This window comes from Macaca mulatta, chromosome 6 (genome assembly GCF_049350105.2).
Source record: "Macaca mulatta isolate MMU2019108-1 chromosome 6, T2T-MMU8v2.0, whole genome shotgun sequence".
NCBI classification, from domain to species: Eukaryota; Metazoa; Chordata; class Mammalia; order Primates; family Cercopithecidae; genus Macaca; species Macaca mulatta.
The window spans coordinates 156,479,510-156,746,886 of NC_133411.1; the positions used below are offsets into that span (position 1 = coordinate 156,479,510).

The following is a 267,377-nucleotide window of genomic DNA, read 5'->3' on the forward strand; positions in this document are numbered from 1 at the left end:
TTTGAAAACCAGTATTTTGGAAACGAAAGATTCAGAGATGCTCTCTGGCCCATGTTCCCTATAGATGTTGGCGTTCTAAACAGAACTAAGTCAGGGAGCATGTGATTTACAGTATCATCTTCTTAGTTCTCAGTATGAATGAGATCAGTCCGTTGTTGATGGAGGGATGCAGATGTGAGAGGAGGACAAGGAAGCATCGAATCTGCTTTAATTTCGCATGTTACATTCGCCCAGGTCCTTTGACTTGGTTACCAGTTTTGTTATGGTCACTGTGATCCACTTCTCATCTGTCGTCTGTGGAATGAATTCCACAAGCTCCACCTTTTGCAGAAAAACAAAAAACAAGAGTGTTTTTCTTCCCATTCACGATGCGGATGTCTCTGTTCCTGAGTTTAAAACAATCATAAAGACAGAAAAGCAAATCCCTGTAGTAAGAAACCAGACTTTTCAAATGAAACATTTTATTGTAAATAGCTCTTCATAGGTATTCCTCGTGCTTCACTCCCCACCCACCCTTGTTTTTTTTTGTTTGTTTGTTTTGATCTTTTAAAATGATGTTTATTATCAGGACTAGTGTTTCCATGGGGTGTGGTGTTACATTAAAATGACCCCCCTGCACAGCAGGGGTTGAATGTTTCATTGTAACTTTGGTTCCATGCCCAAGACACATCTTTGCTTGATCTGCCGAAACTAGTTCCATTGCTGAACTTTTTCTTTACACAATATATGTTTATAGTTCTTCTCTTCTGATTTGACATTTACATGTTTCATTAAATGCAGCATATATTGTAGATTTTCAACAGAGTTGTGTAGGAACTGTCAAGTAAGAAACCTTGAATAATGGCTTTAAAATACACAGTTGTAGTCCTGGCTACAGGGTAGTTCTTAGCTTTTGATCTCCCTCTCACTGGTGTAAACAATTTTGCCATCTTTGAAGGTTTAGAAGCATTTGTCTTTCTGGGATCTTATCCATGTTTTCGGTTACTCTGTAAAACAGAGGAAAAAAAATTATTTATATATCATTTTTATTAATAGCTGAATCATAAAAAACAAACTTTAAAAAAAGACACACACGTTTTATTCTTTACCACTGCTTTGATGTGTATGATCTTATGCAAGTTACATCTCTAAGCTTAGTTACTTTAATTTTAAGTGAGAAAATAGAAGTCTGTATTTCAAAGGTTGTTGCAACACAATGCATATAAAACTATTAATGGTTCTTGTCTCAGAGTGAGTTGCCTGAAATATTATCATTACTGCCTTTTCCTCTAAGGCCTTCCAAGGTGATAGCTTAAGAAGTTAAATTGAATCATCAGGCCCCAATATATTCATTTAAGATGTTATTTTATTTTTGAAACTTATTTTAGATTCAGAAGGTAAATGTGCAGGTTGGTTACATGGATATATTTCATGATGCAGAAGTCTGGGCTTCTGTTGAACCCCATCACACAAAGTGAACATAGTCCCCAATAGGTAGTTTTTCAAACCCTGCCACTTCTCTGCCTCCCACTTTTGGAGTCTCCAGTAGCTACTATTTCTGCAATATGTTATTTTAATAGCAGACTTGTCTATTCCCTTCAGTGACTTAATTCTTTGTCACATTTCCTCCCCAACAAAATTGTAGCCATTGGCAAGTTGTCTCCACCGAAAGTCCTGATTGAAGAACTCCCTGGGAATTCTTCCACACAGGTTTCTCGGTTGGCCCAGAGATGTCCCTGAAAAGGTGCTACTCTGGGGATGCGCCAGTCAGGACTCCTAGCCCTGTTCCTCTGTAAGTCCCTATGTCTGAGTTTTCACTTGTGTAGAAGTCTAGGTCGTAATGCTGTCTTCCAATGAAAGTCAGAAATAGCACAGAAGATGTGCTATGAGGATGTGCTATCATGTGCTACTTAAGGGAATGACCTTTAGGGTCTGAACAACATGGATAGAGAAAATGGGATTTCTGTTTTCTTGCTTATGCCCAAAGATGAGTTATTTAACTTCTCTAAGCCTCAATCTCCTCATCTATAAAATAAGGACACTGATTCTGTAGAAGGACTTTACTATTACTCCAGAAACATTAAATCCAAAGTTAAATGTTAAAACCACAATCCAAGGTGGAGGAAAAGGAGGCACTTAGTACCCCAAGGATACTTCTAGTCTATCAACCAGAGGCAACTTAAAGATCCAAAGAAATTCCTGCCATGAAGGCATATTTACGGAGCCATTTTGCTCCCAAGACAAGGTTAGACTGGGATGAAAGAGTGACAGAGTCACAGAGGAGAACCTGTGGGAAGGAAGTACGGTGGTCCGGGAGAGATCACACTGAGGGAATGAGGAGGAGGTACAAAGAGGCATAAAGAGATTGATGGTGGAGTCACAGAGGCACACTTGCCTTCTATTACTTAGACATAGAGTTTCTCATCTTCCCTTGCCTATATGTGAGCAGAGAACTGAACAGTAATGACATGGCAGAGACAGGGGCCACAGCGTAGTTGTCTCTTTGTCCCATACTTCATCAAAAAGCTACCTCCTCAGCAAAAAGCTGTGGGTTGTACCACCAACAATGGGAGCCAGTGAGGCAGTGGAAGAGGCTGGGCCTTGGCCAGACTGGGAATAGTGCAGTGGGCATCCTCTGCACAGCCTTCTGAAGAATTCACACACATGTTGCCCAGAATGGCCAGCCTTTGGTCACCTCTCATAGAAAAGATATCAAGTGTTGGACAATAGTAGCCAGAGAAACATCTGCAATCACTGTCAAAGGAGTTGAAAGGGATAATCCTTTTCCCTCTTCTTCCTCCCTGCTCTCCAGAACAGCTGAGCCTTGAAGAGGCAGAGAAGAGGAAGAGATCTCCTAGAGTCAGACCCTGAACTACAGCTCCATGGGGGTACTTGGCTCATGCCTAAGGTAGGATAAGGGAAGAAATGAGAATACAACAGAGTCTGAAATTGAACTTTTAAAATGGGTTAAGACTTTTGAGGCTTGAAAGTGACTGAGAAGTTGGGGGACTCACCTATTATTTAATTAGAAGACGAAAGAGGGAAATAAGACAGAGCCTGAGTGAAGAAAGCTATGATTTGAGAAAATAGATCAAGATCATATTTACAGTCCACTGGGATGGGAGCCCCAAATAACTAGTTACAAATATAACATTCTCCTGTTCCATGGTAAAGAAGAGAGTTGATCTGAATATATATAAAAAAATCTTCAGGGATGTATTTTTGTTTGTGTGTTTTCAAATATAGAATAAATATACAAACACAAAAAGTCTTTTACTTGCAAACTTTCAATGTACAGTGTATCAAAGATTAAATCTTATATATTGTGTCAAAGCATGTATGCATCATTTCCACCTATCAGAGCTGAGGTACAGCCCCTCATTTAAGCAAACACACGTTGGCTTTAAAAATCAATGTACTTACAGGCAGTCCAGGCAGTTTCCTAGAATGTTAAGTTTCTATGAATTGAGAAGTACTTGTAAAAGGAACTATTATTTCTATAGTAAAGCCAGATTTATTCAAATTAGCATTCTGAATTATTGCAGTTACCCAGTGGGTAACAGGAGTTCCTTTTTTTTTTTTTTTTTTTTTTTTTTTTTTTTTTTTTTTTTTTTTTGAGACGGAGTCTTGCTCTGTTTCCCAGGCTGGAGTGTAGTGGCCAGATCTCAGCTCACTCCAAGCTCCGCCTCCCGGGTTTACGCCATTCTCCTGCTTCAGCCTCCCGAGTAGCTGGGATTACAGGCGCCTGCCACCTCGCCCGGCTAGTTTTTTGTATTTTTTTTTAGTAGAGACGGGGTTTCACCGTGTTAGCCAGGATGGTCTCGATCTCCTGACCTTGTGATCCGCCCGTCTTGGCCTCCCAAAGTGCTGGGATTACAGGCTTGAGCCACCGCGCCCGGCCCCAGGAGTTCTTTTTAACAGGTTGCTTAACAGTGCTGCACTTTAGTTTCCTCATCTGTGGAAAACAGCAATTGCTGCTACCATTTTGGAGACTTTACTACAGGCTACAAATTCGTTTTTTTTTTTCTTTCTGATACAGGGTCTTGCTTTGCTGCTTAGGCTGGAGTGCAGTGGTGCAATCTTGTCTCACTGCAGCATCAACCTCTGGGGCTTAAGCCGTCCTTGCACTTCAGCCTCCCAAGTAGCTGCTACTACAGGTATGTGCCCCCATGCCCAGCTAGTTTTTGTATTTTTGTAGAGATGGGGTTTTGCCATGTTTCCCAGGCTGGTCTTAAACTCCTGGGCTCGAGTGATCCACCTGCCTCAGCTTCCCAAAGTGCTGTAATTACAGAGTCACTGTGCCCAGCTAATGCCACAAACTCCAAGTCTTGAGTATGGTGATGTCACTTCTGACTGGTGGTTGTAGCATCTGTAAGGGTACCACCATCTAACCAGTTACATCCTCCAGGAACACAAGGGCCATCTCTGACACCTTCCACTCCTCACCCTTTATATGCAATTTATCATAAAGTATTCAATAAATGGTAGCTATTGTTATTACCTCCACAATACAGATGAGGACACTGAGACTGAAGATTATTAAATAATTGGTCCATAAAAATCCTGGTAGGGAAGACATAATAATACTGCATGAAATGTAACTGAAGCTGGAGGATCAGGGAAGACTTCCTTGATTTTCCACTGAGGTGGGAAGGATGAATGGGTATCAATCATTTAATCAAGATGTGGGAAATGTGGTCCAGGAAGATGGAAGCACATCTTGAAAGGCATGATTCAAGACAGAATTCTTGGTATGTCTACAAACTTGACCTTCAATGAGCCATTCTATGTGCCAACTACTAAACTAATTGCTTTACCTGTATAATATTACTCAATCCTCAGAAAAACAGTGGGTGCTATTACTTGCCAGTTTTTTTATATTAGGAAATTAACGTTTGGAGAGTGCTATATTTTGAATGTTGTGTCCCTTCCAAAATTCATGTTGAAACTTAATCCCCAGTGCAAGAGTATTAACAGGTGAGGCTTTTAGGAGGTTATTAGGACATGAGTGCAGAATGGATGAGGGATTAGTGCCTTATGAAAGAGCTGGAGAGAACTAACTTAGGCTCTTTTGCCCCTCTGTCCCTTCTGTCCTGTGACACAGCTTTGCTCCCTCCAGGGGATGCAACAACAAAGTGCCATCTTGGAAGTAGAGACCAGGCCATCACCAGACACCAAACCTGCTGGTGCCTTGATCTTCAACTTCCAGCCTCCAGAATGGTGAGAAATACATTACTATTACTTATAAATTACCTAGTCTCAGGTATTTTGTTATAATAGCACAAATGGACTAAGAGAGTTATAACAGTCTCTATTATGCAGGATTGTTGTAAGTATTACATAAAATGATAAATATAAATGTACTTTTTGAACTGTCAAGCAAGATATCAACTCCTTCTTCCTTATTGAAATATCATTAATATTATTTTAAAAGTATTTATTGATTGTTGACTACGTGCTAGACACTGTTGATTATGTGCTAGGTATTTGGTATACAAAGCTGAACAAAATTATATGGTCGTTATCCTCACGAAGCTAATTTACAATGAGAAAGAGGGACATTAATTAAAATATATATATATATTTCCCCAATGTATGGAAAATTTGTCCAGAAGGGAAGTTGAGAAAGATGTCTTTGTGGGAATCACAACTGAATTGAGATCCGAAGGACAGGTGAGTAGTAGGTGTTTACTAGTTAAAGCAGAAGGGAAGCATTCTGTGCACCAAGACAGCTTGGGCAAACCCTGTGGAAGGCAGGAAGGCATGTGGTTCATTAACAGAAACTGGAGCAACAGGAAGCCTGAGAGATTGCCCGTGTGGTTAGACCATGCAGGGTTTTGTTGGCCAAGTTAAAAAATTCAAATTTGATCTTTTTTTTTTTTTTTTTAAACTTGTTATCAGTAGATTGGTTGAAGGAACTTGATCCTAATAGTGATGTTTTCCTAGGAGGGGGTCAAGGTAAGGTTTGCCTTTCTAAAAGCTGACTAACTGCTGTGTGGAGAATGAGTTATAAGAATATCTATAGTGGAAGCACTGAGCCCAGTTAGTGGGCTATTTCAGCTACAGAGGAGGGGATAATACATTTGTTTATGTCCTCTTTCCTTTGTCAATGCATTCTTTAAGGTAGTCTTCAAATGGTATATAAAAAAATCGAATATGAGTTATCTTTGTAAGATATGACAATGCTCTTCATGGCTTTGATCTAACATATCCCAAATCTGCTTTCATATTCATTTTCCAAGCTATTCATTCATCCATCTGCCTCTCAGTTCATCTGTCAATCTGTAATTTATTCTGCACCTAGGATAGATAAGGCATTGTTATAGACACTAAAAATACAAAGATGAATAAAACATAACTCCTACCCTATGCTTTATTAGTACAATTTGTGAGACAAATAGGGAAACAATTTATTTATGACTGGATAAAGCTAATGGATACATTTACATAAAAAGGAATTACTAACTGGCATACAATGAGTCATCTTATAGGCTTTCCTTATCCATACAAAAACTAAAGAGTAAAATTTTCCTACTAATACTTTATTTGTTTATTTATTTTTTTAGTGGGGGGGCAGAGTCTTACTCTGTCACCCAGGCTGAAGTGTGATGGTACAATCTTGGCTCACTGCAGCCTCTGCCTCCCAGGTTCTAAGTGATTCTCCTGCCTTAGCCTCCCAAGTAGCTGAGATTAGAGGCACGGGCCACGACACCTGGCTAATTTTTGTATTTTTTTTTTTTTTTTTTTTTTGGTAGAGATGGGATTTCATCATGTTGGCTAGGCTGGTCTCGAACTCCTGACCTCAGGTGATCCACCTGCCTCAGACTCCCAAAGTGCTGGGATTATAGGAGTGAGCCACCACGCCTGGCTGATCCTACTAATACTTTAAATGATGAATATAATAGAGACTGGTCATGTGGCCATTAGTTTTCCCCAGGCTACCTGAGTAATTGTTTGCACATTTTAGCAAATAATGCAGTATTTAACTTTTCTTAAGTTTTTTCATTAGAAAATAACACAGTATTATGTGCCTTTTAACATTTTTTATGTTACTAGACAGGAAGTAAAAGTATTGGGCTGTCAAGTTCAAAAATATATGGTTAACACTGGAGAAATATCATTAAAAATTATATATATATATATCCAAATGCATGTAAAATTTGTTCAGTGGGGGACAGTAAAAATGAGCTAGACCAGTTTATATGGATAAAGAATCACGATCACCTGTTCTCTGGTCCTCCCAACTTGATAATGAGCAAAACTGGTGCTGTCATGTTCTTCATTAATTCATCCCTGCTCAGAAGAGGAGGATTTTCAATGGGTCATTGCAACCCAGGTGTAGCAACTAATCTGGTGATAGCTATTTTTGTATTCCTCTCATTTTTTTCTTTCCTTTGTCTCCCTGTGTAACCATGTAATATGAAACAATGAGTGGTTGCTATGGCTTAAATGTGTTTCCCACAAAGCATGTGTTAGAAACTTAATCCCTAATGCAACAGTGTTGGGAGTTGGAGCCTGATGAGAAGCCATGAAGGTGGAGTGAATGTCTAGTAACTCCAGGTCCTTCGTCCTTTGGACTCCGGGACCTGCACCAGCAGCCTCCTGGGGCTCTCAAGCCTTTGGCCTTTGACTGAGAGTTACACCTCTGGCTTCCTTGGTTCTTGGGTCTTTTTTTTTTTTTTCTTTATTTTTTGAGATGGAGTCTCACTCTGTCACCCAGACTGGAATGCAATGGTGTGATCTCAGCTCACTGCAACCTCCACCTCCCAGGTTCAAGCGATTCTCCTGCCTTAGCCTCCCCAGTAGCTGGGACCACAGGTGCCCGCCACCACGCCTGGCTAATTTTTTTATTTTTAGTAGAGATGGGGTTTCACCATATTGGCCAGGCTGGTCTTGAACTCCTGACCTTGTGATCTGCCAGTCTTGGCCTCCCAAAGTGCTGGGATTACAGTCGTGAGCCACCAGTGGTTCTTGGGTTTCTGATTTGAACAGAGCCATGTTACTTCTCTGGTTCTCCAGTGTGCAGATGGCTTACCATGGGACTTCACCACCACCATAACCAGGTGAGTGAATTCTCCTAATAAAGCCCCTCTCATTTTCATCTATCTGTCTGTCTGTCTGTCTATCTATCTATCTATCTATCTATCTATCTATCTATGCTATTGGTTACCTCTCTGGAGAAAGCTGACTAATACATTGATATGCTATTCCTTTGGAAAACCAGAATGCATAGCCAGATAATATCTTCTGGAACTACTTGGAGTCCCCTTGTTTAAAGTAAAAGTTCTAATACAATCCATGCAGTTATTTAGTCAGCCAACACTGAGTCCAGAAAGGGTGCCTTCTAGAGAGCGTTCAATGGCTTCTATATTATTACTCACAATAATGACTTAGGCAATTACTAAAAGAAAAGAAGTAGGAGTCACTCTATTTTAAGGAGGACTTTGTAATTTAAGCTAGTCTTGGGTTTATGAACAGAATACAAATCACTAATTTAGTATGGAAAAAAATATGATAATTTACAGTAAGCTTTCACTACCTACCAATAAACAAGCACTTTTCCCTTACTTATTCCTATTTCTCTCTTGCCAACTTTGGAGACATAAGTAGCATTAATCAGTTTTCAGTGATGTTTTATTCCCTAATATTATTTAAAACCAGATTATTCCCTGAGAAGAGGAGATGAAAAAGCAACTACTTGCTTGGGTTTAGGCTGTAAACTACTTGGCAGTACTAGAGGTTATAATTTTGAATTTAGTGTAATTTTGTATACTAGAATACCAGTATAATTTAGTATAGTTTTGAATTCAGTAAATGTGGTAGTTAAATTTTAAATGGAATAATAGCTACGAGTTACTGATTAATGATTATCCAGGCACTGTTATGCCTTTGACATGCATAACATCATTTCATTCTCTCAATATAACATCCTGCTGTAGGTAACATGACTATAACCATTCTGTGGAATAGGAAACCTAATCTTGGGTGGATTAAATAAACCGCCTATCTCCACACAACTAGCAAATGGCAGGACTCAAGCTTAAAAGTATATCTGACTTGTAAGCTGTGCCCTCTAACCTCTCAGCCATTTTACTGCATATGCATTATATTACATCACCCAGATTCACTGTCACATTCATTTGCTATATTATTAATTATCATTATAGTCATTCACTTAACAGACAATTGCTAAGTGTCATTTATGTGCTACTTTGGAGGAAAAACATCAAATCTTGTACATCCCTCAAGGAGTTACACAAAATGGGAAAAGGTACAGAGAGAACACACTGTAATTTCAAAAGCTAATAGCTAAGTAGTACAACACAAACAAATGATGCTTCTCATGAGGATACATATGAAAACCAACGTTGCTTGAAACATGGGAGAAAGGCCCTTTTTAATTTGTGAGGCAGTTTGGTGGTTAAAAGTGGATTCTGGGCTGAGGCTGCCTGGGTACAAATTGGTAGCTGTATGGTCTTGGGAAAGTCACACGCTGTAGTTTCTCCAACTACAAATTGAGAATAAAAGCAATACCTATCTCACAGGGGATTTCATGAGGATTAGATGTATCTATTACTTAGAACAGCTCCCAGGACATAATCAGCTTTGGCCAGCATTGATGTTAATGCTGAAGCCTACACATTTTCTACCTAGTACTTATGAGGTTTGATATTTCTTCTCTACACCACCATGTGTTACTTGTCTCTTACTGAAATTTATTTTCCCTACTTTTAAAATTTATTTACTGTTTCTTTTTTTTTTTTGGTGGGGGGAGGCTGTTTGTTTTCTGATACTCTGGTCATTTTGATCCTTTACTAGAGAATCTCCTTCCACTTCAATTTGGATATTCCCATTCAATTTAAGAGACTCAATCCTCTTCTTTCCATCCTACAAGGCTATCACCTTTCTTGACAGACAAAGGACAGTGGTCAATCTGAAAAGAAAATATTTTGGAAGAAAGAATATAGCCAGAGAGTGAGTTACGAGTTCATACATTTTCTGAGCATATGTGCTTAACTCTTTGCTTATGTCAGGTTATTCTAAAGCACTTTTACTTGTGTGTTCCATATCCAGGTAACAGATCTCATACCTATGGAGGGAGAAAGTGCCTCTCTTCTATTTTCCAACTTGCTGTAGAAAATGTTAAATCACCCGAGGTCTAGGAAAGAGCTCAGGCTACTATAATTTAATAGGATAATCAGAGTGGACATGAAGTGTGATAAACGGATTTAGAATAGCCGCTGGCCCTTCTTCTTTTTTAACAATGGTATTGAGATTTGTGGTTTCCCTATTTGGCTGGCCATCAGAATCACATAGCGTGCTCGTTAAATACAGACCAGTCCTTGCTCTCACCTCTCCTGCCTTCTCTCTATCTCACCTCTATCTCCAGTGATTTGATTCAGCAAGTCTGAGGTGGGGCTTAAAAATCTATATTTTTCAGCACTGGGAATCACTAAGATATTTATGCATGTATTCATGAGACGTGGACTTGATAATAGTAATTATAAAACTCTCCTTTTTGTTTTCTGTATTAACATTGAAGAATAACTTATTTGAAAACAAGATCCAATTTTACTCAGCCTGCTTCCTTGAGTTTTAATGAACTCCCTAGTCTCTACCGGGGACAAGGGGTGAAAAAAACAGCAGTCATTATTAGCTTGTTAGATTAGCAGAATCAGAATTTTCAAGCTGAATGCAACACTAAAGATAAAGTCATTATTTCTTCACTTTGCAGATGTAGATGCAACTTTCTGCATAATGGGAGATTATGATGGGAATACTAACATCCACAGACATTGTGACTTCCCGAAGTAATACAGTTAACTGGAACAAATTCTTGATTCCCAGAAAATTTAGTTTCTTCACTTTTCTAATAATCACCCAAATAGACTGGATCTGTTTCTCAATTTATGGCATTTATGCTAACCAAAGCAAGTGTGTTTGCTTTTTAAAAATATAGCATAGTTAAAAAAATATAGACCAGGCCTGATGGCTTGGTCAACACTTTGAGAGGCTAAGGCAGGAGGATTACTTGAGCTCTGAAGTTCAAGGCTACCCTGAGCAACAAAGTGAGACATTGTCTCTACTAAAAACAAACAAACAAAAAATTAGCTGAGCATGGTGACATATGCCTATAGTCCCAGCTACTCAGCAGGCTGAGGTTGGAAGATTGCTTTGAGCCTGGGAGACTGAGGCTGCCAGTGAATGATCTGATTGCACCACTGCATTCCAGCCTGGGTGACAGAACAAGACTCTGTCTCAAAAAACAAAACAAAACAAAACAAAAAACTAAAGAAAAGCATAGTAACTATAGGCAACATCCTTTTTATCAAATACCTCTTAGAACCACATTTTGAGAATTAAATGGAATCTTACCTTTAAGAGGCACCTTGACATCAAGGCCATAGAATAAAGGCAAGAGAGAAGAACAAGAATAGAAACAGAAACTGCAGAAGAAAAAGAAGAAGATTATGTAAATCTGAATTTCTGTAGTGCCATTCAGGTAGTACAAAACCTCAGCTTTTCCACATTGCTCAAGTCTAATCACTTCACATATGAACATCAAGCACCTTTTTGTTTAAAAAAATCCACACCTTTTATGTTGCTACTGACAGTATCAGTGTTCAACTAACATTGATTCATACATTTTAGAATCATGAGGTGGTTTTACGAACAACTGGTCTAAGCTCCTAATTTTATATTTAAGAAAAATAAGCGCAGAGCAGTAAATCAATAGTTTAATTTCATACAATTTTATGGCACAGTGAGGGCTAAAGCTTAGCTAGCCTGAATCCTACTTTGTTACATATCACCATCTCTATCTTTCATGCATGAGAGGGTATTTCAAAAACACAAAATATGATCAGAATGTACACTTAATCACTCAGTGCTATCTTTTTGGTTAATATGATAGGTTTTAGGATTAAGGCACAGCCGGGAGAATATTAATCTGTAGGCTAAATATATACTTAATTACTCACAGTGGAACATTTCAGAGAGATAAATGGACACTGTTAATAATTACATTGGGTTGGCGGGTAAAAACTGGGTCTGTCCTGGGCAAGTGGGGATGTCTGATCATGCTATTGGTATAAGAACTGCTTCTACATCAATGGGCATTTCAGATAATAAATGCGTGATGTTGTTCCAGCTGTTATGCCTCCAAGATAGACGACTTCTTATTTGACTCATGGAAGTTAAATGGAATCTGATTTGTTTCTCTTCACCAAAAATTTTCACTTGAGAAACAGATAATTAGGTGGACAAACAGTGCTTGTGTAGCACAGGTATATAATTAACTGTATACTAACTATAAAAAGCCATGGGTCAGGTCAGTTTTTAAAAAATAATTGATTTTCTTGGTGGTTTTCTTTTACAGAGTAAGTCTTTTACTTGATTATCACACTCCAGGAACACACTGTTAGACACATCTGTGAATAAGGGTTATGTTTGGCATTCTCATATTGTGAATGTTATTTGCATATTTCCTTTAATGCTACTGCTTATAAGGTTCTTGCTTCACTATGGCTAAATTCTATAAACAAGTTATGAGTATGGCTCTAAGAGGCATATATTGGTGGCTAGTCTATTATTCTGAAAAGCAAAAACTGTTGCTTTTTTTTCATTCTTTGAAGGTAAACTTATAGCAGGAGAAGTTGGAGAATGGAGAGTAATGGGCAAATTCCCATTCCCAATATTCCTATGAGAAGATCAGACATCAGAGCTACCTCTCTGGGCATGAGGAGATGCCCATCACTTAATCTGTAATAACAGTCTTAATCCCTGCAGTGTGGTGGGCAGATCATGCCATCTGGAGTCAGAAACCCTGACCTCTGGTTTTGATTTACCATAAATTGGTTACATAATTTTGGGCAAGTTGTTTAATTTCTTTGAGCCATTGTTTTATTATCTGTATAAAAGGGGATCATAACATCTGTAGTGTCTGTCTCATAGAGTAATTATGAGAATCAGATGAAATGATGGTAGTGGAAGTGCTCTAGATATGATGCATACAGATATTATGCTCTAGATAAGTGCTGCACACAGCTGAAGCAATTTTGCTAGGTTTGTTCTTGCCACCTGATCCATACTAACTGTGTGCATTGAAATAAACAATAAAGAAGGGATATTACATGTACCCTGAGTGGGTGTTCAAGTACCACAAGGGAAGAATGAAGAGTATCTCTGGCATAAAGGATCTTTAGCCTTTTTACTAGACTTAAGGGTGAGGAGAACTGAAGTCCAGTGAGTAGAAGGTGAATCGTAAACCTCATCTCTAATCAAATATCTAATTAGAAGTCAACTGGATTGTTTTTGAAGTGGTTGAATTTGCTACCATATGTGAAATATGCAGTGTTGATAAATACACTGTATATTGTTGATCCTTGTTTTCTTTGAAGTAAGGTTATTACTCCATTATCATAAAAGTTTAGGAAGTTCAGACCTGTAAAGTGTACTGAGCAAAAGAATTGTGAAAAAATTTACATTGAATTCCAACAATGAACATGATCTTAATCTCCCTTCTTCCAAAATTTTTGAGGGTTTTATTTAGAGAATGGCTAGGGTGATGACATTGATAGATTTTTTTTTCCTCCTCTTTTTGTTTTTTTATTTTTAAACCTCAGCTGGACAGGAACTGAATGGGTATCGTCAAGTTTTGGGGGCAGAATAGCCTTAACTTTGACTTTTTCCTTGAGCCAGCCCTAGGGTAGCTTATGAATTAGCAGAGAGATAGCTAAGCATGGGCCATTCAAAAGCATGGAAAATGGAAGATATTAAGTGTGGTCTTTGACAAACAGGGAAGCTGAAAGCAACCCCCGCCTTCTGTGAGGCTTCCTGCCAATCACTGGGAAATTTATTGTACGTTATTGTTGCCTCATTCAATCTCGCAGAACTAAATAGCCCCCTCTGAAATGTGAGAAATTCAAATTTAAAATTTTGCAGAGAACGTATACTTTGGGTCGGAATTTTTAAAATTACACTTTTAGAATTTGACTTATACTTTTTTAGTGTTTCCTTTTTCACATAAGTGATCTCATTTTTTCCTCATGGAACCCAAGGGAGGAGGAAAGGGCAAATGTTATCATCCCTGTTTTAGAGATACGGCTTAGACAGAGGAAGTCAAGTTATTTACCTAAGGTCAAATGAGTACTGAAGACCCACCCTATACAGAAATCTGGATGCCTGGTGGTCTGGCTACTTGAGCCTACCAACTCCCTTTAACCTCACATATACAGATAATTATAGAAGCAATCTGGGATGAACCAAATTCTAATCACTGTTGCAGAAGGGCAGATAGTTTGCTATTTTCTTCTTGTGTGCCTATGGAAGCTATTATAAAACAGCAATATCGTTTTACATACAGGGATTCAGGTAGCTACTTTCAGTCAATCTCACTGGAATTCCAGAGAAAAACCTATTTGGCATCCTTGCTCTTTCCCTCAGCAGAATGTTCCTGGTGTCTTGGGCCAGACTTTATTATTATTATTATTATTATTATTATAATACTTTAAATTCTGGGATACACACACAGAATGTGCAGGTTTGTTACATAGGTATACGTGTGCCACGGTGGTTTGCTGCACCCATCAACCCATCATCTACATTAGGTATTTTTCCTAATGCTCTCCCTCCCCTTGCTCCCCACCCCCTGACAGGCCCTGGTGTGTGATGTTCCCCAACCTGTGCCTGTATGTTCTCATTGTTCAACTCCCACTTAAGAGTGAGAACATACGGTGTTTGCTTTTCTTTTCCTCTGTTAGTTTGCTGAGAATGATAGTTTCCAACTTCATCCATGTCCCTGCAAAGGATATGAACTCATTGTTTTTTATGGCTGCATAGTATTCCATGGTGTGTATGTGCCACATTTTTTTTTTTTTTTTTTTTTTTTTTTTTTTTTTTTGAGACAGAGTCTTGTTCTGTTGCCCAGGCTGGAATGCAGTGGCACAATCTCGGCTCACTGCAAGTTCTGCCTGCCGGGTTCACGGCACTCTCCTGCCTCAGCCTCCCGAGTAGCTGGGACTACAGGCGCTCGCCACCTCGTCCGGCTAATTTTTTGTATTTTTAGTAGAGATGGGGTTCACCGTGTTAGCCAGGATGGTCTCAATCTCCTGACCTTGTGATCCGCCCAGCTCGGCCTCCCAAGGTGCTGGGATTACAGGCATGAGCCACTGCACCCGGCCCTGTGCCACATTTTCTTTATCCAGTCTAACATTGATGGGCATTTGGGTTGGTTCCAGGTTTTTGCTATTGTGAATAGTGCTGCAATAAACACATGTGTGCATGTGTCATTATAGTAGAATGATTTATAATCCTTTGGGTTATACATCCAGTAATGGGTTTATAATTTATAATCCTTTGGGTTATAAATCCAGTAATGGGATTGCCGTGTCAAATGGTATTTCTAGTTCTAGATCCTGGAGGAATCGCCACACTGTCTTCCACAATGGTTGAACTAATTTACACTCCCACCAATGGTGTAAAATCATTCCTATTTCTCCACATCTTCTCCAGCATCTGTTGTTTCCTGACTTTTTAATGATAGCCATTCTAACTGGTGTGAGATGGCATCTCTTTGTGGCTTTAATTTGCATTTCTCTAATGACCAGTGATGATGAGCTTTTTTTCATCTGTTTGTTGGCCGTATTATGTCTTATTTTGAAAAGTGTCTGTTTATATCCTTTGCCCACTTTTTGATGGGGTTGCTTGTTTTTTCTTGTAAATTTGTTTAAGTTCCCTGTAGATTCTGGATAATAGTCCTTTGTAAGATGGATAGATTGCAAAAATTCCCTCCCATTCTGTAGGTTATCCCATTACCTGTTCACCCTGATGATGGTTTCTTTTGCTGTGCGGAAGCTCTTTAGCTTAAGTAGATCCCATTTGTCAATTTTGGATTTTGTTGTCATTGTTTTTGGTGTTTTAGTTATGAAGTCTTTGCCCATGCCTATGTCCTGAATGGTATTGCCTAGGTTTTCTTCCAGGGTTTTATGGTTTTGGGTCTTACATGTAAATCTTTAATCCACCTTGAGTTAATTTTTATATGAGGTGTAAGGAAGGGGTCCAGTTTCAGTTTTCTGAATATGGCTAGCTGGTTTTCTGAATACCATTTTTAAATAGGGAATCCTTTCTCCATTGCTTGTTTTCGTCAGTTTTGTCAAAGATCTGATGGTTGTAGATGTGTGGTGTTATTTCCGAGGCCTCTGTTCTGTTCCATTGGTCTATATATCTGTTTTGGTACCAGTACTATGTTGTTTTGGTTACTGTAGCCTTGTAGTAGAGTTTGAAGTCAGGTAGCATGACGCCTCCAGCTTTGTTCTTTTTGCTTAGGATTGTCTTTGCTATATGGGCTCTTCTTTGGTTCCATATGAAATTTAAAATAGTTTTTTCTAATTCTGTGAAGAAAGTAAATGGTAACTTGATGGGAATAGTGTTGATCTATAAATTACTTTGGGCAGTATGGCCATTTTCATGATATTGATTCTTCCTATCCATGAGCATGGAATGTTTTTCCATTTGTTTGTGTTCTCTCTTATTGCCTTGAGCAGTGAATTTTATTTCTTCTTGAAGTGGTCCTTCCCATGTAAATTGTATTCCTAGGTATTTTATTCTCCTTGTAGCAATTGTTAATGGGAGTTCACTCATGATTTGACTGTCTGCCTATTATTGGTGTATAGGAATGCTTGTGATTTTTGCACACTGATTTTGTGTCTTGAGAGTTTGCTGAAGTTGCTTATCAGTTTAAGTTTTTGGGCTGAGACAATGGGGTTTTCTAAATACACAATCATGTCATCTGCAAACAGAGACAATTTGACTTCCTCTCTTCCCATTTGAATACCCTTTATTTTTTTCTCTTGCCCGATATTCCGGGCCAGAACTTCCGAGTGGTGAGAGATGGCATTCTTGTTTTGTGCTGGTTTTCAAAGGGAATGCTTCCAGCGTTTGCCCATTCAGTATGATATTGGCTGTGGGTTTGTCATAAATAGCTCTTATTATTTTGAGATATGTTCCATCAATATCTAGTTGATTGAGTGTTTTTAGCATGAAGGGGCGTTGAATTTCATCAAAGGCTTTTTCTGCATCTATTGAGATAATCATGTGTTTTTTGTCATTGGTTCTGTTTATGTGATGGATTATGTTTATTGATTTACATATGTTGAACCAACCTTGCATCCCAGGGTTGAAGCCAACTTGATTGTGGTGGATAAGGTTTTTAATGTACTGCTGGATTTGGTTTGCCAGTATTTTATTGAGGATTTTCACAGTGATGTTCATCAGGGACACTGGCCTGAATTTTGTTGTTGTTGTTGTTGTGTCTCTGCCAGGTTTTGTATCAGGATGATGCTGGTCTCAGAAAATGAGTTAGGGAGAAGTCCCCCTTTTTCTATTGTTTGGAATAGTTTCAGAATGAATGGTACCAACTCCTCTCTGTACCTCTGGGAGAATTCAGCTGTGAATCTGTCTGGTCCTGGGCTTTTTTTGGTTGGTAGGCAATTAATTACTGCCTTTATTTCAGAACTTGTTATTGGTCTATTCAGGTATTTGACTTCTTCCTGATTTAGTCTTGGGAGGCTGTATGTATCCAGGAATTTATCCATTTCTTCTAGATTTTCTATTTATTTGCATAAAGGTGTTTATAGTATTTTCTGATTGCAGTTTGTACTTCTGTGAGATCAGTGGTGATCTCCCCTTTATCATTTTTTATTGGATCTATTTGATTCTTCTCTCCTTTCTTCTTTATTAGTCTGGCTAGTGGTCTATCTATTTTGTTAATCTTTTCAAAAAAACCAGCTCCTAGATTCACTGATTTTTTGAAGGGTTTTTCGTGTCTCTATCTCCTTCAGTTTTGCTCTGATCTTAGTTATTTCTTGTCTTCTGCTAGCTTTTGAATTTGTTTGCTCTTGATTCTCCAGTTCTTTTAATTGTTATGTTAGGGTGGCAATTTTAGATCTTTCCCGCTTTCTCCTGTGGGGATTTGGTGCTACAAATTTCCCTCTAAACACTGTTTTAGCTGTGTCCCAGAGATTCTGGTATGTTGTGTCTTTGTTCTCATTGGTTTCAAATAGCTTATTTATTTCTGCCTTAATTTCGTTATTTACCCAGTAGTCATTCAGGAGCAGGTTATTTGGTTTCCATGTAGTTGTATGGTTTTGAGTGAGTTTCTTAATCCTGAGTTCTAATTTGATTGCACTGTGGTCTGAGAGACTGTTTGTTATGATTTCTGTTCTTTCGCATTTGCTGAGGAGTGTTTTATTTTCTATTATATGGTCGATTTTAGAATAAGAGCTATGTGGCGCTGAGCAGAATGCATGTTCTGTTGATTTGGGGTCGAGAGTTCTGTAGATGTCTATTAGGTCTGCTTGGTTCTGAGCTGAGCTCAAGTCCTGAATTTCCTTGTTAATTTTCTGTCTTGTTGATTTGTCTAATATTGACAGTGGGGTGTTAAAGTTTCCCACTATTCATGTGTGTGAGTCTAAGTCTCTTTGTAGGTCTCTAAGAACTTGCTTTATGAATCTGGGTGCTCGTGTACTGGATGCATATATATTTAGGATATTTAGGTCTTCTTGTTGCATTGATCTCTTTACCATTATGTAATGCCCTTCTTTGTCTTTTTTGATTTTTGTTGGTTTAAAGTCTGTTTAATCAGAGACTAAAATTGCAACCCCCCATTTTAAAATTTTTGGCTTTTCACTTGCTTGGTAAATCTTCCTCCATTCCTTTATTTTGAGTCTATGTGTGTCTTTGCACATGAGATGGGTTTCCTGAATACAGTACACTGATGGCTTTGACTTTTTATCCAATTTGCCAGTCTGTGCCTTTTAATTGGAGCATTTAGCCCCTTTACATTTAAGGCTAATATTGTTATGTGTGAATTTGATCCTGTTATTATGATGCTAGATGGTTATTTTGCCTCTTAGTTGATGCAGTTTCTTCATAGTGTTGATGGTCTTTACATTTTGGGTTGATTTTGCAGTGGCTGGTACCGGTTTTTCCTTTTCATATTTAGTGCTTCCTTCAGGAGCTCTTGTAAGGCAGGCCTGGTGGTGACAAAATCCCTTAGCATTTGCTTGTCTGTAAAGGGTTATTTCTCCTTCACTTATGAAGCTTAGTTTGGCTGGATATGAAATTCTGGGTTGAAAATTATTTTCTTTAAGAATGTTGAATATTGGCCCCTACTCTCTTCTGGTTTGTAGGGTTTCTGCTGAGAGATCCACTAATTAGTCTGATGGGCTTCCCTTTGTGGGTAACTCACCCTTTCTCTCTGGCTGTGCTTAACATTTTTTCCTTCATTTCAACCTTGCTGAATCTGATGATTATGTGTCTTAGGGCTGCTCTTCTTGAGGAATATCTTTGTTGTGTTCTCTGTATTTCCTGAATTTGAATGTTGGCCTGTCTTGCTAGGATGGGGAAGTTCTCCTGGATAATATCCTGAAGTGTGTTTTCGAACTTAGTTCCATTATCTCCATCACTTTCAGGTACACCAATCAAACGTAGGTTTGGTCTTTATGCATAGTCTCATATTTGTTAGAAGCTTTGTTCATTCCTTTTCATTCTTTTTTCTCCAATCTTGTCTTCACACTTTATTTCATTAAGTTGATCTTCAATCTCTGATATCCTTTCTTCTGCTTGATTGATTCAGCTATGGATACTGCATGCTTCACGAAGTTCTCGTGCTGTGTTTTTAGCTCCATCAGATCATGCATGTTCTTCTCTAAACTGGTTATTCTAGTTAGCAATCCCTCCAACCTTTTATTAAGTTTCTTAGCTTCCTTACATTGGGTTATAACATGCTCCTTTAGCTCAGAGGAGTTTGTTATTACCCACCTTCTGAAGCCTACTTCTGTCAATTTGTCAAACTCATTCTCCATCCAGCTTTGTTCCCTTTCTGGCGAGGAGTTTTGATCCATTGGAGGAGAAGAGGCATTCTGGTTTTTGGAATTTTCATCCTTTTTGTGCTGGTTTTTCCTCATCTTCATGGATTTATCTATCTTTGGTCTTTGCTGTTGATGACCTTTGGATAGAGTTTTTGCATGGTTGTCCTTTTCATTGATGTTGATGCTATTGCTTTCTGTTTGTTAGTTTTCCTTCTAACAGTCAGGCCCCTCTGCTGCAGGTCTTCTGGAGTTTGCTGGGGGTCCACTCCAGACTCTGCCTGGTTATCACCAACGGAGGCTGCAGAATAGCAAAGATTGCTGCCTGCTCCTTCCTCTGGAAGCTTCATCCCAGAAGAGCACAAGTCAGATGCCAGTCAGAGCTCTCCTGTATGAGGTGTCTGTCAACTTCTGCTGGGAGGTATCTCCCAGTCAGGAGGCATGGGGGTCAGGGACCCACTTGAGGAGGCAGTCTGTCCCTTCACAGAGCTCAAGCACTGTGCTAGGAGATCCACTGCTCTCTTCAGAGCCAGCAGGCAGGAACGTTTAAGTCTGTTGAAGCTGCACCCACAGCCGCCCCTTCCCCTAAGTTCTGTGTCCCAGAGAGATGGGAGTTTTATCCATAAGCCCCTGAATGGAGTGCTGCCTTTCCTTCAGAGATGCCCTGCCCAGAGAGGAGGAATCTAGAGAGGCAGTCTGGCTACAGCAGCTTTGTGGCCCTGTGGTGGGCTCTGCCTAGTTTGAACTTCCCTGGGGCTTTGTTTACACTGTGAGGGGAAAAGTGCCTACTCAAGCCTCAGTAATGGTGAACACTCCTCCCCTCCACCAAGCTCGAGCATCCCAGGTTGACGTCAGACTGCTGAGCTGGCAGTGAGAATTTCAACCCAGTGGATCTTAGCTTGCTGGGCTCCGTGGGGGTGGGATCCACTGAGCAAGACCACTTGGCTCTCTGGCTTCAGGCCCTTTTCCAGGGGAGTGAATGGTTCTGTCCTGATGGCATACCAGCTGCCACTGGGGTATTAAAAAAAACTCCTGCAGCTAGCTCAGTGTCTGCCCAAACAGCCTCCCAGTTTTGTGCTTGAAACCCAGGGTCCTTGTGGTGTAGGCACCTGAGGGAATCTTCTGGTCTGTGGGTTGTGAAGATCGTGAGAAAAGCGTAGTATCTGGGCTAGAGTGCACCATCACGGCACAGTCCCTCATAGCTTCCCTTGGCTAGGGGAGGGAGTTCCCTGACCCCTTGCACTTCTTGGGTGAGGCAACACCCCACTCTGCTTTGGTTTGCCCTCCGTGGGCTGCACCCACTGTCTAACCAGTCTTAATGAGATGAACCAGGTACCTCAGTTAGAAATGCAGAAATCACCCGCCTTCTGTGTTGGTCTGGCTGGGAGCTGCAGACCGGAGCTGTTCCTATTTGGCCATCTTGCTCGGGAATTCCAGGCTTTGACTTTTTTTGTTGTGTAAGCCTGTGTAGCTCACTGCAGCTTGTTCAGCATCCCAGTCTGAGCTCTGTCTGTGCTCCCACCCCACATGCATTTCCAAGTGCCCTCTGTTAGAGCCACGTTGTTATACCCCTCAAAAACACTGGCCGACTTGGAGGAAGCAGCCACTCTTTGAGATCCCTGGGGTGTGACAGGACAACATGATTATCACATATCAATCCAAATTTCTGAACTGATTGTTAAGGTGAAACTGCAGCACAAGGATGAAAGGTCTTTTTATGAATGATAATGGAAAAAGTTTTTAAAAAAGGTGCTAAAAGGTTTTTTTTTAAAAAACAGAGCAAAGTAGGGTAACCAAATTCAGAAGAAACTTTTGCAAAGGAAATGAAGATAAGGAAGGGGAAACTAAGGAAAGAAAATACATTAAAAAATAGGAAAGAAACACAAAAGACAAACACGTGAAGGCTAGGTTACTGATGGCAGACTCTTTCCTGGTATTCTGACTGACTGAAGGTGAAAGCTAGGTTTACTGTAACTACACCTGCCTCTGCAAGACACACAAATTAACTGAGAAGCCAGAAAGAAAATACAGTGAGCAAAATCAATACTGCTTTCTGGTTGAACAAATAATAAGATACTTATTGAACCTGACACATACCTTTTCTTCTAAGTCCTTTATTTGTCTTTTCTGGATGTCTGTTTTATCTTCTAAGTCACGAATTCTCTGAAGAAAGAAAAGAAAAGAAAGAAAGCATCAGTAGGTGGTAAGTTGTGCAGAAAAATAATTCACCAAACGAAAACATGAACATTCCTATACAAACCTGAATATTTGTACAAGCAGCTGGAAACATCACATCTATGTTTTTCCCCAACCAAAAACATGTTGCATGCTTCAGAAATTATCTATGCTTGTGGTAGAAAATCATTGTTACTGACTCTCTTTTCAAAAAATATTTGCTACCCTTTCTACTGGGCCTATCCCTGTAGACCCCTTCCTAGTGAGGTGTAGATTCCACACCACTGATATTGAGTTTGGCAAAGAGACTTGTTTTGGCCAGTGGAATGCGAGTTGGAATAAGATTTGGGAATATCAAATCCTTATAGAGGGTGTAGTATGTCTCAGAACTAGAGAGCAAGAAACGAGCTTTGTTATGAACCATTTGGATTGAGATTTTGATTGTTTGTTACCACATTAAAGATGGCTGAGGCTGACTCATATAGATGTAAACAATCGAATTGTTCTTTCTTAACCTTTTTTTTTTCTTAACTCTATTTCAGCCTTGTTTCAGGATAGAATTTTCTCACAAAATAGAATTGGTAAATTCTCATAAAACAAAGTAGAGATTACACATCAACAAACATTCCCAGGAGGGAACTGGTAAATTAGGAAAACACCAGAACATAACAAACATAACACAAGTAATCCTAAAGACGAAAAGTTCCAAGACTGTCTTTGAACTTACCTCTCAATTATGTAGCAAAATTCCACTAATTTAAACACCAAGTATTTGAAATCAACATTACATACAATTATTTACAAGTAAAATAAAGTCTTCACATTTATATCTGGCAATCTAAAGGCTTTTTGTGTTCATGTACATGGTTATACAATGCAGGCTTCTTATTTAATACCTCTGCTGGGAATAATTAGAAAATAGAGAAATGGAGTGTATGAAGAAAACACTAGAAGCCAAATGGGATGATAATATAGAGAGGTTTTTATAATGCAGTGGTAGGAGAAAAAAGGGGAAGCTAGAACAAGGGGTACTTGAACTTGGAAAGCATATCTCCTTCTCTTTAAAAGAGTGGATCTCAACTGTTTGTCTCTCCCTGCTCCAGTCAGGGACATTTGGCAGTTCTGCACATTTTTTTAAGGTTAGTTAATATGTTCATTTATTTTAAGTTGTGTAATTCAGTGGTTTTAGTATATTCACAAAGTTGTGCAACCATCACCATTATCTAAATGTCTTGACATTTTTGTATTATCACAATTGGGAGTATGTGCATCTAGCATCTACCAAGTAGAAGCCAGAAATGCTACTAAACATCTGATAAGGCACAGAACAGCCACCCCTCCCCCTAAAAAATAATAAAGAAATATCTGCTTCAAAATTTCAGCAGTGCTGAGATTGAAAAACTCTTCTTTAAAGTAAGGGGGCTAAGGTTTGTGCAAGAAGAGATGGTGTGTTTTGGTCAGAGTGAGACCATAAAGGTTAACCTTGAAATTATGCCATAATGAATGCTGGAGAAAGGGATGGGACTGGAATGTTGATGGTGTGTGTATACATATGTGATGTGTGTGCTGGTGTGTATTTCCATAGTGCTGTCAGTGCTCCATAGCTACACAGTAAAAGAATAAATTTGCTAGATATTTCTACCTTGAGTGTTCAAGTAATTCCTTGGCATGTCTGCTGGATATGCAGGCAGTCCTATATGGACAAAATCATGAATATGTAAAATTACTGCAGCATCCATTCAGCACCACGTCTACGCTTGTTGGGCACCTCCTTACATGCTCATGACTGTGCTGAATGTAATGGACAATACCGATAAGGCACCAATTAGTTCCAGATTTCAAAGAACTATCAGATCCAGATGGAATAACAAAATTAAATAGAAAAGGTAAACAATGGAAAAAACTGAATAACTTTATCACCCATCTCCAATGCCTAGTGTAGTGTTTAGCATGAAGAAGGTGTCCACACATTTTTTTTTGTTGTTAAATAAATGTGTTATGCTACATCATATGATGTACACTTGATTTATTTTTGCTTCCCATCCCTTTGCCATCCACCCAACAGGAAACCTTGTTGGATCTAAAACATTCCTTTTCTACCCACTTCTTTTTATTTCTACTGATACCAAGTTCACCAAGTCATTGTCTTCCCTTGTCAGGACTGGTGTGGCAGCTTCTACCTGCTCTTCCCGCCTTTTATTTTGACCATACTACATTCATCTATAGCAGCCACTGTGAACTCTCAGAATGTAAAAATGATCTCCATGGTCCCCTGAGTTGAAGTGGGTGGGGAAGAGTTGTACTCAGAATAAAACTCGAACTCCTGCAAAGCCCTATGTGATGTGGTCCTTTCTTAGTTCTCGGATGTCTCCTCCTATCAACCTCACTCTGGCTGAGTGTGCTCCTAACATTCTAGCCTTCCTTTGCTCTGTTCCTTGACTATTCCAAACTTATTCTGATGATAGGGACTTAGCCCTTGTTGTTCTTGACTTCTGGGACACTTGGCCAAGATCTTTGTGTGGCTCATTTCTTGGATCTTAGGTATTTTCAGAGAGGCCTTCTGTGACCAGCCAGCCTAAAGTGGCCAATCCTACTCCCAAACTCACACACACATTGTATACGTTTCTGCATAGCACTTATTGCCACTCTCAGAAATTGCCTCAGTCATTGTTCATTTGTGCTGTGGCTTTGTCCCTGTCCCTCTGTGACACAGATGAGAGTAGTGATCTGTATGTCTTTGCTTACCATTACACTCCCAGCACCTGGTACACAGCAGGCCCTCAATAAATGGTTGTGAATGAGTGCATAACAGAATATAGAGTGTAGATTTTTTTGAGCAGTATGTGGTTCATTTAAAAAATTTTCATCACGGAGAGGATCTTGAAGGGGTTGGATCTTAAACTGGGACTGGAAAAATGAGAACACTTGGATGAATGCAATGAAAACTAATGGACATGTTAGGATGAGCAATTATGCAACAGGGGCTTAGAGGTAGAAAATCACAGCACAAGTGGGACCAGGATGTTTTGCATGAGTGGAGAGGGAAGTATGCTCTGGGGTTGGGTCAAATCTGGTTTTGGAGGGAGGGGTAGTCAGCTACTGAAGGAACTGAAGAGACCTGCATAAGACTCTACTCAACTGGAAATTGGGACCATGGAGGCTTTGGGGCAAGAATGTACCATGAGTTAAAGTGAGAAAAATCTGAGATGAGATGTGTGGTGGACTGAAAAAAGGAGAGCTAGAACTAGGCCCCATGGCACCTGCATGTGCTTTTAAAAATGCCATTTATTATGATATATCATAATTATTTTTCTTTGTGTTAATCATTTTATATCCTTCTATGGATCCTACATTTTGTGGAGGCAGGGTCCACGGTGACTTCTCTGTCAGCACAGTATTTATCACCTAGGAAACACATTTAAAGGTTTGACTGAATAAATGCATAGATGGTGGAGTCAGATTCACATAGAGAACATTTGGCAGTACCTGGAAGCTGGTCGAATAATGAAAGGCCCTGAACATGCCTGGGGTGACAAAAATGAACAAAATGGACCAGTATCAGAAACATTTCAGGGGAAATGCCAGTTGGATGCGGTGCTATATTAATGCTTACAGGGAAAGAACAGAGAAGACTCCAGTGTTTCTAGCCAGAGTGATTTGAGATATGGTAATTCTACTGACTAAGACAGGCAGATGGGGAGAGAGAAGAGAAGTAAGGATGAGAACTCACCAGTTCACTCTTAAATATTCAAGCAGAACTGTGTAATAAATGGTTAGTGCTATATTTTAGAAGTTAGAGTGTATTACATAGTTATATGTGAAAAATCCTGGCCAATATCTTCTGCAATAATTCTATGAAACTCAGCTATTAATTAAAAGGGAAGAAGAAGAGTAAGAAATAACTGGGAAAGGCATATTCTAATGAACATTTGTTTAGGAGATGGATGGAAAATGTCAGCGAAACTCTCTGAGGTTCAGAAATGCAGTATACTACTGACGCTACTGGATAACTTAAACTTCACTCTTTCAGGAGTGAAGTATCCTAGCTAAATGGTTAAAGAAATACTCAAATGGAATACAGGTTTTTATCATAAATAAATTTAGATAACTATTAGTCCATCTTAAAAGTAAACACTTCTGTGTTTCCATGACATAACTCCCAATTTGTTGAAAGTAATTACATGCTATTGCAGCACAAGAAATTTGTGCAGGGAACATTTTTATCCCCTGCTAGAAGAAAAGTGCACGAAGCAATGCAATGATGCCATAGAGTCTATTATTAAAGACTTTGAGTCTTTCCATGGGTCAAAACCCAAACCTTTGTGATGGAATCTGAGGGGGCATTAATAGGAACATGTACGTATTTATCATTTCTGGGACGCGTGACTTCAGAATTCTCCACCTACTCCGGTAATCTGTTAGCCTATAAAATCCACAAAGCTCCTGCCTGCATCTGAAGTGTGCTAAGTGTCATGTCCCCCATGAATTGTTTTGATTTGCCTCATAAAAGAACCCCTTCTTCTTTTCCACTTACCGTGATCACTGATGACCACACAATTCGTACTGCTTATTCATACCATCTGGATTTTGTACCAGTTGCTTCTCATAGCTTCTGAGGATTTAATACTATAACCTGACACTTTCAGTTGTGGAATCCTTATTGAATCTATATTTTGACCAGGATCTCAGCCCTCAACTGTCAAGCTATGGTGTGAATAGAGAGTTGCAATAAAAAATGTTGGCTGGAAATTAGTATTGGGTACCTATTTTGAGCCTTGCTGATGAATCACATAAGTCATGGATGATGGTATAATAGTGTTCAGACACACTGGCCTTCGAGTTCAGCAGACCTAGGCTGTCATCCTGACTGTTGCTTACCATCTGTGTCATCTTGGGCAAATCACTTAAACATTCTTATCTTTAGTATTGTTATCTCCAAAACTGAGATAATAAAAATACTTACCTCATAGGGCTATTATGAAGATTAAAGGAAATGATGTAAGTAGATTCCTTAGTTTACTTACTGACATAAAGCAAATGTCAGTAAGTAAACAGCAGCTGCCGGGCTTTGTTGTTGCTGATGTTTGTAATGTGAACGATCCTTGTTCTCTTTTACACTATTCGGATTGTTATCAGCCTTGGTTACGGACTGGAGTGAGCAATAAATGGAAAGCACTATTTTTGCCCTGGAGAGTGTCCTGCTTCCCTGCATAATGTAGATAATCAGACTCCATGAAATTCAAAGGGTATTTCATGAAAATGTAGTTCTAAAAATAGTAGCAGTATGCAGTCCTTCTGAAATGCCAATTTTCTCAAGATTGAATTATTATAAAACTGTCATTTTTATATGTGCATGAAGGTAGAAAACAATGGTTATTTATTTTACTCTCTGAAAATAACTTGTGTCTCCTCGGCTTCTCCATACCCATACTCAATACCGTGTACTTAGTACTAAGTCCCATTTGCTAGTACTAACCCTACGCAGAGGCAGTGACTCAGTCCTCACCTGATGGGCTTGCTGTAAGAGCTCCATTCTCTCCTGAAGAATCTGACAGTCATACTCTCTGCTCTTCCTCAGCATTTGCCGCCGTAACTTTTCTACTGCCGTCCTCAGCTCCTCTTGCTGTTTTTCACTTAATAATTCACCAAACTTGATAACAGTTTCTTGCTGTAGAGCATTGTACAAAGTAGCTTCTAGTTCCTGGATTCTCTGGCAAATAGAATTAGAAAAGTCTAACTTTGGAACTTGGCATTGATATGCGGTGTGGGAGTGTACGCTATGTATGTATATGTGTATGGCCGTCAACTTTAGTCTTAAAGGATCTTAGCAAGAAAATAATTTCAAAGCTTCTCTAGCCTAATTACACTTCTGAAAATCCCCTTTTATGAGATTCCGTAAGGGTCATCTATCCAATCCATGAACTTCTCTAGTGAGGGAACATTTGTTCTTTCTTGGAACCCTACCCATTTTATATACTCTTCCTTTTTAGAAAGCCCTCACTTTGTTATAATAACTGTACTTCCTATCCTAAAGAGTAGCTGAGAATAAGTGTGTTCTCACTTCTACTTTTTTTTTTTTTTTTTTTTTTTTTGAGACGGAGTCTCGCTCTGTTGCCCAGGCTGGAGTGCAGTGGCCGGATCTCAGCTCACTGCAAACTCTGCCTCCCAGGTTTAAGCCATTCTCCTGCCTCAGCCTCCCGAGTAGCTGGGACTACAGGCGCCCGCCACCTCGCCCGGCTAGTTTTTTGTATTTTTAGTAGAGACGGGGTTTCACTGTGTTAGCCAGGATGGTCTCGATCTCCTGACCTCGTGATCCACCCGTCTCGGCCTCCCAAAGTGCTGGGATTACAGGCTTGAGCCACCGCGCCCGGCCCTCACTTCTACTTGACAGCTTTGGCTAGATGCGGTGGCTCACACCTGTAATCCCAGCACTTTGGGAGCCCGAGGCAGGTGGATCATCTGAGGTCAGGATTTTGAGAACAGCCTGGCCAATATGGTGAAACCCCATTTCTACCAAAAATATAAAAAATTAGCTGGGCATGGTGGTGTGTGCCTGTAATCCCAGCTACTCAGGAGACTGAGACAGAAGAATCACTTGAATCTGGGAGGTGGAAGTTGCAGGGAGCCAAGATCGGGCATTGCAGTCTGGCCTGTGCAACAAGAGTGAAACTCCGTCTCAAAACAACAAACAAACAAAACCCCCCCTAAAAACAAGAGAGCTCTTCATATATTTAAGGACATCCACCATAGTGGCCATACTTCTAGAAATAAATAGTCTAAGTTAGGACAAAATACTTAAAATTGGAGATATATTTTGTGCACAAAATACCGCCCCCATTCTATTAATACATGACAAACCTCTGGTACTTGAAGATGGCTTTATGGTCTCCAAATTTTTTTCTTGAAATAATATTGAGAAATAAAATCCAAAAATGTCCTAAAGTTTTGGAATTGGTCTGTTTATAAGTTCTCTGAGATTTATGGCTGCTCTCATTATAATATTTCTCTGAGTCTTTCTTTTGTAGATGAAGGATCCACTGCCTCTTATATCTGTTTCTTTTTCTTTCTTTTTTGATGTGCTTCAAATAACTGTTGCTAAAATCTACAATCTTATCTCTACTAAGTCTGACAGAAGTGACCAGACATGCTTTGGTGAGAAATATTTTCCTAGCTCTTGTCCTGGGGCTAAGCAGATCTCATCTTTTTAAGGATAAATATGGTTTTCTGAATGAGTACTCAGTAGTCTCAGGAGCCACATAAACACACAACTTAATTTCGTACAGGTGGAAGAGGCAAGGGTGAAAGGTAGAAGTGAAGCAAAAATCACTTCCTTCTCTGTCTCTAATTAGCAACGAATGCCCATTCTCTTCTTTCCCCATCAAACAAGCTCAGAATCTCTTACTCATTTTGGAATGCAAAGACAAGTTCGTCTTTGTTACAAGCAGGGACTAAGTACTTCACTCCTTCCCCAAAAGTGACTCAAGCTGCTTCCAGGAAAGCATTATAAAAACCTCTGCTAGGAATTCTTTGAAATGTTCCTTTAATTTGCTCTTTTTCTTTTGATTCATAACCATGAATTAATGTACAGTGGAGCATAAGGAGAGAAGAAATGTGAGCTATAGTTCAGTATGAAGAATTGTGTAATAGGAATTTGGTAGAGGAGAATGGATCACATGTGGCCCTTAATCAGCATAATCTTCTGTGGGAGACAAATGGCACAGCCCATTTACCATGGAAGCCTCAGTTGCTGTGGCTGGATTATGGTAGGCCACAGGATCTGGAGTCAGATCTATACACTACCCACTTATCAACTTGGGCAAAGTCCTTAAATTCTCTAAATCTTACTATCCTCATATGTGAGATATGAATAATAATCGTAATAATCTTACCTATACCTCACAGGGTTGTTGTAAGAGATAAATGAATTAAAAATATGCATAACAAACATTAAACACATTATTCCACTACTAGATCCGCCTCCCAAATGATTGAATTTGATTCAATAAAATTTCTCTTTAATCTACACTGCCATTCAATCTGTTCTTCATCTATATATTATCCACAACATATATTTAATTGTTTTTGTTTTGTTTTGAGACAGGATCTTGCTCTGTTGCCCAGGCTGGAGTACAGTGGCATGATCACAGCTCACTACAGCCTTGGCCTCCCAGGCTCAATGAATCCTCCCTCCTCAGCCTCCTGAGTGGCTAGCACTACAAGGTGCATGTAATTTTTGTATTTTGTATTTTTATCTTTGTTTTTGAGATACAGGATTTCACCATGTTGCTCACACTGGTCTTGAATTCCGGGACTCAAGGGATCTGCCCACGTTGGTTTCACAAAGGTGCTGGGATTACATGCATGAGGCACCATGTCTGGCCTTTTAATTGTTAAAAAATGAAGTATAATTGAATATTTATTAGATATTATAAGAATATCTTATAAGAATCTTACAAGAATAAGTAAAGAGCTAGGAATGTATTTGTTCTAAAATTAGAACTGAAAACCAGTCAATGAATAAACTGCATGTCGTGATCTATTCAAGCACATAGCATGGAAAATTAAATAGGATACTTCATTTCACAGTACTTAACTGTAAATACTCCGGGTGTCTCTATCGCTTGTTGTACCTACCATATATGCTTGGTCAAGAGCTTGTTTTCTGTAGTCTAGTTCTTCCTCCAGATAGCCTTTTATTTTGCAGAACTGTTCCTATAACAAAGGGCCATATTGATAGAGTCAGCTTAGTTAACTAGAAAGTGACATACAAGTTGTATTGATTAATGTTTCCTCTAATTCTACCATAAGACAAATCACTAGTATTTGTAGAGTCATAAATTTTGTCTGTTACGGAAATAGTTCAACTCTCACAGTCTCACACAAGGAATGTGAAAATCAATGGAAAGCAGCATAAAAGATATAATGAAAAATCCACATAGAATGCTCTAAAAGAGTTTTAATCTGAGAGCACGTGATTAAGTATAGATTTTGACTAGTGTTTAATAATAAGCCTATCTAGGTAAATGTATTATGATAATATATTTTTGTAAGAATGTGATCAGATGTAACATAGCCAGGTTGCATAATCAACAAGTTTAACTTATGCAAATTCATCTGTGTACAACTAGAAAACACAAGGACAAAAATAGCAATTTAAAGAGTGGGAGTGATTCCATCCACCCTGCCGCTTAATGAGTGGGTGTCTGCCTTTGCCATAAAGCCAGTGTGCACTGGGAAAAGTAAATCTGATGTTCCCTCTCTCGTTCTTAGTTTCTGTGTGCTTCTCATATTACCAGCATCTTGCCATTAGCACTTAAAACTGTATCCCTGTGTGCAACATAGTCCCAAGCACAAGTCAATTGTTTCTTTGGGTGCTTAACTGAAGGAACAAAGACTTCTTCACACTCTGAAGAAAAACTCAATGGTGTTGAATTTTGAGAGCTCATATATCTGTATGGAGCAATTTTGCTGTTGACTTTGCTGGTGACTGCTGAATTCCAGCACCTAGAACACTGCCTGATACAGGCTAATCGCTTAACTAATATTTGTGTTTTTAAAGCACTTTTTTTTTTTTTTTTTTTGAGACGGAGTCTCGCTCTGTCACCCAGGCTGGAGTGCAGTGGCCGGATCTCAGCTCACTGCAAGCTCCGCCTCCCGGGTTTACGCCATTCTCCTGCCTCAGCCTCCCGAGTAGCTGGGACTACAGGCGCCCGCCACCTTGCCCGGCTAGTTTTTTGTATTTTTTAGTAGAGACGGGGTTTCACCGGGTTAGCCAGGATGGTCTCGATCTCCTGACCTGGTGATCCGCCCGTCTCGGCCTCCCAAAGTGCTGGGATTACAGGCTTGAGCCACCGCGCCCGGCCTTAAAGCACTTTCAAGGGTAATTTTGAAGACAAATTGTTCATTTGGAAAGCTTTCTTGACCAAATATAAAATAAAATAAAATAAAATAAAATAAAATAAAATAAAATAACAAGCTGTTCTTTTTATATGCTTTGACATTGGAGCCTAACCTCTTACTAAAATGTGAGCACTGTATAAAATATAAGCAAATAATTTATAAGCTATAATGTGCTACACAAATGCAAGTTGTTTTTATAGGATTCCCTGTCCAATAGGAATCCACTACATGTTTTCTAGTTATAATGATAACACTAATAATAATATTGTTATAAATTTCTTTCTTTTTTTTTTTTTTCTTTTTTTGAGACAGAGTTTCGCTCTTCTTGCCCAGGCTGGAGTGCAACGGCGCGATCTCGGCTCACTGCAACCTCCGCCTCCTGGGTTCAAGCAATTCTCCTGCCTCAGCCTCCCAAGTAGCCGGGATTACAGGCCTGCGCCACCATGCCTGGCTAATTTTGTAGTTTTAGTACAGACAGGGTTTCTCCATGTTGGTTAGGCTGGTCTCGAACTCCTGATCTCAGGAGATCTGCCCGCTTCAGCCTCCCAAAGTGCTGGGATTATAGGCATGAGCCACCGCGCCCAGCCCAATCTTGTTATAAATTTCTATGCATTGCTCTAAGTTAATAATAACCAATTTTTAGACTTGGCAATTAAAAAGAAACTTTTAAAATTGTGGTAAAATGCACATAACATTTACAACCTCACTTATTTTAAACTCATTTTTAAGTGTACAGTTCAGTAGTACAAAGTATATTCACATTCTTATGCAACCAATGTACAGAATTTTTCATGTTGCAAAACTGAACTATACCCATTACACAACAGCTCTATGTTTCCCCTTTTCACCTCCTGGCAACTAGTTTACTATCTGTTTCTAAGTTTGATTAATCTAGCACCTCACATGAGTGGATTCATATAGTATTTATAATTCTGTGAATAGCTTATTTCACTTAACAGTGTCCTGAAAGTACATCATTATTGTAACTTGTATGAGAACTTCCTTCCTTTCGAAAGCTAAATAATATACCATAATATGTATACACCACCTTTTGTTTATTTGTTCATCCATTGATGGACATTTGGGTTACTTCTACCTTTTGGCTATTGTGAATAAAGCTGCTATGACCATGGGTGTATAAGTATCTCTTCCAGACTCTGGTTTCAATTCTTTTGGATACACACCCAGAAGTGGTATTGCTGAATCATATAGTAATTCTATTTTGATTTTTTTTTGAGCAACCACCATACTTTTTTTCACAGTAGCTGTACCAGTTTTACATTCCCATCAATAGTGAAGAAGGGTTTCAATTTCCCCTTATCTTTGCCAACACTCGTTTTATGTTTTTGATTGTGGGAACACAGGGTCTTCTTGCTCTGTTGCCCAGGCTGGAATACAGTGGTACAAAAATAGCTCACTGGAGGCTCCACCTCCTGGGCTCAAATGATCCTCTTGCCTCAGCCCCCGAGTAGCTGGGACCACAAGCACGTACCACTATGCTGCTAATTGTTTTTTGTAGAGATGGGCTCTCACTATCTTGCCCAGGCTGGTCTCGAACTCTTGTGCTCAAGTACTCTTCCTGCCTTAACTTCCCAAATTGCTGGGACAGGTGTGAGCCACTATACTAGGTCTTTTTTTCTACTTTTTTTTTTTTGATGAGAGCTATTCTAATGGATGTAAGGTGGCTTAGGGATTTTTAAAATCAGAGTTACACCCTCCATTTCTGTAATTTTTACTTGTTAATTAAATACAGTGGAAAAATTATTTAGCCTAACAAAGAAAACATAAGAAAACTCAAGTTTCTTCAGCATTAGTTTTGGATATTTTCCAAAACCTAACATTTTTTGGGGGAGAATATAGCCTGAAATTGTTTGGTACTTCTGGTAATTTTTTTTCCATCTTCTGTACATAAAATAATAATGGAAAGATGACAAACTTTCATCAGTGCCAAATAAAACTGGTAGAGGCAACTTTAATTTTCCATTTGCCTTGTAGATTTTTCTTAATTTTTACAATATCTTATCTTTGTACTTACCATGTCACTTTCCAATTCCATCATTTTCTGGTGTAGGGCAGCCTCTGCTCCTTCAATCTGCTGGATCCACTAAGGGGTGAACAAGACAAAAGTATTTGACATGGCTGCTTGATATGGTGTATATCTGTGTGCCCCCATGAGGTGCTTAGTCTCCTCCCCTTATATCTCAGGAAGCAGATTGAAAACTGAAGCAAAAACAACACGTTTTGTTTTGTTTTTGAGACGCAGTCTTGCTTCATTGCCCAGGCTGGAGTGCAGTAGTGTGATCTCAGCTCCTGCAACCTCTGCCTCCCGGTTTCAAGCAATTCTCTGTCTCAGCCTCCCGAGTAGCTGGGATTATAGGTGCCCGCCACCACGTCCAGCTATACGGGGTTTCACCATCTTGGCCAGGCTGGTCTTGAACTCCTGACCTGGTGATCCACCTGCCTCAGCCTCCCAAAGTGATGTGATTACATGCACAAGCCACCGCGCCCGGCCCACATTTTTATCTCATAGTTCAGAAACAAGACTACGGTCTTCCTTGTATTCATTCATTCACCCATTCAACAAATGCATTTATAGATGACTAGCAAGTATCAGGTGATGTACCAGGTCCTAAGGCTGCAGTGGTGAACCAGATCAACAAGACTCCTGCTCTTACTGGAGAACACCATGGGAGGCTTTCCTGTAAGTGATAATTGTACTGGGCTCCAAAGAATGGGTGAGAGATGACTGGGAAAAAATGAAGAGGAAGTTCCAAGTGGAAGGGACATCATGTCCAATAGTTCTATTGTTGGAGGAAGCAGGATCAGAGAAAGAAGGCCAGGTACACTGGAGAATTGGGACAACGGTACTTTTTCAATATATAAAACTGATTACAGCAAAGTGGGGAAGAATTATTTTTGTGAAATGGAGGTGTTTTAAATCACATAAAAACTTATCTTTCCCAGTACTCAGAATATATGATATTTATGTTAGCATTGATAAACACTCTGAATGCAGACTTTGAATAATATGTGACCCTACCATATACAGGTTTTTATGGAACAAATTATTATAATGCATCTCTAGCAAGTTAAATGTCAGCTTATATTTTAGGGAAGCAGTTGGGCATAATAATTAAGTGGGTTCTGAAGACAGACTACCTGGACGGTAATTTCAATTCCAGCTTTTTATGGGTGGGTGGCATGGAAAGGTTACCTGATTTCTCTAAGTCTCAAGTTTCTTGTCTGTCAAATGGGATTAATAATAAGTAAAGATTAAGGAAGTAAATAATATGAGGCAATATCCATTGGGTATTGCATGTACTAGTGGTATCTCACTACAAGATACTTCTTTTTGTTTTATTTTTCTTTCTCTCTCTTTTTTTTTTTTGAGACAGAGTCTCGCTCTGCCACCCAGGCTGGAGTGCAATGGCAGGATCTCAGCTCACTGCTACCTCCACCTCCAGGTTCAAGCGATTCTCCAGCCTCAGCCTCCTGAGTAGCTGGGATTATAGGTGCACACCACCATGCCTGGCTAATTTTTTTGTATTTTTAGTAGAGATGGGGTTTCACTGTGTTCCCCAGGCTGGTCTCAAACTCCTGAGCTCAGGCAATCCACCCACCTTGACATCCCAAAGTGCTAGGATTACAGGCGTGAGCCACCGCGCCCGGCACCAGATAGTTCTTTCTAGGTTACCTGTGACAAATTATGCAGCCTAGCGAGCATTTCTATATACTACAGTCTTGATACTTACAAGGGGATACCATGTTTAACTACTCCTTGGCTATGGGGAACATGGTGAAACGAAAGAGGCATGCCTAGGCTGGAGAGGTGCTAATCTCTCAGTTCTTTGTACATACACATGGCTTCTCCTTGAAACAAATTTCAGTCAGTCATGGGTTTTGTGTAAATAGACTCAAACTGCAATTGTACCCATCCAAAACCTAAAATCCTTCATCAAGCTTGCTTGCTGTCCATTTGTTATCAAGAAACATATTTTTACAAATCATGTTTTTAAGAGTACTGTGAACTAAAGTCATTATATCATGAGCATTAGATATAGATTTGTGTGTTGGTTGCTGTTCCTTCCTACTTGTGTAATCAGGACAAGTTACTGAATATCCCAAGCCTCAGTTTTCTCATGTATAAAATAAAAACAATGGTACCCCAATGTACATTATTTGGGCGGTGGATACACTAACAGCCAAGACTTCACCAGTACACAGTGTATCCATGTAATAAAAGTACACTTGTACTCCTTAAATTTATACAAATTAAAAAATAATGGCAGCTATAGAATGGTTGTAAGGAACAGTGGGAAAATGTACTTACGGCATTGAGTGCAGTGTCCAGCCTCCACTATGCTCTCACTCAAGGTCACTGCCAATATTTTTAATACAAAGTGACAATTGGGTTTGCTTGTTGGAATTTTGTCTAGGCTCAAACTCTGGCTAAGGATCATACTCCCATATAATAGAGTGCTATTCAAATTGGTAGTCTCAAAAATTCATTGTGGATATTTAGAATTACTTGGATGTAGAAACTTTTATCTGTGAATCCCGCAGACAAGAGGTAAGTTTAATCTGTGCATTGAGAAAGTCTGCACAAAAGGCAGCTGAACAGACCGTGAGCACTTTAGGGCAGGCTTGTGTCTTGTTCATCTGGTTCCCAGCTTTCTACCACAGTGCTAAGCATGGAGTCATCACCCTGTATTTGTTCAGCTGGTCCCTATACCTGTCTTGCCAAAAAGGTAAGTAGAGGCATGGGCTAATTTGCCTCAGCTCTGACAGCCCAGCTCACATGGGGTCTGCAAAGCCTATTTCCTGCAGGAGGAGTTAGGTGCAAGAGGTAAGATCATGGGCTTTGGAACCAGACTGCTTGGGTGTGAATCCTGACTGCATCAACTTCAAGCTGTGTGACCTTAGGCAGTTATCTACCTTTTTTTGTGTGTGTGCTTCAGATTCCTTGTGTGAAATAAAGGTCACAATAGTACCGAGTCGTCAGCAGTTAGAAAGTGCCTGTCTCAAAAGGAGCACTGCGCAAGTCTTGATTCTGATAAGTACAGTTGTTGATTCTGATAAGTACAGTTGTTGGTTCTGATAAGTACAGTTGTACTGCACCCACACAGCCAGGGAGCAGAAGATACTTCTGCCATCAATCTCAGTAAATGTGAGACACACGAGGCTGTATTTCCTTTCTTTCACCTCCTCAGTCCTCATCTTCCATAGAATCAGCCTATGTGTTGTTTGTAGCCTAAACCAAGGCGATTTTTTTCTTGCAATAAAGAATTGCAGCCCTTCATGATTCCAGATGAATGAGGCTCTCTGGCTATCATTGCCAGATGATAGCAGCACTGGAGGCACAGACTGTGTTTTTTTCATCTTTGTGTTGTCACTGAAATGGTGTCTTGTGAGCATTCACAAATTCACACCTTTGCTCCTTCAGTTAACATTTATTCATCACTTAGTACATGTGCTGGACTGGTGTGAAAAGCTAGGGCAAAAAACAGGGGGTAGGGAATGGAGAGACACAACTATTTGTCCTCATGGGCCTTAGAGTCTAGTGGTAGTTAGATGGGGCAATATGACAAATGCAAATGGACAGTGCAATGCAATTGTCAAAAGTCTTGGGAGCAGTAGCACAGGCCACTGTGGGAACATAGAGCAGGAACACCTAAGGGGGCTTGAGTGGACAGGCAGGCTTCCTCATGTATGGGGAGGTCTGATGATCAAGATTTAGCCAGGCAGAGGTAGAAAGGCAAGATGGGAATATCTTCCAGGTGAAAAGATCAGTATAAAGGACCAAGAGTGGAGAATGGAGGCAGAAAGAGAGAGAGAGAATGGAGGGAGAGCAGGGAGAGGAAACGCTAGAGAAATAGATAAGACTCAAATCCCAGAGGGTCTGTATGCCAAATTCTAAATTTGGACCGTCTGTTAGAGATAATGCGGCATTTGCTGGGGAGGGATCAGAGAAAGTGATCAGGTCTGTAATTAAACTGTGAAGGAAGGAAGTGTCTTTAAAAGAAAAAATCCCAGCTTTCATGTTATTTCACATGTAAATACTTCAATATGTATCTCTAACAGATAAGGCCTTTCTATTAAAAAAAAAAAACCCACAAGGTTATCGGTACACTTTACAAAATTAACATTAATTACTTTTGTCATCTGATACTCAGTCCACATTAAATTTCTCCAGTTGTCAACAAAATGTCCTTTTTAAAAAACACCTGGTTAAGTGTCTTTTTATTTCATAGCTATACTTCTTCTTTGTTCTCCCTGTTTTTTCTTTATTTCACTCTTTTGTTTGAGTAACTTGACTGTCATTTGACCTGTAGAATTCCCTCATTTCAGATTGGAGAGAGCTGATTGCTTGTTCTCATTTCATCCAACCATGTGCACGTGACTCTCAAGTATTTACTGGTACTTTTTTTTTCTTTAAGGAGATGGAGTCTCACTCTGTTGCCTAGGCTGAAGTACAGTGGTTACTCGCAGGCATGATCATAGTACACTACAGCCCCAAACTCCTGGGCTCAAGTGAGCCTCCTCCTTCAGCCTCCAAAGTAGCTAGGACTATAGGCACATGCCACCCAGCCAGGCTTTATGCACTGATTCATGAAGTACTCTGAATACACTAATTTATCTGGCCATTTACCAGGTTTAGACACAAGGTGGAGCCAGAGCACAGTCAGTGTTGATTTTCTCCTGACAGTCTCTCTGTCGGGCTTTCGGAATGAGACAGCAACGAGCCACTACTAAGCCCTAAGATCAGCTGGGAGTGATGGTGTGTACACACCCCAGGAAAAGTCTATGACAAGAGCAATGCTCCAGTTTATCACCACCCTACAATCCTCTTCTCTGGTGGTTTCCTAGCTTGGTAGGGATTGTGTAAATAATGTAATCCAGAAGGTTTTCTGTTTTTAAAGAATTATATATATCTTTAAGGAACTTCAAAGCAAAAATTATCCACCCACCCCGAATCAGTGTATAGACTTTTCTTTTGGGTGTTCTCATTCTATCTGGGTTGTACCACCCTTAAAAATAAAACGTGTGTTAGGTATTCACACACAAAGTCATGTGCAGAGAGAATGTCCTTCACACCCTAGCCTGCTCTTTCAGTATTAATGAAATGATTTGAAATGTTTGTACGACTCATTACCTTCTCTGCCAGGGACAGCACAGTGCTGGCCTGAATTATGGCCACTTGTTCTTCATTTCTTAAATTCTGTAAAAAATAAGAAAGGCCATAAGCTGAACATACTGATATTATTTATCCCAAAGAAAATACTGTCTGATTGACTGCTACAGAGCATTCTGTATAAGCCTGTATAGAAGCTTAACAAATTCCTATTCTGTTTAGTAATAATTCTGAACAAAGAGTTAATCAAAACCTGGAAGAAGTATATTAAACCTGATTTTTTTTATATCTCCTTAACACTGATTTGATTTCTGTGTCACTGGAGGCATATTTTATTAATAGTCACGTTATGAGAAAAACAGAAACCAAAATAGAATAAAGAACAGTCTCTTCATAGAAGTTTTGATGTAACTTTACTAATTCCGTTCTCTCCTTTGATAAATTTTCAAGGGAAAAATGGTGATTACTTCAACCTACAAGCACCATTCACCTACTATCACAATAAATGGTCCTCCTGCTGAATTAATGTGCCTTGACCCAGTCTGGAAGGTGTTTTTAGAAAGAAAATGGATTATAGCTTTCTGGTCCATTTTTATGGCACTGCCAACAGCCCTAGTATTTAGCAGCCTTTGCAAATGCATGACTGATTAATTTCACACTGGATGCCTTTGAGCCAGAGTCAGACAGTAATTAGCTTTACTCACTGGAGATGTGGTCGGCATTCAAACCTGAAACCTGCCCACAAAAAGCACTTTACAGGTCTCATTTCTGCTACTACCTTCCAGAGATCCTTACAACCCCTTAGCCAAGTTGTTTGATAAATTGTAGATTCTTCCCAAGGAGCAACATCCTTAAGTGAACATGGCATCTCAAGTGCTGTTACTTTACACATGATGCATTGTTAAGTATTTCTTGCCTCTGTTTAGGCAAATTCATATCTATACTATACTTAATCAATTCTTTACTTACCCCATTATCGCCCAAGATATCAAGCTGCTTTATGAGATCAGGGATGTTCACATCCTGCAAAATCAAGCAGAAACTCATGTCAAAGACAAATGTAGCCTACTATTCCATCAGTGCCTGAACATGAATTTAGAGGAAGAAATTTCAGGGCTTGAACTTCCTTGGGATGTTTTCAATCTGGCACACCTAGTTTTAAGCTTCAATTTTGCTTCTTACATGCTGTGTGAACTTGGGCCAGGTACTTAACAGATCATTCTTAATTTTGCTAGTTGCAAAATGGAGATAATAAATAGCTACTTCATAGTCTGAGCTGATCTTCAGGATAAACAGACTGTGTGTGAAAGAGTCTAACATGTAGTAAAGGACTTGGAATATTCTCATTAACTTTCTTCTCATGACTACCAACCCTTTTTTTTCAGTTGTGATAGACTTTCAGGTATAAAAAAGTAATAGGTAATAAATATAAAGAATCAACCAATTTCATTCTAATTAGCAAAATTCTGACCTGATTGAATTTTGACTGCCATGTAGAAAACTATAGTGCAGCACTATTTTTTTTAAGGTAGCTAGCATTAATTTCATCTTTTATTTTTTACTCCTGTTCCTTGAGTCAGTTTGAAGCAGCTGAACTCCATTTGAAAGAGTTCATTGGATTAGGCTGTTTGTGATTTATCTGAGAAAAAAAGCATCGAAGGAAAAGGCAAAGAAAATAGTTTTCATTTAATTACAGTGAAATTCAAAAATTGCTTTGGTTGACAAATTACCATGCCACCCAGGAAAACCAGAAGTTTAAACACCAGGACAATGGTTTAAGATGGAAGGCAAGGAAGCACAACTTTACTACCCAAGTTTTCTCCCACTTTTTACTGTATTAGTACTACGTTCTCCTCTTACTCATGTTCAAACAGCAGTACAGTAGAGTCGTACCACCAGGAAAGGGAAAGTCTAGCTCAATCTCATAAGTACAGAGAAGGCAACTGAAGCAAGTATATTTTGCAGCTCAGAGTGGGAGCAGGAAGGGCCATGCAGAAGGTAAGGAGAGACCAGGAATAGCAGGCAGCATCCCAGCTTTACCCCAGGAACGGATATTCACAAGGTGATTTCACTACTCTGAAGGACAACGTATTTTCCCGGGGAACAGAGTCACTCAATTCAACTCTAATACTTAAAATATATCCAGTAGCACTAAAAAGATAATTATATGCTATTTAATATGCAATCTGTTATGAACCCTAAACCCTTCCAAAAGAGGAACCCTCCCTAAATTAAACACAGCAAAAGAGATGATGCACTAGATGACTTCAAACTTCTTCTAACTCTGCCATTCCATGATTATGAATTCCATAGCACCTAGAATGGCTCAAAGAAGGGACTCCAACTTTTCTATCTGGCAGACTTGAAATATATTTCTTGAAGTATTAAATTGATTTCACATTTCTCCCAGGTAATTAAGGCTAATTTTGATGCTGCATCTTTCTTCATATGACTCTGTTCTAAATAATCACGGATGCTTGTGTTTTTTCTGTTATCGTTTATGTATCCGTCACACATTAAAAAATATTCTGTTAATTTTCTAGTAGATGTGAGTACTTTCAATTCCTACATAGTTTGCATCAAAATGATGACATCCAGTGACTGAAAGACAAAATAGTCATTAGCAACCTCCCCTTTTCCAACTCCCAGTTTTTCTAATCTCTACAAACATAAAAAATGAAATATCTGCCTACCTTAACACCTTCTTTCATACAGTAGATCTGCAGAGCACTCACACCATCTGAGAATGGGTGAATTTGGAGATTAAATGGAGGGGATCGTCTCTCTCTCTCCTTGAAATACAGTGAAGAATATACGGAAATTAAAAACAAAACTGATTAATTAAACACTAAACCAGTGGTCTCTTTATGCTATTTCAGCAGTTTATTAATGTCATTTGGCAAAAAGAAAAAAAAATCAAACTCAGGATGTTCATGATTAAATGTGATGGAAAAAACTGACTAGTCAACTAAGAGATTGAGAAGATGGTGTCATCCATTCTTGCAAATTTTTTGGTCAGGGAAATGCAGGAAGTGGAGCTCCAGTTTAAACTGTATGAATATTTAGAGCTTTCAAATATCATAGCGTGGTCTTGCCATGAAGTTTTATGGCCACTAACAGCCTTTTGCATATTCAATCTATTCAAGCTTTATGAGTAAGATATGTGGCCTACAAAAGAATGACTCTTCTTCACTGAAGCCTACTAACACCTAACTTTTTATCCAGACCTAATTTGAAATAGCCTAAAGAAGAAATAACTGGCAAAATAACAGAAATCAAATGGGAATTTTTCTTAAACTTTTATATATCAACACACACTAAACCAGATCCTAAGTCAGATTCTGCAGGATACAATCAAAATCTGATGTTTCTATGTTTTACTTGCAAAATAAAAACAAACACCTGAAATTTGGTCAGATTAATCAAGGTATTTTCTAAGACAAGTTACCTTGCTTCTTAGCCTTTTTTTTTTTTTTTTTTTTTGCGTAAATGCATTAGGGACTAAAACGTTTACTTATAAATTCACATTTACCTACAAAATACTTTTTTCATATAGCACATTTTGAAATACAATTCTTGAGGTAACATGTTTTAATGAGTCAACATTTAATTAAGGATGGACATGAGTATTTAAAAATAATGAAATGTTGAGGATGGTTGAAATCTATTATTTAAACTTACTTAAAAATTATTTATTAGTCTTGCTTATAAAAGATAGTAGTGCTGAAAAGAACAGTAACTAAAGACAGTTTTGAGCTGCCTCAAAGCATTACCGCTTACTAGTTACAGGACTTAGGCAAGTTAGTTGATCTCAGTTGCCTCCACTATATAATTTTGAGGGTGATCATGAGGTCCAAATGAGAGTATGAATCTGAAATGCTTAATTCAGTGCCTAGCTCCTCAATGTGCTCAGTGCATGTTAATAGTTATGATTATTTTTATTATTATCATCATCATTTCCTTACTTCTAGCTCTAGGTTTCGAAACTCCAGCAGCTCATTCTGGTCTCTGGCGTCCTGTAGTTCCTGTTGTAACCGGTGATTTTCTGCCTCCTGTTTTTCTATCTAATAAAGTAAATCTTGAAGTTAGGTAAGCATTGCAAAAACCATCTACAACTTTGCAAAGCAAGCATGAATAGTGCTCAGTTTACTCGTGAATAAGTCTTCCAGACCGTGAAAAAAATTCCCAAGTAGATGTGAATAAAATAAGTCTTTGGCTTTCTTTCTAGTTATCCTTCGGTTGAGTTTTTTGAGTCATAGAGAAAAATGCCAGAAGACGTCTCTGTTCCTTGGAATTAAAATCTAGGAATTCTGTGAATAGTGAATCTGAGAATACTCACTTTGCCCTTGTGATGGGTTAGAGACAGTCTACTAGAACCAAATTTAATAGTATACATAAGGGGACTGATACTTCTCATTTCTCAACTTATATTTGTTACAGAAATTTTTTTAACAGCTCTCATCATATACAAAACTTTGCTGAATTTCAATTACTACAGAAGAAAGCCAGCTCTTTAACACTGAATTCAAAAACCTTAATAATGAGATTATCACCTAGCTTTCCAGTTTTAAATATTATCACTGTCATCTCTGTACAAACACACTCACACGTGATCATGCAAACACTAGAATCTAGAAACTCTGGCCCACCCAATGAACTGACTACTCCAGGAACTCTGTATCTACTCAGCTCTGCCTGAAAATGGCTCACTGTATCTCCTTTGCTATGTGAGAAAATTCTACACTTCTTTAAACACTTTAAAGCTAAGCTCTTAAACATTAGCGCTTAAATAAGCGCTAATGTCCATAAGAGCCTTCCCTAGTCAATTCATTCAGAAGTGATACCTCTCCTTTGATTTCCTCTAGATTTTCTTATAGGACCTCTAGTATAACTTGAGAAAGCATGAATTTCAGTTAGTTATGTACAAATGCACCTTCCCCTATAGACAGGGTTCCTGTCTGAGTCATCTTTGGATTTTTTTTTTGAGATGAAGTCTCTTTCTTGTCCCCCAGGCTGGAGTGCAATGGCGCAATCTCAGCTCACTGCAACATCTGCCTCCTGGGTTCAAGCAATTCCCCTGCCTCAGCCTCTCTAGTAGTTCGGACTATAGGTGCCTGCCACCAGGCCTGGCTAATTTTTGTATTTTTAGTAGAGACGGTGTTTCACCATGTTGGCCAGGTTGGTCTTGAACTCCTGACCTCAGGTGATCCGCCCTCCTTGGCCTCCCAAAGTGATGGAATTACAGGCGTGAGCCATTGTGCCCAGCCGTCATCTTTGGCTTTTAAGGAATTAGAAAATCTTTATGAAGTACAATGGATTTTGAGCTTCCCTTGATATTAACTGTGTGGGTGGGCATTATGAAGAGCAATTATTTAAAACCTTGAATTTAGAAATACAAACCCAGGGCCTTTTTAACATAGGACAAATCTTACTTTCCCAAGTATATACATTTGCAGTTAAATATTTAGTTTCATTGTCAATTCTGCCATCCTTTTATTTTACTTATTTTATTCTTAGAAGCCTGAGTATAAAAATTCCTCCTTTAGCCCAAAGAGATTAAGACTAATAGAAATCAGATAGAAGACACAATGGGATTTTTTTTTTTTATGATAAAGAAATATAAGAACACTTATTACTGGGCATCTCTGAAACTAATAGGAAAAGAAAGATAGGGAAATAGTGAGAAATATGTGACATTAATAAATGTAGTCGAGTTTTCTACCCTAGATATTTGTGGCCTAGTAAACTTTCAAAAGTTTGTAGAAGTTAACTTAAGATTATAAAGGAGATTCTACTTCCTAGAATCTTCTACTGAATCAATGGTGCAATATTTGGGGAGATTGCTGGTTCTAGTGGTTAATGAAACAATTAGATCAGTGGTTCACAGACTGTAATTCATTCAATGCCAACAGTTTCTTTATAGGGTCCCTTAACCTTCCCAAAAACAACAGTTCTCGATTTTTGAATACCTGCCCACTCTGTATATGACGTATACATCATCTATACATCTAAGTGATGAGAACATCAGCTCTGCCTCACAGCATGCAAAGCAAGAGATAGGATGTCTTCACTTTGCCAGACTAGAGGGGAGGTAGGACAAGCATCTTTTTTCTCCTTCTCATGCTTGCCAGCCAGGATGTTGTGGTTAATTTTTATTACTTGTCCAGGATAAGAAATATTCATAGAAACAATTCTAAAATAATTTCTGCATACCTTTGGATTGACCTACACAATTATTTCCCTTACACAACTGGGCTTTCGATTTCTGTTTTTGTCAAACATAATATAAGATTTTCTGTAATTTAAATTAGCCGGGTGTGGTGGCACATGCCTGTAATCCCAGCTACTGGAGAGGCTGAGGCAGGAGAATTGCTTGAACCTGAGAGGCAGAGGTTGCAGTAAGCAATCAGAGATTGCGCCATTGTACTCCAGCCTGGGCAACAAGAGTAAAACTCTGTCTCAAAAAAAAAAAAAAAAAAAAAAATATATATATATATATATATATAGAGAGAGAGAGAGAGAGAGAGAGAGAGAGAAATCTTTCACTAGATTTATAGAAGGTAAATATCAAACGAAAAGCCACCTTTGAACTGAAAATGTATTATGTTTAATTGCCTCTATGTTCAGATAACCAAAATTAATTATATCTATTCAAGCCTAAACCATGTTTTTGTTTCTTAATTTGTTGAGTAATTTCCTGGAATACTGTTTTATGTTTTAAAAACAGTATTCATCTAAAAAAAAATCTTTCATTTAAAAAAAAAGAAAGACTCAAGGTTAATAAAAAGACAAAGTGAGAATCGAAGCCTATGCTGGGTTTCGGCATGGTGTTGGAGTCATACTCTGTCACTTCTTCACACAAAATAACAAGTTCTATTCATGGAGGTTTGTTTGTTTGCTTGTTTTGTTTCATTTTTTTTTTTTTTTTTTTGAGATAGAGTTTTGCTCTTGTTGCCTGGGCTGGAGTGTAATGGCGCAATCTTGGTTCATGGCAACCTCTGCCTCTCAGGTTCAAATGATTCTCCTGCCTCAGCCTCCCAAGTATCTGGGATTACAGGCATGCGTCACCACGTCTGGTTAATTTTTTGTATGTAGCAGAGACAGGGTTTTACCATGTTGGCCAGGCTGGTCTCGAATCCCTGACCTCAGGTGATCCACCCACCTCGGCCTCCCAAAGTGCTGGGATTACAGGCGTGAGCCACCACCTCTGGCCCTCATAGAGGTTTTGTTGTAGATAAACAATCATACAAGATGTGCATGTGTGTGTGTGTGTGTGTGTGTGTGTGTGTATATGTACAGTATATATACAGTATATATGTATATATGGTTAGCAAATCAGGAGGTTTCAGGGATCACATCCTTTCAAGTCTGCACAATGCCCAGCGCAGAGCCATGCACACGTGCCACTTCACTGATGGTGATGGCGGTGACAGGGATGCGATTGAGCACGCAGCCGAGGACAGAGCAGCGCCGAAAAAGCCTCCCCTTCCCCTGGCCCCTGTGCCACTCCTGAGAGCACCCCCTGCTGCTCCTGGATCTCTCATGATTTTCTCCTTTGCCCCGCTAGGGTGTTGTGCCCAACATACCTTTTCTAAAAGCTCCTGGTTTCTCTTAATGAAAAGTTGTTTATCTTCTACCCAGTGTGAATCCTGTTTGACAAAGAATATCGCGCAGTCAGCATTTCAGAGTGGCATGAAAGAGCCTGTGTCGTCAAACCACTTTGCCAGAGCTGCCTTCTACCCACCCTGTTTGTTTGCCTGCCAAAGACTGGTAAGTAGAACCCACCCCTGCCAGCTCCTTCAAAGACACTGGGGCCAAAGTTGCCAGGAAAATTTAACCCCCTTTTCATCATCGCTTCCTATTTCTGTATTTTCCAGTTTGAATAATCCAGGACCAGCCTTCTGGGGACTCAGAAGTGACCACAAAGGCAAAAAGTGAAAAGGGTCAGAATGCACACAGGCTAGATACATATGGATGGAAAACATTAAAATGCAGAACCATAAATGTAGCATAGAGGCAAAGAACACAGCTAGAGGGGTGGGTCTTGGTCTTAGCAGCTTAAGACAACTCTAGGCTATTTGTACAGGGTTCCTCTTCCTCTGGCATTCTTTCTCTTGCCCAACCTCATTCACTGTTGTGGCTGGGTTCATACTCTGGCCAGAAAAACACCAGGGACAGAAGTACAGAGTTGAACATTCTAACGCAGTTTGAGAAAGATCACTGTGGAGAGCCAAGCTGTGTCCTGGGTGCGGCCCATGCACAGGTGAGCTAGAGAAAGGTCAGATTGAATTGTCTGCATCTGCAGAAGAGCTAGCAACCAAATGCCTACCTGCCCTTTCTGAGCCAGTGTCGCTTCCAGGTCTTCAATTTTTGCTTTATACCTTAGCACCTCTGCTTGAAGCTGTTCTTGAGCCTGGTGAAATAAAAATTCCACAACTCAGCAAGTAAAATGGTTATTCAATATCTTTCTTGACTAGAACTCAACAAGTAAGAGAGAGAGAGAGAGGAAAAAAAGAATAATTTTCTATGACAAAAGAATCTTTCTGATCTAAATTCTTGTTTAAAACTCCCTGTAGCATTCTTTATTTTCAGGTTAATATTCACTCTTTAGCTTGGCATTCAAGAACTCCCATTATATTTCCAATATTTTCCTACTACTCACCAACCTAGAGTCAAACCCTTGCCTGCTGACATAATTCTTGTTTCCTAAATATGCCTTGTAACTCTCCACTCTTCTCTTTATTTGAATGATTTCCCTTTCACAAAAGCCTTGTTCCATTTTGCTTCCCCAAATTCTTTCGATTCTTTTTTTTTTTTTTTTTTTTTTTGAGACAGAGTCTCGCTCTGTTGCCCAGGCTGGAATGCAGTGGCATGATCTCAACTCACTGCAACCTCTGCTTCCCGGGTTCAAGCAATTCTCCCGCCTCAGCCTCCCAAGTAGCTGGGATTACAGGCACCTGCCACCACACCCAGCTAATTTTTATATTTTTAGTAGAGATGGGATTTCACTGTGTTGGCCTGGCTGGTCTTGAACTCCTGACCTCAGAAGATCTATCCGCCTCCACTTCCCAAAGTGCACCTGGCCTTTCCATTCTTTCAGAGCAAACTTTGTGCCTAAATTTAAGTCCCCAAATCAATTTCTCTCTGTCTCTCTCTATATATCATATTTTGTGTGTCTGTGTGTATAAGTAGTTTTGAATACTAATCTTGTATGGAGCAACCTTGTTGTCCTATGTGATTTAGCCTAGTAATTTGTTTCCTGCCTGTAAACCCATTTTTGTTGTTGTTTTACAATATGGATAGGTTTTTTAGTACAAGGTTGAATAAAAACAGCAATGATAGCTATCCTTGTTCACTGTGAGAATAATTCTTTTGATTATTAAATATTACATTTACCTTTATCAGGCCCCCAAAATAATTAATTTTACTAAGATTTATTTTAACTGTGAATTGATGTTGACTGTAACCTATTTTTTCTTGGATCTAATTTTATCTTTTTTCAATGATGCTTTCATCTGTATTATTTTTAAATTTCCAGTCTCTTTAAATGTACTCTCTTGTTCTTTTTCTAACATCCTTGTTTCTTTTAGATGATTTTTCTCAGAATGGTAACTTTTCCTAATTTAATGGCCGGAGATAATGCTAAACCTTTATTTAGATAGAAGAATTAAGTGAAACAGGGAGGAATCTCCAAAAAATAAAAGGAGGAGTCTCCTTTTTTGGGAGGAATCTCCAAAAAATAAAAATAAAATAATATGCTATTATTTTAACTCCCCAATCCATGTTGGTAGGAACACTTAAACACAAATATTATAGCACTAGGACATATACATGACAGCCTACAGGCACATTCCTTTGTAATGATTGCTTGCCTGTTCTAAATCTGTGTTTTTAAAAAACCTGCATATTTACTAATATATGTGTGTATGCATGCTACTGTTTAAAAATGTGTAACTGTTATATCTACCCTTTCCCACTGAAAAACAGTAGTTCTACAAAACTCCTCAGTGCATTGTAGACTCTCCAGAAAGAAAGTAGGATGAAATCACTGGGTGGTCTGGGTGGTCATGCTCCCTTTTGGCTCAAGTAAATTTACCTAGGAGGCAATTATAGCCTGGTGATTATGACTATGAAGTCACAAGGCTAGGAAACCTAGGTAAACCTAAGTAAATAATTTAACTTCACTAAGCTACATTGAACTTATACTAAGCTATTATTTCCTCTTCTGTAGAAAGAGGATAATAATAATATCTAGCTCCTAGGGTTGTTTTAGGATTAAATAGATAATGTGTGTAAAGTGTTCAGCACAATGCCTGGAACACAGCAAGCACTCAATAAATATTAAGAAGTAGTATAGTACATGTCTATCTTTTCTTTTTGTTGAAATAGGCTCATGAGAGGCGATTATGATATAAAGGAAAGAACATTTGACCCAGTAAGACTTACGTTGTAATATCAGCTTTGCCATTTACTATTTGTGCGATTTTGGGCAATTCAATTAACCTCTCTGAGTATCAAATTTCTCTTTTATAAAATACCTGCCTTAGGGGGCTGTCCCAAGGGTTAAATGAGATATTGTCTGTGAAAATTCTGGTAAGCTGTCAAAAGTAAATGCTGTGCACTTATTAACAAAGAGAAGACACTGGCTCACTATAGGTTTTGAAAGATAAAAAAGTTCTTTTTCTAAGCAAGAAATGAAAAAATGGCTTAACAAAATCCAATATTGTCTAGCTTTGAAAATGTATGTTTTCAAACAGCAAGAAGAAGAACTATGTACTCAACTATCTTTGAAAGAACAAAAGCATTGATCTAAGCTGGTTCTAATGTTTCTAGATTCAAGGTTTGTTGACATAAAAGCTATAACAATTCAAAAGCTGCAGATGAGAGAAAAGTACAGGGAAAGCTGTCCTATTGATATTTTTATGTCCAGGGTACTTTTTTTTTTTTTTTTTTTTTTTGAGACGGAGTCTTGCTCTGTCGCCCAGGCTGGAGTGCAGTGGCCGGATCTCAGCTCACTGCAAGCTCCGCCTCCTGGGTTCACGCCATTCTCCTGCCTCAGCCTCCCGAGTAGTTGGGACTACAGGCGCCCGCCACCTCGCCCGGCTAGTTTTTTGTATTTTTTAGTAGAGACGGGGTTTCACCGTGTTAGCCAGGATGGTCTCGATCTCCTGACCTCGTGATCCGCCAGGGTACTTTTATGCTGTGATTGCTGCATGCTAATTCAGTACACTGTCACAGATCCATACTAACCTTGGCTTCTCGTTCAGCGTCAATGATGCCTCCCGTCTGCTCCTGTAGGAGGGCATATGCTCTTTGGAGGGCCTGATATTCTTTTGTTAATTGTCGAAATCTTAGTTCAGATTCTTCAGCTGCTAAACTCTTGAGGTTAAGAAAAAAAGCCCCAAAAGAATTGTGTTATGTTCAAGTCGCGTGTTCAATGTGAAATATTAACATTTGCCCACTTTTTACAAGAAGTAAAATGTTGTTTAACAGTCTATTTGATTTTGTTTTTAGCTCTGAAGTGTATATATGGGCACAAATACTGTAATATTTTCAAGATGGACACTGCAGAAATATTTATTTTAGTAAAAGAAGCATTTAGCATTTGATACATTTCTCATTGTTAATGATTTGGGCTTAGAATGCAGTCAATTTTGGATCCAAATAAGAAAAAGTCATATCCAGATTTTGGACCTCGATTTGAGGAAATGATACCCTAGAATTTTACTCTTATTTCTTTTCAGTATGTTCATCTCCAGCAACTTGTTTTTTCCCCCCAGATAAATCATAAAAGTTGTTCTATTGCTTTACATCTTAAACTTCTGGACATAACATAATCAACACGGAATTTTGGGAAAAAATATAGATTGGGGTGTTTCACTCCTAAGATTCCGAGTCAGGCGTTGCATGGGTAGGGTCCCCGAATTTTCATTGTAACTGAGGCCTCTAGATCATTCTGATGAGGGTGGTCCACAGAGCACACTTCACTCAACAGTCTCTCAGACCACATCCAAAAACCTGCTAAGGCCTCCTGGGTTCCTACCTCCCCTAGATAAAGAATTTTGGAAAGTAACTTTTATTTTGAAAGAAGTCTTCCAATTAGAGAGCTGAACTGGAGAGAAATTTCTAAAAGGTTTACCTGCTGTAAGTGAAGCTATTTTTCAAGAGATAACAAAGTGCGGCCTCAAAATTGGTTACTATTATGGGACCACTTTGTGCTGTTTATATAAAGGAGATGAAGAGTGAAATGCTTTTTCTCCCCCCTTAAATAAAATATTTGGTGACAATATCACCCAAGGCTAGAGAAGTAGAAATGCTTACTTCATCCAAGTCATCATCAGGAGTAGCTGGTGTTCTGTCTGTTCTAAATGAGGCCATGGATGATGTCTCTGAATCCATAGAGTCCTCATCATAGCCAATAAAAGGGTCTAAAACAGGCCTCTACATGGAGGGAAAATACATATTTACTGACACAGCTAACAGTAGGGAAAGTTGAATGTTAAAATACTGTCAACTGGCATACATGTAAGTGAATATAGAAGACACGGATCCTTTACGCTTCTTTGCTGAAATAAAAACATTAGGCACAAGCATAATAATTCCAACAAGTGTTTCTCCCATATTATTTCACTTCTGACATCTTAAGAAAATTCATTAATATTTAGCTTTTTTCATAGAAACACTGAAGCCTCTTTTAGATTACATTTTATATCATGATGAGCAAATATGGTTTACTCTTTCCTGTATTTAAACTATGACCAAAGGACTTCGAAAACTCAGGTGATAGAGATGATCAAATCTTAAGTCTTGTCATCCAAGTCCACATTAAAAACAAATGGTATACTTGGTAAAAACAAAATTAAAAATCAAATAGACAAACTGAAAACAAAACTTTGTGGATTGTAAGAGGCTATAGAGATATTGGTGGATTGGGAGCATTGTTATCAATAATATTGTCTGAATGAATAATAAAAATATATTAATTGTCATAAACTGGGCATCAGATTCTCATACTATTCAGTGGGAGACATCAAAATCATGTACATTTCTTGAATAGGACTCTCCAACTCGTCAGGTAATCCTTTCTACATCAAACCTAGGGGCATCTCCATTTAGAGAAAGTCATATTAAAGCAAACCCTTTCAGGTTAAAATTTACAACGGAATCATTTTTAGACTTTGAAGAAATGTCAACAGAAAAGATTTTCTTCTAGCAAATGAAGCCCATGGTTTGCTGCGACAGTTCGGGAACACCTGGTTCATCACACCCTTGCAGGAAGATGCCATGCCAAGCCTCATCTCTCTGGCTGCTTGTAGCAAGTGCCTGATAACTTCGATTTCTTATTACCTTAATTGGCTTGGAACTTCTTCTATGCTTTCTCCTACGGATGAGCTTTTCTCGGTCCTGGAAAACAGTTGAAATATTTTTCAGATCCAGAATTGGTAGATGTTGCTTTATAGTTTTTTGCAAAGACAGAGTGTTTTTTCCCATAAGGCGTTATATTTGGAATAGAATAAGACTTTGTTTTTTAAATTTTGGCAACTTTTGGGATTGATACTTAAATATATTCAAAATAAGAATCTTCTACAACTATTCTTGATGATTTATGTGGAACAAGGAGCCTCATGATCAGAAAGTGTACTGTGTTCCTAATCAGAATTCTTTGTTTTATACTTGAACATCAAGTAGCTATGAAAATAGTTACTTATCATGTACTTATCATGTACATTTCTCGAATATGACTCTCCAACTCGTCAGGTAATCCTTTCTACATCAAACCTAGGGGTATCTCCATTTAGAGAAAGTCATATTAAAACAAACACTTTCAGGTTAAAATTTACAACAGAATCATTTTTAGACTTCTAAAAAATGTATAGTACTTTAGTACTGTACATTTAGTACTTTACTTCTGTACTTTAGTCCAAAGTACAGTACTTTAGTCCTGCTACATCCAAAATTACTTTAAATTTGTGTTAAATATATAATTTCACAATAAAGTAAAACCGTATTCTTTTCATTTAGTCATTTGAAATGCATAGAAAGCTGTCTTTGGCCTATTTTTGGATCCTTGTTCTCACCTGCAGTCCCTGAAAATAGGACAGGGAACAGAGTCGCTAGTGGGTTGGAGTCATTTAGTGCTTCTGTTTTGTTTTCAGTTTTTAAAAAATTTTCTGGGAATCTCAAAGAATGCCTAGAAATATTGATCAATTTCATGATTTATTGTTGCTGTGAATGGAGATATCCTGGGAATCTGGGGTTTATTCACTAAGCACTCCATGTGTTTACTGTAAAAATTTAAACTAGATAGAGTGTCTTTTGGAAAGTCTGATGAGTATGCCTAAATAGCCCAAAATTCTATAAAAAAATTTACAGCTTAATCTCAGGATACTCAAAGCCAGGCAAATTCCTGGGCTCATGAATCTGTAAAATTTATGAGTTATTAGGATGTGAAAACGAAATGAAGAAAACAGGGAGACCACGCTTAATAAGCAATCTGGTTTAAGCTAGTGGTGTTCAGGCTTTTTTATTTTTTCACCTTTATAAGTAAAAATGCAGCCTCTACATATGAGACTTTTACAATTTACATATTATTGTGACAGTTAATATTGAGTGTCAATTTGATTGGACTGAAGGATACAAAGTATTGTTCCTCGGTGTGTCTATGTGGGTGTTGCCAAAGGAGGTTAACATTTGAGTCAGTGGACTGGGAAAGGTAGACTCATCCTCAATCTGGGTGGGCACAATCTAATCAGCTGCCATCACAGCCAGAATAAACGCAAGCAGAAGCACGTGAAAAGACTAGACTGGTTTAGTCTCCCAGCCTACATCTTTCTCCTGATTCTTCCTGCCCTGGAACATTAGACTCCAAGTTCTTCAGCTTTGGGACTTGGACTGGCTTCCTTGCTCCTCAGCTTGCAGATGACCTATCGTGGGACCTCACCTTGCGATCGTGTGTGCCAATACTCCTTAATAAACTCCCCATTATATAGACATCTATCCTATTAGTTCTGTCCCTCTAGAGAACCCTAATACAATTATATATTTAAATTACCCTCCTAATCTAGTGTATTCATTATAACATATAGTTATAATGAAATTTTTAAATTTTTAAAAGGGATGAATCAGAAGTAATTATAAACAGAAGCTATAACCTTTCTTTCTCTCAGTGGCAGTGAATCACTTTTCTCACCCCACTCTGGAGACTATTGCCTAACTCCCTCCTTGCTATTCAACTCTTTAGATCTGGACTTGGTCCTGAAGTGAGAGCAACCAATGATGTCATTCACAGAACAAACATGGAGAGGCAAAGAAGAAAACCCAAAGGCATCTAGAGGTCTCAGTGCATCCTTTTTTTTTTTTTTTTGAGACGGAGTCTCGCTCTGTCACCCAGGCTGGAGTGCAGTGGCCGGATCTCAGCTCACTGCAAGCTCCGCCTCCCGGGTTTACGCCATTCTCCTGCCTCAGCCTCCCGAGTAGCTGGGACTACAGGCGCCCGCCATCTTGCCCGGCTATTTTTTTGTATTTTTTAGTAGAGACGGGGTTTCACCGTGTTAGCCAGGATGGTCTTGATCTCCTGACCTCGTGATCCACCTGTCTCGGCCTCCCAAAGTGCTGGGATTACAGGCTTGAGCCACCGCGCCCGGCCTCAGCCAAACTCTGACGGAAGTAATAACTGCTCTACCCACTCAGCAGGTACTGAAGTAATGATCAGAAAATCTGGGCTGAAATTTTAGCTCTGTTATGTAATTATTTTGTTGCTGTTTATCCAATAAATATTTCTTAAACTGTAACTATGTGCTAGATACTGAATTGAGACCTGGGAAACAAGATGTATATGTGATGTTGTTAGCATAGACAACATGTTAAATCTCTGAGCTTCAGGATCCTGCTACTGGAAGACAATTACAAGACACACCCAACCTACCTACAAACTTATACAACAATGCATTTAAAGGTTCTTTTAATGTGTTTTGCTGTTATTATTTGTGCTACCAAATTAGTTAACGAAGGATTATAATGTAAAAGGTGTAAAGCAGTTGAACAATATAAAATATTGGCATACAGGCTCTAGAACAAAATTACATATTGAACATATGAACTTGGGCCTCTGGAGTTAATCTAAAATTAACTGCTTTCAGTGTACATTTTGTTGGCTACTTGTCCTTGGGAACAACTTAGGGTTTACAGATTGATTGACACGTACCCTTGTGAGCTCATCAATTATGTTCTGTTGCTCAATGACCTGAAGTTTTAGAAACTCTGTTTCTTGTTCTTCATTAGCTTGGTCGAGGTCGTTCAGAGATTTTAATTTCTTCAGGGGTGGATGGGATGTTATTTTTTCTCTCTGGATAGGAAAAGAAGAAAGTACAGGTGGAGACTTTAAAAACCGCCAACTTTGGTTGTTAACATAAAATATCTGTAGAAAGTTTATGAGGCTCCAGCTAAATTTGGAAATTGCCCAGCCTGAATACACACACACACCGACAAAATCCTCAAGCACATTTTATCTGCAATAATAAGTCAATATCATTGGGGATTATCTGAAGATCTCTATAGATGTACTGAAAGTCTATTAAGGAGTACATTAGCATTTCACTTGTCCATATATAACACAAGTAATGGTATGTATTTCCCAACTATCATGCACGATCTTAGAAGACAAGTGTGCCTGGGGTATAGGTCTGTAAATAGCATGTTAGTGAAGTCGTGGAAGGTTTCTGTGGCTAAGTTATATCAAAGCTTTCCTTATCCATTTCCGAGCTTTTGGAAGGCGTGCAAATTCCTGGAAGCACTCCTACAGTTTTGCAAATATAGAAACCTCATAAAACTCAGAGCCAGCAACCTTCTCTTGCTTTCTTCGTTAAGGCTTCCTTGCTTACATAAGGAAAAATCCAAATAGCATTGCATTTTTAAAATAAGCTGAGAAATGGCAATAAGTCAGGTTATTAGGGTAATACAATCAAGGAAGCTGCAGTTTTGCAGAGTCTGTGATACACACCATTTCTGAATTTTCCTTGGTAACGGCTTTTAGTTTTTCTTCCATGCGCTGCAAGGACACCATCAGTTCATCGTTTCTCTTGGCGAGGCACTTGTTCCTTTCCAGGAGAGGTTTACATTGCTTTTCGGTTTCCCGCACGCGTTTTAACTGGGAAGAAATAGTGAAGATTTGTGTCTTGTGTTTGGGGGACATGGGGGCAGGGGAGTAAACGGGTGGGAGTGAAAGCACCTCTGCAGCCAGTGTTGTCTGCTTCACTGTGTGGCTCAGGACTGACCACTGACATTTCAATCCTTCAACAGACTGATTGCTTTCTTTTCAGTTTTCTCTAATGGTTTTTCATCACAGCCTTCATGACCTCCTATCAATCCACTGTCCTAAGGAAAGTACTGAAGAGACTGGTTTTGGAAATGCTCGGGAGGACCTGCTCTCCTTATTTTCTTTCGCTACCCTCACCTGTTACTCCACCATGCTCAGCTGCAATCCCTGCACCTGGAATGACCTCCATTAGCTCAGAGATAAAGGAGCTCACTCAGACCACACGGTCACTAAGTAATGCGGCCAGGACCTGAATCCAAGCCTGGTTATCGCCAAAGGTCGTTCTTCCAGAGACCTTGTGGAAATCTCCTGACTCGCACTACGGTTGTTAGTTTAAAAGAAATTTTATTGAGGAAAAAACCACACGTAAGTTTGAAACTCTATGGATGTTTGTGTAAGGATGTCGAATTCTCCCCAAGCTTAGTAAAGTATGATTGTATTGTTATCCACCCCTAATTAAGAGTGAGCATACGCTCTTTTGCTTGGTTAGTCTAAAGCAGGGTTTCTCAGTCTTAGCATCCGTGACATGTTGAGCCAGATTTTTTTTGATGTGAGGTGGCCTGTGCATTGGAGGATGTTTAGCAGCATCCCTGGCCTCTGCTTGCTAGATGCCAGTAACACTCTGCTAATTGTGACTATCAAAAACATCAGATACTGTCAAGATCGCCTGTAGTTGGGAACCACTGGTCTAAGTTTATGAAAATTGTCTTGAGGGGATTGCTAATAGTCCTCCCCTTTACTCTTAAAATTCTCCTTTTTGTATATTTCATGATTATCCTATACATAATAGATTTCCATTTTCAGCTTCTCATGATTAGGTTATTCTTTTCTTACTAATGATTCTGAATGTGAATATGTATTGGGAGAAGAGCAAGGAAAAAGGAGGGCTGTATCAGAAATATTTGAGAAGACGTTTAAAAGTACTCACTCCGTTCTTGAGCGTCTAAGATTTTGGGAAGTGCTGAGGTAGAAGATTTAGCTAATTATGAATATTAGTAAAATCTCATCTTATGATTCTTAAGCAGCACTTCCACAAATCCATCTCAATCTCAATTTAAGAACTCCATTTCATATTAAACGCCAAAACTGGATTCATTTTTATAAATAATCTGACTTAGTCCTGAAGCATTAATGCCTTAGTCCTTAGTGCCTGAAGCATTAATATTAAATATTGTATACATAAAAGGAAAATAAGTTATTTTACTAGGTTCACTTTTTTAACCTGTCTCTTCTGAAGGTCAATTATGTGAGTTTTAAATATTTATATTTACTTATTAATAGTATTCATAGAAAATTCAGATATGCATACAGAAAATATCTATAATTCTATCACATCATACATCAATAACCACAGTCCCACAATACCAAACAGAATGTTCCTTTTAATCTACACCTTAAATAAAACACAGAAAGGTTGAAAAACAGTGTGTGTTTATATACGTATGTGTAAATATGTATGCATATATGTATGTCTATATAGTTATAAATACATATATATACACACACACATGTATATTCAGGCTAACACTAAAACAAAAATCTGATACAGTTCAACTAATAACAATGACTTTAAGCCAAGAAGTATTACCAGAGGGAAAAAAATGCATAATGATTAAAGGGTCAATACACACAAAAAATTAATAACAAATCATTAATTTGTTATAAATTAATAACAAATCATTAACAAATTAATAATTGTTATAAATTTGTTATAATTTATAACAAATTAATAACAATAATTTATATTCACCTAGTAACCTAATTTTTAATATATTATATATTATAAATATATATTATTGTTCTATATATATAAAGTAAAACTGAAAGAACTCAGAAGGATATAGACAAATCTATTGGGAAAAGAAGCAGACAAAAATATCAGTAAGAATTGAGATAATTTTAAACAAGATTATTAACAAACTTCAATCAAACTGTAACTGATAATTACAGAGTATGCCTCCCTTTCATGTAAACATGTAACATTTCTAAAATTGACTGTATGCTGAGGTCATAAAGCAAATCTCAACAAATCTTGAAGGAATGAAATATACAAAGTACATTCTCTGACTATCGTAGAATTAAGGAAGAAATTGATACCAGAGAGATAACTAAAAAATCTCTAAATGTTTTGAAATTAAGCCATATACTTCTAAGTGACCCATGTATCAAAGGAAACATTACATGACATTAGAAAAATTTTTGAATGAAATAACAATATATTAAACTAAAGCAAGGTTTAGAGGGTCAATTACAGCCTAAAATGCATGTATTTGAAAAAAAGGAAAGGCTGTAAATAACTTTTATATGAATAGCTCTATTAAAAACAAAAATGTAAGCCATAGAGCAAGATATTTTATATGCAAATGTACCACAAGTGATGATTTAAAAAATCCTAATAGTAACTAAAACAGTAAAGGCAGCATAACAGAAAATGGGCAAAAGGCTAAGGGCAAATTGTATCTGAAAGGCTAGTAAATATTTGAAAAGTTACCCTACCTTCTTAATAATGAGGAAAATTAAAACCATAATGTAAGATGTAAGAGTATGCCCTACATCCACCAACATGACTAACAATTATCTTTGTATGTTGGCAAAGATAGGGAGAAACTACCACTTTCATTCATTATTGGTGGGAGTTGTGACAACTTACTGTTTGGTAGTAACTATTGATGCTGACGACATCCATACTCTAACATCCAGTAATTCTACTCCTCTGTATATTCCACCAGAAATGGGCCTATTTTTTTTTTTTACAAACAACATGTAGAAGCACTGTTCTTCTCAAAACAGCTCAGAAGTTTTAAGAAACAACATACATGTCCATTAACAATAATGGGGATAAGTATATTGTGATATATTATTTGAATGCTATAGAGAAATGAAAATGAATGAATTCTCCATGCAACATAATGGATAAATCTCACAAACAAGGCTTGAGTAAAAGAAGCAGAAGAAGTCAGACAAAAAGGAGAAAAGATTGTATGATTTCATTTACAAAAAAATTTTAAATGGTGATAGACATCTACGGTGATTGAAGTCAGAATAGTGGTAAGTTTAATAGGATGCTGATTGGGAGGGGTCACAAGAAGCAGGGGTGTGAGATGCTGGTATTCTTCCATTTATTCATCTGGATGGTGGATTTTTGAGTGTGCCACTTTGTGAATATCTATTGAATGGTATCTTTACTATTTGAACACTTTACTATGGTACATACCTATAACATAGTATGTAATTCTGTAACATAATACTTAACAACAACAATAAAAATTTTTAGTATATCTCACCAGTTCATTTCGTTCATCTCCAAGCAAGGTATTCCTGTCTTCTAACTTTCTTATAGTGGCATTCAATTCAGCTATTCTCTTTTGATTTCTTCGCAAATCCTACAAAGAAAAATTAAAATGGGATTTCTTCAACAACACTTTTCACAAAGTTTGGGAATATCACTTATTATTCATAAAAGTAATAGCCTCAGTTCTCTTATCTGGCTCCTGAAGACAGAATAAAATCTTCTCTTATCCAAAGAGAATATAATAATATTTACCCTTTTATAACTCTCAATATTCACCACTTGGGTTGACTACCACGCTAGGTTGTAATTGCAAATGAATTCCATGTGGCAGATACTCCCTGGAGCCAGGACTCAGGGCAGGGAGAGTGTAGAGGGTTGGATCAACTTATCAGAGCTGTGTGCTACGAGACCAAGGTCATGCTGTGATTACATAAAGTTCAAAGGGCATCCCTTGTGTCATAGCCACACTTTGCTTCCCACAGCTTACATAGCTGTCCTGCTATTACCATTAGCCACAGAGGGGAGAGATTAGGAGGTAGGGATGAATATTGTCAATTTCTTCATACTCCTGAAGAAAAAGGTCAAAGTGAGAAAATGGTGTATTACCTTCATGTATAAAGGGCAGTAGTTTATAGGATAGACCTCGCTAGTATATTCTGTGCAATGCAACTGGCTTCTCCACTGGCAGAATGGCTATGAATTACCTTACACAGGGCACTCATGGCTTAATTTCATGTTTTAGAATTATATAGGACTGTTATTATCATATGTCAACAATTACATGATCATCTTACATTTCGATAATGCTATACTGTTGACAAAGTAGTTTTGAACACGTTATATTCCTACATTCATAATACCCTAAAGGATTCAGCAGAACAGGTAAGATTCAGGTAGGTAATAACTCCTTTAAGGTCTTGTGGCTAATGTCAAAAGATCATTAACTAATATGTATTAAGTGCTATGTGCCAGACACCATGCTCAACATTTTACATATTATCTCTTCTAATCTTTAGACCAGCCTTATGAGGTACCACGATAGCTTCTATTTTACAGATGAGGAAACTGAATGGTGAAGTGGTTTGCCTAAGGACACACAGTAAATGGCAGATTTGGGATTTGAAGCAAAGAGTCTGACTCTAGAGCCCATTCTCTTGACAAGTATTCTATATTGTGGGTACCTGTCAGTGTCAGAACTAAAACTTACAGAAACTGCTAAATCCTAAATAAGTACTCTTTGCACCACTTACTAAGATTATATACATATATATGTGTGTGTGTGTGTATATATATATACTTGTTCTGAATATCAATTCATAAATTATTCATTACTTAGTTCTAAGTAGTACTTTGGAACCCACCTCTGTTCCTAAATAATACATTTCCATCATTATAGCAGCTAAATAATTGGAAAGGTATAAGAGTTATAGCCAACTGCATATAAGCCCATTTCTATTGCCACACTTCTGAAAATAATTTCTCATATAAAATGATGAAAACCCATGGAAATAAGTGGTAAGTTCTATCAGACAATAAGTCTTCAGATGAAGATTATACATGGTTTTGTCTTTTATGCAGTTATACATTTTGACCCCTGTAGATGACAATCATCTTTATCAATTTCCAACCCAATTGTTCACAAAAGGGAAAATTACCAGTGTAGGCAAGAGGCAAAATATTTTCATCTAATTTGTGTTTCTCATAATAGACTTAAGTTTGGATAGGTATTCCCTGGCTAGAAAAATTCTAGGAAGGATTTAAAGAAATCTGTCTCATGTGATCTGCTAATGTACTGCAGACCACTTAGTCGTCTATGAGTTTAGAAAACCCTGTTCCCAAGACACTAGCTGATTTTATAGTAGGAGGTAGATTGATTTCTTTGTAGTAAACAAGAAAAGAGCTTAAGTAAAAGGTAAAACTTGGGAGCTAAATAAAAGATGACTTATGTGTTCTTAACTTCAAGTAGAAAGGACTTACAGGACTGCTGCAGTGTTCGGAACCATCACCTGCCCTTCCTGGAATTTCTCGTTTTGGGCTGCTCATGTTGCACTCAGCCTCCTTGACCAGAAACAGTTGTTCGTCCAAAGCCTCCTTCTGAAGTTGGAGTTTCTGTACATAGCCTGTCTGGGTCTCCAGTTCCTTTTCCAGGGAAAAGATGATCCTGTCCTTGGCTTTGATTTCATCCATCTGAATTAAATGAGACCCAGGACATTTTATTTAACAATGCTGTAAAGAAGTACATTTTTACAATGGTATGAGTTTAACTTTTTTCATCTGATTGATACAGAAAAAAATCATGGATATGACAAGTGCATTGGTTTCATAAGTAAGATGAGGCAACACTGTGTAGCGAAGAAATATCCTGGGTTAACCAGGTGTCAAGGAGAGTAATTTTTTTCTCTCTAGTATATCCTGTGAAGATGTTTCGATTCAATATATTGTTTGAAATAGTCTGGATTAATTAGATATGCAAAGGAAAGTCTAACTTTAAAATGGCCATTCATTTTAATAAAGATGAACACTAAATATTCCATATAACGTTTCCTAGGACATTTTTTGACGTCACTTCTTCTTTAGGCAAATGGGTATCCAAATTCAATCAAAATAGCTGTTGCTGCTGTTAATAGCTTGTCATTTGTAACTGAAGAAACTTCAGACTTCCCAGTGGCCTAGTCATTTTCCAAGACTAACATGCTTGCATTCAGGTGATGGATTTGGAGGGAGGTCCTTCCACGGTTCATGTGTTGTATCTCTTTATATCCTCACTTGTATTTCAGAGCAGCCAGTTCTTAGCAACCATTTTACCATTACCATGAGAAAATCATGGTTGGGATTAACAGGAATAGAAAATATCTGGCAATATTAACCACTACTTTCCCTCCCACAGGTGTGGGATATATTTATTGACCCCAATATGCATTTCTGCTAAGCCTGGGCATGGCCTCAGAAGGATTTCTCTACTAAAGGCTATAGGCATTCACTACCAGTTGATTTGAGTTCTCTTGGAATGAAACCTTTTTGCCATCCTAGGATGAGGGCTAATGAAGTGAATGTCTATAAACAATTTTTAAAGAAAGCATAGCCATTGGGTGAAACCTTTCTTCTCATTTCACTATATTCTGTGTGTACATTCAAAATGGAGATAAGGAAAAGACATTTAATACAGACAACATTATGCTGTTTTGCTTTTTCTGAAAGTGTCTCCTTATGCAAAACAAATAATTTTGTATAAATTTTTCTTTGCTGTGTGCTCTTAGGCCACAAAAAAATATTTGTAATAGAAATGGTGTTACAGTCATGTATTTTCCATTTAAATATCTGTGAGCTATTGCCTTCGAGTCACTTGCTTAAATTTTAGGTCAATTTTGAGAGAACTTTGGGCTAAATTCTGCATGATATTGTAATATCATCTGATAACTGGGTAAGAAATCAACCGGGAATAATAGCATTATTATTATTGTTAACTGGGAATAATAGCATTGTCTTTGGTTTCTGTCTCCTTATAGAAGATTTGAGACCAGTGTTTTTCTTAACTGAGAAGCATGTTCATTTGTCAGACTTGTCATCTGGAGCATTGCTTTTATTTGCAGGTTAACATAGCTCTAGTTACTTTTTATGAGTTAACATAGCTCTAGTTGATTTTTATGTACTTACCTTGCTAAACTTGTTGAGAAATCATCCCATTACTGCCCACATTCAGCCTCATCATCACCATCATCATAGCTGAAATTTATTGATCTTTCACTGTATTCAGGGTACTATACTCAGAGCTTAATATACCTTATTTTATAACAATCCTATTCAGTAGGTTCAGTCGTCATCATTTTACAGGTGATCGGTGAAGACCTGAAAGCTTGAAAACTTGGTCATAGTCATATGGCTAGTAAGTTGTGAAGCCTTACTTTTAATGGAATCATCTAACCACAGAGCCCATTCTGTTAGGTACTATGCTGTACTGGCTTTAAGATTGTTCATATACTTTAAGCATTTCCCAAAGTGGTTTCCTGTGGGATATATATTAATTAGTATTGAGAAAGCTTTATTGCACAGTGGTTATGAGCATGGACTCTGATCTCAAAATACTGAAAATCAACCAAAGCCCGACTTAGATGGGAAAGGGTATACACCAGAATTCTCTGGGGAAATTTTCTAGGCAGGACAACTCCCATTTCTCTCCCTTCCGGTTCCAAAAATGGAGCTCGGGGTAGAGGTAGTCACAGAGCAAAAAGAAGGAAAAAATGAAGACGAGTATATCTGTGTTATCGAAAAAGTTTCCTACGTTATTCTGTGTTCATGCAGTTTGTGAACTACTCATCAGGTGGCTCAGATTTTACTTTTTTTAATTTTAATTTTACTTTAAGTTCTGGGATACATGTACAGAATGTACAGGCTTGTTACATAGGTATACATGTGCCATCGTGACTTGCTGTACCTATCAACCAGTCCTCTAGGTTTTAAGCCCCGTATACATTAGGTATTTGTCCTAATGCTCGCCCTCCCCTTCCCCCCACCACCTGACAGGCCCTCGTGTGTGATGTTCCCCTCCCTGTGTCCATGTGTTCCAACTGTTCAACTCCCACTTATAAGCGAGAACATGCAGTATTTGGTTTTCTGTTCCTGGTTAGTTTGCTGAGGATGATGGCTTCTAGCTTCATTCATGTCCCTGCAAAGGACATGAACTCATTCTTTTTTTGTGGCTACATAGTATTCCATGGTGTATATGTACCACATTTTCTTTATTCAGTCTATATCACTGATGGGCCTTTGGGTTGGTTCCATGTCTTTGCTATTGTAAATAATGCTGCAATAAACATACATGTACATGTGTCTTTTAGTAGAATGATTTATATTCCTTTGGATGTATACCCAGTAATGGGATTGCTGGGTCAAAGGTATTTCTGGTTGTAGATCCCTGAGGAATCACCACCCTGTCCTCAACAATGGTTGAACCAGTCTACATTCCCATCAACAGTGCAAAAAGTGTTCCTGTTTCTCCACAGCCTCACCAGCATCTACTGTTTCTTGACTTTTTAATAATTGCCATTCTGACTGGTGTTGGATGGTATCTAATTGCGGTTTTGATTTGCATTTCTCAAATAATCAGAGATGATGAGCTTTTTGTTTGTTTGTTTCTTGGCTACATAAATGTCTTATTTTGAGAAGTGTCTGTTCATACACTTTGCCCACTTTTTGGTGGGGTTGTTTGCTTTTTCTTGTAAATTTGTTTAAGTTCCTTATAGATTCTGGATATTAGACCTTTGTCAGAAGGGTAGATTGCAAAATGTTCTCCCATTCTATAGGTTGTCTGTTTACTCTGATGCGAGTCTCTTTTGCTGTGCAGAAGCTCTTTAGTTTAAATAGATCCCATTTGTCAATTTTGCCAATTGTTGCAATTACTTTTGGTGTTTTCATCATGAAGTCTTTGCCCATGCCTATGTCCTGAATGGTACTGCCTAGGTTTACTTTTAAGGTTTGTATGGTTTGGGGTTTTACATTTAAGTCTTTAAGCCATCTTGAGTTGATTTTTGTATAAGGTGTAATGAAGGGGTCCAGTTTCAGTTTTCTGCATATGTCTAGCCAGTTTTCCCAGCACCATGTATTAAGTAGGGAATCCTTTCCTCACTGCTTGTTTTTGTCAGGTTTGTCAAAGATCAGGTGGTTGTAGATGTGTGGTGTTATTTCTGAGGCCTCTCTTCTGTTCCATTGGTCTATATATCTGTTTTGGTACCAGTACTATCTTGTTTTAGTTACTGTAGCCTTGTAGTAGAGTTTGAAGTCAGGTAGTGTGATGCCTCCAGCTCTGTTCTTTTTACTTATGATTGTCCTGGCTATACAGGCTCTTTTTGGTTCCATATGAAATTTAAAGTAGTTTTTTTTTTGTTTTTTTGTTTTTTTTTTTTAATTCTGTGAAGAGTGTCAATGGTAGTTGGATGGGAATAGTGTTGATCTATACATTACTTTGGGCATTATGGACATTTTCATGATGATGATTCTTCATATCCATGAGGATGGAATGTTTTTCCACTTGTTTGTGTCCTCTCTTATTTCCTTGAGCAACGGTTTGTGGTTCTCCTTGAAGAGGTCCTTCATGTCCCTTGTAAGCTGTATTCCTAGGTATTTTATTCTCTTCGTAGCAACTGTGAATGGGAGTTTATTCATGATTCGGCTCTCTGCTTGTCTATTGTTGGTGTATAGGAATGTTTGTGATTTTTGCACATTGATTTTTGTATCCTGAGACTTTGCTGAAGTTGCTTATCAGCTTAAGGAGTTTTGGGCTGAGATGATGGGGATTTCTAAATATAGAATCACGTCATCTGCAAACAGAGATAATTTGACTTCCTCTCTTCCTATTTGAATATGCTTGATTTCTTTCTCTTGCCTGATTACCCTGGTCAGAGCTTCCAATACTATGTTGACTAGAAGTGGTGAGAGAGGGTATCCTTGTCTTGTGCTGGTTTTCAAAGGGAATGTTGTGTCTATTTGGCATGCTCTTTTCTTCTTTATGAGTCTAGTTAGTGGTCTGTTTTGTTAATTTTTTCAAAAAACCAGCTCTTGGATTCATTGATTTTTTCAAGGGTTTTTTTGGTGTCTTTATCTCCTTCAGTTCTGCTCTGATCTTAGTTATTTCTTGTCTTCTGCTAGCTTTTGTATTTGTTTGCCCTTTCTTCTCTAGTTCTTTTAATTGTGATGTTAGGGTGTTGATTTTAGATCCTTCCATCTTTCTGATGTGGGCATTTAGTGCTACAAATTTCCCTCTAAACACTGCTTTAGTTGTGTCCCAGAGATTATGGTACATTGTCTATTTGTTCTCATTGTTTTCAAATAACTTCCTGATTTCTGCCTTAATTTTGTTATTTACCCAGTAGTCATTCAGGAGCAGGTTGTTTGATTTCCATGTAGTTGTGTGGATTTGAATAAGTTTCTTAATCCTGAGTTCTAATTTGTTTGCATTGTGGTCTGAGAGACTGTGTGTTGTGATTTCACTTCTTTCACATTTGCCAAGGAGTGTTTTACTTCCAATTATGTGGTTGACTTTAGAATAAGTGCGGCATGAGAAGAATGTTTATTATGTTGAATGTTGACCTGGAATAGAGAGTTCTGTTATCCTAGGCACACTTGATCCAGAGCTGAGTTCAAAGTCCGGAACACTCTTGTTATTTTTCTATCTCATTGATCTGTCTAATATGGACAGTGGGGTGTTAAAGTCTCCCACTATTATTGTGTAGGAGTCTAAGTCTCTTTGTAGGTCTCTAAGAACTTGTTTTATGAATCTGGGTGCTCCTGTATTGGGTGAATGTATATTTAGGTTAGTTAGCTCTTCTTGTTGAATTGATCCCTTTACCATTATGTAATGCCCTTCTTTGTCTTTTTGATCTTTGCTGGTTTAAAGTCTGTTTTATCAGAGGCTAGGACTGCAACCCCTGTTTTTTTTTTTTTTTGCTTCCCATTTGCTTGGTAAATTTTCCTCCATCCTTTTATTTTAAGCTTACGTGTGTCTTTGCATATGAAATGGGTCTCCTGAATACAGCACGCCAATGGGTCTTGAATTTTTATACAATTTGCCAGCCCGTATCTTTTAATTGGGGCATTTAGCCCATTTACATTTAAGGTTAATATTGTTATGTGTGAATTTGATCCTGTCATTATGATGCTAGCTGGTTATTTTGCACACTAGTTGATGCAGTTTCTTCATAGTGTCATTGGTCTTTATATTTTGGTGTGTTTTTGCAGTGGCAAGTACTGGTTTTTTCTTTCCATATTTAGTGCCTCCTTCAGGAGCTCTTGCAAAGCAGGCCTGGTGGTGATAAACTATTTGTTTGTCTGGAAATGATTTAATTTCTCCTTCACTTATGAAGCTTAGTTTGGCTGGATATGAAATTCTGGGTTGAAAATTATTTTCTTTAAGAATGTTGAATATTGGCCCCTACTCTCTTCTGGCTTGTAGGGTTTCTGCTGAGAGATCTGCTGGTAGTCTGACGGGCTTCCCTTTGTAGGTGACCTGGCCTTTCCCCTTGGCTGCCCTTAACATTGTTTCTTTCATTTTAACCTTGGAGAATCTAATGATTATGTGTCTTGGTGTAGATCTTCTCATGGAGGATCTTAGTGGTGTTCTCTGTATTTCCTGAATTTGAATGTTGGCCTGTCTTGCTAGGTTGGAGAAGTTCTCCTGGATAATATCCTCAAGTGTGTTTTCCAACTTGGTTCCATTCTCCCCATCTCTTTCAGGTATTGCAGTCAATTGTGGGTTCAGTCTTTTAACATAGCCCCATATTTCTTGGAGGCTTTGTTCATTCCTTTTTTTTTCCTCTAATCTTGTCTGCATACCTTATTTCAGCAAGACGGTTTTCAAACTCTGACATTCTTTCGTCTGCTTGGTCAATTTGGCTATCCATACTTGTGTATGCTTCACGAAGTTCTTGTGCTGTGTTCTTCAACTCCACCAGGTCATTTATGTTTCTCTCTAAACTGGTTATTCTAGTTAGCAGTTCCTGTAACCTTTTATCAAGGTTCTTAGCTTCCTTGCATTGGGTTAGAACATGCTCCTCTAGCTCACAGGTGTTTGTTATTTGCTGACCTTCTGAAATTTACTTCTGTAAACTTGTCCATCTCATCCTCCATCCAGTTCTGTGCCTTTGCTGGATGGTTGTTGTGATCATTTGGAGGAGAAGAGGAATTCTGGCTTTTGGAATTTTCAGTGTTTTTGCACTGTTTTTTTCTCATCTTTGTGGATTTCTCTACTTTTGATCTTTGAGGCTGATGACATTTGGATGGGGTTTCTGTGGGAGGGTCTTTTTGTTGATGTTGTTGCTTTTTTAGTTTTGTTTGTTGTTATTTGTTTTTCTTCAAACAGGCCTTTTTTCTTCAGGTCTGCTGGAGTTTGCTGGAGGTCCACTCCAGACCCTTACTGCCTAGGTTCCACCAGTGGAGAGACTGCAGAACAGCAAAGATTGCTGCCTGCTCCTTCCTCTGGAAGCTTCATCTTAGAGGGGGACTGGCCTGATGCCAGCCAGAGCTCTCTTGTGTGAGGTGTCTGTCGGCCCCTGCTGCGATGTCTCTCCCAGTCAGGAGGCACAGGGGTCAGGAACCCACTTGAGGAGGCAGACTGTCCCTTAGCAGAGCTGGTGCGCTGTGCTGGGAGAATCTCCCCTGTCAGGATCAGCCACTCTCTTCAGAGCCGGCAGGCAGGAAAGATTAAATCCGCCAAAGCTGCTACCACAGCCGCCCTTCCCCTCAAGTGCCTTGTTCCAGGGAGATGACTGTCCTGTCTGTAAGCCCCTGAATGGAGCTGCTGGATTTCCTGCAGACAGACCTTGCCTACTGGGGAGGACTCTAGAGAAGCAGTCTGGTCACAGCCGCTCTGGTGAATTCCACCCAGTCCAAAAAAACTCTCAGTCTCGTTAGCACTGTCAGGGGAAAACTGCCAACTAAAGCCATAGTAATGATGGTCACTCCTCCCCCGACCAAACTCGATCATCCCAGGCTGACTCTGGACTGCTGTGCTGGCAGTGAGAATTTCAAGCCAGTGTTTCTTAGCTTGCTGGGTTCCATGGGAGCGTGGGAGTGGGACTGGGACCCGCTGTGTGAGACTGCTTGGCTCCCTGGCTTCAGCCCCCTTTCCAGGAGATTGGACGGTGGTCCTGACTCATTGGAGTTCCAGGCGCCACTGGAGTATGAAAAAAAGAAAATCCTGCAGCTCAGTGCCTGCTCAAACAGCTGCCCAGATGTGTGCTTGAAACCCAGGGCCCTGGTGGTGTAGGCTCATGAGGGAATGTGCTGATCCGTGGATCGCAAATATCCATGGGAAAAGCGTAGTACCTTTGGCAGGTAGCACAGTCTCTCACTGCTTCCCTTTGCTGGGGGAAGGAGGTCCCCTGGCTGCATGCACTTCCCACATGAAGCGACACCCCACCCTGCTTCTGCTCATTCCCTGTGGGTTGCACCCACTGCCAAACCCGTCCCAGTGAGATGAACTGGTACCTCGATTGGAAAAACAGAAATAACCCGCCTTCTGTGTTAGTCTCGCTGGGAGCTGCAGACCTGAGCTGTTTCTATTCGGCCATCTTGGCCCCTCCCCTTCACGTTGCTATTAAGAGGGATTTCATGCCTACTTCGGCAATATGCCGGTGAAAGGAAGTCGTGGAAAAAATTAGCAGATCAAGTGGATATACTTATAGACTTTATATTGAAAACCGTCAACAAATGAAAATACTTAATGCAAAGCTGCCTTTTCATTGGATACTTACCTGCCAGCTCCAGAGTTCGAAGTCCTGATTCTTCATCAGCCACTGTCGTTTCAAAAACCAAAGGCAGGGCAGAGACCAATATTTCTGCACTGTGTTTGGTCTTTATTGTCAAACAGTGCAATAGAATGAGTTGACATAAATAATTCAGAAAATGTGGCAAAGGCAATATTTTACAGTTACACTGTATTGCAGTACAAAGAAAATTAAGCATTAACTTTTAAAAATGCTCTGTGGTAACCACTTTGAACTTAAAATTAAAAGCCTAGAGATATCACCCAAGGAACATAATTAGAATTCTCAGAAAGTAATTGCTTAGAACTGGAAGACAAAAAAGTAAAAGTGTAGTTTTTCATGAAAAAAACCTTACTTCCAGAGAAACATAAAGTACATTCTAACAGGTGATAGTTGATGTGATAACATTAAAGTAAGATGTAACAGATGCTAAACATCTGAATGCAGATGAACATAAATTTTTTTGGTCTAAAATAATTAAACCAGGTCAACCTAGGACATTTAATTTTCATGTGATAATTATATTTGTATTATAGTTAAGCATAGTGAGAGGCCTATCTGGTTTTTGGTCAAACATGTTAGAAGGAAAGACCAACTCTGTAGGGGCTGAGGTAAGTCTTAGAAACTATAAATAGCAAACAACCTACTTAGGGATGACAATTTAAAAATTATAATGCCTCCTGTTTTAAATGACTCCTGTATACTTTGGGAAAAATATCTATGTTTAAAATGACTAGGGATTTTATAGTTTTGTATCTTTTTTCAGTCACGGTTTTTGGAAAAAAAAAGACTCAAGATGTTCTCAGTAGCTGCCGTTTTCAGACATCATGAAAGTCATAGAAACTTCTCCTACCCTCTATAAAAACAAACAAAGAAACCATAAAACTCTGTAAAGGAAAAGCCCACAAAAACATGCTGACTTTAGAAGAATCCATGATTTATAATATTTTTATAAATATCTAAGGAAACAGGAGTCCTTTCCATATATATGGTCCTTGGAGATACTTTCTGTATATATGGTCCTTGGAGAATCCAGTTTTTATGAGAAAGGTGATTTCCAAAATCTCTTACACTTTACAATATCAATTTTGGCCGGAGCATATCTCTCTATTGATCTACCTACCTACATACTGAGCTATCTTGGATAGAGCACTGGACAAAAGGTAGGCACTGTTTACAATCCACTGACAAGAAAACACACGAAGAAGCAAATCCCACAGCACTCTGAAACCTGGAAGAGACGGGTTCTACATGGGTCTGATGGGATTACTGTACTAACCAGCCTCCGAATATCCCGTTCCGACTCCCACTTGATCTTCGAGATGGCTTCTTGGTGGGACTGATGCTCACTCCGAAGGTCCCCAGCCTTGATTTTATCTGCTTGGATCATATTGCTCAGAGCCTCGTCCACCTGCTTCTTGGCCGTTTTCAGGTCCGCAATTTCCTGTAAGAGCTTAAGACGCTCTGCATCAAACAGTTTCCGGGCCTCCTCCCGGGCCTCAATGGTGAGCGCTGTCCTTACTTTGTCACTGCTGCCATCACGGAGAGCACAGAGAGCAGACTTGAGCCTCTGGATCTCTCCATCACGCACCTTCACCGTCCTTGACATCTCCTGCTCGTGCTGCTTGATAAGGTTCTCCCTCACAGCCTGCAGCTCCTTCATCTTCTCCTCATGGAGCTTGGTTTTGAGTTCTGTCACCAGCACCGTGTGCTTGCGCTGCTCCAGCTCACGAATCCTCTTCGCTTCTTGAGTCTTCTCTCTTTCAAGCTTTGATACCTAAAAACAGAGAGGCAAAAGGATGAAGAGAAATGAGCCTCAAAGGACAGGTGTGCTCCTAGGCAGGATTTGCAGCTCAGGCCGCTGTGATCTCTTAATTCCTCATCTCTTTTCCAATTCCAGGCCCTCTGAGAAAAAAGAACTACAGGCCTTGAAGCTGGGAATACAGTGTGTAAAAGGCGGAATTACCTGAGGATATTTAAATTACTTTGTTCAGATGAATATTTGATGTTCTGGGGCCTTACTATGCAATGTATGGTCTGCAGACAAGCAGCCTTGGTATCACCCGGAAAGCATGCTAGAAGCACAGAATCCCTGGCTTAGCCCCAGATCTATGACTCAGAATGCGCATTTTAACAAACGCCCATGCGACTGGTATACACATTAATATTAGGAAGTATCACTGTCATGGTTTTTCCCTTTACGGGGAAGATTGCAATGCAGATCGCCTGGAGAACTTTTTAGACTACACAACCCTAGCTAGATCCAAACTGATAAATGTGTGTCTTAGAATAGCTCACAGTTTGATACTGTGATCAGCCTAATAAATTAGTGCCTAAAGTGATATTATTGAGCATCCCCCTCCCTCTTTTTTTTTTTTTTTTTTTTTTTGAAAGGATGCTGCTGCTGCTGCTGCTGCTGCTGAGGAGGTGAAAAATGAAAACATTTGATAATAGCCTCAACCTTACCTTTGTTAGTATGGCAGGTTAGTTTCATCCCCAAATTTTACACACACACACACACACACACACACAAAACACCACCACCAACAACAAAACTGCAGATCATTGGGTCCTCTCTCTGATGAAGGACTTTAGTGATCATTGTTATTTCTGAATGCGCCATGAATGTCTCTTTGAGTCCCTTTTCACTCTCACTCCTCCTCCTCCCTTCCTGCCCCCGCAAGCCAACACTCCAAGTAGTTTGGTGAAATATTTCAAATGAGCTTTTTACCTCTCAGGAATTCTGGTTTAAAAGTATTCCATGGTTTGCTAAATTTCCGGTGATAATATAGGCCTCCTTGTTGATTAGCAATGGCACTGCCTATTGATCTAATCTGGATGTGAATCTCTGATTCAGTAGATCGGGTGGAGCCCAGATATTTGTGTCTTGAAAAAGCCTCTCCGTGATCCTGTTCTGCTGTCCTCCTCCCCCACTTCATCTCTGCTGCTTGTCTCTGTCTCTGTCTCCTCTCTCTGTCATACACACAACCCCCGCACGCACACACACACATACACAGAGTAATCTAGAAAAAGGGGGCCAGGTGCAGTGACTCACATCTGTAATCCCAGCACTTTGGGAGGCTGAAGCAGGTGGATTACCTGAGGTCAGGAGTTCGAGACTAGCCTGGCCAACATGGTGAAACTCTGTCTCCACTAAAAATACAAAAATTGGCTGGGTGTGGTGGCAGGCACCTGTAGTCCCAGATACTTGGGAAGGTTGAGGCAGAAGAGTCACTTGAACCCAGGAGGCGGAGGTTGCAGTGAGCCAAGATTGTACCATTGCACTCCAGCCTGGGAGACAGAGTGAGATTCCGTCTCAAATAAATAAATAAAAATAAAAATAAAGAGAAAGGGAAGAAAAATGGGGAGTCCCAGGAGTAATAGCTAATTGAGTGATATTGAGTCTCCACCATTTGCAAAATTGGAGGGTTTCACAAAATAATAGTTGAGAACCTCTCCAGTTGAAAAATCTTAAGATTGAGACTCCATATTGTAAACATTGTAATATAAAGTGTCTGTGATGGTTAATACTGAGTGTCAACTTGATTGGATTGAAAGATGAAAAGTATTGTTTTCATCAGTCTGGGTGGGCACATTCTAATCAGCTGCCAGTGCAGCCAGAATAAAGGCAGGGAGAAGAAGGTGAAAAGACTAGACTGGCTTAGCCTCTCAGCCTACATCTTTCTCCTGTCCTGGATGCTTCCTGCCCTTGAATATTGAGCTCCAAGTTCTTCAGCTTTGGAACTCGAACTAGCTTCCTTGCTCCTCAGCTTGCAGATGGCCTATTGTGGGACCTTATGATCGTGTGAGTCAATACTCGTTAATAAACCTCCCTTTATATATATACATCTATCCTATTCGTTCTGTCCCTCTGGAGAACCCTGACTAATATACAGTGTCTGAGATTTTACTCACCTTAATAGTTTACCTACCTTTGGCTAGAACAGTATTTTCTAAGTTTGCATAGTATTTTATGAACAGTTTATTTTTAAAGGCACAGCAATTATTCCCATGATGGTTATTCTAAAAGAGGTTGGGGCACAAGGGGACTTGGTGAACTAAGCAGCCAGGCATCCTCAAACAACCATCCTCTGATCTCATCTCCAGCTTACACCTATAGTCCCTTCGTGGAGGCCTCTTCTCTCTTAGGCTCTAGACCTGTGCTGTCCTATGTGGCACCCGCTAGTTACCATACTGCAAATTTGAACTGAGATTTTCTCTCCATATAAAATATACTCTGGATTTTGAAGACTTAGTGTGAGGTAAAGATGTAAAATATCTCACTTATCACTTTTATATTGATTACACATTGAAACTATAATGTTTTGGATAAATTATACTAAACGATATTATTACAACTGATTCTGTTTCTTTTTACTGTTTAAAATTGCAGCTAACAAGAAATTTTAAAATCACAGATATGGCTTGCATTTGTGGTTTACATTATATTTTTCTTGGACAGCATTGCTCTGGAGTTCTTAGACGTTCATTTGGTGAGCCTAGCTTTCCCCACGCTACTGGTGATATTCTCTTAGTAAAGCTCAGTTCTGGTCTTACTTATGTGTCTACTCAAAACCACCCAGGCTCTTTTGTGTTGTGGAATAAAATCTAACAGCTCAGCTTCACCTTTCAGGCTCCCAGGAATGTTTGGTTGGATTTCCAACTCCTACTTCTCCCTCTCCTTCTCCTAACCTGTCCCGTGCTGTAGGTAGGAGAGGGCTATATTATTTTTTGCACATGCCCTGCATCTCATTCCCATATGCTGACAGTTTCTTCTTCCTGACTTATGCTTCCATCAGCTCCTTTTGGGATCCTTACATTCCTCATGGCCTGGCTAGATGTCATCCTCTCCTGTCATGCCACCCTACTCACCCAGGATAAAGCTCATTTCTCCTGCCTTTGTCTTCTCAGTATACTTTTGAAACACCTCCTTACTAGTGGTTTTCACAGTTTTCTTTGCATTTTTTTTTTTTGCCCACTTGTCTGTCCTCATCACCTCCTCTTCTACCCCTACCCGAGACTGTTAACTTTTAGAAGGTTGCCAGTGAGCCATCCTCATCATTGTGTACCCAGTGGCTCCCAGAACAAAATAGAAGAAACCAGGTGGCATGTGTGGAATTAAAGGATGTATGCCATTATTTCTCTCTGGCTAGGCCCCTAGCCAGAGGCAAGAATAATATTTTCTGTCATACAGTTTAGAGAATACAGACTTGCAGGGTTACCAGATCAGCCCCTCCTCAACCCCTTCCCAGTATAAAATGACAACAAAACAAAACCCTAACATATAAGAATATTCACTTCTCTCTGCTAGGTGCTTCTCTTGGTGCTTCAATAAGGACGATCTAGATCTTACTCTCCATCTTTCTAGAGCGGAAGTGGGCATCATCTAGATTGGGGTGGGCAAACTACCGCCCAAGAGTCAAATCCATCCTGCTCCTGTTTTTATAAATAAAGTTTGTTGGGACACAGCCATGCCATTCATTTACACATTGCTTAAGGCTGCTTTCATGCTACAATGGAGTTGAGTAGTTTCACAGAGATTGTCTAGCCCACAACACCTAAAATATTCACTATCTTGCTGTTCACAGAAAGAGTTTGCTGATTCTTATTCTAGATAATGCATTTTTTGAAAGGAAAAGCCTTATTTTCTACTGATTTAGAAACTATGATAATTTGCCTTCCATAGAAGACCTTGGGAAAGTTACTTTAGCTCAAGTGATAGGAATTTAGTCATCTTCAATTTCTGCAGGATGCATTTATACTAGGCATCTGGAACCGTATCATGACTGCAACAGCTGGTGGTTAACAAGGGAAACTTTTAGCCATTCTTCTGAGAACAGTGAAAAACTGTAGTAAAAATGGACAAAGGGTAAGAAATCCTGGGTTTGTATTCCTGTTTCACCATTTGCTGTCACTAAGAAAGTTGCTTTATCCTTCTGAGGATTTTTGATTACACTTAAAAATGTCTGTAACTGGGTTACTTTTAGGGTTAAACTAGATAGTGTATGGAAAAGTACCTTGAACTGTAAAGTACTATGAAGTGTAAGGTAATATTATTACTGGATATAGTAGGAGATACTCCTTGATCTAAAATTATTTATGTCAAATTCTCTGGAGGCATCATATTGTATCTTCCTGTAATTCTGTCATTTACCCCAAATTATTAACTCAAAGCTTTTGCATGAGGTCTGAAGGGGAGATGAAGAAAATTGTTTTTAAAAAAGTAAAAATACAGGTGCATGAAACATATATTCCAGACTGAAGACAAAAACTAAAACAAATACTGTCTATTCCTTAAAATAATCCATGAAAACTAAAGAAAATTCAAATGAATTGAGTAACATTTGACTTTTTTTTATGTTTACTTATTTTGGTTGTCATGAAAACTGACATTTTTTTTTTTTTTTTTGCAGGATTTCTAGGTATGGCTTCTTTTTAAGTCTGGAAGAAGTGTTTTATTCTGAAGAAAAGTCAAACAATGTGATTGAAATTTTGGGGTAAGAAAGCCAATAAAAACTTTCTGAAAATTATTCGCAGTGCAGATGGTACCACTAAGGATATAGATTTAAATATCGTAATATAATTCTTAAAATGAATATACAAAATGATGAACCATTCCTGAGTAACAATGAAATTATAAAGATGATGATACTTTGAAATGAAGAAAATTATTTAGTAGAATAAAGAAACCAATTTTGATACATGGATATGTTTTACGGAGAAAAATTTCAGCTCAACCATATAATAGTTAGCATTTATTGAGGGTTTAATATGAGTTAGGCACCTTTCTAAATAGGCTTTACACACATCAGTACATTTAACCTCCTGGGCAGCTCTGTGATGTAGGAAGTCTTTGTTTCATCACAATTGGTGATGAGAAAAGTGAGAAACAGTCTTTACATAAGAATAATGTAAACAAGACTCACTAAAATACATTGCGGGCCAGGAGCTGGCTCCAGGTCAGATCCTACACCTCCTTGTTTGCTCTGAAGCCTTGGACACCTTGTGTCTGTACCTGAAACCTTGCTTCACCTCTGTCAGCCTCAATTTTCTCATCTGTAAACTGGGGTTGTCGATATCATTCTCATATGGCTATTGTGATGATTGACATAGGCAATGGATCAAAAGCCCTGTGGAAAAGCTGGGACACATAAGAGATTAATAACTATTAATACATGGTGGATATTACAATATTAATTTTAATAAATATTGTGTATATAGTAATATTATATTATACACTATTATAGTAATACTAGCAACATAAATATAAAAGTCTCCATATCATCTTGATAAGACTAACATTACTATATTACATTATTAAGATGGTAACTGTTTTTCCAACAGAAAGAGATGTTCAAAGATAAAACTGAGTTTCTTCAGTATGTATTGTGTTCTCTGGCATTGGCAGCATCTAATCTTGATGTGGAAGACACTTGGGGTGCATGTGGGCCTAAAGAGTGATAAAGAATGGTGCAGGGTGGGGCAGGGTGAAGGGGGGAGCGCTCGGTAGGGCTCTGAATGATAGGCTTCCAAATCCCTTCTATCCTAGAGGTTCTATGGGAAAAAAAAGGTCATCAGGAAAGTTTAATCCTACCAAGGAAAGGTTACACTATGACAGAGAAAAAAGAATGTATGACTATCTTACATAGATCTCATGTTGTATTTTTCTATTCTGTCCTACTTCTGGCCTAGCCTTTGCAAAATGCCAATGTAAATTCTGCCAAGAGAAAGATAGTGATGATTTGAGCTTTAAAAGTGATCTTAGAAATCTAGGATTAAAAATTGGACAGCTCAGTCAAAGGTAAGGAAAAGGTTGAGAGGTTATCAAGGCAAGCTAAGCTAACATAAACTTTGGCCTGGATTATCTGCATTGGATGTTCCTGGAGGAACACAGTAAACTGGCAGGGATTGTCAGGGGCACAAAGTAACTCTCAGAGAGGAGATGTGAAGGAGTCGCTCTAGGAAGGTTGCTTACAAGGGAAATCCTATACAACCTTATACAATTCAGTGCAAAGGATTCTATCTTTACAATTTCTTGTTTTCAGCTACTTTTGCTTCCTGAAAACAGAACTAAAGGAGTAGACAGGAAAATATACCCCATCCCAAATTTGGTACCTGTGTCTGGGGGCTGTGGGGACAGTCACTCGAGGATAGAGAAATTTGGCTGATTTTCTGAGAATGCCCTAGAGGCAATAGAGGGCAATGGAATCAGAGATTGAGCATTACCTTGACCACCACCATCTTACAGAAGACAGGAATTCCCATCGTGGCTCCTCCACTAGCTGTGTCTCTGGGAGCAAATGAGTTAAACAGTTTGAACCTCATTTTCTTCAATGAGTTAAACAGTTTGAACCTCATTTTCTTCCTCAGTGAAGGCAGAATAGTAATTGCACCCTGTCTTTGTCACGGGCCTGCTCTGATGGTTGTGAGGCTTGGTGTGAAAATGCTTTGCAGTCTGAAGGGCTGTGCCAATGGGACAGCTCCTGTCTGGAGCTGATTCTTCTCAACCTTGCAACCCAGACCTGTTGCCCTGCTGCCTCTGCCCTGAGAACCCTATTCCCTGCTCCTGTCCATTCATTCCCTCTGTCACTGTGCCTATGCTGTTCACGCAACCATAGTTTATCTCTGAGGGAGAGTTAAAGAGTCCTGGGGCAGCCCCTGGCATGTTCATACACACTAACCATTGGATTAGTGTCTCATGGTGTCCACAGAAGAGACAAACAGGGCAAATATCGCAACTTAGTGGCTCAGGGTGCTGCTCCAAGAAGCAGACAAACATGGTTGGAAATCCTTTCTCTACCCAAGTCTAGAGTTCTCACCTAAGTGAGTACTATAACAATACTTATGCCACAGGGTTTGGGGGAAAGGTGTTTAAAACAACTCATGTAAATTCATTCAACAAGTAATTTTGAGCACCTCCTATAGGCCAGGAAGTTTCCTCATCTGTAAAGTAGGGATAACAATGCCCACCTCAGCAGGTGGAAATGAGGATGAAATGAGATAATGGCATGAAAGCACTTAACACGCTTGACACAAACTAATTGCTCAAAAATTAACACTCACACATACACCCTTGTAAGGTAGATACTATTATTGTCCCATTTGACAAATGAAGAACACAGAGGGGTTTTATAACCTTCTCCAGGCCAGTCAGGTGCTAGTGAAGCAGCTGGGACTCTGGCAGGATGAAATGCGCTTATCAGCCCATGACAGATAGTAAACATTCAGTACGTTGTAGCTGTTTATATTATCAGCCCAAAGGTCTTAAGATTCGGCTCTATACACAATGGCTGTTCTGTAAATATCAGTGGGATTATTTGTCTTGCTGGATAGATGAATACTGCCCCATTGCCCCAAAGGTTTCCACTTTTTAACTTATGTATTCCCTAGTAGCTGAAGTGTCATTTTGTCATCAGAGCCTCAGAGCCAACCTGAGAGTATAAATTCACATCTAGGCATTGTTCATATTCTCTCTCTTAAAACCTGGCCCTTTTGAAAACACAATCACATTTATTTATAATAAAAGTGCTTTATGACTTGTTTGCCCTCTACATTCCCTGTGCTCTCTGGGGAAGGATGCTGACAGGCAATGAGACTTTGCTGTAGCTCCTGGGCTGGGACCGTAATTAACTGCCAAGGAGAGGTAGCCAGCCAGGGGCAGCCAGCAGAGAAAAGGACAAGGCTGTGCGCGCTCATTTAAGAGGCTGGCTGCCAGTCAATCGTCAGAGGAAGGGGAGATTATGCTTGGCCTGAGGGCTTAGACAACAGTGCCAGGCCCAAGATACACAGGCAGCCTGGTTCAAACTTGAGAGTTACCCATTTTAAAAGGCTTGAATATGTGGCGTATTGGCAGTGTTGAAGTCCTCAGAGTCTCTGTTTCTGGGAATCTCATCAGTTTGTTCTCTGGAAACAGCAGCAGTTTAGGGTTCCCAGTCACGAGATTGACAAGCTTCTTCCTAGGAATGTAGATTGTCATCCTGTCGTAACTACAATTAAAGGAGTCTGCCTCCCTGTCGTAACTACAATTAAAGGAGTCTGCCTCCCTTGAAGTGTGATGTTGCTGCAGGGAGAGTTAGGGCCAATGAAATGTTTACAGATTGTCAGACCTGGATGGAATCTTACAGCGGAGTGTTTGTCAACACGAAGCCTGGAAGTCGTCTGCATCTGTAGTGCATCGGAATTGCCTGGGCTGCTTTACCGAATACAAGTCCTGGTTTTCACCTGACTACTCTATCAGAATTCTTGGATTGTGGGCTCAGGAATCTTAATATTTAATCAGGTCCCCCAGGTTATACCATTGTGCAATGATGCTTGACAAGCCCAGATATGGAGAAGCAGATTCAGTCATCTGAATTACAGATAGAGACACTGAGACATTTAAATTCATCTCCAAGGAGAGATAAAGACAAATAATGCCCCACATCTTCTGACTCTCAAACAAATGCTATTCTAAAATGATATCATATTCCCTTTGGCTTCATGGAAACTAAAAAATTTCCTTCAGAGATTTTACATTACTGTCTCTATCTAAGGTCAAGATTTAGCTTAGGCAGGGGGCAAGAGGCTTTGGCAGATCCAAAGGACACTTATTATTGTTAAAATGAGGAGAAATAGATTTGGGGAGAAATAACAAATTAAAATTTAATAATGATGTCAAGGAAGAAGAGGTAGATAAAAATTGAATACATATATTTGTTGGCTTGTGACTACTGCTTGTTGATCAAGAATGTTTTCTTACTCTATAATTATCTAAATAAGGCAACTTTACGCAGTCATTGTGGTCTCTGGTTTGCAGGGAGCAAAAACATCTTATGAATGCTGGAGATCTCAAAATGCTTTCCTAGACATGACCCTAGTTGATATTCACACCACCTTGGTGAGATGTGTGTTTGCCTGTCCATTTAGGCGATGGGATTGAGAGAAGTAAAGAGACTTCTAAGTCTAGTTAGCAACTGACTTAAATCTAGAGAATAGTAAAAAGAACACCAATGCTGTAATTTTTTTGCAAGTTTATTATGTGTCAGGCAGCTCTCTGAGCACTTGACATAAATTTTTTTGTTCAATCCTCATAAACACATTATATATGTGTCTAATTCATACCTCAATATAGCTGTGATGTGATGAAGAAACTGAGGTATAAGAAATGCATCATCTTTAAATTATTCCTCTATTCATTCAACAAATACATACTGAGATTTTAAGTTCTCGAGATTATTTAGGCTCTAGGGATGCTAAGTAAACTGAATTCCTGCTTTTGTAGAGATTGAGGAGTGACTGCACTAAGCAAGTAAAAAGCAAATGTATAAACTGCTATGAAATAAGCCAAGAATAGGCTATGGGGAGGACCTGAGGATGGGGAAGTGTTCTGTTTTAGAGACTGTGGTCAGACACTTGATGGTTGAGCAGACATCTGAAGGAGGTGAGTGAAGGAGCATGGAGCTGTCCAGGAAGAACAAGTGCAAAGGCCCTAAATGTGATTGGGGTCTCTCTCTCGATCCAGCAAAAATAGGAAACAGAGTGATCAAGAGAGAGAGAAGTGGGAGATGAGTCAAAGAGGGGGCCGGAGCTAATATCCTGTAATGGTAGAGAAAGTTCTTCGACTCTAAGAGAGATAGGAAGCCAGTGGAAGGTATTGGGCAGTGGAGTAACATGATGTGGTACATTTCAGAAGGACTGCTTTGAATGCTCTGGGAGGTATAACCTTTGGAGGGCAAGAGTGGAACTTGCCCAAGGTCATGCAACTATTAAGTGCTTGGCGGTGGTAGGGGGACACTGTCTGAATTTTCATATCTGGCTTCCTGAACCACGCTTCCAGAGGAGGCTGAGATCTGTCAAGTGAGCATGCTATTCTCACTTTCTGTGTGTCCTGTGCTCAGTTCCCTCCTGCCACATACAATAAGCTCTCCATGTGTACAGGGGATGTTGCCCTCTCTGGCAAAGGGCAGGGAGTCCACTGGGGTGGGCCAGCAGGCAGAGCTGTGCTCACTGCATGTGGACAGTCAGAGCTGCTCTTAAGGCCACGGCCTCAGGTAGCCCTCGCTCACCTTGGACTTCTCTTGATGCAGCTCTATCTGAATGTCTGTGAGCTTGGTCCTGAGGTCTTCATTGGCAGCTTGAAGGGCAACAATGAGTGCCTCGGGCTTCTCGCCCTTATTTCGCCCTTTTTTGGACATTGTTCCTTTCTAAATGGAGTCTGTTGGTTTTTAATTTCTTTCAAGCAGGTGCTGCCATGTTACTGTCTCTTATCCTGGAGTACGATGTCTCAGCATCTACTGTGTGGTGCTCCTTGGTAAGGTCTCCTCAACCGCTGCCCTGGAAGCCCTGAGAAGAGGCAGAGATAGTAGTTATTGTTTTGGCAAAGACCTGGTCTAAGTGCCAGTCAGTCTACTCTCAGCCTGAGTTACCTGTAAGAGCCTCCTCCTGAGGCTCTCCTATCCTCAGTATCTCCTGTTCACTTGTACATGAATTTAGAGTGATATTTTTCAAATAGCTAATCTAATTATGTCAATATCTTGCTTAAAATTCTTCACCTGTAAGCATATCTCTTTCATGCCTTGGAGCGTTCTTTTTACCTGAAACTGCTTCCTCTTCTATCCTTATCTCCTCCATGTCACTCACTCATACTCCAACCATAAGGAACGTGGTCGTTAAAGGAAGTCACCTATGTGTTGACCAGAAAAGGCAGAGAGACCCAACTTTAAGCAAACCCAATGTATAGAGACAGGATTACATGTAATAGCTGAACTGTGAGAAGTGGAGAATAACTATAAATGAATCACTGGATTAACTGAGTCACTCATATATTCATTCATTCATTCAATCAGTCAATATTGTTAGAGCTCCTTCCATATGCTGTGCTAGGTATAGAATGTTGAAATAGAAAAACAAGTCAGAGTTCCAATGGGAAAAAATTTATCTATTTATCTATCTGTCTATCTATCAATCAATCACCTATCTATCTATTTACATCACTATCCATAATCTGATAAATGTTTTTTTTAAAAATAGGCATGAATTGTTTCAGAAGTATAGTGACCTCTCTTTCCATCTGGGTTGAATAAGAAAGGCTCACTGAAGAAGACACCAATGGCTTGGAACTTGAGGATTGGGTAAGATGATAACAGATGGAGAAACAGGTGAAGCATCCTGGGCAAAGAAAAAAGCAGGTGCTGAGACACAACAGAGAGAAATCACAGTGACTATTTGTGGGAAGAAATAGGGACTGATTAATTACACCCCCAAATGTGGTTGATGGGCACTAATATTGGAAAGGTTTCCTGGAAAGGATAGATGGCGGGGAGGCCTAGAATTTCAAGCTTAGAATGTTGGAAGCTTTTTTTTTCACTAAGCAATGGGGAAGCTGTTGAAGTTCTTGGCAGGTGTGTGCCCTAACAGAGCAGTACTTTGGTGTGGTTATTCTAGTGGCAGAATGGAGAGAGAATGAATGCAAGAAGACCAGATAGAAAGCAACTGAATTTGTCCAGGTAAAGAATGATGAAAGCCTAATCAGAATTGTGGCAAGAGGAGAGAAAAGGGGTAGGGGTAGGTGGATGTGTCTTGATTAACAAATTCTTGAATACTTCATAGGAATAAGGGGCCCAGAAGAATAGGAACACTAAATCATTAAAGTCAATGGGAAAAACATGACAAGATCCTAGAGAAAGCTTCCCGTGCAACCTTTCAGAAAATTGGGCACTGTGTGTGTTGAGGAGCTTCAGTCCAGAGCTGAGGGAAACTCCTGCTGACCACCCATATGCTCCAGCAGCTGCTACTCTCTTAAGACCCTTGTATCTAGCACTGACAAGCATGCTGGGACCCTGGGCTTTGTGCCATCTGCTCATGAGCACTGAAGCTGTGCTCTTTGAAGTATGTCCCTAGGGGAAGGGGACAGGGAGAGGTTAGGAGATAGGAAGGATGAGACTGTCTGCAGCAGTCATAGAACTGTCCACCACATTCCATCCTGTGCTAGATGCTGGAGTTGTCCTTCATGCTTCCTTTGCAAATCTGGCCAAATTATTAAAGTGCAGGGCTGCGAGGTCTCTGAGAGGCCATCTTTTTTTTTTTTTTCTGGTTTTAGTCTTGGAATGAATTCAGCAAGCACATACTGAACATTTGTGTGACAAGCACCAATAGGCATAAGGATAAATAAGATAGTACTTATGCTCAAGTAGGTAGTGAGTGAGTAAATTCACGTGTGTGTGTGTGTGTATGTATATATATATATATATATATATATATATATATATATATAAAAATAGGTTTCTCTCTGTATGTATTTGATTTCTAAATGTTGTTGTTGTTCTGGCCTTTTCCAGATGACCTCCACTGGCCTCCTATATAGTTATGACCCACAGTTCTATATCGATAGCCCCGACCATTATGCAAACACCAGACTTGTATATACATACAACACTTTACTTATCAAATCCACTTGAATATCTGATTGGCATCTCAAACCTAGCATAACTAATACAGATGTCTTTATTACATTAGTACCCCCAAACCTTATTCTCCTCAGGTTTCCCTAGATCATTGAATGGCAAAATCACATGTCCAGTTGTCCTAGATACAAACTTAGAAATTATATTTTCTTCTATTTTATTCCTTGTGTCTTTTATTCAGTTCGCTAAGAAGTTCTGCTTGCTTTGTCTATAAAATATGACCCTCTTTGGCCAATTTCCCTCAAACCTCTAAAGTGCTGCTGGAATACAGAGAAAAAAGGAGCTTGGGAATAGCATTATAGTCCCTTCATTGTTGTCTTCTTGAATGAAGAACAGGCTTTTCCAAATGCAGATATGAAATGGTAGAGGAAAGAACTTGAGCAAAAACCTGAAGCCACAAATTTGCCTGGTATATTCAGAAAAGGTTGTGAAATGGAAGAAGAGAGACTGAGGTGAGATTTCAAAGGTTGTTGCAAGATAAGCTAGGGAGTTTGGAGTGGATTTTACAGGCATGAGGAAACATGGCAGCATTTGAACATACATGTAATAATAATAAGAGCTGCTAGTGACTGCTCACAATGAGTCCATCATTGGACTAAGGGCTTAACATACTGTTCTTACTTAATTCTCACAAAATTTAGGGAAAAATGATGAACTGAAAGATTAGGTAACTTGCCTAAATTGACCAAGTTGATTGGTGGTGATGCTCAGATTCAAATCTAAGCAATCTGAGACTGGGAACCAAGCTCTTATTCTCCGGACTGGACTGCCTTGTATTTGCATTTTAGGAAGGTAACTGTCAGTATTATGGAAGATGGTGGAAGAAAGTCAGTTAGGCTGCTTTAATGGTCCATGTGAGAGGTAATACAACCCTCAAGAGATAAAAAGAAAGTGGCAACTTTGACACATGGAGTCATTGACGGAATTATGCCCAATTTTTAAACATTACTACTGGTTTGAACCTTCTTCTCTCCCATTGTAAATAACGACTATGAGTTCTACAGAATTGCTTGTAGCAAAAATGTGCAAAGGGACAGACATAATAGATACATTTTACATCTTTATTTATAATTCTACTTAAAAATGTAATATTATGTGCCGGACTTTATGTATTTTTAGCCTGGGAAGTATTGTGAACTTAATTCCACAAAGGGTGAGGAAAAGGAAAAGGTGAAAAAAAATAGATGCACATTCAGAAGAGAAAAAAGCATCACAGGAAGTTATTGATAGCATCAGCCTATGGGTGCCTTAAGGTGAGCAACTTCATAACCACAGTCCTATACACCCCTCTGGTGGAGGAGAACTTTCCAAACCCTTCTCCAGTTGTAATGGGTGCCTAGCAATCTCATGATTCTCATAGTCTAATTCTACTGCATCTCTTTTGTTTCCTTGTGCTGCTTTTTTTTTTTTCTTTTCACAGCTTCTTTGCGATATGTCACATACTGTAACATTCACACTTTTAAAATGTACAGTTCAGTGGTTTTTAGTATATTCACAAGGTTGCATAAACAGCATCACAATCAATTTTAGAACATTTTCATCATCCCCAAAAGAAACTCTATACCTATTAGCCGTCATTCCACCCAGCTCTCTCAGCCCTAGGCAACCACTAAGTCCATTTAGTGTTTTGTCTCTATGGATTTGTCTATTCTGGACATTTTGTATAAGTGTAATCATATGACATGTTTTTTTGTGTGTGTGTGACATCTTTAGCATAATGTTTTCCAGGTTCATCCATGTTGTAGCATGGATTGATACTTCATTTCTACTGCTGAATAATATTCTATTGTAGGGATCAACTGCATCTTATGTATTCATTCATTGCCTGATGGATACTCTTGCTGCCTTTGTGTAAGTGGCTTAAGGCCAGGCTTCTACAGAAGCTGCCAGCCATGACAAGGGACATCACTCTTGAAGGAGTGCAAAAAAAGAGGCTGCCTGAAGGTATCACTGCACACAGGTGGAATGTTTCTGGACACCCCAAGGTCTTTGCCACTGATGATGTCTGACCCACCAGATTATCAGGAGGAAGGACAGGAGCCTTGTTCCACTAAGGGTCAATCTCTGTGGGAGCTTTACAACATAAAAAACTTGAGGGAACTTTAAGTAAGCCTTACGTTTCTAGCTCCTAGTTGCATGGTCAGGCAGCAGTATCCCCAGGCAACACTGTGAGGCATCAAATATTTGAATTTTAGCTTACTCTTCAGGCCTTCCACTATCCCTAATCAGGCACCTCCTACAGCCCCTGAGGCTGAGTTTCTCTGTAATGGTTTCTGTCTCTGATAAAGATATTAGAGAAGTTAGAAACAGCCTCTTAGAAAGTTTTGCATTTTGAAGATCATTGCTTAAAAGCACACCTTTATGGAGGAATGGATTATTAGTGAAAGAATTACAGGCATCATTCATTCATTTAACAGACATTTATTGAGAAGGTAATATAGTGTAGTATTTTAGAGGAGGGCTTCCTGAATCTGGTCTGGTTACATCAAAATCTACTTGAGAGCTCTAGTGATAAGAAGCTCCACTTCTGGAGGTTCTAATGTAGTAATTGGCACATGATTCTGATACACAGGCATCTTTGAGAACTTTTGATTAAAAGTATGGGCTACGGAGTCAGACACACCTGTTTAACTCCCACCTCCGCCTTTAGTAGCTGTATGATCTTAAATCACTTAATTCTCTAGGTCTCAATATTCCTCATCTTTCAAATGGGGTTTGGAGGGATGGAGATATGTAGTATCTATGACATTGGATTGCTTGGCAATTAAATGAAGGGATGTAAGTGATGCTCTTGCACAGCTCATGACACAAGAACTAACCACTTAGTGAGTGCTTTCTATCTCTACTGTTAGCCACAGTGGAGGAAATAAAATACCCTGTAAGCTCTGTCTTCAAGATGTGTAAATTGAATAAGAATGACAGGGGATGTGTAAAATTATTGATAACTCAAGTTCTGCACTTACAGAGACCTTATATATTAAAAGAGCCCTTTATTTAGGAACTGGCAGAAAACTCTTGAGGGAGAGAACCCACTGAGAGAAAAGGAGTGACATCAGCAGAGGAAAACGCAGCCTCTGTCCCTCCTCACCAAGGTTTCTCCTGGCAGACTACTTCTGGAGACCAGGAGTGGGATGCCCCATCTGAAATCATCTTGAATCATCTACTCCCAACAAAGTCCTTTCACATCTTTTAGTGTTTAGGCAGCTTCCAGATCCAATCTTGATAAACAAGTTTTCAGGTCTAAAAATTCCCATTCAGCATTCTTCTTTTTTAATTGACAAAAGTATGTATTTATGGTGTACAACATGATGTTTTGAAATATGTATAATTATGGAATGTCTAAATCAAGCAAATTATCATATGCATTAACTCACATACTTATTTTTTTTTGTGGTGAGAACCCTTAAAATCTACTTTCCTAGCAACTTTTAAGTATACAACACATTGTTATTAACTACACTCACCATGTTATACAACAGATCTCCATCCAGACTTACTCCTCCTAACTCACTGAAATTTTGTATCTTTTGACCAACGTCTCTCTATTCTTCCCTTCCCACCTGCTCCCCACCTTTTTTTTGCTCATTTGTTTGAGATGGAGTCTTGCTCTGTTGCCCAGGCTGGAGTGCAGTGGTGCGAACTTGGCTCACTGCAACCTGTGCCTCCCAGATTCAAGCGGTTCTTCTGCCTCAGCCTCCTGAGTAGCTGGGATTACAGGCGTGCACCACCACTCTCGGCTAATTTTTGTATTTTTAGTAAAGATTCACCACATTGGTCAGGCTGGTCTTGAACTCCTGACCTCGTGAACCACCCCCCACAGCCTCCCAAAGTGCTGGGATTACAGGTGTGAGGCACCGCACCTGGCTACCCACCGGCCCCCTTAATCACCATTCCACTCTCTGCTACTCTATGAGTATGACCATTTCAGATTTTCCATATAAATGAAATCATACACTATTAGTCTTTCTGTACTTGGCTTATTTTACTTAATGTAATGTCCTCTGGGGCTATCCATGTCACAAAAGCTGAATAGTACTTTATACTACCTTCTCTTCATCCATTTATTTGGTGATGGATACTGAGGTTGATTTCATATCTTGGTTATTGTGAATAATAGCATTATTCTTTTTTAACGACAAACACTGCAGTATTAAAATCAAGAAATTGAAAACATCAAATAAATTTATAAGTATTTACAAATGATGATTCTAAGAGTGTAACTGAGTTGTAACTCAGAGGAGAAATGCTTGAGGGGATGGATACCCCATTCTCCATGATGTACTTATTTCACATTACATGTCTCATGTACTTCATTTATATGTATACCTACTATGTACCCATAAAAATTGAAAATTAAAAAACAACTTTTCAGAAGAAAAAAAAATAATGAATTCATGCTATCGATCTTAGGTTGTAATCCTGGTTGTATACTCTGTCCAGGAAAGTAAAAATATCCTAGAAATACTGTTTTGATGTCCAACTATATTTTATTTATTTATTTACTTATTTATTTATTTATTTATCATGGAATGTCACTCTGTCACTCAGGCTGGAGTGCAGTGGCACAATCTTGGCTCACCGCAACCTCTGCCTCCCAGGTTCAATTCTCGTGCTTCAGCCTCCCGAGTAGCTGGGATCACAAGCATGCACCACCATGCCCGGCTAATTTTTGTATTTTCAGTAGAGATGGGGTTTCTCCATGCTGTCCAGGCTGGTTTTGAACTCCTGGGCTCAAGAGATCTGCCCACCTTGGCCTCCCAAAGTGCTGGAATTACAGGCGTGAGCCACCATGCCCAGCCTCCAACTACATTTTCTACTGACTCTCACATCATAAAATACCACACAATTCTTTGTCAGAAATGTAGCCACATGTGGTCAAGAAAATATGGCCACTATTTACTGAGCACTCTTCTTGACTTTTGGTAGATGTTAAAAAGTGCGTCATTCCTACCCTTAGGTGACTTCCAACCTAAAGAGGAGACAAACACCTGCAAAAAGAAAACTAATTCTACAAAGCAGGGAATAGTAAATACTATGAATGTAGCTCAGAGTGGAGTGATAAAGCATGAAGACTTCATAAAAAGGGTGGCACTGAGCTGAGCCTGAATGATATTACCTACCTTAATGGAGCTCCTACTCTGTGCCAGGCAATGGCATTAACTCATTGAACTATTCCAATTAAACTTTGCAGACATTTACTTTTATTATTTTTTAGATAGGGAAATTGGGGCTCAAAGAGGTTAATTGTAAAAAATTACACAGTTAAGAAATAGCAGAGCTGCAACTCAAATGCACATGCCAGTCTCCAAAGCGGCTTAGATATAACATTTTCCTAAAGAGAGGGCAGGATTCAGCTCTGGTTGCCGGTAGGCTACAGAGGTGGCAAAGGTGTCAGCTGGGGTTACAAAATAGAATGGTGATTAGTAACAGTTAAGAGTTTGGCATTTGAAATCAAAAACTGGCTTTGAATAAAATTTCCTAGCTGTACATTCTTGAGAAGTTGCTTAAACTCTCTAAGCTTCTATTTCCTCACCGTAAAATAGGAAAAGTGCTGTATTGACCTCATTGAGTTGTTTCAAGGAATAAATGAGTTAAAGTATGTAAAACAACTAGCAAGTTATTATTATCATTGTTATATTTTCTTTTTATGACCGAATTATCCACTAAACATCATCTTAAATTGAGAGGGAATAGGAAACTGATTTATCACCTCTTTGTGTTAAAAGGACAGGGCAGAGAAAGCAGAGATCCCTGAAGAGACTAAAGAAATTCATGCTTCTGCTTCTGCGGAAATGGGACCTACATTGACAGGGTCAGTATTCCTAGGGGTCTTGGCTTTGTAGCTGGTTCTGCCCCAAGCTATAAGCTGAATAAAGTCATTATTAATCTCAAGGTTTCCAATATGGCTGTTGCCACTGCATTGTGATGTGAAAGCAACTGTTACATAAAATAGCTAACGTTCACATGTATGAAGCTAAATGCTTCAACCCTTTTCTATAATTAATATTTGGATATATCAATTCTAACAAAGCCTTCTTAGTTGCTCTAAGCCTCCCTTCTTTTCCAAAGATGATGTTTTTCAATGAGATGCTATTAGTGCTTAAAATGAATGCGGTAAACTTGCATACTTTATTCCTGGTCACCTGCAGTGACATCCTGTTACTTTTTAAACCCTTCTCCATGCAGGAAAAATGTCACACTGTGTATTCATAAATTTGACACAAAAATTTAATATAAAGGAGAGAGGGCTGCTGTTTACGCCAGTCCAACCTTGAAGTTCTACCTTCTCATAATAAAGGGAATGTGGTGGCATGGCTATAGGGTCAAAAAGTTTTAATCCATTACATGTCAGTTAGAGAAAAATGAATGTGAGATAACCACATTCAGCACAGTAGCAATTTTGCATCTTTTGGATTGTAAATTTCCAGATTTGTATGTCTTTTTGTTTGTCTTCTCTCTCCTAGTGTATGAAATCGCTCTCTTTATCACATCATCATAATAGTTGTTGTTGTTACACATTATTTAAAGTCAATACACTTTTTCACATGAAAAGAATGCTATATAAATATAACCAAAAGGTTATTACTCATGATAAATAATTTGGATCTCAGGCTTAAAACTTCACATTTTAAATACGTTTCATAAAGTACAGAGAGAAAGCACTCAGCACACATACAAGAGACATCCAACCTCTTTAAGGGGAACTGTCAGGAAGGCTTGGTAGAAGTAATGTCTAAGTTGAGATCCAAAGCAAGTAGTATTCATCCAGAACTGATCTACTAAGCAAACCCTTGACTTTGCTCATGGAATTCTTTGTTTGATTTCCCTTTTCCTCCCTCAACTCCCTGGTGAACTCCATCCTACTCATCTTTTAAAGGGCTAGATCAAATGTCATGTCATATCACTTTTCTTCATACCTCTTCACCATACCCTGGGTGGAATAAATTATTCCTTCACCTGGGTTTTCATTTACACTTTGAAGATATTTCTTACAGCATTCATCACTGATTCTTCAATTTATTAACTCACTAAAATACAGATATTCATGAAGTGCCTGGTAGAGGACATGTGAGTGCTAAGCAAGAGAGACAGCATATTTGCCCCCCCTAGAGGAGGAATCAGCAATTTAATACAGTGTGATAATCACCCAGAGGACAAGAGATGGGCATCACAGGAATCTCGGTGAGTCAGGAAAGATTCCTTAGGAAAAGTGACATACTGGCCAGGTGTCGTGGCTCACACCGGTAATCCCAGCACTTTGGGAGGCCGAGGCAGGTGGATCACTTGAGTCCAGGAGTTCTAGACCAGCCTGGGCAACATGGAGAAATCTCATCTCTACAAAAAATACAAAACATTAGCCAGGCACGGTGGCAAATGCCTGTAGTCCCAGCTACTTGGGAGGCTGAGGTGAGAAGATCACTTGAACCTGGGAGGTCAAGGTTGCAGTGAGCTGACATCATGCCACTGCACTCCAGCCTCGGTGACAGAATGAACCTCTGTCTAAGGAAAAAAAAAAAAAGAAAGAAAGAAAAAGAAAAAGTGACATATATAAGTGAGATCTGTAAAATAAGAAGGAAAGAACCAGCAAGCAGAAGGTTAGGGTGGGAAAGAAGAATATTCTAGGCAGAAGGAATGTTGAGCATGAAGGTCTAGAGGTAAAAGAGAGTAAGAATGATGTTCTGGAGAGAAATACTGGCAAGAGATTTGTGAGTGAATAGAAAAATGGCAAGAGGTGAGCTTGGAGAGGTAAGCAGTGGCAGATGGTAGAGGGTAGTCTAAACTATGTCAAAGATATGGACTTCATCCACAAATCAATGTGTAGTCACTGAAGGATTTCACATAGGGGAGTGACTTGATGACATGTTGGTTTGGTTTTAATAATAGTCCTGTGGCAGTAGAAGGTAGAGCGAACTAAGAAGGTGAACACAGGTATACAAAGAACAGTTAGGAGAATGTGGCCATAATCCAGTATATATACAGAACGATAACTATTCAATAGTTATTATTTAGGTGACTAAGTCCCAGTTAAGAGTAAAACTGTGTGTTATTCATCTTTGTGCTCATTGTACCTGTCAACAATGACTATCATGAAGTTCAGTCTAATTAACATTGATCCAGATCCAAGGAAAACACGAGATTGAATGATATGTTTTGTAATTTCTACAGAGACCATTTGTAATAAGTTTTATGGGAAATTTCTTTTATTTTGCAGGAGCCCTTGAACGGCTATTTCAGGCAAAAGTTAAAGCTTGATGTAACACTGGAACAAACAATAAAATTAAATGTATTATTCTTTAAGCCATGTGCTGACATTTCTTAATCCTTGCCCCTATCCATCATAGTCTCAAGCTTAATTTCACTCCTCAGCACTGGGTAAGTCATCTTGTATTGGTACTCTTTTGTCTGGATTTAGAAGGCTTTTGCTAGGATGAATTTAACAAAGTAAGTCTTTAAGTGTCATATAGTCTTATTTTATTGTCCTTTTTCTCTGAATTCAAAGTATTTTACAGCTGTTGCAGAGTAAGAAGTGTCAACTTCATTGGACACGAGGGAGAAATCTCAAACAGAGCGGGAAGCAATTATGTATTCAAGGTCAGGCAGAGCAAGAAGCATGCATCAGAGCTCCCACCTAAAGCAGGCAATTGCTGTATATGTGCACAGTTACTAAAAACAATCTGGCGACCAGGTGTGATGGCTCATGCCTGTAATCCCAGCACTTTGGGAGGCCAAGGCAGGCAGATCACTTGAGGTCAGATCACTTTGAGACCAACCTGGCCAATATGGTGAAACACCATCTCTACTAAAAATACAAGACTTTGTTGGGCATGGTGGCACATGCCTGTAATCTCAGCTACTCGGAAGGTTGAGGCACGAGAATCACTTGAACCCGGGAGGCGGAGGCTGCAGTGAGCCCAGATCATACCACTGCACCCCAGCCTGGGAAACAGAGCAAGACTCTGTCTTAAAAACAAAACAAAACCAAAATAACAACAACAACAAACCCTAGCATGTAAAGTTAAAGAAAATACCCAAATTATTGGAGGGAGTGGCTTTCATAGAACATATTTATAACTGACGGCAAGATTTTCTATTTTAGGCATAAGTGAAACATATATAACCTATTCTGTTGTTTCCTTGGTGACTGTTTTTAAGAGCCTTGAATTTTTTAAAAAAAGCTATCATAAAGCCACCTTTTCAAGGTGTCAGACATGAGCAGAAATGTCTATATATAGGTGAATAATGTGTGCCTGCTACTTAAAACAGGCAGAACAATTTCAATATAAAGATGTATACTGATTAATATTACTTAAGTAAAAGTACATGAAGGTTGGATAAAATAGCTTTTGGATATATTATATACTTCTATTATAAAGAATTGCATTTAATTTTCCATACTTTACATAACAGAAAGTGGCTATTAGTATTTTCCCTATGTTATACTATGGTATACATAATATAGCAATAAATTACAGAGCAATACAGATCTGTTGTTAACACTGAGGATTCTTTTTTGAGTTTTGTCCCAGGGGTCAGTGCTCACCTACATTTTCTGTTCAGTTGATGGGATCTTCAAAGCAAGACTGTTAAGTTGACAAATGAAAGGTAATCAACCTATCCACATAGGCCAAATTCCATAGGAAAATCACTTCAGGAATCAGACCATCAACTATCTTTTAGACCATAATTATATGCAAGGCATTGTGGTACAGTTGAAGATAATATGATATGTACTACCAAAAAAGCCTGCATATTCTAAGTGCCAAAGAACTCACACACACACACACACACACACACACACACACACTGAGAACAAGAGGAATTGTATCATGAGGCCAATACTATATCTGGCTCCCTGTTAAATCTCAGTGTCTAATATAGTATTGGGCACAGGTAAATTCTGAAAAAATACTTCTGAATAAATAGATGATTTCACCAAAACAGAAGATTTTGTGGTTAAGGCTGGGAAATGAAGGGTGAGTAGGAGGGATTGAGGAAAGTTAAAAAGGTAGGACAAGTGGAGATAAATGTGAGGAATAAAGTGTAGATTACTATGTTTGGTATGGAAAGTTTAATCTGAGAAACCAATAGATGTGCAGTTAGAAAAATAAACTGAAGGCAGACTATGTATGTCTTGCCTGCCTAGGTAGTGAATTTGCATTTGGTTTAATAATTACTGGGAATGTGATAAATATTTTTAAGAGAGGAGGCATGCTCTATTTTTTTCTAAGAAGGACTAATCTTGAAGTTATATGCAGAGCAGAATGAAAGAGAAAGAAATTAAGGCCGTAGGTCCTGATAGAAATCTATTGCAAATGTTCAGAGATAAAAAGTGAAGCTTGGATTATGATGGAAGAGTAGAAGAGTTTTTCTCTTTCCTAAGCTAAAGGAACTTATTCATCTCACCATTATCATTTTCTTCATCATTCAACATTTTCTCTTTAGAGAGCACTTGGTGTGTGCTGACCACTGTACAGTGCAGCAATTTATGTGCATCCTGCCATTTCATACTTAAAACAAGATTATGAGATACATGGAGTTATTACTTCCCATTTATAGATGGGATACTTGAGGTCATAGGAGGTCAATCCCTTACGCAAAGTCACAGTGCTAGCAAAATGACATAATTAGGATGTGTTTGAGCCTGAAGCTTCTTAGTGCTTCTCTCAAGCTAGTATGTAAGGTAGAAAAAGTCTATATAGTGTGCTCATTACTGGGCAATAGTCAAAGAGAGAAGGAAAGGTTGAAGATGATACCCAACTCTTGGTAAGGTACATTGGAAAAATGTAGGGTAACATCAATGAACTCAGTAAGATCAATGGAGTCATCCATGTGCTTCAAAATAACAAAGGTAATATTTTCAGGGGGCTTAATATAAGCTAGGCACTATAGTAAATGATTCATATTAACTATTATATTAAGGAAAAAGAAGAAATGCAGATTGTGCAAAACTGTAGGTGGTAAATAGCAAAGGCAGTACATAATAACATGGCTAGCCTTACTCCAGAGCCTGTAAGCCCAACTGTACCAGAAACACTGTACTAGAAATACTTCAGTTTGCTTTTAGAGAAATCACATTTGAGGGAAAGCAGTACCATCTTCTTACTATTTATTGATTTACCTACTTTAAAAAGTTTATTCCACACCTTATTTGAAAGCAATTTCTAAGCACTTTACAGAAATAAACTTCAACATAATGTGATGTAAGGCATTTAAAGTAGATAGCATATATGTTTATATATATAAAGATAGGTGTTCAAATAGCAGTAGTTGTTTTTTGAATGGCAGATGATCAGAGATCTTAATTTAAAATAATTGAGGCTTTTCTTTTCCTTAGGATTTCTATAATTGTTGTATAGCTTCCGTAATCAGAATAAAATAATGTTTCTGGCAATGGCGCATGGTGGCGGGTATGGTGGGAAGCAACACAGAAGAATTCAGTGAGTAAAGTGGAGCAAAGGGAAAATAAGGGTAGACAAGCAGCCGAAGCTAGGAGTGAGACTGGAAAACAATGACCTTGCTTTCGACATAACATCATGAAAAGCTGGAATTAATGCAAACATAGGGACCTCGTTCCTAATCTGAAATGCTTTAGGCTTTCAAGTGCCTCTCCTCTTCATTAAACAGAGAACCAGCCATTAGTCACAGCGAGTCACAGCACAATTGTCCACTCTGCAAAACCTGACTTAATTGGAATCAACAAGGCCAGAACAAACTTCTGAATGTGTGCCAGCCTCTTTTCATGAAGGGACTGTGCAGTCAATTAGATTGGAGCTTGAATAAATCATTTTTTTTGGAAATCAATTGGGGGGCACTGTTTTCCCTCAAAACTACCTTTCTCAGGGAAGCCAGCCTCTCTCACGCATATCTTACCCAACTCAAGGGTACAAATCACTCAAGGAAATAAATTGGATACCCTGTAATATTCGCTTTTTCCCCTTCAATGTCTCTATCACGTATGTTCTGTAGAAGCAGGGATTTCCCTGGTCCTGCTCACCACTGTATCCGCAGCACTTAGCACAGTGCCTCATATTAGGAACTCTAAAATGTTTGCTGAAGGCGTACCTGAATGGAGCCAAAATGAAATTATCATTGGCAAGTGTAAAGAACTCCTTAAAACCACAAAATTTTTTTTTTAATTCAGGCTTCTTTATTATTATTATTATTATTATACTTTAAGTTCTAGGGTACATGTGCACAACGTGCAGGTTTGTTACATATGTATACTTGTGCCATGTTGGTGTGCTGCACCCATCAACTCGTCAGCACCCATCAACTCATCATTTACATCAGATATAACTCCCAATGCAATCCCTCCTCCCTCCCCCCTCCCCATGATAGGCCCCGGTGTGTGATGTTCCCCTTCCCGAGTCCAAGTGATCTCATTGTTCAGTTCCCACCTATGAGTGAGAACATGTGGTGTTTGGTTTTCTGTTCTTGTGATAGTTTGCTAAGAATGATGGTTTCCAGCTGCATCCATGTCCCTACAAAGGACACAAACTCATCCTTTTTTATGGCTGCATAGTATTCCATGGTGTATATGTGCCACATTTTCTTAATCCAGTCTGTCACTGATAAAACCACAAAATTTTAATATTGTTTTTCCAAAGCATAGACCACTACAGCATGACATGTCACTTATCATTGAGTTAACCAAATGTTGTTCTATCGACGTTATACTCTGTAGTATATTAATTGTATTTATATACTTAAAAATTGAGCAATATATTTCCAAATGTAAGAAATGTATATTTGAGAAACACATTTTCCTCCCAGCATTTTCTTTATTACCTGGCACAGGAAACTAGGAATTATAATTTCTCATTTTAAGTTATGTCTATAGACACCTTGTTAGGAAAAAACAAATCTCTCCAGGGCTCATAATTTTTTCTTACATATCTTAAAATCTCAGAAGATTCTGGGAGCCATTGTTTTCTTTTTGTATAGTAAGCAATCTTTGATATTCCAAAGCCCTGGAGTCCCGGCCTATAACATTCTAGATCATCATAGCATTTGTAAAGATAATTACTATTCTTCATCCACTTACTCACCTCCTACCGTGACAGATGAATACTGCCACTACTGCTAATCATCATCATAATTATCATTATTGACCATTTACTACTGCTGGTCACTGTGCAAATCTATTTACATGTATTATCTTTTTAATGCTCTGAAGTGAGTGTTAAAAATCATCTTCCAGCCCTGAATATATGATTTATGAATCCTCTCTACAACTCTTCCCCACTGGGAGAGACCAACATGTACATAACGAACTGCAGGCCTGAAGTTGTAATGAGTGCTGCAACAGAAAAGCAAACCAGGCACTACTGGTGCTTAGAGGAGGAGCTCCAACTCCCTGGGAAGGACAGAGAGTGTGTCTAACAGAAGGGATGGCTAAGCTGAGTCTTGAAAGATGAGAGAGGATTTGCCCTGTGGTCCTGGCAATAAAGAAGAATTGAGTAAATATTATGTAAGAAAATTTAGTGAGAATTATGGATGTATCAAGACTATTGATTAGCTTGGAGTTAGAGGTAAGATGCAGAAAGAGGAGAGAATTTAGAAAGTGCTCATTTTTCTATCTGATGTAAAACTGGTATTAAACTGGTCTATTCTTATATCTCACATGACAGGTAAAACATTTAATTTGGGAGAAGTCTGTTCTATTTTCTGAACTGTAGAATGGAAAGAAGCTATTTAATAATAACTCTATTGCAATCTTTCTACATGCCAAGCACAGTATTTACCACTGTACATGTATTAACTGATTAAAACAAATTCATGAGGTAGATATCATTTTTCAGTTACGCAAAAGAGAAAATTAAAACTTTTAAATTTGCCCAATGTCATGCAACTTGTATGCCTAGGAGACATTAATTGACTCAATTAATGTTTTTTGAGAGCCTGTGATGTGTCTGACAAAATTTAAAATCAGTTCAACCTGATTCCAAAACATTTGTTTTAACCTCTGCATGGTCCTTGTCTTTCCCTTAGGACCAGAAATACAACACTCTTTTTCATACCTATTATTGCCTTTAGAACCCTCAGATGGCTTACAAACAAGACATGTTCTCTAGAAGACAAAGTGTAAGGCCATTAAACACATTTGCTGTCCAGAGAGCATTATTAAGATTTAACACAAGGCTATGTATCATTCATTGTCATAATGTTCTGAGCACTGATTGAATTAATCGCTTAGAGCTTTTTACTTAGAAATCCCATTTCTTAGGGTGGTTATAAACTAGCAGTTAATATTTTTCCTATGTGAAATAGGGTTCAGACAAGGGAGTGCTTTAATCCTGCAAAACCGTATGCACAACACAACTATTACATCGTAAAATGATCACATGAGATAGATAATTAAATAAGAGGGGATTTCGTGCCTAAATCTAGTGTTGTGGTTGAAAAGTTTCTTATGATGTTGCACCGGTTGCTTCATAGAGTCTGATTAAATGCAACTAATAATAAATAATAATCATTAATATTTCCCTTTTAATCATTCACATAACAAAGACTTAGTGAAGATAAATGATTGACCTTCTGCTCAGTGTTGGTAAGCAACAGAGACAGGATTTAATCTAAGCTGTTAGACTCCAGGACCCATTCTCTTAACCATATCACTATAGTCCCACCCTTAAAGGATGGTGGCGATAGATACATGGAATAAGGCCGGTAAAGTGTTTAGCATGCTATGTGTCAAATAAGTGCTCTGTTCTAAAATCAGCTTCTTCAACAAATATGTATTGAACGCTGCATAGCTGCCAAGCACTGTACTTGGTATGGAAGATACAGCGGTGAATAAATAAAACAGACATACATTGTTGGCTCAGGGAGCTATTATGTTAGTTGGAGACCCACACAATAAGCATGCTAAGTAAATACACTGTGCTAGATATGATAATGTGCTATGGGAAATAATAATACCAAACAGAGGTCGACAGGAAGGATCCAGGTGGGGTTATGATTTTAGATCCGAGAAAGCCTAAGTAGCTGCTATTTGATTAAAGGCTGATGCCTAGGGGGAAAGCGTGCCAGGGTAGTGAGGAAGTAGTATAAGAGCTCCACAGTGAGCAGAGACGTCCAAGTTCCAGGAACTTCAGGGAGCCAGGGAGGCTGGAGGAATGAGTGAGCTAGGACAGCAGCCAACTAGAGGGCAGACATTAATGGGAGGGCGTTGTGTGCAGACCATGCTGCGCTTTTTAGGCCATTTTGCATTGATTTAAGCTTTTACTCAGAGTGGGTAGGAAGCCACAGGAGGAGTTGAGAGGGGCAGTGCCCTGATCTGACTTAGCTTTTAACATTTTGCTCTGAGTGCTCTAGTAAAAGGAGAAGACTGAGCATAAGGGTGGAATTAAGTGGACTGGTTTGGAAAACTGCAAAAATCCAGCTTGGAGATGGTAGCAGCTTAGACCAGAGTGGAAGCAAGGGAGGTGGTGATAGGACTAGACACAAGCTGATGGTAATCCTTTTTACATAGATGTTTCGTCAGAATCATGGGATCAGTAAGTTGAGCTGAGATGCAGAGCCACATTGATCTGATGATGTATTAAACAGTACATGTTACTGTTTGTTCCTAAAATGTATAAAGCTCCCACTCTAAGCAGGGCACTGTGCCAGGCACTGCAGCTAAAACACTCTGAGGGTGTCCATGCCCTCAGAGAGCTGTCCTCCTATTAAGAGGATAATAGTTACACCATAACTTTATGTGGCTGCAGAATATGGCTATAGCACATTTGTTCAATGAATATTCACTGCATACACAGTTTTAGGGGCTGGAGATAGAGCTGAGGATAGAATAAACAAACATCCTTGCTTTCCTGGAGTTTATACTCTAGCAGAGTGAAAATAAAAAATCAGCAAGATAACTATGTAAGTTATATAGTATGTTAAAAGATAATAATGAGAGACTTCATGACAATCTTGACCACACCTGTGCAACACTGTCATAGTGAAAAATTAGAAACAATGCACTGTCCATGTACAGGGGAACAGCTTGGGCTGGACGCAGTGGCTCACATCTATAATCCCAGCACTTTTGGAGATTGAGGCGAGGGGATCACTTGAGACCAGAAGTTTGAGACCAGCCTAGGCAACATTATGAAACTCTGTTTCCACAAACAAACAAATATTGTTAGGCATGGTATTTCTGAGGCCGAGGTGGGAGGATCATTTGAGCCCAGAAGGTTGAGGGTGCAGTGAGTTATTATGGCACCACTGCACTCCAGCCTGGGTGACAGAGTGAAACCTTGTCCCTAAAAAAAACTTAAAAAACTAAAATAAAAAAAGGGACCAGCATAATAAAATGGTATGTCCAGTCTTTAAATTACCATGCAAGAGTTTAAAAACACATAGGAAGATGTACATGAACCAACGAGGCTAGTTGTATCTCAAAACATTTCAAGAGCAAGATGACGAATGAAGTCCAAAGTATAATGTCATTCATGTAAAAAACTAAAGAGATTATATATATATATATGCACATATGCACACATATCTATATGGACCTATATTTACATACATGCATAAAAACCCTTTGAAAAGATATATGAGGTAACAGGGTCCATCTCATTGAGGGATCAAAAAATCTTCCTGGATGCCTCATATGGTTCATTGCAAACCCTCTGGGGAATGTGTCTCAGGTGAGTGTGCAGCTCATTCTCCAGCGCTTTGTGGCCGTTGCGTGATGCACACTGTGTGGCCCTCAGCAGGATAAACCTAACTTTGACCATAACTCTGACAAATTATGTACCTGAATCTGTTTCTGGAAATGCTGAGACCCTTTGGGTACACAGGATGGGTCCTGGGTGAAAATGGGATTTCTCCTCTCTCCCCTGTCTCCACCACCTTCCTGGGGGTAGGTGCCTGGAGCTCTATTCTGGTCTCCTCCTCATGGGTTATCATCTTACCCACTCATTCAGCCTTCTCCAGATTGGTTAATGTGATGAACTACTCCAATCAAAGTGCTAGCTGATAGGGAGATTGGTATTTTAAAACTCTCTCATCCCCTAAATACATGAGTTTTATTTTAAAAGTGGGATAGGAGATACAAGCATTGCATAAGATTGTATATGAGAAAACACTGTTACCCATAAACCACTGTAAACATATTCCATTATTAAAATGATTAATATTTGCTCTCCCACTCTCTCTATTGTGCACAGATGAAATGTTATTGTTACTATTAACCTTCTCACCTCCTCCACGGTACACAGACTGGGGAATGCTATTAATAGTTTCCCCGCATACCCTGCCCAGCTCCTTCTGTTACTGTGAAGTAATCTGGATGAACTATGCTAGGAGTAAAAGGCCAAGGATTTTTCATCTTCCCTATTCCAAGCAGCATTCTTTCTCTTTATTGTTGAAATTTACAAAATACTTGAATACTATGCAGACGCTATAATCACCTCATCTTTTATATGAAAAAACTGGGGCTCAGAATCGTGCACTTACCCAAGGCTGCACAAAGCTATGATTTAACACAAGCCTTCTCCCAAACCTTGTGTTCACGTAGCACAACCCAAGCTTTGGCCCTGAAGGATTCTTTATCACATAGACTTTATCTCCTAAAGTCTAGCCCAGAAGAGGAGTGTTTGCTTCTCTTTTGACTCAAGGGCACATGAGGGTGCTGGCTGATCAGTGGAGGTAGACCTGGAGCAAAGGCGATTAGGTTTGTGATGCCCATGCCTCATGGAGGGGAGTCTGTGTGGGAGCGGATAAGCAGCACCATGGGTGACTCCTTGAGACCTTTGCTCCTGTGTTTCCCTGTGCATGTGTTTGTCTCTGTGACCTTCTCTCCAGTCTTTAAACAGGATGCTCCTTCCTGTTTTGGGGCCTTTACATGTCCCATTCCCTTTGCAAAGTCCTGTCTTCCTTCGATTCTAATCATCTCAGTTCCAGTGTCATTGACTCAAGGAAGCTGTTGTTGGTTGAGTTGTGTCCCTCAAAAGATATGCTTAAGTCCTAACTCCCAGTACCAAGGAATGTTACCTTACTTGGAAACAGAATCTCTGCAAATGTAATCAAGGTGACTGATGTCCTTTTAAAAAGGAAAATTTAGACACAAACATACAGATATATCCAGGGGAGAATGTCATGTAAAAATGAAGGCAGAGATTGGGGCATTGTGTCTACAAATCAAAAAACAACAAAGAATACCAGTGACCACCGGAAGCTAGAAGAGAGGACGGAATAGTCTTCTCAGAGCTCCGGAAAGAACCAAGCTTGCTGACACCCCGTTTCGGACTTCTGGCCTCCAGAACTGTGAGAGGATACATTTCTGTTGTTTTAAGCCACCAGTTTGTGGTAATTTGTTACAGCAGCTCTGGAAAATGAATACAGACCTTCCTGAGATTTTCAGACCAGGCCAGGTTCTTCGGGTGCATGTTTTCACAATATCAGCTATTTTTCTAAATAACATGTATCACAGCTTGTGGTTATAAAGTTGATTTTTAAAAATCAATATTTATCTCCCCCACTAAAATGAAAGACTTGTGAAAGTAGGGAGAGCGTTTGCTCATACGACTAATATAAAAACAGTATGATACACATTTTTTAAATGAGAGAAAGAGTAAATGAATGAATGGATTGATGAATGACAAGAAGAGAGTGCAGCACTTGTAATTTTGGCCTGGGGACATGCGGAAACGGTCCATTTGAAAGCATAATAAAGCTCATTCTCTCTTTCTCCATTTAGATTTGAACAATGGTCTTTTTAAAAGTCTATGGGTAATGATAAGATTGACAAAACAGTTCATATTATCAGGGAAAACTGTCAACACTAACACTGAGATAATTACTGTAAAACTGTGAAAAATGAAAACAAATCATTTCTGTTAGAGAAAATGAATGCTTTTTATCTTATATCTTATTATCAAACAGCACAATCATAATTATGTGTGCCACCAATTCTGTATATGATCTAAAATTGCAAACAATTTTTATTTGAGGGAAACAGTAAAATCATACCTTTTTTCCCTATCTTTAAAGTTAGCTATTTATAAATATAATATGATATTCACACATCACAAAAATTGCTGGAAGAATGATGTTGCTTTATGCTTAAGGACAAGAACTCTGGAGTCAGACCCTAGGCTTAAAGGCCAGCTCTTATCTCTTACTAACTGTGTGACCTTGGGCATGTTACTTAACGTCTCCCTGTCCAGCTTTTAATTTCTGCCTCATAGAGCAGTTGTTTGGATGCATCTAATAAACTAATACTGTTCATGTAAATACATACAAAAGTAATTGGCACATTGTAAACCTCCATACATTCTCACCATTAATATTATCAGACGTGACATTTGATGAGATCATGGGGAGTAGTCATTCAGCTCTTCTCACCTACTTACATCAGAACTACACACTACAAATCATTTTCCCTTTTCATCTTTAAGAATTAGAAAGCAACGAACAAAATAGGTGAGTGATGTGTGGGATTAAGGGTGGCAAAGATATCACAAACACATTTTTTAATTAAAAAAGAGGCTGAAAACATAATGTTTTAATTTGTGACAAGAGAGTAAGAGGCACAAAATAAAATGTTAAAATTAAAAAAAAAACAAATTGGAATTTAAACTCCTTCTTTTGAAAGCATTAATTTATTTTATGGTAGATTTTCAAGTTCAAGTTTTTGCACTTTCGTTTCAGTCCTGTCAAGTCAAAATTTCAAACGACTGTTAAAATCTTAGGTTAACTGAATGGTTTAAATCCTTAGAATTACAATCAATTTGGGGGTTAAACTTTTTATCAGATAAATAGAATTTCATAAAATCAAAGTAATTAAGCATATCTGCTGTGGTGGCCCCTTCTCAAATAAATCCTTTCTACTAACAACATTTTCAAGAACTTGGTTTTTGAAGTTCCAGATAGGTGAAGTTTATGATGGACACTGGATTAATAGATTAATAGTTTCTCTTCATCTGCAGCTCGTCTACAGCAATTCCCACATCTCCTCTCCCAAGACAGCCAATTAATATTTTTAAGTTGGTGTAAGAATAGCCAGGCTAGAACCTAGCTCTTCTTCTGGTGTCAAATGTGATCACTCTCATTCAACCTCAGATTTAATGTTGACTTGTCTGCTGGAAATCACTACTGCCTACACTGGGAAAATACCAAGTTTAAAACAAACAAACAAACAAACAAAACTCCTTTAATAATCCATTTTGGCTAGAGAAGATAAAGACTTTCCAGGGAGATGCCGGAAGCTTGTGATCTTTTTGGGTGTCTCTCATCTTGTCTTTGTGGTTAATTGTGGAGTCACAGTCACACCATGGGCAACTAAAATAGGAACAGGACTCCTTGATGGGCTGTCTACACTACAAGCAGTCATCACCCCAGGTCAGGACTTCCTGAGAAATAAAGAGGGCGTACAGGAAAATGAACAAGCCAACAAGATTCCTACAGATCCTATAATTGTCTGTTGAAATTGATAGGCTATGCTTGTCAAAGCTGCTGTTTGGCATTCTCCCTTCCTGTCTCTCCCTCCCTCCTGGTGACTGGCAATTTCCATCTGCAGCTTTTACAATTTGATGTGTAATTTGGCCTCTCATGTCTCCCTGAATGTGCCTTTGTGTCACTTCTACTTTTGAGGCTGCATCTTTCTCAAACTTGTCTCTTGGTATTGTTCAGATTCACTCTTCTTTACTGTTGAATAGCCAGAATTTATCTTTGAAAAATTTACTGTGAAAATAAAAACAACTGTCACATGAAGAAAATAAAACACAGAGAACTAAACTGTTTTGTCAGGCATAGAAATTAAATTTTAAGTCTGTTGTACTTTTGATAGAACTATGCACATATGGGCTCAGAGCTTATCAAATTGTGACAAATTTTGTGTTTGTTTAAGGTTCTACACTGGAGGCTGAGTAACTTGGAGGCACAGGATAATAAAAGCACATGCAAGCAAGCCAATTTGTTTTATATGTAACCATTTAAGATGCAGGATCAGAAAGATTTTCTCCCTTCATTCTCAAATTTCTGCTAGGCATGAGTATTCATGATCAAGCTAGACTCAAAACAAACTAACGATGCGTTAAGTATTAACACCCAGGACTCTTATGGAATGATTTTTTTTTGTACTAAGTTTGGCAGTTTATAGACAGTTGCCAATGATCCAACTAAATTAAGTGCTCTTGAATACAAGCTTAAATAAAGAAAAACCTATTTAGTAGTGAGAGGCTAAAAAAGAAAAGCAAAATGGCACCAATTGCCCAGCTTCCTTCCACACCTACCTCCGAGGTAGAAGACTCTCAAGGATCCAGACTTCCCTTTCATAGACTCCAGATAGATGAGGTTTATGACGGACACTGGATTAATGGCTTCTGTTAGTCTGCAGCTTGGCTATATCAGTTCCCACATTTCCTGTCTCGAGAGAGCCAGATGAATAGGATTCCTCCTTAGGGCATTATTGAATGGCAATGGCACTTCTCCAATAGCAGCATCCCTAGCATGGGCATCAGGCCCAGATATTTATTATATGTTCTTCCATAGCTTCTGACAAGCAAGCAAGTAAGATTTGCTTTTCTCATTTCTTCCTCTATTGTTATGCAAGTGAAAGGTAGGGGTGTGTATGTATGTGTGTGTGTGTGTGTGTGTGTGAGAGAGAGAGAGAGAGAGACAGAGAGAGACAGAGAAAAAGAGAACAAGTGATCAAATTCAGAAACGTTTCCCCCCATACTAATTTTTATATACTGATTTATAGAAATTGAGATTTGACTCTTGATGTAACTGCTTGACTTAGACTGAGAACTAAGTTATATACAATAGAAACTTTTTTTTCTGGCAAAATTATATAGAATAACACATAGTTCTATTATATTATACATTTTAAAGCCCAAAAAGATCAAGTGTTTAAAATCTGCTGAACATAATATTACAATATTTGCTTTCGTTTTAAAGGAGAGACAAAAATACAACAATATTTTATGGAGATCTTCCCAATTACAGGCTTCTACCAGCCTTAACTTTCCTTATCTCAGTAAAAGTTAGGAAGACATATCCCTTATGGAGGTTGGACAAAATTTAGTAAACATATACTGAGTGCCAACCATATTTAAGTTATTGCTCTCTATAAGGTTTACTGAGACCAACATTTTGCAAAACTTCAGGAGATATCATTCATGTACACTTCTGATATGGTTTGGCTGTGTCCCCACCCAAAACTCATCTTGAATTGTAGTTCCCATAATCCCCATGTGTCATGGGAGGGACCCAGTGGGAAGTGATTGGATCATGGGGCAGTTTCCCTCATGCTGTTCGCATGATAGTGAGTGAATTCTCATAAGATCTGATGGTTTTATAAGGGGCTTCCCCATTTGCTTGGCATTTCTCTCTGTGCCGCCATGCAAAGAAGGATGTGTTTGCTTCCCCTTCTGCCATAATTATAAGATTCCTGAGGCCTCCTCAGCCATGCAGAACTGTGAGTTGACTAAATCTCTTTCCTTTATAAATTACCCAGTCTTGGGTATTTCTTTATAGCAGTGTGAGAACAGACTAATACAGCAAATTGGTACTGCAGAGGGTGCCGTGCTAGTATAAGGATACTTGAAAATGTGGAAGCAACTTTGGAACTGGGTAACAGACAGAGGTCGGAACAGTTTGGAGGGCTTGGACAAGACAGGAAAATATGGGAAAGTTTGGACTTTCCTAGAGACTTGCTGAATGGCTTTGACCAAAATGCTGATAGTGATATGGACAATGAAGTCCAGGTTGAGGTGGTCTCAGATGGAGATGAGGAACTTGTAGGGAACTGGAATAAAGATGATTCTTGCTATGCTTTAGCAAAGAGCCTGGCAACATTTTGCCCCTGCCCAAGAGATCTGAGGAACTTTGAACTTGAGAGGGATGATTTAGGGTATCTGGCAGAAGAAATTTCTAAGCAGCAAAGTGTTCAAGAGGAAGCAGAGCATAAAAGTTTGGAAAATTTGTAGGCTGAAGATGCAATAGGACAGAAAAACCCATTTTCCGGGGGAGAAATCCAAGCCTGCTGTAGAAATTTGTGTAAGTAACAAGGAGCCTGTATTAGTTCATTTTCACACTGCTAATAAAAACATACCTGAGAGTGGGAAGAAAAAAAGGCTTAATTGGACTTACAGTTTCACATGACTGAGGAGGCCTCAGAATCACGGTAGGAGGTGAAAGGCACTTCTTACATGGTGGCAGCAAGAGAAAAATGAGGAATAAGCAAAAGTGGAAACCCCTGATAAACTCAGCAGATCTCATGAGACTTATTCACTATCATGAGAATAGCACAGGAAAGACCGGCTCCCATGATTCAATTACCTTCCCCTGGGTCCCTCCCACAACACGTAGAAATTCTGGGAGATACAATTGAAGTTGAGATTTGAATGGGGACACAGCCAAATCATATTAGAGCCAAATGTTAATCATCAAGACAATGGAGAATATGTCTCCAGGGCATGACAGAGACCTTCACAGCAGCCTCTCCCATCACAGGCCTGGAGGCCTAGGAGGAAAGAATGGTTACATAGGTCGGGTCTAGGGCCACCCTGCTGTGTGCAGCCTGGGGACTTGGTGCCCTGCCTCCAAGCTGCTCCAGCTGTGGCTAAAAGAGGCCAAGGCACAGCTCAGGCCATGGCTTCCGAGGATGCAAGTCCTAAGTCTTGGCAGCTTTCACTTAGGGTTGAGCCTGCTGGTGCACAAAAGCCAAGAACTGAGGTTTGGGAACCTCTGCCTAGATTTCAGAGGATGTATGAAACTGCCTGAATGTCCAGGCAGAAATTTGCTCCAGGGGTGGAGTCTTCATGGAGAACCTTTGGTAGGGCAGTGCAGAAGGGAAATGTGGGGTTAGAGACCCAACACAGAGTTGCCACTAGGGCACTGCCTACTGGAGCTGTGAGAAGAGGACCACTGTCCTCCAGACCCCAGAATGGTAGAGCCACCAACAGTTTGCACTGTGCAGTTGGAAAAGCTGCAGACACTCAATGGCAGCTGTGAAAGCAGCTGGGAGGGGGGCTGTATCCTGCAAAGTCACAGGAGCAGAGCTTCCCAGGGCCATGAGCCCACCTCTTGCACTAGTGTGACCTAGATGTGAGACATGGAGTCCAAAGAGATCATTTGGAAACTTTAGGGTTTAATGACTGCTCTACTGGATTTTGGACTTGTATGAGCCCACAGCCTCTTTGATCTGGCCAATTTGTCCCATTTGGAACATGTGTATTTACCCAATGCCTGTACCCCCATTCTATCTAGGAACTAACTTACTTTTGATTTTATAGGCTCATAGGCAGAAGAGACTTGCCTTGTCTCAGATGAGACTTTGGACTTGGACTTTTGCGTTAACGCTGGAATGAGTTAAAACTTTGGGGTACTGTTGGAAAGGAATGATTGTGTTTTGAGATGTGAGGACACAAGATTTGGAGGGATGGGGGTAGAATGATATGGTCTGGCTGTGTCCCCACCCAAATCTTATCTTGAATTGTAGTTCCCGCAATCCCCATGTGTTGTGGGATGGACCCAGTAGGAAGTGATTGGATGATGAAGGTGGTTTTCCTCATGCTGTTCTCATGATAGTGAGTGAGTTCTCACAAGATCTGATGGTCTTATTAGGGCTTCCCCCTTCAATCAACACTTCTCTCTCCTGCTGCCTTGTGAGGAAGAATGTGTTGGCTTCTCCTTCTGCCATGATTGTACATTTTCTGAGGCCTCCCCAGCCATGTGGAACCATGAGTCAACTAAACCTCTTTCCTTCATAAATTACCCAGTCTCAGGTATTTCTTCATAGCAGCGTGAGAATGAACTAATATAGCTTCTTAGAGTTGCTCAAAGTGGAAAGTGGTTGTACCAAAATAATCTGGATTTTCACTGGTACTCTGTGGGCCATAGAATAATGCCACCTCCTCAGCTCTGAGCTCTTCACAGTCCGGCGCAAACCTCATTTATCACAATCTATGTTATCTAAGATTTGGCTATATAAGATCTATTCACTGCCTACGTTTTCCTGTAATTGGTCTATGCTCTTCTATCCCCCAGGCCTTTGCTCATGCTATGAATCTAATCAATAAAAGAGAAAATATACACCCATCTGTTATTACATATGGTAGGAAAAACACTAAAGCATATCACATTTGAACTGTAGGGTAAAGAAAATTTAAAGAAAATAATGGCAGTTAAAGTTCTGATTTGGTAGGTTGAAAGAACTGCTGCTGGCTTGAGTAGGTGTTGACATGAGCAGAGTTGTGTTCAAGTAAGTCAACATGGGTTACAGTAAGAAAACTTGTACAATCATTAAATAAGACAGAATCAGGCTCTAGCCTGGGTGGAAATGGTGAAGAACAGATGTAGAGAGAATTCCAGGGTAAAAGAAGGTAATTGAAAGATCTTGGGAAGTTGTTTACATTGGTGAAAAAAACAATTAGAGAGGGACCCTTTAAATAACAGCAAGACCACAAGAAAAGAGGGTAGGAGAGAGGCAAGTGAGGTCGATGAGGGCTGAGTGGCTTGGGGAATAGAGAGGAACTAAGAAACATTTTTTACCCCAGCCATAAATGAACTAGTTTTCTTAAACATCTTACTCATAAAAAAAACCCTAAAATTTCTGGATTAACAACAATAGCAAAAGCCAATCACAGAACAAAAATAGAATTCCAGAAATACAAACAGCACAGATGGCTCTATCCTTACAGCATCAGCTAAAATGTGATGCCTATTGTACACTGGGGATAGGCAACAAACGCTAGTGTTTCAAGAGTAGGACTTTCTTTGTATGAAGAAGCTTGCATAAAATTGGGTTTCCAAAGAGAACTAAAATCAGCCTGCCCTTCCTGAAGAACACCAAGGAAAACTATCTATTCAAACTTGGTGCTGTGTGAAGCAGAAAATTATTCTCTGGCATGGAGTCACAGGTCATCCTTCATGGTGGTGTGTGACCTAAATGTACGCTATCCATGTTAGTTGAAAACATACTGGCTGAAAGGCCAGTGACCCCAGTGATCAAAGAGAAGCAAATTCAAAACCTCTTTGGAGAAACACCCTTTTAATACAGACCTCAAAACATTTCCCCAGATAAAGTTCTCAAGTGGAAAAGTTCATGGAGTGGAGGGAAACAGAAATAAAATCAGACCATTAGAGATTCAAATATTGAAATTATTAGTCACAGAGCACAAAGTATACTAAAAATAGTTAAAAATATGAAAAATATTAAAAATAAAATAAGTGACACAAACAAAGAACTCGTGGCTATAAAAATAAATCAAACCTTTAGTAAGGAGAAAAAATAATTATAATTGAAAATTAAATGGATGGTAAACATTAGGTTAGATACAGATAAAGAGACATTTAGTGAACTAGAAAGTAGACCAAAAGAAATTATTCAATAGTAGGAACAAAATCACAGATATTTAAAATATATATGCATGGTTAAGACAAACGGAAATCAGAGTGAGAAAGGCTAAAATATATCTCATGCAATTTCTAGGAGGAGAAAATAGGCAAGCCTGGGACAAGTTTACTAATATTTGAGGAGATATAACAGCAGCTTTAGAATTTAGCTGTCTTTAAGTGTCTCATGGGAGAAATTCAGCTGTGTATTTGTTTCCCCATATTGCCACTACTAAAAGCTTTGATCAGAACCAAGTCCAGATTCTCAGCCCCTAACCATAGCCAGGAATTAGCAAATCTCTGAGGGAAAAAGCAACAGCTGATCTTCAGATCATCTCTGGAAGTTTCTTGCCTTTCTGGAATTTTAGTCCCCCTAATCTTCCTTTCTTTTGTAGCTCTTGGATGCCTTTAATATATATTTTTTGTAACATATCTGGCTTTTTAAATTGTTTTCAGTGGAAGCATGGAGCTGTCATGCACTACTTCATTCTAGCAGAAAGTGGAAACTAAGGATGGTGTCTTTGATATTTGAGCATATTCATTTGGTTGGCATATTTATGTGGTTGGAGGAAGGTATGAAAAGAAAAGTATGGTAGCTGGGAATGAGATTATGTAGAGTCCTGTAGGTTACGGTAAGAATTTGTTTTGTAAAAAAAGCTGTAAGGTCAAAATATGCTGAAGACCAATGTCATAAAGGAAGAAGTCTCAAAGAAGAGAAACAAGATAAATAAAAGGAATATGATCCTGGAAAGGGAAGAAGGTATCCTGGGATTAGACTCAAGAAGGATGGATCCAGAGGCAGTGAAAGAAGTTAAATTACTTTGTGATCAGATATTGGTTTGTGGTTGACTTGTGGAGACAGAATATCTTAAAGATAAAGAGAGTGCTGATTCCTTTTCCTTACCCTCATAGTTAGTGCAAGTAAGATGAAAAGCAGCCTCTACTTGAAAAAGAATCTTCTTGTGAGCAAAAGTTACCTGCTATGGTCTAAATGCTTTTAACTCCCTAAAATTCATATGTTGAAATCTAACCCCTACAGTGACAGTATTAAGAGGAGGGGCCTTTGGGAGGTGAATAGGTCACAAAGGCTTGACCCTCATCAATCTTTGATCATTGGGAGCACTGGCCTTTCAGACAATATGTTTTCAACTAACATAGATAGCGTACATTTAGGTCACACACCACCATGAAGGATGACTTGAGGATCCATGCCAGAAAATAATTTTCTCCTTCATACAGCACCATGTTTGAATAGGCAATACAACTAGTTCCATTATGAAAGAGGCCCAAGGAGGCTTGTTTTCCCCTTCTGCCATGTGAGGATGCAGCAAGTAGGTGCCATTTATGAGGAATGAGCCCTCACAAGACACCAAATGTGCTGGTTCCTTGATCCTGGACTTATCAGCCTCAGAACTGTGAGCAATAAATTCTGTCATTTATAAATTACCCAGTGTAAGGTATTTTGTTATAGCAGCCAGAATGGACTAAGACACTACTGACCACTCATTTTGCTTGCACATTCTCTCTCCATTCTTCTGATAACAGAACTGCCTTTGGTGAACCATCCCTCCTCATACTCAGTCCATGTGATTTTAGTAGAGTCAGCTGCATTTTCCCTTCTGCTTCTTTCCTAACTGCCTGGCACAAAAATCGAAACATAATCCAGAGCAATTGCTTACAGCAAACACAATTTTGTCTAGTGAAACTCAATTCTAGAACTTTTGATAGAACTATTTTACTGGGGTTGATGGAATATTAATCTGAACCTGCGAGTGGCTACCTTACTAACACAAGGGAAGAACCAACACAGAAGAAACAGCTAAGCTATGAGGATGCAAAGGCATAAGAATGATACAGTGGACTTTGAGGACTAGGGGGAAAGGGTGGAAGGGGGGTGAGGGATAAAAGACTACACATTGAGTACAACGTACATTGCTCGGGTGATGGGTGAGCCAACATCTCAGAAATCACCATTAAAGAATTTATGTATAAAGAAAGAAAGAGAAAGAAAGAAAGGAAGAAAGAAAGAAAAATTGAAAGAAAAAGAAAGAAAGAAAGAGAAAAGAGGAAAGGAAAGGAAGGAAAGGAAGACAGAAAGGAAAGAAGGAAGGGAGAGAAGAAGGAAGGAAGGGAGGGAGGAAAGAAGGAAGGAAGGAAGGGAGGGAGGGAGAGAGGGAAGAAGGGAGAGAGAACGAAAGAAAGAAAGAAAAGAAAGAGAGAAAGAAAAGAAAGAAAGAGAGAAAGAAAGAAGGAAAGAAAGAAAGAAAGAAAGAAAAAGAAAAAGAAAGAAGAAAGAAAAGAGCAGAAGCCAAGGAGGAAGGAGACTGAGAGGCAACAAGACAGAAAGTGATGATCCAAACATGTTTGAGCATGGCTCTTTCTATACTTTCCATTTACATGGGATAAATTATCTTTCCTGCTTATGTCAATTAGAGTTGTATTTTGGCAAACTGCAAAAGAAAGACTCCTCACAAAAACACTTGGGAAACTCTGCAATAAATGGAATTTTGTTTCCAATAGGCATTTAACAAGACATTAAAAATCCTAGAATTTCAAAGAAGTAAAGAACCTCAGAGATTGTTTTGACTTGCCTCAAGTCCCATAGTGAGTGAGTAGTGGATCTAGTGCTAAAATCCAGGTCTCCTATACTTTTCTCCTCTCAAGAAGAGATAATAATATACAGTCATGTGTGATTTAATGAGAGAGATATATTCTGAGGACTGTATCTTTTGGCAATATTGTCATCCTGTGAACATCATAGAATGTACTTATACAAACCTATATGGTAGAGCCCACTACACACCCAGGCTATATGTTATAGCCTATTGATCCTAGGCTACAAATGGGTGCAGCATGCAACTGTACTTCATACTGTAGGCAATTGTTAAGTCATAAGTATTTATGTATCTAAACATACTTAAACTTAGAAAAGGTACAATAAAATACAAGATAAAAATAAACAATACACTTGTATGGAGCACTTACTGTGAGTGCAGCTTGCTGGACTGCAAGTTGTTCTGAGTGAGCAAATAAGTGAGTAGTGAGTGAATGTGAAGACCTAGTCATCACTGTACATTACTGTAGACTTTATAAACACTGTACACTTAGGCTACACTAAATTTACATAAAAGTTTTAGTCCTTCAATAAGAAGTTAACCTTAGTTTACTGTAACTTTTTTTTTGAGACAGAGTCTTGCTCTGTTGCCCAGACTAGAGTGCATAGTGCAGTCATGGCTCACTGCAGCCTTTACCTCTGAAATTCAAGTGATCCTCCCATCTTAGCCTTCTGAGTAGGTGGGACCACAGGTGCATGCAACCATGCCCAGCTAATTTTTTTTGTAGTGACAAGGTCTCACTATGTTTTCCAGGCTGGTCTTGTGCTCCTCAACTCAAACAATCCTCCTACCTCAGCCTCAAAGTGCTGGGATTACAAGCATGAGCCACTGTGCCTGGCCTTTACTGTAACTTGTTTACTTCATAAACTTTTTTACTTCAACTTTTTTACTTCATAAACTTTTTAATTTTTAATTTTTTGCTTCATAAACTTTTAAATTTTTAAACTTTAAATATTTTTGTACTGCTATACATTTTCTTTTATATCTTATTATGTATACTTTTTCTATTAAACAATTGTTTTTACTTCTTAAAAGTTTTGTTAAAAGCTAAGACACAAACACAGACCACACATTACCTTAGGCCTGCACAGGGTCAGGGGTCAGGATCACTAGTATCTGTCTTCCGTCGCCACAGCTTGTCCCGCTAGAAGGTCTTCAGGGGCAACAACATGCATGGAGCTGTCATCTCCTATACTAACAATGCCTTTTGGAATACCTCCTGAGGCTGTCTTACAGTTAACTTTTATATATAAGTAGAAGGACTATACTCTAAAATAACAAGGAAGTATGGTATAGTAAATACATAAGCAACATAGTCTTTTATTATCATTATCAAATATATACAGTGCATCATTATACATGATATACTTTTATAGACCGGCAATGCTGTAGATTTGTTTACAGCAGTAATACCACAAACACGTGAGTAATGCATTGTGCTATAGCGTTACAACTGCTATGATGTCACTAAGCAAAAGGAACTTTCCAGCGCAATTATAATCTTACGGGATGGATCACCATGGTAGATGTGGTCAATCTTTGACAGAAACATCATACAGAAACATCATTGTTTGGGACATGGCTGTATGTTCCATTTCACTCCTGGCCTCCTTTTACTGGGAAATTTGGTGTTAGGGAAGAGAGGAGGAGGCTCCAACATTAGAAGCAGAGCAAGGTAAAAGGAAAGACAACCAGGGAGTGAGAAATGATTCGCTCTCCCAAAAGATTAAATCATCCATTAATAGTCAGCTTCTTCATGGAAAGTCAACTGGATTCCCTCTGGTAATCAATTTCCCCAGTCATTACTCAAAAGTAAAGTCAAGCAGAGGTTTCACTTCCTTAACTTGTAAATATCTTTGGCTGTCAATAATCATTTCTACTTGATACTGTCGTTATTCTGATTTTGCAGAAAGGCTGTATGGTGAAGTTAGGAAGAAGCTTCTCCAAAGCAGCACTTTATTTGACTGTGTTTGAAAGCAGGTAGTGATAGACCCACTGGAGCTGTTTTCTGAAGGATGCAGCATTTTACAGGAAGAGAAAATAGCACTAATAATGTAGCAGAGTATGAATTACAAGGTATAGGCAAACATCTGCACACAAATCAGCCAGGATAATTTTACCTCATCAGAAGCCACACTCAGGATACATGAGTGAAATCTCTTTGGAATATGTTCGTTGTTGCTGCAAAACAGAATGTTCTTTGCTTTTAAGAATAATTTTCCTCCGGTTTCTTAAAATGCCTTTTACACCAGTTAAACCCATTATGAGTGTGTGAAAAATTTGTGTTGATCAAGCTGAGTTTGAGCCATCAAATTCTAACAAAGTCACTTGTTTTCTGCATCGTAAGCAGTGGATTATTGGAGTCAGGAAGGGAACTCCAGGAACCCCTTAACTCAGAGATAGTGAATGGTCAGTTGTTAAGTAAACAATAAGGCTGGGTATGGTGGTTTATGCCTGCATTAGCACCTTGGGAGGTCGAGGTGGATGGATTGCTTGAACCTAGGAGTTTGAGACCAGCCTGTGCAGCATGGAGAAACCCCTTCTCTACTAAAAATACAAAAATTAGCCGAGTGTCGTGGCACACGTCTGTAATCCCAGCTACTCAGGAGGCTGAGGCCACAAGAATCATTTGAGGCTGGGAGGCAGTGGTTGCAGTGAGCCAAGATTGCACCACTGCACTCCAGCCTGGGTGACAGAGTGAGACCTGTCTCAAAACAAACAACAACAAAAACAACACACACACACACAGAGAGAAAAAAAAAAACCCAAAAAACAAAAACAAAAAAGTCTGAGGTCCTGTGTGACTTGTGGCAACATCCCACCGTCTCTACTTTGGGCGTCACCTTTCTGAACTGCAAGGCAAGTGAAATATAAGGTTACTTCCAGGGCAGAAGTGCTCTGACCTTCTATCCTCAGATAAAGTGTATGGCTGGGAGACTGGTTATGCAGTTCGTCATAAAGCATTGAAAGAAAGCAAAGCCCTAACATTATGCATAATTAAGGACTTGCAATTTAAAACTCTAGTTCTATTTTTTATGTATAAAATGAATAATGTGTTTTAAATGGACTGTTTTGATGTGGATGTGGGGAAACACTTCTGTGTTTTAGTGGGAGTATAAACTAGCACAAGCTTTCTGCAGAGTAATCTGGCCACATATTTAACAATTGAAACTGTACGTAGCCTTTGATTTAGGCACTCTGCTAGGAGTTTATGTTATAGGTATATTTGAACATGTGTGAAATAATTTTGTATATGGCATTATACAAATATAGTATTGCTTCAGGTAGTGAAATGCTGGAAATAACCTAAATGTTAGTATCTATAACGGAATAACTCTGCAGTGGAATATCATGCAGATATTGGAAAGTAAAATTTAGATCTGACAGGAAAACCGTAAAATATATTAATAAGGAAAGACTGTTACAGAAGTGAATTCCCTTGGTTCACTGATTCAAGAGAGGATGAGAGGGGATGCTGGTTTTTTCCATCTTCCCCAAGACTGGAGAACCAGCAACTGCATTCTAACAAAGAGTTGACCAGCAATGCTTTTTAGTCAAGGTTGGCAAGGGAGATGCATGGGGATTCTGGCTGAAATATTGAGATATTCAAACTCCTGGACTCGAGCAATCCTTCTGCCCCAGCCTCCCAAACAGCTGAGACTATAGGCACATGCCACTGTGCCCAGCTACAAATTCTTTTCTTAACACTTTCTGTGGTCATCTGGTTTAACAGACATTTCTTAAAAAAAGAAAGGAAATAATAACAATAATACTTTAGTATTGAGTACCTACTATGAAGCATCACTAGAAATCTTTGTATATTCTATCATTTATCCTAAAAATTATGATCTACCCAAATATTACAGATCGAGTATTTCTAATTTGAAAATCCAAAATCTGAAATGATGCTCAAAGGACATGCTCTTCGGAGCATTTCAGATTTCAGATGTTTTGGATTAGGGATGCTCAACCAATATGCTGCAAATACAGTGTTCCAAAATCTGAAAAAAAAATCTACAATCTGAAACACTTCAGGTCCCAAGCATTTCAAGTCAGGGATATTCAATCTGTGTCTCCGTTGGTCAGATAAGAAAACTCAGACACAGAGAAGTTTAATGATTTGCCCAGAGAATGATAGTCAGTAAGGAATTAAAATTAGTACTTCTTTCTGCTGTCAAAGCTGATGTGTTTACCTGTGTGTTATACTTTCCAGGCCTTTTTTTGATGGTTATGAATCATGAACTTTTTAATACAGGCAGTTAAAAAGGCACTATAATGTAAATATCTATTAAATAATTCTAGGTACTGTGTTAAGTCTTCACCAAGTGCAGTCAACATGTTGAGTCCCAGAAGGGACAGAAATGAACACGTGCTCTTAGTGATGCCTGGGACCCATATTAGATGTGCAGTAATAAGTATTAGTACTTATTAATAAGTGCAGTGTTTCTGAAACCTTAGGCATTTTTGTAGCATCCTCGCAATTTTCACTATATCCACATGACAACTTAACATTACTTAATTCATTTCTATTTAAATTAACTCATTTCTTTTCCTTAAAGTCCAGCTATTTTAGCCTCAGCCTAAACACCATATCTGTTAAAAGTTGTGATATGTCAGTAATATTTTCTAGTACATGCTACAATAAGCATATTACTATGTGGGAAGATCCATTCATGTGCCATCTAACATCACACTCTGGGAAATACTAGATTAATACCACATTGTCTCAGAGTGACACAGCCCCCTCCTAGGCCCCATAAGATTTTCTTTCTTAACTTTTGTGATGTTGTTGCTCCCAGAACTGAAATATGTAGCTACCAGTGTATCCCTAACATTGGTACACTCTCCCTGGTAACATATCCTGCTCCGAAATTGATAGATATATTCATTTTCCATCATGCACCACCCTTCCTAAACATTTGACTGACTGTAGATGTAATGCACAACAGTGGGTTTTGATACTAATTTTATGGTGAGTCAATGACTGATATGCAAATCAGATCGGCAATAGTAAGTACACAGTCTTCTTAGCAAAATGAGTTGAAATAGGAGATTAGGGAGGAGCCATGATTTGAACCAATTGCTTCCACAGGATAGAACATAGGTGTTTTGAGGTGGGCTACATCAACTGGTCTGAACAAAGTCAGTTAGAAAAGAGCTTAAGCTGGATATGATGTCCTGGCATTTTCTCCAAAGATTGTAAGTGAGAGAAGAAGGCAACTTAAATTGTTATTTTATATTTATCAATAAATGTTTGCCTATTTTCTAAAAGATATCCTTAGGAGACGTTCTGGGAAGTATGTAACTATTGAGTCAAAGAGTATGAAATTATTTTACATATTTAAATTCATATGGTGAAACTCCACAAAACTAAGATTTAAGTGACAATGGAAAATTGTCAAAACAATAAAGCTATCAAAAAATGAAAAACAAAAAATGTAAAGAAATGTGGACTGAAGAAAGATTCATATTTCCCTCAGCATTGAGTTTCAGACATTAACTCTCAAAGCTTGAAGATAATCCATATCACCCGAGGAGTTTGTGAACCATGCAGCAGTTAGGTTCTACCCATATAAATCTGAACTAGAAGCTCTGAGGTGAGGACTAGGCATCTTCATTTTTAGGAGGCTCCCTGGTCATTCTGATGCACACCACATTCCAAAACACTGACTTAATTAACAGCTAGTCATGTAGGAGGAGAAACAGGTTGGAATTATAATTACCAACACTTACATGTTAATTATGATTAGTTTAATAATCTACAGAATAAATAGTTCTATAATCTTGTTATTTTTCATTCACAGTTTTAACTTCTGTTTATTCAATTCTAATATTAACTTTCTGTTCCCCCTACCACATTTCAATGTTCCTGAAATTGAGATGCTTTTTAAAACTGATGTATGTTTTTTCCTGAAAAGATGTTAGTAAATAAATGTCACAAAATGCAATGAATTATGTGTTAATCAAAGAAATTCAACAGTTACGAGAGACCTCAAAGCCATGAAGCCATTTGTAACATTGTGGGTTCCTGGGTTCAATTTGTGAGTACTCTGAAGCCAGTATGTAGCTCAGTTTACCTCCTGGGTGTGAACACAGGCCATTACATACCATGGCAAGCTGGCCTTACACTTTAGAGATGCAGCGACTCTCCCAAAGTAAACAACTACCTACACCTCAACAGCACATTTTGTTTCCTTGTTAAAATCATCCTCTCAATGCATCCAATTGTTAGTGCTGGTGACGGAAGTGAAAATGTTTAAGCATGATAGTTTAATCTAAAAGGAAGTATTTTGAATAAATCAAGGAACTGAACAGTGGTAATAAATTTTACTTGCTTTGTTCACATATTTATTAAATAAATGACATGAATAGATTTATGGAGCTGTCCAGTTTTTAAGTGATATTTTATAACTGTATTATGAAAACTTAAATTACAGTAGTGGAATTGAGACGCTCTCAGTATCCAATGAGAATGTTACTGGTTTGTATTATGAGACTCTTATACATACTTGCATGTATTTGTGTATGTAAATCCAGACACACTTAAAAATATTTATGTGCACATCTATACTTAATACATGCCGACAATTACATATAAAAATATTTCTATATATAATAACAAGGATCTATAAAAGTACCTATATAAATATGTATAGGTATATATACTGATGTATATATGTTTTAAGATATTTAAAAAACGGAATTAAGTATTTTGTATATCAATGAGTTACTCTGAAGTGAGTATAAAGAAAGCAAGCGGTAAAAATATTCTAGGCTGGGTGGGGTGGCCCACGCCTGTAATCCCAGCACTTTGGGAGACTGAGGCGGGTGGATCACAAGGTCAGGAGTTCAAGACCAGCTTGGCCAAGATGGTGAAACCCCATCTCTACTAAAAATACAAAAATTAGCCAGGACTGGTGGCGCGCATCTGTAATCCCAGCTATTCAGGAGGCTGAGGCAGAGAACTGCCTAAATCCGGGAGGCGGAGGTTGCAGTGAGCCAAGATCACAACACTGCACTCCAGCCCGGGCGACAGAGCGAGACTCCTCAAAAAAACAAACAAACAAAAAGACAATCATCCTAGTCTTTCTTCTTTTGTTCTCCTAATCGTAATTTTTCTTTAAGGTGCCATTGTCCTCTGCATTTCATTTTATTTATCAATGTACATGCCTCATGTATCTATTAGGCTGGAAATTATACAAAGGCAATGATGTTCTACTTGTCTTTGAATTCTTCAATGCCTAATAGAGTGATCAGCCTGTAATAGAGGCTTAAAATCCAAAGGAGTGTTGATGAATAAATGAGTCAGGAAATATGAACAACACTATGAATTCTTTTACTAAATACCTTCTTGAACGTGGGCAAATCATTAATTTACTTGGAATCCAGTGTACTCATCCTTACAATTACAGGGTGGGTTTAGTTATTCTTCAAGGTATCATACAGATTTTTTGTTTCACATATTAAATTTTTTTCATATTCTGAATGCTTTATAACATTATTGTGATATATAGATTCTGCTGAAACATATGGTTTTATCACTGCTTCCATCAAATGTATTAGCTATCAATAAAAGAAAGTTAAGACTAAAATCAGGGGGTATAAATTTTATATACCGCAAAATGTCAGGGAGAAGAAAAAGATTTAAGGAGCACAGGCTTTGTAAAATCAGTAGTCCTAGAATCTAGTCTGGACTTTACGACTTACTAGCTGAGTGACCTTCAAAAATAAATCAATTAACTTCTTAGGCTCCATTTCCTGGTCTGTAAAATAAAGATTATAATACTTGCTTTATCTCCTTCTCAGGGTTGTTGTGAGGTCCATTAATATATGTGAAAGCAGTTTATATAGTGCTGTATAAATGAAGGTTGTAGTTTTACCCCTCAATACCAATGTTTTAATGGCATTAAACTATATATTGTCATGGCACAATGAATTCAAAATTCACCAAGGCTCTGCCAAAGAGAAACGTAAAATGATAGATGTGATGGGAAACAGTTCTGAAATCTTAATTACATTATGCAAATGTGAGGCAATATTATTTTACATCTTGATGCAGATTTCTGAATCAGTTATAGGGATGCATTCCAAGTAGTAAAGTGTCTAGGTAACAAACGAATGTTTCTCAATAGATAGAGGAATAAAAATCTTTCTACTATTTCGTATTTAAGCCAAAAGTCTTAGGCTTTTAAATCTTTCTAAACATTATTTCCTATTGTTGAACAGATAACATGTTAAGTGACAGTAGTTTGCAATAGCAGAGACATGAATAGATCTACTTTAAAAATTAACTTTTAAATTTTTACTCTCATGAAAACTTTGAGAACAAGGACTTAATGGCAAAATCAAATATGACCATTACTGCCAAGAAACAGATGCTTGTGTCTAGTATAAGGGGAAACATTCATCTAACCCAGAGTCTTAAAGTCATAATGAGGTAGTTGTGGCTTCTTAGAGTCATAATGAGGTAGTTGTGGCTTCTTAGAGTCATAATGAGGTAGTTGGCAAGTCCACAGGAGTGATGGTAAAATGACTTACTCTATTAATTTACTCATTTACTAGTTCATTCAACAAGTATTTATTTTGCATTGGGTACTTTGCTTGGAAGTGAGACCTCAGTAGTGAATTACAGGGATAGGTTTCTTTTCTTGCCAGATGTTTCCATCAGGCAGAGAAAACAAATGTTAAAGAATAGGAAGGCAAAGGGGGTATATTGGTTAAGAGTGTAGATAGCCTAAAGGGAGAGACACTTATGGGATTTGGGGGCAACCTAATTTTATTAAGCCTCAGTTTCTTCATCGATAAAAACAGAGTAGTGTCATCACTGATCTCAAGGGTCTTTGAGAAGATTCATAGTGTGTAACCCACAGTAATTTTTTTTTTTTTTTTGAGACAGAATCTCACTCTTGTTGCCTGGCTGGAGTGCAGTAGAGCTATCTCAGCTCACTGCAACCTCCGCCTCCTGGGTTCAAGCGATTCTCCGACCTCAGCCTCCCCAGTAGCAAGGATTACAGGTGCATACCACCACACCTGGCTAATTTTTGTATTTTTGGTAGAGACAGGGTTTTGCCATGTTGGCCAGGCTGGTCTTGAATTCCTGACCTCAGGTGATCCACCTGCCTCGGACACCGCACCCAGCCCATAGTAAATTTCTAAGAAATGTAGACTTTATGGTGTTGATAAAGATATCTTTATCAATTATACACCTTTAAACCAGTTAAATAGTCTTAATGCCATGTTAGAACATTCTACAAGGAATCTTGCTTTATTCATGTCTTAGAATCTGAATATTTATGCCATGTTGTACTTTGAACTCTGTTTTCAGATCCAAATGTCCCACATTCTCACCTTGGCTTTGTCGCCTGCCTTCTGTTCTGGTCTGCCCTTCTTGTCTACGACCCACACTTACTCACAGAAGTCATGATTTCCAGCCACTCCAGGAAATAACTGCACAGGCCACCTGATCAAGGTTCGCATGGGAGTTCTTCAGCCCAGGGAAAGGATTCAGCCAATTTTCTTTTTTCTTTTTTGTAACAAAGCAATTTACCCTCTCTAAGTCTCAGTTTCTGCATTCATTAAATGACAGGATTTAATGTGACAGAGCCTTTTTAAAATCCATTGTTTTATAAATTTCTGTTTCTCTTTGTTTTTGTAAGATTTATTTTGGTGTGAAAATGATGACATTTTACATACAGGACTCTTCTAAAATCATCTGAAACCCATTGAAAAAATAGCAGCAAATAGGCCAGGGAACAAATTTTAGAGTCCTTCCGCTAGCAATATTACAGAGCGCTGCGTTCTCATCTCTTTGTGTGGCTTTCACACATTATAAAATTGCTTTGCCAATATCGCTTAGTGGAGGCGGGGGAGGGGATATTTTAAAACTAGGAATTGGATGTTTCACTTGGTTGCTCCCTCATCCATCTTAATTTTGACATCATAAACACCCAGCACCCAGCACCCACCCCTTCCACTCTGATGGAAAGAATAGCTATGCCTATGAATGTTTAAAAGCAAAAATGGAAGGGCATACATTTTACTTCAAACACAGACACTTTTCATCCTCTTTCTCAAGTAAAAGCCTAACTAGTAACCTTTTAGAGAATGCTAAGAATTGAAATAAATTCTTTGTTGAGTTCATAAATCCAAGTAATTCTAGTAAGTCAGGGTTCCTTTAAGGAATATGGGTAACGATTCAAAAATATGTTAAGGGAAAGGGAGGGAAGCAAGAGTAAAAGGAACTGCTAAAACCGGCAACCTCCATAAATAAACCACATCCTGAATATTAATAATATATTGTATAAAATTCATGAGATACATTTTATGTTTCAAATATCTAGAGCCAGCAATGATACAACGCAGCTAGACCAGATATTTTTTAATTTCAAGGATCATAGAATTAGTATACCTTAATTATATGAATACAAAACTGCTTAACATTTGTTTAATTTCTTTGGCAGTTTATAAACTAGGAAGACTTTTTTGTAAATGTGAGCCTTTCACTAACATCAAGGTTCCATTTTTTATGTGAGACATTTTTTGAACAAAAAGTGACAATATTAGAAAAAACAATAAAAGCTAAACTTTATTGAACATTCACTGTATACCAGGTACTATTCTGGGGGCTTTAAATGGATCAATTTACTTAAAACAGCCTAATGAAACAGGTAATCCCCCTTCTTAATGAGTAATAAAGCTGTAGGAAATGATATAATTTTAAGTACATATGAAATTCTACTTAATTAATGGCAGACTGGGTAATTCTGGACAATCGCCAACCAGTAAAGACAATTTAAAAGCCTAGGAGAAAAACCGCAAATTTTAAAAAGCATTAAAGAACAAATGAGATTATAAAGAATTACCAGGCTGAGATCTGAGGGTAAATAAGAGACCGCAGCCAAGAACATAGAGCACTCTGGGACTTTTGCTCTGGTGATATTTGCTGATCCAGGAGAGATGGCTAAGAGGCTGAACTGAGGTTTTGATAGACTAATGGGAGCTAGACAGAAAAAGGTGGTGTCTAGGTAGGCTTGATTATTATTCTTGTTTTGGACTGGGACTTCAGAGTGCCACATTCTAATGGCAAAGGCAAAGCAAAAGTAAATGAGTACTCATAACAACTGCAGCCCGACTGTAAGTCATCTGGGTGACCTAGACAATCTGAAACCCTCTATTTAGATCAAAGTAATTCCAGATTGCTATTGCCTACAAGCGTGGAAAAAGCAAAAGACAACTGACTTGGGACACCCAAATAACTTCTACTAGCAATAATTGAAACACCATACTCCACACCTAATAAAAGGTAACCAAACACATGAGGAGATGAGACAGCATGAGTAAGAACCAGCAGAACCAAAAGACAACAGAAATACACAAAGACTTCAAATACTGTCGCCATTACAAAGGTTCTGTGAAACAGTCATGCCTACTTCAGGGGATAAAAGTCAGGCATGAAAAATTTGAAAGGCAACCTGAAAATAGAAAAAGTGATATGATATAGGAAATTGGGGAAAGAATAAAATAGAAGCTATAAAACAGAAAAACGTAACAACCAAAATTAAGAAATCAATAGATGAGTTCATTGGAATTTAGATGTAACAGAAAAAAGAATCAGGTAATGAAAAACAGGTCGAAAGCATGGAAAGAGCAAAAGATGGAAATGATGCAAGAAAAGAAAGAAAGTAAAAGACATCAAAACACAGCCTGGAAGTCTGTCATATATTCAGTAGAGCCTTAAAAGAATCCAAGAGACAGAATGGGGCTGAGGCAATGTTGGAAGCGCTAAAGGCTAAATTTTTTTTAGAATTGATGAAACATATCTGTACATGGAGTCAAGAATCCCAATGAATACCAGCAAGAATTGCAGACAAGAAGGAAATCTTAAATGCTATCTGAGAAAAATAGATGACTGGCCTATAAAAAAACAAAAAACAAAAAACAAAAACAAACAAAAAAAAAACAGTTAAACTGAGAGCTGACTTCTCAACAGCAACATAAGAAGCAGGAGACAGTGGAATATTTTTAATATGTTGAAAGAAAGTAACTACCCAAATTTGAATTCCATACCCACTGAAAATGTCCTTCAAGAATGAAGGTGAAACAAAGATGTTTTAGATGCGCACTAAAGAAAAATCTAAAGGATGTTATTTAGACAGAAGGAAAATGATACAGAAAAAAATAAGGAATGAGGAAAAGTGGTATCTGGGCAAATGTAAAAGAACATTGATTATTAAAAAATATGAACATATCTTATGTATAATTATAATCACAAAGTGATAGCATCTAATTCTGTAATTCAAGAACAGTAAATGTGGTTTTAAGGGCTGGAAGGAACATAAATGTGTGTATTACAATTATTCTTTGATAAGAGAAGAATATGTTATAATTACTAGAATTAACACAAAGATTAGTCTGTAACTTCTAAGTTAATAGAAGAAATTGAATGATTAAAAAATTTCCTGTTGATTCAAAATAAATCAATAAAGGAAGGAGAAAGAAATTAATATAGAGCCATTTGGGCAGACAAAAAACATAGTGAGATAGTAGATTTAAATATAAAATCAGTAATTGTATTAAATTTAGATAAATGAAATATACCAATTAAAAGATAGAAATTGGCACACTGGGAAAAAAATAAGTAAACAGAAAGATAAAATTATATGTTCTCTAAAGAGCCTTCCTATTAATATACACATATAAAATAATTAAATATATATATTATTCATGTTACTATATTATATATAATATAAAAACAAAATTGAAAGCAACCTGTGGTGGTTGTATTAATACTAGAAAAAAAAGATTTTACTAGAACAAATAGGATAATTCATAATGACAAAATTCCATTCCCCCTCGGAAGACATGCTAATTCTAAATTTGTATGTATATATTAATACAACTTCAAAAAACTTAAAGGAAAAATTGATCAAATTATAAAGAGAAATAGACAAGTCCATAGTCTTACTAGGAGGTTTTTTCTAAAACATTCATCTCTGAGTAAAACATATACCCTACAAGACATAACATACATCATATCATATCTAATGATATTGTTTTAAAATCATATTTCTTTCATACCAAAGTGTGGGAGGAAATATGGGTATCACCTTCCTGACAGTTTCCCATGGCTGGGACCTCTTAGGAAGCAGTTTCCCTAGAGTACTTCAAAATAATTATGAAATACTTACTTCCTTTCAAAAGGTGTCACTCCTGTTTACTCTGGGTGTTCATAAATAATTTACAATACAAAAGTATTTGGTGGTGTGACATTTTAAAGACAAGGAACAGAATGATTCCTAAAGGCTTCTCTGTATCTGCAACATTTAAAAAAAAAATCAACTGATTGCTGTTTGTAATCTCTCCCCGACTTTGCTGCAAATGACTACTCTTAGTATTTTCCTTCTTGTTGCAATTCTCACCTTGATGATTTTATAAATACCTGTGCAATCATTTAAGGATGCTGTCATAACTTGCTATCACAGGATTCAGGTTTGTCTCTTGCTCTTTTTAGTTATTCCTCTCCCTGTCTTTTCTCCTTTTAACTCCCCTTCTCCACTCTTTTTTTCTTTGTTTCTGATTACCTGCTTTGTACGTGGGAGGTTCCGTGTATAAGTAGCAGCTTTTTCCTAAAAATTCCTCTTATGATTTCTCAAATGTCTAAATCCTTGAGGATTTGCACCAACGAGTTCCAAAACGTCACAAGCTAAAGTTTAGTTATATTTTGTCTCATTGAGTGAAGAGTATTTGAGCTGTGGTTTTAAAAATACATGACCAGCCCCAGCAAAGTGTAGCTAATGAAAGAGTTGCATGGGACAATATCAGTCGTAGAAGGCAGGTGATAATATTTTGGTATTATTAGAAATGAAATGAAGAAGAAACTAAATCATCTGATACTGAAGATGACAAGTTTGGTGTTTTGTTCGATGAAACAAGACTGCCTATCATTTACTGTTCTACTGATGCCAAGGTAATTAATGTTCTTAAAAAGTTATCTCACTTAAAAAAATTAGAGATAGAAAAGAAAGTTCACTTCCATTCTATCCTCTTTTTTTTTTTTTTTAAATCCCTCTGCAACCCCATTTCACGTGGTTATTGCAGGAGAGAATACATTGCTTTTACAAAACTAGTATAGTTACACAACATCAGCAAAGCATTTTTGGCGGATGAAAAATAAGAATATCATGTTATTAATTACATTTTGAATTTCTAAAAATTTAACCATGCATCATTAACACTGTATTGCAACTAAAGGAAATAGTGGAAAAGTTAGAATACTGTATATATTTTGCATTTCACTAGTAGGGTTGGCTTTCCTAAGCTACTTGGCCTTTATGTCCTGTTCATCTTATTTTAACATAAGATTAGAGAGAATACCATATATCCTACATGATCAGATACAGAAAAATCTAGATATACATATATTTTTGTAAACAGGTTGATTTACACGGCATTTGGTATCTTAGCCCTCTCACATATGTTAAATAAAATACTTTTCAAACTAATATGTAGAGATCATGCCAAATAACTCTTCCAAAAATAAGAAACATTTGTATGATTAAAGACATTTTTCAAAGAGAATAGGGGGAAAGTTTAACACAATGACTTTGCACATTCTGGATGGTATGTTCTATTACAAGTTTGTGTTTGGGCTATTAACATGAATTTTGTGCAATACTATGAGGGGAAGATTGGTTACTTTTCAAAGAAACCACTTCTTTTCTCTCAAAACTGAGTGTCTAATCAAAGGCAATTTTTCTAGAACAGGTTATCATTGGTCAAATGTAGGAAAAAGTTGGTATTCCTCTTTAATATTCACAGGATGACTCTCCTACACTCCGTGTCTTTTGACATAGTTATTTTTAGCAATTACAGCTCTGCCTTTTGTCTCATTTACTATGCAGTCTGTATAACTATCATTAGACATTACAGGAAAGAAAGCCATATGGCTTAAAAAGTACTCGTTCTGTCTTATCCACCAGCCATGGCTGTCTCTTTACAGTAGCCTAGGGAGAGTAACCCTAGACACATTAATGCTTTACAAAATATAATGAATGGTCTAAAACTCCCAAACAGAGATGTATAACATATCTGAAAATACTATGGTGAAAAGACCTAATAATTTTTCACTACCCGTGGGAAAGTATTCTCACATCTCCAGAGGGGCTTTAATACAATCAAATTCAATATTCAGAAGATGCTATTTATTATAAAGAGTAATTCACTTAACCAGACACTTCAGTGAGGACTTACTTTGTGCTACTGAAAGAGGATAGGGCTACACAGATAAGAAGCAAATTATGTAATTCTTTTATTCATAAATCTACATTTTTGAATACTTACTATTTGTCAAGCACTGAGTTAGGTCCTGCGGATACAAGGCACCAGACCTTAAATTTGTTTTTATTCTAGAGTACTTATAATGCAAGGTAGTTTTCTTCTACCATCTAAGGTGCCATATGCTTACAAATGATGCCCTCTGTAAACATTCCAAACATACATTTTCTACCACCATTATTTTTGTTGTCTTCCTCTTATTAATTGATCCCACCTGCAGCTTGATAGAATATGGCAAGGTGTTATATAGAAGTATCTTCTTACGTCTTTCTTGCTCTTCTTCAATAATACAATAACAATAAAAAGACAAACTGTAATATGTTATGTACTTGTTGTACCCGGCATGGGGCTAAGTGCTTTATAGGTATTGTCCCTGAAATCCTCTACAAATTTATCAAATAAAAGCCATTATCATTTTAATGTAATGAGAAGAAATTCTGGTTCAAAGTGACACACTAAATCCCTTGAGTTAACCAGGCTAAAAGGAGGCTCAGCTCAAACTCAAACTCAAACTCAGGTCCATTAAATACAATGGTGATACAGAAGGAAGATCGTACTGTACCCAACCTATCTTCCTTCACAAAGTCTTCCTAAATTGGGTAAGTTTGAACAGATTTTAAAGGAGTTAGATCAGGAGACTGATGTTTTCTTTTTCTTTTTAATCACTGTCTTGATAGACATATTTTTAAAAAAGGAAGGAAGGAAGGAAGATGTCAGAGGCATTCAAACCAGAACAACTCCATCTTGAATAGGAGCTGGGTAAAATAAGGCCACGACCTACTGGACTGCATTCCCAGGACGTTAGGCATTTTAAGTCACAAGATGAAATAGGAGGTCAGCGCAAGATACAGGTCACAAAGATCTTGCTGATAAAACAGATTGTGGTAAAGAAGCTGACTGAAACCCACCAAAACCAAGATGGTGATGAAAGTGACGTCTGGTTGTCCTCATTGCTCATTATACATTAATTGTAATGTATTAGGATGCTAAGGGACACTCCCACCAGTGCCATGATAGTTCACAAACAAACATCAAGAAGTCACTCTATATGGTCCAAAAAGGGGACAAACCCTCGGTTCTGGGAATTGCCCACCCCTTTCCTGGAAAACTCATGAATAATCCACCCCTTGTTTATTTAGCATGTAATTATTAAGGAAGTAATTTTAGGTATAATCAGGTGAGCAGCCCACACCACTGCTCCGCCTATGGAGTAGCCATTCTTTATTCTTTTACCTCCTTAATAAGCTTGCTTTCATTTTACTCTATGGACTCATCCCAAATTCTTTCTCATGAAAGGTCCAAGAACTCCCTCTTGGGGTCTGCACTGGGACTCCTTTTTGGCAACATCTTCCTGGCAACCGCGAAGGGACTACCCTGAGGAGATGCCTGACCCAAAGGAAACCAATTGGCTGACTTTGGATAAGTGATGGGGTGTATTTTACCCAGGTAAAGCATGGTATTGGGTTAGAGTCCCTCCTAAGACAGAGAAGGTTAAAGGCCCCTCCTAATAAAAGGCAAGGATGCTTGACCAAACTTGGGTTCGAGCCCCAACTTAGGAAGGTTAGAGTCCTTCCTAAGATTTAGAGGTTTAAAGGCCTCTCTCAGTGAAGTCCCTCTTTGTTAAAAATGGATTTGGCATTATGGGATATTAATTGCTATTCTCTTTGGATTAATCTGCCTTGCACTCTTTGCTGACAGCTATGGGTGACAGGATTAGGCATGGACAGGATAACTGGACATGGGGATTTTTTTTTTTTTCTCCTGAAAGGGGAAACTTGAGAGCTGATGGGACAGTAGTGAAGATTCCTTCACTACTGACAAGTGGCGACCTGAGCTTTTGATTCAGTGTTGCTGCAATAAGTGGGTCTTTCTCTGGCCTCTCTGAGCTCCTCGCCTTCCCCACCCTGCCACAGGCAATGCTTTTCTCCTTTTCTCTCCTTTTATATCTTTTCTGTTACTCAGGGTGACCATCTTGTCCAGACACCACATATTGAAACACTTGGTCGGAAAGATCATTCCACTGCACTTTGAGTGGATCAAAGATGACAAGGCCCAAGTGGGGGCAAGTTTGAGCCTGGCCAGTTCAATATTGGGTGCTAAGTGGAGTGGCTAATGTCTATGTTTTGGCACACGTATTTTGCTCTGCTCAGAATGGAAAAAGATGATTTTCCTTTGTGCAGCGGTTTGGTCTCCAGAGCTGTGGTGTGGCGAGCCAGGTCACTAGGGTCACCCAAGGAAAGGGAACGCAGAAGCCTGGTATGCTGGCAAAAGGGTAGGAATTTCTTATCAGTCAGGCTTTGGGCCTCCCTGTGTGCAAACTAGTTGAATAAATGGCAAAAATAACTTTATATCCCCTCTGTAAAGTTTTGATTAATGGGAAAAAGAATTTGTGAGGTGCATCTTAAGCTGTAGCAAATCTGGTGTACTTTGTGCTACAAATTTATCTTCCTGTACTGTTCTGTCATAAAGAGGAGTACCTTAGGATAGAACATGGGCTTAGGACCCCATAGACCCACTCTTAAAACCAGCCTGGCAAGCTGGTCAGTAACAAACTTTGCTGCAGGTCCCTGAAACAAACAAAAACAACTGAATGGAGTTTCCTTCTCGCCTTGTTTTATGTCCTTGGAAGCCTGACCTTGTGACCATATGGCAGTACTTTCTCTTAGTCTCTGCTTATCCAGAGGACAGGAATTTGGGGACTCATGTTGTAGTTAGCCCAAAAAATTACCTCAAGCAGTTAAAAGCCTTTGCAAGCTCAAAATTGGCTGCTCCAGATTCCTTCCGGGAAGAGCAATGGAAATTGCCCAGTGCTGTGGCTTAGTAGCTAAGGCTTTGTCTTTTCACAGTGACGGCCTGGGTTCAGGGTTCAATTCCCAGCTTAGGGAATGGGTCCTTTCTGGCTTAATATCTGTGTGACCTTTACCGTTTGTTGATTCTCCTCCAGGAACAACTTCTGGCTTCATTTCTTGAATCTTCGTTTTTCTGAGCTACCTGTGGAGATTCTAAATCTTGTAAAAACTGCTAACCACCTCCTTTGAAAAGACCTTGTCCATTCATGGTTAAGTCATAATCTTAGTTAAGCCTTATTGGTTTCACCTGTGAGTTTATTTTCGGTAAAATTTAAAAGCCAGAAATATTGGCTGTTTTGCTCAGCTAAAGTAGGGTGTATTTGTCTGGTTTTACACTGATACAAAGAACTTCCCTGAGACTGGGTAATTTATAAAGGAAATAGCTTTGATTGACTCACAGTTCGGCATGGCTGCAGAGGGCTCAGGAAAGTTACAATCATGGCAGAAGGCAAAGAGGAAGGAAGGAGCCTTCTTCACATGGCAGCAGGAGAGAATGAAGGAGGAACTGCCAGACACTTTTAAAGCATCAGATCTCGTGAGAGGTTACTGTCATGAGAAGAGCATGATCCAATCCCCTACCACTAGGTCCTTCACTCAACACACGGGGATTAAAATTCAAGGTGAGAATTGGGTGGCAACATAGAGCCAAAACATCTCATAGGATAGTAAGAGATTTAAAAGGATTTTATTTTTAAGGAGTACTATAGTTAAAAGTCAGCTCAATTAAAAGCAGATGTTCAAGCTATAGGTATATTTTAAAGACCTTTATGTTTTATTGTCTTCTTGGATTGTGTTTTTCTGGAAAAAAGTTTTTTTTTTTTTTCTTCTCATTAGACTGAATGGTTTTTCTCCATTTTGCCTTTTTGCCACTCTTGATGCACACATGAGAGGACCTAAGACAACACAACCTGGGACTGCTTGGGAAAAACAGAAGAGGAGCCACAGACTGCATTTTGGGAAAAATGTCTATTTTCCTCAAGAAACCCCAGGAATTAAAAGCAGACAGATCCCTCTTAAAATCTAAGGCTCTGCTCTGTTTTGCTTTGCCTTATCTGACATTTTTTGACTTTTTAGGGGTCTCAGAAATTACTTTGCATTATGTGAGAATTTTGATTTATAATAACTAGGTAGGAAATATACTTTTAGGGGTGGCTAATGGCAGTTATGAGAGGATACTTGGCGCTTTGCACATTTGGATCGGAGAAGCATGCTCTTGGCCACCTGGCAGGTATGGAAAAGTCTCCACCCCTCCACTGAGAGATAAGGCTTCCATCAGGGTGGGCTGATCACAGAATGAGTTCATTGGTTTTGCATTGCCCTGCAATAAAATGCATGGTAAAATCTTCGCACTGTCTTGTTCTGTAGTGTCCTTTTGGGATTCAAGATGTAATATAAAAATGGGATCCTTAATTTTGGGGGATCTGTTTTGCCTTCCAGCTGTGCCAAATTATTAGGTCCTAGAAACCGTGTGTTTTAAAGAGAAACATTAAAAACTGGCAAATGAAAAAAATCTTACAAGTACTGAGTCTATTTCCGTCTGTGTATTTATATGTGTTGTGTGTGTGATGTTTATATATGAAAGAGCTCTGATTAATTGACTGAAAAATAATAAGTGCTTAAATCAAATATTGTCAGAAAAACAAAAATTAATGCCTTTTAGTTCACATGACTTAAATAATCTTTGGGAAATAAAGACAATTTTAAAGATTATTGGTAAAATTTGGACATTTGGTCTAAATTAGGCAGGTCAGATATTTGGTTTGCTAAATGGTTTAAGGTCATAAACTGCTTCTCTGACTTTCAAAAATTTTTCAGCTTACCTGCTTTAGAGCCATTAGATCCTAGATACGGTCTGGGGACATGTGGAATTAGCCATTTCCCCTAGCAATGCTGGAAAGCGTCAGACCTTATCTGCACTTCTGTCTGGTGTCCTAGGTGCCACACCTGGTACATAATTAGAATCACCTGCTTACCAAGTTTTTCACCAAAAATAACAGTTGTTAAGAGTTAACATTGTAACATGTAATTGAGACTCCTGAAGAAACAGTTTTACATGCAAGGTGTGTAAGGGAGAAGGGAAGGAAGAGGAAAGAAGGCAGGAAGAAGGGAAGGGATGGAGGAAGTTCTTTCTTAAATAGTGTTAGGATGTCCCTGAATTAAGAGTTGAGTTGGCTGATATCGGTTTTTGTCACAGATGCATGACCTTGGCTAAGAATTTAGCTCTTCCATGACTGTTTTCTCATTTATAAAGTCATATTCCCAACCTTGCCTAGGTCTCTTCCTCACTTCTTGAGAATAAAATCAGAGGATGCTGGAGACAGCTCTTTGAAAACTAAAAGAAGATGCTCAGGTGTCATCAGTGAAAACCTGGGTGTGGGGTTGGGGAGGACAGAAAAATCACTAAGCCTTATGTCTCTAAACCGTTATAATTTCAAAAGGTTAAAGCAAGGTTAGATGTTGTTACATAAAAAGCTTTGTTCCGTGAAATATTTATTGCCCACAAAACTTACTGAACAAAACAGAGGAAACACAAGAGTCAAAGAAGATGCAGCTGAGTGTCATGGTTAAGGAAGCAGACACTGAAGTCAGCTCTGCCTGGTTTGAAATGAGCTTGGCCATTCATTATCTACAAGACCAAAGAAGTTGTTTAACCTTTCTAAACCTCACTTTCCTATCTGTAAAATAGGAAGAACAGCCATTTGACATGATGATTCCAATTATTAAATTAAAATAATGTAAGCAAAGAGCTTGGCATTGTTCCTGGCACATAGAAAATGCTCAATAAATGGTCTCTGCAGAGCCTGGCACACTCAGTGATTTCCTACCAATACACTTATATTTGTTTAACTGTGGGTGAAGCCTAAGTCATTTCAGGCCAGTTAGAAGGTTGATAAAGAATGTAAGCAGATTCAACGTTTTAGAACCTGACAAAGATTCTTTGCCTGGCCAAACTTTCATCAAGGTCCTAAGTCCATCTGTGTATGTCCTTATAAAATTCAGTTTTAGCAAAGAAGAAGCTACTAAGTCAGTTTGGCAAAGAGCCTCCACCCTCAATATCTGATCACCCCCAATATATGATTAGATTCCTCATCCTCCACTGCCTCCCATGTGATATCAGATCATCCCACCCTATTTTTTTTTTTTTTTTTGAGGTTGAGTCTCGCCCTGTTGCCAAGTTAGAGTGCAGTGGCGTGATCTTGGCTCACTGCAACCTCCACCTCCCGGGTTCAAGTGATTCTCCTGCCTCAGCCTCCCCAGTAGCTGGGACTACAGGCACACACCACCATGTCTGGCTAATTTTTGTATTTTTAGGAGAGACAGGGTTTCACTATGTTGGCCAGCCTGGTCTCGAACTCCTGACCTCGTAATCCACCCACCTCAGCCTCCCAAAGTGCTGGGATTACAGGCGTGAGCCACCACACCCAGCCATTCCTGTCCTATCTTAAGCCAGAATCCTATTAGTTCAGTTTAGTCAGAATTTCCCTTACTGCTGATGTTTGCTGTTGATAATTTTCCTTCTACTAACCCACACTCTGCTTCTTGGTTATACATTCCCACTTGCTCATGCTGTATTAGGAGGTGAGCTCAATCTCTCTCCCCCACTGCTAGATTCTGTCGCAGCGGTCCCTATACTTAACATGATGATACTGAATAAAATTGAGGAAAGTTGTTAGATTGGAACAAAATGAAAGGGCAGGAAATGAAGGTGAGTGTCCCAGGCCAGATTCACAGAGGCAATGTGATGCAGAAACAAGGGCCATGTCAGTTCTATTTTGGATGGACAAGGGGAGGAATTTCAATGTGACCACGACAATCTGGTTTGCCCATACAAGGCACTGCTTGGAATTTTTAGAAAAAGAAATCATAAAAGATGAAATAAATCCTTTGCGGGGTGTGAGGTAATTTACACGTCTGGGTAAAGCAATGGTAATATTTCAAGTAGCTCGGGAAAGGCTAACTTTATACCTGCTGTCCTGGTACAAATATTAGCAGTGCTCTAAAAGTGCCCAGATCTGGACAATAAATTATACATAATTCTCTTACTTCTGAAGCCTTGGGAATAAATGAGGACTGTTTGGAGGGATTCTCAATGAGGCTTTTGCAGAAGTTGTGAAGGTAGCAGTTTCTCAAAAAACATACTTAAGTTTGTGATCTCTTAAATTAATTGTCATGTTTTTCTAGGAAGAAGACCTTTGGATTTAGAGTCCCAGCAAGCACAGCAATGCCTTATTGTTTTTATCTAGATTATTTTCCCTTAAATTAATGGTCACATTTACCCAGGAAGACCTCTGGATTTAGTCTCAGCAAGCACAGCAATGCCTCCTTCTTCCTTTTATCCAGATTATTTTCTTCCAAGACAATTGCAACAAAAGTTTTGAAAAATAGGTCACCTAGATTTCAAAACTATTTTGTTTCCAGCCATCTGGGGCTGAGGATGATTAGCTGTTCTTGGTATCATGGCAGAAACCCGACACAACACATTTATTTGCACATCTCCCAGTGTTGCAGCATTGTTCTGGGTATTTGATATTCAGACGATGTATCAAGAATTCGAGCCTCGGAGAAGAAAACCACTCAGCATTTCAATTAGAATCAGTGTGTTGTGCATACAAAACATCACTACAGAAAATCTTGGAACATGTTGTATTATTACCTGGGTTTTTAAAACTAAATATTGCCAAGTAGTTGCAAGGTAAATTCTAATCTGCATGGGTGATCTCTTTTCTATCCCTGAGTTTTCCTCTAAGAAAGGTGGTAAATACAGACTCCCAGTTTGCCCTTCCAAATTTTTATCCCTTTAGGTTACCAGTCTATGTTTAGTGAATTATTCTCAGCACACTTAATAGACTCTGCATAAAGCTTTGGTTAAATGGCATCTAAGAAAGCAGCCCATGTGAATCCATGTATTTCTTATAATGCCCAAAATAACTATAAAAATGTTTAGTGGCTTCATTTACAATAATTGCCATTTTTGTGCCCTTCCCCCATGTTGCTGGATAGATTCTTAACGTTCCTCTCTTTTACCATGCGTTTGTGGAGCTGCCAGAGTTCTATTCACAGCTGCTAATTATCAACACAGAAAACAGAGATGGCTCCATCTCTTGTAACAGAGTGTGTTAGAATTTAAATACAGCTATTTCTTCTTGTCTGCCTCAATGGTGGATATAGGAGAAAACATAAGGCTTATTGTATTCAGATAGTAATAATGAGGTAATACTACTATTAAAATAATAGCAATTGTGTATTGAACATTTACTAGGTGCAAAGAACTTTATTTGCACGATGTCATTAATCCTCACAAAAACCCCATGATGTAAGTGCTATCACTATACTATTTCAGTAAAGAAACTAAGGCTTACAAAGGTTGACTAGCTTGCCCAATGTTCCACAGCTGGGATCACATGATTTAAACCCAGGTCTTTCTGGCATTTGATTTTACTCTTAATTTCATGCTGTGATGTTTATCTTTTATGGTATGATGTCCTGACATGTCTGACACCATTCTGCCATTTGATCTTAAAGCATTGTATTAGAATTCTTCTGTCTGCCTGGCACCTTCAAAGAAATATCCAAAGTTAAGATCCTTATAATGCTTACAGAATTTTAAATTGATAGAGATTGGCCGTGCAAAACAACTTATAATTAACTCATGGTTTAGGTGAGGATTTTTTCAATCCATTAAACTCTGAAATTCTTAAGGAGAGAGACGGTATCAATCATTTCATCCTCATTGATGAGCACAATAGTTGACAGGCAGTTGTCATCAAAGAATGCTTATTGAGTAAATGTGGACAAAAAATAGACAAAAACATTACTCGTGATAATATAATTCACTTTAGATGTGAGAGCAACTCAGATAGAAAAGCTGAAATGGACAACTTCAGTCCATGCTGAGCTGTGCTCAACAAGGGAGGGAAAGAACAAAGAATGTCTTTATAATGTTTATGCTGTTATTGCACTGCCTCATTCTTGCCTTTCCTAATTATTATCCTTTTGTGCTGGCATTTTCCATTTTGTTCTTTATGCCTTCTTTTTTATATAATTTTATGGTTCTGGTCAGGCACTTTACTCACCCTTTGGAGAAAGCAATTTTTAAAAATATTTATCTTTTTTTATTATACTTTAAGTTCTGGGATACATAAGCAGAATGTGCAGGTTTGTTACACAGGTATACACGTACCATGATGGTTTGCTGCACCCATCAACCCATCATCTACATGAGGTATTTCTCCTAATGCTGTCCCTCCCCTACTCTCCCAAACCTGCCAACAGGCCCCAGTATGTGATGTTCCCCTCCCTGTGTCCATGTGTTCTCATGTTGGACTCCCACTTATGAGTGAGAATATGCAGTGTTTGGTTTTCTGTTCCTGTGTTAGTTTGTTGAGAATGACGGTTTCCAGCTTCATCCATGTCCCAGCAAAGGACACGAACTCATCCTTTTTATGGCTGCATAGTATTCCATGGTGTATATGTGCCACATTTTCTTTATCCAGTCTATTATTGATGGGCATTTGGGTTGGTTCCAAGTCTTTGCTATTGTGAACAGTGCCACAGTAAACATACATGTGCATGTGTCTTTATAGTAAGAATGATTTATAATCCTTTGGGTATATACCCCGTAATGGGATTGCTGGGTCAAATGGTATATCCTGGCTTTAGAACCTTGAGGAATCGCCACACTGTCTTCCACAATGGTTGAACTAAATTACCCTCCCAACAGTGGGTGAAGAATATGAACAAACACTTCTCAAAATAAGACATTTATGCAGCCAACAAACATATGAAAAAAAGCTCATTATCACTGGTCATTAGAGAAATACAAATCAAAACCACAATGAGATACCATCTCATGCCAGTTAGAATGGTGATCATTAAAAAGTCAGGAAACAACAGATGCTGGAGAGGATGTGGAGAAATAGGATGTGGCAAATATACACCATGGAATGCTATGCAGTCATAAAAAAGGATGAGTTCATGTCCTTCCCAGGGACATGGATGAAGCTCGAAACCATCATTCTCAGCAAACTAACACAGGAACAGAAAACCAAACATCACATGTTCTCACTCATAAGTGGGAGTTGAACAATGAGAACATATGGACAGAGTGGGGGAACATCACACAATGGGATCTGTTGGAGGGTGGGGGGTTAGGGGAGGGATAGCATTAAGAGAAATACCTAATGTAGATGATGGGTTGATGAGTGCAGCAAACCACTGTGGCACATGTATACCTACGTAACAAGCCTGCACATTCTGCACATGTATCCCAGAACTTGTACTATAATACAAAAAAAAAAAAAGAAAAAAGGAACGCCTTTTTGTTTTCTTATTTATTTGTGATAAACTTTCCATCCTTCCATTTACCATTGCTGTTTCAGGATTTTTGCATGTAAGGTTATTGACAAAAGTGATCGCTTTCCAAGAAGGACAACAGGAATTGATTTGGGGGTAAGATTTACAAACTACACGTAGATCATAACAAACTGCTAATAAACTGCCTTCTATTTCTAGTGGGCTGTAAACAAAGTCTGATTTATTCTCTGTGTAAAGTGGACAGATGGAGGGGGTACCCCGAGGCCCTTGTAGACACCAATTTAAGAGTGAAATGCTCTACTACTGCAGGAAGCAGAGTAAACTTCCTTCTTTCAGTAGTTTTGCAAGAATGCAAACACAGGGTCAGACAGGAGACACCTGAAAATGGTATTCCTGAGATCTGCATATGCTAGGTCATATCTCTGCTATTGAGGTATCTCTATTTCTATTTGTTTCTCTCCTGCCAGACTTCAGTTTTGGTGCTAGCTTTGCCAACAATAAGATCTTGGCCAAATTACTTAAACTGTCTTAGTTCCTTCATTTAAAGAAAGTGTGTCATGTGAAATTCAAGTGAGACAACTTACAGAATGTGAAAGTGATTGTCAAATGGTAAAGCGCTCTTCAAATGTTGCTTATTGAATTAGTCTGTTCTCAGGCTGCTAATAAATATATACCCGAGACTGGGTAATTTATAAAGGAAAGAGGTTTAATTGACTCGCAGTTCCACATGGCTGGGGAGGTCTCACAATCAAGGTGGAAGGTAAATGAGGAGCAAAGTCAAGTCTTAAATGGTGGCAGGAAAGAGAGCTTGTGCAGGGGAACTCCGGTTTATGAAATTATCAGCTCTCATAATTCTTATTCACTACCATGAGAACACTAAAGGAAACTGCCCCTATGATTCAATTATCTCCACCTGGCCCCACCCTTGACACGTGGGTATTATTACAATTCAAGGTGAGATTTGGGTGGGGACACAGCCAAACCATATCACTTATTACTACAGGCGTCATCTTTCAAAAGTTTCCACCAATTGGATGATGAATGATGTATTGTTAATGATTAGTCTTCCTTCATAATTGGCCAGCTCAAAGTTCTATTTATTAGGCATAGTATTTCATATTTTTTAGCTGTTGTACTTTCTAGCAAACACTGCTATTGGTAGCTCAGTGTAGCTTCTATCTTTAGGAAACAAAGTCAGCACAGTGGACTAGAATGAATGCTGGTTTGAAGTGAGTAGTTTGATAGTTCTGGTCTCAGGTTGGAGTGCAACTTGTTACCACTCTGAGAAAGTCATTCAACTTGTTATCACTCTGAGCAAGTCATTCTCCTCTCTGAACCTCAGGACAGATTAAATAAGGCAATGCCCATAAATCAACACTCTTTCCTACCCTTCATTTCTCAACCAGCTTAAAAAAACACAGTGAACTGTTTTTCGCCTATAATTCTCAAGAGTTGGGGTCTTCTAGTTTATCTATTTCCTGATTAATTAAAATTAAAAATTTGGGGGCTGGGCACGGTGGCTTACACCTGTAATCCCAGCACTTTGGGAGGCCATAGCAGGTGGATCACTTGAGGTCAGGAGGTCAAGACCAGCCTGGCCAACATAGTGAAACCCTGTCTCTGCCAAAAATACAAAAAAATTAGCTGCATATGGGGGTGCACATCTGTAGTCCCAGCTACTTGCGAGGCTGAGGCAGAATGCCTTGAACCTGGGGGATGGAGGTTGCAGTGAGCCAAGACTGCGCCACTGCACTCCAGCCTGGGTGACAGAGCAAGACTCTACCTCAAAAAATAAATAAATAATTAAAAATCTAAAAAATCAAAATTTTGTTTCAATCATTGCCAGAAGCATTTTAGGAAGATTAATCCATATCATTTAAAGAACATTATCTATTTAGGGGGTATCATAGAGTTTATTTAATCAAAACCCTGTACTTTCATGAGGTCAGATATTTATTTGTATCTTTTACACAAATTTTAAGTGAACCCTGTATTGTTTCAATACTGAAGATATGCAGGTAACTTACGGCAATGTAGGGGATTTAGGGTCAATCTTCACATATATTTGCTGAGTATTACTTTTTCCCGACTGAGTTCCCAAATTAGAGAAGAAGAGAGAGGTTTTCTACAATAGACATTGTGCCTGATAGGCATAATGATTTGAGATGTGCTTAGTTACTAGTCATGCATGAGATATATGATTTATAAGATCACAAACGTTCACATATGCTTCTTACTGCAAGGTTGACTACCTGATGTCAGGCCCAGTAATCTCCATTCAAGAACACAAATTTAGAGAAAAAAATCAGAATATTTCCAGAAATATTTATTGTAATAGAAATTTTGAATGCTATAATATTTTAATTCCTGAGACTTAAGTATTGCCTGATGTGGCAGAATGAAAATACTTCCCACTTTAATGTCAAAATATCTCTTAATAAAACTAATTATACAGCAGAAGCATATGATTATCACAAATTTTTTGTGCCCCGTTCTAGTCTTGTTATAACTCTGCTCTTGCAGTGTTATAAATCAAGACTATAAATAAAGATGTAACTTTTTATTTTTTCAGTTTTAGACCAAGATATTCAAGTAGTTTTTCCTATAGACAGAAATGAAGAAAGCACTTACTAATAAATAGCACTGAGATTTTTATTTTCCTCAACCGAAATGGTGATGATATATATTTAGAGTTGAAGTCCTCAAAGGTTGGAAATGTTACACTGAGTGGGATCTTCCCAAAACTCTCCTACTTTTGTAATCTTTAAGGTATACATTCTGACAACGAAAGCAATCAAGCTGTGATAGACCTCCAGGTTTAGCTATTTAAAATAATATTATTGGAAAATAACATTCTCACTAAGGCAGTCAGAATTCTAGATTGACTAAGTTGGGTGGTTTAAGTGTCTGAGTTACAAGTATCTTATTGAGTGCAATATATAGATATACTTCTTTTTCAAAATGTTATAATGGGTTTAAGTATCACTACCTTGCAGACAAAAGAAATCTGAAATGTGTGCTTTATAAGAAAATTCAAAGCATGGAAATTTAATGTATAGTTCAGGAAATTTAGTTCTGAACACTACCTTAGAGCTTCCTATGCCGAACGTTAGATTTAAGATGGTAAGTGTCTTAGTAAATATGAAGTTGATGATTAAGAGCTTGGGCTTTGGAGTGATAGAAGCCCAGAATCAGATACTGGTCCTCCCACTTAACAGGTGTGTGAGCTTGAACCAGTTACTTTTATAAATTTTTTTTCCTCAAAAGAAACTATTTATTTAGAATAAAACAAAAGCAGCTCAGCCGTAAGTACACGTTTGAGAGACAGCTACTCTTAAGCTGTGTGAGCCATAAAAAGGGTTTTTATTTACTTTTCCAGAAATCTTGTGTACACAGCACAAAGCAAAGAGCTCATTTTTTTTTTCCCACTCAAAACACCGGCATTGGCATCACAATAGCAGATACACAACTTTAAGCTGCCATATTAGGAAAATGCACAAATACTAAACATATTAGCTTTCTTCCATCAGAGGCCCAAACAAACTCCACATAAGCCACAACTTCTCTTCTAAAAGGTCCATTAGAGCTTTGAATTCCATATCTTCATCTGCTGTTCAACCAGTTTTGTTGTGGCATGGGGGAGGGAAAGGTTATTTGGTACAAATGTTTACAATATAAAAAATATATGTATTTCCCCTTTGCCATTGTAGATGAACATAACATTAACAAGACCTTCCTGGATGGTTCACCTCAACTCCAAAAAGCAGCAATAATACCCTCTGGCATAAACCTTGAAATGAACTTACTGTGTCAATGGAAATATAACAAGTAGAACAACAGGGTGCGTTTTTTTTAAAGACTGCAATTGAAGATAACAAGACTGAAAATATCCTTTATACTCATGTAACTGAGTAAAGCATGTTGAAAAGATTCCGAAAAAAGTTTCACAATCAATGTATAATCTATCAATATATTCTAAATATAACTTAAAAAGTGAAACTACAAAAAGGTGAAGTTTAGTCAAACTTTTGCCCCATCTATCTACTAAGTTTTTATCTTCCCGTAAGAAAAACAGTGATGAGTGGCAGCTACCTCACATGATCGTCACTAGGATTTAATGAGATCAGGAGATAATCACAGGTCTTTACTAAGATCCAAGATATAACAGATTCTGTAAATCAAAGAAAGAAACTGGATTAAAATGTTTTGAGAACCAGTTTCATAACCCTTGGGCTCTTCATCCAAGGATCTTTAAACAAGATATAGGATATAACATTTTTGCAGGTGAAAGGGAGGAGGATTTTGTTTAAGTGATTTGGGGAAAGAGAGTTTGGAGGATGGTAACTCACACCTGCTCCTTAACCCTCACCAAGGGGAAGGGGCTCTGCTCACAGAAGCCTGGTGAGGGGCTTGAATGAGCCTGCTGGGGAAAGCTTAATATGGGTCTCCCAGAACTTTAAAGGCAACAGACTTTGAGTCAGACTCTCACCAAGAAAAATAGAGGGCGTCAGGGAAATGCACGAGCTGCTTTCCTGGGACAGTGGAGGCAAGGTGCTGCAGCATCTGCAGGGTAACTGCATTTGCTCTCATTTCTCTAGCGGGTCAAAGAATATGTGAGGTTCCCCACACATTTATGCCACAGGAGGAGAAAAGCTGGCCTAGTGGTGTTTTAACTTATGCCCAAAACTACCACCTGGAAGGGGCAATGGGACTTTATCCATAAGGATCTACGTGGAGTGTTCTCCCAGACAACCAGCGGCGGAGCAAGGAGTGGCTGGCCAAACAGTGACGTTGCCTGGTGCATGAGAGGAACAGAGACCCAGAGAGGAGCCTCTGAAGAGCCCACAAAATGTACACAAGGTAAAAAGAGTCAGCTTTGAACTTGTTTTTCATGTGGGCAACAGAAGCTTCACAGAAGAGAGCTTGAAGCCCTCTTGAAGCAGCATCAGTTCAAGCAACACCTTCTCGGTCCTACTGTGCCTCTTCCCTTTCCAGTGCTCCACCTTCAGTGAGGGAGCTGGAGGGTGAAAAAAAAGACAAGAAGACATCCCTCCCCACTTAAATCAAGTTATGAGCTCTGATCATCCTCTGGGACTAGACAGCCTCATTTCTGAACTTGACTGTGATTTAAAGAGATTGCAGGACTTTCAGGCCGGGCGCGGTGGCTCACGCCTGTAATCCCTGCACTTTGGGAGGCCGAGGCGGGCGGATCACGAGGTCAGGAGATCGAGACCATCCTGGCTAACACGGTGAAACCCCGTCTCTACTAAAATACAAAAAATTAGCCGGGCGCGGTGGCGGGCGCCTGTAGTCCCAGCTACTCCGGAGGCTGAGGCAGGAGAATGGCGCGAACCCGGGAGGCGGAGCTTGCAGTGAGCCGAGATGGTGCCACTGCACTCCAGCCTGGGCGACAGAGTGAAGACTCCGCCTCAAAAAAAAAAAAAAAAAAAAAAAAGATTGCAGGACTTTCTAGACTGATCAGAGAAGTCACAGCCCCTGCCCATTTTCCACCTAGGGTCATAGAAAGACTATGTCTAGTATGCACATTTTAAACAGAGCAATGGAAAGTGAAAATAGAGGGTTTTGGCTCATGTTCCATGAGCTGAATTTGTTCAAAGTACAACTGATTATTGGTATAAACAGCTCTCTCTCCTTTTTAAATCAACTGGAACCTCACTTGCTGGACACCAGACCCTTATTTGTACAAGCAAATGCTACCTTTTTTTGATTCACACTTCTCACCTGCCATCCTGGCTTTAGCTAGATGCCACCAGGAGTGCTTGTTAGACATACCCAGCCCAATGTTATATAAGGCCAAACAATATGTAAAGTGGGAATGTAGGCAGCAATAAGATGTAATGTCTAATTATAGAATCAGAATGCAAGACATACACTAATCACAGATATAAAGAAGAAATTGGGGACTGATTGCCATTACATACCTGACAAAAATCTATTGATTATCAGCCAGACTGCACATTGCTAGAGATTAGGGAGCTGTGACAAAAGGATTGGTTATAGCCTTGTTTCTAAAGGACAACCTGATTTCATGCAATTTCTTTTAAGAGTTGATTAAGAGCCTTGCCCAGGCTGGAACCCGGTAGTTGTGTTGATGAACCTACCCTACAACCCAAGGGCCTTCCCCATTGCTGCTCAGCACACTTGAATTTCCATAAACTTTTGGACAACTTAGAAGCAGTGTGGAGGGGTCTCAGCAAGCCTGTCATCTTTGTCGTGAATGCTCTTCTCTCATCTTCCTGGAATCCCCTGGCATAATGAAAACTAAACTTGAAGCTCCAGTGTTAGGCTTTGTCTTCAAAACCAAAGCTTAGCATAGTAATTGGCACTTAGTATGTGCTTGATAAATGATAGAGTGGGTGGGGGAAAGGGTCTTATTATCATTACTGCAATCCATCTTGAAGAGCAAACCTCACACAAAGGGTTGGTGAAGAGGAATATTGTCTCCAAAATGAGCTGTGGCTTTCTTTTACTTGGGGAGGCATTTTAATATGATCATAGATCGCTAGAGCTAGAAGGCCCAATAAGAGAATATATTTCAGCCTTTCACCGTGTCCTAGACCACTAACGCCTCATATCATACAGGCCCAGTTTCTTGGGATGAAGCTGATCAGAACAGGATCATCCCTGTCCCTTCAGGTCTGGAAGTGTGTTACAGACATATCCTGCTGCAAAACCCTGATCAACTAAAATATAAGCTCGCTAAGCTAAATTAGGTGGTAAGATACCATTTGATGAAAAAATTGTTTTACCTTTTACCTAAATACTAAAATAATTTCAGTACTTCTTCAAATGTAAATAGTTGCACAGAGTACATTTAAAATAACTCCAATGATAACTGCATTGCAAAAAAAAAAATCAGATACATACTTTTCAAAAAAATAAATTTTCCAACTTCAGAGTGTGATATACTAAAATACTCTTTCTTTGAGAGGGTACAATCGTGTGGTATTTATTTATATGTCTATTCCCTTCAGTTGCAGTACTTTTTTCTAAAGTGAATATATGTAACTTGTTTAATATATAAGAAGGTAAAAGGTATAAGTATATACTTTTTCCTAGAAGCAAGAAATTCTGCTCACTTTTAAATTCACCAGAATATTAAGAAATCTTTGTTTTACTCTGATTTATCCATGGAGCTTGGTAACACATTTGTTACTCAATGAAAGAAAATAATTAAACAGAAAACTGGTAAATATGGGCAATATTCATTCTAGGTTTTAACTAAAGGAAAAATTTTCCTTCAGTAAAGCACAAGAAAGTGTTTTCTTTCTAGCTCTAAGGGAAGCCTGTAAACTATAATTAAGCATTGAATTAATGCTACTAGTTTAGAATCAGTGGTCAGTATAATCAATACTTGAGCCTTCATAAAGTATGGGGACAAGCATCAGCAAAACTGCTGGGAAAAAACAGAACTCAAGATGGACTCCATTTGCTGCTCTATGTCCTCACCTTAACAATAAAGGGGACAATAGTATTAATACTGGGCAAACAGAAGTTCCAGCTTAAGATTTTATTTAAACACACACACACACACACACACACACACACACACACACACACACACGATCTCTATATTAAAAGACAAAAGCTTTGCCACTATAAAACCACTCTGCTAATTAGTATACTATTATTTATATACTTTATATATAATGGTTTACTATTATTTGCTACTTTGATATTGCTTTATCTGTGACCTTCTTTCTTTGTTCCCCATTAGCCCTGTGGATCATATATATTACTATTGTACTGTATCTTTCATTGGATTTTTTGTGGGACTTTGGCTGAGTTGAAATATGCGCCTTAAGATAACGAGAGACATCCTGAGCTGTCACAAAATCCCTGATGCTTGTTTATTCAATGCAACTAACATGTAGGATAGCCCCCTCTCAATACTTGCCTTCCAGGATTACGCTAACACTGTGCTCTCTTTATAAGTCAACTCATTGTTGGGCTCTTCTGTGGCAAGGAGCAAGTTGTTCTCATTCCTACCTTCCTACATAATCATTCAAGAAATATTTGTTAAGCATTTACTATGTGCCAGGTCTATGGGAAACAACTAATAAAGTCTAGCTCCCATGAAGTTTGCAATCTTGTGAGGGAAGACAGGCAATAAGGACAAAAAATAAATTAAATAAATTTGAAGGTTAGCAGGTGACAAGAGCTAAAAAGAAAAAGTCCAGCAAGATAAGGGAATAGAGAGATGGGGGTTAATTTATGTGGTATGATGAAGAAAGTAGATCGTTGGTGCTCAATAAATGCTTATTGCGTATGTGAATGAACAGCTGTATATAATGCTACATTTGTTATGTCAGTTGGTCTTTCAAGAAATGATGTTAGTCCCTCCTCCAGGCGTTTCTTTTTTTAACTTACTGAGTTGTTAATCATCCCTACACTATTTCGGTGTTAGAATTGAAGAAATTATTGAAATGTAAGTACTAATGACTTAAAAAGAAGTCTAGCACAATACTTGGCACATAGTAGATATTTTACAAGGCTCCTTGATTTACAGCATTGGAAACCTGAAATAGAACTGAGTTTTGATTCCCCTCAGAATTCCACACAGCTTCCTAATCTGCAATGTTTGGCTTCTTCCCTGTGATAAACATTCCAAATAGTAATTGTAATCATAATCAACTTTACTGAGTACTTATTATGAGAAATAAGTGAATTTGTTCCGTATTAGTTCTTTAAGTCATCATCTTATGAATCCTTACACTGACACTGAGAGAAGTACTCATGTGGATCCTTTTTTCTTTTTTTGGATTGCAGGAGGTGCGACAGGCTTCAAGCCAAGGCTGTCTGACCTCAGACAAACCAATGATCACTCTCACACACATTATCTAAATAAAGCTCATATTATCCACTTAATTTGAAGTGACATTTTTTGTAGAAGGCTGGTTAACCTGCTAAAGATACAAAAATTGCTGATGGTACTTGAATAGTAGTATTTGAGTGGGTGTTTGTGGAGGAGAAATCTTTTAATTAGAATCTGTGCATCCCTCACAATAAAATACAGGCATTAGATTTTGATCTCAAAGGAAACTTATAGCCCTGTTATTTTAAAAATATCTACTGTTCACTAATGGCATTAGGTTGAGGTCTGATACAGCAGAAACCTGGATTAGTAATTTATCCTTATTGTTTCTCCATTATCCGGAAAATAATTCACAGATAGGCTGCTTGATTGGACAGTTCAACGCTACTTTGAGTTTTTATTTGTGAATCCTCCACCATAATGAATATCCTAATGAGTGTAAGGATTCTGCCAAGGAGATCTGTCTTCCTTCTCTTGTTTTTGGTCTAGAGTATCATGTTTTGAGTTGGCTCTGATTTCCTTGTGAATTCTCCGGAGCTACCAGAAGGCCCTTGAAGCCCTTAACCTCTTAATGGTGTTCTTCTCCAAAAGGCTCAGCCTTGAAAAACAGAATTGAAAAATATGCTCCTCTGTGGAGGATGGCATTTTTCCAAGGCTAATCAGAAGCCTGAATCCAATAACCCTCCCCTGCAGCATTCAGCTAGCTAGCCAGCTTTCTTTCGCCTCCCTCCCTCCTTCCCTTCCCTCCCTTCCCTCCCTCCCTCCCTTCCTTCCTCCCTCCTTTCCTTCCTTCCTTCCTTCCTCCCTCCCTCCCTCCCTCCCTCCCTCCCTCCCTCCATTTTTCTCACTCTCTTGTTAAAGCAAGTTGCTTCATTTGTTTCTTAGAGTGAAAAATATCAAATAAATGAACCAACACAGCAAATTGGCCTGTTTCCAAAGGGCAGCTGGAGGTATTGAGGAGAGGACCCAGGATGGCTCTTGAATTATTTTCCCAGCTGTGCTTACCAAAAGAAAACAAGTCTTATCTGGCCAGCTGCATCATATTTCATGATGACGGGGGCACTATGTCTATAAGAAGCCACCAGCTTCTGACATGACCCTTTATGTGACATCATTAAGATCACACCCAGACTCTTAAAAGTTCATTGGACTTCTTTGAGGTTAATAATTAAATTGCCAAAGATTCTCCAAGACCAAGTAAGGCCTAGGCCACTTCTATTTTGGAGCCTCCAGCTGCATTAAAAATAAATAAAAATCCAAAATAATTCTCTGAAAGTTGTTACATATTTTAAACCTATTAAACCCATTAATACTGTTTTAAAGCAAAGATGCAGAGCAATATCAGTGTGCTCCTTACAAAAATAATTACAATATTTATTATATAAAATTAATCATAGTTTACTATAAGCTGTTTAATGGTACAAAATTTAAAGATTGGTACAAAAATATAAAGATTTAAGATGGATGATGGATGTCTTTCAGTCCTGTTACAATATCTCTATGAGTGTACCCAGATCCTTATGTGGATATAGTATAAAAGTTAGGGCCAGGCGCAGTGGCTTATGTCTGTAATCTCAGCACTTTGGGAGGCTGAGGCAGACAGATCATGAGGTCAAGAGGTCGAGACCATCCTGGCCAACATGGTGAAACCCTGTCCCTATTAAAAATACAAAAATTAGCTGGGCATGGTGGCGTGTGGCTGTAGTCCCAGCTACATAAGAGAATGAGGCAGGAGAATCACTTGAACCCGGGAGGCAGAGGTTGCAGTGAGCCAAGATCATGCCACTGCACTCCAACCTGGTGACAGAGCTAGACTCTGTCTCAAAAAAAAAAAAAAAAAAAAAAATTAAAAAGTTAGGAAATAAGGTCTGGCCTCAGCACCTATTGTAGATTCTGTAAGATGTCATTGAGTACTTCTTGAATACCAGATCCTAAGGGAAAACATAAACAAACCAACCTTGGCAGATGCAACTTAGATCTACACTAACAAACACTTTACCAGTGATCTGAGAACAGCATATCGGCAAAATATTAACCAGTGCAAGAACATCTTATTTTAAGACTAAGCTGTCTTCAAATAATTTGGAGAACTCAAGATCATTATTTTAGGTTTCCAAACCTTTGAGTTTTGTTGGATTCTGCTTGATTAACCACTCCTTGCTTTATTAACAGAGAATGCCAACAGTAACAAAATCTTGACTTGCTATCTCTGTGTCATCACTGCAAGAACTAGTGATTATCTTTGCTTTCACTTACCTAGGATTGTCTTAGGATTTATCCAGGAGGACAAAGATACCCGTCCTGCCCTAATCACTCCAGACCACCATGGAGGTTTTAGCTCTCATGTTTGATTTTTATGGCCTTTTGTACTCTCTTCCTTTGTTATCGGCAATTATATTTATCACATCTGCCATTGAGACTGCAAAGAATAGACTCTCATCCACTCTGCACTTTCTTATTTCTTGGGAGGTTAAAGATTAAAGAATTAACTTTGTTGGCTGTGTCTTAGAAAAAGACGCAGACATCTTTAGGACAATGTTATTATGAATATATGATACAGGGCATTAACTTCAATGTCTGATTTTTAGTTATTTTATTTTTGTACTTTGTCAGAGACTCTCTAAGCCTCAGATTCTTCATCCATAAAATTATACACAGAATTTTGGTGAAGATGAGTGTATTTTATATAGTGTAATAGAAATAGATGTCATGGTTTAATAGGAGTACAATATTATATATAATTATACTTAACTAATATACACAAGTATTTACAATTATTATCATTTCTGATTATTAGTGGTGTTGAAAATAGAAATTTCCAGACAGCTGAATTCTGGGAAGATGAGATCAAAGTTTGTAATTTTGAGAGAATAGGATCCAAGTTGGAAAACTCCAAGAGTAAACATGCAGTTAGAAAGAACTAGACTTTTGCATGCATCAGACTTAGCCAGAGGAAATAGGTATACTTTCTTAAGATTCTTTTGAGCATCCCTGCTATGCTGGCATAGCAGGGCTTTACCATACTTCCAGAAATGCTTAATGGCCTTTTATTCACACATGCCAACTAGAGGTATTCCCTCATCAAATTCTCTCCTAGAAAAAGCTCGATGACCTGGGTTGTACTCATGCACGAAAGATGGGAATAGAGTTAACACAAATATAGAACTTCAGAACAATTTTCTGTAGCCAACTGCCTTTCTTAGACTTTAGGTTCCCTTATGCATTATAAACTAGAGTTTATATGTAAACAAATGAATATATGTAAATATAATATAGAAAATGTAAATAGCAAATATGTAAAATAAAATATATAATTTATAAAATTTTCTATTTATGTATCATTTATCATGGAGTCTGAAACATGGAAAGTACTCCAGAAACATAGCTCGTTCCATTACTGCAGAATTAAATACTCACCAAAATGTCAATCGATTATACAGCTCTGTGTTTTCCTCTATTTTTACACAGTATCTTCATTCATTTATTAGTGTTAAAATACACAGTTTCATTTTTCTAAAAATGGTTATTACTGAGAAATTCTCATATACATAACATTGGAAACATTACTACTATTCACATATTTAACTTTATAATTGGTGACCTAGTAGTCCACTGGTTTCCTTTAACATAGTTTGTTTAATGATTCCTATGTCTTTGAACATTGATAAGCTATTTATTGTGCTAATTAAAACATGAAGTCACCAAATAAGTCAGTGCCCATAAGTTAGTGCTTTAAAGCAGGAGAGTGAATTTTTCTCCTAAAGTCTTCACTGGGACCAACCCTCCATGCAGAGAATGTCCAATGCTTACTGATGATCAGGTAAGCTCAAATGTCTTCCCCCCACTCTCCTACATACCATCATGCCTTATTATTATTATTATTATTTAACCCAGCGAGTCACGAGGAGCTTTTTTGAAAAACCAAGATTCCTTTAAACTCTGGCAGTGCCATGGTGCAACCAGAGAAGGCTGACCAGTACTAAGCCATTCCACTGAGCTTGGCCAGGCAATCGACCCACAGAAATGATCTGTTCTGCATTTCTCAGTGGGGGATAACGATGGAAATCATCACACATATAAACATCCCTGCAAGAAAAGTGCTTAAAATGTCACTTCTACCTAGCCAGCAAGAGTTTCTGTTCTGAGGGTAAATTAAACCAGTTAAAGAATAAAAATTACAATACTGGGCACAACTGGGCCTGAAAACATGAGGATTCAGGCAATAACAATTGGTAATTATCAAAGATATAGCTAAACAGAAAGAAGCTGACTCTGAGCTGATGCAGTCTCAGGGCCACTTGGTCTACCTCAGGACCTCATTATAAGTCATATGAACAAATTCCATAGCCTGCTACTAGTCTTCTCCTTCCCAGGCTCTTGTGTCCCACAGACCATCTTCCAGGTGCCATCAAAACTACTACCTGAGAGACTCTCCACTCAGAATCACTAAGTGATGTCCTCTAACCAGATTCTTTACATTTTATTTAAACCGCCCCAGCATTTAACCTCAGCCTATCTTTTTTAGGCTTATTGTCCCAGACTACTTCCCTCATGCTATGTTCTAGCCAAATTGAACTCCCACTGTTCTCTCCTACATGTCCGGTGTTTTCCTGCCTTTGTATCTTTGCACAAGCTATCTACTCTGTCTAGAATGTATAAACACAAAAATCCTCTCAAAACTTTGGTTTGCTTAACTATTTACTTGCTGGCCTATATTCTTCAAGGTGCATCTCATCTGCTGCCTTTTCTGAGGGGCTATTTTCCCATACTTTATTATTGATGACAATAATTGAGAACATTGACTGAATGACTGAATGCTGAGACTATACTGAGCACTCTGCTAAAGGTTTCATAGACTTGTCTCACAAAATGAGAGAAGTATAACATTGTATTGTAGAGTACAGAATGCCAGTGTTCAAATCCTGGCTCTCCTTCTTATTGGCTGTATGAGCTTGGGAGTTTATTTACATTCTGTGTCTTAGTGTGTGAAATGTGGATAATTATAATACAGCTAATACCAAATAGAGTGATTATGAGGATTATGTGAAATAATATATATAAATTCCACAGAACAGTTTATGGCCAATTGTAATTATAAATACCTGATGCTGTTATTATAGTACCTCACAATATGCTACAAGGTAGATGTCCTCATTATTCCTGACACAGGAGGTAGAAAGAAATTATTTAGGCAGATAATGAGGGTAAAAGAATCCTTGGCAGAATTTCCCTTTTAACAAAAAGCAGTCCCAAATCATTTCTTTTCTAACAAAGAGCAGCTTGAAAAATTGAGCTGCAGATGTAGATAAGCAAGCTGGAAGCTTGCAGAGATGAATACCAGCAGCTGTGCCAATAGAAAAGGGCTACCCGAGGGCCAGGTACGTTCAACATGGAGACGCTGTCTTCCCTTTTCTTTGTCATCACACATACAGTAAAGGAACAGGCAACATGACACTGGCCAGGTAGAGAACCCATCTGCAAAATAAAAGATTAGGGTGGGGGTGGCCATGCAAATGGCATACCTAGCCCTAACCAGTTTTTCATACCTTATGCAAATAGCACACTTGGTCTGACCAATCTTTTATGTCCTATCTAAACAAGACACTGCCTCCCCAAGCTCATCCATAAAACCCCTTGCATTTTGCTGTGAACCAGAAGACCAGGCTTGGGACCCCTCTCCCTGCAAGACAGAGCTTTTCTCTTTCTTTTGCCTATTAAGCCTCCACTCTTAACCTCACTCTTCATGTGTCTGCATCCTTGGTTTCCTGGCATGAGACAACGAACCTCAGTTATTACCTCAGATGAACGATGCCGCTTCATTCCCACTTAAGAGATGAGAAAACCGTAGCTTAAAAAGGTTGAAAACATGTCCAAAGTTACATAGCTGACATGTGACATCTAGAACACACACATAAATTTGTCAATTTGAAGCCTCTTATCTTATTTTCTGTAATATAGACAGAATAGTTGTCTGTTTTTGATCTAGGAATTTTCCTTCAGGCTAAACAATAACAGCAAAAAAAAAAAAACATATTTGCTAGCATTTATTGAATATTTACTATGTGTCAAGCGTAGTACTCAACACTATTCATGCATTATCCTACTTGATTCTTACAGCAGATTTAGCAAAAGGAAACCTTTTTAATCCTTATTTTATAGAGGAAGAAACTTTGCTTTAGAGGACCGTGTTCAGTCACACAGCTTACATGTGACAGAGCTAGAAGTCAAACCATGGCTCTTACCTAAAACAACATCCTGCCTAGTGGAAGTTATTCCCTTAGTCCTCTTTTGTTCCAGTTCTCTTAGTGATAGCTACTTCTATGTCACTTGATACTCTGTGAGTTGTGCATATATCACACACTCCTGTCAACCTGTCAGTCACCTGAAGAGTAGGACCCTGCCCTGTACACCATCCCCTACCCAGAAACGTCTTCCAAGTAGTGGATGCCTAGTAAATGTTGGACTGAATTTAACGTCACATTGGAAGTTGGATTATAAAGAATCAAATGGTGCATGAAAATATTTTGCATATATGCCAACACTTTAAATTATAATGACAAGAGGCTTGAGTCCAGTTTCTCTACGGATGAATAATGAATGAGAAAAAACTGTTGCAATAGTTAAGAAGCTCAGCCCTGAAATTGGATTGAGCTGGTTATCTTGCCCCACCCACACTTACAAATGTTTTTGTTTGTTGGTTTGACTTATCCATTCCAAACCAGTTTCCTCATCTATAAATAGAAGATAAGAATAATATTTCCCTTTTAGGTTTATTGATAAGATTAAAAGAATATTCACAAAAACTACTTGGGATCATAACTCATACATGGTAAGTAAGTACTCAGCAAAGTTTGCTTCATAAATAAAAACTTATTTTAAAAAAGTCAAAATAATTACAGAATAGCTCCTTATCATCCTGGTAATTGCTTGCCTAGATCTAATATCCTCCTCAGGAAAGGTCACAACCATTGTGAAATAAACTTAAGTGAAGATGAGGGAAGAGAAAATAAAACACTCACTTGGGAAAGGTGCCCTGAAAGGGCCAAGTGTGTGAGAAACGGCAGGAAGGAGGCCATTTTATGGTAAACAGCTGTGTTCTTAACCCAAGGGACACACTCCCCATATGACGCCTTTGTGTTGTTAAGATGTGTGACAAAGGTCCCATGGGGAGGGTTTTCCTTTGTTCTCCACTCTCATGGAGAGATCACATGTTATACTCACTTACTTAGAGGCTCTCGTCTCTAATTTGTTAAGAGCTGCAAGATTAAGACTGGTGTAAAGTCTGAGAGCCAATAAGAAAAAATGAGTAAGCACACCCATTTCCCAAGGAAGATACTACTCGTGGTGCCAGAAAATACACACACACACACACACACACACACACACACACACACACACACACACGAAGCCTATATTACATGAAATTGCAGCATTTGAAAGTTTCTGACTATTATTAACTGCATTGTGTTTTCCCAAAATTTACACGTTGAAGCCTTAACCCCGATCCCAATCTGGCTGTATTTGGAGATGGGGCCTTTAAGAAGGTAATGAAGGGTAAGGAAGGTCTTGAGAGTAGGATTCTAGTCTGATAATATTGGTAACCTTATCAAGAGAGGAAGAAACACCAGAGATCTCTCTCCTAGTGAGAGGAGGTCATTGGCAAGCCAGCAAGAAAGGCCTCACCAGAAACAAACCCTGTCATTACCTTGACATCAGACTTCCAATCTACAGAACTGTTGAGAAAAAAATTCTATTTAAGTCACCCATTCTGTGGTTTTCTATTGCGGCAGCCCAAGTAGACTTATCCACTAACATTTGTATTAAATTCTTTCCCATCCACCTATAAAAGTGATGGTTATATTTTCCTGGTTAAGAGTCAGAATGACTTTTTTTTTTTTTCTTTTGAGATGGAGTCTCGCTCTGTCACCTAGACTGGAGTGCAGTGGCACCATCTCGGCTAACTGCAAGCTCCACCTGCCGAATTCAAGCGATTCTCCTGCCTCAACCTCCCAAGTAGCTGGGATTATAGGAGCGTGCTGCCATGCCCGGCTAATTTTTTTTTTTTTTGTATTTTTAGTAGAGATGGGGTTTCACTGTGTTAACCAGGATGGTCTCCATATCCTGACCTCGTGATCCACCCTCCTCAACCTCCCAATGTGCTGGGATTTCAGGCATGAGCCACCGCGCCCGGCCAGGATGACTTTTAAGAGAAAGGATTTGTGTGTCTCTTTCAAGTCAAGTGGTCTGTTTGGGAGATGTAGTTTGGCTTCCCCACTTTAGACAAAAAGAAAAATTAATTACTTCCCCTCCCCCTGCCCCCCTCACATATCCCTTGTTTTGTAAAGTGTCTTTATTAGGAGTCTCTTCCGTAAGTACCTCCTTCTAGACATTAAGCACGGGCATAGGGCCACAGGGAGACAAAGATCAGCCACACAGCCAAAAGCAGTGTGTGCTTAGCAATAACACTGGCTCTTTGTTAGAGGAATTTTACTCTTTTTCCTTCTGAAATTCTTTCTGGTTGAAAAATTTTTTCATCTCCTTAGGCCAGCCACACTTGGTACATTTGGGCAAGGAGGGGGGCATAAGGCTGTGGCCTGCCCTGATGGATGAGGTTCTGTAGGACTGCAGGCTTAAGTGCTGTTGTGGCTTATACTGATAGAGAGTACTCATCTATTTATTCTCCCTTCCAAACAGTATTTTTGAGGATCTGGGTTAGAGCAGTCAAACAATAGCCAAAGTCTGCCCTCAGCTTATAAACTAGTATGAAAATAGAGACTACCATATAAAAGCAACCAAATTAACAAATAAGAGACTTTCTGATGATGGGAAGTACTATAGAAAAGAACATAAGATAGAGGAATGGATAAATATAAGTTGTCATTTGGAGTGAGTCTGCACTGGCATCAGGAAGGCTTCTCTCAGGGATGACATCTGATACATAAGGAGGAATCAGTCATGCCGAGACGGGGAAGACGAATTCCAGGCAATTAGTACAGAGGCCCCATCAATGGAATTACCTTGTTTGGTTTAAAAATATTGATGAAGTATGGACTGGCTGGGGCCAAGAGGGGTGCTGGATCAACAGAGCTATGCAGACCAAACTGAGTACTGTAAACTTAGTGCCTGAGAAATCATTGTAGCGGTTAGAGTTAAGTGAGTGACATGACCATATTTCATTTTAACAAGGATCACCCTGACTATAATACAATGACCCACAGGCCAAATCCAGCCTGCAGCGTACTTTTGTAAATAGTTTGACTGGGACATAGCGGTGTCCAGTCATTTAAATATTGTCTATAGCTGCTTTTGTGCTACAAAGGGAGAGTTGAGTGGTTGTGACAGAGACCCACCTTAAGGCCCACAAAACCTAAAATATTTACTACTTGTCCTTTGGAGGAAAAGTTGGTTGCCTGGCAGCAGGAGGCTGTGCAGTTATCCCTGGTGGAGGTGATGGTGGTGATGATGGCTTGGACCAAGCCGCGGGGTGGCACTATAGATATGGGGAGACAGAGAGATCTAGGACATGATTTGCAAGAAGAGCCGACTAAATTTGCTGGTGAATTAAACATCAAGGGAGACAGAGGAGAGGATTGAGAGGACTCAAAATATTTCTAGCTTTTTGGCTAGAACAACTGAGTGGATAAGAAGGCCATCTGCTGAGATGGGGAGTTCTGGGGGAGGGGCAGCTCTGTGGGAAGAGTGAAAACGAAGGACTGTTGGAGAATGTTCAGTTTGAAATGCCTTTTTATAGGGCCTCTCTGTTGTTATTTTCTCAGTCCAGCACAAGAAATTGCAAAGCAACCCAATGACTTTTATCTCCTCCTTGTTCTATAACACGAACAAAAGCTGTGTGACCAATGGCATTATAGCTGGCACGCCCTTGGATGCTAAACCACAAACTATTTCAAGGTAGGGACCATGCCTCTAATTGCTCAAAATTAGATTTCTGTCTCTACCCCAGCACCTGACTCATAGTAGAAGCTCAATAAATATTGGTTTTGAAGTGAAGAAATAGTAACTGTTTACTGAGAACTTACAATGGCTCAGGAACTGAATAAGGCACTTAATACAAGTTATAGTACTTAATCTTTTCAAGAGTTCCTCAAGCTGGTTGCTGCTATACTAATTCTACATACAGATTTAGAAACTGAGGCTTAGAGGAAAGGATGAAAAGCACAGATGCCTTCCCTACAGGGTTGAGTCAGGAAATATGAGTGGGTGAAGGGGACCATGTACTGAATAATGGTGACTGGCAAGGCAACGACCTTCCCTAAGTGAGTAATGGCTCCTCAGCTGCCACTGAGTGTTGCTCTGTGCAAATGCAAACACACGATATTGTCAAGTCTGATTTTTCAAGAGAAATTGAAAATCCGGTTTATTTTATAAATATGAAGTTTCTCAGTTAAACATAAAATAAATTCTTTAATGCCTGCTCATTGTTCTAGAGCAGGCATTAAAGGATTCGGTCTTAGTAATTACCTCTCACACATTCCTCAGTGTACTAACCATCTTCCTTGTGGTAGAAAAGCTAATCTACCCCTTAGTAAATATTATTGGTGAGTCTGGTGTAACACATTGTGCCTATGTGCTCAGCAGAATGCATTTTTTTTTTTGCTAAAGATGTTTCTTATAATAGCTAAAGGTTCCACTAGGCACTTACTTTTTGTGTCTGGAACACTGCAGGCATTTTCAGATGATGACCAGAGTGAAACTCCAAATCATATTATCTGAGTGGCTAATGAATTCCCGTAGTCCTCCTAATGCAATGATGCAACTACACTGACGTCACTGTGCCAACAAACCATGCGATTTTAGAATTAAAGATGTTAAATGCTTCTCCTCCCCCTTTTTAAAGATTCAATTCTTGTTACTACCTTTGGTTTATGGAGACAGGTTACTCTATTGGTGGTTCCAACATAAAACAATTTCATAAAAGGAAGATTAAAATGCTATCATTGGCTTATGTTTTCAGTTTTCAGCACAACAACCTCTAATTTGTAACAAGGAGAAACATTTAAAGCAAGAGGATGTTTGAAGTGTCCAACAAACCCAAACTGATGAACAATTAATGAATGACTACTATATGCCAGGATGTGTGCTGGGCCCCAGGATACAAAACGAATAAGCCATTGCTTCCGCCCAGGAGCACTATCTTTCCAATGGAGGAGGAAGCCCCATAAAAATAATATATCGAGACACATGCTGCCGTAGAAGGATTACAAAATACCCTGGGAACTAAGATAAAAGGATGATGAACAATGAGGACATGGTGGCAGAGCTGAGAGAAGTTTAGCTTAAGGAAAGCTACAGAGGAAAGGTCGCAACTCAGCTCTCACTTTAAGGATGACTAGAGTTTCAGAATTCAAGTTATAAGAGCTGCATTTTGGGTGCATTTACAAGCAAACAGCCACTAAAAGTTTACCGCGAGTGAGATATGATTGCACTCCTAACTCATTCCTCACAACAACCCGATTAAGCTTGGGTTTTCAGTCTCCACTTTTCATATCAAGAAAGTGAGGCCCAGAAAGGTGAAGTAATTTATCAAGGGCCTTATAGCTAATTGTGAAAACTTCTATTCCAAGTCTATATAACTTGAAAGCCTGGGCTTTTAAACAATAAACGCTATCACAAGGTAGGGTAAGCAACATGTGGACATAAAATATTGTGGTTTGAGGACTAGAGATTAGGCCATTATGAGTGGAATGCATCAAGGAGCATTGGGGGTAGGTGTGCACATGAGGAGGAGCTGTGAATATTTCAGTGTAAGGCTTGCAAAGTAAACTGGGTGCAGATTTTATGACTATAGAGTTGGAGTGTTACTCCATAGGTAGCAAGGACTTTTGGGATGCTTGTAAGAATCAGAGTAACAAGATCAAGAATGAACTCATTAGACAAATCCAAGAGTTTTGAACAAAGCTTTGGAGAAACTAAATGCTGGCAAATCTACTAGGAGGTTATTGAAACAATCCAGACAAAAGACAACACTCTTAAATAAGGATACTGGCAGTGAGGACAAAGAAGATTAGGATGTCCCACCTTTTCAGACTGAGCCAATGTACATCTTATACATATTGATTTATGTCTCATGTCTCCCTAAAATGTATAAAATGTATAAAATGATGTCTCATGTCTCCCTAAAATGTATAAAACCAAGCCATACCCCAACTACTTTGGGCACACTTCATCAGGACCTCCTGAGGCTGTGTCACAGGCTCATCCTTAACCTCAGCAAAATACACTTTCTAAATTGATTGATGCCTGTCTCAGATACTTTTGGGTTCAGACACAATAGCAACACCCACAACAGTGATACATGGATGTTAACAATAACATTTAATTTAATGTTAGGCACCATTCTTCTGAGTACCTCTGTAATTTGTTTTTGTTAATTGGTTGAAACAAACCAAGGCAGATTAACTTTTATTTTTAATTTTTTTTAGAGATAGGATCTCGCTATGTTGCCTAGGCTGGAGTGCTTTGCTACTCACAGGAGCAATCATAGTGCACTTCATAGTGAACTCCTGACCTCAAGCAATCCTCCCACCTCAGCTACCAGTGCAGTTGAGACTATTGGTCCATGCCAACGACCATGGCTCTTTTTTGAAAGTAACTAGTTCTTATACAAATAATGAATGACTAGGGGTATCTGAGCATTCCATGATACTAGGATATAAGTCAATTAAACACATTCCCTTTGAAGAGCCACAGTGAAAACTGAGATCATTTAATTTATTCTGCATATATATGTATATCCTGTATTGCTCTAACAAAAAGGAACACAGGTTACTTGCAAATATCCATGGGAAAGTAGGAGAAATAACTGAGCATATCAGTGCAAAGGGAAGGGACCAATAGGAATATTTACATTCTTTTCAAAAAGGAATATTCTCTTTGACTACTAATAGTTTGAATATAATGAATTAAATGGAAGTACAATTATTTGAAAGAATTATTATTCTTTTCAAAGCACCTTATAGATTCATGTCGTGACTGAAGCATCAGAGAGAAGAATTCTATCAAAGACAATTCGTATTTGTGTTGACTTTACAGGAGAAATCATTTAAGTCAGTAAAGGTCAGTTTTAAAAAAAATGACAGGGAGGTGCCTGCCCTCACCCCTTACTCTGGTACACACAGATTAGAGCATTCTAACCACCCAGTCTTAGAATTATTGCAGACGTTACCTTCTGAGCTATTCAAAAAGGCTTTGTTCATGAAAAGTTCTCAGGGTTATAAAACATTAAACAGGAAAGACCTTGCTTGGCATGATGTGTTGTATTTATATTTCCTTTTGTTTGAGGAATTCAAAAAGCTTTACAAACAACATCAAGTAAATCTCTTTAAGATGGTTGCTCATGGGAATTCTTTTCCACTCAACGCAGACTGGGACAGGTAAAGGGAGAACAGACACTAAGAGAAGAAAAGGAGGGTGGATGGGTAGCCACAGATCTCTAAAGTCACCATGGAGGTGCAGAGCTACTCACATTTATCCTCCTATGGGGCCTGTTAATATAAACAGCCCGTGCTCTACCCTTCCCATGTGGTAGCTGCTGTTTCTAGATTTACCATCTGTTAACACAGGTGCACAATAGAGAACAAAACACCAGAAGTGCAGAGTAGGGAGGCAAAGAACAGAAGACATGAAAAATCAACAATTACAAAGTACTGTCTGTGTTCTGTAAACTGTGCTAGATGCTGTCATATTTTATAGTAGGTGCTCAATAAATGCTTATTTTCTTCCCCTTCACATAATTTATGCCATTCAATTAAAGCAAACTGTTTTTTTGGTAGAGAAAAGGAAGAGAGTCCCTGTGAATTAATGTTGCTGATAATGAAAGAAATGAATGTATGCATGCATGGAGGCATAAAGGGAAAGGAAGGCATGGTGTGTGGTCATAGTCATTGTAAACATTACAAGGTCCATACAGTGATTACACCCAGGTAGGACCCATGCCATTCACAGAAAATATGACTATGAAAAATGAAGAACCCAAAGGATAGAGGTAGCCACTGGAACCAATAATGCAACTTTCCTGCAAACCTTTTTTCTAGTAAACTGGACTATCAAGGGTAAGGGAGAACTCTTCACAGGTGAAGTCACTACTTAGTTCTTGATGCTGATAGCAGAGCTGAGACCATGATGTGGCATTAGGAAAACTCTTCTTACTCTCCATCCACAGTTAAAGGTGGTCCTTAAATTTGTATAAATATCTAAAGAAGACCTTCCAGAAGTAATAGCTTTCATGAGACAAGAGAGCTACTCAAATCAACTGAGTCAGGGATGGGATCTCACTGATTCTGGAGTCTAATAGTCCTTGGTGTGAATCCAGCCTCTGCCCTTTAACCTGAACCCAGTTATGTTATCTCTGGACCCCAGTATCCTTATTTCTGAAATGAGTGATGATAATGATATGTAGAATAACTGACTTTCAGAGTCGTCGTGGTAATAATGAAATGTGATGATGCATGTGGAAATTTAGCACAATGTCAGACATGGTAAGAATTTAACACATATTAATTGATGTTGGTAGCGATTTTTTAAAACTTCTGAGATGATAATGCAGTTGCACCTGAGGCTCCGCATCAATCCACACAATTTTTAAAGTATTATGGTGGTATTTGACAGAAATATGGTGAAAAATTTGACATATATGGAATCAACTTCAATCCACATGTTCTGTTTCTTCTTCTTTTGTCTTTTGGAATGTATCAAGTACTAACATTGATTAACCTGTTTTTAACTTCAAAATATGAGCCATGACATTTTTTAAACTCATGCATAAGCTGTATCATGTGCTATTTAACTTACAAAGGCAAAATTTATCTATTAAAAGGTTATTCATCATGGACTTTATTTTAGGTAAAATAGTCAAATGTAGTAACACACAGTTTAGTGAAGATTCAAATAAATAATGAAGGTCTCTGAGGTTTAATTCCTCTAATGAGAACATGTAGAACATACTAGAGTAATCAGAATATTGTCCACTAGTTTCCAATTTTACAACTTTATGTAAACAGTTACAGAAAAGTCTGTGGCAATGTCACAACTAAATAATTTAAATAATTTCTGTCGGTGTGAAAAGGCATAGTAATTGCTAAATGCAAATGAAGGCTAATTTTTAGGAGAGGTAAAAATAACTTCTTTTAAAATACAAATTGAATGTTACATAGAACAAAGAAAAATAATTTGGAAAAAGTTACCTAATCTGTAGTTTATACCATATAACAAAATAAACTTCAGGCTGTTTAGTGAATTAACTACGACCTTCAAATCATAGAACAAAACTATCTGAAAATGGACTATCAGATCTCTAAAGAGGCAGTAATTCCAAATGTTTGAAAATAAAAACAGTAAATCACAAAGAAAAGGTTTAACGTAATTGAACACAAAAGCCATTTGACCCAACCATCCCATTACTGGGGATATACCCAAACGATTATAAGTCATGCTGCTATAAAGACACATGCACACGTATGTTTATTGCGGCACTCTTCACAATAGCAAAGTCTTGGAATCAACTCAAATGTCCATCAGTGACAGACTGGATTAAGAAAATGTGGCACATATACACCATGGAATACTATGCAGCCATCAAAAAGGATGAGTTCTTGTCCTTTGTAAGGACATGGATGCAGCTGGAAACCATCATTCTCAGCAAACTACCGCAAGAAAAGAAAACCAAATACCACATGTTCTCACTCATAGGTGGGAATTGAACAATGAGATCACTTGGACACAGGAAGGGGAGCATCACACACGGGGTCCTATTGTAGGGAGGGGTTAGGGGGGAGGGATAGCATTAGGAGATATACCTAATGTAACTGACGAGTTAATGGGTGCAGCACACCAACATAGCACATGTATACATACGTAACAAACCTGCACGTTGTGCACATGTACCCTAGAACTTAAAGTATAATGATAATAAAAAAAAGCAGAACACTTAAGCTGCAATTTGAATGACGAGAGGCAGCTAACTTAACGAGGTAAGGAGAAGTGCAAGTCAAGAAAAGTGTGTCTGATTAACAGGAAGAGGAAGACATGAGGAAGAGATCAGGAGAGAAGTCTGCAAAGTCAATTAGTAGAATTTGGTAAATTTTGACAAGGATTATGTTTAGAAGGGTCGTTGTGTTCTACGTGAGAAGAATTTACCATACAGGGAAGAGAAGCAGGCAATCTTACTGGTGGGTTACTGAAGTGGTTCAGGCAGGGGAAGATGGCAGCCCTACATAGGAAGGTGGTAATAGAGATGGGAAAGTAGCCAGATTTAGGGAATGTTTTGAGATGAAAGCAACAGGATTGTTAACAGATTGAATGAGTTATAAGAGAAAGAAAGAAATCACGGACAGCTCTTCAAATTGGCTTTAAAAATGAATGCCATTTGCTAAGATGGAGAGAAAGAAGGACAAGTTTGTGCTGGGCTGGAGCATGCACATGAGTAAAGAAGTCTACTTTGCCCCTGTGAAGATTGAAAGACTTGTAAACACATTAGTGGAAATGTTAAATCAACAACTGAGCGTGAGCCTGGACTTCTGAGGGGAAGTCATGACTGCAGACTGGTGTTATCCTAGAGATGGGGATGCATGAGATTACCTGGGGAGAATGTAGCTAGAAAACAAGGAAGTCAAGCACTGAGCTTTGGTAAACCCAAATGTTTAGAGATGGAAAGTAGAACAGGGACAAGAGAAGAGGCAGTCAGTGAAAAAAAAAAAAAAATCACTCAGTGTGTAGTTATCAAAACCATGAAGAGAAAGCCATTAATAAGAAAAGGGTGGTTAACAGCCTTATCTGAGAGGTCAATATAAGAAAAAGAAAGAAAAAAATGACTTTAGAATTAAACATCGAGGGACAGAGTTTAAGGATTTAACAGATGCAATCTCTGTAGTATGATGACAATGGAAGCCCAACTAGGGCAGCTGTGGAGAAAGTGAGTAGGTGTAGACACCTTTGAGAGAAGACTTTTTCAACAAATATTGCTGTAAAGGGTAGAACATAAATGGAATAATGATTGAATGGTATGTTAAGCTCAAAGAATTTCTTTTAAGATGTGAGGTATGACAGCCTATTTATATGCTGATGTGAGTGATACAGTTGAGAGGAAGAAATAGATGATTCCAGAGAATGAGCAAATAATTGCAGGAGGAAAGACCTTGAGAGGTGAGAGGGGTGGGATCCAGAGCCCCTGGGTTCCTGCTGGTTTGGAAAGGTACAGGGACACTCTCCCTTTGGGAAAAGTATTAGGTTCCTATACCAAGACACATTAATTCTATGACCTCATATTTGTATTAGATAGGCTAGAAAGAAACACAAGTAATTAAAAACACGTTAAATAAAGATGCAGGGTGAATCTTCTTTCCTTTAGTATCTCTTAGTGTCTGCTTTTATACTAAATGGAATTTTTTTTAAAGTAACGGATTCTCAAAAATGCTTCTAAATCAAGGTGTTCCCACCAATTGTACAAGAAAAGTGCTGAAAATATACAAAACACCTGAGCTATTATATTTTGACCGTGTAGTTCTTCTGATAGTAATCCAGCTCCTGTATTAATTCTTCATATATTTAATAAGTATCTACATAGTCTTCCTATGTGCCAAAATTGTTATAAGAATTTTATAAATAATGTATTTAATACTGAAAATGATATTGATTATGTAGGGAGCAGCACCGTTTCCATTTCACACATGAGGAGTCTGGGGCACAGAGAGGTTAAGTACCTTAAGTCCACAGCCATACAGCAAGTCAGTTACCTGAGATTCAAACCCAGGCACTCTAATGGCCGACTCCTTGCCCTTAACCTCTCCACTATTTTGGATATACTATCTAACTTTATCTTACAACAAACTTACAAGAAAATATAACTATTCTATATTTAGCAGCTGAGAAAAGTGGCACTTAGAAAAGTTAGGTGACTTTCTCAAGTGGCTAAGTGACTGGGCAAATATTCAAACTGGATCTTTCTGTAAGTATGTATTATCGGCACTTAACACTAGACTAGGTGTTAGAAGCAGACAGTAAAAATGTTACATGTTTTGTCACTCAAAAATGCTAAATAAATACGACAAATGGTATAAAAATGGACCTTTTAGTCATGGGAAAGAAAATAGGTAAATTATAATGATAATAAAAGTAATTAAACATTTAATGATATTATAAGCATGGGTTTATAAGATGCTGGTAGTTAGTAAGCTCAAGAATTTTATAATCTGAATAAGTTTTATCACATTTGAAAGGCACTTTTAAAACATGGGATAAAAATACTTATGTCTTATGAATATTTCCAAAAATAACTCATGTTCATTGGGAAAAAATAGGCTTTACAGACAAGTGAAAAAAGAAAGGAAGGAAAGGAGGGAAGGTGAGAAGAAAGAAGAAAACTATATTTAGGAAGGATTTGAGGGTTTGTTGCATGTAACTCTTGACACTTACACATATGCACACATGCACAGATAAATACATTTGTATACAAACAGGATCATACTATGTATATTTTTTAGTTACCTCCTTTTCTAACTAAAAGCATATTGAGAACATTTTCTATAGCAACAAACATGATGCAAACCCTTTTTTATAGTTACATCATATACTAATGTTAGATTGTACTCTTATTGATGTAATTTTCTCCTATTGTTTAATGATTGGACTGTATATTAGTTTGCCAGGGCTACCATAACAAAATACCCTCGACCAAGTGGCTTAAGCAACATAAATTCATCTTCTCACAGTTCTGGGGGCTTGAAGTGCAAGTCAAAGTGTTGGAAGGTTTAGATTCCCCTGATGTCTTTGTCCTTGCCTTTGAGACAGCAGCTACCTTCTTGCTGTGTCCTCACATGACTTTTCTCTGTGGTGCACAATCTGGGTGTCCCTTTCTCTTGTTATAAGGACACATGTCATATTGGATTAGGACTCAAACCTTATGACCTCATTTAACCTTAATTAGCTCCCTAAAAGGCCTGTCTCCAAATGCAGTCACATTGAGGATTAGGGCTTTAACATATGAATTTGGGGGTAAAGGGACATATTTTAGTCCATAACAGGTTGTTTCCTAATTTCTGTTGGTATAAATCATTTGACGATAAATTATAAAGTGATTTTTATCCAATTATTTCCCACGGATATAATCCTAACAGTGTGATGTGATTGCTCGGCCAAAGGGTGTGTCATTTTAAGACTTTTGTTATGAATTGACAAGTTCACATCAAAAATCTCCTGGAAAGATTTTTCCCTTTAAACTTCTGCCAGGAGAGTTTGAGAATGAAAACACAACCATTCTAAGGAACAATATACATGTGGTGTAGAATTATCTAACCCTGAACAAAATCTTTGGTCAAGCCATCACCTCTTGATTACCTACAACAAAGGGTCAGTAGCCTGAGACTACTCCAGTTCCAAACACCAGACCACAGGCAGCCAGTTTGTTCACTCCTGAGTTACATATGAATTTTGGGGGAGTAGAGGAGAAATTGGAAAGGAAGGTGAAGAGTTAGAATAGCCTGGATACATGAGTTCAGACTGTTCAGACAGTCTTTGTTTTCCATATTCTAAATTACCCCCTTTCAGTTCTTCACATGGCGTTAATGGGAAGATAAAATTCCCAGTTCACCCCATTGAGAAACACAGACAGAAGACAGGGAATATTCTGGTTCATTTAGGGGCAACTATAGGCTGTCTTCTTTTTCTTCTGGCTATGCTCACACTGTTGAAGGACAGCCTTTTCCTACTCAGCATTCTTTTCATAAATAACTCTGTTCTGCTGTCTCTTGTTGGGGTCAGGTTACTACAGGCTTTTGAATATCCTAGATGCACTGCAGGATATTAAATATGGAATCATTGCTTCTTCTTCTTTGCATTTTGTCTCTGGAGTCTGGTACTTCCACAATTGGGTAAACATTTTAATTTAGAGGTGGAGAGGAATCTGAAACTGAAATAGAGAGAAGGCAGGTTCTTTCACCCAGGGAATGGAGAGGGCTTAATAATAATTTCGGAGATAGAGGAGTAGTTTAATGAATTAGGCACTTTGAGCTGTAATGTAGTTTTATCTTCGGGAATATACCAAGAGAAGAATGAAAACTTGGCATGAATGGGGAAGGTCATTTAAAAGAAATAATCAAGAGTTGGTTATACTTAATGTTTACTACCACAAAATTTTACCTCAATTATGTTAAATCAAGCAAGAATAGAGAAAGGTAGAAAACTAAATCATGTTGTAAATGAGCTGCCACATTAAAGTCACCTAAGTGTCACCCAGTCAGACATCACGGAGGAATGGAAAATACTTAGAGACCGAGAGACGGATAGTTCTGTGAGTAAGCAGCTGCACAGCTTCAGGAACACTCACAACCTCTCTGTTTCAGTCTCCTCTCATGACATATGAAGGTATTAATACCAACTTAGCAGAGTAATTGTCAGGCTTAAATGAGAGAATACACAAACACCTAGCACAGTACATGGCACACAGAATTTGTTCCTCAAACAGAGGTGCCCTTCCGCTTCTGGGAACAGAAGGAGGATTGCAGATTTTTCAAGGGCCTTTCAATTTTGATGTGGAATCTCGATGTTCCAATGAGAACATGTGAAACAAGGAGAACAATTATGCACTGAACAGTACCATAGTGACCACAAGTATGACAGGAATTCAGACAAGGGAGGTCTGAGTGTGCTGGGCTACTCTGCCAGTGAAAGATTCGTCTAAATGTTGGGTCATAGAAACTGGGGTTCCAGGAAAAGCAACATTAGAGAAGCAAATTGTGGAAAGAGGATATTGAAAATGCGCGGGGTGGAGGTGGGATGCTGGAGCAAAGACACAAAAAATGGTAGGGATAATGAGTGAAGTAAAAGAGATTTAAAAAGCTTTTCAAACGATCCATAATTTATAGAAAGTGCAATTTGGCTAGGCACAGCGGCTCATGCTCCTGTAATCCCAGCATTTTGGGAGGCCAAGGCAAGAGGATCACAAGGTCACGAGATCAAGACCATCCTAGTCAACATGGTGAAACCCCGTCTCTACTAAAAATACAAAATTAGCTGGGCATGGTGGCGCACACCTGTAGTATCAGCTACTCAGAAGGCTGAGGCAGGAGAATTGCTTGAACCTGGGAGGCAGAGGTTGCAGTGAGCCAAGATCATGCCACTGCATTCCAGCCTGGCGACAGACAGAGCGAGACTCCGTCTAAAAAGGAAGGAAGGAAGGAAGGAAAGAAAGAAAGAAAGAAGGAAGGAAGGAAGGAAGGAAGGAAGGAAGGAAGGAAGGAAGGAAGGAAGGGGCAATTCATGCTCATAATAGATACATTTAAAAAAATTGGAATGACTAAGAAGGTTTACAGTATGAGCATGTACTGAATAAATACTAATAGATGAAAATAATGGTTTATCACAATTCATTTGCAAAACAAGAAAAAGATCTGGGAATATAAACCAATTGGTCACACTTTCCAAAAAAGAAATGACCCCAGTATTAATTTGTATGATGATTAGTAGATAGGACATGAAGAAAGCTTTTTTTCTGACTGATGGTGATGATGTAATTACTTTGGTCCACTTGACGTGACACCATGGCTTTCCCTTCAGTATCATTACAGTTTTAATCATGGCAGGACAGCACTGCTGGTCTTCACATGTCTAAATCCTAAGGTTTTCATTTCCTGCATATCTTTATGGTGAATTCCTTTAATTCACTCACATTAAAATAAAAAAGACCAAGGGAACAAAGGAATCACTCGCTTTAAAGGTGGAAAATATATGAGCCTCGCTTTGCCCTACCTAATATCCATCAGGGACTTCCTAATGTTTAGGTAAAGACAACTTCTTAAAGTTCTTTTTGGTTTGTTCCTTTTCATATTAACCAAGTAGTATGTGTTCATTGGAAAAATCTTGGGAAATGCAAGTCAACAAAATGAAAAATAAATAAATAAAATTCACCTGTCATTCCACCACCTGAACACTTTTTATATTTTTATATTTTCTTTAGGTCTTTTTTTCTATGCACATACAAACAAATTTTAATAGACATAGTGTTTTCAAATCTACATTTTCATTCAATATATTCTAAACATCTTTGTAGTTCACTGCAATTTTTTAATCTGTGATAATTTCTTAAACGTTTATAACATGTCCATCCTGTGATGCTCTCACTATATCTTCATTATATTCCAACCAGTCAAGGCAATTTTATGCAGTTTTATACTTTGTAGCTAGATATTAAAAACTTAGAGGTTAAATGACTATGCATTTTTGAGGCATCTGCTATTCCCTCACCCAATCTTGGGTTATGATCTATTCCTTAGGGTTGTGTTTTCCCCCCATCTTTTCTTCTTCTCCCTCTCTGCCCCACTTCCCTCAAAGAGACACTGTGGGCTAATGGGAGAATAAGTGAAGTCCATAAGTAATTGTAATCACTACCATTGGCAAATAAAAAGACTTTGGATTCAGTAGAGGATTTCTTCAATCACCTTGCAAACATGCCTACATATCTGAAGGCAAAGGAATTAAGAGACCTTTCTGTAGAAAGGAGGAAAAAAATAAGTAATGTCTTTTATCTCTCTCTTTTAACAATTAACAAAACAAAAATTAAGAATGGACAGGATGCCTGCTCATGTCATACAATCAGCTGGTAGCTGAACAAATATTAAACTCTGATTTCTGATTCCCAAATTTGTGCCTTTCTACTGTGTCACAATGATTTACTCTAAACAAATCAGAGCTGGGATAAGTGAATTTGGTACCAAAATAACAACTGTGGGAAAAGAGCACTTGTCAAGTCAAGGGATTCTCTGTTTATGAGATATTCTTCTGACTCCCTATACAACAGCGGTACATGCCCTGAGAGATAGGAGAGAAGGAAAAAGATAAGCTTTTATTTTTTTCATTTGATTTTTCCTTCTAAGGAGAGCTATATTCATCCTTTGATTAAAATATCACACATATGGGTAAGCTGGCTTCCAACATGGCCTCTAAAAAGGGAAAGCTAGACAGTGGCTTCCTGAATGTGCAAGTGCAAATATTTTGCAGAGCAGAGAATGCTCTTACCTTGGGGGTCCACTTAACACAGATTCATAATGCTGAGTTGAAAGTGGCCGTAACATAAACTGACAAAAGCCATTAAATAAACCAGAAACCTCTCAATGAGATCTGCCAATCAATCCTTCACCTTGTGCTTGCACATTGGCCTTAAGGATGCAGTATCTGGGCTGCAGCAGAGAAAAAAGTAGTCACTTCCTTTATGCATTGGACTGAATAGTTAGCCTGGCAGCATAGCACATTATATGCACCGTTTGATGTATAGCTTGAATGTAATGACCTGTTTGTTAAACTGAATGGCAGCATTGCGCATGCACACGTGCGCGCGCACGCACACACACACATACACACACACAGAGTGAAAGAGAAAAATGACAAAAAGCTGATATTGCCTTATTACCTTGGGAAGCTTTACTATGACAAACGACTGACAGAAAATGTAATGGACAGTCACCGAGTCATAAACACATTGGTGGAAGAGTCCTTGTAGATAATCCATCTCAAGACTTCCTTTTTACTTAAAGAAAAATAAAGAATTTAAGGAATTTGCAATAGTTGTACAGGTTTCTGGCTCAGTGGCATTTGACCACACACCAAAAGAGAGTTTACAGATTATTTAATACCAGGGTTGCGGGAGGCGGAGCTTGTAGTGAGCCGAGATCCGGCCACTGCACTCCAGCCTGGGCGACAGAGCGAGACTCCGTCTCAAAAAAAAAAAAAAAAAAAAACAACAACAACAAAAAATACCAGGGTTGGAGTACTGATAATCATAGCTCAAAGAAGAAAAATCCAAAGTGAAGGCAAGCAAATCAGAATCAATACTCTCATTAAGTACTCGGTGACCTTTTTCCCTCCAGGTTTATATTTTTCTCACTTTCTGGGTTGATTTTTATGTATTAAATACAGAAAAAAAAATAATGAAAGAGTGCCTTGACTGTAACTGAAATCAATGTATCTAATGTGTTTTCCAATATTTATCATGCATATGCCCTCATTAGATTCACATGCAAGAAATGCTTCAAATTGGAAAAAAATCTTTAAAAAGTAGTTCATAATTTCCCTTGTAGGATTTAATAGTAATTTCTTACTTCAGTCTTATATTCTGTTTTCTAATAGTTCCTAAGTGATGAAGTTTCAAGCATGCTGAAATTGATCACAGCAAACCATTCACTCTGCAAAGTGATCTGTTTTGTGTTGTTTTGTTCGCTTTATTTTAAAAATCCATTTTCTCACATTATTCCCTGAATCATGGCCATTCATGGCTTGATTCCATGTAACTAACATCCTTCCTTAACTTTAAGGCAAGGCAGGTTGCAAAACCCCTACACACACATACACACCCACACACACACACTTTCAGGTTTGTAAACTCAATTTTCATGAATTTACTGTTTTTCTTCATTCATGTGCCTTGATTGATGTTCTTAAGTTTTCTTGTATAGATTTTTACATATTTGATACTCAATTTGTATATGTTCTTATGTTCTGACAAAGGCCTCTGGGTCTCTCACCAAAATTTTAGTGCCTAAAGGCTTACAGCTTACTGTGCTTTTAGGATTCAGTTTTATTCATCTTTGTAGGTTCCCTACTCACTACTTACTCCCGCACACATACACCTAACTTAGAAGAAGCCATCGTAGGTGTTAGAATTATTTTTAAACTTAATTATTCATTGTATTACAATCAAGGCCACAAATTTAACGAATACCTTTTGCATTCAACTTAAAATATAACTTTCAGTTCTGTTTCCATTCAAAATGTTCAAATATGTCTCTGGTTCCTAATTGAACAGGTTTATTAGGTGACATCATTTTAAAAAACAGATACTCTTTGGTAATAATTTACATAAAAATAAGACATGTGAGTTATTTTAACACTAATCACTGAGACGGGTTTGGTCAGACAGTATTAAAATATACTATTGAATGGACAACATTACAATGTGTAATAAACAGCATCAGGAAGTAGGCACTATAAAATAATTCACATTCAGCTTTTACTTCCCCAATAAAGAACAAAGATGATTTCACTTAAATAAGACTGTACCTTTATGGCAAACGTTAAAGTATTAAAATTTTGTTTGAGGCCCTGTCCTTTTGTGGCTGAATGGGAGACACATACTGTCACAATGTTTGTAATGTTTTATTGTTAACTTTTTTGTTTATATACTGGTCTTCCTACATAAGGCTTTTGAAAATGGGATTCTGATCTTTATCCCATACACCTAGTGTGAAAACAAGCATGAAGAAGCCATTTGGCTAACCATTTATTAGCTGGTTGAATTTGGGCATGCTCCTTAACATTTCTCTTAGTTCCTCAAATACAGAGGTTCAAAGGGGAGTACAATAGTTCCTGCCTCAAAGATATTATGGTTGTCAAATGATCAGAACTCCGCCCAGCACACAGCAGGTGTTCATTCAATACTCCTCCTTTGTACAACTCAGGGCAGTGCCACTCACACAGTCCTCCCTAGAGTTGTGCCCCTCTGGAACCCACCCTCAAAGTGTGAGATGTCACCATCATCCTTACCGTCATCATGATTATTAGGCCCAAGAAGAGAAAGATTTCGTTTCACCTAAACTACAGAGAGGGCAGCAAAAGTGTAAGCAGGTCCTTCATGATAAGGATGGCTGTGCCTACCTCCTAAAGGGAAAAAGCTCAGAATTCTGCAGATTGTGTACGGATTTTTGTTCTGTCATGTAATAATCCTTGTTGGAGCTTTTCAATAAAAATGGATTATGACTGAGCCACATAGTATTAAACTTGGATTTTTGTCTTATTACCATGTATTCAAATAATTACTATGAACTAAACCCACTATAGACTAATGAAACTAGGATGCTGAATATCCCAGAGAGAATTGAAATTTTTAGTTTTTAAAGAAATTAGGTACAAGAATGTCAATTGCATTAATTATATTATTGGGTTTCAAACTATTTTGAGACAAGATCTTTTCTTTTTTTCCAAAATATTAGGAAACCAATGGGTATTTTGTGTAGAGCACCTGGATCCTATCCTCCTTGCCTTTTCCTTCTGTCTGGGGCTCACCAGAAATACTGTGTTTGTCTCTGTATACCAGGTGGAACTGCTGACCCAGGTGGAGCAAAACTGGATAGTCAAATATTTGGGTTTGTAGATGATTTAAACATTTTGATATCAACATCTTTCCTTAAAAATATTTATCACATTTTGTTAATTAAAGAAGTAAAATGCATTTTAGTAAATCTGGAAATCAGAGAACTCAAAGAAAAAAATTCTCATAAACTTACCACCTAGAACAAATTCCTTTTAATATTTTCATTTGCACTATTTTGGCCCTTTAAAACATATGTATATATGTTTGTGTAATTTTCTTTTCACAGAATTGGGATTAAATTCTATCTTTTGATTTTTGACTTATTTAAAACTTAGACAAATCTTACATATTTTTTCTATACCTCTAAACATTTTTCTATAACATAGTGTTTAAAGGGCTTCATTGTATTCCACAGTTGGGATAGGTCACAATTAACTTATCACATATATGTGATCCATATATCTGTATATTTGACTATCCACAGTGACTCCACAGGACTTCTGAAAAATAAAAGTTTTGCTACACCTGGGTCAGAGTTTCTAAATGGGTTTACGTAGACAAACACAATTTCTGGTGAGCCAGAGCAAAAAGGAAAAGAAAGGACAATAGAATCCAGGCTGTCTACACAAAATACCCATTGGGTGTAGAGATAGACAACCAAATCAAAATTTCAGTCTCTCATCCAAACCTATTCTTGCCATAATTCCTGCGGTTTACTGTAAACAAAAATTTAAACAAAAAAGTCTTGAGTTGCATGAATTTACACCATGTAAATGATAAGACCACAGAAACTATATTGTTCATGCATTAAATTTTGAAATATGTACAGCTCAGTCTACTTTGCAGTTGGGGATTTATCCAGAGGTGAAATTCCCATGAAACTGCTCTCTGGATCTAGAGGAAAAGAAAATGTTTATAGTATAAAGAACTGTCAAATATACAGAACAAAATTTTTCTCTTTCTTATTTATTGCTTGAAAAAAGTAGGAAGGAAAATCAGATAATTTTTAAAATATATATATTTAAAGCCTATTTAAATTTTTGTTTTAAAAAGTGAATCCTGGATTATACTGTAGAAATATACAGAACTCACACAAAGTCTCTTAAGAGTTATTTAAACACAAAATCTCTGAATGGTTTCTATTTGGACTGGGATTCATTCTCCCCTTATTTTCTTTTTTTCACTGAGGAAAGTGTGTTTATGTGGGCTTTGTTCTTGAATGTAGACTTAAGCGGAGCGTTGCTGTCCTTTTTAGCAAGAACTGCATCTTGATGAATATTGAACAATAACAATAGCATTCAAATGTATTTGCCTTTTTCTTCATTTACTTTAATTTTCAGAATCACAATCAAGTTTTCATTAAAAGGGGAAAGTAGTTTAGCTTATTTGTTAAGAGCAACTTTGCAGTCAGACAGAATTAAGGTCAGAATCTGGTTCCGTCAGTCATTAGTTGGATGATCTAGAGTAAGTATTAATTTGCTTGACCTCAATATGCCTTAATTTAGTTATGAATAAAATAAGAATAGAATCACTTTTTTCAAAGTGTGATGGTATAAGGTAGGCAACAAATTTAGTGCAATGCTGGTATCTAGTAAGAGTAGTAAAGCAAAATAAAAACCAATACAAAACAAAAACTAGCATTAATGTCAAATATGTTTTGAAGGAAACCCTTAGATATATTTTAACCTGGATTTAGTCCAAAAAGTAAACTGACACATCTCCATAGTTCCTATTTACTAATGTAAACGTTATTATATTTGATTCATCAAATGAAAGATATATGTTGAGAAGAAAGGAAGGATTAAATACTGATTCAAAGCATTCTCATCACCTTATGCATTCGTAGTTTAGGCCCATTAGTTACAGTTCACACACATAAAGACTTGGACAGGGAACTGTAGTGCTACTTATGTTTCTCCTGTAATTGTTACATGCATTAACATTCCATTTCTATTTGGCCCTTTATCCTTTTAAAAACATAGGTTCCTTTTGGACAGGGACCAGGGCTAACAATTGGAAGCCTGTAAATATTTTCTATTTTGAGGGTCTTCAATGAAGCTTTTGTGGTACTGCTGATGATGATAATAATATACCTGCAGGAACTATCTATTCATATTCCTCCCCCTACCACCAAAACGAAAAAGTTCTTCATTTATTTTGCCGTTTCCACATACGAGAACCATAGATTTGCTGAGACAGATACATGTGAATGGAAAGATGTGATGAGGATAATCAAATGACCTAAGATATACATATTAATATATAGTATCTACCCCACCTTTATTCTTGTGAGAATGTAAATTATTAAAAGTTTTTTTATAACTTGTAAAATAAAGTATTAAACATATGTAAATTGTGAAAAAAATGCCTTAGTCTACTAATTATGAAAGACATAAATAATTAATGGGACATAAGGGGAGACACTTAAAGCTGTAAATTACACTGTTGAAATGTCATTGGGATTGCCCACAAACCAGACCTAAAGCATTAAATTTCATACAGATAATTCATTTTTAGCAAATGTTTGTCTGCAGGATTATTTCCTGTGTTCACGATTTTCAGCCTCTATATGAATGAAACCTGAATGTCTACCTGAAGAACAATAAATATCAATTGTGAGGGGGTGGTGGGGGGCAGGGTAGGGATTTGAAGTAGCACAATATCCATCCAGAATACCCACAGTTCAACTCCGGATGCCTTGAAGAAAGGTGGCCTGGTGTTGCCAGTTTTTCTTTTTTTTCTAAGAGGAGGAGATATTCTAATATCTGCTGAAATGTCAAAATTATAAAATTTGGACAAAAGTATGTTTTAAAAAATACTGTGTTAGGAGCATATATTGCTTTGTACTAACATTTTACTCATGTTTACAAACACTTTTCTTGAGCTGGGTCCAGTCCACAAGGCTCCAGTTTGTAACCACTGTGCTGCATAATCAGACAGACTTTATTTTCATCTCAGTTCAAAAATCGCTAATTGAATGGCTTTGGGTATGAAATTTAACCTATCAAATCTTCATCTTTATTGGCAAAATGGGAAGAAAAATGCCTACTTCACCAGCCTGCTGTGAGAACTGCAAAAACAGCCATGGATGAAAATATTCAGCATACTAGATGCATAACAGATGCTCAAAGAGTTTAGATCTTCTTCTCATTTTCTGGATAATTTTAAAAAGGAAGTTGCTTTTTTTTTGTTCCTTTCATACTTGTTATATTCAGAGCATATCAGATGTCCTTGTTATTAGGAAGGTCAGCGCTAACCCTTAACTACTGGAATAAATCGTTTTACTTGAATCATAAAGAAAATTCTAGACTGTGGGTCTTGCTACATCTTCTAAAGAGTAAAGATGAGTCAGCATCAACTCTGAAAAAATTTTCAAATTTACCCAGGGGGAAGTGCATATTTGGCAAAAGTCTGTCTTGAACGAAATGTTTTTCCACTGCTTCATCAGCTACTCTCTGTCATAAGGATCCTTTCGTTAGTCAAACAGCACTTAAGCACCCCAAGAATATGGTTAGTGATGGCACCACGTGAACTGAGAAATGATCGATTCTGCTTAGATTACAGTTGACTACACAGCCAAAGATCAATGTTTCAAAGCAAGAGGATTATGCAAAATAAATGTAGATAGTTCATGTTTTCAAACTATACATATGTTAGTGAAAGTTCAGTTAGCAAATGACCAGTGACTGGCTAGAAATATTAATCTTATCTCTTTACTATGTTTCAGGGGCCTTGACTAAACCATGTAGGCTTGATTTCAAAAATTGTATGCAGGATGAAAGGAGAAAAATATAAAATCACATACCATAGTTAAAAGAGATTAAACAGTATATATGTAGTCATACTGTCCATATAAGAGTGTTAGTATGAAACAGTCATGTTTAAGTGTGCATTTGGATATTAAACTCTTTTAAACCTGTACAGCGCAAAAACTCAAAGGTCACACTCAGATGCAATGATTGATTTCTCTTGTCGTAGGCTAATACTTTCCTTTCTCTTGTTTCAGAGTGTGGAATTGCACCCTGTAGGTCAAAAATGTGGACAATCTGGCTAAGAAGAGAGGAAGACAGGTAAAGCATTCCTTCTATGTAAAATTGATTGGAGGAAGGTATTCCTTGTTACTTCATTTTTTAAAAAGCTGAGACTTATTTTTCATTATTGCTAAATGGCTTAAGCATCTGGCTCAAAATACTCTGTATTCTAAATTTTATAGATGATTTTATTTAATGAAGTGCTTTAAAAGGAAGTCAAAATTCTAAAGTTTTCCATAATATAGCTAAAAATAATATATTCTCCAAAATACAAAACCTGTTTCATAGTTAATTAACTACAACTTAATTTACTCCTTAAGAGACAACAGGAAACAGAGACTGAGCCAGTGGTCAAAATACTTCCTTCCTTTGGGTTTAGGAAACTAGAACTGAGCAGATGATGGAGAAACCCCTGTAATTCCAGAGTACCCATTTTCATAATCTGAATTACCTAGCAAACCCATAAGAAAGCAAGTTGAGGGCCTATAATATCTTCAAAACATCTAAGTCCTTCTCTCTTTGTTGCCAATGTCAATTAGCAGAATTAGCAGCTTGTGAATTCTCACATGAATTCTCAGCATGGATTGTTTAATATAAATAGAAATTCTCCAAATTGGTTATCATCATATAAAAATTTGTTGACTGTTTTGGCTTATTGGTAGAATGAGACAATAGCCTAGATTTTACAGAATGGTACTTATTTAAAATATTGTCGAGCTGTTTTCATGAGTATTCTTGCATTTAAAAGACCTAATAATTTCATTTTGGAAACTAGGTTCAAATTAGGTAAGCTTGACCTATGAGTAGGTTAAGGGCCTTAAATATACATCAGTGATGACTACAGAGTAAGAGCTCAGTTTATTTTTGGAATGTACCTCTCTCCATGAAGTGCTGCATAAGAAAGAGCCAGGTAAGAAATGTGAGTAAAAAACAATTGCCTGGTTTTTACTGTGGTTATAAGCATTTTGCAGGGGAACATTTCCAGTTTGGAAAAGAAGGCATGATGAAAATATCACCCTCTTCTCCTAAGCACATGCTCAGAGGCTTTTTTAGAGTCATAATTATCTCAGCAAAATTCCCTTATTGAAAATAATATCGAGTGGTTTTCTGGCCACAGAGTGTCAGCTAAAATTTGTCAGATTTGGTTTTCCATGCATATTCTAACCGAAATTGAACTCCAGAAATTCAAGAATTGCAGTAAGTGCCATGATCTTGATTTAGATGCCAAACAAAGAAAGGCAACAAAGGCTTTTTCCTCATACTTAAGTTACAGCATATCAGCAGATTAGACACCCATAGAAATGGCTGTCCTCAGTGGTTCAAATGCATGTCCATGTGTCTGCCAAGCTAACCCTCTTGTTCAAGTCACTCTTTTTATATTTGATTTCAAAACTCTCATGAAAGCAGATGCTGCCTTAACTTATCTTTGGGGTGAGATGCATTTTTGATTCAACTTAATATTTGGATGGAGATATGATGGAATGATTTGTTTATGATTAGTGAATTTGGTAGAGCAGATTTCTAAAATAGCACAATAGCTGTGAGTGTGTACCATATAATGTGCTGCTTATAATAATTAAATTACTAACTTATTTTAATAAATTACAGTGAAATAAAAGGTATTTGTTATTTCTGACTTGCAATTCAATTTTTTAAAGAAAATAAAAAGATCCACGGAAGTGTTCATAATCTTTCTTATGTTACAGCATGTAGTGAGCAGTCTTTAATGAAGGATTGTTAAGTGTTGTGATATATTACCTTTAAGAATCTGATTTTGCCTTATCAAAATCATAACAACATCCTGAGGATATGAATAAAATTCATTTTGCTTTTACAGTCAAATTAAAAGAACGAGAATCACAGTCGAAAGAGCAACTAGTTGAAGTCTCTTCTACAATCTTACGCCAGGAGCCATTTAGGGGACCCTCATTCTTTTATTCATTCAGCCACTCAGTCAAATAGTCTTTATTGAGCATGCATGTTGTACCAAGGCATTCATTACAACTGGCGAACAACACAGTTTCATTTTCTGCCCTCATGGAGCTTACATTCTAGTGAAGAGTAGGGAAAGCAAATAAATAGCTCGGTAATTACAACTTTAGATATGTATTATGAAGGAAACACACAGGTTGCAGAGAGTAAAATGGGAGATATACCAAAAGAATTTTCTCCAAGGTATTATGTTTAAAACTCACACTTAAAGTTTAAGAAGAGTCAACCATTCATATTTTAAAAAGGGGAAAGAGTCAGATGACTGGGGTTTTATTTGAAAACTATGATATACATGAATTCATTATGAAATAATGAATATAGTGAAAAAAATTGCAAAACTACATCTTGGTGATATGGTTTGGCTGTGTCCCCACCCAAATCTCATCCTGAATTGTAGTTCCCATAATCCCGACATGTTGTGGGAGGGACCCAGAAGGAGATAATTGGGCCTTGGGTGTGGCTTTCCCCATTCTATTCTCATGATAGTGAGTAAGTTCTCACGAGAGCTGATGGTTTTATAAAGGCCTTCCCCCTTCACTCAGCTCTCATTCTTCTCCCTCCTGCCACCATGTGAAGAAGGACATGTTTGCTTTCTCTTCTGCCATGATGTAAGTTTCCTGAGGCCTCCCCAGCCCTGTAGAACTGTGAGTCAATTAAATCTCTTTCCTTTATACATTACTTGTCTTGGGTATGTCCTTATAGTAGTGTGAGAATGAACTAATACACTTGGTTTATTCCAAGAAGTCATTTAAATATCTTCCCATAAAGGATTTGAGTTGCTTAACCAAGGTTAAAACCACAGGACAGGCCGAGCATGGTGGCTCATGCCTGTAATTCCAGAACTTTGGGAAGCCCAGGCAGGCAGATCACTTGAGGTCAGGAGTTTAAGACCAGCCTGGCCAACATGGTAAAACCTCATCTCTACTAAAAATACAAAAATTTGCCAGGCATGGTGGTGTGCACCTGTAGTTCCAGCTACTCAGGAGACTAAGGCGCAAGAATCACTTGAATCCGGGAGGTGGAGGTTGCAGTGAGCCAAGACCATGCCACTGCATTCCAGCCTGGGCAACAGAGTGAGACCCTATCTCCAAAATCATAATAATAATAATAAATTAAAAATTAAAAAATAAAACTACAGGACATACAACTATAACACTGGGGAAAACTAACATGAATCTGAAACAGATGTGTTTTTGTTTTTGTTTTTTAATTGTTGCTGATGCATGTACCTGGTGAAACTCCTCGTGCCTCAAACAGGGATTTCACTGCCTTGGATTCAGACTTCATTCATTATTAGCAGACAAGGAATGACCAAGGTTAATTTAATACCAATTGTAAGATGCAGTGGCAGGTCAGGGTAACAGAGTTCATATTTCCTGAATATAATGCCTGACTCATGACTGCTTTAAATCAAGCAGGATCTATCTGCATCATAAGAAGTATTTAAAAGTAAAGTGTGAAGACTCCCAAGTGGGGGAAAAAACAGCTTGAATCATCAAGAAAAATGCACGCGGAAATTTAAAATTCAGTAGAGACACATTAGTTGACATGGATAGATGGCCACTATACATAAAGCAAAAGCAATTTAAAACAATGCATAGAGTATGATCCATTTATGAAACTGTGTGTCTGCATGTGTTTCTGTGTGTATATACAAAAAGATCTAAAAGGAAATACTCCAGAATGCTAACAGTAATGATTTATTGATGGTAGGCTTATGAGTCGTTCTCATCTTCCTTTTACACATTTCTGTATTATCATTTTTCCATAATGAGGATGTATTATTTTTAAATATAAAAAAACTTGAAGCAACAAAATTTACTTGTGGTAATGAATAATTATTTAAAGAACAATTTTTTTAGTGTGACAGGTCTCATTTTTACTGCAAGTTAATTAATTATAAAGGACTCTTTTTCCAAATGTAGAATATGGTTCAATGTCATAATTTGCTATTTGGCCAGAGCTGAATTACCAAATACTTATACCAGTATGTGCCTAGGGAATTAATAAAGAAAAAGATACACCAGAAAATTAGAATATTTGAAAAACAAATAAATATTTTTTATATTTCAGAAAAATGTAGGAGCATTTGTTCAGAGAAAATACCAGAAAGTTGTTGAACTGATGTACACTTATTTTTTTTTTTTTGAGACGGAGTCTGGCTCTGTCACCCAGGCTGGAGTGCAGTGGCGCGATCTCTGCTCACTGCAAGCTCCGCCTCCCGGGTTTACGCCATTCTCCTGCCTCAGCCTCCGGAGTAGCTGGGACTACAGGCGCCCGCCACCTCGCCCGGCTAGTTTTTTGTATTTTTTAGTAGAGACGGGGTTTCACCGTGTTAGCCAGGATGGTCTCGATCTCCTGACCTCGTGATCCGCCCGTCTCGGCCTCCCAAAGTGCTGGGATTACAGGCTTGAGCCACCGCGCCCGGCCATGTACACTTATTTTATAACAACATCATTTTTACTTTTAAGAATGTGTAGGTAGAGAGATAATTAGGACATATAGGTGGGAGGTGGCATAATTTTTTCAAGATTCAGGACCTACAGGAATTTTAATCTGATCCTAAACACAGAAAACAATGGTCACCTCCCAAACTCTACGTCATTAAAAATAAAAACAATATTTATTTATAAAATAAATGCATAGCAGTCCAATAAAGTTCTGATTTTCACCCAAACAAATGCTTCTAGGTTTTTCTGATATATCAAAAAGCCTAGATTTTCTCTAAAGTACTCTTTTTGTGTGTGTGAGCCGTTTTGTTTTGTTTTGTTTTCATTTTTTGTTTGTTTGCCTGATACCCTACGCACATAGTGTATTTGGCAATTTGATATGTCCAAAGAACAAATTTTGGTACCTGAAATATTCAAATAAAATGAGCCACACAACACAGATTAGTTAAAATTCATGTTGGTAAGATAATTCGCTACCTTTCTACTATAGTAGTTTGTACTTATGAGACTAGGGATCCAGCCTGTTACACCATTTACCAAACACAAATTTGGACAAGTCTAACCTCCTTGAATCTGTTTCCACTTATTTTAAAGAATTACTATGACACTAGCTTTGCTGATATGATAGAATTGAAATGATAGCATATAAATTGAAATTGATAGAATATAAAATGAAAAAGAATGGAAAAATGACAGAATTATGAAAACTTGTATTAATATATGGTGAAGTGATGGTACTAATTACAACTATATTGTTTTCAACACTAACTGTTTCATGGATGTATATCTTATATTCTCCAAGGAAATTCTTTTTTGCTAGCACATGCAAATTCTGCTAGTCATATGAAAGCTCTACAAATAGTTGTTAGTCAATTGATTAATTTATCCTGTTTGAAAGCACATTTTCCCTTGATAGAAAAATAGTGGAATGTGTAAACAGAGGGAATTGTAACACACTTCACAGAGTAACAACCAAGTATAAACCTAACGTATTTCTTTCAGTAAAAGACCATCATTGCGTTATTTATGTTAAAACTTCCACAATAAGCTCCAACCATGAGAAACAAAGTATTGACTTTTCATGAACCAAAAAGAAATGTAAAAAACTGTTTCACTCTGCAAATATTGTCTAAGTCATCCTGAAGCCGACTTGCAGCAGGTACATAAAATCAAAACATGTTCTGATGTCACCCGAAATGAGAAACGTCCTATTACAAAGTGAGAAATTAATTAGTGTGTGTCTTAATTAAAACAAGTTTTACTAAAGTCTTACATACCAATCAAAATATTTAACTTTAATATTCTAACATGAATGACATTTTTAAGATAGTGTTTGAGTGGAAGATTAGTTTGTTAAATAGCACATTTAAGCATTAATTTGTATATATCTTTCATATAATTTGTTTTTTTAAAAAAACAACTTGATGGCTCTTGAATTATTTTGTATAAAGACCCCATTAAATGACACATTACATTTTTCAAAATTAACTATACAATATGAGATAATTTTAATATAGGTATTTGACATCACACTCCATAAAGTTGCTGAGAAAGAAGGGCTCTTATGAACAGGTAAATGTTCAGTTTCCTGAATTCTGGCAGGATTACATGTAAATTTCTCTAGGAAGATGATCAGTTGATTTCTTTACAAATACCTAGATCCTGTAATTTAGAAGCCAACTACAAAATGGAGTCTTACTGTTATAATCTAGAAGTGCCTGATCTTAAACAACTAATGTACTCTCTTAAATAAATGACTCACTCTAGAAAAAGCAAGAGAAGTTCTTGAGAAGGAAATCTAGTCCATCCTAGACAAAAGCATATCTAGGTCATACTTTTGGCAGTTTTGATGAGAGAAGAGTACATTGCTTTATTTGATTAGCCAGTTGACTACTCACACTTACTATGAGGAACTTCTACATTTTTATATTTCTAATCTTCATAATTCCTCATAAAGTTGAAGCCCATTGACCACATTTGAAGTTTCAAAAAATAGCAATAAGCAATGTCCTATGCTTATGCCCCATGCTCAGCTTATCTGAAACAAATGATTGTCGTATTTCATTGTTCTCTTCTCCAAATGAAATAATCCTAGCTTATTTATTTATTTATTTATTTATTTATTACACTTTATGTTCTAGGGTACATGTGCACAACATGCAGATTTGTTACATACGAATCCTAGCTTTTAAAAATCTTTCCGCAGAGAGTTCAACTTCTAGTGCTTGAAACACACTTCACTTTTCAGCGGCCCCTTAGCAAAGGTCATATAGTTGTCTTAAAGACTGGGGTCAAAAGCTAGACCTGTATTTCTATCAGGGTAACAGCAGACACATAGCTGAAACAGGCTATCTACAAGGAGTTTTAAGCACATGACCTAAGGGATTTGCCTCTGTTCAAACTGTACCAACTTTGCCTATAAAACCACCTCCAAACGAAAACTCAACAAGAAAGAAACAAAAACAAAGCCACAGGATATCTGCTTTCATTGCATGAAATGGGGTCAACAAATCTTAATTTTACAAATCTTAATTTTTTAAGTGTACAATAGACATATCTAACATTTTGATTTTTGGAAGTCAAGTGTTATCACTAAAAGATTCAGGATACAATGTGTTATACAATTTGTTATAACATACAAGCCCAGTACCTCTTTTCTTGCCCTATTTCATATAGTTGTTACAATTAGGCACAAAGTAGCATGAGTTTACAAAGCTGTGGATCTATAATATATGACATGCTATGAGGACATGCACAATTAAGTCCCCAAGGGCCCTTCTCATGTATAAGCCAAATAGAACAATTATTCTCAGACAAATTAAACTATAAACCCGATTCAAATACATGTGAAAATTATAAATGTGGGGGGAGTATGTAGAATCAGATGCCAGACTAAAGCCCCAAATAATTGTCATTTTACATTGTAAAAAATGTCTGTACTGACACTGATATTGTTAGAGAAGAGACTAATGGATAAAACTATAATAGCCCATGTGGTAAATGTAATACTACTAATACACTCTACCTACATATTTTTTTCTGGCTTTAATTCAATGAAATCCATTATCCTGAGTGGGAATGGAACCTCCTCATCTCAGGGATCTTTAGTCTCCTGAGCTGCCTTAAAACCTTGACATAATAAAAGGTCAAGCAGATCCCAGTAAGCATTTGTAAATTACAATAGCCCACCCCCCCCACACATCCCCCCCCCCCAGCCCAATTCAGCTACAAGCCACACATTCTCCTGTTCAGCTTTGCTCACTCCCTGGTTTCATTTCATTGTATAAGCAGACTAATTTGGAAACGGCTGGGCTAGGGTGCTTAGGAATACCTAGATTTTCAAAACAATCCTACGTTCTTATTTACAGAAGGAGACCCTTAATACAACATTTGAGAGAACTGTAAAATGGTTCCTGGATACTGAAGGAATGAACAGCAGATAGCAGCACTATTAAATAAAATGAATGCATTTCACCTGCCAGCTCAGCTGTGCTTCCTGGGATACAAGGCACAAACATGAAAAGGTTGGGGTGGCATTTCAAGAAAACTGATTTGCTTCAACATTGATTTGGTAAGATGCTAGATACAAAATAATACCACAAGCCACCTCCCTTTCCCATCATTGTAAATTCGGAGTCCTCAATATCATCCCCCACAAACCCAATTAAAAATAAAGAGGCAGGCTACGAATTTGCATCTAGTTCTGTGACACAGATCAAATCATAGGCATCTGTTCCAATTGGTCACAATGAAACTAAGAGACAATAACCAGAGTAAATTTCACATTAATCCAAATAAAGCCAATGAATAATAATATAAACCAGAAGCATAGTTTCAAAAACATGCAAGTACTTCCAGGAATGCAAGGACATATCTAAACCATAAAAATGACTGCAAAGCACACCCTACATATAAATATGCTTCATAAATGCAATATAAATGCTAAGTAACATGTGTATATATGATATATATATCCATAAGATATACATGTGTAAGTTCACAATCAAATCTACGTATAAAATAAAACTGGGTCTTGCAAATGATTTCTCAACAAGAGTACAAAATAAAATGTCAAATTCTGGGGCCACTTTTTCTAAGCAATCAATAAAATAAGCAAAACCACCTTATAATGAGTCTGAGAAGCTTATGAGACACCAAATGTATTTCTGAAGAAGGCCCAACCCTGTATGTGAGAGCTGCAAATGAAATGATTCCTTTCAATAACACCCTCTTCTTGTTGTTAGCTCTTTTTCCAACCCCTGATGCTGTTGCTAAGCTTAGGAGAAAAAGGCACCAAGTGGCTCAGTCTGCATTCTGAGCCAGTTAGAGATAAAATCAGAACACCTTTTTTTTTTTTTTTTTTTTTTTTAAACACAAGCGGTTGCCTTCTCACTTCTCTCTTCCTGGCAACGTTCCTCTCCCTCCATCCTCATCTCTGTCTCCACATCTCCCCCTTCTAGTCTGTGGCACGGGAGTCATTGTTCAAGTTCAGGCCAGAAATGTATACATAGGTCAAATAATAACACGCTAAACCAAGAAGGGAGCCCTACTGTTTCCTACTCACCATGCTGAGACCCGGAGAAGCTGTTTAAAGGAGGGAGAGATGCAAACTGAATCCATTTTCCTTGTGACCGAGTCGGATGCAGCCTCCGAACCCAACATCAGCAGCGGCTGCCGGTTTTTTTTTTTTCCCCCTCTGTCTCTGGTTGGCGATGGTGCGAATAGGAACCACCCTTCCAGCCCCGCTAAAGTATCAGCAATAGAGGCGGCGGCGGCGGCAGCAGCAGCAGCATCACCAGTTGGGCCTCCTCCCTCTCGGAGGATGGGGTGAGCTCGGAAGCAGCCAGGAACTTGCAGCAGACACCTCCTTTGGCTCCTCCTCTCTCTCTCCCCCTCCCCCAGTGCCCCACCCCTGCTGCGGTAGAGGCTGCCGGCCCGGCAGCTGCTGGTTGCCATGGCAATGACCAATGATAAGCGACCAAGCTAAGCGGGAGGGGAGATGGGCGAAGCAAGCTGCAGGGTCTGGAGGGGAGAGAGAATTTGTGCTGCTGCCCTCTGGGACGCTCTTGATCTCTCCTACCCTGGACTCCAGGTCTTTTAAAAAATGGGGTAAGGGTGGTTAGGCACGGGGAGAGAATAATTAAAATTTAATTGAAATTTAGATCGAAACATACGTAACAGCTTAGCTATTTTTTGCATTTTCTGTGGTTTTCCAATAAAATGTATGAAATTTATTATCAGAAAAATAATAACAAATATGGAGAAAATTATGTCGCATAACAGCAGATTATTATTACTTCCAAACGTGTTCGTGCTTTATAGCATCTTTTACTCAATACCAGGCAACAAGGTTATTAGAAAGCAAACGGAGTGCCTGGACTTTGTAATAGGTTAAGAATCTGGTTGATTCCTTTGCACTACTCCCGGCTTGTTCTCAGGTAAGTTACTTGGTTTCACTGTTTTTCCAGCTACCCTTCTGAAGAGGACTTGGAGGAAATTGACGCTTCCCTGAGGAAAAGTAAGTTGGGATAGAGACCGAAATTCCTTTCAACAACCACTATTCTCAGTAGCACCAGTTGGTGGACAGTTCCCAATCTTTTTAGAGTCAAACTCCTAGAGCATTCATTTTCCTGCAGGCAATTCCTGTCGTTTTCATGGATGCCCCTTTGGAGTTCCGAAGTCAGTTGGCAGTCAGGGTGGTGGGCAGGAAAAGGGGAAGTGAGGTCAGCAATGTCCAGTTGTAGGCGAATTCTGTTTCTAACCATAATTATAGATGACACCCGTATTTATCTCGTGCAGGGGTTGTAAAGATTGAATGAGATAATGCGCTAAAAGCTCTTGGCATGTAGTAAGTGTACAATAAATATTTACTATTAACGGCATAGTAGTACATTGTAGCCACCTCTTAATCTAAGGGTTTAAGGGGAATAACATGGCAATTTCAGGTAGGAGAAAAAATTAAGGTGAGAAAACCCAAAATATGTAATAACCATGATGATGATGGCAAAGACAGAGAGGCCCTAAGAGATTAAGTGTTCTCTACATCTTGATATTTGAGGACATTGTAAATCTCAGAGGAGTTAGATACATTTCCCAAATTCACAACTGATAAACGACAGAGCCAGAATCAAAATGAATTCTTTTTTTTTTTTTTTTTTTTTTTTTTTTTTTTTTTTTTTTTTTTTTTTTTGAGACGGAGTCTCGCTCTGTCGCCCAGGCTGGAGTCCAGTGGCGCGATCTCAGCTCACTGTAAGCTCCGCCTCCCGGGTTCACGCCATTCTCCTGCCTCAGTCTCCGGAGTAGCTGGGACTACAGGGGCCCGCCACCTCGCCCGGCTAGTTTTTTTTGTTTTGTTTTGTTTTGTTTTGTTTTTTGTATTTTTTAGTAGAGACGGGGTTTCACCGTGTTAGCCAGGATGGTCTCGATCTCCTGACCTCGTGATCCGCCCGTCTTGGCCTCCCCAAAATGGGCTCTTCTAACACTTACATTTGCTCTCCTAACCACTACACGTTTCTGCCACTCCTCCATAAAATGGAAATAATCTTTGTTCTTAATCCACAGAGTTATTTACAGGTTCAAATGGAATTAACACAAGTTCCAGAGTCAGACGACCTAGGCACCATTCCTAGTGCCAGTATTTACTATAGGTATAATTTGGAACGTATTTATTAACTTCCTCAAATCTACATTTCTTCATCTGTAAAAAGAAATAATCACAGAACCTCATGAGTCATTACAAAAATTAAACTAGATGATGTGTGTAAAATGTGCAGTGTTTAGCAGATAGGAAATGTTCAATAGATGTAGCTACGGTTAGTTGTTACTCATTTGTAAGTAACTAATATTAAAACGTGAGAAGACTTTTTCCTGCATAGTGTCATTCTTGATGTCAGGGGCTTCTTCTAATAAAACCGGCTTGAAGATAACTAGGTGATGAGGGAAAGAGTTGCAGCACTTCCCCAGCATTTGACACTGGCTTTCCATCCACTTGGTGGGAAAGCCTGCGACCTCCTTTGTGCAGCTAGTGTCCCCTGTCTTCTGTCAAAGCCTCGGCGGCCACACAACCTGCAAACACTTCCAAGTCAGCATCACCTATGCGTAACGTGTAACATAAAGGAATGGGATGTGATCATCTCTCTTCTTTCAGTGTTCCTGTATTTTATCTTCTGCTTTCTCCGCAGAGATGGTCTTGTAAGCAAGCAGACCAGGGAGCTGAAGGCTGTAGAAGTTGTGACATACTAGATGACAGAACCCTCCACACTGTCTAGTTAATTAAATAGTTAATTTTATTAACTATGGTTATAGTTAATAAACTATAACCATATGGTTCATCCTTAGTGCTAGGAGCTAAATGGCTAGGGGTAAGTGATTCTAGTTTTTTCCACTCCTCCCATCAACATAAAACAATTGGTCAAGGGTCAACTGGTGAGAGAAAAGTTTGGTGTTTCCTATTTGAAGAAATCTCCAATTTAACCATTCAAATACAACTTACTCGTTTGTTTTTGGTCATATCCAGGCAGCACTGTTATCATTATTTATTGATAGTTTTCCCTTATTTATTTTAATTATGATTTACTTGATTTGCCATTTATTCATTTTTAAATGAAATGTTTCTGTGACTTCAGCAAAACATAAATGAAAATTGTTATGGTAAAGATAATGGACCCATGGGAAGGAAATGAAAACAAATTCTTAAATTTTTTAGTAAAACAAAGACTTCAGCTTTATTTATAATAATTTTTAATTTAAAAAGAAAGATTAAAACTCACACCTCTCTATTACCATCCCCTCTCTTACCATGCTCTATTTTTCTATATAACTGTATAGAAAATTAACATTAATAATATATTCTATGATAATATAATACAGTATATTATAACATTGCTTAATGTAGTATGCTATACTATAATGTGTACTATATTATATATTAGTGATATACTGTTTTTTTGGTGCTATTAAATTTCTTTATCTGTTTCTCCCTATCAGAACATAAACTATGAGAGGGCAGGGATTTTTATTTCCATGTTTGTTTGTGAGTGGTGTCTGGGCCCTATTAGGTGCTCGATAAATATTTGTTGAAGAATAAACCAGTAAATAAATGAAAGAATAACTTTCTGCGTTGAATCATGGCTCTATCATTTATACATATAATTATATAATAATACATATAGTATCGTTTGTTCAGATATATTGTTGGTATTTCTCTAATTACTTAGATAATTATGCTAATTACCTTATTTAGCACACATGCATGTTAACGTAATGTTTATCTGGCACAGATTTTAAAACTACACAGTTATGAAAGTAAAAATGTTTGTTCACGTATGTTCAAAGTCATCTAACATGTCCTCAGTGGGTAGGCATGGTGTTCTTTGGGCAACACTGATTTTCCTCTAAGAGCTTCTTGGTCAATAGTACTAATTGTGACCAAACTGTCTGTCTCTCCTGGGACTTTTCCAACTTTGACTTCTGAATTCCGTGAGATGTCTGAAAAAGTACAGGGTATGGGTGTTGGCTCCAAAAGTGGCATTAAAATTTCAGGAGATACCACAGCATAATGGGAGAAAGCTGCAAAGTGTGGGCTCTGGGGACAGACTTCCTGGATTGAGTACAGGCTTTACCATTTCTTTTCTGAGTGACCTTGGACAAGTTGCTGTATTTCTCCATGGCTCAGTTTCTTTATCTGTAGGACATGATAGCAATACCTACCTCACTGAATTATTGTTCTGTGGGATTTGTTTGCACCTTGAAACATCATTTATTATCTCATAGTGTTTGCAGGGCAGAAATCTGGGAGTGGCTTAGCTCAGAGCTTCTGGCTCAAAGCCTGTCATGAGTTGTAGTTAAACAGTTGGCTGTGGTTGCTGTCTCATATGAAGCCTCGACTGAGTTCAGTGAGTCCAGACTCACTCCCAGGGTTGTTGGAAGTCTTTGGTTCCATTGAGTCGTTTTTGAAGTTTATGTGTGCAAAATATTAAGGAGTACCTGGCATGTAATAAATGATAAATCATATCAGTATTGTTATAAACACAATTTTATTAACTATGGTTATGCCTAGCACATTTTTCTGGATGTTTCCAAAGCACTCAGATCACTTGGGGTTATTCTAAAAGCTGCTGTTATGGCTGCAGACCAGCTATCAAGAGATAATGAGGAATTCTGGAGATGCTTATGTCACACTTCATCAAAAGCCTGATTTCCCCAAAAAGGGGGCAAAAACAAAGGCATTCATAAGTGACTGTTATTTGTCCCCTGCCTTCTTTATGAGAGATTATTAATATATTATACATTTACAGAGAACATTAAATATAAGCAGTAAGGATCTTCTTGAGTTTGCTAAGAATAAGGATCTCATTCTGACCTCATTGTATATCCTTTATCAATAGTATCAGTAAGCAAATATATTAGAAGAACTCTCCTATGAATTCTACACTCTTATGGCCGATGATCTTGCAGACGACTTCCTGCATAGCAAGTAGACACTTTTGTGTTTGTTCAGTTTATGTCCTCTTGAGGTTCCTTTGTTGCCTCAACTCTTCAACCTTTAAAATGTATCCATTAACTCCTTCAGGGTATCTTCACTGATACGAGGGTTAGCATTGAAGCTAGGGTTCCCATTGTACTGTGACACATCCTAACTACACTTACATGGTGAATGGTAAATATTCTTTTATTTGTCTTTCCTTCTTATTTTAGTGCAAGGCCTTTGAGGTCAAGGTTCATCCATTCATTTATTGTTACTCAATCTAAGAGATGTTTATTGTTAGTTGCTATCATGTGCTGTTACTAGGTACCAAAGATGTAGCTGTGAGTCAGGTAACATGAGAACTCCCCTCATGAAGCTTATGGTCTAAGAGGAAAGAGAGCTTATATAATTACTTAAAATAAATTATGTTGAGCACTACAATAAAGAAAATCAGGCAGCTCTGACAGCAGATAAAATAAAAGTATAATGTAGTTTGGAATCCCAGGGAAGATATTACTGGAGAGATTGTGGGGTGAAATGGGAGCAGGTGATTTAGAATATGCATGTAGGTCCTGATATGTGAAAGAACATGGCATGCTGGTCAAATGTTGTTTAATCCTAATACCTAGCACAGAACATGGCACCCATTATGTGCCACCTACATGTTTGTCAAAAAAATCTGCCTTCTCCATCTCCCAACACATGTAAACACAGAACTTCTTTCTTCCATTTTTCTTCTGTTAATTTACTAAGGGGATTAGGGCTTGTCAATAGCTATGGAATGGACAAGCTGTATGAGATAAGAATGAATGAAAACAGGCCAAAGGATTAATTCTTCTAACAGTAGAAAAAAGAGGTATGATGCTCACAGTAACTACTGCTCCATTTCAGATTTATTAAGTGAGATTTACATGATAATACAAACCTTTGCTCTGAGGCTGAAATGAGAAGCAGTTTTTCCCTTTCAGGTCCTGGACAGTTGTATATTACCATGGCAGATAATACATGGGCTTAAGTTACCAAAAAATCAGGGACGCCAAAGAAATGAGAAAACTTCTGTTTCAATGACCTTTTCCAAGATTTTACAATCAGCAACTCTACAAATAAAAGCCAGTTTAATTTCAGTATATGTATAAGTTTTATTGTAACTTTAGTTTTTATTTTTAGTCATTTATGGGAAGCACCATAATTTTCATAATTTTTACAGTGCTTAGGAACTCAAAATGTCTTATTACATCACTGGGAGTAGAGAACACGAGCCAGAGAGTACAATAAACACGTCATTGCACAGAGAAAAAACAGACATAGCTTTTCCCCTGTGGAGCTTAGAGTCAAACGTGTGGGATAGCCAAAGAACAAAAATCAAACCACTAAAATAGTAGCAAATTTTCACAAGTACTATGAAGCAAGGAAAGAAAGGATGAAGAAGGACTGAGGAGTGACATTCAAACTGAGAAATGACATTTGAATTATGCCAATCATGTAAGAACTGAGAAAAGAGAGTTTCATGTGGATGGATGAACTCTGAAGAAAAAGTTAGGAATGAGAAATACTTTTGAAGGCTGAAATATGGTGAGTAAGGGTGAAATTGGCATGAGGGGAAGTTTGGAAGGTGGGCAGGGGTCAAATTATTCAGCACCGTGAAGCCCACTGTAAGTTAACTGGAGTTTCTTAATTGCAATGAACAGCCATTGCAGAATTTAAATTTGGGTTAAAGCATTGTGGGAATGAACTGGTGATGGGTGAAAGTGGATGCAGTTAGCATACTACAATAATCTAAGCCAGAGATGATACTTGTTAGATTAGGGTTGATATGGAGAAAACTGGACTGTTTCAAATGCATTTTAGAGGTAGAATTCTGGGGATTGCTGAGGGTTTGGATGTTGGGGTTGAGGGAGAGGGAGGTGTCAAGGATTACTTTTAAGTAGACAGCTAACTTCTTTCGTTTGAAAGGATACACTGTCAAGGTTCAGTTATTACCTTCTGTAATGAGGAAAGGCCTCAGAGCTCTGGCTCTGGGAAAATGTGAGGAAACTTAAGGTGTTCTAAATGCTCAACTTGTGGGACTCCTCTTCATGCCTCCCCAGGTTTAGTGCTTTTGTGAATTAGGCATGAACAACTTGTCAGTGGATCAGGCAAACCATCACTGAACTTACGCTGCTGCAATGAAAGCAACTTGGCTAAAAAGGGCAGGTGAGGCCCTGGATTTTCATTCAGAATGTTCCCAAGGACCTTAGAAGTGGGTTGCCAATAGGAAACGGCCTTCCTCTACCTACTCAGAACGCGTTTTCTCCCACAGCTAACTTGGCCTCTTCCTCGATCACACTCCTGATCCTGTTACCTTCTAAATATGTGACCTTGTAACTATATCTTCTGTGCCTCATTGTCCTCATCTGTGAGGCCAGGATAATAATTGCCTTTGCTATTAAGTGGAGATTTAAATGAATTATGTTTGTAAAGGCCTGAGCACACATCTGGCATGTAGAAGGGTCTCTTTAGTTCCAGCTGTTCTATTATATAACGCCCTCCCCCAGATCTGAATCTTTCTTATGAAAGCCTTGAGGGCCCTAGTCTTTTCCTTCAGGACCCCAAGTGTTCGAACATTTTTCCTAATACCTCCCACCTCAAGACCCCCAAATAATCTTTTAGGTACCTCAAACAGCTAAGTACTTATTTTCCTGTGAAAGATATGCCAGGTACAGAGAGACTGATGAACAAAAGGGTTGCCGGAATGTGGCATTTACAGATTTCATGATCTGTCTCACATGTTTATGAGCCAGCTTCCTTTAAATATTTATATCCTGTATTTGCATTTTATTACTGTTTGATTTCATTCTTACAGTTGATCCGAAGTGTGAAATTGGGAGCCAACACTTCCATGTTAGAAAAAATGCACAATGAAGGAGTTTGAGTTTTGTGTTTTGTGGTGGTGGTGTTGTTGTTGTTGTTTTTCTTTTCCCTGCCAAGGACACAAAACCTTGTGAGCTAATATCTGAGATCTCTGTGTCTGCTACTACCCCACTGCCTCCTCATGGGACATTTTGCTTAACATGTCCTTGGCTTTAGCTACTGCTACAAGCTGAAGGTCTTTCTCCTGAGATGCCTGAAACTAGTGGGTTTAATCCTGAATGAAGGCTTTGGAAGAAAGGCAGGGCCAAGCCAAGAGAGAAGGATTTAGACTTCAGGGCAGCAGATTTCCTCATATTAACTCTTGTAAACCTCTTTTACCCTAAGTCCAAATTCCTTCTTGTTTCTCACCATCCATTTCTCCTTCTAATACATTTCTCAATTCTTAATAAAACTCCAATCCGTTTCTCAAATGAATCTATTAAACTCTTAACTCTGGCTGAAGTATAATTCTCAAAATGGCAATACCAAGATCCTTAGGCAAATACAAAATGAACTCACGTCAATAATTTTATTAATTAATTAATGAGGTGTTAAAACTGACCCAAAGTACATTTGAGAAATTAGATTTTTATAGAAAATGTACAAATAAGAGGACAAGAGCAGGTTTATTTGTACAACTCACTTGGACTTCAAACTTGAGATAAAATTTTATACATACGAGTGATCTAATTTATGACCTTGAATAAACTAAGCCAGTGGTTGACTTTTTGAGATCATGATAGCCAGTCTTTGTATCACCTGAATCAACAGATTGATGAATATTTGTCTCTTATACCTGTGAAAGACCTCACGCTGTATGTTAAGGACACTATTATCTGATCCTGAAGTCGGAGAAATACAGTTTCATACCCTTTCTCCTAACTTTCCTTGGTCTTGCCAGATTGTGTTTTAAACCCATCTGCTGAATCACAATATGGCCAAAGTTACATACTGGAGTTCTTGTTTCAGCAATGTCTTCATCTCTCACAATATCCTTCCATCTTACAGCTATACATTTATAACAAAGAGATACATAACCAAAATATAGAGAGCAAAAAAGGAGAATGGATGAAAACACTGCTTTCAGGTAGACAACGCACTGGACCCTGAGCCACTCTTGACTGAGTGACACTGGGGGTGTGAGGCATGCTGTACTCTATGTGGAAACTGAAAGATCCCTTCTACTTAACACACACACACACTGGGGCCCAAGAGATCCTGCTTTGACAACTCTTCTAGAAGAAGGTGAAGAGGATTGTTCCTACCTCACTCACAAATGTTAACATACAAAGGAAAGAGCTTTCTCCTTCTCTAAGACAGCATAAAGTAGAGGTGAGAGTGAATTCTCTTTACCTTGAAAGAGACTGCTAAGCATTTTGATCTGACAAGGACTGGGGACATTGGTGGCCTGGGCGAATATGACGACCACTGTGCCATGGAGGATATGAGGACTCCTGCAGGATGACGGGATGCCCAGCAGACCATGTGTGAGGTGCTTGAGAAGCAACAGCAGCTGCATGCTTGGTGGCGCTGATGAAGGGCAGGTCCTTACATGCAGAGGCCAGAGGCTGATACACTGATTCTTGAGCTCGTATAATAAACCTCTTGGGGACTTTAAGAGACACATTGAAGTGGAAGATGTGGAGGGCAGTTAGGGAATATATGCAACAGGAATGTAGTCTTTCAGTGTGAATAGCTTCTTCATTCATCCAGATTAATCAGGGTTTGAGATACGAGGTTACATAGCAAATAGTTGGGTTTTTGTTTTTTTGTTTTTGAAGACAGGGTCATTCTCTGTCACCCAGGCTGGAATGCAGTGGCACAATCACAACTCACTGCAGCCTTGAACTTCTGGACTCAAGCAATCCTCCTGCCTCAGCTTCCAAAGTAACTGGGACTACAGGTGTGCACCACCGTACCTGGCTAGTTTTCAAATAATTTGCAGAGATGGAGTCTGACTATGTTGGTTATGCTGGTCTCAAACTCTTGGCCTTAAGTGATCCTCCCGTCTTGGCCTCCCAAAGTGCTGGAATTATAGGTGTGAGCCACTCAAATAGTTCTTGTTAAATTCCTTATCCAATCTTTCATATCTTCCTTGAGAACAGGTAAGCCGAGCGTGCTGTAGAAACACAGCGCAGCACCATGCTACACCCCTATCATTTTACTTTTCGTGCTTCATTGCCTCTACATTAGAGCGCAGCGGGACAGTGGTAGAAAATACAGACGGTTTTATTTGTATGGTTTGCTCATGCCTGTATTTCCTCTTAATCCTATGGTTTGTCTTCATAAAAGAGAGTTTCTTGAAATGGGAAGAAAAAGAGAGAAATGTTTGCTTCACAAATTCCCCTTGATTTGTCTAGAGTTGTCTGGCAGAGCCCTTCACAGCTCAGTGCTCAGAACTTCATGCTTCTCCTCTGTTCAACAGAACTGTAAACTCTGCGGATCCTGCTTCTCCAGGGTCCCTTCAGTGGAAGCTCCTCTTGCAAAGCCTAACACTATGTAGTCATTGTTCGCCACAGAGTTATGATGATTGTGCTCTTGGGCAACGCAGAGAATCAGCAGACTTTACACCACAGAGAAACTCTTGGAGTCACTTACATCATCCCAACTCCTTGTATATGGAGATTTTATATTATGATGTAGGAAAGTGAGCCAGGCCCTTTTCCAGAGTTTTGAATACTTGGCTTTCAATATGGGAGCAGAGTATCAGTGGTAAAATTCAAGACTCTTCTGTTATTTTTATTTATTTATTTTTGAGACATTGTCTTTCTCTGTTGCCCAGGTTGGAGTGCAGTGGCACGATCTTGGCTCACTGCAACCTCTGCCTCCCGGGTTCAAGCGATTCTCCTGCCTCAGCCTCCTGAGTAGCTGGGACTGCAGGCACATGCCACTATGCCTGGCTAATTTTCTTTGTATTTTTAGTAGAGACGGGTTTCACTGTGTTAGCCAGGATGGTCTCAATCTCATGACCTCATGATCCACCCACCTCAGCCTCCCAAAGTGCTGGGATTACGGGCTTGAGCCACTGCGTCCGGTCAACTGTTCTGTTATTATGCCATCTTCTTATCTCTTGAAAGGCCTGGTGTGTAATAAATCTCCTGAAAGTTCTGGTGTGTAATAATGCTATGAATAGTGAATTTACCCTCCCCTTTCAGCCTACCGTATTATTCTAGGTGAGGCTTTCAAAGTCACTACATTAGGAGCAAATTAACACTGAGTGAGAAAAAGATCACTGCTTTCTGCATTTCCAAATAGCTCAATTTCCAATCCTTTCTTATTTTACATATAGTCACTGAGTAAGTGGAGACCCAGAAAGGAAGAATAGGTTACATGGCTTCATTACTATTTCCCCCAGATTCTCAGAAGCTGTGATCTGCCTTTGTAAGATGGAACAATTTTTTAAACATAAGAGCAAAAGAAGATATAGCATATTGAGAATCATGTAAATTCCACTGTAATTCTAAAGATTTGCTGGCCTTCACAATCAGGAGTATATTTTTATTCTTCCTTTTGATACAACAGTGTGACTAATGACTACCTGGTTCAAACATCTAATTATTGGAATTAAGACACAGTGTGAATCAGATGCAATGGATCTCCTAATATTTTCTCCATTTTTCCAACCATCTCTGTCTTGGCCCTGGGATATTATAGCATAGAGAAGTCACAGAAGAGAAAAGTGCTTTGCATTATACAATGTCCCAATTTCCCAGAATTTTCTGGAAAATGGCCTGGGTCTGACTTTATGCAGAGATCATAAGTATGGAGACAAGAGTACATTTGTTTTATGTACCTTTCCTGAAGGAGAAGTCTTCATGTCCTAGACTTAAGTATGGGATATCAGACTTAGAAAGAATAATTTATACCTAATTATGGCCTCTGTGACCAAATTAGACCAAATCAAAGGCCTGGCCTTTTATAGATCATAATAACAATGTTTCCTATTTCTTGAATAAAAGGTTGTAATAAATATTAAATTCTGTTTTTTGAGCCTCTGTCCCATGGATTATTCTGAATAAGGTGCTATAAATGAGGTTTTAGAAGCAGATTGTATGAGACCAAGATAAAGCAGCTTCAGGCTTAGGCTACTAACATCTCTTGTGCTTCCCATTTTTTAAAAATCTAAGCCTTAACTAATCTATTACAAACTAATTCTTTGCTTCATTCAGTGTCCTCAACCTTCATACTTTCCTCTATTTGACCCTATTCTCAGATCAGACAAACCCACGTATAAAACAGAGAATGAGAAAATGATGATGATTGAGACTAACGATTCCAAGTACATGATAATTCTTAGTAACATCTTACTAAGATAATTCATAGTAATTTCTTAATCCAGGGATTAGTATGAGGGACCAAACTTAAAGGGGAATCCTAATGCTATTCCTCTCCTTTTCATTTAACATATATGTGAGTAATGTGTCACTGATATTCCTACTGTCCTCTCCTCCATCCACACCTTCAATAGAGAAGTGGCTCCATGACTGTTATCAGGATTTCTGTAAAATCCTCAGTTTTGGGGAATTGCAGTTGGATGTGGATGAGAACTGCAACTGGAACCTAGAATTGCACCTTTCTTCCCCAATGAAAAGGCTTTAGAAGACATCTCATTTAACTCTTTTCTCCAGTTTTGGTTCAATTAAAAGTTAATCAATGAAATGCTGAGTCTCACCTCTCCCAATACTGTCCCCAGAACTTTGTAACTCTAACCATCAAGGCCAGGATCTTTTCAGATCATGCCTTCTCACGGGACCTTTACGGTGGCCAAGAATCATCTCACTGAAGACAGACCACAGAGGAATAATAGAACCATTTGCTTTATATCATATACATTCTCATCTCTCCAAGATCCATTTCCACTCTAAATTTTCTTAGTGGCAAAATTTTAAGATGCAGTCTTTAAAGGGAGATTTTTTTTTTCCATTGAGCCACCTTTGAGCACTGCAGACATGCTTGGAGGAAGTGTCAGTAATCCAAAGCTTATTATCAGGGACCAGTCTTTGAGACAAGAGTTCATGTCTATCTTAGAATTTGTACTCTGATTTGTGCTGACCCTTCTTTTTATGTCTCCCGTATGCATTAGGGCAGATGGACAAACTTTACTGGGAAACACTCAGCCTGTCTTCTCTTAAAAGCTATAGGCAGAACTTCACTCATAACTTGCCACACTGAGGGGAGCCCTTTGGTGACATCTAGTCACCCTGTGCCTCCACTTTTATGCGGCGCAGTGATTGCTGCCTCTTCCCAGATCCGTGTGAGTCTGGCCTTCATGACTAGAACAGATCATTGGGAATTGTCTTATGAGATCGGATTATTATAAAAACAGCTTCTGTTGAGATTGTGGAGGAACAGATACTCATAGATCGCTTGTGTGAACAAAAGTCAGTAGTGAGATGGGGGGATGAAGGAGGAAGAGACAGAGCGAGTGAGAGAGACAGAGATTGCTGACATGTATATGACAGCTCTGTCTGCTCAGAGGGCCTGGTAGCAATGAGACAACAATATCCAGAGCATGAATTCTAAAGGCCATACTTCATTAAAAGAAAATAAATCAGGACTCATTGGACAAATGGTTGATTCCAGAGCTGTGGCAATAAAGATAAAATGAGCTTGGAACACCTTGCTATTGTAGAAAGTAAAGAAGTACTTAAAGAAAGATGGAAACACTTTGAAAGTCAAAGGAATCAACTTGAAAGGAGTGGCATTCACAAAATCTAAAAGAGTTTGGGCATCAAAAAGAATAATAATATAGTAATGGAATATAATCCATATAATAAAATTAGAATCCATGACTCCATTCTTTTATAAATAAATAAAATGAAATAAACAGGGAGGAAAGGAAAGCTTTTTCTTACAGCAAAATGCCAACTAATAACTATAAAAGGAATGATCCATCATTTGGGAAATCATCATTTAGCAAACATCATAGTAATATTCTAAGGATGAATCATCAATGAATGCTAAAACTAATGGGTGAATGTTTGATGAGGAAGAGGATATTTATAGAGTCTCAGACTATATCTCCACAAGGTGCCTCCCATTCTTCATATTGAGAAAAGCAATAACTTTACAGTGAAGAAACCTAGTTGGTACCAGAGTTCCCCCTTATCCTTAGTTTTGCTTTACACAGTTTCTGTTACTTGCAATCAATTGCAGTTTGAAAATATCAAGTGGGAAATTACAGAAATAAATAGTTCATAAGTTTTAAATTGTGCACCATTCTGAGCAGGATGATGAAATCTCTCATGGTCCTACTCTGTTCTACCTGAGACATGAATCATCCCTTTGTCCAGCATGTTTGCTCTGTATACGCTACCTGCCTGTTAGTAACTTAGTAGCTCTCTCAGTTAGTAGATCAACTGTGACGGTATTGCAGTCTTTGTGTTCAAGTAACTCTTATTCTACTTAAACGATTAAACTCAGAGAGCAAGGCATGCCAAAAGTCAAGATAGACTTAAAGCTAGTTCTTTTATGCCAAACAGTTAGCCAAGTTGTGAATTCAAAGGAAAAGTGCTTGAGGAAAATTCAAATGATAAGAAAGTGAAACAGTCTTATTACTGTTATGTTACTATGAAGAAAGTTTGAGTGGTCTGGATAGAAGATCAAACCAGCCACAATACTCCCTTAAGCCAAAGCCTAATCTAGAGTAAGGCCCTAACTGTCTTCAATTCTACAAGGCTGAAAGAGATGAGAAAGCTACAGAGGAAAAGTTGGAAGCTGGCAGAAGTTGGTTCATGAGGTTTAAGGAAAGTAGCCATCTCCATAACAGAAAAGTGCAAAGTGAAACAGCAAGGGCTTATGTAGAAGCTGCAGGAAAACACTCAGAAGACCTAGCTAGCTAAGATCATTGATGAAGGTGGCTATATTATACTAGAGATTTCCAGTGCAGACAAAAGAGCGTCCTATTAGAGGAAGATACCACCTAGAACATCCTAAAGAGGAAAAGTCAGTGCCTGGCTTCAGAGCTTTAAAGGACAAACTGACTTTCTTGTTAGGGGCCAGCAGCTATGACTTGAAATTGAAGCCAGGGTTCATTTACCACTCTGAAAATGCTAGAGCCCTTAAAGAATGATGCTAAATCTACTCTGCTTATGCTCTAGAAATGAAACAACAAAGCCTGGATGACAGCACATCTGTTTACAGCATGGTTTATTGAATATTTCAAGCCCAATATTGATAACTACTGCTTAAAAAAAGTGATCCCTTTCAAAATATTACTGCTCACTAACAAGGTACCTAGTTACCCAAGAGCTCTGGTGAAGATGCACAAGGAGACGTTGTTTTCATGCTTGCTAACATAATGTCCATTTTCAGCCCATGGTTCAGGGAGTCATTTTGACTTTCAAGTCTTATTATTTAAGAAATTCATTTCATAAGGCTATAGCTGTCATAGATAGTGATTCTTGGGAAGGATCTGTGTAAAATGAAAGCCTCCTGGAAAGGATTGATTATTCTGGATGCCATGAAGATCGTTCAAGATTTATGGAAGTAAGTCAAAAGATCAACATTAATAGGAGTTTTGAAGAAGTTGATTCTACCCTTATTAATGATTTTGAGGGTTCAAGACTTCACTGCAGGAAATAACTGCAGTTGTGATGGAAATAGCAAGAGCACTAGAATTAGAAGTAGACTCTGAAGATGTGCCTATATTTCTGCTATCTCATGATACAACTTTCACAGATGAGGAGTTGCATCTTATGGATGACCAAAGAAAGTGGTTACTTGAAATGAAAACTACCTGTGGTGAAGATGCTGTGAACATTGTTGAAATGGCAGCAAGGCATTTAGAGTATGACATCAACTTAATTGATAAACAAGTGGCAGAGTTTGAGAGGATTGGCTCCAATTTTGGAAGAAGTTCCACTATGAGTAAAATGCTATCAAACAATATTGGTAGCTATAGAGGAATCTTTAATAAAAGGAAGAGTCAATGGTTGTGGCAAACTCCACTGTTGTCTTACTTTAAAAAATTGCCATGCCACTTCAGCCTTCAACAACTCCCACCGTGGTCAGTCAGCAGCATCAGTACCGAGGCAAGCAAACAATTATGACTTCCTGAATGCTCAGATGATCATTAGCATTTTTTAGCAACGAAATATTTTAAATTAAGGTATGCACATTGTTTTCTTAAGGCATAATGCTATTGCACACTTAATAGACTATAGTATAATGTAAACATAACTTTTATATGCACTGGGAAACAAAAAAACTTCATATGACTTGCTTTATTTTGATATTCACTTTATTGTGGTGGTCTGGACCAAGCCTGTAACATCTCTGAAGTATGCCCATATACCGGGTTCAGTACTTTCTACAGTTTTAGGCATCCACTGAGGGTGTTGGAACATATCCCCCGGATTAGGGGATAGAGGGGGCTACTGTATCTCTCTAATCAAGTGATCAAAGTTAACATCACCAAGAGTAGAATGAACAGACATCCTCTCTCTCTCTCTCTTTTTTTTTTTTTTTTGAGACAAAATCTAACTCTGTTGTCCAGGCTGAAATGCAGTGGTGTGATCTTGGCTCACTGCAATCTCTGCCTCCTGGGTTCAAGTGATGAGTGACTTTCCTGCCTTAGCCTTCTGAGTAGCTGGGACTACAGGTGCACGCCACCACGCCTGGCTAATTTTTGTATTTTTAGTGAAGACGGGGTTTCATCATGTTGGCCAGGCTGGTCTTGAACTCTTGACCTCAGGTGATCCACCTGCCTCGGCCTCCCAAAGTGCTGGGATTACAGGCTCGAGCCACCATGCCCAGCCCTGTGTCTCCTTAACATCATGCACTGAAAAAGACACAGCATCACTTCTGAGGTATTTCTACCAAAATGCATAATCTGATTCTAATCAGATAAAATAAGAGTTTTGTTTCTGTAATTGGTTAACTCCCCCAGGAAGATAAAGGCAGCCAATAAATGACTGAATAAAGAAAATGCACACAGTTAAGAGTAAATAAGTAAAGCAGGCGCTAGAAGAGATGAGATGTATGTTTTCTCCCTTTGACGCTCCTGCTTCATGGCTCGTATGTGACAAGAGTGCTCAGATGAGTTTTTGAATGCCTGGGGTATCATCTTAGCACTGGACTTGGTCCAGCAACAATTTGCATTGTTGACCAAATTTTGATGTAATTATTTTCAGTAAAGTATAGTTCAAATGTCTTGTAGAGCCTACTTACGTAAAAGAGTATAAAAACAACCAGACTCTGCATTTTCCATCCTCTTATAAATCTTACTGCATTGGCACTGATATAATTTTTAGAAAAGTCCATGCTAAAAGGAGCATTCTTCAAGTATGGTGCAGTAAAGAGCATTTAGAATATGTTGTCTGGAATGGAGAAGAGTTTCCTACAAATAAGCACATGGGAAGAAAGACTCCAGTGAAAATGGCAGTGAGAGCAAGACTAACCAGTAGGTCAAGGCAAGCAAACACAATGCAAACAAGTTAAAGATAGGGGCAGATTACAGGATCCAGGTTCTGCAATACCATCCAGACAACATTACGCAAATCTTTAAAAAGAAGCCTTTTAGTCAGAGTCTCCCATTCATATTTATAGTAATCTCAAAGGCCTGAGAACCAGTATTTCTGACAAAAAGAAAATTCTCGTATGTTTTAGGAGAGATGCATCATCCCTGGTTTAAGTACTGAAAATTGGTAATTTTGTATTTACGTAATGGCTTTAGAAATATTAGATTTTATATCAAAGACTAGATTAATTTGTGATCTAACATAAATAGTAACATCAAAGAGGTAACTTAAATAGCTCCCTCTTGTTCTAATGAAATATATTTTCCGTTGACTACAGACTGAGAGACATAGCAACAAGGAATGTAAACTCCTTTGATTCCATATGGTGAAATGAAAACCTTGGCTCATGCATCGTTCTTTACCAGTTGCTTTTAGGAAATAAATGCAGAGCTCTATCCTAGGAGAAGTGACTCCAGTTTTCCTGGATTATCAATTCAAAATCCTCTTGTTTGCGGCAAGGAGGACATACCCATTTAAATTAAGTTGATCTGGGAGACCAATGTACGTGTCTTAAACTTGGTCTGCCTGGGACAGCAGATACATCCAGCCACAAATATTGAGAAAAGAGCAAGATGAACAGGTAAAGATAAGAGTTTAGAAGCGGCATCAAGTGCATGCCTAAATTAACCTGGGACTTGGCAGTGAGAATTACAGACCTTAGCTGAGATGAAGGGAAGGGAACACTAAAAATGGCCTTGACCTTGAGGTGAGTATGATCTGAGCCTGGAAAATCCTACCTGAATGCTTCTTTGTTTTGCTGGGTCCTTTACCTTACCTTTTCTGTCCAATGTTGTCCTCAATGCCCCTATTTGTGTGCTTTTCATTTTCTTACACGTAAAGTGATCTCTCCAAGTTCAGGGGGAGCAACTGATTCTAGGAATCCTTATGCATCCAAAGGCAATTGCTGATGATTGTCCTGGGGATGTTTAACCGGTTCCTGTAAGGTGGTGGAGGCATCATGCAGGAGAAACTTACGTGCATACCCCTCTCTACTTTTTCATTTCCAAGGGGAATTAGACAGCTTGGGATTTTGTGGATGTCCAAGGGTAGACATCAGAAGTCAAGGAGGACAGAGGCTGATATTTCCATCGATGCCCAATATTCTGTTTTCCTTTTCGAAGAGAGAAAAAGGAGCAGTCCCTAAAAATCTCTTATTCTGGTTCGCTGGTGGCAAGGCCACAGTGGGCCTCATAAACACCACCAGGTCTTCCTGCCTAGGTCTTCTATGTTCTAAGAGTAACTTTGTGCTGGGCAATACAGGGCTGTCCAGGTTACATGGGCCATAGTGTTAACTGCTGGGTAAACTTCACCCTTTCTAGGTAAATTTACAGGAAAAGGCAGAGTTATCTGTTGGGTAAATCTTCACCCTTTCTAGGTAAATTCACAGTTTCCTCTCTTGAGACCAAAACATTAGACCTTCCCACTGCTAAACTAATTCTGCCATAGTGGCAAACTCTTCTTTAACTTTTTGCCTACCACCTGAAACTGATCCCCAGGTAATGCTGTCTCAAGAAAGCAAGTGCTACCTAGGCGTTTGGAGGCCTCACTCTCTGTCCTAGCCTGGCTTGGTGACACTCCAAGGGAGTGTCACACATGTTCCTTAGAAGAGGTTGAATTATTTCTCTTTTGTCATTCACAACTTAACATCATTGATACAAGTCTCTCTCCAGTATGTCTAATTGAAAGTACTTTACATTAGGTAAGTAACTTCTGGCCTTTGACTCTGAATGTTTGGGAGAAAAATTCTATCTAGATTTCTAAAGCTATCACTTGATAAGCCTCCTCCTTCCTAGTCAGATGGGTGAAATACTCACGTTAGTTCTTAAAGACACAATCTGTAGAGATGTGCTTCCCTCTCTTGCAGTAGAACTGTAGCTTTATGTGGTAAGACTCGATAGGGAAAAGCAGGACTTATGCAGAGAAGTAATTGCATATGTTACACTGGGGCAGGCTTTGGAAGCGTGTTGGGAATAGAGATGTGAAACGACTGAGAACTGTACCACAGGGATGATATCTTTGAGAACAGTGACAATATTTTTCTTGAAGATGACTTGCCCTGATGCTTATGCTTGCTTCCCCATGCCTTACGTGTTCCTCTGCTCTGGCCCTTGAGAAGCTCTGTTATATCACCATTCTACACTGTAAGCAGGGGGTACCAATAGGCATCAGTTCCCAGTACCACGTCCTTGCCTCTGTTGATGTGTGCTTTCTTTTTTAATGGACAGTGGCCCTTTCTCCCATTCTACTCTTGGTTGAGTTGCTGTAGTTTTCCATTAACTTTTATTATTGGAGGCACTTCACAGAATCTTTTGGGTTCTATATGTTGTCAACCATGTCCCATTGTGGAGAACATTGTATTTTCCCTTAATAGAGATCAGTCACCTCACTTTGCCTGTGGCTTCAGTGACATGAGGATTCTTCAAAAGGCCAGGTGATGGTCTTATCTTTTAGATCGATGAAACCATCATGTCATGTGGTAGAAGTGTTCTCCTTTTGGAATTAAGGCCTTAAAAGAAGCAGAGCTTAAATTTATAGGGCCAGGAAATTGAAAATTTTCAAGCTGGTCATTGAGTATACTTCCATCTCCTGATTTCCATAACTGTGAAATCTGGCAATCATTAAAAAAAAAGCATCATATTTTGACTGCTGGTTCAAAGAATATACCACATTCTTTGGGACAGCATCACATCTTTGTCTTTGAAGGATGTTTTCGTTTGTTTATTTGTGTGTGTGTTTGTTTGTTTGTTTTGAGATAGAGTCTTGCCCTGTCACCCAGGCTGGAGTGCAGTGGAACACATGTGGCTCACTGTAGCTTCGATCTCCTGGGTTAAAGTGATCCCCTTGCCCAGCCTCCCAAATAGCTGAGACTACAGGTGTGCACCACCATGCCCGCCTATTTTTTTTTATTTTTGTAGAGACAGGGGCCCCACTATGTTTTCCAGGCTGGTTGGGGAGTGTTTTCAGTCAGAAAGCAGTATGACTACATCTTCAGTAGGCCATTCTAATGCTCTGCAGAGCCGAGCGTTTCTGGATAATGGAGCACATGGCAAGATCAGTACATTTAATGAGTGTCAGCCCATTGACCCACTTTGTTTTCTACGGAATACATTCATTGGTCACCAGTTGTGGTAGGCTGAACAGTGATGCCCCAATATGTCTACCTAGTAATCCCCTAAACCTGTAAATGTATTATATTATATAGCAAAAGAGATTTTGTATATGCAATTAAGCCAAGAATCTTGAGATGAGAATATACTGGGTTGTCTGGGTGGTCCTAATGATACAAGTGTTCTTATTTTTATCATTCTTATTTTTTTGAATCAGGGTCTTGCTCTGTCACCCAGGCTGGAGTGCAGTGGCACTATCTCGACTCACTGCAGCCTCCACCTTCTGGGCTCCAGCGATCCTCCCATCTTAGTCTCCTGAGTAGCTGAGACTATAGGCACATGCCACCACGGCCGGCTAATTTTCATATTTTTCATAGAGATAGGGTTTCATCACGTTGCTGAGGCTGATCTTGAACTCCTGGGCTCACGCAATCTGACTGCTTTAGCCTCTCAAAGTGCTAGGATTACAGGTGTGAGCCACCACGCCTGGTCACAAGTGTTCTTATAAGAGGCGGTCGGAGGGAGGTACCACTACAGGAGAGGAGAAGGTGACATGATGACAGAAGTAGAGGCTGGAATGATGAACTTGAAGATGGAAACAGGAGTAGCAATCCAAAGAACACAGGTGGACCACTAGAAACTGAAATAGGCAAGGTGACAGATTCTCCCCTCAACTCCAGTAGAAACCAGTACTGCTGACATTGACTTTAGTTCAATGAAATAATTTTAGACTTCTGACCTCCAGAACTGTAACTGAATAAAACAGTATTGTTTAATGCCATTAGGTGTGTGGTAATTTTTTATAGCAGCAATAGGAAACTAATAAAGCATCAATGTTCTGTGGAATATGAAGATTCCAAATAACTCCTTTGCAAGAGTATCTATGAAGGCACTGTGTGCAGGAATGGGAAATCTATTTTCAAAATAATTATGTATTTTAGTGATGATAAGTTGTTCTCCTACCATTAGGAAAGGGGTCTAGTAAAATCAATGTAACACCAAGTAGCTGTCTGGTCCCCTGAGGAGAGGACTCAGCATCAACACCTGCTATGATCAGGTGGATATTCAGCAGTGGTGGTAGCCAGGTCAGCCCTGGTGAAATCCATGTTGTTGAGCCAATGCACAGCTTTCATCCCTACTACCATGGACAATTTTTACCTGATTGAATTGAGTGACTGCTAGGGTGCCTGGGGAAAGAGATTGGCTGACATCTGCAGAGCATAGCATTGTCCATGTGATTACTGAGAACATCCTCTGCAGTGGGTACCCTTGAGTGAGTATTCACATAGATCACAAATATCCTCCTATCCTATATTCATTCTGAGAAGGTTGATATACTTTCTCCCCAGATCTCTCCTTGTTACCAAATCTTCAGCTGTGTTCTTCCCAAGCATCTGATGATCTGGCCAGCCCATTATATACACTGACCATGAAGTAGTATATATTAGTAACTTGAGCCAACTCTATCCAGAAAAAGTAGAAAAAACAAACATACTACTAGAAGATATTCTAAAGGGCAGACTCCTTTCTTCATTTTATAACACAAAAGCTTTTAATAGGGCTGTAATTCTGCATCGTGCATTTCTAGCCTAACTCCAGCACAATATGCAAAGCCATCTGTAATCACACCTCCTTTATTTTTTTCTCTGTCAACTGAAATTAAAGAATTTCAGGTGATGCCACAGGTGTATGCTTGAGGGAGGAGCATCAGAGCAATAGCAGTAGGTGCTGCTGGAGTCCCAGCCACATGCTCACGTACCATCCACTGCTTCTGTGCATGCTTACAGTGTCATTTCTGAAAGCTTTTTTTTTTAAAAAATAACATGAGGCCAGGCACGGAGGCTCATGCCTCTAATCCCAGTGCTTTGGGAGGCCAAGGCGGGTGGATCACCTGAGGTCAGGAGTTTGAGACCAGCCTGGCCAACATGGTGAAACCCTGTCTCTACTAAAAATACAAAAATTAGCTGAGTGTGGTGGTGGGGGCCTGTGATCTCAGCTACTTGGGAAGCTGAGGCAGGAGAATCACTTGCACTTGGGAGGCGGAGGTTGCACTGAGCCGAGATCACACCATTGCACTCCAGCCTGGGCAACAGAGTGAGACTCTGGTTCAAAATAAAATAAAATAAATTAAAATAAAATAAAATAAGATAAATAAGTAACACGAAAGCTTTTCTAGGGAGATTAAACTTTCTAGTCATCGAACCTGGTCATATTACATCTATAATTATCCCCTACCTTCTTGCATCATCAGTTTCTCCCTCTTTGCCCAACATGAGTTCAAAAACATGGTTTGGAAGGTTCCAAACCCTCCATTGACTCCACATTTCCCTGCAGATGCAGACCCATTTCTCCACTCCCTATCACAGTAGATTTCTTGAAATAGTTATCTTTACTCACCGTCTCTACCCCTTCACCTTCCATTCACTCTTCAGCTCATGCCACTCTAGCTTTTTGGTTTGATTTCTCCAAAATCGCTCTTGTCTCTGTCATTAATACCTTCCCTGTTGAAACATCCCCCCAGGTCTACTTCTATTTTGTTCTTGAACTTCTTAGTAGCAGTTGACTCAACTGACCACCCACTCTTTAAAATATATATATTATATATATATACACATTATATATATATTATATATACATTATATATAAATATATAATACTATATATATATATAATTTCACAACTTCGTATTCTCTTTATTTTCCTCACATTAAACTGGCCACTCTTTTTATATCAGTGCAATGTCTTTTCTTTGTCTATAAGACCAAGGCTCTCTTCTTTACCTAAACTTGCTTTAGTGATCATGTTCTTCTATGCCTTTAAATATGGTAAGGATTCCCAAATGTATATCTCTAGTTGTGTTCTCTCCCCTGAGTCTCAGACAAAAAGCCAATTAACTACTATGCATCACCACTCAAAATAACACACTTTAATAAAAATTAAATATTCATTGCCTCTCTTCTACCCTCAATTTATTCCTCAATTGGTATGATCTAGCCAAAAACCCAGCAATAATTCTCAATTCTTGTCTTTCTCTTAGCTATCCACTACATCCAAATCAACAGTCCTACCGTTTTTATGTTCAACACACATTTTTAACCTATTCTCTCCCCTCTATCTTCACAATCATTATCCTAGTCAAAGCTATGATCTATCAGTTAAACTAACTCAACAGCCTTTTGATTGGTCTTCCTGTTCCACCCTTCTGTTATCCATTCTTCACAACGTAGCCAGGATAATATGTAAGCACGTAGAAAGATCATATCAGTTTTCTTTTGAAAAGCTTCTATAACTTCCCATTTCATCTAGAATAAAATCAAAACCTGGTTCCACAGTCTACAAGGCTCTACATGATAAGGCCTCCTTTACCTCTGTTCCCTCATCTCCTATTACAGTGCTACTTTCCCCATTGTTTATCACACTCCAGCCACATGTTCTTCTTTCGGTTTCTCTTGCATATCTTTCTGCTTTAGGTCCCTTGCACTTGCATTTGTCTCTACCTGGGATCATGTCTTATGAACCTCTGCAGGGCTGGCTGCTTCCTATTTAAATTTCTGCTCAAATGCTACCCCCTCATGCATGTTCTCCCTCACCATCCCATTTAAAGTAGCTTTATCACCTTGGTTTCAGCTTCAGTTATCTATTGCCATGTAACAATTCACCAAAAGCATTGTGATTTAAAACAACTATTTATTTAGTCATGACTCAAGGGCCAGCTATTTGGTCAGGGCTCTGCTGGGATTGTCTCTCTTTGTTCCACATCCTGTTATCTGGGTTCAACCATGCATTTGTGGTCAGTTGGAAGGAACCCTGAGGCTGGCTCTCAAATGGCCTCATTCACCTGCCTGGAAGTTGGTGGAATCTGTCAGCTGGAGGACCTTGATTTTTCTCCACATGGCCTCTCCAGCAGGCTAGTCTGGGCTTTCTTACAAAATGCCCGGGCTTCCAGAGATTGAGAGCATAAACTAAAAGGCCTCTTGAGATATTGCTTGAAAGTTGCACAATATCACCTTGGCCACAGTCTATTGGCCAAAGTCGAGGCCAATGAGGCTAGCCAATATTAATGGATGAGAAATAGACTCTACATCCTGATAAGCATTGCTGCATATAATTTGTAGTGATTTCAAATCTATCCTGCCTCCTTTCCTGTGTCCTCCCATCAGTCTTTATCATATCTTCTTCTTTATTATTTATTTATTTATTTCAGAGTTCTTAACATTATCTAAAGTTATCTTGTTTATGTATCTGTTTTCTTTTGATAATGAGTCCTGCTCCTTCCATTTCAGTGTGAGCTCCATGACAAGAAGCATCTTTTCTGACTTGGTTGTTATTGAAGCTGCAGGGATTAGAACAGTAAACAGTCTTAACATATGATAAATGGTCAAGATATGATGGTCGACTGAATTAATGTATGAATGAATAAGTGAATTCAGAATACCTGGTTCAACAGAAGACTAGTACTTACAGTGATTTGGAATTATTTCCCTTGAATACTCTCTGGGAGCTGAATGGATAGGTTGACTAAAGATAAAAGGTGAGAAGTATTGTGAGTGATGAACAGGACTTAGTGGCCTGTTTGTGTTCCAAGGAGGTTTTACAGCAAAATTGAAATGCTGCTTCATTTTCTTGTTCAAATTCTGAATAATTAATCACAGACAGCCCTAGCTATGTATTATCTTATTATCTTCCAATAATTGAGAATTAATTCATCATATGAAGCCCCATTGTAGCCTGCTTTCTGTGGAAGGCCCTATGTAAAGCTGAAAAAGGTCAACTAGGAATAGCCCCACATCATTTTAAGACAGAACCAAGAAAATACATCAAAATATTTTTTCAATTAAGATTATTTTTAAATTTCTATTTTATCACTACACTATATCTGGAAATAATAGAATCTATCTCTCCTTTGCATCTAACTGAAATTTGTTTTAAATTAGTCTGAAAAGTAAAATTTCATTTTAATTTATGGATTTGTAGTTTTGGTGGACAGTATAGTAGTATGGATGGATAATAGTAACATATTTGGGGGACAGTATAGTAGTAAACTGAAAGTTATTCAGGAAAATGTAGGTTAATAGGCACTTATTGAGCCTCCTGAAGACAAAGGCATGGATTAGACGTATCTTCTACATTTAAGGAATTTTATTATAATGAGGGATAAAGATTACACAAGTGGATAAAGAAAACATGAGGCATGCTGTGGTAGTGGTGTGCACACATGGCCAGCAAGGCCGTGGGAAGTCTATGGCCCACCTCATCCATCAGTGCTAGGAGATGGTGACAGAGAAGGAAAGAGATGTAGTAAATGAACAAAAGAAAAGTGTGTTCCAAGCAACTAGAAGTAAGTCTAACCTGTGACAGAGAAAGAGCAGGAATAACCGGAGTTTAAATTAGCACCTATGCAAAAGCTGAATTCCAGCAGCTGTGTGCTATAAAAGAGCTCACATTCCAATCAGGCACAGTGGCTCACGCCTGTAATCCTAGCACTTTGGGAGACCAAGGTGGGTGGATCACCTGAGGTCAGGAGTTTGAGACCAGCCTGGCCAACATTGTTAAACCAAGTCTCCACTAAAAATACAAAAATTAGCTGGGTGTGGTGGCACACGCCTATGGTCCCAGCTATTTGGGAGGCTCAGGAAAGAGAATCACTCAACCTCGGGAAGTGGAGGTTGCAGTGAGCCAAGATCATGCCACTGTACTCCAGCCTCGGCGACAGAGCAAGACTCTGTCAAAAAAACTCACGTTCCATCCTGAAGTTTCCAACTTCTTTGCAAATGAGGAACTCCCTAATGCCAAAAATTAAAATGTTTATAATCCTTTAGTTAAGAAAGTGCACAGAGACAAAAACTTTAGTATTTTTTTAATGAACAAATTAATATTGCCTTTAATTTTTTTATGAATCAAACCCTCAAATATATTTGAACAATTATTACCTATTTATAGAAGTATTTTCCTTTGTCTACAAACAATGCATAGTCCGTGTAGAGGCTAACTGAGCTCTTGTATTATAATTCACATCCAGAGACACTGCTTAAGTCGTAGAGGAAGCAGCATGGCACAATGAAAATCACATAGTTAGGCATTCCCATCCTGCCTTTCCATTTACTTAGACTTTAGTAGTAGACAATTACTAAACCTGTTGAGGTTCAATGTCCTCATCTGTGAAATGAGAATAAAGACTTTCTTATGTGTATTTTTAAGGAAGTAAATATAAATGATCTTGTGATAAAGGGCAAGAGGGAGATTAGAAGCAAGGAGCTAAGTGTAAATTTCAGGTTATAGTTTGGGTGACTAGGTGAATGGTTGAGTCACTAATAGAGAGAAAGGGAGAGAGAGACAGAGAGACAGAGGTAGGCAGACACACACACACATGTATACACACACACACACACGCACACAGAGAAAGAGAATGCAGAATGAATGGCCTGGATGATGAGAGTTCAATGGAGAGACAAGAAAAACTTACTTGGTAGTATGAGGACAGTGGGTACCCACTCATTACTAAAGACAAACCTACTTCACCTACTTATAAATTCTGGAATAAAGAGAAGACACACATAAGAAGAGAGGGAACTATTTTCTAAGTTCCAAAAGTGGAAGGATGAGGGAAGACAGACAATGTAAAAACAGACCCCAATTTATTACTGTCTACATCAAATGTTCAATAAAAAACAAATTAGAACATTGAAAATATTCTTAGGTTTATTGGTATTACAAGTCTCGTGTCATTATAAGATGTAAATAAATGGGTTCAATTTGAAGTTCCATTCTCTAATCAACACCTACCAACAGTTACGGAGGTTAAGTCAAGTTATTCTACCAACTACTATAATGTCTTCTTCTATATACTACCCTCTTGTCTTTTTTCTCTCTTCTCTTTTCTTTCAACAACTGAGGCAAAGACACATGAATTATTCATCACAGACAAATGAAAGTGAGAGGTGTTGAAAGGAGAGTACTAGATTTCTTGAGACACATTCAATTTAAGGAAGTGAACCGGGGAAACTATTATGTTGGTGCCTAATGATGACATTATAATAATTAACATTCTTTATTTCACATGCAGGTATCCAAACAAAGGTTCCAGTTGATCTTCTCGTCCATAAATGTCTAAGGAGTAACTCTATGAACAGATTATCCCTGGCAAATTGAAGTATAGAATTGAGGCCGATGGGGTTCAGGACGTGCTACCTGAAAATATGGCACGTTGACATTTGAGAAAACCTTGGAAACAGGAAGGTCTCTCTTACCTTCTCCTCTCTCTTCTCCCCTGAAGAAGGTCATTAAACCCTCGCTGGAGAGATGCCCTGTACATACCCAGAGAAAGCAAACATTCTTATACCTGAAGACACAGACACAGATAAGAATCTGAATAAACAGGCCTTCCTAAATTCCCTGCAGCTTATTGCCATTAAATCAGACCTCCATTATCCAATCATACTTCTCACTGACTGATCACCTTTTCATCAAACCTAAGATTAAAAAACACAAGTTTACCTGTTTCTTTGGGTCTTCATTTCTTTATGAAAGTTCCCTTGTCACAAAAAACTTGCATTAAATAAACTCGTATGCTTTTGTTTTCTTGTTAGTCTGTCTTTTGTTATAGGTGCCACAGCCAAGAACCTTGCAACAGGTAAAGAAAGCAATTTTTTCCTCCCCTACAAGGTGTATATCCTTGCAACATAGACACTTGCTTTTGAATGGATTGTTTGCTGCTACAGACTACCTTTAATCCTATGGCATCTGTAAAATTCAGCATGAAATATTGAGAGCTCTTTTCAACTAAATAGTTTACAGTTTTGTCTTGATCTGTTTTGGATTGAGATTTTACCTTTTGGAGATTTTTATTGAACCAATAGGTAGTAACTTCTTTGTATCTGTAGTCATGGAAACAGAGCTTGACTTTAAAAACTATTAGGATAGAAAGCATAAATATGTGGCTATTGATTCAGAGAAATGCTTGGATTTTTTCTTTTCTTCCTTGCTTTTCCTGTTTTTTTTTTTAATTTTTCTTTTTCTTTTCTTTCTCTTCCTATCCTTCTCTCCCTCTCTCTGTTCATCCTTTTCCTTTTCTTACTTCTTTATGCAGTTGATACCATACCTTTTTATCTAAGAACATTAAAAGCACACTTTTTTACTTTTATTCTTTCACCTTAAAATGGAGATATTAGCAAATAGCGCCAGATAACCAAAATATGATGACATGGGAAAAAATGGATCTCAAATATTAAAGAATAGTATACTACATATACAGAAATGAACTCAAAACAGTTAATAGACCTAAAGATAAAACTATAGGCCACACAGTGGCTCATGCCTGTAATCCCAACACTTTGGGAGTCCAAGGTGGGTGGATCATAAGGTTGAGAGATTGAGACCATCCTGGTCAACATGGTGAAACCCTGTCTCTACTAAAAATAGAAAAATTAGCCAGGTATGGTGGCCGGCGCCTGTAGCCCCAGCTACTCGGGAGGCTGAGGCAGGAGAATTGCTTGAACCCAGGAGGTGGAGGATGCAGTGAGCCAAGATTGCACCACTGAACTCCAGCCTGGTGACAGAGTGAGACTCTGTCAAAAATATATATATACACACACACACACACACACAATATATATAAAAAATATACAAATTATTAATAATAATATATATTATATATAAAAAATTATAAAAGTTCTAATAAGAAACAAAGACCAAAATCATGTGACCTTGGAGTAGGCAATTTTTAAATTTTCATTTTTAACTTAGATTCAGGGGTTCATGTGCAGATTTGTTACAAGGAAAAATATATGAAACATATAAGAAAAAACAGATAAAATGAACTCCATTTTATTAAAATTTTTTGCTCTCTGAAAAACACCACTAACACAATAACAAACAAAATGACATACTGGGAGAAAATCAAGAACATTCACAACGTAATTATATGACAAATGTGTCAATTTAAAAATGGCAAAAGATCTTCATACTTTACTGAAGAAATGCACAAAATGATTGTTAACATCATTAGTCATTAGAGAAATAAAAATTAAAACTACAATGAAATATCACTATACATACCTGCTAAAATAGCTAAAGTTTAAAAGACTGACAATATCAAGTGTTGGTTGGGATGTGGAGCAACTAGAACTCCCATACATTGCTATGGGGATACAAAATAATGCTACCACTTTGGAAAACAGTTGGCAGGATTTTTTTTATCAAGTTAAAAATACACTTACAGTATACTCCAGCTCCAGCAATTGTACTTTTATTTACTTACCTATGATTAATAAAATATATGTCCACACAAATATTTGTATGTGAATAATCATAGCAACTTTAATCATAGTAATTGAAAAATGTTAAAATAAAAAGTTGGAGCCGGGCATGGTGGCTCAAGCCTGTAATCCCAGCACTTTGGGAGGCCAAGACGGGCGGATCACGAGGTCAGGAGATCGAGACCATCCTGGCTAACACAGTGAAACACCGTCTCTACTAAAAATACAAAAACTTAGCCGGGCGAGGTGGCAGGCGCCTGTAGTCCCAGCTACTCAGGAGGCTGAGGCAGGAGAATGGCGTGAACCCGGGAGGCGGAGCTTGCAGTGAGCTGAGATCCGGCCACTGCACTCCAGCCTGGGTGACAGAGCGAGAGTCCGTCTCAAAAAAAAAAAAAAAAAAAAAAAAAAAAGTTGGAAACAACCCAATTATCCAACAAGACATGAATGGATAAACAAATTGTGGTATCTTCCAAAATAGGTACTACTGAGGAAGAAAATAAAAAGAAACTATTGAAATATACAACAATGCAGATGAATTTCAAAAAAAAGATACATAAAAGAAGGTGAACACAAAAGAATATATAATGTTTACCCCATCCATGTAACATCCTAGAAAAGGCAAATAATGTTTAGTGACAGAAAGCAGATCGGTGGTTGTCTGGAGCTGGAAGGAGGAGTGTTGACTACAAAGGAGCACAGGGGACTTTTTGGGGTGATAGAAATATTTCATTTTTTCAAATCACAGTGAGATTTCATAAGTATATATCTTTGTAAAAACTCACTGAACTGTAGAAGTGTACAACATTTATATAAGGATTATTTCCTAAGAATGTATTATGGTGATATTTTCCAGCTGAAAAGGTGATTGCATTATCACCATTATGAAATTTTCTATAACATATCATTCATATCCTCAATAAAATTTAAGCTGTTTTCATTACAGATTAGACACCCTATTTTTAAGAGGGGTGTGACATATCTTCATAGATCTAAACAGTAGTCCTCTCCTGACCTTTATTTTAGAGTCTCTTGAGTTTTCAGACATGGAATTTCGCAGGTAACATAAGGAGAGTGGGGTTTATAGACATTTGGTTTATCTGCACTGGGCCCTAAAAGAATTAATTTCAAAGCACTCATCATCTTGAATAGATGTGATTTTCCTTACTATCAATAGCTTCTAAGTAGCATTTTAAAAGCCTTTTAAATGCAATATAGCAGATTCCTTTCTCTTTTTGTTTTTGCTAATAGGTAAAGAAGAAAGATTTCTGATGCCTGATATTTGGGACACTAGAGAGAATATTATTTAACAGGAACAGAAAACAAAATTGATTAATTATTGTAGCACAGTAAAACTGCAGTTGCAAAGGTGAAATCTATGTTGGATATTATTTATGAAATTTTAAGAAATCTAACCTGGCTTTTGAAGATCATAAAAATACAGATATATAATACTCAGTGAAGTAAAAAATAAAAAATCAACCCTGAATTAGTAAAGACTTCTTTTCCTCATGAACATGTTCCCATTCCTTTTTAGGGTTCTACTGTTCGAAATTTCATTACAACCTCATTAAATGAAAACATCTTATCAAATTATTTAAACATTTGATCTGATCAATTTTCAAACAGGAATTTTTAGGTAATATGAAAGGGTAAAACGAAACTCTTAAAAATGTTCAATGCTTCAGTATTCTTGATACAGAATTAACTTTATTTATTGAGGCAGTATACTGATAATGTACTCTGATTGTATAATGCTGGGTACAAAGATAATTATTTGGGAAACTAAAATAAACAAACAAATATGCACACACTTTCTTGTATTTCAGGTTGACAGCAATTACTATTAGAGAAGAAGCATCAAATTATTATGGGAATATGGAAGAGCTTAGTTTGAGAGAGCAAGAAAAATTCATGGAGGACCCCACAGCTGAGTTAGGTGACAAATCAGTGAGCCTCACCTCAAGTCAACCAATCCAGAGTATCCGGAGGTTGTAGCCTATTCATCCAAATTGTAAAGAAGCTCTTCGGGTGATTCTTATGCATTCTAAACTTTGCGGACCACTACTGTAACTGACAACACTTGCACATGTGGTATTTATTAAGTAGGTAAAATTTTGATAGGTGAAAAAGGAGTGTAGAGAGATAATTTAGCAGGAAAAATGCCTGAAGACTGGAACACTTGAGGTTTAATATTTTTGAGGGCTTAGATCACCAGAAGAGATTAGGACTTTCTTTAGTAGACAGTATGTAGACGTGACAGGTTTTTCATCAGAGCACTACTGTAATTATTTTGTAGTTTAGAAGCATTCTCTGTTTCAGGATGAATTGACATTGTTCAATGGGGTATGTAGGAGGATGTGTTGGAGGGAAGATGGGCTGAGTAAACTCGGGCAGGTAGAATCCCTGGTCTGTTACATTAAAACATGTCAGAAGTAATGCTGGGCTTAAAGGGGATGAAGAAAAGAGATTGGATTTGAAAGACAATATGTTTTAGAAATATCCAGTGTCCAGAAATAGGGTCCATTCCAAAAAAAATCCATGGAAATTTTTGTTGGTCCTTGATTTTTATCTGCTAGATACCAGTTGATTTTCTGGTGAGCATGGGGTGGGGAAAGGGATTATAGTATTTGGCTAAGAAGCAGATTTATTGACTCCATCCCAATACCACCCTTAGGATACTTAAAAAACTAAGAAAGGGAAAAAGTTAGAAAAATGTATGAGTCCAGAGCTTCTGCAGTAGCAGAGATCTTTAAAAGACATCTCAGAAATTGGCAAGCACACAGAGAGAGTAAAAAGTGGAAGGCACATGATTCAGATTTAGAGAATTAATGAACAGTCCCCAGAGGAGGTGATACCTGTGTTCTGTTAGCCAAGAAAAAGACAGATGGATCGTGTGTATGTGTGGGGGAATGTTTGTGTTTCTCTGTGTGTGTTTGTATTGTAGGGGAGTAAAACAAAAAGGACAATTCCATCAGAGAAGCAGAACAGAGGCCAGAGAGCATGACATGTTCAGGGAACTTGGAGTAATTATTTTTCAAAGAAAGGGAGGTCATCAGTGCTAACCGTTACAGAAAGCAGAGGCAACCGCAGCAGTAAATGAGATTGACAGTGTAACATCACGGAAGGGCCAAGGAGCTCTGCAGTTTGACTAGTTCAACCCTTGAGGGAGTTAAAACCTCAGTTTTCTAATTCCTAAAATGAGGATCCCAGGATTCCTTGTGAGGATGCATGGGAAATATTTAATACAGAGTCTGGCACATAGAATTGTACCTGGAGGTTAGCTCCTATAATTTTTATTATTCTTTATTAACTTTCACCTTGTTCTAATTTACATCTTTAAGGTTTGAGAATTAATCTTTATGAAGTCATTCTTTTAAGTACTTTAAAGGTCCCTATAATATAAAAAAATTTCAAAAATGTAGATGTAAGCTTTCAAGAAAAGCACATAGAATTCTTTCAGTAAAAAAAGTGTTTTTTAAAAAACCCTGAAATTTAGCACAAACATTCAAAATATAACTCATTGTGCCTCTGTGCTTCCACAACCATATTTACTACAAATCTTACCAAAATTTCACTGTCTTTCTCTCTACTTCTCATTCTTTGTCTATTCAGGTGTTTATGTCTACATTTTGTTTAATTTGATAATATACATGGCTCTTTCTGCCTTTTTCCTTCTAATTTCCACAGTTACACATTTAAAATTTTATTTATTTCTAACACAACTTTTCCTCTGGTGACGTCTAATTCCTAATTTTCTCTTATTTCATCTTCTCTTCTTTTAACATGGGCTAATATGAAGTCAAAAAATTATTATTTATTTTGTATTACACTTTTTAATTCATGAATACAAATTAAAATATTTGAATGAGTTATCCATTATCTGTCAAAAACAAAGTTAAATCACGTAGAATTTTAAGAGTTTATTGTGAATACAAAAGAATAGTTCATGAACTGGGAAACCTCAAGCCGAAAAATGCATGAAATCTCCATTTAACAGCACTTACAGCACAATTTATAGAGCCTGAAGGAGAAAGTATTTTGGTCGTTTTCATGATTAGCTGTCATATATTTGTTTTTAAAGCAACAGAGCCTATTTAAGCTGATTTATCTGTAGCTACTGGTTTAATTTCATTGAACCATGCTGAAAAGGACAAAATGCTAATCTCTATGCTTTGTTTATGTTCAAGGTTAAGATTTCAGGGAAATCAGGATGATTTAAATTTTGTTTACATGGCTGTGGGCAGTTGACCATGGGTATCTAAATTGTAGCCTCCATTTTTATTTATTTATTTTGAACACATCTAAAAGGCACCTATCCACAAATAGCATCCCAACCAAGTAACAAGGTTTTGACTTGATCTCCAATCAGTCTATTTTGTTTGTTTTCACTATTTCTTGGCCTTTTAGTGACTTTTGATTTGTTTAAAAGCAAAAGATCTGCATTATTCTGTTTGTGTGAACATCATTTTGTTATATACATATTGCATATTTTTAGCTAAAAGTTAGCTTTTGTTTAAATAATGAAAGAAAACAAAAGATCTCTCTGCACTGGATTGTGAGAGTAAAAAAAAGCAAAATTGTTGGCAGTGCTAGTGCTTGGAAAAGCAAAAGCTTTGCATGTTTCTTAATTTAATTGCTTCCCTTATTATGCAAATAAATTGTATTTATATATAGGTGGAATAAACTAAGGTTTTTAAGAGATAAATTGGGTCAGAGAAATGGAAATAAAGGGACTATATTTTTCAAGTTCTTATTTTTCAGAAGGCTTAGTATAACTTATATTTTAAAATGTTTAATTTCAAACACATTTACTTCTCCAATGGTGCAATTTTTTTGTTTGTTTTTGATACGCTGTTCCCATCAGATAGCTTCATATTTCAAATGTTCTGAAACCAATAGAGGAAACTGTACAGAAATGTACTGGCCCCGTGACTATGCCCTCTTGGAGTTTACTTGCAGTTCTGTGGTCCTGTATTTAATGAGGATTATAGTTCTTTTTTTCATCCAGGGATGGGGAACCTAATAGTGTGAGCTGGATTTATTACCCTATTCCCTCGCAGGGCTACAAAACCCTTCTTAGCCCACAAAATTCGTCTTCAGCCATTACTCTTGAATTTCTATTTTGGAGGCACGGTTTATAATTCTGGATTTTTTTACTATTAAAAATGGAGCGATTTTAGTCCAATCTTATACCCAGTTGAGGAATATCTTCTACAAAATTATGCAACAAATTATTACCTGAAGAAATAAATAATGCAATGAATTATTACCTGAAGAAGTAAATAATGCAATAAATTATCACTTGAAGAACTAAAGTTTCTATCATAGAAATGTTTATATACCAGGAGACAATTGGTCACTGTTTTAGTGAGCCCAAAGCATTGTAAGATGAATAATAACAATAACAATAACTAATTATTCTTGAGCACATACTATATGGCAGGCATTGTGCTATTTGCTCTATGTGGGAATTGTTATCATTAACCCCTACTGGAGATGAGGAAACTGAGACTGAGAAATTCTCCAACTTCTCCCAGGACACAGGGCTTGATGGAGGCAGAGTCAGATTCAAACTCAGCCTCTCTAAATCAGAGCCTCTGATCTTAACCATTATAGTATACATTTTCCCACTGAACCAAAATTAGTATCTGTTTAATATCTACCCAGTTAGTCTAAATCCTACCCTTTGGGGCTAACCAGATCATGTTCATTCCTCTTCCCCATTCATTTATGTACCAAAAAGGATACTGATTAAGTACCTCTTAGGTGTTTGATACTGTCTTTGAGCCTGTAAAACAGCAGTGAAAAAAGGATAAAATTTCTGCGTCCATGGTGTTAACATTTTAATCCCTTAAATCTTTTGAAAAGACCCACCGAGTTCTAAGCGTTTTCCTTTGCTTAGCACAAATTTTCCTACTTCTTCCAGCCACTCATCATGGAGCAAAATTTCAAATTCTTATCAATATTGGTAGTTTCCTTCTTCTAAACATATTCTGGTTTGTAAATAATCTCTTTTAAGACACAACTACCTGATAGGGTTTGGCTCTGTGTCCCCACCCAAATCTCATGTCAAAATCCCGAGTGTTGGAAGTGGGGCCTGGTGGGAGGTAATTTGGATCATAGGGGTGGATTTCTCATGAACCATTTAGCACCATCACTTTGGTGCTGTTCTTGTGATAGTGTTGTAGGACTTTCTCCTCAGTTCTTCTAAAAACTGTGTTCTTGTCACACAACCAGGGAAGATTAAGCTCGTGGACACATAGAAGGGTGAGAAAAATGGAATTTATTGGGCAATAAAGGAAAAAGAGAAAAACTTTCAAACTTTCAGTAGAGCGAGAAGGAAGCCTGTTATCTGGCTTCTGCCCCACCACACAGGAACTCAAGAGGTCGGACTCCTCGCCTCTGCAAAGGGCACGAACTTCTGTGGCTCCATGTCATTCTCCCAGTTCAGGCTGGTTGGAGGTTCACCAGGGAGCCCTTTTTACTTGGCTGTCTCAATAGTGAATGAGTTCTCCTGAGATCTGATTGTTTTAAAGTGTGTAGCACCTCCCCTCTCTGTTGCTCTTGTTTGGCCTATGTGACCTGACTGCTCCCCCTTCACCTTCCACCATGATTGTAGGCCTCCGCAGAAGCTCAGCAGATGCCTGCATCATCACGCTTCCTGTATAGCCTGTGGAACCATGAGCCCAATAAACCTCTTTTCTTTATAAACTATCCAGTCTCAGGTATCTCTCTTTTTTTTTTTTTTTTTTTTTTTTTTTTTTCCGAGACAGAGTTTCACTTTTGTTGCCAGGGCAGGAGTGCAATGGTATGATCTCTGCCCATTGCAGTCTCCACATCCTGAGTTCAAGCGATTCTCCTGTCTCAGCCTCAAAGACAGGAGAATTACAGGTGTAATCCCTGCTGGGATTACAGGTGCTCACCACCAATCCTGGGTAATTTTGGTATTTTTAGTAACGATGGGGTTTCACCATGTTGGCGAGGCTAGTTTCGAACTCCTGACCTCAGGTGATCCACCCGCCTTGGCCTCCCAAAGTGCTGGGATTACAGACGTGAGCCACCATGCCAGGCCACAGGTATTTCTTTAAAGCGATGGGAGAATGGCCTAATAAACTACCATACACGAACATAGCAATCCACACGCTTTCTGATGGGTCAGAGAGAAAACAGAACATTAGAGACAGACAGTTTGGGTTAATGGGTTACTTCTGCTTATAATCTCCAAGGCTTGTCTCTCCAGACTTGTAAACTGGTTCAATTGGGCATGAAAATTTGTAGCATTCAACTATTTAAATTCTGTTTATTATGGCAAAGGTCCTTAATATTAGGGCTGTCCTTCGAGTGTCCTCTATCTAGCATCACAGACAAGATGCTGGAAGCCATCTTGCATCCGTAACTGTTGTTAGCCTGATATTTAATGAGAGCTGTTAGACAGGGGTTTGACTGAGGCACTTGGCAGACTACAGCATCCTCTAGTGGCCAGATTTAAACTTCAAGACGTGTATATTCTGAATATCACAAAAAATTAACCTAAACCTTACAGTGTCCGGCAACTGTGTTTGGCAAGTGTGAAATAGCTTTTGACTGGTTATTTCTGATTCAATAGGTGATCTATTTCCTGCTGTATATTAGAAAACCTGCATCTCGGGCTCTGTTAGCCCTCTACCTAGTTTTCCATTCTAGGCTAGTTCCTCATGACTTTGGGAATTCAAGTTGCTTTTTCATCTTCCCCCTCCCCGTCCTTCTCCTCCTCCTCCTTTCCTCCTCATCCTCCTCCTCTTTTTTTGTTCCTCCTCCTCTTCCTCCTCCTTCTTCTTTTAGTAGCTGTACATACTTTTATTTTTCTTTGGGGGCACTTCTTTAGTTTATTTGCTTCCCTGAATATAAACACATAGACCTTTTTAATAGGAAGTTGTTATCTAAAGTTTCTATAGAAAAAGTAGGCAATGAATAACTCACGTGAGGTGATTGTGGCTTCATGGAAGAAGCACTGGACTTGAATTCCGTCCTGTATTATAATAAAAGCCTAAACCCGCCACTTTGTTTGCTGGCAATATTAGGCAGGTGATTTCACTTAGTTCTAAGTTTACTCATAAGATAAGGATAATCTTACAGGGTTGTTTTGGCTTACACATAAACCAAAGTGCACTGCACAAAGGTCTCTTGATCAGTTCATCTGGTCTATAGTCACTTTTTTCCTTGTCAGATTATCTTTTGGGAATGGTTTGATAGTAGAAGAGACCATTCCCAAAGTTAATCCAGAATCAGGCCTCCCCACCCACCTGCCTCAGGTTAGCACAGCACAAACCCATCAGGCCCTGTGAAGCGGATCTCCCAGGGAAGCACAAGAGGAAGTCCTCCATCCAAGCCCTGGGTTATCAGGCACAACCACAGGCTCTACCTTACCACTAGTCACCTTAGTAACTAATGAGGAACTGGCCCTGCTGGCGAAGAACTAAGGCTACGTCCACAAGCTGCTCCATAGCCTTGTTAAGAAAATGTACTTTTTTTCTGTTTACTCAGTGATTCAAATCTTTTTGAGACAATTATGTTTGACCCAAACTCTACATTCTGAGATAAGTGGAAAATCTCAAAGACTAAACTCTATTACACCAGACAGGCAGCTCTGTGCCCATGCATGTAGACCTGTGCCAGGCTCAATAGACACTCGATCAAATCCCAAGGAAACCTAAAGGAGTTACTTCAGTCAGCAAACTGTGATGGGTAACATGTTTCTGCACTGGGTATTTTCCAGTTGTTCCTTAAAATAGTAGTCCAGTCCTCTGCAGAATTACTTGCATTCATGATCATCCGTGCTCTGCCATTTAATATCTGCAATCACATTTTCTCAGGCAGTGACCTCAGGATGTAAGAAAGATGAGGAAAGAAAAGGAATTGTGAGGGAAAAACCCTGTGTGAAATTACAGGATTCCTGGTGTTTTTAAAACTTGGTCTATTCTGAGTCTTGCCAAAGTCCCCTGACCCTGGTATAATCAAACATACCTTTGAGGAAAAAGCAAATGGGAACAACAGGGAGTATTCAGATGCATTTATTCAACTATCAGGCCAGCCAGGCCTCACAGTGACCTGATGGGATTTCAAAACCTTGGTTCTCAGCAAGGCCCAGATTTTCGAATGAGGACAGAAGTCTGGCGCTTCCTGCAGTAGAAATTAAAAAAAAAAAATCAGCTTATACTTTATTGACAAAAAAGTGACTATGGGAGAAAAACGGGGGAAAATAACTTCATTTAAAGTAGAGGGGTTTGAGATTTAGAATCTTTTCTCTTTCATTCATTTATACATTCACTTACTCATGAATTCATCAAATATTTATTGATTACTGTTGTATACTCTAAGGATACAACAGAAAGGAAAAACATCTGTCCTTACAGTTTTTACAGACCTAGTGGAGTGTTACAGTGAACCCCTGAAATTAAACTCAAATCCATCATTGCATCTTTTGCTCCTGATGCCTCTGCCTTCGCCACCAGGTTTCCATCTGAGCTGCTGCCTGAGCTATCGCTGGACCTTCTAATTGACTGACCTTTCATCTTAGAGCTCTAGGGATTCATTTCTGTGAGGTCTCGCAAAACTAAATCATATATTTATTCCACATGATTCCTGCCAGTTCTAAACATCCTCCCCTCCAGATAAAACCTCTCTGTTCGCCCCACACTGCCATTACCAAACCAGTTTTCTCTTCTCTAAGCTAAATATCTCTAAATGTTGTAATTGTTCCCTAGAAGACTGTTTCCAGGTCTTTAATTTTTCTAACCATTTTTTTCTTTGAATATACTGGCTTACAAAAATTCTTCTACTTCTCTATTACTGGAGGACATCTGACTTCCATATACTTTTTTTTTCTTTTCTTTCTTTCTTTCTTTCTTTTTTTTTTTTTTTAGACAGAGTCTCACTCTGTTGCCCAGGCTGGAGTATAGCGGTGTGATCTTGGGTCACTGCAGCCTCCGGTTCCCGGGTTCAAGTGATTCTCCTGCCTCAGCCTCCTGAGTAGCTGGGATTACAGGTGCATGTCACCACGCCCGGCTAATTTTTGTATTTTTAGTAGAGACGGGGTTTTACCATGTTGGCCAAGCTGGTCTCAAACTCCTAACATCAAGTGATCCGCCTGCCTGGGCCTTCCAAAGTGCTGGGATTACAGGCATGAGCCACCATGTTCAGTGAAACTCTTTAAGACTTTTTAATGCTTTCTTGTCCCACAATCATTAAGTACTCATTAATACTGATTTCCAAATCAGTTAGCATACATAAGCACACATACCTAAACAGAATAAACAAGAGTTGCTATGCTGTTCACTCTAGTTTCATATATTCACTGTCAACATACAGCTATGTAAATTTAAATTAATTTAGATAATATTAAATATTAAATATTAATAATATTAAATATTCAGTTTATCAGTTATGCTAGCCACACTTAAGTTAGTGTTAGCCACATTAAGGCTACTGTTTTGTGGCTAGTGGCTATGTATTAGACAGCATAAACATAGAACATTTCCATCATTATAGAAGGTTCTATTGGAAATGCAGATTTATGGAAAAGAATTTGCCAGTACAGATTTCCTGTGAAGACATAGAAGGAATAGAAAAAGTGTTTTTTGAATTTATTTGTCAAGCATATAATGACCAAGAAGACTGATTTGCAAGCCCTTGTTTGGTATTATCTACTTGTCTCAAACTAGGATCAGCATCTGGCTTTAGTTGCTAGGTAATAAGTTGGGGACTTTTAATCAACAGTGTAAAGGGCAATGTCATACATTAGGAAATATGTTGTATTTGAAAAGCAACATTTTGTCTCTAGACCTAAATTTTCTTATCTGAGAAATATAGGAAGAGAGGTCATGTTTTCTAGCATAGAAATGTGCCTCCCGTATTTACATATTTTTGAACAAACAGAAAGAGTAAACAGAAACTTGTAGGTTTCAGAGACTAAGCAGACAGGGTGTCCCAGCCCTCTACTAATATTTTTCTAACGTTTCACTGTAAATGTTGAGTGGCACTTGGAAATTTCCCAAGTCTCAAAGCTGTTGTTCTCTTGCTTTCTCCTCCCATTGGATGGAAAGTTGATGTTTGACCTTAATGTCAAGAATGTGGGTCATGAGAAAACTAACAGGTGGCTTCAAATTCCTTTTACAAGTCTTAGTTATGGAAACGGATTCATTACAAAGTAGAATACCTAAGGTTTTGGGTCTAAAACTTCAAGATATTAGACCTCTCATCCTGGGGACCTATTTCCACGATACTTGCTAAACTCTGAGAATTTTCCACAATGGTTTAAACCAGCCCAAGAAGAAGGTTTGCATTACAGGCAAGGAAAGTTATGCAGTAGAATATAATAGAAATTTACACAGTCATTTGAGCCTGAGTCAAAGTCTTTAATATCAAGTCAATCTCAGAAAAACTAAAGTCACTCGTGGAATCCCCTTTTATTTGTTTTGTTCATTCCACACCTTTATTTAACCTGGCATGCTCTTTTGATATTGCCAAAATTCAGAGCTCTATTTAAATGGCATTCTATTCTTTTTTTTTTTTCCTTTTTTTTTTTTTTTTTTTTAATGGAGTCTCACTCTTGTCACCCAGGCTGGAGTGCAGTGGCACAATCTCAGCTCACTGCAACCTCCGCCTCCCAGGTTCAAGCGATTCTCCTGCCTCAGCCTCCTGAGTAGCTGGGGTTACAGGTGCCCACCACCACGGGGTTTCACCATGTTGGCCAGGCTGGTCTCAAATTCCTGACCTCAGGTGATCTACCTGCCTTGGCCTCCCGAAGTGCTGGGATTACAGGAGTGAGCCACGGCACCGGCCGGCATTCTATTCTTTTCATGGATCCTTTCTTGGCCCCTTTTAATAACAAAAAATATGTATCCCTGCTTCACTCCTGTTGCACTTTATTTACACCTCATCTTCTGGCATTTGCCCAAAATTATAAGAAGCCATCCTATATGTGCTCATGACGTTTTCTTAGTCATAAGCACCAGTAAGACAAGGAATATTAGCATAATGCTTTACACATGCTAAGGTTTCAGTTGCTGAGTGAGATAGGAAATTTGTGTCGAATCTGTTTCTCTGTATCCCATCTCTTACTCATGGATACTGAGAAAATGAAGCTTTACTGAAACTGGCTTTCATATCCATGAGTAAAAATACATTTTTGGTTATATAATCTATACAATTTATATTTGCATAAATGAGAGCTTTAAAAAACACAATCATTGCAACCACTAATATTTCTTTTTAATTAAAGGTATTTTGTGTGTATAAGATTAATAAAAATCCAATCTATCAACTATTTTGCTGTAAAAATGTAGACTTTTATCATAAAAGTGACTTTTTAAAAATAATATTATAATGCTAAATGTATAAAAAGGAGAATAAGAAAGAGATAACTGTTTTTGGAAAAAGTAAATAGTTTGCTTCTCTCAGGGTGAGATTCATATTATCAGTATATTTGAAGATAACTATCTTAAAATATATAGTTTAAAAGAAACTCAAGTTTGTACTCACTGATTTTCAAAACATAGCACACATTCATTGGGATAAGTTTTTCCATCAGTCCCACAGACAGGGTCATATATCTTGGTGCATCCAGTAAGTTCATTGTAACATTTGGCCTAAAAATGGAATTAAACAGAATCATTTCCCATTATTCTCCATTCTTGAGTTCATAGCAAAATCTCTGAAATGGTTTTAATTTCTCTGGGGCACAACTGTGATTGGGAGAACGATACTGTGTGTTGTAAGAGAAATAACCTAAGATCTCGAGACAGAAAACCTTGTTTTAAGTCATGCCTCTGCTATTTCTAAACTGTGTGACATTAGTAAGTCCTATGGCCCTTCTGAAACTCAGTCAGTTCATCTGCAAAATGGTGATGATATTACCATTTCCCACCTATCTCATAGTGTTGTTGTGAGGTTTGCACGGATGGGTGAGATAATGTTCAAGTTTACAGTTACTGCAGATGCTGGCATCTCTCAGGCTGGCCACATCTTGAGGTATGTTCTTCCTTGTACACTATAGTCCACACACACTGGCCTTCTATTAGGCACTTAAAGGCACTAGCCAACATCCAGTGTTGGAAGTCTTTGCATTCTACTCTAGTAAGAGTTTATAATCATCAAATGATTGGCATTGTCCTAGACACTGTCCTAGTGCTTTTTACATATTATTCTGTTTAAACCGCCTAACTATCCTGTGAACTAAGTATTATATTCTTCTTCAGGTGAAGATAATGAGGCACAAAGCAATAAAATTAGCCAAGGACACCTAGCTAAGGAATTCCTAAATTCAGAATTCAAACCTAGTCAGAGTTCCTGAGCTTTAGCTCTTAACTACTTCATTCTACTACATCTCCCCACCAGTTTTGCTTTGCTAACACTCATTATTATTATTATTATTATTATTTTTGGCTCAAAATGACCCCTCACTTACTTCGGAGCACCCTCCCTGATCTCTCTAACTAGGCTAAGTTCTTAATGGCAGCATATCTTTTTCATAACACTTATCACAAATGTAATCATGTGTTCATTCATGAACTTTTGGTCTATTAGCTGTCTCTGACTAGATATAAATGTACTGAGAAGAGGGACACTTCTTCCTCTGGTCTCCAAATTTACTGAAATTACCTTTTAAACAAAAAAATATGAAAAGATTAGAGTTAGAATATTTTTCTAGAAGAAGAACCTAGTTTATTGTTTTCTGTTGTTCATTATAAATTAGAGCCACACCTTGGTCATTGGGGAAGCTGCATGCCAACATGGTCAAACTGGCTGTAAGGAGGAAGGGCTACTTGGAGTGAACTTGAGAAGGCTTCCACCCCAAATACTTGTTTACAGCTATCACTAGTTTATATAAAAACCCCTTCACAGCAAGCACTGTAGGACTATATAGAACTTGCTTATACATCAGTGAAATTGTCCTTCAATATATGCCTGTGGGGTGGAACTACTATTACCGTTTGCATTTCACACATTAACCCTCCCTAGCATTCATACTCCTCTTAACTTCAGGCTCAACTGAAAGGTGACAGCAAGGCTGCATTTTTGTTGGATCAAACTGTTCCAGCCTGAGAAATAAGAAATTACAAATATCTCTTTACCTCTCTTCCCAGGGAGTCAGCTCCAGTGTTACCTGGAAATAATCAGATATGGTAAGTTGGGTCCTAAACGAGAGAAGTCAGATCTATTCTTCCTCAGAATTCTCTGCTTTCACTGCAGACCATGACTTCTTTACTAGGCTCTTTCATTCCCTACCCTTTCTGATTTCTATAATCCTCCAAAAGTATCTGACTGATTTTCCTGCACCCCCTCCCTGGCAAAACCTTAAAAAGATTAAGTAAAACTTTGATTATGACCAAAGTATCTCAATTTGATGTTTTAGGAAGTTGATCTATTTCCTTGAAAATAGAAATTATGTACTTACTGCTGGAAATGTATCAGGCACTGAGCAAATTATCTTTTGAATCCTCACAAACATTCTCAAAACCAGTTACTAGATCTTTAATCTCACAATTAGTGAAGTATACTTTCTATCTGTTTACAGATGAAAAGCTGTGAAACAGTTATCACAAGCAGTAACCAGGCCTTCTGATGCAAAATTAGCTTTTTCAATTACACTTAAATTCTCTTTTGTAAGTAATGTTGAAAAAATAGAGCTCTTTTGCCAACTCACTATCAGTTCCCAAAAAGCTATTTCCAACAATTGCATCATATGGACTATGGGTCCAACTCACATTTATTGAATTTACAGGTAGTCAAAATAGCTAATCTCCGTTCCCCGGAAGATAGCATAGGTTTTGCTGACAACATGTAGAAAATGATAACTGTGGATGAGTTCATGGAAGCGAAAGGGATTAATCTGATAGCATCCAAATAAGGAAATATTTGTGAAAATTAATTTTTAATATCATCAATCTTTGAGGTGATCTGGGTAAAGAGGTAGTTCTTTGTATCTAAATGTAATGAAAATTAGCGAGGCATCTAAGAGCTTGGAGAATTTCCCCCAGGATAGTCAGAACTTGATGTTGTTGGGGGCCCACTGGCTTTTAGAATCTAGTTGAATCTAAAAACTGATGAACAGGTGCTCATCACAAGCATCTATTTGTATTAATTAACATGCACGAGGAGGGGGAAAGGGAACACTGACAGCTGCCATAAGTATTCGGCGAATACAACAAACAATATTCTTCCTCTTCTTAGCAAAGTGCTGATTTGGCTCTCCACAGGATCCGTCGCTACATGAGAGGTGAAGTTGAAAATGTTAACTATTTCCAATGATAAAAAGGAAACTGATCTTGGCTCTGAGGGTTCAGAGTTGTCTGTTAACATTGTCAAGATGCAGTTGGGGGTATATGTGCACCATCTATTCAAGCAGAATGTTTTCTTTCAAAACATTCAAAACGTGTAATGTAAATACACAAAATGCAATTTTTGTATTTCCAGATACTAATAAGAAATACCAGAAACTGAAAATAAAAACTCCCCTTTATATCACATATATTATTGTAATTTGGCCTTACACATTTACAAAATTAGAAGTATAGTTAAAATTGAAATATTTTTACCCTTTTTTCTCTACCGTATTCCAACAAAGTGTCAGCCACATCAATAGAGGAAAACCATTTTATCTCTAGGCAGTTCTTACTAGCAGAATTGTTTTCCTTGTAGTAAGTTAAAAATCCCTCTTAAAAAATAATTCTTATCTGTGGATTCTATTTCATCTCACTAGGTCCAAAAGATCTCTCGAAGACTAGACTACATCAAAAGTCTAGAAGATAATGTGCTCCACAAAGCAACAGGTCAAAATGATTTTATTTAAATTTGAAAAATATGCAAAAACACTTACCAGATAGACTCAACAGGGCCAAGGCACTGAGAAGAAAGATGCCTGTTACCTTCATGGCTGAAATTCTGCGTCCAGAGGTCAGTTGAAAACTGCACTGCACTTACCACGTCTCTTCAGAAGCCTGGGACTGGAAGGGTCATATGGCAGACGACAGCAAGGCCCCACCTACTGGGCTATATCATAGATCTCCCTGGTTATTGATTGACTCTGTGTTGTAGCCTGGCCTCCAGGTTCTGGGAATGTCACCTGCGTAAGAAAGGTGAAAGGAGCCAGGTGGGCCTGAAACATGCAAGGCAAACATTCTGTCAGGAAAATAGTTCTAGTGGTTAGTTTGATCCCGCTCTCTCTATGGTTGGGGGAAAGTCATACCCTTCTGAAGCCTGTTTTCTCCCCTGTAAGGTAAACCCAAAGATCCCTTCTACTCTGTAGGTCTGGATAGATGAGCAGGTATGGATAGCGACTAGAAAGAATTTTATTCCAAGTAGGATAAAACCTCTCCATTCTTTCTTCCTTTCCTCCACTCTTCATTTCTTATTCTTCTTTCTCTTTTCTCTATTTTTCTATCACCCATTCACAAAGCTTAGAGTAGCTGATGGAGTGGCAGATGAGAGGGAAAGAGAGAGCAAGAGAGAGAGAGAGAGGACTCAGTTCCCTAAAGCGTGTATTCTAGAGTAGAGGGTGCTTGTTGGAGTCACTTTTGCTGTGCTTCTGTGTATTCATCTGGAAATTAAAATAATAATAACATCTAACTCAAAGGGTTACTCTTTCATTTGAGAATATGTGCTGGTTATCTACCATGTGTTGTTGGAAGAGAATTCTCCATCCTCTCTCATGTTTCTGCATGTCTTATGAGTAGAGGTACCGATAACCTTTGTTTCAGACTATCTTTTTAAGGGTGTTTGTATAGCAAATGACCTTAGCAAATATGTAATGTCTCCCTCTGCATCAAAAGTCAGGTTTGTTTACTGTTTAGTGTAATAAAGTTAATATCTCCTTCTAGGGCAAAGATCATGTTAATTGCCCTATTTAAAAGATTTCGGGTTTTTAAAAGCTTGGCCTTGCTTTCCTTTAACACATTGTACTTTCGCTGCAAGTATCACTTGATGTGCCTTACATTGGCCTGTGGAAATTGGGGCTTGGGAAACCAGAACAAATTCCAACACTCTGGCTGTTGCTATGGAATAATTAAGTCCCTTATCTCTGAGCCAGGAGTCTGTGCCTTCTGCCAGAAACCATTATAATGTGGCAGGTTAACTTCTTAGCTTCCAAGTAAGATAAAATCTCAAACCCTTTCCAAGTCATGACAAGAACTGTATTTATCTCTCGAGACAGATCAGTAAATAAAAATAACAATCTCTGTCTTCATGGAGCTTCCATTGCATTTTTGTTGAGGGAGGCAGGTGACAAAAAATAATAAATGATTATAAAATATATCAGATATCTATTATGGAGAAATGGATAGGAAGGATAAGGGTGCTGGAGGGTTAAGGAGATATGTATTATAGCATAATCAGAAGAAGTCTTGCTTTTCAGGTGATATCAAACAGAGACATGAAGGAAATGAGGATTTGAACTATGTAATTATTCCAAGGATGTGCATTCCAGACAGAGAGAATAGTAAGTGCAAAGGCTGTGAGGCTGACGTTGGTTTGACATGTTTGAGAAACATCCAGGAGGACAGTCTGGCTTCCAGCAAAGTGATAGAGGGCAGAATGGGAGATGAAATAAAGGAAGCAGTGAGGGTCTAGATCTAGTGTAGGCTAGAGTAAGGACTTTGGTTTTTATCAAAGGGAAGCTTTGGAAGTGTTTAGTTCTTGACATCACTATTTGGATGTTTTACAGCTACTTCAAATCTAATATGTCCCATACTACTATTTTGATCTTTCACCACAGTATTTTTGTCTCTATTCTCCCTACAGCTTCTTTTCTTTCCAGTAGATCACTCAAGCCCAAACCTCATTGTTCTCCCTGATATTTCCCTTTCCCCTTTCTATGCATCATCTTCCACACTTAATTTGCTACTAAGTTCTCTTCTTGGATTCGTGTTCAAAATAACCTCAACCCCGGACACTTCTCATTAGCTTCCACTGTCATATCTAAGACAACGCCATCATTTCCCCCCTGGGTTTCTGCATTTCCTGCAAAGAGTTTCTCAATATTTGTTGTTATTTCTTCCTTAAAGTTGCTGCCCATGGAACAGTCAAGGGATGTTTATGGACTGCAAATTTGATAATGTCTCTGTCCAGTTTCTCATTGTTCAGAATGCTCAGGAAGAATTTAGGTTCTGCATGACTTGGCTCCTTTCTATCTTTATTCCCCAAGAGGTTCTTCCTTGCTCAATCCGGTTATTTCCTTGCTACTTTGGTCATTTCTCTGTTACCCTTTGCTAGGGCCAAGAAAACAAAACAAAACAGCTTTGCACCCTCTAAGGTTAAAAGGTTAAGTGGTAGGTATTTTCTCATTAAGCCATTCTTTCTGGGTCTTCCTTTACTTCTTTCTGCATCTAGATTAATGCCTCCTATTGTATGATTTCATAAAACCCTTCATTGCACTTAAAATAATTCCAACTCTACAGCTATTTGTATGATTATTATGTAATATCTCTTTATTTTTAGAGAGCAAATACAGCTGCTTTATTTATTGTAGCACTTAATAAAGTGTCTGGAAAATAGTAGACACTAAATAAATATTTCCTAAAAACATAAATTAAGAGATAAATGTATATACTTCTGAAGACCAAGGTTTATGCCTTGTTCATTTCTGTGTCTCCAGTGCCTCCAGTTGAGTAGCCATTCATTGGCTCATCATCAGGCCTTTTATTCCTTCAACTATTAGTATATTCAAATATCCATCAAGTCCTTACTATACAAAAACTTTTGGCTGAGTGCTGGGGAAATGGATATGATGTCTGCCCTCATGGAGTTTAGTCTTAGCATTGATAGATATTGGTTGAATCATATTTGATTTGATTTGGGATGAAAATATATTTGTTCTTTTCATCTCAAATCATTATTTAAATAGTAGTTTTGTGGCGAGTAAGAAACTTCCAATAACCACTGTTAAGGAGGGTTCATATGTGAGAAAAGGATTTTTTTCCCTTGGGTCTCACAAGCAGTGTGGGGAGAAGGGAGTTGGCTGGAATCTGGTCACATAAACTCATTAGATAATAATAGCAACAGTAATAACTTTAGATTTAGGCCTGCCTGATGCCAAAGCCTCGGCTCTTTTCACCAAACAGTGCTTTTTAAACATTTGGCTGTGAACCTAAAGTAAAAATTTTGGGGTATGGCCTAGTATATGTATTATATGTAGATGTGGGAGCAGACAAACACAGTTGTTAAAAAATAAAACATAGTCTTATTATAATGAGGACTCTTGATAGATTTTTTTATTCTATTCCATCTCAGTTCACCAATACTAATCTGTAATTAGAAAAATATTTCACTACAGAAACATATCCTGTGGACCCCAGACAATCTTGTTTTTTAAATCACTACAATACTTAGATGAATTCTAGTTAAAAACTGGCCCTAGGTCGGGTGCGGTGGCTCAAGCCTGTAATCCCAGCACTTTGGGAGGCCGAGACGGGTGGATCACGAGGTCAGGAGATCGAGACCATCCTGGCTAACACGGTGAAACCCCGTCTCTACTAAAAAATACAAAAAACTAGCCAGGCGAGGTGGCGGGCGCCTGTAGTCCCAGCTACTCGGGAGGCTGAGGCAGGAGAATGGCGTGAACCCGGGAGGCGGAGCTTGCAGTGAGCCGAGATCCGGCCACTGCACTCCAGCCTGGGTGACAGAGCGAGACTCCGTCTCAAAAACAAACAAACAAACAAACAAACAAACAAACAAACAAACAAAAAAAACTGGCCCTAAATTTGTGATAGGGAATGGCCCTTTTCAGACAACAAGTTGAAGAGGATAAACAAAACCTATGGAGAGAGGAGCCTGTCTCCAGTTATAAATCTGCCATTTCAACTGTGATATGACTGGGTAAAACAGTTTTCTCAACTACAAAAATACACATCATACAGTGTTCATTTGGTGTGAGAATAAACTAAGAAACCATAAGTCAATATTGTGCAAAAATATTATTCCTCACATCTCCAGGAATTATAATTGCTAGCTAGTAATGCTATCACCCTCTTTCCGTGAATTAGAACAATAGAAAATATATTGAGGCCTCATACGATCAATTCTTGACAGATAAATATTGTTTGCCCTGGGAGATGAGGAGTGCATTGACCAGAGAAATCCTGCTATAGTGCTAGACTATTAGTCATACTGAATGTGTTTACATTGCTCAACCTTGTGTACATTTTTTCCTTTTCTTCTTTACCGGTCTGAGTACATATTTATGCATGTCTATCTTTGGGAAACTCAAGCAAACATATTATGACCTACTCCCTTCTGATTCAAGGACTAATTATTCACCTGAGTAAAGAGTGATGACAAAACTCAAGAGAACTGCTCTAACGGATGTTGACAATACATGCTGGAATGGGGATGTTGGGCTGGCACCTGTTGATTTTCACATTCTGTGCCCAAAATTTAACTAGTAAGAAAAAAATGACAGAAACTGGAGATATACAGCTTATTATATTTAGCCTGACATTTGGAGACTTCCTTGACATAGTTGCATCTTAACTCTTCAACTTTTATTTTTCATTATTTAGAGAACTTCATGGCTTTTCATAAATGACCTCTTGTTTTTATTCCACTACTCGTTCTCCAGATAGGTCGCATGTGTACCTATTTCCTGTGCGCATCCTCTACAGCTTGGGTAAAATGTCTGTGGTGCTTGATGCAATTAGGAATGATTTTCTCACTTTCCTTTGCCTCTCCTAGTAGTTTGTAAAGCTATCACTTAATAATCACATTGATTACATCCTCCTCATCATCATTATCACTATAGCCACTACTAATATTTTTCAAAGGTTTCTATTCATCAATCACTGTAGTATTTTATTTTCATCATTTAAATCCTGATAGCATTGTTATTTCTCTTTTATAAGAAAGGAAACTGAAGCACAGAGATTTCAATTTTCTTGTTCCTGGTAACAGATTAGTAGATATGGTATTTGTTGATTTGTGTGTGTGTGTGTATGAACTTAATCTTAACGTCATGATGAGAACGCTGGATTAAACTCCAAGAAGCCAGGATTCTTAATTTAATACTGCCACACAGAAAGGGCTGTCTCCTCATCTATGTAAACCCTGCACTTAAGCATGTCTCTGTTATAGCACATGAAACTGGAAATTCTAATTTTTCATTTTTCTTATTTGTCTCCTTTACTAAACTCCTGGATGTCATGACCTTTTGTCTACAGAGTCAAGTACACTGTTAGATCCAGTGGCACCTGATAACATGGGCAAAATCCATGCCTTCTAAGCATTTGTGGGCATAGTAGACGTTAATAAGATTGCAAAGAAATGGTAGAGGGAATTGCACCACACACAAGTCAACAAAATATTTTAAAAACATGTCAGCCTTTGTAACTACTCTTAACTGGAAGTCTTTCTTGGTCATTTCCCACCAAGCAGTAGCCAAACTTACAAATGTTGGTTACTCTTTCTTCATTCTCTTTTCTACGCTCTCCAGCCAGGAATGAAACAACCAGTTTCTTTCCTTGTCTAGAACAGAAACAGATGACACCTTGACTCTGGAGATACCATATCTAACAAGTTCTTTTCAGGATATTTTCCCAAAAAAAGACAGTTCTTTCCTTAAAATAAATTCTGGTGCCAGCTGTAAAGATAGTAACATTACCAGCATGTCGTTTAATGACTGAAAGTCTAATCTTTGCAGAATGACAGACCTCAGTTCAAACCTACGTGTGATTTTGAGCTAAACTTCACATTTATGACCATCAATTTTCATAATTTTTCCTCCAAATACCCTCAGGCTGGATGGGTTTTAAAACTCAATTTTTTTTGTAAATTTTTAAAAAGTTATATGATGCAGTTCAGAAAGCCCAATGGTGCCTGGCACAACATGCTTTAATCACACCAATAATTCTTCAGCAAAACATATCATGTAGAGAAAATAATTATCCTTAAATCATCTCTTGACAGATTTTGCTGTCAAATGAGTTACAAAATGAAATGAACAAAAAACTTCTGAAACAAAACAAAAACAAAACAAACCCCTCTGTGGGGTTTGAAATGATAAATTAGGGACTGTGGATCTGTAGATACTTCACGGAGTTGTTACGAGGAATAAAGAGGATAATGCCTTTACATAAGGCTCATAGCTCAGGCCGGGACAACAAGGGGTTAATAAGTGCCTGTGCCTACTGCTACTATTGCTGCCATATGATGGTTTATATCACATTTGGGATCAACTACCTGCCCTTTCTCTTTCCTTGTATTGGTGTAATTTTTCCTTATTTTATGTTCAATTTATAGGAAGCTTCTGAAACTGCTCTTACGTTAGTTTTTTCCTTCCTTCCTTCCTTCCTTCCTTCCTTCCTTCCTTCCTTCCTTCCTTCCTTCCTTTCTTTCTTTCTTTCTTTCTTTCTTTCTTTCTTTCTTTCTTTCTTTCTTTCTTTCTTTCTTTCTTTCTCTCTTTCTTTCTTTCTCTCTCTTTCTTTCTTTCTTTTTCTTCTTTTTCCTTTCTTTCTTTCTCTTTCTCTCTTTCTTTCTTCCTTTCTTCCTTTCTTTCTGGCAGAGTCTCACTGTGTCGCCTGGGCTGGATTACAGTGGCATGATCCCGGCTTACTGCAATCTCTGTCTTCTGCTTCAAGTGATTCTCCTGCCTCAGACTCCTGAGTAGCTGGGACTACAGGCAAGCACCGTGGCGCCTGGCTAATTTTTGTAATTTTAGTGGAGAGGGGGGTTTTACCATGTTGGCTATGCTGCTCTCGAACTCCTGACCTCAGGGGATCCACCTGCCTCGGCCTCACAAAGTGCTGGGATTACAGGCATGAGCCACTGCACCCAGCCACATTAACTTTTCTTATAGGGACAAGCCATCTGTGTTGGAGACCAACTGTCTTAGACACAGAAGAGTTTTGTGAATGACTCCTATCAGCTCTCTTCACTGATAGACCTCTGAGTCTCATTTTCCAGCAGCTTTGCTCTTCTCTCAGTCTGGCACTGATCCCCTACAGCAATCATTAACTAAATGTTCAAACATAAGACAAGGAAGCACCCAGTTAAGAAACGTGTTTACTGGAAGAAAAAAAAATGTTTCTTGTAACGTATGAAAATCAAATAATAATTCTGTAGCTAAAGGTAGTAGCGTATATCTGGGGACAAAAGGTCAATTAATATATAACCACATTTCAGATAAGAAAATATAGAATGGCTGTGGAACAACAATAGCAAGAGGGAGAGTGTACGAAGATCTTAGAAACAATTTCAGTAGATTCTGGCTTCTAGTCCCATACTCTTAACCAAACGTCTTATATTTTATTAATGAATTTATTCTTGCCAATTCATATGATCATTTTTACTCTTTCTCACTTTTCTAGATGTATTGTGTATGTCTCCAGACTCTAGCTGGCTTCACTGTACTGTGGAACATTTCCACATAATGCCCCGATATCACTTCAAACATACTTTATAAAACATATCTGATTATTTTATTTCTTAACAATTCTCCTTTCCCAAATTTCTCCAGTTCTCTTGAGAGCATTGCCATTATTTCAAATCTTAGGTTTAGAGTCTCCTTGGGTCTTGTTCTTTGCTTTTCCATGACCCTTGATCTAATCCATCATCAATTTTTCTAATTCATCTTTCATCTATATTCATCTTTCTATTCATCTTCCATCACTCTAGGCCTAGAGTATTCCCCCATGGTCTCTCCTACTTGCTATAGGCTATCCATCTCATGGTCCTGAAGAGGGAGAGGACCTGGATTGGTGACTTGATCTGCCACTCACCAACACTGTGATCCCTGTCCCCTCTTTCCTTCACCAGCCTCCTATTTCCCCTAACATAGTCACTGTATTAGTCTGTTCTCATGCTGCTAATAAAGACATACCCAAGACTGCGTATTTTATAAAGGAAAGAGGTTTAATTGACTCACAGTTCCACATGGCTGGGGAGGCCTCAGTCAACCTACAATCATGGCAGAAGGAGAAGTAAACACATCCTTCTTCACATGGCAGCAGCAAGGAGAAGTCTGAGCAAAAGGGAGAAAAATTCCTTATAAAACCATCAGACCTTGTGAGAACTTACTATCACAAGAACAGCATGAGGGTAACCACACCCATGATTCAATTACCTCCCCACCGGGTCCCTCCCATGACACATGGGGATTATGGGAACTACAATTCAAGATGAGACTTAGGTGGGAACATAGCCAAATCATATCAGTCATCAAACCATGTTAAACCTACTTGACTCTGTCTCCACATTTGTTTTGCTGATTCTTCCTTCGTTCAGACAATTATCAACTTGTTTACGTTGCCTAACTGTTCATTGCATCCTGCTATTTTAAAAATATAAACGTATTTTAGGATAGTTTTAGATTTGTCAAAAAATTGTAAAGTTTGTACAGAAAATGTACGGATATCCCTAACCCAGTTTTCCCTATTCTTAACATTTTACATTACCTGGGTACATTTTTCAAAACTACCAAACAAACACTGGCATATTACCATTAATTAAACACCACACTTCATTGTGATTTCACTAGTTTTACCATTGGTATTCTTTTCCTGTTCCAGGATCTCATCTAGGATATAACATCACATTTAGTGATTGTATTTCCTTAGTCTCTTCTGATCTGTGACAGAACAGACTAAGAAAACACAACCATTAAATGTGGGAAAAAATAACTGTCCTTAGTCTCTTCTGTAACAGATCAGAAAAGATTAAGGAAAATCAGTTATTCCTCATTTTTCATTACCTGGACAAGTTTTAAGGAGTAGTCAGGTATTTTTTCAAATATCCCTCAATTTTTTAAAATGTTTTTCCCATGAGTAGGCTGCAGTTAGGGATTTGGGGAAAGAACCTCCAAATTAAAGAGATCAGATACCTTTCTCATCAGATATTATGGATACATGCTATTAATATGACGTCACCCGTGATGCTAAACTTTATCATCTGTTCCATGTGGTGTTCCTCAACTATAAAACTAGTTTTGACTGCCTTTTCATAGCCCATTATTTGGAAGAAAGTCAGTAAGTGCAGCTCACATTGGGGAATGGGGAGTTAAGCTTCAACTCTTTGAGAACAGAGTATCTCCATAAACTGTTTCAAATTCCTCTGTAAGGAACATATGTCTCTTCCTCTTTATTGATATATTCATGTATTTAGTAAAAGATTTATATCAGTATAGTTACTGAGATAGATAAGTACACAGTCTCAAGAATATGTATTTAATATTTTGGTTATAATTCAATAATACACTCTTTATTTTGGTGGTCAAATTGTTCCAGATTTGGCCACTCTATTGGGTGAGCTTTCAGACTGGCTCCTATAGCACTTTGACATACTTTTATTTTATGTTTATTTTGTTTTTTGACAATTTTATTTTCGGGCACTACAAGATGCTCAACTCTCTCTCTCTCTCTCTCTCTCTCTCTCTCTACACACACACACACACACACACACACACACATATATAAAGAAAACATTCAAAAATTGTTATTATATAAGGTGTACAACATGATGTCTTGCTATACATAAATGACTACTACAATCAAGCCAATTAACACATTCATCATCTCACATAATTACCTTTTTTTAAAAAAAGATAAGAACACTTAACATCTGTCTACTGTCTTAGAAAATTTCTGGTACACAATGAAATATTATTAATTATAGTCCTCATGCTGTGTGTTAGATATCCAGACTTTTTTTTTTTTGGAGACGGAGGTTTGCTCTGTCACCCAGTCTGGAGTGCAGTGGCGTTATCTTGGTTCACTGCAAGCTCCGCCTTTCAGGTTCGTGAGATTCTCCTGCCTTAGCCTCCTGAGTAGCTGGGATTACAGGCGCACACCACCACACCTGAATAATTTTTGTATTTTTAGTAGAGATGGGGTTTCACCATGTTGGCCAGACTGGTCTTAGACTCCTGACCTTGTGATCCACCTGCCTTGGCCTCCCAAAGTACTGGAATTACAGGCATAAGCCACCACGCCTGGCTGATATCTAGACTTTTTCATCTGTATAACTTTGTACCCTTTGGCCTCCCTATTCCCAGAATAATCCTGCAACTCCCTTAAAACTCCTTTTTGCAATTATGATAAAATGCAAATCCCTAGCATTGCATAAGAGATCCTTTGTGATTTACTCCTTGCTTATGGACAAATTCATCTGTATCTCAGTTTAAATTTCAGCTATTCTGGGAAGACTTCTTTTATCAACTGCCTCCTCCCATTAAAACATGGGTTTAGAAACCTTTCTATGTATTTCCATAGTATGCTGGCCACATGGTGGCAGGCTCTGAATAAACTGTATTGAATGAATAATATTGTGATCTTCACAATGGCAATTACCCATGGTATCTTCATTTGTAAAACAAACGTGATGGCTTTTTAGACATTAATAGTTTGGATGCAGTGAAATTAGTTTTTGAAAATGCTATCTGAATTGTTATCAATTCACAGATATAAATTATATTAGAAAACCAGGGTGAGGAATGAAACAAGTTGCATTAATCTGAATTAGCTCTCCCCCACGCCTCTCCAATGCAAAGCCTAAGACAAGTAGTTTATTTGGCAGCAAGCAGGAGTAGAAAACCAATTGTAAGGCAGGAAAAGGAGAAAAAGCCGTGCCTCCTTGTTCTTATTACATTGTGAGCAACTTGGGCTCCTGTTACACAGGGAAACTTGCTAATTCTTTTACTGTTGTAAACAGTGGACTTAGCATTCAATGCATGCTAGGAGTAGATACGAGCAGTAAAGAAGACCTCAAGCTTATAGAAAACCTTTTTATATGTCTAACATCCTTTAAGTATCTACTGAGTATGAGGAGAATGTGAAAGTGAATGAGATATGACCTTTCCCGAAGTTTTGTTGCTTGAATGAAGCATATGCAGTCAGAGAATAAGAAAACCAGATGCGAAAGGATCTTGCTTGAATACCAGGCTGCAAAATTTGGGCTTCACGTAATATATAAAGGACACATAGTGAAGATATTTAAGCAGGAGAGTTACGAGTTACCTGATCAAAGCTGTATTTTAGGAATATTGTTTTGGTGGGAATTTGAATGGATTACACTTGGGAGGGACCATTGGTAGGTGAGAAATAATTTGATGATAACTATTAGGAGCCTGAACTGGGAGGATAGAATGGGGCATTTCAGGGTATTTCAATGTAAATGAGAAAATAGAGTGGTCAGGGCTCAGAATCTCTGAAGCCGACTAAGGATCAATGATTTGGAGACTATATGTCACCTAGTTGTCTCCTTTTATATTTGATAAGGAGCCAGAGGTCCTCATTAACTTTAATTTTTTTCCAGACATATTCTCATAAAGCCCTTTAAATTAGATCTACTGAACATCTGAGTCTTTTTCAAAGTTCCATCAAAGTTCACAGTGGAAGGGTTTTAGGATACATCTGTATGGTATTTCCTTATGGAGCAGTGGAGCTACTTTGTGGGCTCTAGCATGCAAAGATTTTGTTTTTCTGAGCTGTGCATTTGTTTACGAGTTTATATCCCCCTAATAAATTTAATGCTTCTTTAGTTCGGCAGTTTGGTCTTACATATCTTTATGGCTGCTATAGAAGCTAGCATAGTACTTATCACAAAGTACTTTAAAAAAGGCTTATTTTTAATTGAATGAATAGTATGTTCACTTATGGTTAAAAGTGGGCAGATTCTGTTCCAGGAAAAATGCAGTGTGTAGAGTTTCTCAAATATCTGTTAGGAAAGAGAGAGATTTTAGACAGTGAGAAAGACTTTATCATTCCCAAACAGAGTGTTTACCCAGTAAGCTGCATTCATTCTAGGGTCCTCAGTTCTGTTTTTGGAAACTCTTGGAAACTTTGAGGCCTAATCAGTCAAGCTCTCCTTTGTGTTTCCAGTACCACTGAATACCTTCCATGATAGCTTTCCATGTGAACCAGGAGGTCCCAGGAATGCAGAATCTGCAGCTTCCTTTTCTCAGTACTTAGCAGATCATAAGTCTTTAAAAAGTAAATGATGTGCCAGACACATGGTAGGTGCTTAAAGAGTGAATGACTGAAGCAAGTAAAATTGTGTTTAAAAATTACTACTTCATTCTCAATTAGATCTTTACCTGCTGACATTAAAAAGCCCCATGTTGTATTGTGAAATAAATAAGTTGCAGGATGATCCCATTTATGTATAAAACATTGAAAATGGTTATTAACAGAAGACTTGAATATAATTGAGTCAGAACCAAGCAGTAATTTCACTGTATACTACGGTTTGGATTTTTTTAAGCAGTAAGAATGTTTTCCTGTATTATTTTCATCATGAAAGTAACATTTTAAAATATGAGAAAATTATCCTAAATGCAATTTTATTTATGAAGTATGGCATGTAGCACTAAACATTTTGCAAAGCCTGCCTTTGGAAAGAGTCTCCTATAATGGCTAGTTAAGCCCTTGTAAAGTGAGAGGGAACAAGCTAATAGGAGGTATCAGAAACAGTGAACTCAGCCTGGAGACCTCTGTCTCAAGAAACAGGAATTAGAATTGAGTTTAAAACAGTGCCAGAATCTTGATAAGAGTGGGCAAAAGCAATTGAGTCATACGATGATTTATCCAATATTAAGGCTGCTCTAAAATACTGCAGAGGTCCTCCAGTTGGTCTTGTCACCTTTCAGATGAGGATGCTAAAGCTGAAATCAAGTAAGAAGCAAGAACACTTGCTTCTTACTTGAGGTAAAAGGAGCTGTAGAATAAAGGTGTGAGTAGAATGTTGAGGAATTTATCAAATGCACAATCAAGACCAAAATAACAAAAAATTACTGCCTAAATCCAAGAAGTCGGTCCCCTAAATGCTTCCATTCTTATTCTTGGCTGTTATGATGAACAAGTGGCCTCTGCATTTTTTTCCATCCTCTCAGTTTTATCCAGTTTAGCCACATTATCTCCATCTCAACTCCAGTTGCCCCATCTTATTATTATCTTTAGTGAGCTCCATAGGGGCCCCAGTATATTATGGAGGATGGATATCCTCTTTGCTGCCATTCTGAGATATACCCAAACCCATATTGTTGATTCTTTCAGGACCTGATTTTGCCATTCCTCACCAGAATATCAAATCTTACTCTAGGAAGAGACCTTAGGCATTTATACAGTTTCCCTCTAACAACTTTGACATTGCCATCACCAGAGAAATCACTGTATTATGAGGAAAATATCATCATTGATTACATTTAGTTGTTAGAAAGCCTTCCTTGTGTAAGACCTTATGGATTATAACCTTTATCTCTTTCTCCTGGACTAGGCTTCTGGAGATATATGGAAAAAGCCCATTCTCTATCTTTTGTGATAGCTCATCATGTAACTGCAGGCAATGACCCATTCTCCTATGCCCTTGCCAATGTGAGTCTTCTCTTCGGCAGTCTAAACATGATAATAATAAAAATGTGTTGAATTGAGATTTTTGGCTTTAAAGAAACATAGACATAAAGGAAAGAGTCATTCAACAGGAGGGCTTCAAGTTGGTGCTGGAAAGTCATTAGAAGCTGAGATTGCTTCTGGGATCAGCTCCTCTTTCTTCTCTCTTTTATGGGCCACTAGCTTGCTGGTCTTTTATGGTAACTCTGCTTTATCCCTCCTCTGATCTTTCTTTGCAGATATTAGCCCCTCTATACTATTTCTCTTATTTTTCTTAAAGTTTCTACTTTCTTATGATTTCACCTTGCCATGTGCCCTCTCGGCTCAAGGCAGACTTTTATTTTTAGCTTCAACCACCTGCTGCTTCATTTTCTTGTATTGGCACATTCATAGTCCTAAAATACAAACTCTGACCTAGCTCAGTGTGTGTGCATGCATGTGCATGTGTCTATCAGGTTATGCCACAGTCCTAAGACTGTCTGTAGCTTGTCTGCTCTGGAGCCATTGGAGTGGGGTTTTGTGGTGTGCCTCATGGTCTTCTAGTAATAAGGGCTGCTGGGGTAGTGGGCAGCTTCCTTCCATCAGCGTAGCAGGTGTCCTGAGACTTGGCCTGTCCAGCACAATAATCCCGTACACTGGCTTAAAGCCTTTTAATTTGTTTTTAAATTCACAAATAAAAATTGTATATATTTATCACATATGAAATTTTGTTTTGAAATATTTACATTGTGGAGTGGCTAAATAGATCCAATTAACATAAGCATTACTTCACATCCTTATTTTGTTTGTGTGTGGTGAGAACACATATCTTGAAAGCTTTTTGTGTACAAAATGCTTTTGAATACACATGACTTATCTAACACTCACCAACACTGTAAGGCAGCTACTCTTTTAAGTTTTAAAAGACAGAGCAACTAATATGAAGTATCTAATCCAAAGCCACCCTGTTAACAAGAGTTGTCTAGAATCATGGTCTATTTCATCTTAAGACAAGGGTTGTTTCTTCTCTGTCAGAGTTTCTCAAAATTAGGCATGTATCAGACTAACTTGGAGGGCTTATTAAACCACAGATTGCTAAGCTCCACCCTCAAGATTTCTGATTTAGTTTGTCTACGGGGGAGTAAAATAATTTCTTGGCAAACTTCCAGGAGAGGACCTTGATGTTGGTCTGAGGACCATGCACTGAGAACCACTGTTCTACATAAATGGCTTCATCTGAGGCTCTCACGGATAAGAAGTTGTAAGACGCAAATGTTTTTAGCAGCTGAGTAAGCTGGAACCAGGTAACAGGTGGATATAATTCTACTTCAATTGCTCCTTGTTATTTTGGGACGTCATGACTCTTTGTTTTTCCTGGAAGAGAATATAGACATAGTCATTTACAAGGCTGGAGCAGTGACATGGGGGCTTCCCTAAATAGCACTTTAATCTGATCGATCTAATCAATTACCTAGACCTCAGATTTGAGGATGGTCATAGGTTACTGGGAAATAGCCTGATGATGGGTTTGGCCTCATGGATATTGGGAAGAGATATAAATTGAGATCCCAGTGATCTGGATTTTAATCCCAACTACTGACTCACTGTATGGCATTGAGACCACTTCAAATAAACACCAAACCTGTTTCTTTGTCTGAATAATGGATATATTTATGCTGACCACATTCCTGTATTTTTGTGAATATTACCTGAAATTATATGTATATATAAATAAATTTTGTAAAGTAAAAACCTTAAATCCTAATAATGGTTATGATAATGGAACAATAACGTTGTTCTTCGAGCATTCCCATTCTGCTCTACAAACAGGGATGTCAGAAAAAAGTTAGAGATCATAAAGAACATTCAGATGTTAGGATAGACATTACCACAAATCAGAAAATAACAAGTACTGGAAAGGAATGGAACCCTTATGCACTGCTAGTTGGAATTTAAAATGGACAGCTACTATGGATAACAGTATGATGGTTCTTCAAAAAAAATTAAACACAGAACTACCATATGACCCAGCAATTTCACTTCTGGGTCTATACCCAAATAATTGAAAGCAGGAACTCAGAGTTTTTATACTCATATTCACAATATCGTTATTCACAATAAACAAATGTAAAAACACCCAAATGCCCAACAAAAGAAGGATTGATAAATGGCATATGGAATATACATGCAATGGAATATTATCCAGCCTTAAAAAAGAAGAAAATTCTGACACATGCTAAATATGGAGACATTATGTTAAGTGAAAAAAGCCAGTCACAAAAGACAAGTATTTTATTATTTCAATTGTATGAGCTAACTAGAATAGTCAAATTTATAGAGACAGAAAGTAGAATGTTGATTACTAAGGGGTGGGGGAAATGGGAAATTATTGTTTACTAGACAGGAGTTTTACTTTGGGAGGACGAAAATGTTCAGGTAGTGGATGATGATGATGGTTTCATAGCAATGTAAATGTACTTAATGCCATTGACCTGTATATACTTAAACATGATTAAGATGGCCAATTGGATGTTATGTGTGTGCTACCAAAAGAAAATTTGAGAATTGGTAAATTTGGGATAGTTATGAGAATCTAGGGAAACAGTCTGGCTGCTTTTGCCCAGTTCAGAATAACTTATCCTAGAAATGCTGTGTGCATGCCAGCTGTGTGCCAAGAGTTTTGTCTTGGGGCTCAGGAAATAGCAAGTAACACTGGGGAAGATTTGTTGAATCAGGGGAATTTGCTAGAAGAAAACTGACAAGAGCTTAGAAATTGGCAGGTGTCAGTCTAAGGACATCTGTGGTTTTCCACGTTCTTTGTCAGACACCACTTACTTTGTTTTTTGAGACCTCCAATTTTTTTGATCCCAAAAGAAAAGCTTAGAAGACTGAGTGTTGAGTCAGGGAAGACAGGGATCTGTAGATGTCTAGAATGTTAGAGCCAGAAGGAAGCTTATGAATTATTGAACACGGGACGCTTCACTTGGAAACACCTGCCCAGAAAAAAATGTCTTGCCTAAGGTTAGTCAGCTACGCTTAAGCGGAATGGGGATTAGAAACAAATGGCCCTGTGTCCTAAATTCTTTCCACAACAGCAGGCGCTTCATGGATCCACAATACATAATTCAATTCCTTTTCAAAGAAGAACCAAGATAGAAATTATAGATGCTTTTCTTATTGTTTGTCTCTTCTTACTCCTTCTCTACCCATCACCACTATTCACTTTTGCCCTGCTTCCCTGCAGTTCACATAGTTGCTAGAGTAAGCTTCCCTCAACATGGTTCTCATCTCACCACTTAACACCCAAAAACTTCTCGTGGCTCCTTAGTGCCTTTAGGGAACACGTGTGTTCTTCTGATTGAGACATTAAAATCCAAAATCTTGTCCTTAGTAATGAAACTGTAATGTATCCCTACAGTGGAAAAATATACAACTGAAACAGGGATAATGAAGAAGTTCCCCGTGTATTAATTGGAAAGCGCTCCAGGTCATATTGTTAAGTGGGGGTAAAAGTAAGATGCTGGGATATCTAGTATGCCACCATTTGTGTATGAAAGAGGAGGAATAAAACAATTTATTTTTTATTTACTTTTATTCACATATAGAAATGATCCAAGGATAAATAAGAAAGTCTAAGAAAGTTTTTTTGTGTTATTCAAACCATGTAAATAAATGTGATAATTTTGCAAAAATAGAATAAAATCTGGCCTTACCTAGTCCTCTTTCTCTCTCACCATTCCCTGCAAATACCTAGAACTCCTACAGCTTTAGAATTTTCAGTTTCTCATAATCTCTGATATCTCATGAAGGTGACTTTCACACCAATGCTCTCTCTCTCTTTTACCTATCAACTTCCTATTTAATTTTTCATGTCTTGCTTAGACACATCTGCTCTCTGAAGCTTTTCCTACCTCCCCAGATGGAATTTAGTCCTATCTTCCTTGGTTTCTTAGCTTTTTTCTCCCTTTCCATTGTTACTCTCCCCTGTTAGTTCCAGAAGTTGAACATTCATATATAGAACAATGAGTCACCGAAGACAAATATCTGATTTCCAGCCCCTGGGACACTGCTGGACCAAAGGACAGATAAAGCATCCATTTGTTTCCTTGGTTCACAGCACTGGCTTTAACTGAAAATTCTTTTGCAGAAAATATTTATTACTAAGCATTTATTTGTCAACATAAAACAATGTTTTCTAACATTCAGTGAAAGTGGCCTTCAATGTTGATTATTTCATATGATATTTTTAGCTGTAACCCTTGTTGAGAACATATCTTAAAAAATGCATTAGTCTTTGTTACAAGTTACTATATAGAATGGAATGAGCTTCCTTTTCTCTTCCATTGAGGACAAAACACTAACTAATTACTAGGAACTGGTATGAGAGGGTGGGATAAGTGAGATGGAGTTGTTCAAGTACAGGGTTCAATCCTGTCTTTATTTAAAATGTCATATTTTGTTTATTGTGATGTGTTCGTATTAATTCTGACTACAACGAAGCTTTGTTCATCCTGGTTGCTTGAGATATGGGTGTCCTTTTAGATTTTGCACCTAAGGCAGATGTCTTTCTAGCTGCTTCACTCTAGCATCTGCCCTGCTGTTGTTCTGATTACCAAATACCGTTTTATCGGTTGCTTGGGTGTTTCTGCACAAATTTAAATGAATATGAGATCCAACTGGTAGTTGGGCTTTTGACAACATTTCCATGGAAGCTACAGAGACAATGTGTAGCTGGAATTCCTTTTGCCTTTCTTGCTTCTTCACTTAGACATTCCTAAGTTCTGCTCATCCCTCCAGGCCTGGGCAAAATTCCTACTCTCCCTGAGGACTTTTTCAGGCTTAGCCTGCATCCTTCATCTTCCTACTCTTGGGGCCACTTATCCCACTTCCCATCACAGCACTCACAATTGTTTTGCCAGGACCATGGCTATACTCTCCTTCTAACTTCTATTTCTTCTGTGTTTAATTCTGTCTCTGAAACTTTGACTTACAGATTTTCAAGTGTTTTCTAAGCAATAAGTCTGAATTGGGGAACAACTATCATGACTAATTAGTTCATTTAATTTGGCCCAGGAACTCTTCTCCTTAGTTTCTAAAATTATGTATTTCAAATGTTTATCCTTTAAGGTTTTATCTCTCCTGGCATAGGCCCTAATTTTGAGATTGCTGCTTACCCACGTATATAATTCCTGATAAGACAGGGCTCTCTTTGAAATGGCAAATGCCGACTGTCTTATCTCCTGCCTATCCGTTAAGGAGTTAGGTCTTCATTTTAGTATTCAATCTATTTTCTCCCCTCTAGGTTTTTTCTCTTTATTGATTTAACAAAAGCTAAAATAAACGGCTGAATCACTATCATTTCCACAAGAGATGTATTACTTCTAACCCAAAGGGAATTTGCAATATCAGGTATATGAAGGGCTCCCATTTCTTTAGGCCTTGGCAGATTAGGTGTTCATTAAGCTTCCCTCTTGGTGCCCTCCCCCAACCCGTCATTTAATATATCAGAACTCTGATGAATAGCAAAGAAATGATCAGAGCCTGGTACCCTGGTCCTATATTGATTTATAAATCCTTGTTCCAGTGACTCTCAGTTTTTCTATCCTGATCAGCTTTGTGGTTCCTATAGAAGGGGAAGTCTATCACTGTCCCTTTATTTACGGGTTGGGACAAGAATGGGAGCTGACTCCTCTTCTATCTGCTGTAAGATGGGACGGGTGACTCCAGCTTCTGAGTCTACTTCAGGCAGCCAGATGGCAGCCACTTTCATAATATACATTAGTGTCCCAAGTAAGCCTGGAAGGTGGAGAGTTAAAACTGTCAAGGAACCTTGAGTTTAGAGGGAAAATGCATCTTTACCATTCATCTTTTGCTGAGTACCTCTTTGGTAACTCTGGACTTCGAACCAGGACCATTTCCAGAATGCAAAGAATTACTGCTATTAGAGAAACAGGAAGTGTAGATTCACAATCCTTATATTTATAAAGATTGTTAAAAATGTGTGTGTGTGTGTGTGTGTGTGCAAGCACGTGCATTGAGATTTTGAAACATGCCCATGGACTACAACGAGAGGTTCCTTTTTAAAAAACAAGTTTTATTTTGTTTTTAATTAGCTCATAATCATTGTACATATTTATGGGGTGCCGTGTGATGTTTGTATATATTTATGGGGTGCTGTATATATATGGGGTGCCATGTGATGTTTATATATATGTATATATGTGTGTGTGCATATATATACATATAAAATGACAATAAAATCCGAGTAAATACCATATTCATCACCTCAACACTCCTCTCTTCTAGCTCTTTTAACTTATAATACTTTATTGTTGAGTACAGTCACTGCTTTGCAACTGAGCATGAGAATTATCTCTTCTAACTGTAACTTTGTACCCACCGATACCCATTGATAAAGGTTCATTTTAATGTTGGGCACGACTGAGGTTTCCTGCTAATTTTCCCCCCACTCCTTTTCCTCATTACACATTCACCAAGTGCTTAGCATGTAACATACACAGAAGCAGAGTGTTGGCCCATTTTTCAAGTTCCTTGGTTCAAAAACACCCTATCACCCTCAAGTTATCAAAAGGATCTTGATGACATTGAGCTATCCCTTGAAGTTTTAAAATCAAGTTAGCTCATCTCTGCTAGGTTTTACCTGATGCATATGTCCAAACTTGACTTTGAGGAAGTAAAATTTAAGCAGTTTCCTGCTAGTGCTCTGGATTCTAGCATAAAGTCATTGCTGCAGGTCCTTACCCTATTTTCTGACTCGTTCTGTCCCAAGATCGCTATCTTTTTTTCTGTTTCAGTCTTGGTGAACTATCTTCCTCTAAAGAATGAGACCTTGTTTGTTTCTTGCCTCCATCTCCCAGGCACTTAAGGTTGTATTCTAAAACATAGCCCAGCACATAGAGCTCACTTAAAAGTTGTGGTTTATTCTCTTAAATTCTTCTGGATGTTGGATTACGGTAGAGCTGTTTGGGAAGAGGATTGAGTGGTGGGAAAATGGAATAAGAAATTGGGTCATGTTATAAAGGACTCAACTGCCTGGGAGCTGGGATTCAGGCTGCTGTCTGGCTCCTCACTGAGTGCCTGTTCTAAGGCAGCTATCAGGGAGTGGAGCAAGTGCTCCCAGAAATCATGCCCAGTGAAGACGTAGAGAACTGGATTGAGACAGCTGTTGATAAAGGCCATAGATGAGGCTAGGTGGCTTATGAGTAAGGCCACCTGGTTCAGGCCCTCTCTGTCTTCCTGGGAGGATGTGAAATCCAGCCACAGGGACACTTGCAAGGGCAACCAGCAGAGGAAGAAGGTGGTTACCGCAGTCTCAAGGACCTGGAAGGGTCAGCTGAACCTAACCAGCTGCCTTTCTCTTAACTTCAAGGCTACAAGGATGTAGCAGCCAGTGATTATAGCCAGAGGGAGAATGAAGCCAAAGAAAAAGTGGGCTGTTGTGACCAGCGTTTGGTGCCATGGAATGATCATCTCTTTCCAAAGTTGGTGACTTCCTTGAGCTTCATTCCGCAGGTCATACTGGTTGTACCAAGAGGTGACACTTTCCACCACGAGTTTCCTTGAAGATCAAGCAGGGAACAGAGAAACAAATTGCCAAAGGCCAGGCCTTCAAGGGCCCCAGAGTTGCCTTCACTGATGTGCAATGGTTCCGGGACCAGATTGGCCACAGGATCACAAGACAGTGGTCCACGGAGATGAGGGTCAGAAGGAAGACACTGGCCAGAAAGTTAAAAATATACATGGTGCTATTGAGCTTACAGAGCAGCTGGCCAAAGGGCCAGTGGTATTGTAGAGCTACCATAACCAGCTGGAGAGGCAGTGGGAAGATGATGATGAAGTCAGCCACCGGCAGTTTGAGGTACCGCACCGTGCTGACTGTGCAGGACATGTGGAAGCCAGCTACCCCAATGACAAGGCCATTGCCAGCCAAGCCTAGGAAGAAAGTCACTGTGTAGATGATCACAGAAAAGATGTCAAGAGCAGACTTGACCCTCTCCAAAGAGTCATCACAATAGTCAAGCATGGACGTGGGACTCTTCACAGTCAGCAGTGACAATGCAGACACATTCTCCATGTTACCTAAAAGTAGCCAAGTTTAGGTTAGGCTCAAACTTTCAAACTACATAAACTGCTTAAATTACCACCACTTCCTTTCTTATGATGACTGCAGATAGCTTTCATGTCCCTGCTTTAGGATGTGCCATTCTTCACTGGTGATATTCCTCCTCCTCCCCCATCTGCTCTCGCTCCTCTTCCTCCTCCTCTTCTTGTTTTCTTATCCATATTCTTAACTACAGTTTTCACCACTTATTCTATGCCAGCCCCTATGCTAACATTCTGTATATTGCATATCATGAATTAAGCAGCTACTAGGAGTCCAGTGTTCTGTTCATATATTGCATTTAATTTATTTCCCATAACAAATCTGTCATATGGAAAGGAATTATTACAAATGAGAAAATTAAGGTTACGGGAAGTTACTAAATTACTGAAAATCAAACATTCAGCAGTAAAAAAAGCAGAAATGAATTTTGACATTAGTTCTGCTTAATTAAAAATTCAAATACTTTACCTGATTTTTTTTCTTTTTACTGCATATTCCTCCTTCGATGTGCTGAAGGGGGGCTCATATTTGTATTTTTAATTTAGTTTACAAAAGGGCTTGCCTATGCTTCACACTATTTAATAATTTCCAAAATGCCATGTTAGCTACATAAGACAAATGTTTTATTATTGAGATGATTTTTGACATATGTGAAAGCAAAGACTCAAAAAGGCTGCTTTCTTTGAGCTGTAGCTCACTGCACTAGGAACTAGCAGACCTGGGTCTTGAACCAAAACCTCCTGAAGCCAAATCTTATCTTTTCCTCACCTCATTACAATGCTCTTTTTTATGAGTAAAGAACATCAGGAGGTGGGTGTCCATCCTGGAGGAGGTGGGCTCTTTCCCGGTAACTGATCCTCCAAACTCTCTTATGGGAAGATGGTCACATCAGCTGCAAATATTTAGGGGCCATATGAATTATTGTCTAACCCAAAGGAATTATTGTTTTCTCATTTCCTTATGGGAAACGCCTGCTGCACATTGTTGGCATTGCTATCTGTTTCTGTTCCATTTTCCTGTTTCAATTTCTAAGTTCCTCAGTGTGTGGTGCCAGTCTTCAATTCTACTTAATGCCTGCTTTTGTTTATGCTGTTCTCGCTTTCTAGAATGCCTTCCCCTCCACCATTTTCTGTTGGCGAAATCTCGCACACACACATCCTAGTAGACTTAACTTGCTTCTTTCTCTGGTTGTTCATAGCACCTGGTGTCCGTTTAATTCCAGCAGTCTTGCCTGCATATTAGAAATGATTGCTTTGATATCTATCTCAGGAGTCACAGCTTATTCTAATTCTATCACTAAATACCTTAGGCAAGACATTTACCCTCTCTGAGCTTTAGAGCCTTAATTTTTAAAAGCAATATATAATATGAATACACTCCTCATAGGGTTGTTGTGGTAAAATAAGGAAATATTTCGGTGAAATATTTAGAAATGTATCTGATACGTCAAAAACATGCAACATGTTGGTTATTATTCTTTTCATTGATGCCATCATTACTATCCTAATTGTTATTTCATGCACCACATTTGATTTATATTAACATTCCATAAACATTTGTTTACTTATTATAGTGCTGATAAAGGATAAAGATGCAATGAGATGATACCCATGAGTATAAATTATAGAATCAAAAGAGTTATATAAAGCAGAATCCTTTTTCCAGAAGGAATGGATTATTTCCCTTGTCTTAGATGCTTACTTATTTAAGTGAAATTTTCCTCTTCTTGCACAATCTCTTCCCAACTTTTCACCCTTCATCTGCCCTCAAATGGCCCCCCAGACAACTGTGAAACCTGCCTATGCCTCTCTCAGTAGTGGAACCGCACACACTCACCTTGACCAGCTTGGAGCTCTGCTTCCCTGCTCAGGAAATAGCAGCCAAATCCATTTTGGAGCCTTTTGAATCTCCGGGGCCAAAGGATTCTGAAGGCATCTCTGTCAGTTGTCAGACTGGTGAAGTCTCTGTGCTGAGGACCTAAGTAATACAATCGAAACGGGCAACTTGGGGGCACGTGTTGAGGTTTGTCCAAATGCCTAGAATTATTTTAGGGAGGAAGCTTGGGATACAAACAAATTTTACTCATCAGGGCCTTGCAGTTCAGTGGTCACTGATCCAGATAATTGAGACTTTAGGAAATGTGACCTCATCTTTGATGAAATTTATGTCTAAGATTTTAAAACAAATATAAAGACAATTTAGAAGTGCATGAGCATAGTAAAGCTTGACATTAGTTACCACAGTAACAGCTAATATTTATGGAGTGCTTATTATAGAGCAGGTTTAACCCCCTCACTATTCTGTAGTTTGGAATCAGAAGGGTGTGATGACAGGATTTTGTAACAACCACATCAGAGAATCCTCTGTGGAAATAGAAAGGGTAGTTGCTTAATCCCAGATGGCAATGAGGTGATTGAACTTTGTAGGCTTAGTTTTGGGTCTAATCTGTGAGACTGGTCTGTAAAATGAGCTTAATCTAATTGAACTTTAGCTATAAAATCAGTATATATTCTTCTGCAGCTTAAATAAACCCAGTAAATAAAGGTAATTGGACAACCAGAAAGCATAATACAAATGTGTGATTTGTGATTTGGTTTAAAATAATTGGACATTATAAGGATGCAATATTATTAAATAGTATTTGGAAAGGCCATCCGCATGGGGCACTGTGGTAGATGAGAAAACCGATGCTCAGAGAACACCTGTTTATGGCATGGTTGTGGTGGTGAGGGATCACCCCCATGCACAGAACGTCAGAAATGGATACTTCCTCAATAATGAGAGGGGCAACTTTGTGGGAGAACCAAAGAGTGAGTGAAGTTTTAAAATTGGAAGAGAGGGGAAAGGATAGTGTTGGAGGTAAATGTTGAATACAAATATATGAAAATAAATCTGAATTTAAATATTAAATGAAATATATTTACATAAACCTGGCACATTCCCGTTAACAATAGCTCAGAACAATCTCTAGTGTATGGTAGCCTTTTTGACCCCCAGTTTGCTTTTCTTGGTTTCAGTTACCCATGGTCAACCGGAGTTCAAAAATATTACATGAAAAATTTCAGAAATATACAAATCATAAGTTTTAAATTTCACACTGCTCTGAATAGCATGATGAAATCTCATGCCTGGGGACATGACTTGTCCCTTTGTCTAGAATACCCGCGCTGTGGATGCTACTTGCCTGGTAGTCACTTGGCAGACAACTCGGTTATCACATCGACTGTCTCGGTATCACAGTGCTTATATTCAAGTCACCCCTATTTTATTTAGTAATGGTCCCAAAGTACAAAAGCAGTGATGCTGGCACTTTGGATATGCCAAAGAGAAGCCATGAAGCGCTTCCTTTAAGTGAACATAGAAACGTTCTTGACTTAATAAGGAAAGAAAAATAATATGCTGAAGTTGCTAAGATTTATAGTAAGAACAAATACTTTATCTGCAAAACTATGAAGAAGAAGGAAAAAAATGTGCTAGTTTTTCTGTCACACTTCAAGCTGCAAAAGTTACAGCCACAGTGCATGATAACTTTTATTTCAGTATGTTGTTATAGTTGCTCTATTTTATTATTAGCTGTTGTTAATCTTTTACTGTGCCTAATATATAAATTAAACAGTATCATGGGTAAGAATGTGTAGAAGAAACATAGTATATATAAAGTTCAGAACTATATGAGGTTTCAGGCATTCCCTGGAGGTCTTGGAATGTATCCTTCTTTGATATGTGGGGACTCCTGTACAAAGCCTCTTCCATTATATCATCATAATGGCCACGATTACACACCCAAGGGGTCATATATCTTTGGCTTGAACTTTCATCCAGAACTCTTAAAAAACACAATATTTTCCGGGCGCGGTGGCTCACGCCTGTAATCCCAGCATTTTGGGAGGCCGAGGCGGGTGGATCATGAGGTCAGTAGATCGAGACCATTCTGGCTAACATAGTGAAACCCCATCTCTACTAAAAATACAAAAAATTAGCTGGGCATGGTGGCGGGCGCCTGTAGTCCCAGTTACTCGGGAGGCTGAGGCTGAGGCAGGAGAATGGGGTGAACCTGGGAGGCGGAGCTTGCAGTGAGCCGAGATCGCGTCACTGCCCTCCACGCTGGGCGACAGAGCAAGACTCCGTCTCAAAAATAAATAAATAAATAAATAAATAAATAAATAAATAAATAAAAACTTAGATGCCTAAGTATTTCTTATCGCTTCTGACTCTTCCATCTTCCAGCAGAAGACCATGGAAGAAAGAGAAACTTTCAGGGCACAGCCTTATAGGAAAGTTGTGTCAATAGATGGTAGCAGGCTTTGTAATTATTCCAATAGGTAAAATGAAAATAAACTTTGGGTCAAATAAATACCCCTAGGCTAAGCCAGTCCTAGGCTTGTCCGATGCATATTCACATGCCAATACAGTTTTATTCTTTTAAGGTACTTTTTGTTAGCCTGATATTTTAATATTGTTTATGATGTGTTAGAACTTGATTCTGGCAGCCATTATCTGAACTAAAAAAGTTTAATGTGATCTGGGGCCATTAATAAACTCTAATGTCGTCTTCAAAGAAGCTAGTAGACTGGCTCTGCTCTGTGCAAGACCATCTGAAGTATTACCTTTAGCTGTGGCACCACTTTGGAGATGCTTGGGAACACTTCCGGTTGTGGTAAGGAGGTGATAATGGCTGACCTTAGGTATCCAAATGTGACCTGTACATCTAATTATTAGTGCTGCTTTCTAAAGTTTCTGTCCAGGACTTAAACTTAGTTCTGTCCTTCCTAAATGCTTTCCACAATTGTTGATGACAATATGTTGGAAGTTCTGGAGTTGGCACTCATGGACTAAGGAATGCAGGGAGGGCTGAGTAGCAGCCTGTGTCAACTAAAATGTCTGTTGATTTATCAAGATCCTAGTGTGACAGAAGGATCCTGAAGATCCCCCCTATACTACTAAATATTTGGGGGATGCTATGAAATCTCCTAAGATTAGAGGCCTCCAGGTCTTCAAGGTACGTTAGCCAATTTGAGTACTTTGTCTTTACTCTTAAATTCCCCATATTCCCAGATCCAACATAAAAATTTCTACGCCTCTGAGTTCCCCCGTAACCCCAAATCCAATATAAAAGGTCCTAAAACTTCTGCAGCATTTGAGGTAGTATTTCTTTTAGCTGGCTTGTCATCTGAGAAGTAAAACGAAAACGAAAAACAATACTTCTTCCTCGTCTTTAAATATTCCTTTTTCCTTTTTCAATTCATTATTTTCTTCCAGCACAGGATGTGGCACAAAGATGGCCATCACTAACATTGCCTGTTAGGTTGCTTTTGTTTTGTAGATAAATTGTAGCACAATCTCTGAAATGGCCACAAGAGAGCATTTGTGCACCACTTTGGAAGTTACTCTTGTTCAACATCACATTCCACAAACATTCATAGTTTCCCAGGGTTTGAACTTTAATAATTCCACCCCGAAAGAGAGAAAATGAAGCTGAAGGCATATTAGACATAATCTAATCTATATTATCATTTCAAAGATTCCAGATCTCAGGGCCTGTGATAGTCCTTTTAGTTTTAAATGCTCTTTAAAATATTGAAGAATTGTGAATGATTTTAAATATTTCAAAAAAGAATTATTTTAAATATTTTCATTAGTATCGAGGCTTAAGTAGCTGTACTTTTGACTTAGATTATTAGAGCTTTGCTTATGTGACAGTCAAAAACCTCAAAATATTGAGACCCATGGGGGAAAATAATGTGTGCACCAACATTTATTGAATTGGATACTTTTTGTGATAGAGTCCCAGAAATGATATGTGAGAAGCTTAATCAGGCTTAAAGTGCTTTGTTTATTGCAGTTTTGAGTATCTTCTTCTTGAATTAAGTCTTAGGTTAAGGAGGCTGTTGGAGTCATATGATGATATTATGGTGCAAAATTAATTACCTTTGCACCAACCTAATAGAATTGGAAAGCATAATGTAGATAATCTCATCCATCCTTATGTATTACAAGAGCCTTTTCCACAGTAAATTTGGTATTAGCTAACCTTTATTTGTGGGATTCAATATGGAGCCGTTAAACTTTATTTTCTTGTAATTTCTAATCACATTTCAAAAACATCTTAAATTCAAATCTATTCTTGCTTCATTATGATAGCCCTCCAAATATCTGAACAATCTCTTAAGGCATTCTTGGTTTATCTTCTCTCCAGACTGATGTCACTAAGTTTATTAACTGTCTCTCATATGATCCTTCAAAAGCCTGGATAATCTTCTTATTATGGGTTTGTTGTGAATTAAATATGACCACACATTCTTTGTAATTCCTCCCACCAAGAAGCAGAGTTTATTTTCTCTCCTCTTGGCACTGGTCAGGTCCTATGGCTTCATTTGAATAATGGGATGTGGCTGAGAGATGCCATGTGTCTTTTGAGGCTAAACATTAGGACATCCAGGGTTTTAATTTTCGTATCTTGGAATGCATTTTCCTGGAACTCATGAATTGCCAAGATGCTTTGCAAACTGCCCTCACTGAGCTCCTAGCCAAAGCCAATCACAAATGCCAGTATTCTGGCTCTCCAGCCATCGCAGTGCCCTAGTAAACATCAATCAACGAAACAGATGAAGCAACCATATGGTATTTTTAAAGAATCATGAAAAAAAGTACACTGTGCTTGTTTTGAGCCACTGAATTTTGGAGTATTTTGTTATATAGCATTAGACCACTGAGAGGTCCAGGTTGCAAATGATCTCACTGGGTTGAGTTTAGATCTAAATAGAATGTGTTGACTGTGACTAATAACCTGTAAAATAGATTTCTTTCTTATTTGATTTTGATGGCACATTTTCATAGTAACATATTTTTTCAGCCATGTTTTCATAATCTGTGATACTTGAAACGATTTCTGAGACCAGAGCTATTGTTGCTCATGTTGACTTAAAAAGAAAGACTATTGAAATAGGGCCTGTGACTTTTTCCTCAGTTCCTCAGTGTTTTCTGACAACCAAAAAATAAATCCTGAATTTTTCTAGACTTGATGGAATGACAAACATGATTTCATTAGTGTAATACTTAACTGTAAACCAAGAGTTTGCACATACATCATCTCAATTAATCCACACAAACATATATGGCAGCATTAATGACATTTTAACACACGTTAAAGAATTTGTGAGTGATAGGACATTGGCCAGCAATTTACTCTCCAATGGTTCTGAAAAAAAAGAATTCTATGTACTGGATTCAAATATTTTCTGTAAGTTTGAAATTGTCTCAAATTTAAGACCTTATACCAAAAAATCTTATAATTTGTTCACTGGATGCAGTGATTATCCATTCTCCTGCTTCTGTTCTGTGTACAAGCTAAAGAAAGGTCAAATTCTTTAAAGATAAATTATAAAAAAACTCCCCAATCATCACTCAAAATTAAATTATTGAGAAGTAGTATTCATGAGCTTGGTGATGGTGGCTGCTGTGACTGAGGTTATAATTATGAAGCTGGACAGCTAAAAGTAAAGATAGAGAGGGGACAATAATAATAATAGTAATACTAATAGTAATAATAATAATCTAACGTATCTTGAGTGTTCATTCCCAGGTACTAATTTTTGTAAGCATTTTGCATATGTTAACTCATTACTTATAACACCCTTAGAAAGAAGGAAGTTTGTTAGCCAAACTATAAAATAGTTGATAAAACTGAGGCCCAGCAAGGTAAATAACTTCCCCGTTGGAAAAGTTGGGCCATGAATACAGACAGGCTGGCTTCAGGACCTGTGCTCTTTGTCACTAAACGAAGAACAAGGGCACTCAAAGCACAAAAGAGTGGCCTCGACCCTAGAAAGATGTGGAGAAGCTGGAGACAGTGTTTAGCAAACATCAAGCTTGTCAGGAGCCCACATGCCTTGGTAAAAAGGCCTCCTCCACCCTGTACTGCCGACCAAAAGAATCATAGTGCATGTCGTTAAATCAAACTAAATACGGCCTGAGAAAGCCTCCATACTTCCATATTTGAGTCCCTGTGGATGAACTATCGCCGCCTTAGTAGGTAGACAAGACTGAGTATGCTTCTGTAGCAATAGCTGAGTCTCAGGCAATCCCAGAAGCCATACTTACTTAACCAGAAGCCATACTTAACCACTCATACTCTGCTGACTGTTCAAACTGTGTTCAAATAAGGCACGCACCAAGCTGTAACCAATCCATCTGTTTCTGTACCTCACTTCTGTTTTTTTAATACCTCACTTTCCTTTTATTGTTCTGACCATGGGGCCTCCCTGGAGTCACTCTGAATCTGCTGTGATTCTGGAGGCTGCCCAATTTTTGAATCTTTTTTTTTCCCTTGCTCAATTAAACTCTGTTAAATTTAATTTGTCTAAAGTTTTATTTTAGACATTCTGGTGTCAGAATGGGACTAAAAGTAAAACTCCAGCAACCCCCAGGAACACCACGTGACCAGGCGAGGTACCCGAGGAGCCTAATGTGCTCCCTGCTCTCTTGCGTGTAGCTGGAGGTCTCAGATTCCGAGCTCCATCAACTTGTATTCTGAGCTTCTATGTGTTTATTTGAGCAATAGTTAGGCTGGACTGAGTCCAGGATTGAATTGGATTTGATAATCAACTGCATTAGATTCAATGTTAGAGGTCTCAGGCCTCAGGAAAGTACCTTATTTTTAAAACGGGATTGTTTGAATCCAAAGAGTCTGGGACTCCACCTTCCGGGACTCCATCTAAATTTTATATATAAAAATTATGGACCCAGAACGTGTGCATTTTTAGAAAAATGAGTTAACCACACTAGAGAAAACTTAGAATTAAGATAGCCACAATGGGGAGGTTTTAATTTGGATGAAATTGTTTATTTATGAGGCACAAATAAATAATAGATAGATAGATAAAGGGGGATCAAAAGCCCAACAAAAACAGTGGGATATATTCTTTCATCGGTATGCAGAGTCCTCTAAAAGACGACATGAATCGAAAATTGCCTCCTTAAAAGATTCTTTGCAAAAAGCAAATGAAAAGCATAAGCAACAGACCAAGAACATGATGAAAGAGGACTGCACTCTGACTGAACTAACCTCAACTATTCCTTCTCTTTATGCATCTCTACCTACATAGTCTGAGTCCACTAACCTTTTTGGTAAATTACCCTTTCACCCTGAAGATGATGAAAAAAAAAAGAAATCAGACAGATGCCTTACAAAGTGAGACCTTCTGACCTGCCAGGCCTGCCTGCTGTAATTACTTTCACTTCATGGTCCAAAACTAAGCTTAGAGCCATTGTGAAGGACTTCGTTGATTCAAGGGAAAACCCTCAGAACTTTACTGAGGAATTTAGAATCCTCATAGGAGCTTACGATCCAGGACTTCCTGACCTTTACCAATTTATTCACATGATGTTGGGGCCTGGTGAAGCTTGGGAATGGATGGCAGCAGCAGACTGGGACAAACCTGAGGCAGATATTAAAGACCCCTCCAAAAGTTCTTCATGAGAAGGAGAAAAAGTAGCCAGAAGAATTGGTAAATACCCTTTAAATTTAATTCCTAAAATTTGTTCACAAAAAATTGATTGGCCCATCATACAGTCTTGTAAACAAAAAAAAAGGATGAGCTAGTTTCAGATTACAGAGCTCACTTAGAAACACGGTGAAACATGTAGGGCTCAAAGTACAGCAAGGAGTATTTCCTGCAGGGACTGAAATGGTGTTAATTGCTCTGTTTATACGTAGACTCCATCCTGAGCTTAGCAGTTTGATTAGAAAACATAAACTGGAATAGGAAGTTACAGGAATGACTGAATTGGTGACCTTAACTGAACATTTGAGATGACTCTAGAGCAGGAAAAAACTCAAAAGGCAAACAAGCTTATGACCCTTCAACTACAATAGTTACGGGGGCCGGTAGCAAAGGGACCTTCTCATTCTCATTTTAAATCACAACCAAAAGGTTCTAGAACAAGAAGTTGTTCACCCCAAGATGTCTGCCTTCATTGCAGACAATCAGGACACTCAAAAAGAGATTGTCTGCATTTATTTCAGTATGCCAATAAGCCTCCCTTTAGGCCAACTGTTTCAACCCTAAAAAGAACCCAAGAGACCTCAGCCCTTCTAATAAAAATCAACATTGATGAAGCTCCAAGGAATTCTCTGATAAATTTCTCCCTATAATACCTTTAAATGAACATGAAGAAACAAAGTTAAAATAAATGGGGAGTCATGTACAGTGGTGGATACCAGAGCTACCCTATCTACCATAAACTCCACTTTAATAAGCCAACAAATCCCTTGGAGTAAAAAGGTCATTCTTGTGGTGAGGGTTTCAAATTGAGTACAAGAGGATCTCTTATCAGAACTCATCCAATTCATTTTGGGGCCTTTTCATAATAACACACTTTTTACTATGTGATACTGCTCCAGTAAATCGGCTAGGGTGAGATTTACAACAATTTTCCTTGCTCCTTTTGAATAGCTTCTCCTAAAAATTCTCATGATAGTACTTACAATCAGAGGCCAAGAGTTTTAATCTTAATGTTTCTTCTAGAGGCTTTCCAAGTTATTATGACTTGTATTACCAGGGTAACAGTAAAAATGAGATCCTCTTTAAATCAGGCCACTTTACGGAGAACTATGGTCCTTAACTGCTACTATTCTCTGAACAAGGACTATGACCAATTTGACGCTAAGACTGTCGAACTGCTTATATTGTCTGAACCTTCACTTGGTTAATTCGGTTCAGTTCATTTTCACAAGAACTCCTGTTAAGAAGTATGCCTTGGTATTTTGGCATAATCCTCTTCATAGTCCTAATAATAATCCCCCTGGTGCACTGTATTCTCTCAAGTCCTAAATGTCTTGTATGTGGTCATCCATTGAGAGTTAAATGGTCTCACTCCAACTGTGTCAGCAACAACGTAAAGAAACATTCAGCTGGTACAAAGCTGTGACTTGTGAATTTCATACTGACATTAAAGAAGGTTTGTGATTTCCTTAATGAGACTGAAGAAGTCTTTCATGCTAGTGACAGAGAATGCTGTCAATTCCTAAAGTTTGGTCAATCTCTCTAAATGGAGAGGCCGATCAAAAATGGGGAATTGTTAATCGAACTAAATATGGCCTGAGAAAGCCTCTGTAACTCCATATTTGAGTCGTTGTAGATGAACTGTATCCTACCTTAGTGAGTAGATAAGATTGAAAACCTATCTTAGGAATATGCTTCAGTAGCAACAGCTGAGTCTCAGCCAATCCCATCAGCCATACTTCAACCACTCATATGCTGCTGACTGTTCCAACTGTGTTCCAATAAGGCAAACACTAAGCTGTAACCAATCCAGCTGTTACTAAGTGTAACAAATCCCTTCTGTTTTCTCTATGCCACTTTTCTTTCTTTCTTTTTTTTGTCTATAAATTTGTTCTGATCACAAGGTATCCCTGGGGTCATTCTGCATCCGCTGTAATTCTGGAGGCTGTCCAATTCATTAACCTTTTTTTCCTTGCTCAATTAAACTCTTTTAAATTTAATTTGTCTCAAGTTTTCTTTTAACAATGTAAACATTTAGCAATGGGGAAATGATTTGTAGCCAAGACACTAATCCTGGACCTATAACTTGGCAAAGTACAACATGAACTTTTGTTCTTCTTTGAGTTGCACCACATGACGAATGTGTGGTCAGGCATTTTTTGGAAGAGTGTGGAGCTCACATATACAAGACATTAGGGCCAAGGTCAAAGCCTGACTGATTATACTGGTAAAGATGCAAGAAGACACTTTTAGATTTAACCAGTTTATTACTTACATAGCAAAAGAGTAAACCAAAAGTGCCACACCCCTGGCATTCATGTTCCACACATCAGAAAAGATCACACCCAAACAAAAGGGACCAATAACTGCACCGCAAGCAGTGGGACGCGCTGCTTCTGAGGAGTGAATGGTAGATGGCAGCTAAAAGGTTTCGGATCAGTAGTGGATGGGGCCGGAGTCTTCCCAGACACTGAAAAATTTTCCTGTCTTGTCTTATACTAATCTCCTTTATAATCCGCATGAGCAGATACTCCTGGTCAAGAATCCATATTTCTTCCCAGTGACCAAGTCATTCCAGATCAAGGACAAAGCTCATCAGTCAATCAGAGTTTAGGGTTTTGGAGCCACACCCTCCCATCTAACTCATCTTACACACTCTTGGCTTGTCTGATTGTAAACTAAACATTTGTTCGATATCTGTCATGGGCACATGCTATGCATGAAGAGGGGTGGGCATAGAAAAGTGAAAGACACTGTCCCACGCAGCTTTCTTGGCATAACTTGTTGTCTCTGTTTGTTTTCTAAAACAAGCCTTTGTGAATTCTAGTGTTATTTCTCATATTTCTGTCTACCAAATATTTGAATTCAGGAACCATTTGAATTCATGAGGCCTTCAGTGAAAAATCCAGCCCACATTGATAGTTTATCTCCCCTTCGAGTGCTCTCTAGATGTTGCTTTGATTTTCTCTTGATTTATTTGTCATTCTGGGTTTCATCCTCCCAGGCTTACATTCCATTTGAATTTCCCTGCAGCAGCTAGAATGTGGCCAAAGGTTAACCAGTATCATTTCATGATACTGATTTCCACTACGCAGGATTCAATCAATATGGAAAGCAGTGTTGATAAAAAGAATCAAATTATGTAAAATATTTAAAAAGATTTATTCTGAGCCAAATATGTGTGACCACAGCTCATGACACAGGCCCGGGAGATTCTAAGAACATATGCCCAAAGTGGTCTGGCTATGGCATTGTTTTATACAATTTATGGAGACATAAGACATTCATCAATACATGTGAGATGTACATTGGTTTGATCAGGAAAGGTGGCACAACTCGAGAGTCGGGGAGAGGCGAGCTTCCAGGTCTTAGAGAGATACAAATGTTTTCTCTGGCAGTTGGTTGAAAGAGTTTATCTAAATACTTAGAATCAATAGAAGGGAGTGTCTGGGTTAAGATAATAGGTCGTGGAGACCAAAGTTCTTATTATGCAGATGAAGTCTCCAGGTAGGACGCTTCCGAGAGAATAAATTATAAATGTTTCTTATCAGACTTCTCGCCTGGATCAGGAAAAAGACCTGGAAAGGGAAAAGGATTCTCTACAGAATGTATATTTTCCCCACAAGAGACGGCTCTGCAGGGTCATTTCAAAATATGCCAAAGAAATATATTTTGGGGTTAAATACTTCAGTTTTTCAGGGGCTGCTATCTGTCATGTTGGTATCTTATTGCCAAAATGAGTCCGTTTTATAGGTCTGAAGGTCTCTGTTTTAATGTTAATGCTGGTCAGCTGTGCCTAAATTCCAAAGGGAGGAAGGTATAATGAGGCATGTCCAACCTTCACTTTCCATAATGGCCAGAAGTAGTGTTTCAGGTTTACTTTAGAATGCCCTTGGTCAAGTGGAGGGGTCCATTCAGTTAGCTGGGGGTCTTAGAATTTTAATTTTGGTTTGCAAGAGTTAGAAACAGATTGTTTTGCCTTTCTCCAAAT

General features: G+C 38.4%; 2 protein-coding genes and 1 long non-coding RNA gene across 8 annotated transcripts; 1 reads left to right on the forward strand and 2 right to left on the reverse strand.

Moving 5' to 3' along the window:
- Nucleotides 1-444: 444 nt before the first annotated feature.
- Nucleotides 445-187,035, reverse strand: JAKMIP2 (janus kinase and microtubule interacting protein 2). 6 transcript variants are annotated; one of them, XM_015141166.3, is made up of 22 exons: nucleotides 186,765-187,035; nucleotides 81,961-82,237; nucleotides 71,196-71,693; nucleotides 61,638-61,847; nucleotides 59,653-59,751; nucleotides 56,054-56,200; nucleotides 55,259-55,399; nucleotides 52,402-52,458; nucleotides 51,376-51,495; nucleotides 50,305-50,433; nucleotides 47,384-47,467; nucleotides 46,641-46,703; nucleotides 43,020-43,118; nucleotides 41,748-41,846; nucleotides 40,024-40,077; nucleotides 39,076-39,141; nucleotides 33,958-34,026; nucleotides 30,657-30,734; nucleotides 27,529-27,732; nucleotides 21,945-22,010; nucleotides 11,356-11,426; nucleotides 445-986 (listed from the first exon to the last, which is right to left on the reverse strand). In XM_015141166.3, exons 2-21 carry the CDS (start codon nucleotides 82,087-82,089, stop codon nucleotides 11,376-11,378), a joined length of 2,463 nt encoding a protein of 820 aa, XP_014996652.1. In that variant the 5' UTR covers nucleotides 82,090-82,237; nucleotides 186,765-187,035; the 3' UTR covers nucleotides 445-986; nucleotides 11,356-11,375. The 6 variants fall into 6 exon arrangements, with proteins under 6 accessions (XP_014996652.1, XP_077860256.1, XP_014996657.1 ...); XM_078004130.1 differs by lacking the exon at nucleotides 186,765-187,035 and adding an exon at nucleotides 105,585-105,889; XM_015141171.3 differs by lacking the exon at nucleotides 81,961-82,237.
- Nucleotides 187,036-187,234: 199 nt separating this feature from the next.
- On the forward strand, nucleotides 187,235-214,263 carry LOC144329576 (uncharacterized). Its single transcript, XR_013394942.1, has 3 exons — nucleotides 187,235-187,309; nucleotides 187,669-187,718; nucleotides 214,247-214,263. It is a non-coding gene; the product is annotated as an uncharacterized LOC144329576 (long non-coding RNA).
- An 11,208-nt stretch (nucleotides 214,264-225,471) lies between these two features.
- On the reverse strand, nucleotides 225,472-232,572 carry SPINK1 (serine peptidase inhibitor Kazal type 1). Its single transcript, XM_028849824.2, has 4 exons — nucleotides 232,294-232,572; nucleotides 230,549-230,580; nucleotides 228,957-229,063; nucleotides 225,472-225,596 (listed from the first exon to the last, which is right to left on the reverse strand). The coding sequence occupies exons 1-4, from the start codon at nucleotides 232,346-232,348 to the stop codon at nucleotides 225,551-225,553; spliced, it is 240 nt and encodes a 79-aa protein (XP_028705657.1). The 5' UTR covers nucleotides 232,349-232,572; the 3' UTR covers nucleotides 225,472-225,550.
- Nucleotides 232,573-267,377: the final 34,805 nt, after the last annotated feature.

Excerpts from the sequence above, each read along its gene's own strand:
- SPINK1 (XM_028849824.2), bottom strand. The coding sequence starts at position 232,348 with ATGAAGGTAACAGGCATCTTTCTTCTCAGTGCCTTGGCCCTGTTGAGT. Across the intron at positions 229,064-230,548 it reads CTGACTCCCTGGGAAGAGAG|GCCAAATGTTACAATGAACT; the intron begins GTAAAGAGATAT and ends TTCCATTTTTAG. Across the intron at positions 225,597-228,956 it reads GTGCTATGTTTTGAAAATCA|GAAGCGCCAGACTTCTGTCC; the intron begins GTGAGTACAAAC and ends TTTCTACTGCAG.
- JAKMIP2 (XM_015141166.3), bottom strand. The coding sequence starts at position 82,089 with ATGTCCAAAAAAGGGCGAAATAAGGGCGAGAAGCCCGAGGCACTCATT. Across the intron at positions 46,704-47,383 it reads CACTGGCTCAGAAAGGGCAG|GATTCACACTGGGTAGAAGA; the intron begins GTAGGCATTTGG and ends TTTGTCAAACAG. Across the intron at positions 30,735-33,957 it reads TGGAATTGGAAAGTGACATG|GAACAGTTCTGCAAAATAAA; the intron begins GTAAGTACAAAG and ends CCTTTGTTATAG.